At 51.0% G+C, this 273,899-nt stretch overlaps 6 protein-coding genes and 2 long non-coding RNA genes across 25 annotated transcripts; 3 read left to right on the top strand and 5 right to left on the bottom strand.

Moving 5' to 3' along the window:
* Positions 1-33,748: 33,748 nt before the first annotated feature.
* RIBC2 (RIB43A domain with coiled-coils 2) lies at positions 33,749-51,506 on the bottom strand. 2 transcript variants are annotated; one of them, XM_042948110.1, is made up of 7 exons: positions 51,221-51,506; positions 49,867-49,948; positions 47,501-47,845; positions 43,370-43,488; positions 40,201-40,428; positions 35,266-35,432; positions 33,749-33,935 (listed from the first exon to the last, which is right to left on the bottom strand). In XM_042948110.1, exons 1-7 carry the CDS (start codon positions 51,332-51,334, stop codon positions 33,857-33,859), a joined length of 1,134 nt encoding a protein of 377 aa, XP_042804044.1. In that variant the 5' UTR covers positions 51,335-51,506; the 3' UTR covers positions 33,749-33,856. The 2 variants fall into 2 exon arrangements, with proteins under 2 accessions (XP_042804044.1, XP_042804045.1); XM_042948111.1 differs by lacking the exon at positions 35,266-35,432.
* An 81-nt stretch (positions 51,507-51,587) lies between these two features.
* SMC1B (structural maintenance of chromosomes 1B) lies at positions 51,588-127,849 on the top strand. Of its 3 annotated transcripts, none has more exons than XM_042948098.1 (25): positions 51,588-51,771; positions 66,619-66,807; positions 69,277-69,389; positions 69,477-69,680; positions 72,631-72,869; positions 74,142-74,400; positions 75,352-75,492; positions 80,268-80,350; positions 81,144-81,351; positions 84,054-84,239; positions 85,419-85,598; positions 93,319-93,465; positions 100,987-101,124; positions 101,399-101,515; positions 102,903-103,009; positions 113,395-113,536; positions 114,376-114,521; positions 115,822-115,975; positions 117,910-118,008; positions 119,805-119,961; positions 120,671-120,825; positions 121,857-122,008; positions 123,818-123,887; positions 126,000-126,110; positions 127,329-127,849. In XM_042948098.1, the coding sequence occupies exons 1-25, from the start codon at positions 51,663-51,665 to the stop codon at positions 127,428-127,430; spliced, it is 3,708 nt and encodes a 1,235-aa protein (XP_042804032.1). In that variant the 5' UTR covers positions 51,588-51,662; the 3' UTR covers positions 127,431-127,849. The 3 variants fall into 3 exon arrangements, with proteins under 3 accessions (XP_042804032.1, XP_042804034.1, XP_042804033.1); XM_042948099.1 differs by lacking the exon at positions 51,588-51,771 and adding an exon at positions 52,968-53,046; XM_042948100.1 differs by lacking the exon at positions 84,054-84,239.
* Positions 114,260-155,481, bottom strand: FAM118A (family with sequence similarity 118 member A). Of its 11 annotated transcripts, none has more exons than XR_006205180.1 (9): positions 143,840-143,895; positions 142,822-143,077; positions 139,644-139,865; positions 137,884-138,012; positions 136,316-136,601; positions 134,618-134,650; positions 133,738-133,821; positions 130,340-130,557; positions 114,260-114,511 (listed from the first exon to the last, which is right to left on the bottom strand). XR_006205180.1 is itself a non-coding variant. In XM_042948109.1 (9 exons), the coding sequence occupies exons 2-9, from the start codon at positions 143,884-143,886 to the stop codon at positions 130,538-130,540; spliced, it is 1,074 nt and encodes a 357-aa protein (XP_042804043.1). In that variant the 5' UTR covers positions 143,887-143,895; positions 155,463-155,481; the 3' UTR covers positions 130,153-130,537. The 11 variants fall into 11 exon arrangements, 8 of the variants coding, with proteins under 8 accessions (XP_042804043.1, XP_042804038.1, XP_042804042.1 ...); XR_006205179.1 differs by lacking the exon at positions 114,260-114,511 and adding an exon at positions 124,544-124,758; XR_006205178.1 differs by lacking the exon at positions 114,260-114,511 and adding an exon at positions 129,477-129,559.
* A 6,702-nt stretch (positions 155,482-162,183) lies between these two features.
* Positions 162,184-170,366, bottom strand: UPK3A (uroplakin 3A). Its single transcript, XM_042944683.1, has 6 exons — positions 170,271-170,366; positions 169,085-169,240; positions 167,699-167,975; positions 166,317-166,399; positions 164,085-164,217; positions 162,184-162,508 (listed from the first exon to the last, which is right to left on the bottom strand). The coding sequence occupies exons 1-6, from the start codon at positions 170,320-170,322 to the stop codon at positions 162,361-162,363; spliced, it is 849 nt and encodes a 282-aa protein (XP_042800617.1). The 5' UTR covers positions 170,323-170,366; the 3' UTR covers positions 162,184-162,360.
* Positions 170,367-201,193: 30,827 nt separating this feature from the next.
* Positions 201,194-240,663, top strand: KIAA0930 (KIAA0930 ortholog). Of its 5 annotated transcripts, XR_006205176.1 has the most exons (12): positions 201,196-201,334; positions 223,272-223,423; positions 227,070-227,195; positions 227,300-227,377; positions 227,734-227,835; positions 229,093-229,233; positions 229,597-229,791; positions 232,545-232,707; positions 233,988-234,146; positions 234,674-235,522; positions 235,722-235,881; positions 238,883-239,109. XR_006205176.1 is itself a non-coding variant. In XM_042948095.1 (10 exons), exons 1-10 carry the CDS (start codon positions 201,271-201,273, stop codon positions 240,510-240,512), a joined length of 1,221 nt encoding a protein of 406 aa, XP_042804029.1. In that variant the 5' UTR covers positions 201,194-201,270; the 3' UTR covers positions 240,513-240,663. The 5 variants fall into 5 exon arrangements, 3 of the variants coding, with proteins under 3 accessions (XP_042804029.1, XP_042804030.1, XP_042804028.1); XR_006205175.1 differs by lacking the exon at positions 238,883-239,109 and having other exon boundaries at positions 235,722-236,115; XM_042948095.1 differs by lacking the exons at positions 234,674-235,522; positions 235,722-235,881; positions 238,883-239,109 and adding an exon at positions 240,472-240,663 and having other exon boundaries at positions 201,194-201,334.
* On the bottom strand, positions 217,798-226,709 carry LOC122225254. Its single transcript, XR_006205177.1, has 3 exons — positions 226,476-226,709; positions 221,325-222,285; positions 217,798-218,036 (listed from the first exon to the last, which is right to left on the bottom strand). It is a non-coding gene; the product is annotated as an uncharacterized LOC122225254 (long non-coding RNA).
* A 4,652-nt stretch (positions 240,664-245,315) lies between the features above and the next one.
* NUP50 (nucleoporin 50) lies at positions 245,316-263,333 on the bottom strand. Its single transcript, XM_042948093.1, has 8 exons — positions 262,970-263,333; positions 259,289-259,367; positions 256,864-256,947; positions 253,385-253,571; positions 251,696-252,364; positions 248,668-248,749; positions 246,726-246,844; positions 245,316-245,718 (listed from the first exon to the last, which is right to left on the bottom strand). Exons 2-8 carry the CDS (start codon positions 259,355-259,357, stop codon positions 245,516-245,518), a joined length of 1,413 nt encoding a protein of 470 aa, XP_042804027.1. The 5' UTR covers positions 259,358-259,367; positions 262,970-263,333; the 3' UTR covers positions 245,316-245,515.
* Positions 263,334-263,599: 266 nt separating this feature from the next.
* LOC122225251 lies at positions 263,600-267,622 on the top strand. Its single transcript, XR_006205174.1, has 3 exons — positions 263,600-263,754; positions 265,171-265,373; positions 267,583-267,622. It is a non-coding gene; the product is annotated as an uncharacterized LOC122225251 (long non-coding RNA).
* The last annotated feature ends 6,277 nt before the right edge of the window (positions 267,623-273,899 follow it).

Here is a 273,899-nt window from a genome sequence, read left to right as displayed (position 1 = left end):
TTTTAAAAATCTAAAATAAGCCACACCGGTGGTTCTGCAGAACTTGTTTTCACAAAGTCAAGAGTTCAGTCTCCACCCCAGGAAGACCAGCCATTGTTTCTTTGCTTTGACTTTTCAGGTTTAAAATATACTTTTCACAACAACCACATTGCAGAAAATCAGGAAGATGGAGGGCGGAAAAATCTATAATGCCACGCCCTGACACAAGCAGACGTGCCCCGAGCCCGTTGCCAGGATTTTACATGCATAGTTTACATAGCTCATCTCAGGGCACAGGGTCTTGGAACCCGGTGTCTTTAATTTACATTCTATCATAAACGTGCCCCGTGTGGCCACGAAGCCTCCTTAGCCATTCCTTCTCGATGGGCAACAAGACGCCATCAAGTGGGGGAGACATCAACTCATTCCCCTATTGGATGTTTGAGTTAATTCCAGTTTCTTTGCTGATATAAGAAATACTGCAAAGACCGTTTATTTGTTCATGAGGCTTTTCATTTTTGGGGTTATTTCTTTAGGACGGATTCCCAGAAGTCAGATGAATGAGTCAAAGGGCACATGCTGCTCCAATGAGCGTCTCTCCCTAAGCTGGCCGAGTCACCTGCCATTTGCTGGAAGGACAAATGGTTCCAATTAAAGGCCCAAAGTTTCCCCACAGGCTCCAGCTGTGTGTAGGAGGGGGGTGGGGGGAGCCACTGGGGTCTCTGCCACCCGGGCAAACTTGCCAAACTAAAGGCTCAGTGCCAAAAGTCTCCGTAGGTAGTGTTTTTCTAAAAGGAACTCAACAATCTTTTGTATTGACTCATGATTAAATCTGTGCAGCTGTGAGCCTTGCAAAGCGTCCGCTTTGCTTAGCAAGGAAGAAGCGCACACCGGAGCTGGCTTGGGACCCACCATCATCCCTCCCGACCCCCATCAGGCCACCCCGCAGCTCAGCGTGGCAAGGGTCTTCATCTCTCTTTACCGCAGCTTGTCCCCATTCTGCAGAGGAGAAAACCGAGGTTCAGATGGGCGAAGGGACTTGCCTGGGATCCCGCAGTGACTCAACAGCAAAACCAACACTCGGTCTAGTCCCCAGGGACGCTTCACTCTCAAGCCACGTTGGACCAGATTCATTCACGCCGCAGACGCCGAGCACAGCCCTGTGCCAGGACCTCCCTCGAGGAGCTCGTGGTCTGGGGGAGACCTCCCCCCGGCCATTTCAGTACCAGGGAGAGCCGTGGCAGCCCCAGCACGGGGCCGGACGTTGCTCACAGAAGCGTGCCAGGTGGGCGAGGAAAGGAGGAAACACAGGAGGAGAGTGCGGTGAATTTGGGCAAGAGCGGCATGGGCCTGGCTCTCAAGAACCTCAGCTCCTGGTCTCCTGGGTGGAGGCGAACGTGGAAAGCTAACCCCGGTGGAGAATAATCAGGGCTCCCCCTGTCCACAGAGAGCACCCAGGGACAACGTTAGAGACCACAGTCACAGGTCTCACACCTGGCCAAGGTCTCCTGATGGCCAAGAGCAAGCTCTGTCTTCACAGGCGTCTGTTTGGACGCTGCCCCTCCCCGTCACTGGGGATGGGCGACCTGAGGCAGCTCACTTCCCGGCTCTGAGCTGCAGCAGCTTCTTTATAATAAAGGGAATGACATCACACTCCTACCGATGTTGGGAACCAATGTGTGGGGGGCTTCTAGACGTGAGCTTAGCACAGGGACCTGTCTGCTAAGCGTTGGCCGGGATGGAGAAGTAGGGGAGGAGAAGGATGTGTGGGGAGAGCTGATCTTGAAGGGCCTCGTGGAGGTCCCGAAACCAGAGCTGGGAGGAGGACGCAGACGGGGAGGGCAGGGCACCTGCGGCGGGAAACAAGGCAAAGGTTTGCAGAGATGCCTCGGCCACCCCAGGAGGGTCATTTTCAGTTGTATCCTGGAGTGTCTTCTTTTTTCTCTTTCTTTCTTTTTTTTTTAGAGAGAGAGAGAGAGGAGTGGGGCAGAGGGAGACAGAGAATCTTTTTGGGGGGCGAGGGAGGGGATATAAAGTAAGAATTTCTTTTTAGTCTCGACTTAGCTAACATACAGCGTAGTCTTGGCCTCAGGAGCAGAACCCAGCGAATCATCTCTTACACACGACACCCGGTGCTCATCCCAACAAGTGCCCTCCTTCGTGCCCATCACCCATTGTCCCCCCCCCCCAACCCCCCGCCCCCATCGACCCTCAGTTTGCTCTCTGTATCTGAGAGTCTCTTACGGTTTGGCCCCCTCTCTGTTTTTATCTTTTTTTCCTTCCCTCCGCCTACGATCATCTGTTATGTTTCTCAAATTCCACAGGTGAGTGAAATCACGCGACAACTGTCTTTCTCTGACTTGTTTCGCTTAGCATAATACACTCCAGTTCCATCCACGTGGTTGCAAATGGTAAGGTTTCATTCTTTTTCATCACCGAGTAGTATTCCATTGTATATAGAAACCACATCTCCTTTGCCCATTCGTCAGTCGATGGACATTTGGGCTCTTCCCATCCTTTGGCTATTGTGGATAGCGCCGATATAAACATTGGGGTCATATGTGGCCCTATGAATCAGCACTCCTGTATCCCTTGGATGCATTCCCAGTAGTGCAATTGCTGGGTCGTAGGGCAGCTCTATTTTTAATTTTTTGAGGAATCTCCATGCTGTTTTCCAGAGTGGCTGCACCAGCTTGCATTCCCACCAACAGTGCAAGAGGGTTCCCCTTTCTCCGCATCCTCGCCGACATCTGTTGTTGCCTGAGTTGTGCATTTTAGCCATTCCATAGGAGTGAGGCGGTATCTCATTGTGGTTTTGATTTGTATTTCCCTGCTGATGAGTGACGTTGAGCATCTTTTCATGTGTCTGTTGGCCATCTGGATGTCTTCTTTGGAAAAGTGTCTATTCATGTCTTCTGCCCGTGTCTTCACCGGATTATTTGTTTTTTAGGTGTTCGGTTTGGTGAGTTCTTTATGGATTTTTGATATTAACCCTTTGTCCGATATGTCATTTGCAAATATCTGGGAGACAGAGAATTTAAGCAGGCTCCACGCTCTGACACGGGGCTCAGTCCCACAACTATGAGATCATGACCTGAGCTGAAATCAGGAGTCAGATGCCTGGGGCCCCTGGGTGGCTCAGTTGGTTGAGCATCCAACTCTTGATTTCAGCTGAGGTCAGGATCCCAGGGTCATGGGATTGAGCCCTGAGTCGGGCTTGTGCTGAGCACAGAGCCCACTTGAGATTCTCTCTCTCTCTCTCTCTCTCTCTCTCCCTCTGCCCCTCCCCACTCATGTGTGCACGTTCTCTCTCTCTTAAAAAAAAAAAAAAAAGAGAGAGGGTCACATGCTTAACCGACTGAGCCGCTCAGGCCCCCCATATCCTGGTGTGAGCCCTGACCAAGGGCCAGCGCTGTGCCACACTTTGGCTCATCACCTAGAACCCCGCGGGCTGGGAAGCTGCCATTTTGCAGAGGTAGGCACGGGGGCGCCGTTGTCCCTCTGCACCCCGGTGCGCTCTCTGCCCAGGGCAGCCTCCTCTCCTGGGTCTGCGTTTGTCTGCGGAGCCTGGCTTGCCCTTCACCTTCTTTCCGGCCGCTTGGCTTTGCCGCCGTTTGTTTCCCGCTCCTTCTTGCCGCGTGGCCATGTGGTGGTGTGGCCAGGAGGAGTCCCGCACGCACACGAGGCGTCGGCCGAGCCCCTGGGCTGTGTTTGTGGCCGTGGCCGTGGCGCTGCCCAGGATGCAGCAGCCCCACGGCCGCCCCCGGCCCCGCCCCAGGGCGCCTGGGGCAGTTGGGCAATTCCAAGAGCATCCCTGCTGGCTCCCTGCTGTCTGCGGGACTATGTCCAGGCCTCAGACTGTCACATGAGGCCCCTGGGACGCTCTGCCCTGCCCGTTCTCTTTAACCTCTTCTGTCTGCGTCCTCAGCGAATCGATTATTCACCCATTCATGCAACAAGCATTTTCTTGAACAACCACTATGTCCAGGCACTGTTTTAGGCGCAGAAGAGAACCAAACAGACAAAACCCTGCCTCCCTGGAGCTGACACGGCGAGGGGGCGGATGGGACTTCCATTCGGACCCGAAATATCCTTCCTTCACCTGTGGCTGTGTTTCCCTCACCTGGGAAACCCTTTCCCTCCTGGCAACTCCATTCCCCGCAACCCCCCCCCCCCCCACCAAGTGTTCCCAGACTCGTCAGGAGCCATCTGATGACTGGGGTGGGGCACCCCAGCACCGCCCCTGCCCACCCGCCCTGACCACGAACAGAAGCTTCTCGATCTGGGAGGCACATCGGACACAGGGGCTTGTATCTCGCCACAGAACGGGCTCCGACCTTTTGTGTGGTTTTAGCTTCGGTCTTCCTAGAAAATGTGCAGTGTTTACTCTGACGTGGAGAGAGTCGGCCTGCTCTTGGGATTTCACAGTTTACGAGGCTGACTTCGTTTATGGCCACATTTTACGTGCCCTCGTGTTTCAGACCACCAAACACCTTTCACTCCCTCTGGGATCTCGGGGTTGACGCCGGGCACAGTCGGGTGGTCTGTGGGGGCAGGTTGGGATGCACGTGTCCTCTCCCACCGGCCCTCTTCTGGGTCCCCGTGGTCCTGCTCCCCCGAGTCTCCCAGCCGTGCTGGCATCGACCGTTCCCCCATCTCTCTGACCACGGGGCAGAACTGCCTCTCGTCCATCTCAGACTCCAGCTCAGGCTTGTGTTCACCCACATTTAGTGTCCCGTGGAAACGTGGAGAATGAACGGATGGCCCTAACTGGCGAATGCGTCTAATCAGATCGGCCCCCCCTTGCCCTGGTCGAGCACGTGTCCCTCTCCCGGTGACCTGAGCCTCCGTAGCTGCCATCCGCTCACGCCTGCCAACCCCGTGGCTCAAAGGCAGAGTTGGCCGAGCTCTGGCAAGCGGCACACAGCACGGCCCTGAGTCCTCAAACGCTCCCGTGAGATAGGAACACTGTGACCAATGTCTAGGTAGAGACACAGAGGCTCAGGAGGACCAGGGGCTTACGAGGTGTCATGCCACCAGCAAGGGGCCACGCCAGGTGCTCCCCCTCCATGGCTTTCCTGGCTCCAAGTCCAGAGCTCCAGCCACGAAAACACCAGAGAACGGACAGGAGACTCCGATGGGTCAGTGCGGTCAATTCTCCCCAGCTTTTTTTTTTTTTCAATGTTGATTTATTTTTGAGACAGAGAGAGACAGAGCATGAACGGGGGAGGGTCAGAGAGAGAGGGAGACACAGAATCCGAAACAGGCTCCAGGCTCCGAGCTGTCAGCACAGAGCCCGACGCGGGGCTCGAACTCACGGACGGTGAGATCATGACCTGAGCCGAAGTCGGACGCTCAACCGACTGAGCCACCCAGGCACCCCACAGGCACCCCCCTTTTTAAGTTTTATTTATTTATTTTGAGAGAAAGAAATCATCTTTTTAAAGGGCATGGTAGAGCTGCAGAAGAAATGAGATGTTGAGGAGAGCTGACAGTCTCCAGCCACTGTTTTTTTTCTTGAGGACCAAGGATCAAGCTGTTTCTGGCCAGGAGCTTCTGCCAGGGGAGAAGAGAAACCAGCAAATATTCCCGTGGTCACGTGGAAAGCCGGGTGAGGAAGCTTGAGAGAGTTCAGGTGCACCGATCATTCCTCCCGGTGGTGTGTTTGCTGAGTTCTCATGCTGTGCAGGGATCTAGGGAGCCAAGGGGAAAGCTGGAAGGCAGAGCAGGGCTTAGGGCACAACAGACCAGCCGGGGAGAAGCCTGCCTCGAACACACTCTCTGACCCCCTGCTCCACACATTTGCCAGACGTCAAAGCCACCTGGCAGGAAGTGGGAGAGCTGGGCTGGAGCTCCTGCAAGGCAGAGCTGACTCTCCCAAAGGCTTTCAGGGCCACGGAGACAAGGTCTCACCAGGTTCTCGATCAAAAGCTCAGGAGGATATGCTCTGGGAATAGGGACACCCAGAGACACACTGGCCATGACTAAAACTACAACCCAGCCCCTTCCCTGCTCAATTTCTGGTTGGATTTGGGTGCAAAGTCCCTCATACTATTTGTCTAACAGGAGCAGTTTTGCTTTCAGTTAAGCAGGAATATTTTTGGGAAGGGAGCCCCCTCGCTTTCCATTCACGATGTCCAGCATTCAGTTGAAATTACAAGACATGAGATAAGTGAAGAAAACATGACAAATAATGGAGAGAAAACACAGGCAAAGGATGTATAGCCACACTTGATGCAGACCTTGAACTTAGCCAACAGGGCTTTGAAATAATAACGTCAAAGGAAATAAAGAAACATGTATAAGGGGTTCCTGGGTAGCTCAGTCAGTTAAGCAGCCGAATTCGGCTCAGGTCACAACATCATGGTTTGAGAGTTCAAGCCCTGCGTCGGGCTCTGTGCTGACAGCTTGGAGCCCGGAGCCTGCTTCAGACTCTGTGTCTCCCTCTCTCTCTGCCCCTCCCTGCTTGCACTCTCTCTCTCTCCCTCTCTTTCTCAAAAATAAATAATAAATATTTTTTAAAAATTAATAAAAAAAGAAACATGCATGCAAAATAATGAAAGGTAGATTTTCAACAGCAAGATAATAATAATAATAATAATAATAAATTGGAATCTGGGGCAGCTGGGTATCTCAGTTGGTTAAGTGTCCCACTTAAGCTCAAGTCATGATCTTTCAGTTTGGGGGTTTGGGCCCCGCATCAGGCTCTGTGCTGACAGCTCAGAGCCTAGAGCCTGCTTCAGATTCTGTGTCTCTGTCTCTCTCTGCCCCTCCTCTGCTCATACTCTGTCTTTCTCTGTCTCTCAGAGATAAATAAACATTTAAAAAATTGGAATCTTTAAAGAGAAAGAACCAAATAACCAAACTGACCTTCTCAAAGTGAGAAATTAAGTACTCAATGGAAAGTTTTAACAACAGATTAGGCACAGCATGACACAAGAAAAGTGAGTGGAAATCAACTCAGTAAAAAAATATGCAAACTAAAATGTAGAAAGAAAAAGAATAGATTTTTAAAAATACAAAGAATAAAAGACCTATGCGATGTAGTCAAAAGGTCTAACATACAGAGGTGCCTGGGTGGCTCAGTGGGTTGAGCATTCGACTCTTGATCTCGGCTCAGGTCATGATCGCGGGGTCTTGGGATCAAGCCCCACGTTGGACTCTGCACTGAGCATGGAGCCTGCTTGAGATTCTCTCTCTCCCTCTCTCTCTGCCTTTCCCCTCCTTGCCCTCTCTCTCTCTCTCTCTCTAAAATAAAATAAATAAAATAAAATAATTTTTTTAGAAAAGGTCTAACATACATGTAATTGTAGCTCCAGAAAAAAAGGGAGAAAAAAAAACCGTACTCAGATTTTGGCCAAGAATTTGCCTCAAACAAGAAAAGATGTCAACCCATGTTTTTGAGAAGTTCAATTTACCCCAAACAGGATAACACTAAGAAAACCGTATTCTAAGCACAGAATAGTCAAACTGTTGAAAAACAAACACAAAGAAAAATCTTTTTTTTTAATTAATTTATTTAAATTCAAGTGAGTTAATACACAGTGTAGTATTGGTTTCAGGAGTAGAACCCAGTGATTCATCTCTTGCATAAAACACCCAGTGCTCATCCCAACAAGTGCCCTCCTTAGAGGAGAAAACAGGCAGCAACCTCTTTGACCTTGGCTGCAACAACTTCTTACTTGACACGTCTCCAGAGGCAAGGAAAATAAAAGCAAAAATGAACTACTGGAACCTCATCAAGATAAAATGCTTTTGCACTGTGAAGGAAATAATCCACCAAAACTAAAAGGGAACCGAAGGAATGGGAGAAGATATTTACAAATGACATATTGGATAAAGGGTTAGTTTCCAAATCTATAAAGAACTTATCAAACCCAACACCCAAAAACCAAATAATCCAGTGAAGAAATGGGCAAAAGGCATGAAGAGACACTTTTCCAACAAAGACAACCAGATGGCCAACAGACACGTGAAAAGATGCTCAACATCGTTCATCATCAGGGAAATGCAAATCAAAACCACAATGAGATACCACCTCACACCTGTCAGAATGGCCAACAGTAACAAAGAAAAATCTCAAAAGCAGCTGGAAGTAGGCATCGGGGGAGAGAAAATACAATATCTTTGCAAGAACCTTGAAAGAGCAGTGGGGAACCTAAGAACACTGCGTTGATCACAGAGGTGCAAAGACATGGTCCCTCTCAAAGGAGCTCACGGGCTGGGAAAGAAACAGGATTCCAATACCACGTGATTTGTTCATGGCAGATAGAGGCACGGAAGAGAGGAGACAGGTAACCCAGACGGGGGCAGCATAGTCTTCCCAGAGAGGGAGCACCGAGGAAAGACGGAGGACTGTCCAGACAGAGACCACCAGCAAAACCTCTCTGCACCGACCTCCAAGATGGCCTCCACCCCACAGCCCAGGCCCCCCAAAGGGCAAGTTCCCTGTTCCTCAGCATTCCCCAAAATTTCTCCTGGGAGTCAATCACCCCCAACAAGTTCTGCGGGAGGGACAGGCCCTACCCAGGAACTTGGCAGCATTAAACTCTCTTCCTCCCCTCTCTGGACTCCCTCCCTCCAAGATGTCAGGGCACCATCCGCTCAGAGTTCTAATAGTTTGTGTTGAAGACGAAAGGAGGAATAGCATCCTTTACCTTGAGGCGTGGATCGTACTCCTGGGGACCCATCCTCTTCACGCACCTGTTGGTGTCAAACGTTTTCAAAGAATCCATTTAGCCTGTATCTACTGAGTACCTAACACCGTCGGACCCTGAGCTAGGGACTGATTTTTAAGGAATAAACAAGTCCCAGGCCTGTCCTTGGGGAAGATCCTTAATGAGAAACATTTGGGGGCCAACCATTGGGTAAACTGCTTTCGAGCCAACGTGCCGTAATGCTATTTCTTTTTTTTTTCCCCTAATGGGGTTAGCTTTAGAAGTACGCTTGGCAAGCACCCTCAACAACCTGCATTAGTCCCAGCACATGCTCATTATTGGCACAAAGAAACATTGGAGCTGAAGACTCAGTTTCATCCAAAGTGCATGAAAAACATTTGGAGGTATACAGTCTTATAATTTTATGCCTAATCTCAAGCGCCAGTTTTCCAGGTTCAAGTTTCGGCAACATTAGAGTCACAGCGGGGACATAGGCCAAACAAACAAAACATAAGCCCAAGCGGAAAAAGAGGGCAAATACGTGTGTACGTTAAAGACCGTCATTATCTACGCGAGACCGAACCCTGAAATCGAATCTGAGACATTCCCCCTGAGATTTTTCATGGCAGGTTTTAGACGTGCCTCATCTTCTTCTGCACACGAAAATCACTTGAATAAAACTTCCCCACACACTCACGTTCTAGCAAGAGAGCGTCTGTTGGCAATTCTGAGGTCTTATGACTTCATTCTGAGCCAGGGAAAATTCAAAATACATTTCTGAAACTTTAATAGAAAAATAAAACAGCCCGTAAAGAGATGACCTCTACTTTAGAGGCACAAGTGAGAATTTATTCGTCGTTCGGAGTTGTTCAGAATGCGTAAGACTTCAGAGCTGATCAAAACAACTGCTTTAAACCCTGAAGTCACCACCGAGACCCAAGTGAGGGTCCACACCGCCAGCGCGACCCCCGCTGTGCTGTAACAGAACATTTCAACTCCCTAAAAACACCACCCGGTAACCCCTCAGGGATGAAGCCTGTTTGGAAAAGAATTAGTCCCACATGAGCAATTTTCTCCCGTGTGGATGCTTAACCCTTCAGAAGACAAGGCTTTGCTTTTTATTTTGACACTTTTGAACGGAAAGATTTTTTAAATGTTCAATACCTGTCCTTGCCTTGGGAAGCACAGTGTGAGCCTGTTGTGTCTTTCTTTGAAGGTTTCCAACCATTACGGCGACGGGACACAGTCCTGGGACTTCAGGGGCCGGGCTGTGTCCAGCTTATTCCCTGAACACCCAGCACGGACGCGCACTGTCCGAAGTTTTGCCGAGTGACCCTGCCCGTGAACGCAACTCAGAAGAAGGAGAGTCAGGGAGAGTGGCTTGAGAAGTCTGAGACACGTGATTGCACGTTCCGGGAGCTTTGCTCAGTGAATCCGCTCCCCGGATACCTGGGGGTATGAACAAAAGTTCCAGGACAACCCAGAGAGAGAATTTCAACTCCTGCGCGCTTCTGGCCCACTGGCCACAAAACGCTGCCCGAATACCGAATACCGTGTGTTGCCGGCAAGGCTCCCACCTGGGCCTGGGCTGGAAAGAGCAAACGGTGGCATTTCCCACCTGCCCGACCTTTGCAGAGGCAGCTGCCACTTTGCCTGGCTGCATAATGCCACCATGCCCCCTGCCTTCCGTTTGAAAGCCAAGGCTTTACCAGGAGCTCGCAACCTCAGGGTCGTAAGCGTGAGAGACACGGGAGCAGGGAGGCAGAGAAACAGGCGGCCCAGCGCAAAGAAAGCAACAAACAGCCACGTGTACACAGTTTCCATCTCCGAGTAAGAGAGGGCTCGCAGAACGCTCGCTCTCATCTTCTCCGGGTCTTCGCAAAACGGGGATTAGAACTGCCGATAGGGGTTGCAAACCACAGGTCTGCAGGCGAGATCCACAAGTAAGTTTTTTCAACAGCTTGAATCTGAAGGCTTTACCCTTTAGCCACAGGCCCCACCGCTCCCTATTACGGACTCAGCCGATTCACCTACTTACTTTACTGGTTCAGCCTCGAAGCCATTCGAATGTGTGACCTTTGATCCAGAAGCAACGCATCCGTTCACCCCACGCGTGCTAAGGACCTACTGTATTGGGAGCGGGATTGACGCTTAGTTAGAGGGAAGATCGGAAGATTAATAAGCGAATCACATCAAACACCTAAGATAAAAGGGATACTGATTTTACACAAACTCTTTCAGAAAGCCGAGGAGAAGGGAATGCTTCTCAAGCCGTTTTCAAAGGCCAGCATTGCTCTCGTGCCAAAACCAGACAGAGACGCTAGGAGAAAAGGAAATTGCGGCTTAATATCCCTCATGAATATAGACACAAAAATCGTTAACAAGATACTGTCTGATCAAATCCAGCCACGTATCAAAAGGATAATACATCATGGCCACGTTGGAGTTATCATGGAAATGAAATGCAAGTTTAACATTTAAAAATTAATCAATGCAATTCACCACAGGACACAAATTATATATAGTCATCTCAATAGATACAGAGGAAGCATTTGACAAATTCAATATCTATTCGTGATTAAAAAAAAGTCTAGCAAACTAGAAAGGAGCCCCCCCAGTTTGATAAAGGTCCACCACACAGACTGACCATGAACACGCTCAGTGAATACTCCAGAACATCTGGGTTATTCCGATTTGGGCCGTTAAGAATAAAGGTGCTATAAACATTAGGGTATGGGTTGTTATGTGAACATGAATCTTCATTTCTCTGGGATACGTACCCAGGAAGACAATTGCTGGGGGGCGCATACGGTAGCTGAACACGTAATTTTTTAAAAAACTGCCGAGTTATTTTCCAGACTGGTGGAACCATTTTACATTCCCTAGTTTCTGCACATCTTCACCAGCATTTGGTGTTGTCACTGTTTTTTATTTTAGCCATTTTGATAGGCGTGTACCGAGCCATCCCACTGTGGTTTTATTTATTTGTTTATTTATTTATTTATTTAAATGTTTACTTGTTTTTGAGAGAGAAAGAGCATGAGCAGAGGAGGGGCAGAGAGAGAGAGAGAGAGAGAGAGAGAGAGAGAGGACATCCAAAGCAGGCTTCGTGCTGACAGCACAGAGCCCGATGGGCAGGGCTCGAACTCACAAACCGTGAGATCATGACCTGAGCCAAAGTTGGATGCTTAATCGACTGAGCCACCTAGGAGCCCCTCCCACTATGGCTTTCATTTGCATTTCCCTAATGGCTAAGGGTGTTGGCCATCTTTCTCATGTGCCTGTTTGTTTTCTGTATATTTTCTTTGATGAAATGTCTCTTCGTGTCTTTTGTCCATTTTCTATTTAAACGGGAGGCTTTTTTTGCTGTTGAGTTTTGTTCTTTGAGAGCTCTTGCTGTATTCCAGATACTGGTCCTTTGTTGGATATGGGGTTTGCAAATATTTCCTCCCGGTTTGTAGCTTGTATTTCCATGTTTTTAACAGGATTTTTCTCAGAGCAAAATTTTTAAATTTTACTGATTCAAATTCACGAATGTCTCCTTTCCTGAATAATGCCGGGGACATCACCTCTGAAAACACCTCACTGGTCCCAGATTTTACCTCGTTCCCACAGATTTTCTCCCATGCTTTCTTTTTCCGAAAGTTTTACATTTTACGCTTAAGTTTGTGATCCATTTTGACTGAATTTCTTGATGGGTGTGGAACTGAGGTTGAGATTTACTTATGTATTTACTTTTTAGGCAATGGATGTTCGATTGCTTCAGCACCGTTTGTAGATATGGCTATCTCTCCTCTATTGAATTACTTTTGCACCTTTATCAAAAGTCAGTTGGGCGTATTCATGTGGTTCTACTTCTAGGCTGTTTATTCCATTCCATCGGTCTACGGCGTCTCTTCCTTTGTCAATAGAACAGTTTTGATTACTGTAGCTGTAGAAGTCATCAAACTGGGTACGTCGATTCTCCCCACTTTATTCTTCCTTTTCAAAACTGTTTTAGCTAGTCTAGTTTCTTTGCCTTTCCATATAGATTTTGGAATAATCTTTATATCTCTATATTGTCTATATCTTGCTGGGACTTTAATAGAAATTGCATTAAACACGTATACCTGTTTGGACACATCGACACATCATTACCTCGTTGTATCTTCCGATCCAGGAACAATGTATGTCTCTCCATTCACTTAGTTCTTCTTTAGTTTCTCTCATCAGCATTGTCTAAATTTCATCTTGTACATGCTCCATTAGGTGTATACCTAAGTACTGCATGTTTGAGTGATGATATATGGCATTGTATTTTTACTTTTGGTGTCCACATGTTCATTGCTGGTATACAGAAAAATTTGATTTCTGTAAATTCATCCTATATCCTGAGGTACTGCTCAACTCACTTATTAGTGCCAGGAGTTTTTTGCAGATTCCTTGGAATTTTCTACGTAGAAAATTATGTCATCTGTGATTAGGGACAGTATTATTTCTTCCTTTCCGATCTGTAATGCCCTTTATTTCCTTTTCTTGCTTTTTATTACTGACTAGACCCTCCAGCACAGTGTTGAATAAAATTGGTCAGAACAGATTTTGCCCTGAACCTGACCTTTCAGTTGATATGATCATATCATTTTTTTTCTTCTTTAGCTCATTAATAAGTACATCAATTGATTTTGAAATATTGAACCAGATTTCATTCCCGGAATAAACCCCATGTGGTCATGGTATATAATTATTTCTGTGCATTGCTAAATTCTACCTACTACTATTTTGTCAAGGATGTTTGTATCTAAATTCATGAGGGATATTGGTCTGTAAAATTTTTTTTTATTGTCCTGTCATTATCTTGTTTTGATATCAGGATAATACTAACTTCATAAAATGAATTTGGAAAGTGTTCCTCCTTCTATTTTCTGGAAGAGACAGTGTAGAATTAGTGTTAATTCTTCTTTAAGCATTTGGTAGAATTTGTCAGTAAAACCATCTCGACCTGGAGACTTCTTTTTCTAGGAGTTATAAAATAATGAATTCAGTTTTCTTAATAGTTGTAGGGCTGTTCCAATGATCTGTTTCATATTGAGTGATTTGTGATTAGTGTGAATTTCCGGAGAAGGTGACCCATTTCATCTAATGTGCCAGATGTTATGTGTACATGGTTGCTCATAGATTTCCCTCATTAACCCTTAGAGGAAGGATCTGGAGTGACATGGCAATTTGTATATTTCTCTCTGTCATTTGTCAGTCTTGCTGCATTTGTTGGTTTTATCTTTCAAAGAACCAACTCTTTGTGTTGTGGATTTTTCTCTGCTTCTATTTTTTTTTCTTCTATCTTCTGATTTCTACTCTTCATTATTTCCTTATCTCTATTTCCTTTGGGTTTATTTTTCTCTTCCTCTTACAGCATCTTGAGGTGGAACCCTGGATTGTTGATTTGAGGTGTTACCTCTTTGCTAATGTATGCATTCCATGCTATAAATTTCCTTCTCGGTACTGCTTTATCTGTGTCTCACACATTTTGATACGTCATATGTTTACTTTAATTCAGCTCCGTGTATTTTTTTTTTTTTTTTTTTACTTCCCTTGAGACTTCTTCTTTGACCCATGGATTATTTGGAAGCATGTTGTCTCATTTCCCAGTGTCTGGAGATTTTCCTGTTAGCTTTTTGTCATTAATTTCTAGTTGGCTTCTGTTGTGATTAGGGAACATGCTGTATGGTTTCAATTCTTTTAATTATTTTGAGGTCTGTGTTATGGCCCAGGATATGGTCTATCTTGGTGTAGATTTCCTGGAAGTGAAAAGAATATGTGTCCTGCTATTGTGGGGTAGGGTGTTCTACAAGTGTTGTGTAGGTCCTGTTGGTCAACAGTGTTGTTGAGATCTGTGTCTTTGGTGATATTCTGTCTAGCTATTCTTTCAAACATTGGGAGAGGCATGTTGAAGTCTCCAAGTACAAATGTAGAGTGATCTATTTCTCCTCTCAAGCCTACACGCTTTTCTTCCACAAAATTTGCAGCTGTGTTCTTTGATGCACATTCAGAATTGGTGCGTCTTGTTGGTAGATCTGTCCATTCATCATCATACAATCTGTATCTCCAGTAATTTGCTTCACTATGAAATCTACGTCATCTGACATTAATGTAGCCACTGCTTTCCTTTGATTGATATTTATGTGATATATCTTTCTCTACTCTTTTGATTCTAACCTGCCTACACCATTGTAAGTGAGTTTCTTGTGGACAGAATACAGTTGGGTCAGTGTAAAAATCCACTATGCTAACTCCCGTCTCTTAATTGCCAACTTCTGTCATTTAGTTGTCTTCACGTGGTAAATGACCATTAACATTTCATTACTGACAGACATGTTAGGGCTTCAATCTGCCTTTGGCTTTTGTATTATATTTATTCCCTTTTTGTTTGTTTCCATTTTCTCCCGTGTCATCCTGTGAGTTACTTGAGTAGTCTTTAGACTTCCATTTTCATTTGTCTGTCATGTTTTTTAAGATATTGCTTTGTAGAACTATTTTAGAAGTTGCTTTAGATATTATTGTGTTATAGATACAAAGCTTATCACAGTCTATCGAGATCATTTTACCAGTCAGAGTGAAATGTAGACATCATACCTCCCTTCAGGTTCCTTTACTCTCCCATTTATAGTTGTCTTAAATATTCCTTCTACGTATATTTGGAAACACATCAGCCAATGTCAAACATAATTTAGAAAACTAAAGAGGAGAAGAAAAACCCATTGTATTTTCCCATACTTTTGCTTGCTTTCCCAATATTCCAAGGCTTCTCATTTCATTGCTTCCTTTCTGTCTAGAAAATTTCCTCTAGCAATTATTTTAGGACAGGTCGACTGACAAAACTTCCTCTTAGCTTTCCGTTGTCTGATAATGTGTTGGTTTCCTTTCATTGCGGGAATATTTTCTCTGCATATAGAATTCTGAATTTTTCCTTTCAGCCCTTGTTAAATATCCTGCCACTTCCTTCTGGCCTTTGTGATTTCTTTCTTTTTTTTTCTTTTTTTTCTTCTTTTTTCTTTTCTTTCTTTCTTTCTTTCTTTCTTTCTTTCTTTCTTTCTTTCTTTCCTTTTTAGAGAGAGAGAATGGGAGAGAGGCAGAGAGAGTGAGAGAGAATCCCAAGCAGACTCCACGCTCAGTGCAGAACCCAACACAGGGCTCAAACTCATGAGCCATGAGATCATAATCGGAGCCAAAATCAAGAGTTGAATGCTTAGCTGACTGAGTCCCCCAGGAGCCCCAGGCCTGTGTGATTTCTAGTGAGGAGTCTGCTATAATATAATAGCCTCTGTGCTATTCTTCCTATTTTTTCCCCTGTAGGTAGGATGTCCCTTTCCTCCTGCTGCTTTTGAGAAGTTTTTCTTTGTCTTTAGTTTCCAGAATTTTGACTATGACGTGTCCTGGTGTGCATTTATTCAGACCGATCGTATTTGGAATGTGCTCGCCTTCTCAAAGCTATAGTTTATGTTTCTTGACAGATTTGGGAAGCTTTCAGTTATTATTTTAGCTCTCCCCTCTTTCTCTTCCCCTTCTAAGACTCCGATGTAACAAAGATCTGATCCTTTGTCACAATCCCGAGGGTCACTGGGGCTCTGTTCGTTCCCCACCCCCAGCCTGTTGTCCCTCAGGGGTCCATATCAGGTGATTGCTATCGTTCTGTCTTTCATTTTACAGATTCTTCCCTTTTTCTATCTCCTAGTTCTTTGCTGAGACTTTCTATTTTTTCATTTGCTCTGAGCACATTCATAACTGCTTGCCAAAGCCTTTCTCTCATGGGTGCTTGGTGATCTTTGCCAGATAAGCTAACATCTCTTGTCATCTTGGGGTTGGTATCTATTTATTGCCTTTTTCCATTCTGTTTGAGGTCTTTCTGGTTCTTGGTCTGATGAGTGATTTTCAGCCGAAACCTGGACGTTCTCGTATTACGTATGCGATTTTGGATCTTATTTAAACCTTCTGTTTCAGCTGGCTTTCTCTCACACCACTCTGGCAGGGGGAGTGGGGGGCTGCCTTACTGTTGCCAGGTAGAGTTGGAAATGCTGGTTTTCCACTCAGCCTTTCTTGACACCCAAGGTGGGTGCTTCCCATTCCCACTGGGGGGTGGGTAGGAGTTCTGGCTCCCCACTGAGCCTGTGCCAAAATCTCCCCGGCTGGGAGGGATACAGGTGCTTTGTTAACTCTCCCCACCTGGAGTCCCGGGTCGGGGGACTGGGGGGGAGGGTGACCTTGTTACCACTGGGCCACAGTAAAGGTCCCGACCCTACTTGGCCTCCTCTGACAAAACCCCCATGGGGAGGGGGAGAAATGCCTTGTTACTGCTGAGCTGGGGTAGAGGTCGAGACTCCCCACGTGTCTTTACTGACACCGCCACGGGAGAGGGGCCTCATTCCCAGCTGGCAGGGACGAAAGTCTTGGCTCCCCACTCAGCCATCCCTGACACCACCCCAGTAGGGAAGTCGGGCCCTCGTTACAGCCTGGGGTGGGCCTGGGCAAAGCCCTGTTTTCTTCTGTGTGTTTAGCTAAAGTAGGGCAGGTTTTGGCTCAAAGTTTTCTGTCTTGCTGGGCTGCCCCTTCCCGGTCCCGTGGCTAGAGAGAACGAGCTTTTGTCGGGCTTCTGGTTGTCTGTGCCTGCTGGCATTCCCAGATGGCAGCCGCCTCAGCCCCAGGTCTAGGGTGCATACGGCCAAAGAGAACCCCGGGAGCTCACCGTCGTGTCGTTGCTTGGGTCCTGAGGCCCCTCGTCGGCCTTCCTGCCTCTCTCCACCTTGCAGAATCTTCCCCTTACTCGTTTTATACATAATGTCCAGAGTTTTTAGCTGTGCCTCGTGGGAGGGATCGCCTCCATCACCCGGGACGGAAAAGCCTCTGTGCTATTCTTGCAACCTTCTGTGACTATCATTATTTCAAAATAAAAGGTGAGAAAAGAAATGTCAACCTAGGTGTCTCGCCAGTTTTTTGCAAGTATCAGAATCTAAGAAAGTCTGTTACCCCGAGAGAAGAAAACTATCCATCGTAGTCCAGGCGGGGTGTGATAAATTCCAAAGGACAGCAGCTCGGAGGCAGGAGTCGGCGTGGGGCTGACGTTGGCAGGGGCGGGTTTCCCGATAGGACGTGGTGCCGGGCAGGCAGCTCAGGACAGACCTGTAGGGCCGTGTCTACGAAGAGAACGAAGCACTTTTCAAATAAAAGACATCGCTACTGCTAACCCCCTGGGGGTCCTTAAATGCCCGGTAGTTGCCAGCCCAGGAGGCGCCCAACTACAGAGTGTGAGAACAGGAAGGGCCCACGGGTGCCACCCGTCCAGCCCTCCTCTGCGGCAGGAAGCGAGGTCACAGCTACAGCCACAGCGAGGCGGGTGGAAGCTGGGCCTGAGGGAGACCGTCTGGCTGCCCCGGAGAGGGGACTGAAGGAGAGGCCCACGGCGGGGGCCCAGCTGGCCAGCCGGACTCCAGACTGGAGGAGATGGGAGCATCTGGAAAACATCATTCACTTTGACCAATCAGTGTTTAAAAGCCAAACAAAGCCACAGCGAGCACAGCCGGGGTTTTTTTTCCCCCTTCCACGTAGAACAGCACATCTGGGTGTTTCATTTTACCCCACAGTTGTCTGCTGCCACGGATTCCTTGGGGAGAGCACGGGCCTCTTGCAATCAAGGACACATTTACCCGTCTTTAACTCCCAGAAAGTAGCCCGGTTTCCCAAAAACAAATCCACACCTGCTTCAGGGAAACCGGAAGTGGATATTTGCATGTCTCCATTCCTGAGGCAGCCCGGGGCGGGGGTGGTGGTGAGATGCTGGGGATGTGGATACAAGCAAAAACTAAGCCCCTGCCCCACGCTCTCCGCCATCTTGTGGAAGACGTGGAAGGGCCTGAGTGCAGGTGGAAACAGAGCGTCTGCTCCTACGAGGAGGCCATTCAACATGGCTGCCATCCCTCTTCCTGAAAGCAGTCCCTTGCTTGGAGTCCCTTCTGTGACTCCACCCGCCCCTGGGTCTTCTCCTGTCCCACCGGCCACAGCGTCCCCCTGCCCTTCCCATCGCGTTGGGTCCTGGATCTCCTCTTTTCTCCCCCCGCTTTCTCCTGAGCCCTTTCTTCCTCGCCTGTGGCTCTGGTTACCATCTCTTTGTCACTGGCTCCCAAATGCACAGCTCCCGCCAAGCCCTTCCCTCTGACCCTGTCGCACACATCCGCCCCCGCCTCCGGGATATCTCTGGGATCTCAGGACTCACCATCGACCGCAGGAAGTGGACGGTGAACACGGGGAACCTGCAAGGTGTCCCTTGACAGCTGTGTGTGGCCAGAGCAGTGGGGGGCCAGAGGAAGCAAGCAGGGAGCTGTTCTTGGAAAGAGATCAAACCAGTGCTGCTCACATAGTTACTGAAAGATGAAAAGAGGTGTTTGCCAGGCAGACCAAGCGGGGAGGGGCAGCCTGGGGGACAAATGGCCTGTGCAGAGATCCAGAGGCATGATAGGGTTTTCCGGGGGCTGCCGGAGCAGAGTCGGTGTCAGGGGAAAGCCAGGAGACTTGGTTGACAAGATCCTGGCCCCACGGATTTGCGTTTTCAAAAGAAGCCTGGCCCCACGGTCCCTGTATTCTCAAATGACAGCCTCAGTTCCCCCATCTGTTAAGTGGGGATAATAACAGAACCTACCTCATAGGGTGGTGGTGCGGATTAACCAGTTAATACAACTTGGGGCGCCTGGGGGGCTCAGTCGTTTAAGCGTCCGACTTCGGCTCAGGTCACGATCTCGCGGTCCGCGAGTTCGAGCCCCGCGTCGGGCTCTGTGCTGACAGCTCAGAGCCTGGAGCCCGTTTCAGAGTCTGTGTCTCCCTCTCTCTCTCTGACCCTCCCCCGTTCATGCTCTGTCTCTCTCTGTCTCAAAAATAAATAAACGTTAAAAAAAATTAAAAAAAACATACAACTAGACATGCTCTGAACAGTGCCTGGCACATTGTAGGCGCGGAACAATATGACCTATTTCCTTGTGTCTCTGTTGCAGTCTGTCGGGCCCTGACGCTAGAGGGAAGGTTCTGGAAAATGTGGCTGTGCACTTGTCACTGACAGCCTCCTTGCCGAGGGAAGTCAGGGCTGCACAGTGCAAACCTTTCGCTGCCGACAGTGGCAAGGCCAAGAGGTGAATGGCAGCCCAGATGCCACCCGCTGCAAGCTGGCAAGGGACTACGGCCATCCAGAAAGCAGGCGCTTTTTTCCAATGTGCCAAGCTCTGCATTCGGAGAGAAGCCTGGGGGACTGCTTTAAATTCACACCTGACGTCCTGGGGCCCCTGGGAACAGTGACGGGGACTTCACTGTTGCTTCCATTGGGGGGTGAGGGCTGGAAGCCAGGCAGACTTCTCAATGTAGTGTTGATGGGGTGGGGGGGGTGGTGACCAGGAGAGAGGTCTGTCCCCTTGAGCCCCAGGTCAGGGCCCCTTCCGTGGAGGACACTTCCGGGAGCTATTAGATGCCCTGTGGAATTTCCACATTAAAATGAAGTCCACAAAGGGGCGCCTGGGTGGCTCAGTCGGTTGAGCATCCGACTTCGGCTCAGGCCGTGATCTTGCAGCTCATGGGCTCAAGCCCCGCGTTGGGCTCTGTGCTGACGGCTCGGAGCCTGGAGCCTGTTTCAGATTCTGTGTCTCCTTCTCTCTCGGCCCCTGCCCTGCTTGCACTCCGTCTCTGTCTCTCGAAAAGTGAATACATGTTAAAAATATATATATATTTAAAATGAAGCCCACAGAACTTCGGAAGTGACTGTCCCCAATGTCTGTCTCTTCCACCTGTACCTGAACGCCGTGTTCAACACAGAATTTAAGAGTCAAGTAACCTGGATCCAAATCTCAGTGTCCCCACACCCCCCGCGACTGTGGCTTGACCCCCTAGGGCTTGGTGTCCTCGCCCAGGACCTGATGAGATGACGGCACAGCTCTCACAACACACGGTAGACAAGAGCCCGAGATGAACAGAAATGCGGACGGTGCCTGGCCCAGAGCCGGCGCCCCAGAAACTCTAGCAACACCTCTCCACCCGAGGCGGGGAAAACATCCACCAACACTTTCCACTGGCACGAAGGTTGTAATTTGGCCAGAGGTTTATTTTAATTAGCCAACAGCAGGAAAAGTTGATTCAGGAATGTGAGCGCTTGATGACTTCCCCAGGTGGCGGGAGAAAATATTAAATGACAAAAACAAACTGACAGACGTTCTTGAGAGAAAAGAGAGAGAGAGAGGGAGAGAGAGAGAGTCCTGTTAATGGCACTGCCTAAATATAGCCAAGAGTATTTTTGTAGATGGCAGGAACGATGCCCAAGCCTTGGAAGAAAATACCGCGTCTTCCCAATTTTCCGTCCGGCTCTTTTCTCGAATCGAGGTGGCAGCCACTTCTGGAAGCATCCAGACTCTGAGCATCAGCCCCGTTAACCTGGATGCTAGGCCCAGGCCGGCGGAGGGAGGGACGGGGCTCAACGACTTTGCAGCCCTTCGCATGAAATCCAATAGGGCGGCCTGGCCCCGTGAGATCTGGTGCTTTCTCGCCTCCACGGGGCTTTTCCCAGGCTGCATTTCAAATGAGGAGAAGATGCGCACGGCCCCACAAAGGGCCCTGAGAGGCAGAATTTGGTCAAGGAGCCGTGCAAACAACAGCCAGGCCCTGGGCCCACACCCCGCACCCTCCCGCCAAACCCCTAATTGGGAGCAGGTTAGAGGAGGCGTCCGCGGGGAGTCAGCCATGCGGTCTCGGACAACGACCTTCCCACCGAATTCTTTTCCTCCCGATTTCCACACAGGCCGTAACAACAGCATGCACAACCAATTACGCGCTCCGGGAAGGAGGCCTCGGCTGGAGGCCGCTGGCAGCGGGCGCCTTCGGAGGCCACCCCCCTGTCCGTTCTGCCATCCGCCGGTGCCCGGAGCCCACGCCCGCCTCCCCGCAGGAAAACCACACGTCGTTTGTCATGAGTTCGCTGAAACGGGTGACCGTTTCGCGGATGTTCAACAAATTGGTGACCGCGGAGCTGTTGACTCCTGGGAGCGGCCGGCGTCTGAGCTGTTTATATTAAATGAATGGAGAGTGAGGACTTCCTCTCCCAGATATCAGTTTACAGCTGTCGGGGGTGGGGGTGGGGGGCCTTTAGTACTGAATCCAAAAGGGGTGCGGGGAGGGGAGGGCAGGGTTTGCAGGGGGTGGGCGCTGTGGGAGGAGGAGGCTGTTTGGCATCGGATTAACCGATGCATCCATACACTCTTCTCAGCCAACGTCTGTTGGGTGAAAGGGTTGACCCGACTTTGTTCCGGGCTCTGCACCCACGACTCCATGGGTGCAGCCGGGGCGGCCAGCCGGGGAATTTGCCCAGGCAGGGAGGAGAGAGAGAGAAAGAGACAGAGAGAGAGAGAGAGAGAGAGCGCTCCACGCAAATCTTGGGCCCGTGACTTAGCCGACCAGGGCCTCAATTTCGCATCCGGAGACGGGTGTGATCGACGTGTGTAGCTCACAGGTTGTGGTCAGGATCACATGAAATAATTCGGGCAGCCATTGGCCATTGTTAGGATTCTCCTGGAGACACCACCGGCTTGACAAAACCCATGCTGAGCTCTCGCTGGGCGGCTTTTGGGTTGCCTTTTGGGCATCTCAGGGCAGACTGGCTGGGGAGCTATCCCAGGGAGGCAGGGTTTATGCATTCACCTAGCAAATATTTGCTCCCTGGCTGCCTTCTAGGAACAAAGCAAAACAAAGCAAACGATACAAATCTGTTATTCATCAGAGCCCCTGAGGCTGCCCCAAGCGGGCCACACAGCGCTGTGGAGACGCTGGCCCAGGCCCGAGCGGCCGGTCCCACGTGAGGGGTGACGGGGCCCGGGGTGGTCTCTGTCCCCCCTCGTGACTCTCAAGTGCAAAGCCCAAGTGGAAGGCTACTAATATTTGGAAAAGGAGTTGTGCTCTGCATTATCTGTCTAACACAGTGGACAGGAGGAAGGGGCGCGGACCCACCCGGAGCATCCTGGTCTCAGCTCCCCACATATGGGTTTGTGTTGTTGTTATTTACATTTTACTCCGAAGGTGGAATCCAAGGGGAGACACCAAGGGGTTCCGATTCTAGTTCAGGTCTCCAAAAGAGCCATGACCAAGTGGAATCTGGATTTTTCCAGAGGTCACTTTGGCTGGAAGGGTGAGGAGTGGGCTTGTCGGAGGTGGGCAAGAGGAGGCTGCGGTCTGCAGTGGTCCAGACTTCGGAGGAGGCCCCCATGCCAGGACGGCGGCCAGGGCGAGAGGAAGGGGGGGGACCAGCCCTTGACCGACGTGGGGCAGCACGGGTGACGGAGGGCAAGTCCCAGATTTCCCGCCCAGGACCAAGCGGTGCCTCTCCCCAGTGGGGGATTCGCAGACAGAAGAGCAGGTCTGGGGGGAATGATGAATGCAGTTTGGACACGTTGAGTCTGAGGTGCCTGTGGGACATCTGGGTGGAGACTTCTAATAGAGGTTTCGGTTGTACCCTGGGACTCTTCCTGCCAGCTGGGGGACGCCCGCACCCAAGACACTTCACCCCCACCCTCCCCCACCCCCATCTTCCCGATGCCTGGGAGGAGGCGGGAGACCTGAGTGTCGCAACGACCCGAGGTGATTTAGAGGCAAAACGTCTTGTGTGTTTGTTTCTCAGCACTGCCTTCCAAGAGGGAATCTAAAACCCCACATTCTGATCCTCAGTGTAATTTCCAGTCATTTCCACCGACAACATTTGGTTCTTATTACCAAAAGATACTCACACAGATGTAGCATTAAAATCTTGGCTCCGATGGAAAAAGAAAACAAGATAATAGAAAGGATTGCAGCAACGCTCAGACATTTATGATTCCAAGAAACGGTTGTTGGATCGCTCCTCCAGAATCGCCGTCTTCCGTGAGTTTCTGGGTGGAAGAAAGCCAGCCTCTTGGTAAATTTCAGGCTGTTCATCTGAACTTGCACCGGGGAGGCCCCTAGAGCCCTGGATGGTGAACCCTTTAGGGACAAAGGCCTGGCCATTGTCCCCTGGTGTCGCCAGCCAGGCACACGGACGCTGCTCACGCGGGGTTTGTTGACCGAGAAAAGGAATGGCTTAAGTCCCACAAGTTGGGACAAGCTAGGTTTTCTCGCTCGACATTTCCTTCCAAAGGTTTCAAGGGCTTATACAGGGAGAGGTGACTCTTCTCCGAGACACAGATGGGAAAACACTTACAGAGAACCAACGCTTTGAATTTGGATGGAGAACTTTATCCTTGCCTTTGTCGAATTCCGTGCTCACGGTTTGGGTCCCGTCAGTGTCATTCCTGGTACAGCACTCACGAGCGAGCCCGGGACACCCCCAAGTGTATTTTTACAGCATAATCACTAACATTTATGACATTTCTCCTATGTGCCGAGCACTTCAGTGAGCCATGCCCTTTAATCCCCACTAGTCTGGTATGATGATACGCTCATCATCCCCATTTTGTAGATGTGGGAACCTGCCCGGGAAGGTCATTTTTCCAAAGGTGCGTGGCTGGCAAGAGGCAGGGATGCTGTTTGAACCTAGGGGGCGGGACTCCATCGCCCATTTACCCACTGTTTCCACTTGCTTCCTTTTCTTGTTTTTTGTTCTTTGTTTTTTAATGTTTGTTTATTTTTGAGAGAGAGAGACAGAGGCAGGGCATGAGCGGGGGAGGGGCAGAGAGAGAGGGAGACCCAGAATCCGAAGCAGGCTCCAGGCTCTGAGCTGTCAGCACACAGCCCGACGTGGGGCTCAAACTCTTGAACTACAAGATCATGACCTGAGCTGAAGTCAGATGCTTAACCGACTGAGCCACCCAGGTGCCCCCCCCTTTTTTTTGAGTGACAGAGAGAGAGATGGTGCGGGGTGGGGGGAGTTCAGAGAGAGGGAGAGAGAGAGAATCCCAAGAAGGCTCCGGCACTGTTAGCCCAGAGTCCAGTGTGGGGCTTGAACTCACAAAGTGTGAGAAATCAAGAGTCAGAGGCTTAACCTACTGAGCCCCAGGACTCTACTCTTCCCTTTCAGCTCCTGGGCCCCATCGCTGCACAGGGACTACACAGGTCCCATCAGACAACAGGTCTCCATCCAGCTTCCCCAGGGCACTCAGGCTGCCAGGGGAGAGCCTCAGCCCCGGGAACCCCCAGAACCCTCTGGGGCCTTGGTGCAGTTGTGGACGAGCCGGGCATGACTCAGGGGGCCCCGGAGAGGAAGCAAAAGAGAATAGACTACGTGCAGCTAATTCGGCATGAAGGGACCCCAGATCCAAACAGCAATACCTTCCAGAGGACGTCTCCCCCCACCCCTCCGCCTGTGCATACCGTGTGGAAGGAATTGGGAGACAGATTCAATTCTGTCCCTCTTCTGGGGCTTGCTTGCCTAGCAGGTTGGAGTCAAGGTCAGGAAAACCTCTCCCACTCCTCGTGGTGCTTCCGTGACCGGACGGCTCCCTGCCCATCCCCCCGCCACGAGGATCTACCGCTCATCTTGCCAAGTTGGAGCCCAGGAGAGTGAACCGGGCTCTCCCCGAAACAACCCGAGTCATCCAGGATGTTGCCAGCTGTGGGGCAGGCTCTCGGGGCCCATTCTTGCCTGGTGGTCTGTGGATCCGGGAGGGGCACGTCATGGAGCCCCCGCGTGGACCGTGCTGCCTCATGTACATGCAGTGCTCGTCTTCCCATCGGCCCAGCTGAGCAAGCGGGCTTACCTCCGAATTAAGACAGAAAGCAGATCCAAAGTGCTTTGGGGCCACACGGCACGGGGTCCCCATCCCGGCTCAGTGCTGTGTGGCTTCGAGCAAATCGCTTCACCTCTCTGAGCCTCAGCTTACGCACCCCAACAGCAAAGCTGGTGCAATACAGGGCTTTTTCACCTGGGTCCGTGGGATCCTGAGAGACCCGAGGGGAAGTTCCGTGAAATAGGATGGGGAGAAATTACGTCCTTATTTCAACCAACTTACAACTGAAATGTAGCATTTCCTTCCATCACGAAGGTACGGAACGTTCTTCGAGAGGAGCATCAGTGGCACCCATGACCTGTCACCGATCAATGGCCACCCCTACTTCAAAATTACCAAATTCTGTTGGGCTGGGCTCCAGATGACATGGTCCTGATTCTGGCTCTACTCACCTGACCACCTGAGGACTGTGTATTTTTTAGAGCTTCATCCACATCACCGTTGAAAATGTTGGCTAGAACCAAGTGCCCCTCATAGCCATTTTCTTGGTGGTGTTTATGTCTCCTGGAGCTGATCTTGTCCAGATACCCATTCGCATGTGTATTTCTGCCCCCCCCCCCCCCATTAGCGGGCGTGTCTTGTTAATTGCCACGGCCCAGGACCTACGACTGCGCCTGGCACGATGTGCATCTCTCTTAGCTGCCTCATCGTCCCTGGCGGCTGGGTGGCATGTTCCCCCCGCCAAGGCTGGCTGGTCGTGCTCTCTGACATCTCGAGACACCTCTCTGGTACGACTCAGGGTCACGCTGCCTGGTGTTTCACACGCCCCAACGAACACCGGCCCGTGGACTCCTGGTGCCGTCCCCTGTATCTCCGACAAGAGTCCCGCAGAGCAGAGCCACGTCTGTCTCCATTGTCGGCAAAGCCATTACAATTAGGGCACACTGTGTGCCAAGACTGTCCTTTCCCCCCCGGGGGATTGCTCCCTGGCAGCTCCTCAATCATCATACAAATGGGTCCCCAGTGGATTCATACCACTCGCTCTCTGGACCTGCCCCGAGTGAGCCTGAATGCCGAGCAGACCGGCTCAGGCTTAAGCTCTAAAACTTCATTAATCGGTGCAACAAATATATGTCAGGCAGTGTTCCGGGTTCTGGGAATGGCAGGAATTAAAGCAAAGTCTCTTCCCTCGCGGGGCTCAGCGTCTAGCGGCAGGCGAGGGCCGACGAAACACACATCCCAGGTGATGGATGCCGTGGAGAAAAAAATAAAGCAGGGCGGAAAGGGTGTTCTGGGGGAGGAGTGTTTTCCTCGGATGCAGGACCCAGGAAAGAGCCTCACTGAGAAAATGAACTTTGAGCTGAGGCCTCAAGGAGGGGATAGAGTCGGCCACCTGGATATCCAGAGAAAGAGCATTTTGAGCTGGGAGAACACACCCGGCACGAAGCCGCGGTGGCCAGAGCTAGGCTGGCACGCTGAGTGCATAGTAATGAGGCAAGTACGGTCAGAGCGGAGTGAGGAAGGAGGAGGGCGGTAGGAGAGGAGGTCAGAGAGACGCATGGCAGGGAGTGAGGTCACATGGGCTTTGAAGGCCACTGGCTTCACTCTGGGTGAACTGGGAGTCCCTGGAGGGCTTGAGCAAAATGACAGCCTGGCGTGCATTTTAACTTGGTTTCTGTGGCTTCTTTGTGGGAAAGGGCTGTGTGTGGCCAAAGGGAGAGAAGCAGGGACAGCAGAGAGGAGGTTAATGCAATCATCCAGGCCGGAGAGAACGGGCTGCACAAAGAGTTAGCCATGAAGGCAATTAAGAAGTGGTCAGATTTATACAATAGTTTGAAATCTAGGCAATAGAATTTGCTGACAGAGTGAATGTGGGATGTGAGAGGGAGAAAACCCAGGGGTGCATCCAAACTTTTTGGCCTCAGCGATTGGGAGAATGGGACCGCCCTTGACGGAGATGGTGGAGATTTGCAGGAATGGGTTTGGGGGCAGAATTCCATTTGGACACATTCACTCTGACTGTTTAGATAGCAAGGGGGCATTCGATGCTGAGCCTGGCATCCCAGGGCGAAGGTCTGGCTAGTGACGTGCATCGGAGAAGCTCTCGCCCGTCCCGGTGACCTGGGGCTCTGCCCACCATTCCTCCTGGGACTTCTGGAAGCCTAGCTCCACTTTGGGGAAGTTAATTCTAGTCTTTACGTCTCGGTTCGTCGTCTGGGAAATAAAACTGGCCAAAACGTGTTCCAGATTCATGAAGGTTTTCACCCCATGACGCGTGTATGCTGTCGGTGTGGCTCTAGGCTCCGCGAGCTTCCGCTATGGACACGATTATGTTTTGCTGGAAGTGCTAAGGTTGCTGCAAGCCCCCCAACCCCCCTTTTGCCTCTGCTTACACTCTGAGCCACATCCCCCTGGCCACAGAGACAGGAACAGGGATGAAACCTTAACCTGTGGGCTGCCCATTTAATTTATTTATTTATTTAACCATTTTTTTTAATGTTTATTTATTTTTGAAGAAGAGAGAAAGAACACGAGCAGGGGTGGGGCAGAGAGAGAGAGAGGGAGACACAGAATCCGAAGCAGGCTCCCTGCTCCTAGCTGTCAGCACAGAGCCCGACGCGGGGCTCGAACTCACAGACTGTGAGATCATGACCTGAGCTGATGTCGGATGCTTAACCGACTGAGCCACCCAGGAGCCTCAAGGCTGTCCATTTTAAAGGACCACCGGGTCTAATCAGACTCCCCAGTCACGAATCAGAGTTGGGAATGAGGAGACCAGGCTCACCAGTGGTGGCCCTGGAGCCAAAAGGCCATTCTGGGCCACTTACCGCATGAGCCAGCCAAGGACAGAGTCACCTTGATGATGGTTGGCTTGCACCAGTTCTCACCCTGGGGAAGTGTCAGCCCCGTCCTAAGGCTCCGCGAGTTCCCACTGGACGTCCAGTCAACAGAGGCACGTTTGTTGAGCCCAAGATGGGAACCCTAGGAGGTGACTTGTTCACAGCTCAGCCTGGTGTGATGTCCCGAGCTGCCTCTTTCTCCAATGGGTGTTGGAATGTTCCATCTCCAACAATTATGGACAATAGGGTTGAAGTCCCTTCTGGCACTGTCAGAACAAGAGTGCTTGGAGAGCTTTCTAGAACATCTGGTAAGAAGAAAAGACCCACTAAATCCCAGACATTCCATCTCTCCACACTGGGGCCATAAGCAGTGCTAGCTGGGGATTGGCCCTTGGGGCCTTGGATTCATCACTCGTTTGGCAAAGGAAAAGAAGGAAAGCAGACCCACCAGGCACAGGATAGGCAAAACTGACTTTGCCAGGGCTTGGCAGACGGGTGGCTAGGTTCCAAGACAGGGCAGCATGAGCCCGGGGGTGATCAGACAAGGCTGTCGGGTACCACCTGGGCCTTTGCCGAGTGGGGGGTAAGCACAGAGGAAGGCCGTGTGGGTCCACAGGGCCCAGGGTCTTGCCCTCTCTCAGCTTCTCCCAGCCCCTTCTTGTCATTGTTTTAACACCATGTGGACACATCACAGGTCAAGAAGATGCCTCTTATGGAAAATGTACTCAAAAGTCCTCTCGCCATATTTCAGCCACCGTGCTCTGGCCCGTGACCAGGCAAGAAGCATGGGGACCGGTCGTCTCCTCTCTGCAGCGTCACTCCAAGGTGACTGTCACAGGGGATTATACTCACAGCCTCCACACCAGCCTCGTCTATCTGCCTAGAGAGATCAGAGGCATACACGAGACAAGATGGCCCTGCAAAGGGCAGATGCGTGCAAGACAGAGTGCCACCTGCTGGTGGTCATGGGCACTGCAGACAGCCACCAAGTTCATTCCACAGGAATCTGGTAGCAGGTGCGTTAGGGCTCCTTCCTTCCTTCCCTTATTTGATGGGGGTGGGGAATAGAGCCTTGTTTCTTTTTTCTGTACATTCCTCCACTCCAAAAAAGTTGTCTCGTGGACTTTTGTGATCATCCCCATCACCCTGTCATTGGCGAACACTGACTGCCCTGGACATTCGTGCACAAATTTTTGTGTGGACATACGTTTTTAATTCTCTTGGGCATACCACGAGGAGGGGACTTGCTGGGTCACATGGTCACTCTGATTTATAAATTCCTGATGCCTCCGCTTTCGGGCTCTGGGCTCTGCCTCGGCTCAGTGACATTAGTGTATTCTGCCTGGGGTCCTCCTTTCTGCCAAGCATAGTGATGCCTTCCGGAAGAAGCACTGGGTGAGCATACAGCTCACCTTGTCCCCCTTCTCTCAGAGACCACAGTCCTGCACTGTCTGTTGTCCAGCGCCTGAAAATAGTTGTCCTGTTTATTTTGTCCAGCTTTCTGTTGTTTAAAAGCAGGAGAGATAGTCCAATACTCGTTACTCCATCAAGGCTGGAAGCAAAAGACCAAAAACACTTTTAAAAATACCGGTACTCGGGGGGGCGCCTGGGGGGCTCAGTTGGTTAAGTGTCCGACTTTGGCTTGGGTCATGATCTCGCGGTTCACGGGTTTGAGCCCCAAGTCGGGCTCTGTGCTGACAGCTCGGAGCCTGGAGCCTGCTTCGGATTCTGGGTTTCTGTCTCTCTCTATCCTCCCTCCCTCCCCCCGCAAATCGCATTCTGTCTCTCTCTCAAAAATGAATAAATGTTAAAATAAATAAATAAATAAATAAAAATACTTATATTCGATAATTTCATTGTCTAAAGTCCTAGGGAGATCCAAATCTGAATGGTGGTTTCTACAGATAGTTACTCATGGTGACTTCCTTGCTTGCATGTTTTCTGCTTGTGAGAGCTTGTCTTTGGTTGAGTTCAATCTGGGAGAACCCTGAGGAGTCTAAATTGGGACTGCTTTTGTCCTGAGATTATTTATGTTAGCCCCTACTAGGTTCCATGGAGGTAAAATTAATCTGAGAACACTTAGGTTTAATTTTTCTGCTGGGGATTTCTCTCACCTCTTTGAAAAACGGAAACTCTGGAGCTATACGAGAGTGGGCATATCGGTGTGAATTCTCAAGGACTGCAGTCCTCAACCTCATCACCGCCATCATCATCATCATCATCCCCATCGTCATCACCATTATCACTACCATCACCACCGTCATATCACCATCACCATCATCCCCATCACCATCATCCCCATCACCATCAACATCACCACCATCAGCATCACCACCATCATCATCCCCATCACCACCATCACCACCATCACCATCATCCCCATCCCCATCACCATCACCACCATGAGCATCACCACCATCATCATCCCCATCACCACCATCACCACCATCACCATCACCATCATCACCACCATCATATCATCATCACTATCAACCCCATCACCATCAACGTCACCATCATTCCCATCACCATCAGCATCACCACCACCATCATTATCCCATAACCAGGGTGAAGACTCATTGCTTTCCACAGTCTCTTTCTATCCCCCCCCCCTTTTATCAAGGGCATAGCCACCTTCCAAGGTCACAGATTAGTGCAGAGGTCTCAGTTTTGGATACTCCCCCTTCATGAGGGCCTCTTATTTTTCTCCTAATTATTAACCCCCCAAACTCTGGATTCCTGTTATCATCCTTTGCCACCAGGGCAGCCCCAGTTTCTATTCCTTATTAACGTTCACTGTTTTGGTCTCAATCCACCGTTCATTCTTATGCGTATGAATGACTTTCACGGTTTCATTTACTCCCTTGTGAGTTCAGCAATGCAGACAAAAATCCCTGCTGTAATTAATCCAAGATCTAGTGGAGTTGTGGCGGACAAATATTTTCGGGACGCTCGACCCGCCATATGGATCATTCCGTTGGAAGCGGAAATTCTCCACCTCGGTGACTTCATCTGCGGCAAATGGGAGCAATAATCCTGACTGGTGAGAACTGTTGCGAAGAACTGAGGTGTGCGGAAGGAGTGCACTTGGTAGAGTGCTTGGCAACAGGTGGCGTGGGCTCGCGGCATCGCTAATGGTACAGGAAGTGAGGGGAAGCCACGAACTGGAGCGCGACGCACTCTTTGCTCCTTCCACAAGCGTATGTTGCTCATTTAGGCCACAGCTGTACATTATATGGGTCTGAACAAATATATGACGACCTGTATCCAGCATTACAGTATGATGCAGAGTAGTCTCACTGCCCTCAAAATCCTCTGTGCTCCTCCCGCCCATTCCTCCCTCCCCGCGACTCCCTGGCAACCACTGATCATCTTACCGGTTTTGTCTTCTCCAGAATGTCATATAGTTACAATCACTCATTACGTAGCCTTTTCGGATTGGCTTCTTTCACCCGGTAATGTGCACCAAAGTTTCCTCCACGTCTTTTGGTGGCTTGATAGCTCGTTTCTTTTGATCACTGATGACACTCTACGGCAGAGAGAGAGAGAGGGAGACACAGAACCCGAAGCGGGCTCCATCCAGGCTCCGAGCTGTCAGCACAGAGCCCGACGCAGGGCTCGAACTCACGAGCCGTGAGCTTACGACCTGAGCAGAAGTCAGACGCTTAACCGACTGAGCCCCCCAGGCGCCTCTAACTGGAATTTTTAAAGCCAGTCTGCGAGGAGATAATAAAGGAAGCAAGTAGAGCAAAATCTTAACTGTAGGGTCTAGGTAGTGGTGCCTGGGTGTATACTGTACAATTCTGGTTTTCTTCCGTAGGTTTGAAAATTTTTATAATAAGATGTTGAGGAAAAGTGAGACAAAGCAAAGCCAAACCCTCCGGAGGGTGTGTGTCTGTGTGTGTAAAACCGTACGGGGCCGTTCAGAGCAGAGTGATGGAGACGCCCGGCGCCTGGACCCTGGCTCCGCCTTCCAGCCAGAGCCAAGTCTTGAGCTCCCTTCTCCTGTTTTCTCCTGGCGGGAGGTCGATCGCCACACCCAGAGGTGTCAGGGCTATGGCAGGAACCTGTCCGGCGCCTGGCCTGGCTGGTCCTTCAGTCACTGGGGTCACTTGCCCACTTGAGAACCAAGGGGAACGTGTCATACTTCCGGTCACCAGCAGAGGGTGCACGTAAAGCAAACAAGCGCCCAAGGTTTCCAAACCGGGTCTTCCCCTTGGAATATTTTCCATAAAATGATGCAAAATTCAGCGTTTAAAGCAAGCTTCTCCACACTAGGGCCATGATCCCAGTCATACCGACGTGTTATTGATGGCTGCAGTGGGCTCCAAGAGCTCTCTCTCTCCCTTACTCGCCTGTGCCCGCCGGCCCCCGTACGACTCACCCTGCACTCCTTTGCAAGGATCTCCTTCATCAGCACCCCTGCCGGGCTGTGGGGGACCCTGGCACAGGGCCTCGAAGAGCACTCAGTGTGCAGCGGATGGACAGACATTACCTCCCATTTCTCACTTTATCTCCCTGCCCAAACGCGGCAGGACTGACCGTCTGGATGGGGCGTCTCTCCTCCATCACCCGTACCCTCCCTCAAAGTGTGGCTTGTTCAGCCTGGCCAGCAACGTTCCGAATTGGATCATCCTGGGAGGCAATGGGACCAGGTGTCCCCTGCGTTCCCCCTGTTATGGGTTGAATTGTGTGCCCCGCCCCCCACCCTCAGAAAGATATGTTAGAGTCCTCACCTCCAGTATTTCAGCCGTGACCTTATTTGGAAATAAGGTTATTGTAGATGTAATTAGTGAAGATAAGGTCACTGGGGTGGGACCTAATCCAATACGACCGGTACCCTTACAAAAAGGGGAAATTGGGGCACCTGGCTGGCTCAGTCGGTTAAGCGTCAGACTCTTGATTTCAGCTCGGGTCATGATCTCACGGTTCGTGAGCCGGTTTCTGGCCGATATGATGTGAACGGAGGTGAAGTGTACGTTGTCCGTGGCTCGTCCTCGAGGGCCGGGACTGCCCCCTTGGCTCCCTTGTGGCCCAATGACACAGAGCAGCATCCCTGGACCACAGGACGGGAGCTGGCAGAGAAGTGACGGAGGGCTGCTCCGGGAGCGAGACGTAAACTGCTTTGCTGAAGCCACTCTTGTTTTGGGGTCTCTGTTACCAGAACCAGGAGAGCCGGACGCCCTGGCTTCAACCCCAGGCCCATCGCTGCCTGTCCACGTGACCTTGAGCAAGACACTTAACGTGTCTGTATCTCAGGCTCCTCTCCCAGAGCAGATGAGTAATAAAGATACCCACCCTCCACTAGCCGCCCCGAGGGTCAAATTGTTCTAAATGCCTTGCATATAGTGAGTGCTCCCGTTAGCTTTCAAGGCAGCTGGACCCGGGGTGCCGGTGACACACAGGCCCCCTCGGATGCCACTCTCTCTGGGATGGTCCTGGCAGGGCCACGTCTATGCCATCCCTGTACGGCCCCCACGGCTGCTCTGGGAACACACTTTCGGGGCAGAGCTGAACCGAAACCTCGTACACACACAGGGGAGGGGATTAACACGGTTTGCCCGCCGTGAAAAAGCAGAGTCGAAAGTCACTCCTGAAACACGGGGTGTATTTCTTTGTAATAAATGCGACTCTTCAAAAGGCTGCTGCGTTTTACGCATGAACAATTCAGAAGACAAGGACCGTGTCTTTTTCACTATCGACTTCCTGTATTAAATTGCGTGAAATAATCTTCAGTGGGTTGATTTGTACAGACTTCTTCCATATATTTTTTCCTGAAAATAAAACAAGGGGAAAAAAAAATCAGCAAATGCCTGGTTTCCTAAGGAATCTATTTTTTTTAATATGTAGGAAGAAGGCCACAGACTTTTTACCCGTGTGTTAGCCCCGGGATACGGAATACATTCCAGCCCGAGGAGCTCAAGGGTGAGGGAGGGATGTGTTTTATCATTGCCCTGCGGTTACATTGGGTACTGGCACCGGCATAGTCTGCAGAGGTCTTAGAATTAGATCTCTGTGGACGTGGCTGTAAAGACATCTGTTCATTCCATTCTGTGGGATCATCTCTACTGCTCCTCTGGGGCCCCCAGCGGAAGTGACCAGCCAGCAATGGACCCGCCAGGAAACAGACACCTGATTAGAGAAAATACTGGTGGGTCTCTTCTGAGTTCAAGCCAAGAGTTTGATGGATACACAAATAACTAAGTCAATAAGTAATGTGGGGTTTGGTGTGGGGTTGGGGGGATTTCAGAGAGGGTGGTGAGGGGCAGAGGGACAGGAAGAGAGTCTTAAGCAGGCTTCATGCCCAGCACAGAGCCCAACCCAGGGCTCGATCTCATGACTATGGGATCATGACCCAAGCTGAAGTTAAGAGTCGGATGCTTAACCGACTGAGCCACCCAGGTGCCCCAATACTGTGTTTTTTGTTTTGTTTTGTTTTTTACCAAGTTCACCTACGGATCTGCGTTAGACGTTTTCTGTCGCTGGCACTCTGAACTATGTGTGGGGTCTGTCGATGTGAGGAAGAGACTCCAGCTTGCCCTTGGCAACTGCAGCAGCTGGCACGGTCCCTCCCCCCTCCCGCCCCCCTCCCCCCCCCCCCGCCCCCTCCCGATGTCTATGCCAAGCAACCTCCTCAGAAAAGCCTTCTGACTCCCCCAGGCCCCCTCAGAGCCCTCCCCTGGGGCTCCCAGGGCCCTGGGTGTACCCCACGACCCGCACCCATGTCTGAGCCGCTGGGGGGCGCTATGCCCACATGCGCGCCTCCCACGGAGGGTCTCCTGGCCTCCTGGCCTGTGCTGGCACCAGTGGTTTCCAAGCACTTAATTTCCGGCTTGTGGCTTTCAGCCCCTCTCTCCCTTCTGCTTGAATTCTCTACCCAGAGGCTGTGCCCGAGCCCAAGTCACTGCTGCGAGGGGGCTTTGGTGAGATACACAGCCGGGGCCTGGGGCCCTTGCGTGGGAAAGACTCCGGGAGGTGGGCCCGCGCTGCCTGCCCGACCGTCCCCACGACTCGGCGGGATCTCGGCTCCGGTGCCCCCCGTCGGCCCCACCTGCTCGGCCGTCACCCCTCCCCCTGCCCCTGCCCCTTGGCCCAGGCCCTCACTGCGAGCGCTGCTCCTTGGCCAGGCTGAGGTTGGCGCAGTCCAGTGCCCGGCGTAGGTCCCGCTGCTGGCGTTTCTGCTGCCGCTCTAGGAGCAGAGTGGAGCGAGCCCTCTGCACCCTCTGCCGGTCCCAGTCCCTGTCTCGCTGCCACTCTTCTTCCCGAAGCCGCTGGAGGGGGGAGAGGCGACTCACCACCACCGCCCCCCCTCCCCCAGGAAGAGATCCAGGGGATCGCCCAGGAGAATCGGCCTCTCATTTCACAGATGGGGAAACTGAGGCTCAGAGAGGGGGCAGGCAAGTGAGCAACATCATGCAGGGCATCAGAGGAGACCAGCACCAGCTGCCAGCCCAGGGCTCCGTGGGGAGGGCCTGTGTGCCTCCGGCCCTCCTACCCGGACGCTGCCAGTGGGGCGCACTGCTGAACACGGGGATCACCTGCTGGCTTCTAGAACCTACTGAAGCGGCAGCCTCACCCAAGGCCAGCGGGCTCAAGGCCTTGGGGGTGAATTTCTGCATCTCAGCTAACTCCTCATCGGCTTCCAGCCCCCTCTGTAAAAACCACTGAGCCCTAGAAGAGGAAACCCCATCAATGCGGAGGGAAGGGGTCGCTCCCAGAAACGTGAGCCGTTCTACCGGCCGTCCTGAGTCTGAATTATTGGTCAGCTCAGCCTTCTCCTGCAAAAGGAAGCAAAAGCAGGTGGCACCGGGTCTGAAGATGAACACACCTCCTTCCCTTCCCTTCCGTGGGGTTTTAGGGCGGGGCTTCCGCTCACCCGATGAGCAGAAGTAGAGTGTCCAGCGGTGGCCCCCCCCCCTCGCCCACCGCCGCGGACCTGGGCCTGCCAGCCACTGGGTGCAGACGGGCTGGCAGAGGGCCCGGCCCCCCACCCAGGACGGAGAGGAAGCTGGTGCCCGGTTCTGCCGCCTACAGGGCAAGTCATTTTGCCTGTCTGAGCCTCAGTTTCCTCACCTGTAAAGCGAGGCTACTCACAGCTGCCCTGAGTCATAACACAAGGTGTTTTCGTCAAGAAATACAGGATGCTGGGGCGCCTGGGGGGCTCAGTCGGTTGAGCGTCCGACTTCAGCTCAGGTCATGATCTCACAGTTCATGGGTTCGAGCCCCACGTCGGGCTCTGTGCTGACAGCTCGGAGCCTGGAACCTGTTTGGGATTCTGTGTCTCCCTCTCTCTCTGCCCCTCCCCTGCTCACACTCTCTCAAAAATGAATAAATGTTTAAAAATTTTTTTAAAAGAATACAGGATGCTGGAGCGCCCTGGGGGGCTCAGTCAGTTAAATGTTTGACTCTTGATTTCAGCTCAGGTCACGATCTCAGGGTTTGTGGGTCCGAGCCCAGAGTTGGGCTCCGAGCTGACAGTACGGAGCCTGCTTGGGATTCTCTCTCTCCCCCTCTCTGCCCCTGCTCGCTCACTTTCTCTTTCTCTCTCTCTCAAGATAAATAAACTTGGGGAAAAAAAAAGAATACGGAGTGCCATGGGAACCTGCTTGCCCTGGACTAAGAGACAGACAGCCTACCTATTCTTTGTCTGACCTCAATTTTCCAAACTGTCTCCATGCAGAGGGGGGAAGTGCTCTGGAGGGCATACAGGGGTGCGGAAGGGGGCAGGCGGATTTCTGAGCGGTGAGGCCTGGTCTAGGCTTTTTTTCCCCTTTGCGCTTTTCGGTCTTAATTTTCTACGAAGATTGAAAATCAGATAAAAATGCTGCTCTGAGGACAGGTGGCCGTCCCTCCTTGCCAGACAGTTGGGCTGAATTGTAGGAGTGAAGGACAGAGCAGGGCCTGGCAAGGGCGACCCACATTCCCTGCCAACCTCGGGGCTCTTCCCACCTTGGGCTACTTCCCTGCCTGCCCCCGGCTGTCCCCTCTCACGCAGGGGCTGTTTTCCCTCCCACACTGTTGACCCTGTGCGCCTGGACGAGAGCCAGCAGGGGAGCTCTTCTACCCGCTCCCCCTTTCCTGAGCCAGGCCGCTGCCCCTCCCCCAGTACCTGCCTGCTCAGAAGCTCACACTGACCGTGGCACCTGCCGGCACCCCACCTGGGGTGGTCATCTGCTGACCCTGGGGCAGCCCGTCCACCCTTGCAGGCCTGAGAACTTCCTTCTTCCTGGCTTCTCCGTGATCCCCCCTCCTCTCCAAAGACCTAGTGCCAGCCTATCAGCTGTCACCCCCTGGGCCCAGCCTACCAGTGATCCTCGAACTCCAGTGGGCATCAGAAGAACCCCTGGGGGGCTTTCCTGGCCCCAGACTGTGGGTCTGCCCCAGGATTTCTGGTTCAGAAGGTCTGGGGTGGGGCCTGAGAATCTGCATTTCTCCCAAGTTCCTAGGCAATGCCGATGTTGCCGGTCCAAAGACCCCCACTTTGAGAACATCTGCCCCCACCTTGTCATTACCAAGGATGTCAGCCTCCCTAGTGTCACCCTCAAGTGTCCGGTCCACCACTATTCTGATCTGCCTCTTCTACCCTCTCTCCAGCAGCCCGGTTTTTCGAGTCCTCGCCCCACCCGGGGACCTGCCATCCACTGACCGCATGCTTTCTACTGTCCTGGCTCTCCTGTGACTTCATTTCCCTCCTCGTTCAGCCCGGCGTCCATGGCTGACACCCCCTGGTGCAGATGCCCTCGGTGCCCTCGAAATTCTCACTTGGGTCAGACATGCCGGGCAGGTCTGTACAGCTAAGCGTGGCCGGGGAACGTCATCTGATTGCACTCACTGAGGACACTTCAAGTTCATGACCTCCAGCCCTGGCTCTGCCTGGCCATCCCTCCCCTTTCTCCTAGGCCATTCTTTTCCAGCTCTCCTAATGACCATTCTCAGTCCTCGAACCCCCAACCTGACCCCCTCACCCTCGGCTGCTGACCTCCCTTCTTGTTTCCCCAGAAAATAGGAGTTCCAGAAGTGAAGCCCACCCCCACGGCCAAGGACGATCAGCCTGAGTTCCCACCCACCCCAAGCTTCAACTAGTGCTCCCAGGGCCTTGTTCTCCTGCCGGGGACACGGGCTCCAGCAAGTCCCCTCTGACGTCAATTTCCCCCTCTCTACTGCGTCGCCCTCGTGGCATAACAAGTATGCTGTTATTTCCATAATCAGAAAAAACAAACGCCTGTCCCCACCAGCTACCACCCCATTTCTCTGCACCTTTTTCAGCAAAACACTTTGAAAGCGGTGTCCGCATCGGTGGGTCTCCACTTCCTGCCTGCCTGTTACCTTTCTGTCCCCCCCACGCCTCCTCCAAAGATGCTCCTGATAGAGTCCCCAGTGACTGCCCCCTGGATCCTGGGTTCAGCCAGCAGCCCAGCCACAGGGTTTGGCCTGGGGGCTCCCCTTGCTGGGTCCCTCCTCCCTCTTTGGCTGCTCCTTCTCAGCCCCCCTCGCTCTCTATAAATGAAGGTGGGGGTGGGGGTTGCCCCATGATTCAGTCCTTAGTCCCCTTCTCCCTGTCTTCACTCATTCCCTGCGTGACCTTAGCCAGGTTCGCTGCTTTAAATACTCTCTGTGTGGCCATGCCTCTATGCTTATGTCTCCAGACCTTGTTCTGAACTCCCGACTATGTATCCAACTGCCTACTGGCTTTAGGTTGTGGCAGAAAATGTTACTTGCCTCCCGGTAGCCATTTTTCTGTCTTCCTCAATAAAACCATTGCCGGCTACCTTGCCGCCTGAAATAAACACTACATTTCCCAGTTAGGGGCAACCTTGTGACTAACTGTTATCCAGTGGAATTTAAGTGGAAGTGTCCTGTGAAACTTCCGAGAAATGTCCTTAGAGTGTTCTTCCTCATTCCTTTTCCTGCTAGATGGACTATGCATGCGAGGGCTGGGGCTCAAGCAGCCACAATGTACTAGGAGGTAGGAGCCAGTTGCCAAGGATGGCAGAATGTTAGTCAGTGACCCTGGAGTTGCCATGTGATGTCTATATGCCAGAGATAAAGTTCTGTTTTATTTAAGATGCTGTTAGTTAGGGTTTTCTGCCATGCTCAGGCATGGAATCCTAACAGATACAGATGTGTAATGCACACTGCACACATATCATTTCCAAAATTGCGCTTGTGACTTCCATTCCCCTATCAACCTGCTCCTCTCGCCCTCTTCCTATCTCTGTAAATGCCAACTCCATCCTTCTCATTGCCCAGGCCACAAGGCCTGGAGTAATCCTTAACTCCTCTGGGTCTCATATGCCCCACCCAACCCTTCAACCAATGCTGCTCACTCTACTTTCAAAATAGATCCAGAATCTGACCATTTCTCAGCACCCTGGCTGCCAGGGCCCTGGACCAGCCAACATCATCTCTCACCTTGACCGCTGCAACAGCCTCCATAACAGGCCCTCTCCTCCCATCCCCACCCCACCCCAATAGAGCCTTTTCTCAAAACAGCAGCAAGAGGGATCCTGCCACACGTGTCACTCCTCTCAAAACCCTCCGGTGCTCCTCATCTCCATCACAGAAAAGCTCTTTCCCATGGGCTGCCAGGACCTTGACCTTCCCCCTCCCAGACCTCTTCCTCTCCCTCCCCCCTCATTCCTCCACAGCCCACCAGGCTCCCTGCTCTTCTCTACTCCTGCCTCAATGCCTTGTCCTTGCAGTTCATCCCCTGGTGGTCCTTCCTCCGATATTTGCAATATTTGCAATACTCGCGTGGTGCACTCCCTCCCCTCCTTCAGGTCTTTGTTCCAATGTCACTTCCCAGTCCCCTGGGGACCCTTCTCAAACTCAGCACCTTTCATCCCCTTGGCCCAGCCTTACTTCCACCCCAGTACATATCTCCCTACCTCCCCAAGTGTAAACCCCTTGAGAGCTGCTTCTAGGGACAAGTACAGCAGCGGTGAGAACTAGACGGCTGCAGGAAGGCAGCGGGTGGTACAGGTCTGCGGCTGGGGGCTGGGGGCTGGGGGCTGGGGTGGGGGATGGGCGGGCAGGTACCAGCTTCTCCTGGATTTGCTGCTTCTGAACCAGACGGATCTGCTCCAGCTGCTCCCGGGTCATGCCCTTCCAGCGGTCGGGGACCACGCGGTGGGGCCCGAAGGAGCTGGCTGCCTGCTGCGGGTTCTCGGAGAGCAGGTCCCCACGCAGCAGGTTGGAGATCTCGGCCAAGTCGTCTTCTTGTTCTTGTTTTTTCTCCCGAGTCTTCCTTTCCACTGACTCGGTGGCCTGCACAGGGGAGGACGGACAGTGAGGAAGATGCCCTGGGTGACCCCGTGGGGACTGAGGCAAGGCTGGCGCATCTCACTGGGGTCTCTTGAAGGAAGACAATGGTAAAGTGCGCCTGGGACAGGTGGGGCGGGGGCGGAGAGTGGGCAGGCGCGCAGGCGCGGGGAGGCCCTTGGACCCTGGCTGCCTGGGTGACGGGGGGCGCGAGGGCTGGGCTGAGGGAGCCCCCCTCTGCACTGATTTGTCGAAGCGGGGAGCGGCCTTCCCAGGTTAGGCCGCCATCTCCCCCAGGGCAGGGCTGCGTGCCCCTCCCAGTGGCCCTGGTCCCCTTGGGCGGCCGCAGGCCACAGAGAACACCCGCCAGAGTGATTCACAACAGCGGTGACCCCTCAAAGGTGAAAATGCTCTCGATGCACGTCTGCCACGGGCCCCGGGGACAGACAGATTCCGGGTCAGATCCCTGCTCCGGGGAGGGTGAGGAGTGGAGGGACAGGGCCCTGGCCATGTGACCGGAGCAAGTCACGCCCCCTCTCTGGGCTGCAGCCAGTTCTCGGCTCGGTGTTACCCGTTCTCTCTAGCAGTAAACAGGACACTGGGCAAGGTGCCCGCACGCCGCGCGCGCTCACGAAAGGCCAGCTCGACGGCGTCACGGCAGCACAGGCTTTGCGGTGGGACGAGCCCGGACTCATGCACTGAGTTAATTAAACAATTAATTCGTTGTTTGTTTATCGACTAATCATACCCCTCTGGCCGGGGAAGGTAGTTGGACGACAGTGCGCTAAACGGGCCAACACGCTGCGTGTATTAACTCGTTTAATCCCACGACGACCTCACGAGCACGTGTGACAGTCATTGCCGCTGGTCACAAACTATCTCCCCAGCTCCTCCTGCAAGGTGGCGCAGCCGTACTTCCCCACCTGCTTAGAGCGCTCGTGGCCACGTGGCTTCCTCGGGCCCGTGAAGTGTGAGCAGAGGTGACTGTCGTGGCAGGATGAGGTGGGGGTTCGGGGGGTGGGGGGAGGGACAGGACACGTTCTCCTGGGGGAGCAGCCCTCTTCTCCCAGGGGGACACCCTCCAGTGCCGGCCTCCTCTGCGGAGCCGGACCGGCCCGCCCGCAAGTGGCTCCGGAGGACGGTTACCTGGGCCTCTGCCTGGATGCTCCGGCCTGTTTCCACCCAGGAGCAGAGCCGCAAAAGCCGACGGCGGCTTCCCCGGGCGCGGGGGGCGTGGCCTGGGGGCGTGGCCTGGCAGCTCGCGCACGCGCGGAGCTGGGGGACCCGAGAGGGCTGGCGCGGTGCAGGCGCTCGCCGCGGAGGTTACCGAGTGAGAGCCTCGGCGAGTGCGGCGACACGGTTTCCGAGAAGGCCAAGGGCGGTCCCCCAGCGGGAGGGCTCGCTAAATGATCCGCTGAGCCAATGAGCGAGCGACTAAATGAATGGCCAGAAGAGCGGCCACAATGCACAGCACCCGGCGCCCGGCACCCAGCACCCGGCACCCAGTACGCAGCACACAGTACATGGCATATAGCACCTGGCACACAGTACACAGCATCCAGCACCAAGCACCCAGCACCCGGCACCCAGTACATAGCACTCAGCTCACAGCACCCAGTACACAGCACCCAGCACCCAGCACCCAGTACACAGCACACAGCTCACAGCACATAGTATACAGCACACAGCACCAAGCACCCAGCACACGGCACACAGCACCCAATACACAATACCCAGCTCACAGCACACAGTACACAGAACCCAGCACCCAGCACACAGTACCCAGCACACAGCATCCAGCACCCAGCACCCAGCTCACAGCACCCAGCTCACGGCACAGAGTACCCAGCACACAGTACACAAAAGCCCTATCTACCATGAATTCTCTGCGGGCCCTGGAGCAGGTGACCTCTCCTCTCGGGCATCGTCTGCACACAAGGCAAGGACCAGAGGATGTCTAAGATGGCCTTCGGTCTGCCGGCTGGTGCCTCGGTCTGCCCTTGGTCTCCCCCCATCCCTGGCAGTTTGTCCTCCTCGGTCCCCGCCCCACCGCCCCACCCCCCACCCCCTGCCCCGCTGAAAACCAACATTCTCTTTGGTCTCTGGTCCCGCCTCTCCGGGAGGTTTTGATTACATAAATGTCCCACCAGCAGGACATTTTTGAGCTTGTGTCTCCAATATATTTATCTCACAGCGTGATACCATTAGACCACACATGAACAGTGCTTCATAATACACATGCACACATGGGAGTTAAACACGGCCAGGCTGCAAAAACACTGGAGCAGAGTTCTCCTATCCCTTCCTGCTCTCCAGCTCATCGTCCCGCCTGCCCTACTCCACAGACCACAGTTCTGGGCAACCAGTTCACCGGATAAATGAATCCAGGGCGGCCCCCATCCCACCCAGGAAGTAGAACTGCATTTGTAAAGAAGTCTGGAGCCGGGGTCCCATTAACTGGAGGAATAGAGAGCTTGAAGCAAGGCCAGTGAGGGACCGGGCGGAGCAAAAGGCCGGAGGTGGAGAGTTTGGGAGGAGGTCCCGCAGAGTTTAGAGAGGAGGGAGGTGTCAGGAGCCCCGATCATCAACATGATGATTGCTGCCCTTAGTGAGTGCCAGGACCTGGTCTTGATGAGGATGAGCTCTGAGAGGTGACAAAGAAGTGAGACCAAGACAGGATGCCAGAGCAGTGCTGGATGGCCGTTTAGGTAGATGTCACTGTCCTCGGTGTTAGAGAAGAATCTGAGGTTTGCAGAGTTTAGTCAAGCCCACCGCACGCCCCCCCCCCTCCATCCCCAGGCTCCCAAGCTCAGGAGCAGGGGAGGGGGCGCACTCAATCTGTACCAGGGCAGCCCCCGGGGGGGGCCATGTGGATTGTGTGGTGTGAGCCGGTGAAGGGCTGAGCTTGGGACTTGGGACGGGGAGACTGGGGCGTCCCGAGAGCTACCTGGTTCCTGTTGAATTCTTTCACAGCTGCACAAACCGCCTTTCTGGTGGCACTTTCCAGACTCTGTAAATGCTTGGCCGTTTCATCAAACTGCAGCCTTGTCTTGAAGTAGAGGTCCTCTGAAAGGAAGCGAAATGCAGTCACACCTCGCTTGCCCACCCAGAGCTCCTTCCCAGGTGCGCAGAGCACCCTGTGGAGTGTCCAGCCACGCGTCTCTTCTTATCCTGCCCTCACCCAGAGAGAGGGGATGCTGAAGGCTGCTGGGACACTTAGATGAGGTGATTCAGGTAGAGCTCTTGGGTGCAGGCCCCAAGGGTCAGCATCACTACCGGGGATCAGTAAGGTCTGCTGGCGATTGGTGATGTCTGCTGGGGATGGGTAAATTCTGCTGGGGATTGGTGATGTCTGCTGTGGTCCTGGGCTGGGGCCCTCATCCATCTTCTTACAATGGACAAGGGAGCTCTGCTGTGGGGACCAGACGGGGCTCCGCAGAGGAGGGGTGTCAGAGTGGGGAGATATTCATGCAGTGACACTAGGACTTTTCCAGGACAATGAGCAGCAGCAGCATCAGAAGAGGTTAACGTGGAACATCCAAACAACAAAAGGTAAAGATCTGGACTCAGATAAGAGCAGGCTCCTATCCCAGCCCAGACACTCCCTAGCTCTGCAAACCTGAACTATTACCCAACCTTTCTGAGCCTCCAGCCCTCATCTGGGAAGCAGGACAACTCCTACACTGCAGGGTTGTCACTTAAAAAAAAAAAAAAAAAAGCCACCGATCCAAAGGTCCTTCACGTGGTGTTTGTGTCCCATGGCATCCTCCTGATGTGCAAACACAAGAGCAAACTCCAGCCGTGAGGCAGGGGCCTCCGTTCCACTTGAGCTTCATCTGTCTTCCCCTCCTTCATTCATCCTTTCAGTTGACACAGCGCCACGAGGAGGTACACACAGGACTGTGCCCTTTGCAGGGCACAAAGTGTGTAGTGACGGGCAAGACAGAAAGGGTTCTTCCTGCCTTTGGCGAACTTACTGTCTGGGCGATGAGCCAGGTCATAAACAGATGAACCCAGAAAGAGATCTAGGAATGCACACTGCGGAAGTGCTGTAGGGGGAAAGGGTCTTGGGAGGGGACACGCTGGGAATACCTGGCTCAGGCAGACGGGGATGGGGAGGAAGAGAGGAAGAGTGCTTCTCTGGGAGGAAGTGACCTTGGAGCTGAGGTCTGGAAGGACAAGAAGCTGGGTGGAGAGCAGGTGCAACGGGTCTGACGTGAGCAAGGATCTGTCAGCACCCAGCAGTGAAAGGAAGCCAAGTGGCTGGAACACAGTGAGTGGGGTAGGGGGCACAAGGTGACACAGGGGCTGAGCAGTGGCCCAGCACGCAGGGCCCTGTAGGCTACAGAGGATTTTGCATTTTGTTCCAGAGGTAAGAGGGAAGCCATTGGAGGGTTTTAAGCTGGGATGGAGGGAGTGGGGGTGACATTGTTTAAAAATCAGCACTCTGACTGCTATGTTGAGAAGAGACCAGAAAGGACAAGAAAGAACATGAAGGACTATTAGAAAGCCCTTGGTGTGGTCCCTCCAGGTGATTAAAAAAAAAAAAAAAAAAAAAAAAGGTGGTGACTCATATCACTGTGGTGACAGCAGGGATGGGAGAAGTGGGCCATTCAAGATACATGCAGGAGGTGGAAGGACAGGAATTGAGGATGGCCTGAGAACAAAGGTGGCTCAAGGAGGACTCCTGGGTTTGTGACTTGACTAGGGAAAGAGGTGTCATTGATGGAGGGGAGGATGGTGGGGGGAGGAGCAGAGCCAGAGGGAAGTTCAGGGTTACTCTCCAGGCTGTTCTGAAGTGCCTGGGGAGATGTCCAGGGGGCAGTTCAAAGACCAAGTTCAGGGACATGTCCAGGGGTCAGTTCAAAGACCAATTCCAGGGAGATGTCCAGAGGGCAGTTCAAGGACCAAGTTCAGGGAGATGTCCAGGGGGCAGTTCAAAGACCAAGTTCAGGGACATGTCCAGGGGGCAGTTCAAAGACCAAGTTCAGGGAGATGTCCAGGGGGCAGTTCAAAGACCAAGTCCAGGGAGATGTCCAGGGGGCAGTTCAAGGACTAAGTCCAAGGCTGAGACAAAGTCTTTTAGCCAGAGATGGACATGTGGAGAGCCTGGGAGGTGGCTGAGATCTTGAAAGCCCTACGGATGCACTGTTCAACAGATATCTATGTGCCGAGAACGAAAGACAGAGCAGTGAATAAGACAGAGCAAATCTCCTGCCTTCAACGAGCCTGGGATAGGATGCTGGGGAGAGGGATGACAAATACATAACCATACAGTATGTCAGTGATGGGGCTTTGCAGAAAAATACAGCAAGGAAAGGGATACAGAGTATGGGCATGGGGGAGGGTACGGGGTTGCAATTTAAAATAGTGGTCAGGGGAGAGACTTCTCTGGTAAGATGGCATTTCATCAAAGACCCAAAGAAGGATAAGGGGCAAGCCATGCAGATATATGGGGAAATGTTTCCAGGCAGAGGAAACAGTAGGTGCAAAGGCCCTGAGGCAGAAGTGAGCCTGACACACTTAACATTCTGAGTGAGGAAGCCAGTGTGGCGAGAATGAAATGAATGAAAGGCAGCGTGGTAGGGGATCGTTCCAGACTACGAAAACCTTCCCGGTCCTTGAGATGAATCTGGTGCTTATTCTGAGTAAAATGAGAAGCTATTGGAAGGGTGTGCGCAAAAGATCTAGCTTAATTTTTAGCAGGATCATCCTGGTCACTGGGTTGAGAAGCAACTATAGAGGGCCAAGGGCAGAAGCACGGAGACCACCTGCAGGCGATTGCAAAAATCGCGCTGAGAGATGCTGACAGCTTAGCCCAGAGGGGTAAGAGTGGAGGTGGAGAGAGGCGGTTGTGATTTGGGGTGATTTGCTGCTGGACTGGACATGGCATTTGAGACCAAGGAAGGAGTCAAGACGCCTTGGGGTTGGGGCTTGAGCAACTGGAACAACGGAGTTCCCATTGACAGGGGTGGCGGTTCACGGGGGGCAGGCCAGGGTGTCTTGTGTTGACTCTGATAAGTTCGTTAGACACCCAAGAGCAGATAAACGTCCAGAGGTGACAGGACGTGTGGGCTGAGAAGCAGGGAAGAATCCAGGCTGGAAAGGTACGTTTGGGGGAATGATGGCCTATCGGTGGTATCTAAACCCACGAGACGAGTTGAGAGCGCCAAGAGACCGAGTGTGGTTGAGGCAGGCGGGGCGCAGAGGGCACTGGTAAGCAACAACACCCGGAGGTTGGTTCCGAAGGGGAGGAGAAACCAACCAGGGGGCCGGGGGAGGGGAGCCGGGATGAGAGCGGGTCCTGGAAGCTGGCGGAGGAAGTATTTCCAGGAGGAAGAGATGACCAGCTATGGCACAGGCCGCGGATGAAGGAGCCGCCTGAAAACGGAGCTCGGATGCAGCAGCTTGGCGGCCACCTTGGGGCGCCCGGGTGGCTCCGGCGGTTAGGCGTCCGACCTTGGCTCAGGTCATGATCTCGCCGTTCGTGAGCTCAAGCCCCGCGTCAGGCTTTGTTGCTGCCAGTTGGGAGCCTGGAGCCCGTTTCAGGTTCTGTGTCTCCCTCTCTCTCCGTTCCTCCCCTACTCGCACTCTTTCTCTCAAAACTAAATAAAAATTACCAAAAAAAAAAATTTTTTTTTTAAAACAAAAAAAAGAAAACCCCGGTCACCTTAGTGCAGGCAGAGTTTACTGGACTTGTTGCAACTGCCTCAGGGATGGAGGTTGTTCCAGGACTTGGAGGCTTTGCCAGAGGGGTTCCCTGGGCCTGGAGGGTCCTGGTGAGGACATGTGACCCCTGAGCCCTAGGCGCACCCTACCCCCCAACCCCCCTCCCCCCCCCCCCCCCCATCCAGGTGCAGGTGGGTTTTTCACCTGCACCTGGCTGGAGCCCGGCGGGAGCACAGAGTTGCAAGCTCAGAAATGAAGACGTTTACATACTGGAACACAGGCTCTTTCCCCGGCGGCCAACACAGCACAGTGGTAGGACGTGAAACACCAAACAAAGCAGGGGGAAACCCACGGGTTTGATTGGTCGGAGAAAGTATTGAGACCGGTTTGTCCCTTTTGGCTTCATTACCTGCACATCTTTGGTGGGCACGGGCACTCTCCCGTTCCCTCTGCTGTTGTAAGGACCATTCTCGGTTTTGTTCCTCCTGGAATTTCTTCCTCTCGTGGAAGTTTAAATCCTCTCCCATGAATTTCTGCATTCCCGATACTGTATTCCGAATATCGTTATCTGACTGCCTGGCTGGGAGATCTTTCCTAAGGGCTAGGGGGTCAGATAGGTCAAATTCACGGCGAGTTTCTGGCTTCTGGAAGGTCTGCTGGAAATCATTGATGGCTTTACAGAGGCTTTTCCTATCTCTCCTTTCTCGGCCTTCTAATATGCATGTGATTTTGTCATTTTGCCTCATTTCAGCAGCTAGAAGAGACATAGCATACCCACCCATAAGATTAAGGTTCAGAGAAAAAATAAATTTGAATCTGCCTTAAAAAATAATTTCTAGTGATTCTAAAAGCAATATAAGCCTTCAAAATAGTACCACAACCATTAAAGAATTAGTATTTTAAAAAAAAATTTTTAATGTTTATTTTTGAAAGAGAGAGAGAGCAAGCGAGCGAGTAAGCGGGGGAGGGGCAGACAGAGAGGGAGACACAGAATCTGAAGCAGGCTCCAGGCTCCATCCAAGCTGTCAGCACAGAGCTCAACGCGGGGCTCGAACTCACAAACCACAAGATCATCATCTGAGCTGAAGTTGGACACTTAACTGACTGAGCCACCCAGGCGCCCCAAAATTAGTATTCTGAATATACAAAGAGTACCTACAAATCAGTTTAAAAAACCAAACAACCAAAGAAAATAATGGGCCAAGAATAGGTACATATGTGTCTGTCCCATCATTGTTGTAAGTTTTATTTATCTTGTAAGAATTATTTTGTTCAAGTTTGTTTATTTATTTATTTATTTATTTATTTAGAGTGTGCGAGTGGGAAAAGGGCAGGGGGGGGGGGAAAGAGAGAGAGAGAGAGAGAGAGAGAGAGGGAGAATCTCAAGCAGGCCCCACGCCCAGTGAGGAGCCCAATGTGGGGCTCGATCCCACAAACTGTGAGATCATGACCTGAGCCAAAATCAAGAGTCCCATGCTTAACCGACTGAGCCACCTAGGTGCCCCAGGTTTGAATTATTTTTAAACATGACAAAGGTAAACTGCTTAGGAACTAGAGAATGGTACAAAGAAAAAAATAAATTTCCCTTGTATTCCATCATTCCAACATCACCACTGCTGACATTTTGGTCTATTTCCTTTCTGTCTTTTTCTAAGCTTATTTCTCTTTATATATTTTAACATTTAATGGGTAGCCCATGGTATATACAATTTTGCATCCTGCTTCTTTCTATTTAAAAAATCCTTATAGTGCTTTAAGAAGAAATAAGCTGGACCTGTTGCACCTGATGTGGGAAAGTGAATTCTATTTGGAATTTTTAAAAAAATGTTTATTATTTTGTAAGAGAGAGCTCGCGCGCAGGTGGGGCAGGGGCAGAGAGGGAGAGATAATCTTAAGCAGGCCCCACACTCAGCAAGGAGCCCCACTCAGGGCTCTATCCCATGAACCATGAGATCATGACCTGAGTCAAAATCAAGAATCAGACACTTAACCTACTGAGCCACCACTCAGGGCTCTATCCCATGAACCATGAGATCGTGACCTGAGTCAAAATCAAGAATCAGACACTTAACCTACTGAGCCACCCAGGCGCCCCTGTTTGGAATTATCTCAGAGCTCCGACAGTATCTTATCTTGTTCTGAGTCACCACAGCCAGTGTGAACCAAGAGTGTCCCTATGTCCTCTGGTGCAAGCAGCTGTCCCCAGGAGAAGGTCTGAAACTTTTTGGCAGAGGATGGTGTGTGTGTTTAAGGGTTTTCAGGTCCGGTTTTTAAAGAAAACTGAGAACAGGGACGCCTGGGCGCATCAGTCGGTTAAGCGTCCGAACTTCGGCTCAGGTCATGATCTCACAGTTTGTGAGTTCCAGCCCCGCATCGGGCTCTGTGCTGACAGCTCAGAGAGTGGAGCCTGCTTGGGATTCTGCGTGTGTGTGTCTCTCTCTGTGTCCCCCCGGCTCGCACACACTCTCTCTTTCTCTCAAAAATAAACATAAAATTTTATGTCCTCGGGGTTATGTTCTCGGGTTTATGTTCCCGAGAACAATGTACATTTACCCTCACAATACATTTCCTACACCCCCCATAGAATTCAATAGCTGTTTTCCTTTCAAGAGAGAAAGAATCAGCACATTAAGTTAACTGAGCACAAACAATGGTGAAATTTTAAAAGGACGAAGAGTGTGAACATGACAAGCTTTTACACTTTTGAAGCAATGAGGACCGGAGTCTAGAGTTATACAGCCCCAGACTGCTAGCTAGGCTTCGAGAGATGCTCACCAAAAGTTTCATGTCTAGCTTTTTCGGTTGCTTCTTTAATCTTCTGGTCATGAACCTGAGCATCCCAGGCGTCTGTGTCTCCCTGGAAATGGAAAACAAAGGGGGTAGGAGTTACAGCCAGATCATTTTAGTCGGTTGATAACAATCCTACTGATCTTTTTTTTAAGCCTTGTTCCACTGTTAACTAGTTGTCTTAGGTACACATCAGTTCTTTTCATACCTTTTCAGCCTGTCCCCAGAGCTTCCTTCTCCCTTTCTCTTAGTTGATAGGTATCTGCAGAACAGAACAACTCCTCCTCTAGGAAGCACTGATGTCCTCTCCCAGTCTCAGTCTGTGCACCCCTGACACCCCATGCTCCCCTCCCTCACAGCCCTGATTCCACTGCTGTGAGCAGTGGACCATTTTTGGTTTTTGTAATATAGTTAATTTTTTTTAGAGTATGTTATTTATTTATTTATTTATGCGAATTCAAGTTAGTTAACATACAGCGCAGTATCGGTTTCAGGAATAGAACCCAGTAATTTATAACTTACCTACAACACCCAGTGCTGATCCCAAGTGCACTCGCTCCTTAATGCTCATCACCCATGTAGCCCAGCTCCGCCCGTCCCCCCCCCCCCCCCCCCCCCCCGGCAACCTCCGGTTTGTTTTCTGTATTTATAATTTTTTAGTGTTTATTTTTGAGAGAGAGACAGACAGAGCGTGAGTGGGGGAGGGGCAGAGAGCGAGGGAGACACAGAATCTGAAGCAGGCTCCACGCTCTGAGCTGTCAGCACAGAGCCCAATGCGGGGCTCGAACCCACAAACTGTGAGATCATGACCTGAGCCGAAGTGCGAGGCTCAACCGACGAGCCACCTAGGCGGCCCTGTCTTCTGTATTTAAGAGTCTCTTACGGTTTGCTAATGTGACCGTTTTAATGCCAGAGTCCATCAGGCCATGAACTCTGCAAGGTCAGGCAGGGATTGCCATATTCCTCATTTCCTGGGCCCAGGTGGGGCGTGCCACAAAATAGTAACTCGCTGGCATGTGTCAAATGAATAGACTGGAAGGAACCCCCGGTGGTGCAGAAAATCCGGCTCAGAGAAACGAGACCCGCCTTCCGGTCTCTGACTAGCCACTCACTGCAGGCAAGCTCCGTCCCTGCTGCAGGACTCAGTTTGCCTGTCCTGCAAGTGAGAGGGTAGGTGTCTGCGAAGGGCTTCCCCCTCTTCGGCAGTTAACACGACGAGCTGGTGCCCTTTGGGGCCGTGCTTGGATCAGCAGTTTCGCTGCAAGGGCTCATCCCTGGTCTCCGCCGCCCGCCCCTCGCTGCCCGCCCCCCCCCCCCCCATTCCCACCGGGAAGGTCCTCACCCCGATGATCCTGTTCCTGGCGTTGAAGATCCGTTTCTGCCGGCACAGCTCCCCATGCGTCCTCTTGGCCAGGCTTAAGTACCGCTCCAGGTCTCTGGGCTGCGCTATCTCCATGGCTGGAAATCGCGAAGAAACTCTGAGGGGGGTTTAAGACAAACGAGATGAAAAAGGAAAGACAACCACAATAAAACAAGCTGCAGCCTAAGCCAGGCTGGCTCCCTAGGAGGCCGGGCGGGTGCGAATCGAGCCGGCTCCGCAAGCTTTCAGTCCTCCTGCGACCTCTCCAAGCCCCGCTCTCCTCGCAAACGTAAACAACCCGGTTGCTTGGGAACCGCGCGGCGCTCGCCGGAGTCTCGCTCTCCTCTCGCGAGATGCCGCAAGCGCTTCCCGCGCTTTCCCGCCGGCGTGTGCGGACGCCGCTTGAGGCGCGGAGGGCGCAGCCATGGGCCGTTTGGAGGTGTTGCTCGTGGAGAACTTTAAGTCGTGGCGGGGCCGCCAGGTCATCGGCCCCTTCAGGAGGTTCACCTGCATCATCGGCCCCAACGGCTCCGGTAACTGGGACCCTGAACGCCTCTGCCCTCCCGGGTCACCCAGAACCCATTCTGCCCGAGGGGACGTAACGTGGGGGCGGCCTAGCGTGCTGGACGCGGGGCGGTTACGGCCCGTGGGCCTCCGCCAGCCCCCCGGGTGCCCACCTTCACCCTCGTCCTCCACCCCCAGCCCCCCGCCCCACCCCCACACGGTGCCCCGGCCCCCGCCGCCAGGTGCCCGCCCGCAGCCCCCGGCCCTCCGCCAAACCCCGCCCTGCGTCCCCCGCCGCCAGGTGCCCACCTTCGCTCTCGTCCTCCACCCCGACCCGACCCCCACCCCCGCCGGGTGCCCCCGGCCCTCCGCCAACCCCCCCCCCCCCGGCGCCGACCCCCGCCCAGCGCTCCCGGCCCCCCCGCCGGCTGGGACCCCCAGCCTCCACGCCCAGTCCTCCACAAACCTCCCGAGCGCCCACCCCCGCCACTGGGTGCCCACCGTCGCCCCCAGCCCTCCGCCAACCCCCCCCCCCCGGGGGGCCACCCCCTCTCTGTGCCCCCAGCCACCAGGTGCCTTCCGCCCCAGGGCCTCGTCCACCACCACCAGCCCTCCGCCACCAGCCCCGCCCGCCCCAACTGCCACCCAGCGCTCTTGGCCCTTCCCCCTCCTGAACCGTGACCCCTCCGCCCCAGTCCCAGCCCCTCCAACAACCACGCGGGGCGCAGACTCCCACCCTGCGCTCCCGGCCCAACGCCGCTAAGACCCCCCCCCCCACTTTCCACCCCCAGCACCCGGCCCTCCGCCCACGCCTGCCCTGTGCCCCCAGACCCCGCCGCCGGGTGCCCACCCTTGCCCTCCGCCCCCACCCCTCCGTCGCCTGACCCTCCACTCCCAGCCCCTGCCGCTTGCTCTCTGCCGCCGGCCCCCCGCCCTCTGGCGTCCGGACCCAGACCCTCCACCCCTTGGTCCCCGCGCCCTCTGCAGCGGGGCCACGACCCCTCCTGCACACCAACCCCGGGTTTGTCCAGGCCCCTCCTCTCCTTTGCGCTGGCTCCCGGAGCTTCGCTTCGCCGCGGCTTCTCCCGCCCTCCCAGTTAGTCCCCTCTTGTCACCAGCGCGCTGTGACGGCGCACACGCGGGTTGTGTCTTTCCCCACAGCGTCCGCTCATTTCAGTTATAAAGCGAGGTTACCGTACAGCAGGTTCGGGATTCCAGACTCGGCCACCTTTCGCCACCCGTGTAACTTAGCTTCTTACACGTCCCGCAAAGCACAAGGCACAAAAAAGCCAGATGAACCGGAGGCAGGAAGCCAAGCAGCCCACCCTGGAGTCCGTCTGAGCGCCCTGTTGAGAGGAGGCCTCGGTCAGGGTCCCGCTTTCTAAGTCCAAGCCGGGAAGGACCTCTGTTCTTTCCTGAGATCAACCCTGCAGAGCCTTCCACCAGCTGCCGTTTTGAGGTGGTCAGACATAGAGGGCTCAGTGTCTGGGGAGTCTGACACCTGGCTGCAGAAATCCTCCTTTTTATTTTTTTATTTATTTATTTTTTTTTTAAATTTTTTTTAATGTTTATTTATTTTTGAGACAGAGAGAGACAGAGCATGAACGGGGGAGGGTCAGAGAGAGAGGGAGACACAGAATCCGAAACAGGCTCCAGGCTCTGAGCAGTCAGCACAGAGCCGGACGCGGGGCTTGAACTCACGGACTGCGAGATCATGACCTGAGCCGAAGTCGGCGGCTTAACCGACTGAGCCACCCAGGCGCCCCGAAATCCTCCTTTTTAAAAAAACGTTTGTTTTGAGACAGAGCGTAAGCAGGGGAGGGGCAGAGAGAGAGGGAGACACAGAATCCGAAGCAGGCTCCAGGCCCTGAGCCGTCAGGACAGAGCCCAACGTGGGGCTCGAACCCACGAACCGTGAGGTCATGACCTGAGCTGAAGTCGGAGGCTCAACCGACTGAGCCACCCAGGCGACCCCCCCACCCTCTTTTTTTTTTTTTTTTTTTTTTTTTTTTCTTAATTTAGCGAGAGGGATGGAGACAGGGTGCAGGCTCACGTGCCCAAATGGGGGAGGGCAGGGGGAGAGGGAGGGAGAGACTCTTAAGCGGGCTCCACGCTCAGCTTGGAGCCCCCACAAGGCTTATTACCCTCCTGATGGTGAGATCACAGCCTGAGCAGAAATCAAGAGTCAGAGGCTTACCCGACCGAGCCTCCCAGGTGTCCCCCACATCCTCTCTTTTTAAAGGGGTTTGATCAGGCCTGGCCTTTGCCGTCCTCTCTCTTTCCTTCTGCTGGTTATCAGTTCTGACTGTGTCACCGGCTGATGCTGGTCTGGGCGATATCCGGTCTCAGCTGCAGTGCCCTGAGCTGCTCTGTCGTTGACACAGGCCCCTGCTTGACGTGAGTGGCTCTGTCTTACTCTCTACACTTCTCCTCTCCATCCCCTTCCCTTCCTCATCCAAAGACGGAGAGTGAGATCTGAAGGAAATAATTGGTTCTAAGGAGCCTGAACAACATTTTGGATTCAAGGAACTTTCTACACAGGAATATTGTAATAATAATGGCATGCATGGAGTCTCACCAAGTTCCTGGCACCCCTATTTCTGTTTAACCCTCGTAAATGGGTATTATCCCATTTTATGGTTTAGGAAACAGGTTCAGAGGGGCCAGATGACTTTCCAAGGTTGCCCAGTAAGGAGCAGAGCCTGGACTTGAGTTCCGAGTTCGGGCCTGGCCAGGCTCCCCACTGCTCTGTGATAAGAAACAAGAGATGTAATGACCCCGGCTGCTGGAGGGCCTGAAATGATAATTACTTTGAGATTTTTCCTAACTCTCGAGTCTTCTTTTGGCTCTCTCAGTCCAGATTTCCTTTCTGAGCCCGGAAACCATTCTTGGGTTGAAAGATAATGTTTGCCTGAATAAATTAACTTATTTGACAGACCTTGAGTAGGAAACTGAAATTTGTGTTTTCCTGGCACTCCAACCTGACGTATAATTATTGTGAAACTTCTGTTGCTTTATAAAGATAACTACTGTTTAATGTTTTCTTTGCAGTTAGTGTATGTGAAAGAATACGTGAGCTTGGAAATATGCACATAATTGAGGATTTTCATGCATCTTCTGTGTAATATACTTCCTCATTCATGCTTGATTCTGTTGTCAAAAAGACACTGAAAAGATAATTATTATAAACATTCCTTACGTTCTTACCCTAAGCTTCACTCATGTATCAGGTTACCAGACCCACCATCGGTTGATTTTCTTCACCTTTTAACTGGTGATTATGTGAAGGGTTGCTCAATTGTGTTTTGTACTTACAACAGTGTAATATTTTGAGTGTGTGTTTACATGAAATCTTATACTACAGTCAGCCTAAAATACTTGCCCATTACCACTCAAGATCCTGTTGAAGTGATGTTTTGAACCTTTTAAAACTAGTGCCAAACTGTAAGTTTCAAAATATTCTTATCTCTTATCTTAATTCAACAATACATATTGTGATTAACAACAAATCTTAAGGTTATTGTGAAAATGCCTTCACAAATTCCTCTTGTCCCGGTGCCCTGGAAGCTGCACTTCCCTCTTGAGAATTTGTGGTAACCCAGAGACTTTACTTAGAACCATAGAAAGCCAGTCATGGATTCTTTTAGCATTGCCTTTAATATAATCTCTCTACAACAAAAATTTCTGGTTTACTTATTGCTGAATTTTGCATGAGCTATTCACATTCTCCTTCTATACGAAGGCTAAAATTCAGTATAATACTCATCCAAGACTAATTTAATGGGTGGTATTTCATTTATATTCATTTGAACACTTGTTAATAAGTCATCTTTTAATAAATAATCTTACGGAATTACTGGCACATTTAGGTAGATTTTATTAAACCAATTGATAATTACCTGTTACATTCATTTTCTCTTAAACTTCAATTTAGCTAGTTAGTCATACTTTTTGTAATAATTTCCTATTGTCACCACCTGTCAAAATTTGACATGTTCTCATTTGTTTTTAGTAAATCTAATGTTGATTTTTTGTGGTAGTGGGAAAAATTTCATTTTGATTTTAACCTTAGTGTTCTCCACTTGAATTTAGCAAATAGTTTTTGCATATACATAGTGTTAGAAGCAGAAGAAGGTATGTATTATAAGACAGCTTCTGCTCTCAAGGTTTAGGGAGTATAAGAAAGTACACTAATTGAAATAGGAGACCCAGTAACATTGTTTATGGAACTTTAAGCAAGGAAAATACTAGATCTGATTTGGGGAGGTATGGACAAGAAGAGGTCAAGATTAGGGAAGGTTTTCTAGAGGAATTATCATTTGAACTGGCTCAGAGTAAAGAGTATTTTTCCAGGGGTTTGGGAAGGTCTGTCGGTGGGACAGCTCATAGTCCAAATTGGCGAGAATGTGTAGAGGAGCGGCAGGATATAACGTTGAAATCATTTTGGGTCAGTCCTTGCCGGGGTGATATATTTAACTTTATGGAAGAAAATGGTAGACTTTGAAGCATATTTAGCAGAGAAGTTCTACAAGTGTACCTGAGTCCTCTCCACCTCTGTTTTAAATCCTTCCCCCTTTTATTTTGTAACTCTTTCTCTGGATTTTATCTTTCTCCCTTATTGGGTAGTTTTCATTGGCATTAGTACATGTCTTATTATCACTCTTATAACATAGAGGGTATATAGCTGTATGAAAAGAAAGTATAGTATAATGTTAATTGTAGAATTTAGTGGTAAATGTATGGGTGTTTACTATGAAATTTTTTCAACTTTCTTGTAAGTTTGAAAATTTTATAGGGGCGCCTGGGTGACTCAGTTGGTTAAGCATCTGACTGTTTTTTGTTTTTTTTTTTTTTTTTTTTTTTTTTTAATTTTTTTTTTTTTCAACGTTTTTTATTTATTTTTGGGACAGAGAGAGACAGAGCATGAACGGGGGAGGGGCAGAGAGAGAGGGAGACACAGAATCGGAAACAGGCTCCAGGCTCCGAGCCATCAGCCCAGAGCCTGACGCGGGGCTCGAACTCACGGACCGCGAGATCGTGACCTGGCTGAAGTCGGACGCTCAACCGACTGCGCCACCCAGGCGCCCCAGCATCTGACTGTTGATGTTGGCTCAGGTCATGATCTTACTATATCATAGGATTGCACTTTGGGCACAGCGTGGAGTGTGGAGCCTGCTTGGTACTCTCTCTCTGCCCCACTTGCGCTCGCTCTCTCTGCCTCTCTCAAAATAAATAAGTTGAAAAAAAATTTTTTATGAAATGCTTGGGGGAAAATCCCTTGAACTTCACTGTCTCTTTAGGCTATTGCCCCAATTTATCAATACAGTGAAACTCTTTGAGCCATTCTCAATGCTCTTGATTCAGTTTTCAAGTGTGATTTCAAGTTTTCAAGCTCCACTGAAATTTCTCTATGTCACTGTTGACCTACATCTTGTAAGAGTCAGTGGCCAATTTCCTATCCTCATTCCCTTTGATATATCAGTGGTATTTCATTCACTTAAAAATGATTGAATGCCTACTGTATGCCATGTACCATTCTCATCAGTGAACAAACATAAAAATCCCTTTCCATATAGAACTTACATTCAAAGGTGGAGAGACAGACAAACTAAATATGAAAAGTATATAGAATATTAAAGTGTTAAGTAATAAGGAGAAAAATAGAAACAGAGATAGGAAGTCCTGGGGGTGTTTTTAAAGAAGTTGGTCAAGGGAAGGTCTTGCTGTCTAGGTGGCATGATAGATCTCATTTCATCCCTCCCTTGGGTCACTTGGCTCTTTTTGACTTTGTGTACCAACTAGGTTTTCTCCTGTTTCACTGGCAAGCCCTCAGTTATTGGCTGCTTCTCCCCTGGGTCTCTTAAGCACTAGAATCCTCCCACCCCCTGGAAATAGGTCCTTTGTCTTTCTCTTCCCTGTGTTCTTTTCCCACATGATCTTATTCAGTTTCATGGCTTCAAATGCCATCTTTACGCTACTGACTTCCAAAATTATATATCTAGCCTATAATATTCAGCATATTTTCATTTTTTGCTACTTCTAGTAGACCTAGAAGTCGCCTAGCTGGCTCAGTCAAGTTCAGACCCCACGTTGGGCATAGAAATTAATGCCCACGTTGGGCATAGAAAATAAAATCTAAAAAAAATAAAGTACTATAATCAGAAAGAGTAGCAAATTTCCTCTCCCCCACTTCCACGAGACCAACTTATTCCTTCCTAGGTCTTACCTGCTTGGTAAGGGATGCAGTTTACTCATTTATTCAGACCAGAAACCCAGAGTCATTCTTTATTCCTCCTTCTACGCTCCACTTCCCTCATTTAATCTTCTATAAATCCTAACAACTCTACCTCTGAAATACATCCTGAATCCAGTTGTTTCTTGCCGTTTTTCGCCACTTCACAATCGAAGATGCTAGAGCTCTCATTTGGACTATTGCTATAACCTCCTAACACATCCGTCTGCTTGCTTTCTTGTCTCCCTACAATTCATTTTCACAGCACCCAGAGTGAGTGGTTAACAAACAAAGGAAATCTATAAATCAGAGCGCTGCCTCGCTTAAAACTCTCGAATGGCTTTCCCCCACACTTGGAATGAAATCCGGTATTTCTACCATGATCCACAAAGGCCTTTATGATCTGGCCTCTGTGTATTTCTCTTCTTTAATATTCTTTTTCGCTGTATTTACTATGCTTTGGTCAGAATTGCTTTTCTTTTTTGCCTTCCTTACACAGACCAAGCTTCTTTCCATTTCAGGGTCTTAGCATATGCTGTTCCTTGGACTTCGAATGCTTTACTCCCGGAGTTTCATATGGCTGCCACCTAAATGAATTCTCCGTCACCTTTAAATAAATTCTCCCTGTCACACCCAGAACACTACCAGCCTGGGCCAGTTCTGCCTCCTTAATAACCTGTGCTCTTCCCTCTTTTGCCACTACTCTCAGGGTTTCAGGCTCTCTCATTTCTTCCCTGGATTAATGCAGTAATCTTTTAGCTGAGTTCCCAATCTTTGGTCTTACCCTACTTTAATCTATGTGCCACTCTGTTCCCTCAGTAATCTTCATTCGTTTCCACAAGAAAGAAGATCCATTTTATTTCTTGATAGATGAGGAAAAGACATTTGAAAAAATTCAATACCTAAAAGGCTGATGGGTTCAAATTAAACAGTTTTGGTTAGATTCCATCATAGGTGATGTTGTGTATTTCTCATGGTATTACATCACATAACACCTATTTGTTTTACCACTAGTGATGCTAAGATTGACCCCTGGACTAGGGTGGTGACAGTGATCACTACATTGTACAATTAGTTTTTCCCTTCTAACTAGTCTGGTCTACTAGTGTTGCTTTGACATTATACAAATGTTCTTTATCAAGCATTTACCCAAGTTTTTAAAATTTTATTAAGTTTTAAATTTTAATATGATACAGTGTTTGAAAAATTCTATACATTGCTCAGCATTCATCATGATAAGTATACTCTTTAATCCCCTTTACTCCCCATAACCTATTTCACCCATCCCTCTACCATCTATCCTCTGGTAACTATGTTTGTTCTCTATACTTAGTGTTTCTTGGTTTGTCTCTCTCTCTCTCTTCCTTTGTTCCTTAAATGCCACATGAGTGAAATCATACGGTATTTGTCATCCTCCGATTTATTCCACTTAACATTGTACTCTCTAGCTCCATCCGTGCTGTTGCAAATGGCAAGATTTCATTCCTTTTTATGACTGGGTGCTACTCCATTGTATATACACACCACGTCTCCTTCATCCATTCATCAGTTGACGGACACCTGGGCTGCTTACATACCTTGACCGATGTAAATAACGCATCTATAAACATAGGGGTACATATATCATTTTGAGTTAGTGTTTTTGTATTCTTTGGGTAAATATCCAGTAGTGTGATTACTGGATTATAGGGTAGATCTATTTTTAATTTTTTGAGGAACCTCTATACTGGTTTTCAGAGTGCTGCACCAGTCTGCATTCCCACCGACAGTGCACAAGGGTTTCTTTTTCTCCACGTCCTGGCCAACACCTGTTGTTTCTTGTGCTTTTGATTTTAGCCACTGTGGCAGGTGTGAGGTGATACCTCATTGTAGTTTTGATTTGCATCTCCCCGATGATGAGTGATGTGGAACATCTTTCCATGTGTCTGTTGACCATCTGGATGTGTTCTTTGGGGAAATGTCTGTTCATGTTGTCTGCGCATTTTCAATTGGATTATTTGTATTTTGGGTGTTGAGTTGTATAACTTCTATATATATTTTAAATAGTAATCATTTACTATGTCATTTGCAAAGATCTTCTCCCATTCCACAGGTTGTCTTTTAGTTTCATTAATTGTTTGCTGTGCGGAAGCTTTTTTTTTTTTTTTTTTTTTTGATATAGTTCCAATAGTTTATTTTTGCTTTTATTTCCCTTGCTTCAGGGGACCTATCTAGAAACTATTGCTACAGCTGATGTCAGAGACATTACCCTGTGTGCTACCCAGATGGTTTTAATGCCAAATAATATTTATGACTGAATCAGCATTTCATTAAGGTTTATAAAACTGAGGCTTTTTTTTTTAAAGCTTATTTATTTTGAGAGAGAACATGCATGTGCATACTTGTGTGTGAGCAGGGTAGGGATGGGGGTGGGGGGACAGAGAACCCTAAGCAGAAAATCTCTGTGCTCACAGCGCAGAGCCCAATGTGGGGTTTAATCCCACAAACGATGAGATTACGACCTGAGCTGAAATCAAGAGTCAGACGTTTAACTCACTGAGCTACCCAGGTGCCCCCATTCAGTTTTAACATAACTATGTTTTCACTGTGCCCTGATTCTTGTCATTGCAAACATTTTTTCTTACTTTGAAAATAATTCCTAACATCACTAATATACTTATTTGCTTAAATCTATAATACAGAGAAAATGATCTTAAAACTACCAATGCCAGTATCATTACAAACAATAAAGACACCAAAGGAGATTTAAAGTTCTTTTATACTTCTTTTTGGTGCTTGAAATACAGCCCACTAAGAATGTACAGTCAGAATTTTGTGATCTGAAGTCCCTTGAAATAAACCATTTCTCAATATGGCTATCACCAATTTAATATTCACTTAAGTTTACTTGTTTCTGTTTTTGAATTTTTATTTTTAATTTTTTTAGAGAGAATCTTAAGCAGACTTAAGATACTGATGTGGGGCTCAAATCATGATCCTGACATCATGGCTTGAGTCGGATGCTTAACCGACTGAGCCACCCAGGCGCCCTTCATTTATAGAATTTTTAAATTTTAGTTTTAAAAAAAAAAAATGACAATACATACACATATTTCAAAGCTCAAAACTCTATATAAAGGTATACACCAAGAGATCTTGCTTCTGTACTGTTCCCCTATCAGGTAGGGTCCCAACAGGAAGCAGGTGGCACACTCAGATGAGGACAATTTGTGGAAGATTTGTTTACAAAGGGAGTAATTACAAATGTGTGTAAGGCTATAAAGGAATTGGAAGGACTAGAGGAATTGCAGGGTTAGCATGATGGATCTGTCACCACCCAAGGCCCAGAGAGGAAGGAACCCAGAAGGAAATTTGAAAGGGTGGTGACCTGTCGAAAGACACAGCTAACTAGAAGCCACCTCACAGAGAGGGAAGTAAGGGAATAAATACCCTGACCCTATTCTTTTCCTTCCCTCCTGCCAGAGCTCCCTATTGGCCCAATCCAAGTAGAAGCCAAAAGGCGTGAGAACCTATTGATACAGGGCAGAAAGCAGGGTAGAAAATGGACCAGGAGGAGCTCCTGGGTGGCTTAGTTGGTTAAGTGTCCAACTCTTGATTTTGGCTCAGGTCGTGATCTCATAGTTTAGTGGGTTCCAGCCCCATGTCAGACTCCGTGCTGATGGTGTGGAGCCTGCTTGGGATTCTCTGTCTCTCTCTCTGCCCCTCCCCTACTTGTGCTGACTCTGTCTTTCTCAAAATAAATAAATAATAAATAAATAAACAAAATTAAAAAAAAAAAGAGAGAGAAAAGAAAAGAAAATGGACCAGGAGAGGCAGACAGGTATCCAACTCAGTTTCCGTGTCCTGCTCTTCACCTTGTATAGATGACCATTCATTTCTTGATTGTCTTTCAGTGTTTTCTTTTTGCAGATGCAAGCAAATATGTATGTATTGCTATCTCTAACTCCTCACTTCTCATTACATCAAAGTTCATAGTTAGTTTTTTACTATATATGCTGTTATGCACTTTTTTTACTTACTATATCCTCTTCTGTTCTCTTTCTGCTGTGTAATTCTCCACTGTGTAGCTGTTATACAGCTGTTTCAAGCATTCCCTTAATTTTTGGACACTTGAGTTGTTTCCAGTCTTTTTCTGTTAGAAACAACCTGTAATGAATTGCACAATTGTGTATTTGCCATTGTACAGTTGTGCACATAAATCAGGGAGATAGATTTTTAGAAGTGGAATTGCTGGCTCAAAAGATGAATGGATTTAGATGAAGTGTTAGTTTCCAAAATATATACAGAAAGCTAAACAACTCAACACCCAAAAATCAAATAGTCCAATTAAAAATGGGCAGACAGCAGGAACAGACATTTCTCCAAACCCATCCAGATGGTCAACACACACGTGAAAAGATGCTCCACATCACTCATCATCGGGGAGATGCAAATCAAAACTACAATGAGGTATCACCTCACACCTGCCACAGTGGCTAAACTCAAAAGCACAAGAAACAACAGGTGTTGGCCAGGATGTGGAGAAAAACCCTTTCGCGCTCGCTGTTGGTGGGAATGCAAACTGGTGCAGCCACTGTGGAAAACAGTATAGAGATTCCTCAGAAAGTTAAAAACAGAACTAGCCTATGATCCAGCAATCGCACTAGTGGGTATTTACCCAAAGAATACAAAAACACTAATTTGGGGGCACCCGAGTGGCTCAGTCAGTTAAGCGTCCAACTTCAGCTCAGGTCACGATCTCACGGTTGTGAATTTGAGCCCCGCATCAGGCTCTGTGCCGACAGCTCAGAGCTTGGAGCCTGCTTCAGATTCTGTGTCCCCCCTCTCTCTCTGCCCCTCCCCTGCCCACTGTGTCTCTCTCTCTTTCTCTCAAAAATAAATAAAAATTTAAAAAAACCCCACAAATTCGAAGGGATATTGCACCCCTATGTTTATAGATGCATTAGTTACATTGGCCAAGATATGTAAGCAACCCAGGTGTCCATCAAGTGATGAATAAAGAAGTGATATATATATATATCACTTATATTTATATATATTTATATATATTATAATATATTATATATAATATAATATATATAAATATATATTTATATATAATAAATAAATATATATTTATATATAATATATATTATAAATATTATATACATATAATATATTATATATATAATATTTACATTTATATATCCACACACACATACATATATATACCACATACTACATACATACATATATGCATACATACATGTATACATACACACAGTGGGATATTATTCAGCCATAAAAAATGAATGAAATCTTGCCATTTGCAAAGACATACATGGAACAAGAGAGTATAATGCTAAGTGAAATAAGTCAGAAAGACAAATACCATATGATTTCATATGTGGAATTTAAGAAACAACAAATGAACAAAGCAAAAAAGAGACAAACCAAGAAACAGATTCTTAACTATAGAGAAGAAACAGATGGTTACCAAAAGGGAGGTATGTAGGAGGATTGAAAAAATAGCTAAAGGGGATTAAGAGTATGCTTATCATGATGAGCATGGTGTAATATATGAAACTATTGAATCACAGTATTGTATACCTGAAGTTAATATATGTTAACTATACTGGAATTCAAATAAAAAATAAAGATGAATGGACTTATAATTTCATTAGCTATTGCCGAATTTCCCCTCTATAGGAGTTGTATCATTTTGTAACTCCGACAACAATATATGAAAGGGTATGTTTCCCTTCTGCCTCACCAAAGGCACGTGTTTTCAAAGTTTTGGATTTTTGCCAGTACGATAGAACTGGTAGTCGATACAGTTTTAATTTATATTTCTCTTATTATGACTGAGCTTAAGTATCTTTTCATATGTTTAGGCGCCTTTTATATTTTTCTCTGAATTGCCTTTTTATATCCTTTGCTCATTTTTCTGGTGGGTTATTGTCTGAGAAATCTTGATAAAACATGTCTGAAAAATTCACTGCTATTCCTAAAATCCTCCAATGGTTTCACATCATCCTCAGCATAAAGTTTAACTTCTCTCTTACCATTTTCAACCTGGTAAGCTCTGCTCCACCTATATAAAATCATTTGCCATTTTTTACTGAAATGGTACCATGCTCTCTTACTTCTCGGTACCTATGACCAAGCTGTTGTCTTTTCCTGGAATGGCATGTTTACCCCCTCCCCAAACTTCTTAATTACCCTTTAAAACTTAGCCCCGAATCATCTCCTGCTAAAGTCTACTCAGAGCCTCCGGTAGTTAGTGCTTCTCTTAAGTGTGTCTAGGTGTGTTAATTTTATTTTAGAACTTACTATAGTGGATTATAATTCTCTGCTTTTTGTTAGAAGAGTATATAGATTTTGGATTCAGACACCTCCAAAACATACAATTTGTTTGACTTTGAGTCTCTACTTTTTAACTTATGAAAAAAATTAAAACCTACTTCATAGGATTGTTGCAAAGACTGGATAACAGATGTAGGAGTACAGCTAGGAGACACCTGAAGTAACAAGGACTTGAATGGGCAGAAGGATGGGAAAGAAGGAGGAAATGGGAGGAGGATGTGCAGAATTGGAATGAAAAGGGACTTAGCATGTTAGTTAAGAAAGCAAATGAATGGAAATATTGAGGTTTGGAGACTGGAGAGTGATAGTGTAATTTTTATATCTTTGAGTGATGATGACCTAAAAGATAATTCTTCCAGAATTATTATTTTCCTTATGTTGATTTTGAGTTTTTACAGCAGAGGTCCCCTATCTGACCATTACCAAACTCGGTTTGTTTGTTCGTTTGTTCATTCATTCATTCTTTTCAGCAGATGAGTCTTAAGCTAACACTGGCTGGTCAGTAGGCTCTTAAAATGTTTCCTGACCATCCTATCTGAAGTTATGTCTCCCAGTTACCCTCTATTCCATCACCCAGTTTATTTCCTTACTTATGATACTTAACTCTAGTATGGAATTGTTTTTTTTGTCTTTTGTCTCTCTTAATAGAACATAACCTTCACTAGGCTGGGAGGTTTTTTGTCTTCTTCTTTTGCTATATCCTTAATAGCTATTAACATAATAGCTATTCAAAAGATATTAATGGAATAAATTAATTTGGGTAAGCAAGTGTTTATTTTAGGCAGATTTTAAATAAGGATTGATCAAAACTGGTTTCTCTTTAATTCTGTTACAGTGAGATTTAATTCAACTCCATTAGTATTCACTTTGTCCTATCTGGCTTATAATAGCTTTCAGTCAACCCAAAAAGCCACGTTTCATACCCAATCATTAATTGAAACTTAGCTAAATAAATTTATAGCATTTTAACCACTTCTGATTCTTTTTAGAAAGATTACAAACTGGGGCGCCTGGCTGGTTCAGTTGGTGGAGCATGTGAGTCTTGATCTCAGGGTTGTGGGTTCAAGCCAAGATCATAAACTTCTAAAACTAAGCGTAGTTCCACTGGCTGGCAGTATTTTCTTTGTATTATCTTCCTCCTGTTCTGGCATTGGAAATTTAAGTTCCTTGCGGATATGGGGGAAGGAATGTGATTGATTGATTGATTGATTGATTGATGGGTAGATAGATACAGATGGTGGTAGCAATGACACAGCACCTTGGAAATTGTCTTAGAGCAAACTGTGGGCTCATGATTGTAAAACAATTTGGCCTTTGGATCAGGAATGCCCAAGACTACACACCCCCCGCCCCCCGTTTCGGTGATTTGCTGGGAGGATTCACAGAACTCAGCGTGTAGTTGTACTCGGGATTGTTATGTGTTACAGCGAAAGGGAACAGAGCAAACTCAGCAAGAGGGAAGGCACGTGGGACAAACTGAAGAAACCAGGCACGAGGTTCTAAGCATCCTCCCCCAGTGGGGTCACACAGGACAGGCAACTCCTCCAGCAATACGTAGTGGCAATGTACGTGAAATGTTGTCTACCAAAGAACCTCAAGCAAAGACTCGGTGCCCAGGATTTTTATTGGGGAATGGTCAGCTAGGCACCCTCTGTCTGGCACAAACCAAAATCTACCAAAGTTCCAGACTCCTAAAAAGAAAACAGGCGAGGTGTCCAGCGTCAATCATGTCGTATAAACACTTTCGGCACAGTGAGACATTCTTATCAGAAAGCGGTGGAAACTCTCCCAAAATACAAATCCCCGGGTGACAGCCAATCTTGGGGGCAGGCCTTTCAAGGGATTGCAGGCTCAGACCTGCTCTATAACTTTTCTGTACCGCCACCTCCTACAATCATAAGTATTCCGGCAACCTTATTCTAGTCCTTGGGATATCTTGGACATACTTAGCCATTTTTTAAAACAGGTGATAGTTAATCATAAAATGGAATGACTGAAATTCAGACAAGTTAAATGAATTGCCATAGTACAATATTTAATAATGGAAGAGAGTTGGGTTTAGATCCACTTGCTTAGATCCTTAAATTTAGGCCACTTAATACTCTGCCATAGCTGCATGGAAGAACGCAGTGATCTATATAAAATTGGTCACGTGCATTTTAAACATAGACAAGACAGTACTACTCTTGAGACATGTGTATTGGCTATATTTCACTTCCATTGTTGGCTTCTTTGTCTCTGGGCAAGGTTTTTTATTGTTAACGAGGGATAACTTTTCTCTCTGTCTTTTCTTTCCCAGGAAAATCTAATGTAATGGATGCACTTAGTTTTGTAATGGGAGAGAAAACAGCTAATTTAAGAGTGAAAAATATTCAAGAACTCATTTATGGAGCACATATTGGAAAACCTGTCTCTTCTTGTGCGAGTGTAAAAATTGTGTACGTGGAGGAAAGTGGAGAGGAAAAAACATTTACAAGGATTATCCGAGGTATTTTTTTTGTAGATACTTGCTTATGAGTCCTTTGATTTTTCAAAAGTTAAGTCAGATGACCTGTTTTTTAATTATTTGAAGGGCGTGATTTATTATTTCACTGGCATAGTAAACTAGAGATTTGGAGTTTTTTTGTTTTCCTCTCTCTCTTGGATTGCAAATCTCAGAAGTAAATGATAGAACCTGTATGAGTCTCCACTAAGACTCTTTTTAAAGCAGACATATTTGTTCAAATTTCTCAAATGTCAAATAGCATTTTTCTACTGGTTATTAGGTTAAAATGATGGAAGTTCTTTACGTATGTTTAACTTTCTTAGTGGTGAACTGAGTATATGTATATATACAGATATATGTATATATATATACACATATATATATATACACACACACAAATACACATACATACTTACTAAAGTTTAGAGAAAGAGAGACCATGCATGTGTGTGTGAGCAGGGGAGGGGCAGAGAGAGAATCCCAAGCAGGCTCCACACTGTCAGCAGGAGCCTGGCACAGGGCTCAGTCTTACAAGTCATGAGATCATGACCTGAGCCGAAACAAGAGTCATATGCTTAACCAACTGAGCTACCCAGATGCCCCTGTATTTTTGGTTTGTATAGAAAGTTTTTCTACCACTGAGTAGCAATTTGCGTGAAATATATGAATTTGTATTTTGTGATTTAAATCCTATAATTCCTGTTTCCTGAAGAAGCAAGATTGAGAGTTGTTTATGAATATCTTTTCTATATGTTCAGAGTTTACAGAGCCTCCATAATATAGGCATGTCTTGGTTTTGGTTTTTTGTTTTTGATATTTCATTCTGGTCCATTAGAACATGGGCTTAATTTTCTAATGTATAAATACTATTTTATTAATAAATACTTGTATACCTATACCTTAATGTGTAATTTAAGTATTTTTACCACTTTATCACCTAGGTATCTTTATTGGTGAATTTTCTTTCTCACTTTTGGGTTTTTACTCAAAAGTCTCTGTTTCAGTAAGGATTCTCTAGCCTACTCTTTATTTACTAAATCGTCATAAATTTATTTTTCCCATCTTTATTGGGGTATAATTGACAGGTAAAAAACTGCATGTATTTAGGGGCACCTGGCTGGCATGGTTGGCAGAACATGTGACTCCTGAGCTTGAGGTTGTGGGTTTGAGCCCCAGGTTGGGCCTGGAGCTTACTTTAAAGGAAAAAGAAAAAGAAAAAATGTTAATTTCACAAAATTGCATGTATTTAAAACATGTATGTTTTAATATACATTGTGAAGTCAGTACCACAGTTGAGCTAATTAGTACGTATCACCTTACGTAGTTACCGTTCTCTTTGCATGCAGGCACTACTGTTGCGTGTGTTTGTGGTGAGAATACTTGAGATCTACCCTCTTAGCAGATTTGAAGTTTATAATACAAATTGTTAACTGTAGTCACATTGCTATATACTAGATCCCCGGAACTTAGCATCTTGCATAACGGAAACTTTATAATACGTGACCAACATCTCCCCCCATTTTTTCTCCCCTTGGCCACTGGCATCCACCATTCTGTTCTGTTTCTATGAGTTTGACTATTTTAGATTCCACATATAGGTGCGTTCGTGCAGTATTTCTGGGCTCTCTATTCTGTGCCATTGGTTTCTGTGTCTGTTTTTATGCCAGTGCCATACTGTTTGCATTACTGTGGCTTTGTGATATATGTTCAGACCAGAAGTGCAATGCCTCAGCTTTGTTTTTGCTCTTAGCCCATCTGTCTTAGTTTGTTTGGGCTGCTGTAACAAAACACCACAGACTAGATAGCTTATAAATAATAAAAACTTATTCCACAGTTCCGAAGGCTGGGAGTCCAAGCTCAGGCTGCCAGTATGGTCAGATGAGGGGCTCTCTTCTGGGGTGCATACAGCTCATTGTGTTCTCACATGGTGGAAGGAACTAGGGAGCTCTGTGGGGTCTCTTTTATAAGCCCACTAATCCCATTCATGAGGGCTCCACGGTCACAACTTAATCACCTCCCAAAGGCCCCACCTTCTAATACCGTTAGGATTTCTACATATGAATTGGGGGGGGGGGGCATAAGCATTCATCCTGCCACACTATCATGTTTAAAATTGTAATGTCTGTTCTCTGTCACAGAAACTTCCATATCCCCTTCCCAGCTCTCTTTTACTTCTTAGCACTTAACACTTTCTCACATCTTTATTGTACTTACATATCTCATTTTTGTCTGCACTGTGGGATATATAAGCTCCTCGAGATCCAGACTGTCCTCCGTTTTGTTCACTGCTATAGAATTCTCCTTGGCATAGAGTAGACATTCAATAATTGTTGACTGATTAAATGCGTTTATTAATAACACCTATGTTGTCACATAACTGGCCACTTCAATAAGAAAAATAATTTTACTAACCTTTGAATAGTTGTTACGCGTCTGGTATTTATAGTTCCAATAACAGTTTTATTCTCTTAGGGGGATGCTCGGAATTTCATTTTGATGATAATCCCGTGAGTCGTTCTGCTTACATAGCCGAGTTGGAAAAGATAGGCGTAATGGTCAAAGCACGGAACTGTCTCGTTTTTCAGGTAAGGAGCTGTACTAGTTTAGTTGGCTCACGATTTTGAAAATGCATCCATATATTTTATGTTGATGTGCTTTACTGTTTTTGAAAGGGAACTGTAGAGTCGATTTCAATGAAAAAACCCAAAGAAAGAACCCAGTTTTTTGAGGAAATCAGCACTTCAGGAGAGCTCATAGGAGAATATGAGGAAAAGAAAAGAAAGTTACTGAAAGCCGAAGAGGATGCACAGTTTAATTTTAATAAGAAAAAAAATGTGGCTGCAGAGCGCAAACATGCAAAGTTAGAGAAAGAAGAGGTAAGGCGGCGTCGTGAAGATGAAACCAGGAACTGTTGGATACAAAGTCTTTTGTCCGTCAGCATTGCTAGGTATTGGCTTTGGGTTACCAAAAAGATTTTTTTTTTTTATAATGTAAGACAAATAAGGCCCACTATTCATTAAAAATAAGCTTTTTGACGTAGTCTCTACTGTTTTGTTTCCTAAATAGGCATTGCTACCTGAAGTACAAAAATGTCTGATTTTCCCAACTAAAAATAAGCTTGAGGGGTGTATATCTTACATGGCATAGGCTTTCAACTTTTGGATCTTGTCCCTTTACACTCTTATAAATTCTTGAGGTCCCCAAAGAGTTTCTGACTGATATTTACTGTGTTTGAAATTAAAACTGAGAAATTTAAGAAATATATTATAATGATCAATGTAAAAACAGCAATAAGAAACATTACACGTTAATATAAATAACATACTTTTATGAAAAATAATTGCATTTTGTAAAACTAACCAGAAGGGTGACGTTGTTTTACATATTTATAATCTCCTTAATATATGGCTTAAAGGAAGACAGGTGAATGCTCCTATCTCCTTCTGTATTAAATCTTATTTATGTTAAGGCCTAGCAGCTTTACCCACCATTGGCTTTTGCACCATCAGTGTAAATGTCAACACAATGAAAAAGGCAAATGAAGTCTTACTATTATTATGGAAAGAGTTTTGACTTCAGGGGCTCCCTAAAAGGGTATTGGGGACCTCTAGGAGGCCAGAGGCATGCTTTGCATATGCTGTTCTGTGGTATTTCTTGGTGCCCTTTACAATGCCTAGTAGAGTACCTCATTTATGGTTGATAGTTCTTTGCGTTTAGAGTGATCTTTGTCAGCGTACCTGGGTGGCTCAGTCAGTTAAGCATCCGATTTTGGCTCAGGTCATGATCTCGTGGTTCGTGGGTTTGAGCCCCACGTTGGGCTCTGTGCTGAGAGCTTGGAGACTCCTTCGGATTCTGTGTCTCCCTCTCTTTCTGCCCCTCCCCTGCTCACACTCTGTGTGTGTGTGTCTGTCTCCCTCAAAAATAAACATTAAAAAAAATTTAGATCTTTGTCAAATGCAAATCAGACTCTGTTCTCTTTTTTTTAATTTTTAAATGTTTATTTTTGAGAGAGAGCTAGCAAGCGTGAGTGGGGGAGGGGCAGAGAGGGAGGGAGAGAGAGTATCCCAAGCAGGCTCCTTGCTGTCAGTGCAGAGCCCAAAGTGGGGCTCGGACCCACGAACCATGAGATCATGACCTGAGCCAAAACCAAGAGTTGGACGCTCAATGGACTGAGCCACCAAGGCGCCCCAAATTTTGTCTTTCTCTTGCACAAAACCTCCATCAGTGGAGTGCTTCCCACTAGTGTCCCTGTCCAGCCTACTGACCTAGACCATCACCCACCTCTCAAGCGTTGGTTTCCTCTACTCTCCCACCACACTGGCCTTTACTACTTATTGAACATACCGTCCTCACTTCTAGCTTGAAGCTTTTGCTATTTCCTCTGCTTGGATAGCTGTATGCCTGATTTTTTTCATGGCCAATACTCTCTCATTCAAGGTGTTTCATTGCCATTTTCTCAGGTAGGCATTTGCTATCCACACCCCCAATCTAAATTGGCCTTCCCCTCCCTGGTACGGTTGTATTACCCTATTGTTTGTTTTGTAACATCTATTGCTGCATGAAATTATCTTGTTTATTATTTGTTTGCTTGTTTAATCTCTAATCCCCGCCCCTCCCGTTAGAACAACTAGATTATAAGCTTGTAAGAGCAGGGAATTTTTCTGTCTTCTTCCTTCCTATATTCCCAGCAACAGAGGCCTGGCACATAGTAGGCAGTCAGTAATATTTGAAGAAATAAAAGTGTTGTGTTTCTCACTGTGATGTTTGTTTCTTCATATTTTTACATGTGCGTATGTGTCCTTGGGTTTGTTAGTGGTAAGGGGTGGTATTGGTGAGAGTCAGACTATGTTTCTCATAATATACTGAAACAGCTTTCAGAAAGTAGAGTCACAGAACATTAAACATTATGAGGACAGTTAGAATCGTTGAATTTCCTATTTGTTACAGTGTCATGGCAGATGGCTTTTTACCTGTTACTTGGAATATGTCATTGATTAGGAGATTTTCTCTCAAGGCAGCCCATTCCTTTATTCCTTTATTCCTTTATTAAGAGTACAAATGGTAAAGAAATTCTTCCATTGTCCATATACTTTAGAATTTTAATATTCCTGTTCTATTAATAGAAAAATTATATCTTATAGCAGGAATTTTACCCGGGATTCTTGGATTTAATGTTGCTAGGGACCTATAAGTCATTCAACTTTCTTCAGTTTACAAATGAGGAAACTGATAGCAGAAATGTTAATGGTGAGGCACCTGGGTGGCTCAGTTGGTTAAGTGTCCAGCTCTTGATTTTGGCTCAGGTCATGATCTCACAGTTTGTGAGATTGAGCCCTACATTGGGCTAAGCGCTGACAGTGCGGTGCCTTCTTGGGATTCTCTCTCTCTCTCTCTCTCTCTCTCACCCTCTCCTTCTCTCTCTGCCCCTCCCACATGCGTGTGCAGGCTCTCAAAATAAATAACTAGAAACTTTAAAAAAAAGAAACGTTAATGGACTTGCCATACTCTGAGGTCCAAGGTCCAAACAGAAATGCGATGAGGACCCAGGTTAGCAGGTGCCACTTCATTGTTCTTACCACCATATCACTGAGTATATGAGAATAAAATCTGGTTTACTGGTTTGTTGTGTATGTGTACACAGAAACCTCCAAATAATGCTACTTTTGACAAGCATTAACTTCATAAATTTGATAACTTGTGAATGATACTTAAATAATAAATAATTTGATTCCTTAGAGATCATCTGTTGGTACTCTCACTGAGTTTATGAAAGGTCAACTTCAGGATATTCCCTTTTAACTGTTACTGAATTGTACTGTTTTATAGGCAGAACGTTACCAGAGTCTCCTTGAAGAACTGAAAATAAACAAAATACAATTACAGCTTTTCCAACTATATCATAATGAAAGGAAAATTCATTTTCTGAACACCGAGTTAGAGCGTGTGAACAGGAATTTGAGTGTCACAAAAGAGTCTCTTTCTGATCATGAAAACATAGTTAAAGCCAAGAAAAAGGAACATGGAGTGCTAACTAGAAAACTACAACAAACAGAAAAAGAGTTAAAGTGAGTTTTAAAACATAGTTATTAACAGTTAGGTTTTATGTACATTGATAAAAAAATAAAAATAAGTGACATTTTGAAAGTTGATTTTTTAGATAAACTTTTTACTTTGGAATACTTTTAGATATACAGAAAAATTCCAAAGATAGTAAGAGTTCCCATATTCCCCACATTCAGTTTCTCCTACTTGATAACATTATTAATATGATACATGTGTCAGAATTAGTGAACCAGTGTTCATGCACTATTGTTAAGTGAAGTCCATGGTTGACTAATATTTTCTCTCTTTTCCCCAGTGTCTTGTCTCTGGTCCAGGACACTATGTTACATTTGTTATCCTGTTTCTGTGGGCTCCTCTTGGCTGTGACAGTTTCTCAGCCTTTCCTTGTTTTTGATGACCTGGATAATTTTGAGCCATATTGGTCAGGTGTTTTTGTAGAACGTCTCTTAATTTGGATTTGCCCGATAGTTTCTCATCATTAGTCAAGGTTTATGGATTTTGAAGGGGAAGGCCGTAGGGGGTAAAATGTCCTTCTCATCACATCGGGAATATCTACATATAATATGTTATATGACCTAGCATTTGTCTAATACATCATAATATGAGTTGCCATCATTGTTGATGTTGACCTTCTCTTGCCTGTCCGTAACCTCCATGGCAGTAGCGAGCAACCTGGCTTCCATGGTCAGCCGGTCATTTTCAGTTCTAGTAATCATCTATAGCGGTACTGCTGATGTTAACCCATACCCTCATGGGGAGCAACTTTGGCAATGAGAGTACAGTGCCTGTGCACAGGTCCTCTTGCTTTTAGTTTTATAGACTTGACTCATTTTCAGAGTTACTTAGGTTAGCACCTTTCCTCCCAATCCCCTTCAGGAAGGTGATTTCATACATTGGTAATACAGTAGATTCTTTGGTCACATTTTGTATTCCATCTGGATCCCTTAGCCTCCTAAGTGATTTTTTTAATTTGTATACATTACATTAAGGTTCACTTTTGGTGCCATGAAGTTCTATGGGTTTTCACACATGTACGATGTCCTATATCCACCATTATGGTATCATACAGAGTGGTTTACCACTCAAAAAATTTCCCTGTGCTCCACCTGTTCAGTACCTCCCCCTCAACCTCCGGAAATCACTGATCTGCTTATAGTCTCTGAAAGTCAATTTTTAAAGTTTATTTTTAAATGTATGATTTGATCAAAAGAACTTCCTTCCCTTATATAGTATAGATTTAATTTACTTTAAAGCAAACTTTATTTTCTTTTTAGATCTCTTGAAGCACTTTTAAATCAGAAAAGGCCTCAATACATTAAAGCCAAAGAAAATACTTCTCACCACCTCAAGAAATTAGATGTGGCTAAGAAATCAATAAAGGACAGTGAAAAACAATGTTCTAAACAGGAAGAGGACATAAAGGCCCTGGAGACAGAGCTGGTTGATTTAGATGGTGCATGGAGAAGTTTTGAGAAGCAGGTTGAGGAAGAACTCTTATACAAAGGGCGAGACATTGAACTAGAAGCCAGTCAGGTGAACAAGTCAACATATGAGAAAACTTTCTATTATTTCAGCTTCTTAGCAATAACTTAAAGGATGTCCTCTCTGATATTTTAAGAGATTGATCTCAGACAATCCTCATCTCAGTGATGGGGATTGAAATTTTTCAGCCTATATGCAGAATGTATCTTTAGGGTATTTTTATTTTATAAGATCCGATGGCATTATAACCTTTATGAGTTCATTGAAGTCATAGAAAATACTTCAACAAGACCACATGGTATCATTTTGTAATAAAATTAGGTAATTGATATTCTTACGTTTTTGAGGTAATCATTTTTTCCTTACGGATATTATAAAAACTTAAAAATCAAGTATACGTGGCTTTGAAGAAACATGACCACTTAATTGGCAGGAGGGAAGTTGATTGAGGTGGTTTAAATGTGGTGGTGAATTAATATGCAATTTGGTATGTAAGATTTAATTATAACAAATGGGAAAAAAATAATTGACAAATTGGTAGTAGAGCTCCCATAATTTTTAATTCAGAGTTTTCAAACATTCTCTCAACTGACTTTTTATCATATATCTTTCATTAATGTTATGATAATTTTACATCATAAAATATATACCAAAATAACTATATAAATAAAATATTTGATTTTATATGAACTCCTTGCATGTGGACTGTTCATGAGTTTAATCTCCTTCTTGTTTTATTTTTTAATCCCCCTTCTCTTTAAGTTTTTCTTGCAGAGACTTTATAGAGTTGGTTTTGAATCCTTATCTGTCTCTCTATCTAGGCAGTTTTAAATAAGAAGAGGTTCATTTTACGTTCACATTATCTTACCTGGAAAAGATAACCAATTATGATCTGATTTATTTAAAACTGATAAGATTATCTTCTAGTCAAAGGATATCACATAAAAATTTCCTCTCGTGTTTCTTCTGTGAGTTAGTAATATTTTAATACTCCTTATACAGCTGGATCGTTATAAAGAACTTAAGGAACAAGTAAGAAAGAAAGTGGCTATAATGACCCAACAACTGGAAAAGCTGCAGTGGGAACAGAGGGCTGATAAAGAAAGACTGGCGTTCGAGAAGAGGAGGCATGGAGAAGTTCAGGTACCTCTGTTTGTGCAGTCGTGACGGGGAGTTACCATCAATGCAATGGTATTCTCTTTTCATGTCAGCTTTTCGGTGTAGTAATGGATTGACGTTAGGCATAAGCAATTAATTTTAAAAATTCTGGATTCCTTGTTTTGCCACTGAGTGTCCTTTAGGTGCTCCTTCATCATGGTCTAAGATAGAAGCAGAAAGCACCTTCTTTCATGTAATCAGTAAGTGTTTTCTACACACCTGTGTGGTGATGGGCATGAGCAGATCCCACAATTTTGTTTCCTTCATGTGTTTTAGTTCAGTGAGGTGAGGAGGAGGATAAATAAAGAGAAAAAACAGACAAGTATCTTAACGGAGGTGAATGCAAGGCCCTGTGGAAACATCAAGGACACAGCCCAGGAGGAGCCTGGGAGCTTACTGCACTGCGTGGGAAGTGACCGTCAAGGCCGCATGATAGTGCTCTGCCCTCCAGTTAGGCAGACCTGGCTTCCAGCCAGTCTCCTCCTGTCACGGGTCTGTGTAGTCTTGAGAAGTAACCAAATTCTTTAACTTGTCTGGGCTGGGCTTTGATTTCTTCATTTGTGCAAGAGGGACCAATGAGTCTACCTCATAGAGATGGGAAAGTTGAATACGATGAAAGCGTGTGAGAAGACACGAAGTGTCTGGTCTCTTCCTCTATGCCTCATGACCTCGTTTTCCGAAGAGTGAGAATTGGACTCCAAAATTATTATGGCGATTCAGCAGGTCACAAATCGTGGTATTTTATACAGTCGGTGGGCCATCCTAAAAATATGACCATTTCTGATAAGAATTGTAAAGGGTAAATGGTTCTGAATTACATACACATTTGACTTATAAGTAAATATTTGGAATTTAGAGGAAAACGTTGATTGATTACTTTGCCAGGCACGTTGCATTCGTTGGCTCCTGTACATCTCACAATAATAACAAAGAGTAGGTATTTACTCTAGGGTACAGATGAGGAAACAGGATTGGGATTTCAAAATGAAATGTGTCTGTGGAAATGGGTCTGACGTTTTCCAGAGATAACAGCAGTAATATTACAGTGTAGCGTTTTTCTGTACATACCACGTATATGGCATTTTACGGCACTGCTCTGAACCCGATTTATTTATTCAATATTCCGACAAATGTATGAAGTAGATACTAGTATTGTTATGTTCTCATCCTGGATTTTCCTCTTTTCTGAGTTTTCTGCCTTGGTGACTTACGTGCCCATAGATTGGAATGTCATCCGCTGATGACTCCGCAAATCGTATCTCTTCCTCACAACCTCACATATCCAGCTGCTTTGTCACCATCTCCTTTGTGGATGTTGAATAGATCCCTCAAACTTCATCCAAGCCGAGCTTCTGATCTTCACCCCCACATGCTTCCCACACGTAATCTTTCCCATTTTAGGTGATGAAATTCACTCTTACTGGTTGCTCCGACCAGAAAACTTGGGTTCCGTCTTTGACTCCTTCAGGGAATTGTGCCGGCTCCACTTTGTACCAAGTCTCCTATCGCTTCTCCACTGCCCTGCTGGTCCCGATCACCGTCTTCTTGTTTGTTTGTTTGTACCACTCTGATAGCCTGCCAGGTTTTCCTGTTTCTGCTGTCGTCTCCTCTACAACGGCCTCAGCACAGCAGCCGAAGAAATGGTTTTAGTATCTAAGTCAGATCACGACACTTGCTCTTTTTTACTTCCTCCAGTAGCTCGCCATCACACACAAAGTCAGGGTCCTTGAGTGCCCTCCATAGAGCTACCTGATCGCTCGCCCCCCCCCCCCCCCAGTTTACCTTTCAAATCTCCGCTTTATCTGTTCTCCCTCTTACTCCCTGTGATCTGGCTGTACTGGCCTCCTGGAACATGTTGGACATATTTCTGCCTTCAGGCCTTTGCACCGGTTATTCCTCTGCTAGGAACAAGCTTGCCCTACATTTCTTCATTTGCCACTCCCTCACTTCCTGCAAGTCCCTGCTCAGATGTTGCTTTCTCGTTGAAGCCTACCCCGACCTCCCTATCTAAAATTATACTACCCACCACACTCCTGCTGGCCTTGCCCCGGCTCTGTTCTCCCAAAGTGTTTCTCTCCTAACACATGATTTAATTTCCAAACTATATTTGTCTGCCTTCCCCCTCTAGAAAGTTAACTCCACAAAAGCGGGGAGATGTTTGTCTGTTTTGTTCACCGATACAACCCAAGTGTCTAGAATAGTTCCTTATCCAGAAGGGATAATCAGTAAATATTCGATGGACGAATTTCACGGATGAAGGAATCAAGGCACAACATGGTTAACTTGACTAAACGAGTAAGTGGAGGAACTGGGATTTGGTTCCAGGCGCTTTGTCTCCACAGTCAGTCTTCTTCACCATACACTGCACGCCTCTCACGTTAGGCATGTTGTGAATTGGCAGGTGAAAAGACGACCAAGAATGAAAGGCGAACTATGTGAGAATCATGAGTGGAAGAGAGAACGTTTTGTGGAAGGAGAAAAACAGATGTAGTACCAAAGCAGTAACTACTTTAAGACACTTGTAGCATTTGCATCACATTGTAAAATTGTACACTGATTTCAGTAAATACTCTTTGTACATTTTTGCCTTTGTACATGCTAGTTTTGGGAAAACCTCCTCATCTTTACATATTAAATTCTGTAGTTACTCACACTGCAAAGCCTTCTCGGGCCCACTTTTTCTTCCCACCAAAAACCTGAAACTAATTTATTCCTCATCTAATTACTCGTTGGGCTTAATCTGCATCTAAGGGCTTTTATCAGATTGAATAAGAAGTACAGTTCATTTGGTACCAGTTCCACTAGACTGGAAGCTTTTAAAGGCAGGGTTTGTAACAGTGTTCGTTGTAAACCATGTACTTAGATGTCCGTAAGCGGTGGTTGAGTTGCAGCTGTCTCTTTTTTTTTAATGTTTATGTGACAGAGAGCACACATGCATACACGTGAGTGGGAGAGGGGAAGGCAGGGAGAGAATCCCAAGCAGGCTCCATGCTGTCAGCACAGAGCCTGACACGGTGCGTGATCTCACGAGCCGTGAGATCATGACCCGAAGTGAAATCCAGTGTCAGGCGCCCTGTGGCTGTCTTTTGAATACAAACACATCGGTAGTAGAAGAGGAACATGTCAGGTTGGAGACAGATGGAGACGTCTGTACCCAGACTCAGTTTCCCACAGGACGGGAGGAGCTTTAACTTCCCACAGATCCTGAGATCACAAGGTTCTGGGCGGTGTTTGCTTCTCCCAGACAACTGCGTGATCAGCCGGCATCTGAAATCCAGAAGACCCGGTACCAAAACAGTCTGATTATCCTCTATTGTGTGTCGAGCAGAACACCCAGGCCTTAACCACTTCTCCATGGGAAGACCCTGGCCTTTTCCATTTTCTTCATTAAAGCCCATTCTTTAAACTAAGCCATATCTGAAGTTTGTTCTGAGCTCTTGGGTAACAGATGGTGACCTTGATAAGTATTGACCACAGAGGAGCCCAGCTGGCGTGATACAAGGCCTGGGAGTGGCCAGAGCAAAGGCAGAGGCAGGTGTTTCCGATTGACTTAATTTGGTATGCCTCGTTCATCTTGTTTTTGCTTCTTTGGAATTCTTTTTTGTTGTTGAAAGTTTTATTTTTTTAATGTTTATTTTTGAGACAGAGAGACACAAACTATGAGCAGGAGAGGGGCAGAGAGAGAGAGGGGGACACAGAATCGGAAGCAAGCTCCAGGCTCTGAGCTGTCAGCACAGAGCCTGACGCGGGGCTCGAACCCGTGAACTGTGGGATCATGACCTGAGCCGAAGTCGGACGCTTAACTGACTGAGCCACCCAGGCGCCCCTCTTTGAATGGGATTCTTAAGTTTGTGATAATAGAATTTCAGTATAACGACTCTAATTGTGAAATGTGTGAGTTCTAGAGAGAAGGAACTATGTCTTGCTTATTTTTATAACTCCGGCACCTAGCACAGTAGATGTTTCTTCAGTGAATTTGTATTACAAATGAGTAAAATGACATAATTATCTTCATAGAATATATTTTTCCTTTTCCAGATGAAAATTTTGTCATTTCATCTGCTATTATATACTGAAAAGGAATTGTTTTTACTTTGGTACGCTCCTGGTTTTAGATCACTTAGTAATGGAGTCAGAAAGGTTAATCTGGCTATAGTGCACGGGGTGAATACGGGAAAGGTTAGATACGAAACCTTGAAGGCTAGTACAGCACTTGTATTTAGTGATACAGTGAATGGAGCAAGACTTTTGCAAAGTCCTAGTCTCACAAGCCCATGGTTGCCTTCCAGGTGCCTATGCTGTTTGTAACACCAAGTAGCTGCCCTAGAATTACTGTCTACTTGTGTGTCTCCCACCAGCCCTCGGTCCTTGAGAGCAGAGACTCTATCCTGTTCATTATTATATCTCTAGTTCCCAGTACATGGCAGCCAGGGAATAAATATTTATTGAATGAATTAGTTTGAGGGACAGATAAGAAATGTGTAGATATTTGAAGATCAACCCTTAGAGTTTGGAGTTGCCAAATATCTAGTGAATGGTGGAGCCAGGATTTGAACCTTGACCCTTACAAACTCAAAGCTCTATGCTTTACTGTCTTTTCAGAGTTAAACCTTGCTCTTATAGGTGTTTTCATATGGTTATATTTGATATATTTCAAGTTTAGAACATTTTACAATTCTCTAGTAACTTCTAGGAGGATAGTGAAAAATAACTTCATTTGGAGTTGCTGTAATTGATTTTAAGTTTTCTTCCTGTTTTAGGAAAATCTAAAACAAATAAAAGAGCAGATAGAAGATCATAAAAAACGAATAGAGAAGTTGGAAGAATATACGAAAACATGCATGTGGGTACAGGGGAAATTCTCGTGGCTTTCTTATGTCTCAAGGGGCTGGTATATTCGGGGTATTTCTGTGACATAGAAGCTTCCACTGTATCATAATGTTCTCACTCCTGCGGTTTTTTTCTTTTTTAAAAAAATGGTTATTTGTTTTGAGCGGGGAAGGGGCAGAGAGAGAAGGAGAGAGAGAGAATCCCAAGCGGGCTCCATACTCAGCATGGAGCCCAACGTGGGGCTCGATCCCATGACCGCAAGATCACGACCTGAACTGAAATCAAGAGTTGGACATTTAACCAACTGAGCCATCCAGGGGCCCCTCACTCCTCCATTTTTTTCATTTCATTGTAGATGATTAAAAATTATACTTAACCACATAAGTAAATACACTATTTAAGTTTTAAAATATAAACTTTCAAGTGATGAAACTTGAAATGTTGGTATTGATGTTTTATAATAAGTTATGTCACGATAGCTGGCATGACCCGATTGTCCTCCCACTAAGATTTTTGTTTTTCATTGGCATTTACTTATTGTTAAGCCCACAACGACTCCTCTGATTATAGTGATCTATCCTTACTTTCACTTTCTCAGTCTTCAGAAATGTGTATCTTCTGAATCAACAAAGAATAATCAAAATCTCTTTGCCCATGTCCGGTGCTGAGCTTATTTTATTGTCGTTTTCATCATTTAAAATTGATAAGCACTATTCCATTCCCCTACAGTGCCAGACCACAGTATGTTGTATCTTGCAATTAATTTTTTTTCTTTTTGGTAGTAACTTATTGTTATTATCATGTAGGGATTGCTTGAAAGAGAAAAAACAGCAAGAGGAAACCCTAGTGGTTGAAATTGAAAACACAAAATCAAGAATGTCTGAAGTTAATGAAGAATTGAACCTTATTAGAAGTGAATTGCAGAATGCTGGAATTGATAACCATGAGGGAAAACGTCAGCAGAAGAGAGCAGAAGTTCTAGAACACCTTAAAAGACTTTACCCAGATTCTGTGGTAATTAGAAGTGAATGGTTAATTGAAACAAAAGGGCTAAGCTTTCTTATTTGGGATTTTAAAAGTTACCATTACTAGGAAGCAGAATTATTTCAGAAGTCTTTTAGTTTTGTGTTTGATTATTTGTATTTAAAATATAATAGTAGATAATTGTGACAAAATTTAACTTCCAACAGTGTCTAAAGATAAGTAATTATCTGAGAGAAACCTGGACATTAACAGTATGACCCAGAAAGTCTGAGTTACGACCACTATCCCCATAGGTCACAACACATCGCCTCAAGCCTCATGTTCTTCTTGGTTTTGTTTTGTTTTGTTTTTAATATTTTCAGTTAACCTCAATGGCATACTTTTGAAATAATGATGTTTTATTCTCTAAATCTGTGTATCCACTTCTGCTGATGCATTTCATTAGCTGCAGGACAGCTCCGGTTGTTGGGGCATCAGCTTCACAGAATGACTTCCTCTGCTGTCGGGGTTGTGGTGTCTCACTCTCTTGTCATTAACACCAGGGGACACCGTGCAGTCCTTCTCTTAGGAGGGCCTGTTCTTAGCTTTTGGCCCTGGCAACCTCTTGAACTGTTTTGAAACTGGTCTTGACTTCTAGGTAGTGATGGGGGAAGAATAAGGCTGGGTCACACAATCCTTCCCCCCAGTACCAAACAGAATGACGAAACTAGTTTTAAAAAGTAGTTTCACAACCGAAAAAGGAACAGGGCTATTACATCTAATGCCGTAAACTTCAGAAAATGGTGATAGTCCATGATTTAAAAAAAAAAAAAGAAAAAAAAATTGAACATTTCTTGTTCTTAACTCTGCAGAAGGAAAACTGACAAATTCCTGAGAATTCTCACCTAGTATCCCTTAATCTAGCAACAAGTAAACACAAGTATATACGTGTGTGTGTGTGTGTGTGTGTGTGTGTGTGTGTATGTGTGTGTATGTATGTGTGTATATATATTATATATATTTGTTTCCTTCTGATTCAAAACTAGCGGGTCAGGAAACATAAACCTCTGATGTTCTTAGATGGAAGTAAAGGCCAATTCAAAACCCTGTACCCAAAATGGAATTTTCCCTCCTCCCCCGAGGCAGAGGAACCTTGGTATTGGATATTAATTAAAAACTCAGAAGAAAGAGCAAAGCTCGAGTATTCGGACAAAAGATCTACACAGCCTCAACTCCGCTCTCACTTGCCCCTATCCTCCACGCCATTAGGTGATAGAAAACAGACCAGAAAATACTGAGGAGATAAAACAGAAAATACCTAATTTAGTCCACCACTTGGTGCTCTCAGTTGTAGGTGAGGCGATCAGGAAAGTTATCCACCACAGCAACTTAAAGGTCTGAACAGAGCTGCCCACGTACGCAAGTTGAAAAGAATCAATACAACAGCTGTAGGTACATGCAATAATAAAAAGAAAGAGTAATTCAAAAAGCATTTAGAATGGGGCGCCTGAGTGGCTCAGTTGGTTAAGCGTCCAACTTTGGCTCAGGCCGTGATCTCACAGTTCGTGGGTTCAAGCCCCATGTCGGCCTCTGTGCTGATATCTTGGAGCTGGACCCTGCTTCAGATTCTGTGTCTCCCTCTCTCTCTGCCCCTCCCCTGTTCACGCTCTGTCTCTGAAAAAAATTTTTTAAATAAAATGTTTAAAAAAGCATTTAGGAGTCAAAGAGGCTAGTCTGGAAGAAGGTTACTGAACAAAATTCCCCTTAAGTATGGTGTGCTATGGATAATTTAATAAGCTTGAATTCATAAAACCAGATTCACATCTGAGCTAAAACAAAATAAAAAGTAAACCATAGAGCCAAGAAAACAAATCAAGAACAAATATTATTGCTGAACTAATAAGTAAATTGCAAGTAGCGAGGAATGGGTTATGTAGCTGAAAGTCAAATGACTGACCTGGAAGTGAGGTTTGAGTTAATCACAGGTTGAGCGGAGAAGAAAAATACAAACAGCAAGGTAATGAATATTAAAGACAACGATGCCCTATCATAAAGAAATTGGTATTCCTGAAATAGAACCTATTAAATGAAGAAAGAGTAGAAAGATGTAAAATTGAATCTTCAGATATTCTAGGGAGCAGTGATGATACGGGACGGTTGATATGCTGACACTTTCTAGTAAAGTTTTTGATTTTCAGTCTAATTACTTCTTGGCCATTCATCAGATCTCATATAACACTTCTTCATAGGAAGACTTCCCTGGCTTCTCCAGTCAACCTGGTCCCCGTTACATGCGCTCAGGATACTTTGTGTTATCACAGTGTATATTATTCCTGTATTTTGTGCATGCTTATAATTATCATTTATATCTTCTCTACTGGACTGAAAGCCTTGTAAGGTCACTTGTTCAGTGATGGTCACACAATTTCTAGCTCAGTAAACTGCGTGTAGCAGGCACCTCATAGATTCTTATTTAATACTCAGAGAGTGGATGAGTTACGTGGCTTTGTGAAGCATTTCGATACCTTGGTAAGGCTAGTCTCTCCTCGTTACTCTTAAATGAAGTCTGGCACACCTAAATGGATACTTCCTAATTAAACCTATGTCCATTTGAATGAGACAGTGTTCAAATATGATATTTATAGTTCTATAAAATTAGTTTATGGTCCATTATGCTCTGTTACATTGAAAAACAGTGAATTATTTGTCCCTCAATAATGTGTTTGTTTTCTCCTGTTTTGAAACCTGCTAAGTTTGGAAGACTGCTTGACCTCTGCCACCCTATTCATAAGAAATACCAACTGGCTGTTACTAAACTTTTTGGTCACTACATGGTTGCCATTGTTGTAGCCTCTGAGAAGGTAGCAAAAGATTGTATTCGATTTCTGAAGGAGGAAAGAGCTGAACCGGAGACATTCCTTGCTCTAGATTACCTTGATGTAAGAGATTTGTAATGTTTCTTACTTAGTGGTGACAAAATCTTGTCTTTAAAGCATGTCTTTATTGCCTAAAACTAGGCAGTGATAGAAAAAAAGTCATAGCTTGAATGCCTGTTAGTCACTCAAATGGCTGCTGTTAGAGTATTGGTAGGCAAAGCATAGTAGTTCTTGATTTAATATCATTTCTTTCTAATTTAGTTTTGCTGTAAGTGTACCTTGATGATTTTGAGGACATTACTCTAGTGGTACACCACTCTGCCTGCTAGCCAGCAATTTATTTTGTTCTGTAGCAAACGGTAGGAACAGTTAAGACATACCAGTCTGTCCTTGAAATGCCGACCCTGGGTCTCAGTTGTTAAATATGCAATCACATATTTACATACATCGCAGGAAACACGTATCAGTCTTTGGTAGAGCAGACAAAATTTGGGGCCTAATGTATTGAGAGGCCTTAGAGTATCCAGAGTAAATTCCCATAGCAGGAGGCTTGTCATTATCATAATTGACGTCCTTTACTGGTTTTTCGCCTCCTAGAGAAAATGCTCTGCTTGGTCCAGCTTTCCAGACCCTGAGCTGCAGGCAGTGTGTGTAGCGGTTAGAGCTTGTGCCCTGGACTTGGACTGCCCTGCACTTGACTCCCCGCCTTGTTTGTCATTAGTTCTCACTGGCTTGTTCTCATAACAGTGAGGTCATACCTACCTGCTGTTTTCCAGCAATCATCGCGGACGCTTTTTAAAAATCTGTTTACACACCCAGCCTAAAAGTCATGTCGAAAAAGGTCTGAAGGCTTTCCTGGTCATTTAAGCCTAAAATGATTTTCAGAGTCCCATGATGTGCCACTCTCTTGACACATACGTAAATGGGTGTTATCTCCCATTAGATTTTCTCATTTTGAGAGCCTGGAACCCTGGTCAGCCATTGCTTTGGCCCAGCTGGCTGGTGGCAGAGTTGAATCTGGAAATTGTATCTTCTGGCTTTTGCTCAAGTGTGTTTTCTTTCAGTGTTATGTGGGCCAGTCAGTGGGATATAGTTCATCAGGTTCTTGTCAAATTTTATTGCATATAAGTTCATTCTGTTAATTTGTTGCTGTCATGCTTATGTATGCTTTTTGAGCATGTACTAAATATCGCATTTTTATTTTAGTGTATCTAATATAACAAGTATTTTTTAACCTTTCAGATCAAGCCAATCAATGAAAGACTGAGGGAGATTAAAGGCTGTAAAATGATGATTGATGTCATAAAGACTCAGTTTCCTCAGCTGAAGAAAGTAATTCAGTTCGTATGTGGAAATGGCCTTGTCTGTGAGACTGTGGAGGAAGCAAGGCATATTGCATTCGGTGGACCTGAAAGACGGAAAGTAAGAGGCTTAGATCACGCCTTGGGATAATTTGAAGCAGTATTTATAAGACTAACATACTACACACACAAATATTTATATATGCTCATATGCTCTCTTTTAGAAGGAAAACTAACAGAACCTAGGACAGTTACGGCTTCGGTGATTGTTAAAATGTCTCGTTGAATTTTCAAAGAATTAATTTCTGTAGTATTCCCTGCTATCATAAATTATATTTTAGAAATTAGATCTATTGTAATCATAGCCTAACACAGTTAATTTTTTTTTTTTTTTTTTTTTTGCATGACATGCAGTAAATGTCCTTGGTGCATCTCTGACTTTCCTGGCGTTACATATATCATACATGTGTTTCTGGATACCGGGAAAAAGGTTTTAGGGGCTTATATTTTATTTATTTATTTATTTTTTTCAACGTTTTTTATTTATTTTTGGGACAGAGAGAGACAGAGCATGAACGGGGGAGGGGCAGAGAGAGAGGGAGACACAGAATCGGAAACAGGCTCCAGGCTCCGAGCCATCAGCCCAGAGCCCGACGCGGGGCTCGAACTCACGGACCGCGAGATTGGGACCTGGCTGAAGTCGGACACTTAACCGACTGCGCCACCCAGGCGCCCCCCGGGGCTTATATTTTATATTAATTCTTCCGTAGCTCAACGCAGACATTGTCCTTTTACACATTCATGGTTTTGGCACACTTGAAGTTCTAAGGATAGCACAATTGAAATGAGCTTACTGAATGCTAATCTCAAGAGGATAATTTTTATTTAAAAAATACCGTTTTACTCAGTTGAATAATTTATATTTAGTTAAGCAGTGTTAAATTCCTCAAATTATCTGACATAGGGTTTTTTTGAACTACATTTGTTATGAATTATAGAGTCTGAGAGCATAAGTTATGAGGTAAGACCAGTGATGCTACTTAGTATTTAATGATACACCTTCCAGAGAGTTTCTACACATCTAATTTTATCATTTAAAATTGGAGAAATAATAGTGCCCATTTCATAGGGTTAGAGGGTCAAATTAAGTAAGAACATGCAAATGCCATTTCAGTGCCTAGCAAATAGCTCTCAAAAAGTGCCAGTTATTTGTTTATTTAGTACTAAGCTAATTTACACATCAGATCTGGAATGTCCAGAATTGCAAATTAATCCAAAATAGGCTATTGTTATGAGAAGTAGGAATTTCCAGTGTTGAGTTTATTAACTTGCCTAACATGATTAATTTCTCATACATTTTAGTACTTCTTTCAGTAATCGTAATTTGATCACTGTCATTGACTTCTACACATTAAATTTAAGGAGGTATCATAAGTGAGCTACTAAGATATTTTGCTACCTATTTATACTATAATTGATTTTTGTATGTTTGTAAAATATGTTTGTAAAATTGATTTTGAAGATTTGTATGGTCAGTTTCAAGAGGTCACATGAAGATAAGACTGTTTATTCTTTCATTCAACGAACTTTCACGGCCCTATATCTTGTTCACAGTAACACGCCTTACTCCTCTAGGCTGTATCTCGTTCTTTTCATTATTTCAAAATTTTAATTAGCTTCATTTGTCTTACTTGTATCTTAAGTATATTTCAGGGACTATATCTTCTTCCTGTTCCACTTAAAGAATTTTCTGTGTAGACGTCACATTTCACAGAAAATGTGTCTTCAGTTTGTGCTTTTGGTTTTCCATGGACTTGATATCTTCCTACAGACTCGATATTGGGTTTAAAATGTTTTTAAATTCAAATACTGCAAGTGACATCACAAAATGATATTTGGGCTAGTTTATAATCTACACAGTATATATGAACTACATAATATAAGTTATAGCAGTTCTGCTAGCTATAGTTTGGTCATCAAGATTTTTATGATAACTCAATTTCTAAATATTTTTAAATTTATATAACATTTTAAAATCTGGACTCTCTTTAAATGCATGCGATTATTCCATCCATTCCCCTTAACCAGAGAAACAATAATAATTTGTTTCCTTTCCCATAAGTTGGGTGACTTACTTTAAAAAGTATATGGAAAGATATATTTATGTTTTTAACATGGTTAGCAAAAAACAGACCCAGAAAAATGTCATTAGCTAGCTAGTAATTTATGAAAAGATCATTTTTCCAAAAATTATGCACATTAAACAAAATAAAATGCAGGGTACAGTAAATTGAAAAAACTGGGTACCAGGGCACCTGGGTGGCTCAGTCGGTTAAGCGTCCAACTTCAGCTCAGGTCATGATCTCACGGTTCGTGAGTTCGAGCCCTGCGTCGGGCTCTGTGGCTGACCCCTCGGATCCTGGAGCTCCTTCGGATCCTGTGTCTCCCTCTCTCTCTGTGCCACTCCCCACTCTCACTCTGTCTGTCTCTCTCTCAAAAATAAATAATAAACATTAAAAAAAAATTTAAAAACTGGGCACCATCTAGAACAGAACATAGTTGAATCTAAATTTCATACCTTATATCAGAATATATTTCAGATGGATTCAAAATATAAATGCGAGAAATGAAACTCTAAGTCTACTAAGAGAAAGCATGGGGGCTTTATTTATTTTATTTTATTTTTTTTTAATGTTTATTTCTGAGACAGAGAGAGAGCATAAGTGCAGGAGGGGCAGAGAAAGAGGGAGACACAGAATCAGAAGCAGGCTCTAGGCTCTGAGCTGTCAGCACAGAGCCTGACATGGGGCTCAAACCCACGAACCACGAGATCATGACCTGAGCCAAAGTCAGTCGATCAACCCACTGAGCCACCCAGGCGCCCCAGGGCTTTATTCTTAATGTCAGAGACAGTAAGACCTTTTCAGTATGACAAAAAAAAAAAAAAACCCAAAGCCATAAAAGATGGGTAAATTCACCTAAAAAATTCTGCATGGCACAAACCACAAGCAAAGTCAAAAGACATGGCAAACCAGGGATAATATTTGCAGCTCAGAGTAAAGAGCAAATTTTCCTATAAATCAGTGGAAAAAAAGAACACAAAGCAGAAAAATGGATGAAGGATTTGAACAAACGTATTGTCGTGGAAGGAAATATAATTGCTCTTCTATGTGAAAACTCATTCTCCCTTTATGTGGGAAATGCCAACTAAAACTGCACTCAATGCTTTTTCCACCTGTCGGGTTGATAAACATTGGAAAGTTTGCTAACACCGTGTGAGGAGAGAAACCCTTCCATCCCCTGCTCTGAGTATAAAATTCGTATCAGCTCTGCGAAGGGCTGTTCTACCAGTTGTACTGTTTAGGAACTTCACATACAGATGAACTCACATGTACATGAAATGATTTATTTATTGAACCATTCTGTGTAACAGGCAAAATTGGAAACATTCCAGACAAGACTAATTCAATGAAAGTAGTGTGTTCATAGAATGGAATACTAATAATGTGCAACCTGAAATAAGAGTGAAGTCCTTTATGTACAAGTATGAGACCACCTCCAAGATCTATTCAGTTTTTTAAAAAAGTCATATGTAGACTAGTGTGTAGTGTGTTACCATGTGTGTAAAACATTGGGGGAAATAAGAGACGTTTGCATGCATCTGTTTATGCAAGAACATTCTGGGAGAATGCATAAGAAAATCACATCATTGATAACCTCTGGGGAGGGCATGTGGGTGGTAGGGGCCAGGGAAATTTTTCACTCTACAGTCTTGTATCTTTTGGATTTTGAATTCAGTGAATATCTTTTCCATTCAGAAATAAAATGTTAAAGTATATTATTTTTCATACCACTGAAAGGGAACGTTAAAAATATGTAGAATCTGCATAACACAAAAATTTATGGGAGAATCTACCTTAGCAGTTTATAAGGCTGAAGCGCTATTCTTGAAACAGTTGAAGCTGATTCAGTGGATTGGTTGGTAATCCTGCAGAATAAGTGTTTAATGCCTAAGAATTTTTTTCTAGCACATACTCTCTAGAAGTTTCATTTAGTGTTATTTAAAAATTCCTCCCACTCTTCTGTCATGAAATCCCAACTGTGCCAGCCAAGGTATTTTTCAGGAATGTGGCCTCCGACTAGGATTACTACCCTGACCAACTAATGTAAGATTTAAGTTAAGGAAATTGTAGGCTGGAAGTTATAGTCCTCTGGAATAGGAATTTGACTGTAAATCAAATGAAAATAGGTTGTTGGAGATTACATTTACCTTGAGAAGAAATGTTATTTTAATAAACCTAGAAACTATTAAAACAAGTAAGATTCATAATTCTGTGATTGGTGCTCACAATGTTTTTGGAATTGAAGGAAATGTATAACATGGTCGGTGAGAACACGGGGATAGATGTTCAGCCAACTTGGGCTTTGGTCCGTGTGTATGGCCTTAGGCAAGTTACCTAATATCTTTTGGTCCCTATCTGTACAATGGAAATAGTATCTACTTAATGGGGTTGTGAACATAGAACTAAACAGCATCTCTGTACTGTGCCGAGCACGTTATATGCAGTAGTCAACCGTTGTAGTAACAACAGCAGCAGCCAACCAAGCAATGAGGTAAAAAGAGCCTCAGAAAACTGTACCCCTGCTCAAAGAGGGGAAGTTGACTTGTAGCTGGGAAGAGGGCGCTGGCGTTGTACTCCCATGCACGATATGGCAGATTCTCATTAGCGCAGAGCTTTTTGTGCCCCTGTCCACGCCAGCCCCCGGTGAGGTTTTTCCTCACTGTTATGTTTGGTTTTTGTATATCAGATACACAAGTTAATAAATGTGCAATTCAGAGATTTGGGAAAATAGAGCTCAAAAAGGAAAATGAAAGCCATCCCTAACTTGTCTCCTAGAGTTACCAGAGAAAACATTTGGACATACCACCTGTATTAAAATTTTTTTCATTGTTGATCTGAAATTCACATGTAACTGGGTGTGCTGCTTCTCTCTTTGCTAAATCTGGCATCCATACCCTAGCAAGATCTAGTGCGTACTATGGTATGTAAGCTATGTGTTTAGGAAGCAGTTCTATCATTCTTAACTTTTGTAAGTATTGTTTTTACATGTTTAATGGGGTCTTTACTATAAAATCAAATATATATTTACTTAATTTTTCCCATGTTTTTTGGTGGTACCGGTTCTGTATTTTAATTTTAATCTGAAATTTATTTTGATGTGTATTATTAGGTATAGGTATTAGCTCTTCTCCCCTAAATGGTTAATTACCTATCCCAATATCATATATTGAATAATTTTTGTTTTTCTGCTTGCTTAATTGAATTCAGTGATTTCTCACTTTCTCTTTTTCAGTGATTTCTCATTATGGATTATTATATTTGGTTCTTCTTCCTCCTATTATGATTTCTTATCTCTATTTGAGGCTATCTTATTGCATATTTATATTTATTATAATCTTTATTATGATTTATAAAATCTAATTTCTTTTAGAAAGTAATCAAAATATGCGTTATAAATAAGTAAATAAAATACTAGCCTACAAGCACTGTAAAATCAGTATGTCTGAAACTAAATTAATATTCTTTCTAAATCTTGATCTCCTGTATTTAATTCTTGGTACCACTATTCTAGCTAAATGAAGTTCTGGTTTTTCCCCAAGGATTTCCTCATAACCTCTATAATCCCAGTCTATTGGACCAGTCTATTTTTCAAATAATTGCCAGAATGGTCTGTTTAAAGCTCATGTCTGATCACCTCTGTCTCCTATGTGCTACCATCCCATTCCATGTTAATCCCCTCCGCGCCCTCCATAAACTCCCTGGTCCTTAGTGGTGTTCAGTCCCCATTTTCCTGTGAGGGCACACAAAGAGCTCCACGATCTGCCCTGCCTGCTAGCCGTACCTCTGTGCTATTCCTTCACTGTCGCGTTCCTTTCTAGGAATTCCAAACTCACGTTGCCTCTGTCTCCATCCCACCCCTGTGACACATGCACATACGCACAGTCTGTGTGTCCGTGCCCCGCTGCCTGCATTCCACCACCGCCCTTTTCTGGGCTGCCTCCTACCTGTGTGTGTCGGAGACTGCAGTTGCCTGCTTAGTATCCCTTTCCCTGCTTTCCTTACTAACAGAAGCCTGATCTTCCTGCGTGACAATCTAGGAGGGACAATTGGAAGTAAATGGCAGTCATCAGTAGTCCTGCCAGGAAAGTTTCTTAAGAGAACTTTTACCTCCTTTTGTGAAACATAGACACAGTAGCTGGAGCTGTAGGGTTCTCCTGGACTGCCAAATGACTTTGAAACGGTCACGTAAGAGATACAGACATACACATCCTAGTGACACATAGTGTGAACGTAAAGTAAGCTTTGTGGAGAACTTAAAAGCAGAAAAGGAGAGGAGCCTCCGTGGTTCTTCAGCTTTCCTTCAGTGTGAATGAAATACGGTTTGGCCAGGCAGACATAGCCCGAGCTGAAAGTGTGCCCAGAGAGGGATGCTGCCTCCATATCACTGCACGTTGTTGTGAAGAAGTCAGGGGAGTCAGCAAGGTGTGTACCAGTGGGCTTCCCAAACTGCCCTCCCGCTCAGAGAGAGCTTCCCGTTAGGAGCTCAGTCTCCATGCCACTGCTGTTGCTATCCAGTGAAGATGTAATGCTTTTCCGCAGAGCCATTTCAGACCATGAGCAAACTGATTGCCAGGCCGACAGTTGGGAAGGAAAGGAGCCCCTAAAGCCTTCCGGAAAATAACAAGGCTGTCTCCCTTGAAGAGTGATCCAGATACTAAGGATTCTATCAGGAGTCTGGGTTTTTGTTAACTCTGGAATCACCATAAAAACCCTGGAACGCGTACCTCTGTAATTGTGAGACAAGTAAACTGAGTTTTCTGGTAAATATAGCTAGTTACGTCTAACTAGTTCCTCTGACAAGATACAGTGGAAGCCTTCGCCTCTTCAGGAAGCCTTCTGCAGAGCAGCTGGGTTGGAATCCTCCAGTTCTATGCTTCCAGATTATTCTGAGTATGATTCTAGCTTCTCATCGCTTTATGTTGTAATGATATGTTTCTTTTCCCCACGAGAGTGATTTGCTGAGGGTCAGTACCATATGTCACTTCTTTGGTCACTCCGGTCCCCGGTATGGAACGTCTCAAACACAGTAGCACGCAGGGAATGTTTGTCTGAATGAAGGAATGAAAGAGATTCCTTTTTGTTGACTTCTTCTTTTTTTTTTTTTTTTTAAGCTCACATTGCATGGTTTTAGTCTTACACAGTTGGTCTGCACCTGCTTTCACCAAATAATTAGAAACATTTGCAAAACACTGAGAATCATTTACTGCATAAAGCATATGATTACTCACTGGACTGTAAACTTGAAGCTATTTTGTACCTCTGACTCTGTTTAAATTTTTTTCTTCCTCCCGGTTTCATTTGCATCGGGGAGAATGTGATATGCTTGGTATCTAAGGCTGTTTTCATAATATGCCACTGGCATGTGGTAAGAAATTCTTCAAAACACAGGAATATATAATGCAAACTATTTGATACCAAATTTGCCTCTCATTATTGCATATGTTTGGAACTAATGTACAATTTACTTTGAAACTTTTTAATGGCTGCTAATCTGTTGCCTAGAATTGCTTTGGGCCTTAGCAAAACAGGACTTGTATTTGATATGGTTCATTTATTGGCTAGTGTCTGTCCCTTCATAAGTTGGGTATTTTATTCATAAATTTCATTAAGTGGTTTTTCTCATCTATAAATTCTCAGCTGGAAAAATTTCCATATTATGTCCAATCTTTATCTTCCTTATGTACATCTCTCCAGGATAAAATGTTTTTAATTTTACAGACAGTAGCTCTTGATGGAACATTATTTTTAAAATCTGGGGTGATCTCTGGAGGATCAAGTGACTTAAAATACAAGGCTAGATGCTGGGATGAGAAGGAGATAAAGAACTTAAAAGACAGAAGAACCCAGCTGATCCAGGAATTAAAGGTAAGCCCATGCTGTAGACATTGTGGCATACTAAGGAGAGTAATTGTGTTTTTAAACAAATTTTTGGGCTAATACAAGGACTATGTCTGTTTAAAAAAATTCAAGTAAAGCAAAATAGAATAAATTAAAATATAAAAATCTTTCTCTTACCTATCCTTACATCTCCGTGATATTTGCTAAACACAGTCTGATATATAGCCTCTGGAAATTTTCTCTGTATATGCAAGTATATATATTACTTTTCCTGCTTGTTTTATGATAGACTTTTGCTACAAACAATGTTTGCAACAAGCTTTTTCATTTAATGTTATGACACGGACATGTTTTCATCTTAGCACACAGAGAATGACTTTTTTATTTTAAATGTTTATTATTTATTTTGGCGGGGAGAAAGAATGCGAGCGGGGGAGGGGCAGAGAGAGAGAGGGAGACACAGGATCCAAAGCAGGCTCCAGGCTCTGAGCCGTCAGCACAGAGCCTGACGTGGGGCTCGAACTCATGAGATCATGACCCGAGCCGGAAGTCGGACGCTTAACCGACTGAGCCACCCAGGCTCCCGGAGAACCACTTATTTTTAATGAATCCTGCCTGGTATTTCATTACATAGGTTATGTTTATTGCACCAGTCTCCAATAATGGATGTGTTGGTTTTTGCTATTACAAATGATGCATCACTATACGTTAAAAAAAATTTTTTTAAGTTTATTTTTATTTACTTTGAGAGAGAGAGAGAGAGAGAGAGCAAGTGGAGGAGGGGCTGAGAGGGAGGGAGACAGAATCCCAAGCAGGTTCCGCACTGTCAGCACAGAGCCTGACGCAAGGCTTGAGCTCACAAACTGGGAGATCGTGACCTGAGACAAAGTCAAGAGTTGGACGCTTAACCAACTGAGCTCCCCAGGTGCCCCTCATTACATGTTCTTTAGAGGATGAAAACCAAAGTACCTAGGAGGATAAATTCTGTAGCCACACTGCCTGAGTTTGAATCCTGGCTCTGCCACTTGCTGGCAGTATGACCTTGGGCAAGATACCTAACCCCATTGTATCTTCGTTTTCCTGCCTGTAAAATGGGGAGAATAAAAGTACCTTCCTTTTAGGGTTATTTTAAGGATTAAATCAGATAACCCAGTTAAAATACTTAAAATGGTATCTGGCATGTGTGAGTACTGTAGACGTGTTTGTTGTTATTCTTTAAAATACCTTTATTTGGGGGCGCCTGGATGGCTCATACAGTTAAGCGTCTGACTTCAGCTCAGGGCATGATCTCACGGTCTGTGAGTTCGAGCCCCGCGTTGGGCTCTGTGCTGACGGCTCAGAGCCTGGAGTCTGCTTTGGATTCTGGGTCTCCCTCGCTCTCTGCCCCTCCCCCGCTCACGCTCTGTCTCTCTCAAAAATAAACAGTAGATAAATAAAATATCTTTGTATAAATACATCTCTAAGATGAATTCCTATAAGTGGAATTTCCATGTCTAAGGGTATGTATGTTACTAAATTCCCATCAAAAGAAAACCTGTAGTAGAATGTGTATATCCCTAGAAGGCAACATTGGATATTAACAGATATTTTAATCTTTGCCAACCTGATTGGTTAAAAAAAAAATATCTGATTGTTTGAATATGCATTTCTTAAATTATAACTGAGGTTGAGCATCTCCTCATATATTCATTGGTTCTTTGTAATTTTTGCTATAAAGTTCTTACTTCTTGTGCACATTTTTCTATTAGGCTGCTTGTTATTTTATTACCTACTTTAAGAATTATTTTCGGGGCACCTGGGTGGCTCAGTCGGTTAAGCATCCGGCTTCAGCTTAGGTCATGATCTCATGGTTCGTGGGTTTGAGCCCCGCATCGGGCTCCGCGCTGACAGCTTGGAGCCTGGAGCCTGCCTCGGATTCTGTGTGTGTCTGTCTTGCTCTCTGCCCCTCCCCCACTTGTGTGTGCCCTGGCTCACTCACTCGCTCGCTCTCCAAAATAATAGAAAACATTAAAAAAAAAAGAATTATTTGTATAAGTAAATTAATTCTTAGTCATATATGTTGTAAATATATTGTGTGACTTTTTGTTGGCTTTAATGAGGTGTAATTTATATACAGTAATAGGCACCAATTTTAAGTGTGTGATTCAGTATGTTTTGACAGTTGTATGTAGTCGTGTAATTGCCCCCACAATCATATTTAGAACATTTCTATCACCTTCCAGATTTCTTTATGGTTGGCCTCCTCCCCTGGACCCTGAACTGAGAGTGGGGGTAACAAAGCACCTTCACAGCACTGTTAAGAGGATTAAGTGGGTGAATAAATGTAAACTTTATAGAACACTGATCAAAGTACTCAATAAATGTGAGATATTTAAAATATCCATGAAACAATTATAAAAACTGATCATATACTTGTCCATAATAGAAATCTCAATAGTTTTTTAAAAGGTCACCTTGATTATAATTAAGTTAGAAGTAACAACTAAAAAAATCTTTGTTTGCATAGAAATTAAGAAATGTACTTATAGGTAGTTTTGGGATCAAAGAAGTAATGAAAAGGCAAATCACAACATGTCTCTAAAGTGGTAAATGGGAAGTCTGTGAGACATATAAAAGCTACATCAAGAGGAAATACCTTCAGAAGAAAGATTCAATATAAGGGAATTTATTACTTCAAGAAATTAGAACAACAGCCACAAAATAAACAGAAAAAAACTTATAATGTAATTTTTTAAGCTAAAATTAATTAGAGCACAAGTCAAAATAGAAAAAAGACTAGTGAATCTAAAAGCTGTTCTTTTGAAAGGCTAAGAAATTGCAATTTTAATAAAGGGAGGAAAAATTGGAGGCAAAAATATACAGCCTGCAAATGAGAAAATTAAAATCATTTAAAGAGAATCTTAAAAGCAAATAACTATGTAATAACAAAATCAAAAATCTGAAAGAAATGGAAGATTTTCAGAAAAATATAATTAAAAATATAAAAATAAATATAGGGACGCCTGGGTGGCTCAATTAAGTGTCCAACTCTTGATCTCAGTTCAAATCTTGATCTCACAGTCGTGAGTTCAAACTCCACACTGAGCTCTGTTCTGGGTATGAAGCCTACTTAAAAGAAGATAGGTACATACATACATACATACATAGACAGACTGACCAACTAGAAAAGAAGTGGGACATTTGAAAAGTTAGGCAGTGGTGCAGTCTGCTGGCCAGGCCCCAACCATAACATCTTCCTTTCTTGCTTGGCTTTATTACAGAATCATAAAAAAACTAAGACAACTTGATTTCCTAAGTTTCATTGTAGCTACCAGTGGCCACGTGACCGTTTTAGAGATACAGATGGAATTATTGGTATTGTCACTTGCGTTTTCTTCTTCCTTACCGGAATTCAGTCAAGAGGCCTGGGGAGGCAGCAGCCATCTTGCACCAAGAGGCAGCAAGCATGAGGATAAAGCCACTGTACTAAGAAACTAAAAGTTAGATGCCGTTGTTGAGGAACTGCATCAGCCTGCATCACACCGCTTTTGTGTGAGAAAAATAAGCCCACATTTTTTTTAAGCCACTGCTAGCTGGGTGACCCACCATTGAATAAACACACCCAGAATGTAAAATAGACAGCAGCTGTGGAAGACAGTGTGGTGGCTACTTTAAACATTCAAACTAGAATTATTGTATGATCCAGCAATTCTGCTTCTGGGTGTATACTCTGAGGAATTTAAAGCAGGGTCTAGAAGAGATAGTTGTACACCGTGTTCCTAACGGTATTATTCACAATAGACAAAAAGTACAAGCAACCCACGTGTTCGTCGCTGGATGGATGGACAAACACATGTGTTGTGTACATACAGTGAAACACTCATCCTTAAAAAGGGAGGAAACTCCAACACCTGCCACACAGTGGATGAACCTGAGGATGTGATGCGACATGAAATGAGCCAGTCACAAAAAGACCAATACTGTAGGATTCCACGTACGTGAGGCCCCTGGAGTAGTCAGATTCAGAGAGACAGAAAGTAGACTGCCAGGTGCCGGGGCTCGGGAGTGCGGAGAACGGACTGTTGTTCACTGAGCGTGAAGTTCTTCAGTGGGCAAAAGTTTTAGTTTTACAAGATGAAAAGACTTCTGGAGAAGGGCCACACGGCAACAGACATGCAGCTTAGACACCACTGAACCGCACACTTGAAAATGGTAAAGGTGGTGAATGTTGTATGTGTTTCACCGCAATTGAAACGAGGATTCTGGGCCTCGTGGGTTTCCAGGTGACTTCTAATATAATTCTAGTCTTCACTAAGGCATTCTAGACTATAGAAAAGGACGGAAACTTGCCAGCTTATTTTATGAAGTTAGTGTAACTTAAATTTCAAACATTATGAAGATAATACAAAAAAATAAAACTGGGAAATGACTTCTGCTGTGAGTATAAATGCATAATTCTCAAATTAAATATCAATATAGAGAATTCGGTAATGTAGTAACAGAAAAGTACATCTGCCTGAATAGCATTTGTTCCAGGAAAACATGGGCATTTCAATATTAAGTGATCGATCAACATAATCCATTATAATAACAAATCGAAGGCAGGAGAAAAATCATATCATTATATGTAAAAATGTATTTGGTAAAGTTCAGCAGGTAGCTCTAATTAAAGTGCTGACTAAAAGAGTATATGGTGGAAAAGATTTAAATAACTAGCTTTTACCCAAACCTAACAGGTGTAATTGCTTAAATGGTGAAACATTAAAACCGTGTTAAAATTAGGAAGTAGACTGAGATATCTATTATCAACATTATTATATAATGTGGTCTTGGAAATTATGGTAAATATAGTTAGGCACAAATGAAATTTGTATAAATCTTTGAAAAGAAAAAAACTAACTTTTTGCTGATAATAGGATTATAGTTTTGAAACTACTGGATTTAATAAGCTAATGGGAGGGCTATGTAGATAAACAAAACTCTAGTTTTTCTCTGGATTATCAAAAAACATCTAAAAGTGGGAAAAGATTCTCACAATAGGAATAACTGTAAACCTAAAGACACAGTAACTGGGGCACCTGGGTGGCTCAGTCGGTTAAGCGTCCTACTCTCCATCTTAGCTCAGGCTGTGATCTCAGGGTTCATGGGTTCAAGTTCCACGTTGGTCTCTGCGTGAACAGCACAGAGCCTGCTTGGAGTTCTCTCTCCCTCTCTGTCTCTGCCCCTTCCCAACTTGTGCGCTCTCTCTCTCTCTCTCTCTCTCTCAAATAAATAAAGCTTAAAAAATTTTTCTAGAAAATAAATCTTCATGAAAAACACAAAGAGGAAAGGCATACTATATTCTTGGGTTAGAAATCTTCTAATTAATATAAAACTAAATACAATTTTAATTAAAATATTGAGGAGGGGTGCCTGGGTGGCTCAGTTGGTTAAGCATCCGACTTCAGCTCAGGTCACGATCTCACAGGTTTGTGAGTTTGAGCCCCGCATCGGGCTCTGTGCTGACAGCTAGGAGCCTGGAGCCTGCTTCAGATTCTGTGTCTCCCTTTCTCTCTGCCCCTCCCCCATTCATGCTTGCTTGCTCGCTCTCAAAAATAAACATTGAAAAAGAAATTTTAATGTTTTTGAGGATTTTTTTAAACATAGAATCTCTTTTTAAACTTTTTGAAATGTTACTTATCTTAGAGAGAGGGGGGCAGAGGTGAGCAGGAGAGGGGCAGAGAGAGAGAGGGAGACACACAATTCGAAGCAGGCTCCAGGCTCTGAGCTGTCAGCACAGAGCCCAATGCGGAGCTCAAATCCACAAACCACAAGATCATGACGTGAGCTGAAGTCAGACGCTTAACTATCTGAACCACCCAGGTGTTCCTTATTGAGGACTTTTTAACTTGATAAAATGACATTCTAATTTTTACAAATGAAGAATTCCCTAAGATTAGTAAAAAAAAAAAATATGTGACAAAAGTGGGGAAGGTAGAACTTCTCTTGCTGGTGTACAGAAGACCGTGAGAAGCCATTGCAGTCAAGCTGATGTAGTATTGACATAGGGATGGACAGATTAATGACACAGAAGAGGAATTCCAGAAATACTCCCAGTATACTGACAACTTAGTGTACAACAAAGATGATGTTTCAGCTTGGTGGGAAAAGGATAGATGATTTAGGAAATGGTATCGGCATATCTAGAGAAAGTAATGCTATGCCCCCTGTTATAACACAAAAATAAATTCCAGATTAAAAGCCTGAATGTAAAAAAGTTAAATGAGGATAAAACCCATCATATACAGTTTTTTTAAGTTTAAAATGAAGACTAGGTTCTCTACTTACCAAAGAGTTCTTTCCAAGTTGACATGAAAAAGACATGATAGAACATCTGGGGAAAGGATAAGATTAGACGGTTCGTGGAAAGAAGTTGTCCATTGGCCAATAAACATGAAAAAATGCTCAGTATAGAATATAGCACTCAAGGGAATACAAAGCAAATTCAGATTACTTCATACCTATCCATAAGGCTTGGAAATATATATAAATGCTGGAGGAGAAGTAAAGAAGCATGTACTCCTCCGTTATTTATAGAAAGGAGAGTTCGAGCCTTTGGCAAAGCAGCGGTAGCTGCTGTTAAACACGTGAATACATTTGACCCCTTGATCGCACCCTGAGGATCTATTGCGTGGAAATGAAAACATGAACACTTAATGGTGTACATACAAGTATGTTGTTGCAGCTGCTGGCGGTGGCAGAAACCCAGCCCGTCATTAAGAGAACAGTTGAATAATTTGGGTGCAGGTACACTCTGGAATAATACACAGCCATTGAAAGAATTGATCTAGAGCTTTATCAGTTGACTTCTGTGAGTAACGGAGAGAAACAGGAGGCGGAAACACATATGCAATATGATTCTAAACTTGTAAAACAAGTGACTCTGTGTACGCATATATTCATGTAAAGACTAGGAGGGAAATACAGAAGGACATATACTAGGAAGTTAATCTGGTTGAGTAATAGGGTGGGCGAAGGAGGAAGGGGATGCGCTAACAGCAAGGCTGATCCCATTTCAGCCGCTTACGTGCCTTGCATGGAACACACGCTTCCCATTCCTCATTTTTCATTTCTGTTTCCTGTTCGGAAGTGTGTTAGTTTTTGAGGGTGCTTGTTGTAGGGCATCGTGGGCACTCCAGATGGCTTGTGTACTTAGTTGCCAGTCTCTTATCAGAAGAAGGGAAGATGGGGAGTGCCTGGGGGGCTCCATCGGTTAAGCGTCTGACTCTTGATTTTGGCTCAGGTCACAGTCTCACTGTTCGTGAGTTTGAGCCCTGCATCGGGCTCAGCCCTGCTGGTGTGGGGCCTGCTTGGGATTCTCTCTCCCTCCCTCTCTGTCTCTCTGCTCCCCTCTGCTGGCTCTCTCTCTCTCTTTCTCCCTCTCTCTCAAATAAATAAATTTTAAAAAGGGAAGAAGGGAAGGTGGGGCGTGGGTGTGGTTATATATAAAAATCAGTGAATTATGAGATCACTGGAAAATGAAAGTGCTGTTCTCTTATAAAATGTTCTCATGTTTCTCTCCCTTGTTAGGATCTAATGAAGATACTTCGCAAGGAAGCTGACTTGAAACAAATACAGACTCTAGTACAAGGAACTCATACACGACTCAAATATTCCCAGAGTGAACTAGAGATGATTAAAAAGAAGCAACTTGCTGCTTTTTACCGGGTAATATGGGCTTACATAAAACTTGGTGGAGATTAGAACCAGGACAGAGAATTTCAGGAATTATATATCTATAACACCATGTAATTTCTACACTTTATCCCATGATTGAGATTATATTTTTATGGTTGTTAATCTGGATATACAGGTGTGCCTGCAGTTACCTTATCTCATGGATTCCCTTTTTATTCCAAAAGATTCCTGTCACCTTTTTTTGCTTCACCATCTAAAGCTAAAACAGCTATTTTAAAAAGAAAATTTTCTCTTTCGTCATTAGGAACAATCTCAGCTACAGAGTGAGCTGCTGAACATTGAGTCTCAATGTACTATGTTGAGTGAAGGTGTGAAAGAACGGCAACAACGAATCGAAGAATTTCAAAAGGAGATAGACAAGGTCACGCGTCGTGTATTTATGACCGATTGGCATGTCCGGTAGAGTTCTCAACCAGATACCGGATTTAGGGCTTCTTGCACATACACTAAAGCAGTTTGATCAGTGCCTGCTTTTATTGGTCTGCCAAATGAGTTTGTGGCTTTGGAGAACCACTGCAGCCCCTCTCGAGAGGTCATGACCAGCGCACACTTACTCCTTCTGCCCTCTTCTTCTCCTTGCCCATTGTAAAAATGAGAGCCTTTTTCTTCTCCCACTGCCCTTAACGGCAAGAAAGAAAGAACTTTTCATTCAGATTAGTTTTTAAAGTTACTCCTTCCCTCGGTAATTATTTCTTGAACGTTTCTTGTATATACCAGGCACAGTGCTTGCCTCTGGGGCAACAAAGATCTGGTCATCTAGCCTCTGCTTGTAACATGACAGGAACTTTCTGGCTTAAGTCATGCCGCTGTTGATCCTGTCTAATCCTGAGGAAGTTGTCTGTCACACCATCACTGAGTAACTTCCACTCATTGCTTTAGTTCTGCCTCGTGTCCCGGGTTTTGAAACCACGCTTATGTTCCTTTAATTATCTTTTTTCCAGGTTAAGTACCCCTAATGCTTTAGTCATGTATGTTGACCGTGGATTTAAGACCAGCTCTGGCAGCCATCCCCTGGGCTCTCTGTTGTTCATCAATGCCCAGAACAGAGTTGAAGGTCAAAATAGCGTCTGCCCTCTACAGAGTACCATGGGACTCAACACATAGAACTATAACTCTCCATAGTTTTGATTGTGTAGCTATGCAAATTATAACTGACCACTGCAGGAAGGATATCACGTTCATGCTTAATTTATATTCAAGTAAAACCTGGAAGTTTTAACACGTCCTGCTGTTTAAAACAACAAGTTTCTCTTATCCTGCAATTGTATGTAAATAAATGCAGGGCTTTAAAGATATTGAGGTTAAATGTTATTTTGTTGGGATTTGGCTCATTCTGGTTTTTCCAGATCTTTCCGAGTCTTAATTCAATGTTCCAGTCTTCATGGCTTCTATTGCCCAAGACTCTATAGCATTACTTACATATAAAGAATATTTTCTTTACTTATGTAGAATGTTATATTATGGTGTAGCTAACACAAAGGAAATATTTCCGATTTGGTTAAACACTTCATAAAGCCAAAACCGTTTCTTATTTAGTTTTCAGAGTAAGAAATTTGAAAATCGATGGGTGTAGTTTGTGGAGTTAAAGAGAAAGAGATCACTGGCTCCTCAGAGCACAATAATGCTTTTCAGATTCGTATTTAGCCTAATACAGGAAGTTCTTGGTGGGAAGAATTTAGATTTAAGCACTGTCTGTATACTTTCTAAAAATGAATTATTAAACCAGTTGTTTTGAAATAATTTAAAAGGTTGAAGATGATATTTTCCAACACTTCTGTGAAGAAATTGGTGTGGAAAATATTCGTGAATTTGAGAAGAAACATGTTAAACAGCAACAAGAAATTGATCAAAAAAGGTATTTTTATCAGAAGATGTGAGTAAGCAACTTACACATATATAAACGTAACTATTATTTCTTAACTTAAGGGAATTGTGCCTGAACGAATCTTTATTTCAGCTCATCAAAAAATATCTAGTAAACATTCATATTCTTATAGAGATAGAATTCTTTTATTCAGTAATTTTTTTTTTAATGTTTATTTCTGACAGAGAGAGACAGAGCACGAGTGGGGGAGGGGCAGAGAGAGAGGGAGACACAGAATCCACAGCAGGCTCCAGGCCCTGAGCTGTGAGCACAGAGCTCGACGCGGGGCTCGAACTCACGGACCGTGAGATCATGACCTGAGCCTAAGTCGGTAGCTCAACTGACTGAGCCACCCAGGCGCCCCTATTCAGTAACTTTTTAAAGAGAGAAAGCATAAATATACGAAATAAGAGAATGAGGATATACTTACACAAACATAGTAGTTATTAAAAGAATAATAAGGCAGTAATTTACTTATTTCTTTATACATATCCATGTATATGGATATAATTTGTGTAATTTTCAAGAAATAACGTATTACCAGAATAGAAAAATCTGAGGAAGTCAGTTACCATAAGAAAGGAAAGTAAAAAAGCTTTCTGCCCACCACACCCTTCCCCAAATTCACCAGGCATGTATGGTTTCACAAATGAATCATCCCAGCAAACTTTAAAGGCATAAGGAACTTCAACATTTAACATTTAAACGAATGTTCAATATTTAAACTTCTTCATGGTATAGAAGAGGAAGTTTTATTAAATGAACATCTTTTTATTAAATGAACATAATATTGAATAATATTGATGCAAAAAATCCAAAAAAGGTATGTACATACACATCTAAATCATTCCTACCTGTAAATAACCAAATAAGTTTTAAAAGGAAACAAGCAGTGCAACAACAACAGCAAAATATTCCACCATTATCAGTGTAGATTTCATTCTAGAAATAAAAGGATGGTTCTGTGTCAGGGATTATTGCCATAATTTGCCATATTAATGATCAAAGGGGGAAAAAAATCAATCAACTCTAGAAATGATTAAGAGAACTAGACAGAATTCAGCATCCATTCTTGATTTGAAATTCTTAAAATGTGAGTAGGTATCTGTAATATGAGAAAATATACCTTATCCTAAATCAGCATTATGTTTTCATGAGTAACGTTGGAAAACACTAGAAGTATTCCTAGTAAAATTAGAAATGAGAATATTCAGTATCACCGTTACCTAATGTGCTCCTGGAAATAATAGTCAATAGAGTTAGACAAGAAATATAAATAAGGCATAAACATTTGCAAAGGAGGAAACAAAACTTCCACTATTAGCAGGTTATATGATACATATCTAGAAATTCCTAGAAAACAAATTAGACATTGAAATTCCTAGAAAACTGTTAGAAACAAAAAAGCATTCAGTAATGTGGCTGAATACAAATATTAATATGAAAATTTTAAATTAAAAATTAATATAAAAATTAATTTTGAAATTAGTAGCCTTTCTATATAGAAACTACCAGGGAGACAATGTGTAGGGAGAAAATATCTCAATTATGTTAGGAAAAAGGTGTAAAATACTTGGTACTTGGGAATAAACCTACTAAATGTGAAAGTATATAAGGAAACTTTTAGGGGCACCTGGGTGGCTCAGTCAGTGTCCGAATCTTGATTTCGGCTCAGGTCATGATCTCCCAATTCGTGGGTTTGAGCACCGCACTGGGCTCTGTGCTGGCAGTGTGGAGCCTGCTTAGGATTTTCTCTCTCCCTCTCCCTCTCTCTCCACTCTCTCTCTCTCTCTGCCCCTCACCCCTCTGAAAACTAAATAAGCTTTTTTAAAAAAAGAAATTTAAACAAGACAGAGAAATAATAAAGTTGAATAAAAAGAAAAGGCAGGGGCGCCTGGGTGGCTCAGTCAGTTAAGCGTCCGACTTCGGCTCAGGTCATGATATCACAGTTTGTGAGTTCGAGCCCCGCATTGGGCTCTGTGCTGACAGCTAGGAGCCTGGAACCTGCTTCGGATTCTGACTCCTTCTATCTCTGCCCCTCCCCCACTTGTGCTCTGTCTCTGTCTCTCAAAAATAAATAAATGGAAACAAAGGAAAGAAAGAAAAGAAAGATAGAAAAGGCATACTAGTTCTTTCATAGGAAGACTCAGTATTCTAAAGAAGTTGGTTCTCCCTAATTTAAGCCATAATTTCATCTCAACACATGTATGGACAAGGTTTTAAAAAAAAAAAAAAAACAACAACTGGGTAAGCTGATTCTAGAGTTGACATTCAGAACTAGCTAAAAAAATCTGAAAAGGGTAATGAGAAAGGACTAGGACTCCCAGATTTGAAAACATGTATAAAGTTGGATTAATTAAAATCTTGAGGTACTTGCTCACAAATAGAGTCCAGATCTATAAGGGAAATTCAAGTTAATATAAAGCTGGCATTTCATATAAGTAGAGAAAAAATATACTTTTCCAGTAAATCATGTTGGGATACATGTGTTTCCAACCTGGAAAAACGTACTCGGGTCCCTGTCTCATTCTTCAGACCCAGATCAATGCCAAACATTCTAGTAAATAAAATGAAGGCATAAAAATACTAGGATAAGCCATAAGAGAATTTTCTTTTTTTTTTTTTTATTTTTGGGACAAAGAGAGACAGAGCATGAACGGGGGAGGGACAGAGAAAGAGGGAGACACAGAATCGGAAACAGGCTCCAGGCTCTGAGCCATCAGCCCAGAGCCCGACGCGGGGCTCGAACTCACGGACCGTGAGATCGTGACCTGGCTGAAGTCGGCCGCTCAACCGACTGCGCCACCCAGGCGCCCCTAGAATTTTCAAAAATAATCTCAGACTAGAGAAGGTCTTTCAGTATGACTTAAACACCGGGAACCATAAAGGAAAGGATAAAATGCAAAGGTATAGAAATAAAGATGTTTTGCATGGCAACAGTACCGTGAAGAAAATCAAGACAAATGACGATCCGGGGGAGAACATATGTACACATACATGTTTAGAAATCGTAACGAGTGGTTGCCTCTGAGAAGACTGACAAGTGGGAAAGAGATATTTTACTTTTTGTGTATTCTTGCACCTTTTTAATTTTGTACCACATCCATGTATTATCTATTCAGATGTGATTGTTTTGACAACAGGACTATAAATTCTAAATTGAAGGATACAATAGTGACAATGACAAGGTTGTACCGTAAGTCAAAGGACAGTCCCTTTGCCCAAGGGGTGTAATCCTTTTATGTTTAAAAGTAGTCAAAGTCATGTAGAAACAGGAAGCACAAAGCATTTATGATTGCAGATTATTTAAGGCTAGACTTATACTCATCTAGATGATTGGTTTATTTTGTATTAGGTACTTCTCTTTTTTTCAGTTTTATTGAGATAAAATTGACACGCATCACTGTGTCAAGTTTAAGGTGTATAGCATAATGGTCGGAGTTACATGCATTGTAAAATTGTTATCGCAATAAGTTTAGGTAACATCCATCATCTCACATAGACAAAAAATCAAATATAATTTTTATTTTTACTTATTTGTGAAAGTCTTTTATTTCCTGTGTAGTTAACGTGCAGTGTTATAGTAGTTTCAGGTATACAATATAGTGATTCAGCAGCTCTCTGTGTTACACCGTATGTTTATCAAGATGAGGGTACTTACCCTTAGTCCTCTTTACCTATTCCACATATCTCCCACCCACCTCCCCTATGGTAACCATGTACTTGTTCTCTAGTTAAGAGTCTGTTTTTTGCTTTGCCTCTTTTCTTTTCCTTTGTTCATTTGTTTTGTATTTGTCTTTCTCTGACTGACTTATTTTGCTTAGCATAATACTCTGTAAGGAGCTCCATTCAGGTCATTGCAAATGGCAAGATTTCATTCTTTTTTATGACTAATATTCCATTGTATATACAACTGCATCTTCTCTATCCATTCCTCTGTTGATGGACCCTTGGGCTGCTTTCAAAGTTTAGCTATTGTAAATCTGCTATAAACATACGGATGTATATATTCTTTTGAATTAGTGTTTTCATATTCTTAGGGTAAATACCCAGTAGTGTGATTACTGGACTGTAGGGTAGTTCTATTTTTAACTTTTTGATGAACCTCTGTTGTGTTTTCCACAGTGGCTGTACCAGTTTGCATTCCCACGAACAGTGCATGAAGGTTCCTTTTTCTACACACCCTCACCAGCACCTGTTTTTTCTTGCATTTTTTTTTTTTAATTTTAGCCATTGTGATAGGTGTGAGGTGATAACTCGCTGTGATTTGTATTTCCCTGATGATGAGTGATGTGGAGCATCTTTTCAAGTGTCTGTTGGCCATCTGTATGTCTCCTTTGGGGAAATGTCTGTTCATGTGTTCTGTTCATTTTTAAATGGATTATTTGTTTTTTGGGTGTTTTGTTTCTTGGGTGAGTGGTAGAAGTTCTTTATATATTTTAGATACTCCCCTTTGTCAAATATGTCATTTGCAAGTATCTTATTCTGCAGGTTGCCTTTTAGTTTTGTTGGTTGTTTCCTTTGCTGTGCAGAAGCTTTTTATTTTGATGTGGTCCCAATAGTTTATTTTTGCTTTTATTTTTCTTGCCTCGGGAGACATATCTAGAAAAAAGTTGTTCTGGCCAATGTCAGAGACATTATTGCCTGTCCTCTATTCTAGGATTTTTATGGTTTCTGGTCTCATATCTAGGTCTTTAATCCATTTTGAGGTTATTTTTGTGTATGGTGAAAGAAAGTGGCCCAGTTTCATTCTTTTGCATGGAGCCGTCCCGTTCTCCCAGCACCATTTGTTGAAGAGACTGTCCTTTTCCCATTGTATAGCCTTGCCTCCTTTGTCAAAGATTAGTTGACCATATCGTGGGTTTTTTCTGGGTTTTCTGTTCCATTCCTTTGATCTGTGTGTCTATTTTTGTGCTTGTACCATACTGTTTCGATGACTACTTTGTAGTATAATTTGAAATATGGAGTTGTGATATCTGCAGTTTTATGTTTTTAAGATTGCTTTGGCTATTCAGGGTCTTTTGTGGTTCCAGACAAATTTTAGGATTGTTTGTTCTAGTTCTGTGAAAAATGTTATTGGTATTTTGGTAGCAATTACATTAAATATGTAGATTGCTTAGGGTAGTACAGACGTTTTAACAATATTTGTTCTTCTAGTCCATGAACATGGGATGTCTTTCCATTTCTTTGTATTGTCTTCAGTGTTTTATAGTTTTCAGAGTATAGGTCTTTCACCCCTTTGGTTAATTCCTAGTTTATTCCTAGGCATTTTGTTATTTTTGATGCAATTGTAAATGGGATTGTTTTTAATTTCTCTTTCTGATGCTTCATTAAATAATGTGTATAGAAATGCAATGGATTTCTGTATATTGGTTTTGTGTCCTGCAACCTTACTGAATTTATTTATCAGTTCTAGTAGTTGTTTGGTGGAGTCTTCAGGGTTTTCTATATATGCTAGCATGTCATCTGCAAATAATGAAAGTATTATTTCTTCAGTACCAATTTGGGTGCGTTTTATTTCTTTAAAAATGTTTTTAAATGTTTATTTATTTTTGAGAGAGAAAGAGTGCACAAGCAGGGGAGGGACAGAGAGGGAGACACAGAATCCAGAGCAGGCTCCAGGCTCTGAGCTGTCAGCAATGGAGCCTGATGAGGGACTCCAGCCCACGAACTGTAAGATCATGACCTGAGCCCAAGTCAGATGCTCAACTGATTGATCCACCCAGGTGCCCCACTTTTTTTTTTTTTTTATTTTTTAAATGTTTATTTATTTTGAGAGAGAGCATGCACATGCATGTGAGAAGTGGGGGAGGGGCACAGAGAAGGGGGGAGAGAGAGAGAGAGAGAGAGAGAGAGAGAGAGAGAGAGAGAGAGAGAGAGAGAGAGAATGAATCCCAGGCAGGCCCTGTGCTGTCAGCGCAGAGCCTGATGCAGGGCTTGATCCCACGAACCATGAGCTGATCATGACTTGAACGAATATCAAGAGTTGGACACTTAACCAGGTGCCTGGATGTCTTTTATGCCTTTTTCTTGTCTGGTTGCTGTAGCTAGGACTTCCAATATTATGTTGAATAAAAGTGGTGAGAATGGACATCTTGTCTTGTTCCTGACCTTAGGGGAAAAGCTCTCAGTTTATTCCCATTGAGTATAATGTTAGTTGTGGGTTTTTCATATAATCAAATATAATTTTTAAATACAAAAGTAATATGTACCTCTTAGAGAACATAGAAAAGACTTTTAAAAAATATCAGGCATTATCCCATTGTCTAGAAATAAAAAACTATCAATATTTTGGCCCATTCCTTTAATTTTATTCTCTATAATTCATAGTCCATTCATTTATTCAACACCTATTTAATGTAAGCCTCCCATGAGTTAGGCACTCTTCTAGGCACTGACACTACAACAGTGGACAAAGCAGGTCAAGCCCCTGCCTATTCTGTGTCCTTTGCGTTTCCATGTACATTTTAGGATCAGCTTTTCAGTTGCTCGTAAAAGTCTGCTGGGATTTTGATTGGGACTGTATAAATCTATAAATCACTTTGGGAAGAATTGACATGTTTTAATGCTAATGCATGAATAGTAACCTTCTTCACTTATGTACATTTTCCTTAACTTCTCTCATTAATGTTCTTTAGTGTTCAGTGTACAAATTTTATTCATATTTTGTTCAATTTTAAGTACCTTATATTTTTATGCTATTATAAATAGATCTGTTTTTGATTATCAATTTCAAATAGATTGTTGGTAGTATATTGAAATAAGATTGGTTTTTATAAATTGACCTTGTATACTACAACTTTGCTAAACTTATTAGTTCTAGGAGCTCTTTTTATAGATTCCTTGGGATTATTTATATAAACGATCATATTTCAGTAAAAATAATTTTATTTCTTCTTTTCCAATTAGTGTGCCTTTTGTTTCTTTCTCTTGTCTTACTGCACTAGCTAGAACCTCCAGTACGATGTCGAGTAAGTAAAAGTGGTGAGAGCAGACATCCTGCCTTATTCCCAGTCTTAGCGGCAGAGCATTCAGTCTTTCACAGTTAGGTATGGTTTTAATTTTAAGGTGCCCTTTAGCAGATTGAGATAGTTCCTTTCTATTTATAGTTTGCTTAAATGTTTCATCATGAATGGATACTTTTTCTGTCGTCTTTTGAGATGATTACATGGTTGGGGTTTTTTGTTGTTTATTAACGTAGTAAATTATACTGATTGATTTTAGAATGTTAAACCAACTTGATATACCTAGGATAAACCCGACTCAGTCGTACTGTATTGTATCCTTTTCAAATATTTTTGGATCTGATTTGCTAAAATTTTGTTAAGGATTTTTGCATCTACATTCATGAGTGTATTGGTATACATATTTTTTTCTTGGAATATCTTTGTCATGTTTTTGTATCAGGGCAATGCCTAATGCCAAACCCATAAAATGAATCAAGAATTGTTCTCTCCTCTTGTTTTTTCTGGAAGGGTTTTTGTAGAATTAGATTACTTCTCTCCTAAAAGTTTGGTGAAATTTGCCAGTGAAGCCACTGAGGCCACCTACCTTTCTTCGTGGGAAGGTTTTTAGTTACAAATTCAGTTTTCCTAATAGATGTAGGGCTAGTCAGGGTATTTTTTTCCTTGAATGGGTCCTAGTAGTTTATTTCTTTCAAGGAATTTATGTGTTTCACCCAGGTTGTCAAATTTATTAACGTAAAGTTAATAATAATCGCTTTTTATCCTTTTTAATGCCTGTAGGATCTGAACTGATACCATCTCTTTTATTTCTGATATTGGTGATTTATCGTCTTTCTTTTCTTCTTGATTCCTAGCTAGAGGTGTTTTAGTTTTATTGATCCTTTCTAAGAGCAGCTCTTGGCTTCGTTGGTTTTCTCTGTGGTTTGTCTATGTTGTTGATTTCTGTTCTCACCTTTATTGTTTTCTTCCTTCTACTTATTTTGGTACATAAGCATTATTTTCTAGTATGAGTATTTTGAACTGTATCTTTCCTTGCAACTATTGCTTATACTGCATCCCACTACTTCTGGTATGTTGTGTTTTCAGTCTCATCCCATTCAAAATATTTTCTAACGTCCCATGTGATTTCTTTCAAAGACCCTTCTGGGGTTCAGAAGTGTGTTGTTTAATGGACACCTGCTGGGGGGTGGGTGGAGTATTCTTTCGGTGGCAGTTAAATCTAGTCACTCAAATCCTCTCTGTAACTTAGTGGTCCTCTGCCTGGTTGTTCAGCAAACACTGAGAGGGGTGTTGAAATTTCCAAGCGTACTTTTGGATCTGTCCATATCTTCTTCTTCTGGTGGTGTGAGTTTACTTTATTTTAATTTAAATTTTTTTAATGTTTTATTTATTTTTGAGACAGAGACAGAGCGTGAGCAGGGGAGGGGCAGAGAGTGAGCGAGACACAGAATCCAAAGCAGGCTCCAGGTTCTGAGCTGTCAGCACAAAGCCCAATGCAGGGCTCGAACTCACAAACCATGAGATCATGACCTGAGCCAAAGTCAGACGCTTAACCGACTGGGCCACCCAGGCGCCCCAACTTTATGTATTTTAAAGGCTTGTGATTAGGTCTATACATATTTGGGATCATTAGGTCTTTTTGCTGAATTAATCCCTTTATCCTTGTAAAATGCCCCCCTCTTTATCCCTGTCATATTCTTTTTTTCTGAAGTCTGCTTGAACTTCAGTAGATTATCTTTCTAAAGAATTATGTCTACTACTGCTTATTGGATTTCTCATAAAAATCCAACTGGAATTCTGATTGAGATTCTGGGTCTGATTATATATTTATTTGGGGAGAACATCTTCAAAATATCAAGTCCTCTCATCTAAGAACATAGTATGACTCTTCATTTATTCTAATCATCTATATTCTTTATTAGAATTTTAAAGTTTTCTTTTCCATTGAGATCTTGTGTTATCATAAGTTACTTCTTAGATATTTTAGAGGGTTTTTTTTTCTCTTATGAATAGTATTTCTTTTTATGCTGTATTTCTAGTTGGTTTCTACCAGTGTAGAAACACGGTATCGACGTTTAGATCGATGTAACATATGATAAGTTTGCCAAACTCTCTCGTTACCTCCAGTAGCTTATCTATTACGTAGCTGGGATGCCTCTGACATCCGACTGAAAACGTGGAGTAGGCAGTTGAATGTACAGGCTAGGAGTTCATGGGAGAGGTGCAGGCAGAGGTATAAAGTCTGGGTCTGTATGCAGATGGCACTTAAAGCCATGTGCCTGGGTGAGGTCACCAGAAACTATTAAAGGAGCAGCCAGTGAGGGGAGAGGAAAGCTGGAGTAGTGTGGTGTCCAGAGCCAGTGAAGAAGTGTCTCCCTCATATGTGGTCTGCATACGAGTCTGCAGCAGAAATAGGTCCTTCGGGGGTTTGTTGTCCACCACCACCACAGGCGCTGTTGTCAGCGGCTACGAGCAGAGCCTCCGAGGGTGTCACGCCTGGCTCCACCATGTCCTGACTGGGTGGCCTTGGGCAGGAAACTTGGCTCTGCCTTGGTCTGCTCGTCCTCATCATAAACGGGGATAGGACTACCACCCACCTCAGAGAGTCCTAGGACTTAAGTGAGTTAAATCACGGAAAGGTGTTTGTAACAGCGGCTGGCATGCAGTCCCCTCTCCTGGAATAGCACTCGGTTTTTATCATTCCTGTTCTTGTGGTCTGTGTATCAGCAGGATCTAGCACAATCTCCGATAACGGTGCTGTAAAACGTTTCTGGACTGAATGTTGCCGTTGGGGTACGTGAGGGAGACAGGATGGGAAGAATGAGCTGCAGTGGGTCTTGGAATTCTTTACGAGGAGTCTGTGAAGCTGGCAAAGTAGGAAGCGCTTCAGGAAGGAACATGTTCTTTAGTCCCCAAGTTTGGAGTTTGTGGACGACTAGCCACTTGCAAAGACTGACTAAATAGACAAGAATAAGCACATAAATTGTAACTTAAAGACGAAGGGAGGGAGGGAGCTGATAAAAGATTGAAGAAACATGTATCGTATGCAAAGTATGAATTCTGATTCAAACAAACCAGTTGTTGTTGTTTTTAATGAGACTCAGGAAATCTGGCAGTGATCACAATTCAATATTAAGGAATTGTCCTCAGTTCTATCTATAGTAGTTTGTGGTCACTTCACTTTCAGAGACACATACTAAAATGTTGACAAATGAAATTATATGATGTCTGAAATGTGCTTCAAATAACCCAGTGCTGGAGAGCAGTGCCCAGTAGAGTTCTAGAAGAAACAGGATTCATTACAGTATTCCTTCTACTTTTGTAGCTTTTAAAAAATTTTCCACGATAACAATTAAAAATAAAGAACTAAAGGCTCTTTACCACTTGTAACACTTGACTCTGTTATACTAGATTAGAATTTGAGAAACAGAAAACTCTGCTTAATATTCAACTCGAATATAGTCGCAATCAGCTGAAGAAGAAGCTGAATAAGATCCGTACATTAGAAGAAACCATCGAAAAAGGCAGAGAAGACATCGATAACCTAAAGAAGGTAACTAATTATAGGCGGCTGAAGTGCGCTGCCATTGAAATGATTTCTTTCATTGCGTAAACACTGTTGGACTCCCGAAGTGTTCTCATAGCGATGGGAAGGGTGGGGGCAGGTTTGAGAAATACTGGAAGTAAAATCAGCAGGTTCACAAATTACTAGGTGTTGAAGTGGGAGAGGCGTGTGGGGGGTAGGTGCCGCTGAGGACTCCTGAGTTCTAATTTGGGCGATTCGTGGATAGAGGGGCAAGTTAAAGAGAGGAAAGTCTGGACCCACGGAGCTTGAGTCGCCTGTGTGAGATCTACATAGCAAACTCTAGCAGGTGGAGGGCACGTGGAGAACAGGAGAAGCCCAGGCTGGTTAATGGGAGTAGATTGAAGCCATATGTGCATGGTTGAGACCTCACCCCCCCCCCCCCCCCCCGCCACCCCCCCAACCCCGCCCCGCCGCCCAGACAGAGCAGTAGATGCTGAGGAACAGTGAAGCGAGGGGGGAGCTCGGGAAGGAGGAAGTGAGGACAGTTGCCAAAAAGGTAAAGTCTGGGAGATGTCTGCTTAATTGCCAATTAAGAGGTCATTTTTGCAAAAACATTTTCGTTGGACAACGTCCAATGGAACAGAGTCAGAGGGTAGCAAGCTGAGGAATGAATCCAAAGTGAGGGACAAAGGCAGGTGGTAATTACCAGTCTCCAAGAAGTGTAGAACAAGAGGGGGTCACATTCGGGAATAGAAGTTCAAGCAGCACACACAATCACTGCTTTGCTTTATTGACGATGAGCTGATCTGTTGACCTTATTAACGTAAAAGATAATTAAGTCTACAATGCAAATCATCTTCGTTCAGGCTGAAGAAACTTGTCTGCAAATTGTGGATGAACTCATGGCGAAGCGGCAGCAACTTAAGGACGTATTTGTCGCTCAGAATGCCAACACGGAGAAGGTCCAAGCTCAGCTTGAAGAAGAACGGAAGAAAGTTCTGGCTATTGATAGGTAATGGAGAAGTTTGTCAGCTTAAAGGACCATAACCAGAGTTTTAAAGACATTTACTACCAATTTAAAATCTGTTAGAGGCAGTTTGTTATTTGAATATGTGTCCCACATCACACCTTTCAGACATTCTCATTTAGGGGAAAACCAAAAGAGGCGGTCAGTTGTTGAGAATGCATAGTTCTTTTTGGCAGATGCAGACGTGGCCCTGAACAGAGTCCCTTACCCGGAGTCCCTCTGACACTGGTGTACAGGGTCTTCCTACAGTCCGCCTGGGTGAGGACGCAGGGCGGGCCGGGGGGGGATCTGGAGCCAGCCCGTGTGGTTGGTACCCCGGTTCTGCTGCTTACACGAATGTGCCTGCCTTTCCTCAGAAGGAAATACTAACGTGGGGATCTCATAGTGCCTGCCTCCCAGGACGGTTGTCGGGATTCAGTGAGGGGTTGTTCCTAGGACACTTAGAACCTGGCACGTGATGGGCATGTGTGTTTGTCGTGATGGTGACAAGGACACTTGGAGTCAGGTGGCCTGTTGCACCCCAGCGACCTCTGCTTTTCAACCGTAAGTGGTCAGATGAAACGTGTGCTCTCTTTTTGCTCCACTCTTGGCACTTCGTAGTCTTCCTCACTGTTCAAAGCCCTTCAGCATTTCGAGATAGAGCAGAAAGTTCTTTGTCTAAGGTTTCTGAGTGGAGTTAAAGTTCATCTACTCTTGAATTGTTTTCATGGTTGTGTTTAGTTTAAACAGAACCGCATCTCTGTTTATCATCATATTCTTGAAAACCACATAATTCTTCATTTATTTTATTTTTTGGTCCTGTTTCTGGGACCTCTTAAAAATACCACGTTGTTTTACTTGGTAAAACCCCCAAACCCTCATTTAAGATAGAAGGCATTACGTTAATAGGGGCTGTAGGAAATAGGTATGTCATGACTTACCTGGTAAGACATCTCTCTTGTTAAAAGATTGTTTCTCTTGGTTTGAGGCTCTAAAGTGTAGAGCTTATATTGAGGGAGAAATGCAGCTTGAAAAATTAAATAGATTTTAAAGCCAAACTAGCCTGATGAAAGTAATTATGTTTATTATTTGAAAATGCTCCATTGGATAAATTAATTACATTCATGGCCTTTCTCAAGAGCGTTAAAGTTTACATAACAGCATCAGTGCGATAACTCTAGAACTTACAGCACTCCTAGGAAAAAATCTTTTCCATGCAGTTTTATTTGTAACACATTCGTTTCTCTTCTCTGGTACAGCTCGAATGGGTAAAATATAATCACTTTTCATATCTGTGTATTTACAGGGAAGTGGCAAAATGGCAAAAAGAAGTTGTCATCATTCAGACTTCTTTGGAACAGAAACGGCTAGAGAAGCACAATATGCTGCTTGACTGCAAAGTTCAAGACCTTGAAATAATTCTTTTGTTGGGATCGCTGGACGACATCGTTGAAGTGGAGGTATTCTACCACGTGACTTCAAAATGCACGCAGCTGTGGGGAACTTGTGTAACGCCCGGTGGCTGCTTAGCCAAGTCCCAGCGCTGCAGACGGTTCCCCTGGTCCCACCCAGAGCCCCGTTAGGAGTGGAGGAGACATCTCCTGGGAGGCGAAAGGGGCAAAAGGGTCATCGTTACAGAGGACTGGGCGTCTTGTGCCATCTCTTCCGTCTCTTGCCCATCCACGTCCTTTGAGCCCCCGCGGGATGGGCCAGTTTCTTTCCCACACATTAGATACCCGAGAGCCGCTGGAGTTAGCCACCTCTGGGGGTGGTGTTAGCAAGGCTGTGCTGTGGCTTCAGACAGAGTATCTTCCGGTTAGCTCGCCACCGGATGCAACAGAAACGGCTGGTCCTGCCTTTCAGGTCATTCCTCTCTGAGCCCTTTCTTCCCTGGGGTCTCCCCCCTACCTCCCTCCTCCCCGCCCTGCTCTGCCCGGCAGTCAGACATCTACTCTGTTCCGTCCGCCCTCCACTCCAGAAGTCCTTCGTCCTTGCTAACGTGACTACTTCTCACGACCTTATACTCCAAGTCTTTGTCTTTTTTCTCTATTTTAGCAGAGATCGCATTCCAGACAGGAGGTAAGGAAAGGAGAGAGCCCTTTCCAGGCCACAAATGACATAAACCCAGTTCAGAGGCTTTAAAGGGGGTAAAGGGACAGGACTGGAATGGAGGCGATCTCATGCCAGACTCAGTCCAGGAATTTGAACACCATCAAGAACTCTTTCTGGCTCAGTATATATTGGCTTTATTCTCCCAAATGGGCCTTCCCCACAAGGCTACAGCTGTAACCACTAGTTCTGACCAGAGGGGAAAGAGAACTCTCCCCTACTCTCTGCTGGGAAAATCCTGGGGAAGAACTCTGGCTCGTTCTGGGTCACAGGTCCACTTGTGTAGATGCAGAGAGAGAAGGGAGGGGGTCTGTTAACAGCAGAAGTACATGGGAGCAGAAAAACAATAGTCATTATACTCTAGAAAGAAAAATAGTATTTTTTTTAATTTATTTTTTAGAGCAAGCGCTCCAGCAGGGGAGAGGGGCAGAGAGAGAGAGAGAGAGAGAGAGAGACAATCTTAAGCAGCAGCCTGACATGAGGCTCAATCTCACGACCCTGGAATCATAACCTGAGCCAAAATCAAAAGTCCGATGCTCAACTGACTGAGCCACCCAGGAGCCCCTGCATTCACTTTTTAAAGCATGATGCTTCTTAAGAATAAAGTGTTGAGGAGAGTGAAAAGGTCCCGACCATATTGTCCCGGGAAGAGAAGTCTTGGGGAATACGATCATTCTCCTCCAATAGAAGATGGCCTGTCCCAGAGGAAAGATCACATTGGTTCTTTCTGGTCCCAAGGTGGATACAGGGTTGGGGAGGAGAGGCCACAGAAACAGCTTTCCTCTCCTAGGGAACACTTGTACCACTACTTGAGTGGTGAGTTCCCTGACTAGAATTTGGTAAGCACATCTGGTAGGGGCCACGTAATGGGGATACGATATAAGATCTTCTATAAAGGCTGAAATAGACAAAGCACTAGGTAGAAATTGTCTCTCTCCAGAGGGCTGAACAAGGAACACCAGGCAGAAATCATTTCAACAGTTGTCATAGGAGTAACTGTCCTATCACTGTTTTGAGGCTGAACCTGAGATTTCCCTTCCACTGGCGGTGCGGAGACAGGGTGTGTTCCCTAGGTCTCCGGGATTCTCCTGGAAGACTCTTCTATGGTGGGAGAGACTGTGCCGGATGGGGGTCTTGCTGCCGGGTCGTCACAGCCTTGCAGGCCACGTGAGGATTTTAGCGTTTCACCCGAGTGAGGTGGCGATCAGCTGAAGGGCTCGGGACAGGTGGAGGAGTAGAGCTCCCCATTTCTCATAACAAAGGAGGGGCTTCATCTGTTTTTCAGTTGGGCACTGAAGCAGAAAGTACCCAGGCAACGAGTGACATCTATGAAAAAGAAGCAGCCATTGAGGTAGACTACAGCTCCCTGGGAGAGGATTTGAAGGTAAACGGAGGCTTTCCGTTAGGGCTAGTTCATGGTGACAGTGAATATTTACAGGTAATACAGAAGAGTGTTTTGACCGTAGGTTCAGGGGAAAAAGTAGATTGGCTAATGGTGTTTGAAGAAATGGTCTAAATAGACAACTTCTTAAAAATGTTTCTGTCAGCCTTTCTCACTGTGTGTTCACAGAACATGAGTATCTTGGAAATGCTTCCCAAATGAAGTCTTCTGGGGGCAGCCAGTTTTTTGAAAGGCTGTCTCCTTGGAGATTTACAGTGAGCGTTAGTCTCTGAGAAGTCCCGCAGCAGACACAAGTGGCCACCGTACTCCAGCAGCCTGGGGTGGCCTGTCATCGTCCCGCTGTGGCCCCCACAGTAGGGGACAGACACATCCGTCACGGCTGCAGAGCACAGACCTGGGGTCCGGCTTCAGGGTCTCTAATCCGGCATCTGTGGCCCTGCTGCTCCGTCGTCCCTGTGAGCCGCGCTCCGATACCGCATTTGCGTTTTGCCTCCATCCCGAGGCCGCGTCTCTCGTGGAGGGCACAGCGACTAGCCGGTCCTAGCGTTCCAGCCACGCAGCCCCGCAGCCTTCAGGCAAGAGACAGGCCGCCTTCGTAGTGGTGTGTCAAGGGTGAAGAAGGGCTTTTCTGACAGAGCCCCAGGAGCTGTGCTGGCATCACAGTGGCCAGAACTGGTGACCAGTCACCGTCGGGGGGACGGGGTTGGCGAGCCTCAGATCAAGCAGGGACCCCCGCCCCCTGCTACAAGGGACCCGTGAGGGAGGAAAGCTCAAGCATGGGCTCTGTGAGACAGGGGTGGAGACTAGATGCCAGGTAGCAAGGTCCACCTTTCAATTTCACATGTTCTTACAGGTGCTGTGAGATTTGCTGGGCTCGTGGATCGCAGTTCTATTTTTAGGCAGCCACAAAACAGCTTTTGTCTTCTCTGTAGTCTATTTAGTGCTTTCATGTTTAGAAAATCCTCACCCACCTTATTACTGAGTAAATATTTATAAATATTGTTCGTGTTTTGTCTTCATTACCTATTTAATTCATCTGAAGTTTATTTTGGTAGGTGGCATATAAGGTAAGTGTCTGTTTTTAAGAAGTTACCTAAATTAGCCAGTGTACCCAACATTTTTCAAATAATTCTCTTCTCAATGCCTTAAAACCGTCACATTCCTCATGTTAATGAACCACCCTGGGAGGGCAAGAACGCTTTCCTGGAAGGTCACGCCTACACCCCTTCCTCCTTTCCCTCCTCGCTTAAGGTCCCTTCATCCTGGTGGTTTCAGCTGAAGTGTCTCCCCCTCCAGACTGGTTGGGTGCCTCCTCCCTGCCCCGCAGCACCTCCGCTTGCCGTTAGAGGGTCTCCACACTGTTGTCAATGCCAGCCTGGGTGTCCGACTTCCCAGTGAGCTCTTTAAGAGCAAGGACAGAACAGTTTTCATCACTGAATCCTCGGGGTCTAATCCATAAGTAAACGATCAGTATTTTTTAACGAATGAGAAAATGCGATCTATGAGTTGCTGCTTTTTGCCCACATGAGGAAGTGTGGAGGTGAAGCATGTTCCGGGAGAGCAGTATCTAGAACACTGGAGCCACGGCACGGCACAGCTGGCTAAGGGAGCTGCGGACAGCGCGGCCCGACTGTGTTTCAGACTCCGAGGCGCCAAGGGAGGGAAGGGGTGGCTGCGGAGAAAGGGAGGCAGGGACCTGGTCCTGAAGGGCCCTGTGCCTAATTCCTCGGCAGCTAGGGTCTGAAAGGCAAGCGGTCACCGCTGTTCTCTGTCAATAGGCGCTACAAACGGATAAAGAAGTGGAGGCCCGCCTCAGACTCCTGCTGCAGCAGGTGGCGTCCCAGGAGGAGGTCCTGTTGAAGACGGCGGCCCCAAACCTGAGAGCCCTGGAGAACCTGAAGACCGTCAGGGACAAGTTCCAGGAGTCCACAGACGGTGAGGCTGGGCGGTACTTGCCAGCAAGGCCGCACTCCTGGGGGTCGTGGGTTCTGTCTCTTTATTTTTAACTTAGATCTTTCTCTGTCATCCCATATTAATGTGTACTTTTAGTACTGAGTCACTAGTTGCTGCCTTGGTAAGAAGTGCTCTGCTTTAATTAAAAAAAAAAAAAGTATACTGGTTATTTTAGAACATAATTTTTTATACCAGTGTGATGGCCGTCTTAGATTCTCTTTCACAGAATTTGTCGCTCTTATTTAAAAATTAGAAAAAGGGCCCATCAATTTTAAGAGCCATTTTCTTAGAATCAATAACAATTGGGGTATTTTAAAGGTAGATTTTACTCCAGACAACCAAATTCAAAATCCAGTTTTTAAGATACTCTATGCTTTAAAGTTGCAATAAGAGGGGCGCCTGGGTGGCTCAGTCGGTTGAGCGTCCGACTTCAGCTCAGGTCATGATCTCACCGTCCGTGAGTTCGAGCCCCGCGTCGGGCTCTGGGCTGACAGCTCGGAGCCCGGAGCCTGTTTCAGATTCTGTGTCTCTCCCTCTCTCTGACCCTCCCCTGCTCATGCTCTGTCTCTCTCTCTCTGTCTCAAAAATAAATAAACATTAAAAAAAAAAATTAAAAAAAAAAAAAAAGTTGCACCAAGAGAAGCCCTCCCCCCACTGGTCTTCAAAGTAAAGAACGTTGCTTCTCTGTCAGCTTTTGAGGCCAGCAGAAAGGAAGCCAGAGTGTGTAGGCAAGAGTTTGAACAGGTGAAAAAAAGGAGATACGACCTCTTCAGCCAGTGTTTTGAGCACGTCTCCGTCTCCATTGATCAAATCTACAAGAAGCTCTGCAGAAACGTCAGTGCCCAAGTAGGTATTTCCACCCCAAATGCCGCTGGAAACTGTGTTGGTGGTCGTTTTTTTCTGGTGGGAAATAAATATCCACCGCATTATCTGAGTGACCCACTTCTAGTCGCTTCCAGAACATTGGTTGCCACAGTAACTGTGTTCTAGATCCCACTCACTGTCCCACTGGTCAGCCTGGACAAGGCAGAACCTCTCTGGTTCCATTTTTTCATCTGAAAAATGAGGGGGTTCAGTCATTTGTTTCCAGATTCTCTTCAGTTCTGAGTTCTGTTGCCTGGTGCTAATTTGGTTTCATGGCAGTCAGTGGTCTCTGTAGTACAGGTCATGTTCTGTAGAGGGTCTTGGGAATGTCTGACCTGGGGTCTGTGACAAGTTGGGCGGAGTACAAAGGAGAGGAAGGAACCAAAGGCAGGACTGTGTCGATAGTCCCTTTGCTATAACCTTTGCCCGTGACGCAGTCAGTACCCACAGCAGACCCCGTGGCACTGAACGGGGAATCAAGGGGTGCATGGGGGACTTCTACACCTGCTTTTACCTTTCTGCTGGTGTTCTTTTATGGCTGAAAGTTGATCCTGGATCAGACACTTAGGATTTTAGCTGAAAATAATTTACTTATCTTCAGTAAAGTAAGACTAAAATATACCCATTAACTTCTTGAAGGCAGGATTCCTGCCTGTATCTACAGTACCTGGCCCGCAACGGCTATTCAATAAATGGTTGATGACGGGCCAACGGGTGAGCCGAACAAAGACTGTTTTTGTCAGACATGTGCTGCTGACGTTTGAATGGCAGTCCTACGGGAAGGCCTACTCCTCTGTGTGTGTTAGAATGTTTTCCCTCTCCTACCACCCACGCAACCCTATTTCCTGTGACTGCATGAACAGCTATACACATTGTTTACAGGCATTGGTATTTTCCCATCAAAACGGAGGAAAACCTCACCAATAGAATATTTCACAACCTCTCTCAGTTTCCAAAGTCGAAATTTTACTAATTGCTTCTGTGATACTGCTAATAAATAACCTGTGTTTCAGGCATTTCTTAGCCCAGAAAACCCAGAAGAGCCTTACCTAGAGGGAATCAGCTATAACTGCGTGGCTCCAGGCAAACGGTTCATGCCAATGGACAATCTGTCGGGGGGAGAAAAGTGTGTGGCAGCTTTGGCCCTCCTGTTCGCGGTGCACAGGTAAGGCCACAGTGAAGTGTCTTTCAGCGTATGTGCTACAAAACTGTTTTCTTCAGCCAGACGATTCAGGTTGTTTTAGGCCTATAATAATTTAGACTGAAAATCTAACACATAATTCAGTCCTTGACAGATTTTCACTAAATTTCTGCAACTACCAGAGGCTACTAATATTCCAAGTTTATAGAAAGGAAAGGAAAGGAAATCCTGGGATGGACGGATGCGACATCAGGATTGCCAACAAACAGAACAAAACATCCAACCCGTGTGTTGTTTTCCTAGTATATATTCAGAGAGCTGTGTTTAGGTAAAGAATGTTACACAGAGTATTTCTTCTGAAAAAACGTTTAACCTCCTCCTCTCCACTAATGGTGGTGGCAATCTGAGGAAAATGGAGAAGATGTCGGCTAAGATCAGGACGGCTAGTGTTCAACATTCCAGTCATTAGATGAAGGCCCAGGTGTGCATGGTGCTCCCTCTCTACTTGCACGACCAGAAGGATTGGCATCAGCTGATGTTTATAAGAGGAGGCCAGTACAGGAAAGGAAAAGAAAATACCACCATTCATGCAGGAGACTTTGGGGAAAGCAGGCAGCAGGAATCGAAACGTGAGCCTGTGTTGAGCAAATCGCAGCAGAATAAGACTATTACTAGGGGTCCCTTACTAGTAATTACTGTCACCATCCATTTATTCGACAGATACTGATTAGAGATCTGCTGTGTGTCGGGTGGTGGTGCAGGCATCGGAGAGTCGGCAGGGAACAAAACAAAATCTTTGCCTCAAAGATACGTTATTTTTGTTGGGGAAGACAGAGGAGAAGGTATTTTAGTAAACTAACTCTCTGACAGAGAGACTATCAGGAGATGGCAGATGCTATAGAGAAGAAAATAAAGTAGGGAATTGGAGACAGTAAATAGCAGGGAGGGATTTGCAATATTAGAGTCACCCTGGAAGGCCTATTTGAGAAGGCAACATTTGAACAAAGTTTGAAGGAATGAAGGGAGCAAGTCATGTGGCTGTAGCTAAGGGAAGATTGTTCTAGACATGAGGAACAGCATGTGCAAAGGCCCTGAGGCCAGAGACAGCCGGCATCCGTAGTGAATGGGCCGTATGCAACAGTGGTGGACACAGGGATAGGAACTGTGGTAGCCGTCAGGGAGAAAGGGGAAGAGGGGCTGGACCAGGGTGAGTGTCGGCTGAGCAGACAAGGTGTGGGGTGAGAGGGAGGCGGCAGGGGTGACACATACCAGCTCGAGTGAAAAGACCGTGGGAGGGAACAGGTCTGGAGGGGCAGCTGAGGAGCGGGATCAGGGATGAGCTTTAGCTGTTTATCAGACACCCGCCAGGAACCGTCGGGCAAGCTGTTGGGCACATGAGGCAGGTAGGGTGTGGGAGCCATCAGTATACGGATTGTGTTTAAATCCCAGAGATGAGATGAAACCACACGCGAGCCAATTAGCGTGGAAGGACCACGGACCGTACCCCAGGGCACCGCGGTGTGAAAACGTTCGAGCACCGCTCGGAGAGGAGCTGGCGGAAGAGACCTGGAAGGAGCGGTGGGGGAGGTGGGGGAGCAGACGGTCATCTGTGACATCAGGCCGCCAGGTGGGGGCAGCCCCCCATGCCACCCGCAGAGGTCACGGGGGACACCGACTGAGCACCGCCCGTTGGATTCGGCACCGTCGGGGTCACTGGTGACCTGGTGACTGAGGCAGAAGCATCCAAGGGGATGGATCTTGTTCAGTCTGAATACTGTTCATCTTCTCCAGGTCTCTCGAAAACCAAAGCTGTTCCTTGTAATTTCTTCCTAGTTTTCGGCCCGCTCCGTTCTTTGTCTTAGATGAAGTGGACGCAGCCCTGGACAACACTAACATTGGCAAAGTGAGTGTCTCCCTGCTTTTAATTTCCAAAAGAACACCTGTAGTCCAAGGATCACGTGCTGGTCAGAAGGCCGCCTGCCTTGGAACGCCCAGTGGGTTGGAGAACGGCTGATTAAAAATCAAATCTAAGTTAAAGATCTAAACAGGAGAGGCTGTGGGGGAGCAGTTTTCATTCGAGGGGCAGGGGATCCTCAGTCAATTGCTGGGGAATCAAAACAGGGAGTCAAGTCAGGATCGCTGTGCTGAATCCACAGCACTGCTGGTGGGTGGCTTCTCCCCGGTTCTGGACGTCAGCGTAAAGCCACCTGAAAGAGACGGGCTGTGAGGCCACAGCTCCCCACTGTGAGTCTGACGGGAGCACGGGGTCAGCCGTGGAAGCGCCCAAAGAGGAGGGGCGGTTCCGCCTGCAGACTCCTGGCGTCACGGTCCCGCTGCCAGAGCCGTCCATTCTGGAGATGGGCGAAGTGGACTCCTGGTTCCGCTTCCAGGCACGTTCATCTTCCAGAGAGGACCAGGCTCTTTGTAAACTGGCATCGTGGCGCATATACCGTAGTCTCGTGAGCTTGGCTGAGGAGTCCACCTCTGAGAGGGAGTCCTGGGTCCCTGACGCTGGGCTCCCTGGAGCCCGGCAGGAGATGCCAGAGTCGGGGGGGGGTGGGTTTCGGGAGCTGCGGCTGAGGCCCTTCTGGCGGCCCACGTGGCCTCACTCGGCGCTGCCCGAGCTGTGTTCATCCAGCCCAGGTTTCTCATCCCTGCGTTCTGAACACATCCGCTCCGTAGTCAGAGGTTTAAAAACCAGATCCCCGATCCCTTTGAACTTTGTAGAGGACAGGAAAGAGCCACCTTCTGTGACCTGCCAGGCATCAGGTTAACTGGGGAAGGGAAAGAAAATAGGAACAAAAGACAATCTGTTTGTCTCCTGAACGCCGGCCAGCGTGCATCGGCTGATTGGACTCGACGGCCTCATTTAGGAGACCTCTTCCCCCGAAGAGGTGAATTTTGGTGCTTTGTAGCCCATCTTCTGTATGTTGGGGTGGGGGGTGGGGTCTATTTTTGTGGGCTCTTTTCTCATTAGCTTTTAAGGTATCCGTGGCTTCCAGCAAGATGGAGCTGTGTTACTGGCCTCTCCAGGGACAAGGTCTTACTTAAGACTGTTCTGTGGCATCCAGCCTGTGTATTAAAGACCTGTCACCCTTCAGTCTCCCCCAGGATCCACCCTGCCGACCGCTCCGCTGCCATGCTGAGCGCGGGCGGACGCGTGAGCGGCTCCCAAGTGACGGCCACCCCCTCTGGTGCCCGGGGTGCCCGCCGTGCACCTCGGGCAGCTCAGCAAACACAGTGTGTCCCACCCCCGTCCCGCTCACAGCCGCTCCACAGTGGCTACCACTGCCTCTCATGCTGAACCGAGTTCCTTCTGCCTGTGAATTCAACCCCTTCACCAGAAGCAGTTTCCCCTCCTGGTCCCTCACCTCCGCCGGTGACTCCTCACCCAGCACTGGGCCATAGTCCCACACAGTCGGGAGCCGTACGCGCGGCCCAGAGCCATCCAGCCCCTCAGAGACGTGCGGGGGGGGGGGGGGGGGCAAATATCCTGGGGGGCTGTGCCCAGTCCTTCTCCATCTCCCTCTGGGTTCTCAGCAGATTTCGTTCAACAAGACCCCTTTCTATCTTACTCCCATTCCTTGGATTTGAGGATGGTTCCTGAATATATATAATTGCCACTTTTCCTATCTTCTGGCTCTGAGTTATTAGCAAAATAGGAAGATGGAAATTTAAAGACCGGTCCTTCCTCAATGTCTGAGTGGTCGTTTTTACCTTGTTATGAAAACTGATTGCATGTTCACTTGATGATATCTTAAGTTAGAGCTTTGTTCTTTAAAATATTCTTCAAGTTTCGATGGCAGATTTAGTAAGATTTACAATTTTTTTCACCTTTTAATCTGAGCGGTTTCCATTTCTGCACTTATACTGGGTTTACTGAGTTACCAGCAAGGCAAGTAAGTGCTTTGTCCCCTACGATGGGCAGAGATGGGCACAGTCACCCTCCCGGGGCCCAGAAAGGAAGCCTTTCCTTGCTGGTGAAATGTGTGCTTTTTGTCCCCCTCCCCCCCAGGTCTCAAGTTACATCAAAGAGCAGACTCAGGAGCAGTTTCAGATGATAATCATTTCCCTAAAAGAGGAGTTCTATTCCCAGGCCGATGCGCTGATAGGCATCTACCCGGAGGTAAAAGGCAGCCCCAGGAGTCTCCCTGTTGTGTCCTGAAGTGAAATTACAAGTACCAGGGGGGTCTGCACATGCTGTTTGATTTCTGCAGTTGATAAATATTAGGCTTAAGTGATTTTTTTTGAATCAAGTAAGATTTTTTAAAACGACTTATTTTTCTACGACAGTAGACAGAATTTTTAAGATGGACTTGAAGTGAAAAAGCAAACAAAATTACAGAGCTGTGAGGTACACGCTAAACTGTTAATACTGTGTTTCATATTTCCGTAACGTCTGCATGTTTTAGACCAAACAAATGCACTGTGGGTAGCACTAAAGGGCCCATTTATCTTTCAGAAAGGACCAGAGGGGAAACAAGACAAATTCGCCAGACGTTCCAAGTTGTATAGTAACTTAGAATTCAAACACACCTACAGCTGTTCGAAACACTTACCTGAACTAATGGAGTAGAGCAGCTAATTCGGATCATTCAGTCTGGGGACAGTAAGGCTTTACTTCCTGAGTTTTCATTTAAACGAAGATAAAAATTTCCCTTCCTGTGCCTACAAGATGCAAGGGAGCACCGGAAATTCTCACACCAGTGTAGGGGAACAAAAAATACCTTTTTCCTCTACGCACTTAGGTTCTCTGGCTGGGGCCCTGTAATCAGACTGGCAAAAGGCAGATTAACAGGAGGAAAACGGCTTAACACGCGCATCACGCACGTACACGTAGATGCCCTGGTGAAGAGTAACCCCGAGGGCCGCCGGCCAGACCCCGCGCTTACACACCGTTCCAGGCTAACACGAGGGACGGGGGCCGGGGGGCAGGCGAGGGGAGCCGTGGTAAGCGCGGATCGCTTGGCGGGTCCTGTGGTGCGTGTGGAAGCGGGCGCCTTCTCCGCCCGTGAGAGCTGGTGAGAGCGGAGCGGGGCCTCCTGCGTCGAGCGCATTTCCTTTGTGAATACGGAACCCTGGAGCCCGGTCCTTAGAGCCGCTCCTGTGTCGGCTGGTCCGCGGTAGCCTTTAGCTCAGGGCAGTCCGCGCGCCGGGACGGCACGCGCTGGGACCTTTTACCAGATAATATAAAACATAAAGCGGATGTAAATGGAGACCCGTGGTTATAAGGAGACTCCTTTTTAAGTGCAAATCCAGATTCGCTAGTGCCCTCCTTTTATGTTTAGTGACACGTTTCTCCCCCAAGTCGACAGGTGACTTGAGCGGTCTTTTCTCATTTCAGTTCGACGACTGCATGTTCAGTAGAGTTCTGACCCTGGATCTTTCTCAGTATCCAGACACTGAAGGCCAAGAAAGCAGCAAGAGAAACCAAGAGTCGCGTTAGGACCGCGAGTGCCCCCTGAGCACCTGGGGGTGTCCGTGACCTGGGTCACGGTCACGGCGGCCTAGCTGTTGCTCTTGAATGACAGACTGCTGGAGCAGTCGGGACAGCCTGGGCCGCTGTAGCTCGCGTCCATCATTCGGGCCCCCTTCCCGTGGGTAAGGTTTCCTGAGTTAGTGTTGAGCGAATTATTAAAAAAAAAAGTGTGATTTTGTGTCATTCTGAAAGCCAGTCAGAATAATTTTGGATTCTGCATTATTTTCACTTAGGTCTTGCCTAGTACGTTTAAGTAATCTTTCAGGGAAACTCTTGGTTCTCAAATATTGTTAGTTATAGAACGTTGAACCTGGGTTTTATGGGAAGTTATTTCAGGGGAACTGATGTCAATACAGGAAATCTCAGTAAAGAATATTCTAACCGCAGATGTCTCTGATCTATCATTTTAGAAACAAAAATTCTTTTAAGGTGAAACAATTATGTCTGCTTCAATGCAATCTGAATTTCTCTAAGTATAAATCTGTTGGGAAAACGTCGAACACAGGCTTTCCTAAGTAACAACTGACTCCTCCGCTTAAATACGTGGTTCTGGGGAGGAAAGTTGCAGCATTTTCAATAATACTTCATTTCCCTTTCAGAATGGATTAGAGTTTCGTACACAGCAGAGCAGCTCCCTCACTGCAATCTACTGACAGTTACCCGTCCACACGGGGTCTGTGGACACGTAAAGACCAGCGGCGCCTGGGCGGCTCGGTCGGTTAAACGTCCAACGTCTGCTCAGGTTGTGACCTCTCAGTTCACAAGATAGAATATCCCGAGCAGGCTCCTGGTGGTCAGTGCAAAGCCTGAACACCAGGCACTCTCTCTCTCTCTCCCCCCCTGCCCCTCCCGTGCTCATGCACGCACGCATGCACACGCACGCACGCACGCTCGCGCGTGCGCTCTCAAACTTTACAGAAAGAATTGCGAGATGCTGGTGGTCTTCCACTTAAGACGGGCTGGACCCAAGTGCTAACGAGGGAGCAGCCTCCCGAAGCAGTGACGCGGCCACTTTTGAACACCCACTGCTTCACGTAAACGAAGTGCCCCGTGTGCCCACCCAGACCAAAGTCACAGAAGACCTGCTTCCTGCCCTCACCCAGCCAATCAATCTCTTACGAGTGTAGAGAGCGGAGGCCACTCTATTTGTCTCCTGTTCCTAAGAAAACACCGGCAACACCTCTGCCTCGCGGACCTCCTCCGCTTTACACAACATCAACTTCGCGCCGAGACGTCCCCGTTGCCACGTGAGCTCAGAGTCGACCCCGGTCGCACCTTGGGCCGCTCTCGCTCTCTCACCGGGACCCACGCCGTCGGTGATCCTTCACGGCACGGTTTGTCACGGCACCGGCTACCCCGTTCCTGAAAACCACAGGCCGGCGGGAAACTCGTGCTTGGGGCGCCACCACGGGCCCAGGGAGCCAGCCGGCGAGCCACCAACAAGCGAGACATGCTCCAGGTACCTCTAGCAGACCAATGACGTTGGAACCAGCGTGCGTTTGAATTCGCTCGGTGGACAGCCGACCCGACTGCAGAGGCCGCCCGTCACGGCGACGAGGCCTCACGGCCTGGAGCATGGCGCACAGCTGGCCCAACCCCTCCTCTTCCGCGTCCCTTTCCACGCTGGTCGTTCTGGCCTGCCCTGCGTCCAACCAACTTTCAGACGCAGACATTCGCCTCTGGTTGCACTTGGGAAACGTCTAAAAACCAACAAATTACAATCTCTGCTTTTTAGAAGATTTAAACACAAGCAGTCACTTCTCAGCTGAGTGATAAGTCAAGGCCAAAGTTCTCATTAAATCCACTACCCCCAGCTTTGTCGTAACTAAAGCCGAGCACACGTAGTCGAGGTTAAAATTTTATTTATGACCAGAGTAACATAAAAGATTTTTCATGCTTCAAAAAGAGAAAAAAAGTGTCTCAAGCAGGTCTCTGGCTTATCTCTCACTCGCAACATGTTCCAACCTTATGTTTCTTGTTCTTAACTTTCTCTGTACCAGGGCGGGGGGGGGGGGGGGGGGGCGGGGGGGGGCAGCGCCATCAATGGGGAGCGTCATGGAATTTGGCAAGGACCGCACATCCGAAATAGGCAGCCTCTGGGAGGAAACCAAGCAGGGTCCCAGGGTCACCGCCATGGCCACCGTCAGGTGTGAGCCCTGCCCCCAGCGTGGCGCTCTCCCGCCTGCATGAACCCCAAGGCCCCTGACAAGGTCTGCCCGCCTCATTCCGGGCAAACCCCAAACGGGCCCTGGGGAGACACTTCTAAGAGATAAGAACAGAAAGGCTGGACCTTCCCCCATAGTATAAAGACTCTGAAAACGTGGGATTTCTATTCTAACTAAAAGCTGCAAACTTGGTCTCGCGCTCCACTGGTCATTTCTCAGGCGCCCGTCGCGACACCAACTTGTGCAGCGCCGAGCTGCGCTCGTGCAAAGGCCCTGGGGCTCCGGGGCTCCGCGGCCAGTTGGGCCCTGCCGCTCCTTGGAGCCGAAGTCACCAAAATTAGGGAATTCCAAAGAGACCCCACTCAGCTGGCCTTTCCTCTTCAACACCGACCACTCTCACAGCAGCAGGCTCGGTGCCTCAAACAAGCACCCACTCGTTCTTTCCTAGCGAACAACGCAACCACCGTACTTTGAATTTTTTTCTACAGTAACATGTTTCCACGTAAAAATCGTAAGTTTAAGTGTCTTTTTTTTTTTTTTTTTTTTTTTCCTCTTTGGCAACTACTGTTGCTTGGACAGTCCTCACCCTCCCCTTTTTACTAGAAAAACCACCTTGACGAAGGGGGCCCGTCGGGCAGAAGCCAGGAGTCCGGTCTCCCTCCCACCACGTCCCTGAGGTAGCCGTCCGTCGGGGCCCGTGTGAGGCTCTACCTCCCGAACGCGCGAACCACACGGTGGAACTTGCAGCCGGCCTCCGAGGCGCCCGCGCGGCTCTCCCGGGGTGTAGGACGGTTTTGAAGCGAGAGATGCCACGCGGAGTTCTCTGAACGTTCCTCGTTGCTTGGGTTACGGCACTGCGGTTACACAAGGCTGGTCTTCAAGTGGCAGGTTTGGGCGGTTTTAAAGATTTCAAGACCCTCCGGCGTCGTCTGTTGCGACAAAACAAAGGAGGACCCAGAGTTAAGATTCAGCTCGGAGGAGCCTCCGCGACGGGACGTTGGCGTCCCACACCGTTCGGTTTTCCGCACACGCTGAAGACTTTGACACAGTGGCTGCTGTCTAGAAACGGCGTCGTGACCCGTACGCGCCATCGGGAACAAAGTGAAACCGCGCTAGGTTTGCAAAGACCGACGGGAATCTCCGCCCATGGAAACGGGCGCCTTTCCCTTCCCGGAGGGCTTCCTCCGAGCACCACTCACGGCCGCCTGGGGAGCAGCGGGTGCCGGCACGCGGGGCCCGTCTGCTGGTCCTGTGAAGTCCGCCGGGCGGTGAGCCCGGCCACCAGCCACACGGCCTGCCACCCAGGGGAGGCCCTGGACGGGAGAAGTGCACGCGCGCGGCAGTGGCAGCAGAAACACCACCGGCAGAGAATGACCAGAAGATCTGCCTTCTTAAGTATCACAGGCGACGGAGGAGCCCCAGACAGACAGGAGGAAAACGGAGGAGACAGACGAGCGGAAACCACCACCTGTCCTGGAGGAAACAGGTCAACGCTAATTTCGCCGTTTCCCTCGCTCTCTGGTTACAAATGTCCCCACTAGCGGAATTCACAACCCAAATATTTGCCAAAAGACTTCAGAGGAACTGCTCCTGGAATGGCATCCTCTCTCTACAGGAAAGTGTGTTGAAGCTACAGAAAATCGGCCGAAGGACCTGGACGCCCGCCCCTTCGGCGTCCATCCAACCGGTATGAACGAGACCACAGCCTCCCGTCTCCCCTTGTCACCAGCCCTACTCCGGTGATGACACTCTGCACGGAGCCCCATTTTTAAAACTACTTCATTTTGGGGCGCCTGGTGGCTCAGTCGGTTAAGCATCCAACTTCAGCTCAGGTCATGATCTCACAGCTTGTGAGTTCCAGCCCCGCGTCAGGCTCTGTGCTGACAGCTCGGAGCCTGGAGCCTGCTTGGGTTCTGTGTCCCTCTTTCTTTCCACCCCACCCCTGCTCATGCTCTGTCTCTGTCTCCAAAATAAATAAAAACATTAAATAAATAAATCAAATAAAACTGCTTCCTTTTACTAAGCGTTCTCCGCATTCACCGTGAATCTTTGCACCTGTGCCAGGCCGCTTCGACAGCACAAGCTCCCCACGATGTAGAAGAGGAAGATACTCTAACGGCAGCCCCACCGAGGGGTAACTTCTAGGTGCTGAGTAAATAGGTAAACTGACGAGTTACTTGCTTCATAGGCCTAGAAATTCTTAGTGGATTATTACATGTTTAGGAGCACTTTGCTTCGGTTTTCTTATGTAAAGCAAAAAAAATAAACTGTTATTTGAAAATCTTTAATCCCAATGTTGTCAGGAATGGAGTCAGACAACCAGGGAAGCCTCTGGTATCCCTCAAGATTTGTAAAGATCACGGTCTTGGGGGAGGGGAGGAAAGATGCCACGAAAGAGAGTAAATCAGAACACAGAAGAGCTCGCAGAAATCAACAGTAATACTCTCAAAATAAAAACGGAACCCAGAGACTAGGACACGATTTTGAGAATCTCCCAGAAAGTTTCTGAACAGCTGAACACAAAATGAACAGGAAGACATCGGAGAAAACGCAGGACCTCGGAACGCAATCCAGTAGGCCCGGCCAGCATGAATTTGAGGACAAGGGAACACAGCAGAAAGACATAATCAGGGAAACCAGAGATTATCCCTGGGCTGGAGACACAGGAAAAAAAACTGAGCAACATATATAAAAAAGAGCTCCACCTAAATTCGTGAAATTTCTGAACAGGAGGAAAAAGAAGATCCTGAAAGCTTCCAGAAAGGCAGGCAACAGATCACCTACAAACCACTGAGAACTGGGTTGGCAACAGACGGTCTCCAACAGGAAACATGGACCCTTGAGACGGTGGGTTTCCCAGCAGAATCCCACACCCCGGCCGTGAGTGGAGTATGAGGACCCCCGAGGGCCGGGGTGCCCCCCCCACCCCACGGGGCTGTGAGCGCCCCCTGAGGAGGTCCTGGCCAGACGGCCGGGGCAGGAATACAGGTCTTTGCAACAGTGGCCTAGGAAGCGAGAGAGCTCCCACGCGGCAAGTGTGCACAGCCCAGAGCCGGGCAGAAGGCCGAATGTCACGGGAAGGGAGGGGCCCTATGACAGACGATGATCCATTGGAAAATAACGTGGGCCGCCCGGGGGGCTCCGTCGCTTAAGCGTCTGACTCTCGATTTCAGCTCAGGTCATGATCTCACGGTTTGTGAGTTCGAGGCCCACGTCGGGTTCTGTGCTGACTGTGGAGCCTGCTTGGGATTCTCTCTCTCCCCCTGTCTTTCTGTCCTTCCCCAGCTCTGGCTCTCTCTCTCTCAAAATAAATAAATAAACTTAAAAAAAAAAAAAAAATACTGCAAAACATTATTTTTTGGACAAGGGCAAAGAGAAATCTAAAAATTCCTCAAAACTAAAAAGCACCGACACGCAACAAGCAAAAAAGCACATTTGCCCTCGATACTGACAACATCCCGCCGCTGACACTGGTCCCGTTAACACAGCACCGGGGATGGCTGCTCAGCCAGGAAAAAAACGTCTGCGTCGTTTTAATAAAGTAATCGCTTTTGTTTTCCACCTTTTAAACTCTACCTCCTATAGACAGACCGAAGGGCAAAATCCGTGCCATGACCTTGGCAACCAGCAGGGGCCGGTTCGGGAGTCAGAGCCGGCACGTGGGCAACTAGAGGTGATGCGCCGACGCCTGGAGGCAGGCCTGAGGGCGCCACGTCTCCTCTCCCGGAGCCACGGACGTTGTCCGCTTAAATCAACAGTTTATGTAACTCCCTGCCGGTGACACGGGGAACAAAAGACAGATGACCTGAAGTGGTTTTCCCTGCGGACCGAGGGACAGAAGGCAGGACGGTGGTCAGCCGGGGTGCGGCGGGTGGGGGACAGGCTCCCAGCGATGCTGCTTCTCGAAGCGGGTGTGACGGCACAGAGCGCTCACTGCGAGAAGCCTGGGCTGACCTCCCGTGCGCTTCCTCGAGCGCGTGCCGCTTTCAATGGACACACGTGTCCTCACCCCTCCCGCCCACGGCAAGGGGCCTCATGACCGGACAAAACACAGGGGCCGCCAACAGCTGTGTGTGGCCAAGCGGCCGCTGCACGGAAAGCACACGTACCTGCATCGGACCGTCGGGGCCTCTTTGAATCTTCAATCCCGTTCTCTTCCAGCTTTCTCTTCGCGCAGTCCTGACACGCATTACCTACGAGGTGAAAGTTTTTAATCTGTTTTAGAATCCACCCTTCAAGGGCTAATAAATCGGATTTTACTGAAACAATAGCCAAATAACCCCTGCCATGCCCCACGGGTTGCGCTTTCTTCCAAAGAAAGGGACGGATCTGAAAGTCACGTTTAAGTGGGAAGGGGTCTAACGAAGGCGTCCTTTCACAGGGAAATGAGGCAGGAATGGAAAGCGGAGGGGCCGAGCCAGGCGGGCAGGGGCACCAGGGCCGCACAGACCGGCCCCTTCTCCCCCACCAGCCCACCTCTGTGCACAGCCCGGTGCCCAGTCCGCCCACAGGAGGACGCTGGCCGCCACCCGGCCCGGCTCTGTCTTGCAAATTCGTAACCGGCCACAGCGGGCCTGGCAGCGAGAAGCTGCACCTTTCCAACAAGCAGCAAGCAGAAAAACTGATCTGAAAGCTCAGAACCTTGGCGATGGACACTTCTGAGGGGGCCGGGCCAGACCTGCTACACCTTAGACGGAGTCTTGTCTGGTCGCCCTGCAACTCTCACTTGTAAGACGGGAAATTGTTCTCGGGTGCCAGCACATGACCCGTGTTTGAGCTGCGCCTCCCTGCTGGGGGGACGCGTTTTTAACCCCCACGCTGTGGCAGAGACCCTCGTGAGGGCAGGGCTGGCCATCACCTCTGGGGGGGCCGTTTCAATACAGGCTAAGTATTTACTACGAGAAACACTTGGTGATTCTGCAACAGCGGCAGCGAGCTAGCAGCACATGTAGGCAAAGAATGGGCTGGCAGAAATCAAGATCTGTTTACCCAACAGCGTGGTGCTGTCCACTCGGTCAGCATCTGGAGAAGAAAGAAAAGAGTCAGCAGAACTGAGACGTCACGTGCCCTTCGTCCTCATCCTCAGGGCAGCGGCAGGGACGGCGGCAAGGGCTGCTCGGAGAGGCAGCGCGACAAGGGGACCTGAACGCCAGCTCCGGTGTGCCGTGGGGCCCCGGGCCGGGAGCGCCCCTCCTTGCCTCCTCCCAGCCTCCTCCCAGGGTTACCGTGAGGACCGAGGGGCTCCACGTGTGGCATGTCTGGGCCAGCCTGGCACACGGGGAGGCAGGTACGGTACCCGCGGTCACTGTCACGACTGTCCTTGCCAGGACACCACCCTCTCCAGTCAAGAGAGATAATTCGCGAAGGTAAGCACAAACGTCCTGAAGGACACGGTCACAGATTCCGGGTCCAAAAGAGCTTTTGGCCCTGACAGCTCGTCGGATGCACCCGGGGCCATGGAAGGTGGTCTAGCGGGGACAGGCAGGCACGGGGGCTCGCCCCAGGAGCCCGAGCTCACTCGGGTTTCGTGAGCCCCGGTCCTCGGGGCAGCCGTGTGTGCGGAGGCGGGGGAGGCCGTGGGGAGGGGCAGGATGAGGCCGCGCGGGCCTGCCTGGGACACACCGGATCCAGCTCCGGCTCCGAAATCTCTGGGCGTTCACCGGGCAAGTGATTCGCCTCTAAGCTGGCCTCGCCATCTATCAAATCATCTGTTTCGTGGCCCCGGGTCCTGTGACCGAACACGAAGGTGGAGAAGGTAAAACTGACGGTGGTGTGGGGCCCCGTGAGGGTCCGTCCCCGCTGCTCCTCGGGCTACGACACGGACCACTGCCCTCGACGTAAAGCCAACTGTCCGCTAGGACGAGCGGGGAAAGACGGAGCTGTCGGGACCATGTACGCATCTGGTCGGCCGCAATCTTGGCCTTCCAGGTCACAGCGGCCACGTGCAGCCGTCCACGTGGTCGACCCAAGTCCCCTGCCCGGGGGGAGTGGGGGAGGTTCTGGCTGCAATTAAATGGCAGCCAGTAAAGACCGCTCCACGCCCACCATCATCCGTGTTTGACGTCCCCGACCTCAAAGCCATCAACTGCCCTTCTGACAGGCTGACCCACTTAAAAGCTGCTCAGTTACCCTGGTCCTTCCTGGGCAGGTCAACAACTCCCCCCCCCCCAGCCGGGCCAGGAATCACCTACGAGGGTGTGCTGCACGCAGCAGAACGGGGAAAAGATGTTATTTGCGAAAAGAAAAGTCTTCGTGAAACCGTCTCGTGTCTCTGCGGTTCTAAGTCATGAGCTGCAGCGACACGGTGAGAATAAATGAGGTCTCTGCACTTTTTGGGGTTTCGGCATCTCAACGGCTGCGGCCGGCTGGGCAGTTTGCTCTCCTGGTTAAGGGCCTCGGCGGGGACATGGCCGGCCATCGGAAACGGGAGTACACGGGGGCTCCTGCACGCACAGCGCTAAACGCTAAGGCTCCGCTTGCAGACGTTACCATCAGACCACTCGCCCCAGCCTCCGATTTGTAACGGACACACGGACCCTTTTAAAACGTGGCTGGAGGGCCGGTCAACGTAAGGGTGTGTAAAACTACATCTCCACTTCGTCTCGCGGTACGTACGTTCTATCCCCAAGAAAGGAAAATCAGAAAGAACCCCATCGCTTTACGCCCGGAAGGGGGAACGGCCCGTACCTGGGCTGCGCTGCCTGCAGATCTGAGAGGCGAGGTCCTGCACGTATCCGGGAAAATAGTCAAAACAGTCCCCGTACGACACGACCTTGATCCCGTGCAGGAGCATGTCCGCTTGATGCTTGAAGAAGTGGTCCTCGTCCTCCTTGAGCACCAGCATGTAGTGCTCCAGCTCCACCTTGTTGGGCACCGAGTAGAGGAAGAGAGCCTGGAAGATCTGGTCCCGCAGGGTCTCTCCGCAGCCCACGAACAGGAAGGACTTGGTGCGGTACAGGTTCTGGAGCACCTCCTGCGGAGAAACCAGCCGAGAGACAGGGACGCTCGTCCGAAAGACGGCGAGGTCCCGGCCCGGCCGCGCGCCTGTGCCTTTAGAGTGTCGCTCGGCAACAGGCCGTCCCCACCAGCCACACCGTCCCCAGTGTGAGAGGCGAGCCGTTCGCGTCAACGCGGCGTGGCGCGTGAGCGAACTGAGGCCTGAGCCGCGCGCACACTCCCTGCTCGGCACCCGCGGGAGCCCCTTCCTCTCCAAGCCGGGGTCACGGATCCAGGTCCCAGTCGACGTCCAGCGTAGACGTGCCTTAAAGTAAGGAGAGTCTGACGCCCACCCACCACCCACCTTGTGGTGCAGTCCCTCCAGTCAAATCTCCTGGAATTAAGTACAATTTTAAATTCTCGAAACGGGAACTGAGGACGTTCCATTCGTTTCTGTCCAGAACTGTGTTATGTATGACGGTCTGGAATTAACGTGTCTCCGTGGCTCACAGACGGTAACGGGGGTGCCGCGGTCAGAACTGGGTTTCTGGGAGTGAGAGCAGAGAGCTGAGGAGGGGGGAGACCAAGGACAGGGACCCCAGGGAGCGGGCCAGAGGGGGCCGCCAGGACTCTGCGCGGTCACTCGGGCGTGCGGCAGGAAGTTGCCCCTTCAGACGCCCGACACCCCAGGGGGAGGTCCGGTGTCCACCCAGGCGTCCTCACAGCATTACCGACGCAGCTGAGGGGCATCAGCCCGGCCACCCGTCTGGCCACACCTGGGCCGCGGGCCGGGATCGGCACGAGGACCACGGCGCCCGACCCCGAGCTTGCCGGTGACTCCGTGAGAATACTGTGGTTTGTAAGTGCTCTAACTAAAAGAGTTTATAGAAAGCTGAAAAGCAGCTTTTCCACACTTCGTTCTGTCCAGGATATCAAAAAAGCCTCACAGGGAAGGAATGAAGTGTAAAACAAGGTTTTGAAAGCTAGAGAGAATGCCAAGCAGAGAAAGGAGAGGGGAGGCCTGAAAGAATGCAGAAAAGCACCACGTGAGGTCGGGACGAGAGGCCGGAGACAACCGGCGCGGATCACGCCGAAGAGATTCACCTGCGTCCCCGAGCGGCCAGGCCGCACCGCACGAGGACCGGGCACCCGTTCAACGCGCCAGCCCCGGGAGACAGAGCCGAGAACAGCGCCAGCTGTGTGGACAGAGGGGCAGGAGTATGCCTGGAGGCCAGGAACCCGCTCGGACTGCCAGCAAGCAGCCAGCGGCCACCAAGTCCCAAGGGGCGCAAGCAGTGCCTGAGGAAGGGGGGCCGTACCATGACTTCCGGGTCTTGAGTAACATCTTTGTACCCCGACGGATCCAGGACCATCCCGCAGGGATCGGTGTACAAGCCGTGAATGTGGAGAACTCCGTACTTGATGTGCCCTCTCGCCCACTGAAGGACCTGTGGGACAGCAAGCCAGGACAGAGGGGAGAAAGCTATTATTTAAAGGAGGCAGAAGAGGAAGACATCTACGCCGGACTCGCGGGTTTTCAACCGTTCCTTGGAAAGAGCGAGAGAAATACTTCACTTTGTAATCGCACCTTTAAAGCCTAAGAGGAACCGGGCTATTGTGCCACTTGAGTCCTGTCGGACCAAGAACTGCTTTACAGCCGGCTTTCAGCACGTGAGATGCCAGCTACCTGCCGAGACCGGTTCCTTGAGGGGGATGAAGGGGACTTTCGCTTCTGAGTGACACGTTCTATTTTAGTCACTGCCGTGGACGTGTCGTCTGAACGCCCAGAAAAACACACGTGTGGACCCATAACTTATCAAACAGCCCTGGACTGACTTCACCTCAAGATCTAGAACAAGGCCCTTGAAAAGCTGCACATCACACACACTCCATTTTGTCTTCACACCAGGGCCACCGTCACATCGGCGGGCAGGCCTGGCACCACCAGACACGCAGCAGGAGCCCAACTCTGTGGGCACCGGGCGGGAGGTGGGCCGGCCGGCACTTCTGCCACAGGCCCTTTGCACTTGATTTCCAGGGATGCGATTTACAACAGCAGCAGCCAGAGAGCCTCGCAGATGGGACCGCGTGGCTGGGGTGCGGCGAGCAGGCGCTCTGTCACGTGTCACAAAGAGCTCAGGGGAGGGCGTGGCCCCACCGTGCGGACCGTGCCGGCACACGCTTTCGCCACATTCCGCGGGGGAGGGCGCAAGGAGCAGCCCTCAACGTCAAGGCGCGATCTCTACGCGCTTCGGCTTCCTGGGCGCATGAGCTGGATAACCCAGCAGCGGCGTTAGTAATGACACAACATCTTTAAGCAAACACACAAAGACACAAACATTTCACAAAAGAAATACAGTCAACAAAATGAAACCAGGATCGACCTTAGCGACAAGAGAAACAGAAACGTACACTGTTCACCGATTTCCACCTCAACGGGAGAAATGCGTTTTGTTTTGTTTTCTGGTGACACGTGTGACAAGATGTGGGACACGCGTGCTCTCTGACGCGGCTGGTGGGGGCAGGAACTGGCTATCTTCCGGGAAGCAACCTGGTGATTCACATCATCTGTCTAAAATACTCTGCCCTCTGACCCTGCCGCTCTTCTGAGATTTTACCCTAAAGAAGTCACCAGAAAGACACACAAGTGTAAACATCTTGACGGTAGTGTTATTTGTACTTGTGCAAAGACGCTAATAATAACAGAGAAAGGATGGCAATTGTCGTTCAGTTCTCCCATCGCCCTGCCGTTTGTAAGCTTTTAGAAATAGCTTCGTGATCAGGAAACATTCCAAGTACGGTATTAAGGGAAAAGTATCAAGACAACAACGTCACCCACAGCATCACCCGATCCAGAACGAGGGGGAGGGGCTACCCAAACCACCGGCCCTCCTTCCCACAGGGCCTGCCACGCGCACACACGCACGTGAGCGGGACAAAGGCACAGAGGAAACGAGCAGGTGAGACAAGTCGTCGCCCTCCCGGTGTCGCGATCGCTAATGTGCTGCCGTGAAAAGGAGGGCTCGGTCGGCCTGCGGAGGGGGGAAGACACCCCCGCCCCCAACCCTGCAGCCCGCACCTTAGTCTTGTCCTTCAAGTCCAGGGACTCCATGGGCTTGCTCTGCTGCTGCCCGAAAATCTCCAGCAGGTTGTCGTAGTTGGTGGTGAGAACCATCGTGCCCCTGTCCATCAGGCTGAGGACGGACTGCAACACCAGCGGGTTCTGGATGTGGTGCTCCAGGTTGTCGAAGACCTCCATCAGGCAGTCCTGGAAGAAGTTGGGCTTGGTGTCACCTGTACGCTACAGAAAGGTGGGACAGAGTTACCAAAACATCCTCTCTCAGCAACTGAGCAGCTATGCAGCAACATTCTTTCTGGCTGCTGCTTTCAGAAAGAAAGGAAACCCCGACCTGATAAGAGTTTCCTAAAACCCTGGAGGAGGCAGACGACGTACAAAACCTAAGTGGTACGTCAGTGGCGGCCAACGTTACGGGAAAGTGAAGCAGAAAAGGGGGGACGGCGCTGCTGGGGGCCAAGGGCACTAGGAATGGGGACACTGGAGCACACGCCCTCTGGGAGTGGCCCAAGCAGAGGGAAGAGCGGACGCAAAGGCACTGAGGCAGCAACGGCAAAGGTGGGTCCGAGGGTGATCCGGGGCCCTGGCGGGTAAGGGCGGGCAGGTGAGGTGACCGGGCACCAGATCACGTGGGGCTTTGCGGACTGCAGATTTCCCTGTGAGGAGCTGCGGAGGTGCTGGTTTTCTGTTTCTCGGTGCCACGGCATCTTCAGGTTAGGCGGAGGACAGTAAGGCACATGCTGCTGGGTGGTTCACTGGGACGGGAAGGAGATCCGGCCTCTGGATGGGGCACCAAAGGTCCCCTTCGGCCTTGACCGGAGCCACTTCCGTGTGCAGCGACGGGGGCAAAGCCCGGCTCAAGAGGAGGGCGGGGGAGCCGCAAACACACACAAGCTGAGAGGGGCCGCGGGGGAGTGGGGCTGGGGGGCAGCCAGGGGGGCGCGGGGGTCAGGCGGCAGCGTGCACTCGGGAAGGCTGAGCCTCCCGGCCACCCCCACCGCACACGACACGACACGCACCGGCCCGCCCTCAGTTCTGTCCATCAGAAGCCACCTCTGTCCCGGCGCAGGTCCCAGGTCCCAAGACCCCAGGACGGCGCTCGACCCCCTTTTCTGACATTCTCGACTCCTTCCCCGACCCCAAAAACCCTTCCCCTGTTCCCGTCATCGGTAAATTCCCACACGTTCACCTACTTCTGTGAGCGTCCGCCTCCTGGTGCCACTGAAAACCGGCCCGGCCCTGGGGGCGCAGGGGTGGACCCAGCTCCCCATCAAGTCTCTCTGGCTGTACTTCTGGGCCAGTTCCTGCCGGTTCCTTCAGCCACTCAGCTGACCCTCGAAGCACCTCCCTCCCTCCCCTCCACCGACCGCGTCCCATCTCCGCCACCAGCCTGCTGTCACATCCCGCGCCTCACCACCACCAAGAGCCCGGCCCTTTCAGAACCTCTGGCCGGGCCTCCCCTGGCACCTGCTCACCCTGCCAGCACCCCGGCGCCCAGGGCCACCCCGAAGCCAGCAGGACCCGCCCACCACCGAATCGGGTCCCGCGGACCCGCCCCCCTGGCCACCCACCTTCTCCCAGGAGGCAGCTTACATTCCGTGATCTATCACCGCAACTACGCCCCTGACCAAGCTTTCAACCTCACTGCCCCTCCCGTCCTTTGCCAGGATTTCCTGGCAATTTGGAAAAACTCGCCACTTACCCCATAGCTGTTCTCAACCTGCTGACCATGGCTGAGGAAACGCAACCGTTCCGGCTGGCCTCACCTTAACTCCTGTCTTACGAAGTTTAAAAAAGCACAGAAGTAAAGAGAAGAGTAGAGTAAGGCTCCATCTGTGCGGGAGCTCCAAGTGTCTGCCTCGTGGCCTCTCAACAAATGAACCACCTCTCACGGCACGCGGCCCCGCACCACCTGCCCCGCGACACTACTCTGTCCACTGACTCGTCCCCGTCCATCTCAGCAACCCCGTCTGCAAAGGCCCAGACAGCAACTGCTTCAGGCTCTGTGGGCCTCAGTCTCTGTGACAACTACCCGACCCTGCGCCTGAGCGTGAGAGCAGCCGTGGACAATACGCAAACGATCGGCGTGGCTGGGCACCGGCAACTTCATTTACAAAACAGGCAGCGGGCCAGGCCTGGCCCCACGTCCCAGCTGCCCCGAGCCAACAGAACACGTCCCCCGGGACAGCTGCCCAGCCGAAACACGTCCCAGACGCTGGAGACCCAGGCCGGCGCGACGAGAACACAGGCGGTAGATGCGGCTCCCACGTCAGGCAGGGGTGAGGCGGGAGCCCTCCCCGCTCCCCTCCTGCCCTGCCGGACAGGCACATGTTGGCAGAGGAACAAAACAAGGCCCGGGGGCCCCGGCCCTGGCAAACCAGCATGCTGTCCCGGGGCTGCCTGCCCGACTTCCACGTGAGGGGCACAAATGTGACCACATCAAGTCAGTAGTTGGGGGCACAGCGGCCTAAACTCTCCCGGTCTCCCCAATGACCCTGCAGACATCCTCTCATGCTTTCTGTGCAGCGTCTCCAACACCCTACCCGCCCCCACCCCCCGCAACGCTCAGATGACGGCTGTGCTCTAATAAACCCAGAAGTAACCAGAAGAAACCCGCCCCTGGCCCCTTCCGCCCCGTGTAGCTTCCCAGCGTCCCTGCCTGTCCACGGCGGCTGCCTCACGGCGGACCCCCACCCCCATGCCGGCACCCCCGACTCGAGGGGACCGCTCTTCCTCTCCACCAGATCACGTCCCCCTGCGGACAAAGACGCTCTAGCTTCCCCCATCTGAAAATGTTTTCGGGAACCACCTGTCCTCCGAAGCTACGCGGCTGGCCTGCTTAAACCAAAACCACACCTCCAGGATACCCGTCTGCTAAATGGGCGTGAAACCAAGGTTCGTCCCCAGTGTGGCATGACACCCCAGTCACCACGTCTCGTATCCCGGCTCCACTCAGCACGGGCTCTTTCAGGAGCCCCGCAGTGCGCCCGCATCACCGCTGTCGGAAGGGACGGTTCAGGTTCTAAAGGACACGAACACGGTGGCTCGTCAGCCCGGCCCGGCCGAGAACAGAACGCGACGCGGGCTCGTGCAAGCGTTCGCATCGGCTCCGCCCTCTGCAGCCCCGTCCGGAAGCAAGCGACCCAGGGAGACCCGAAGCGGCCCTCTGAAACAGACTTACAGGCGACATCTTCCGGATCAGGTCGTGGGCGACGACCAGCAGGTCCCGGTCCTTCATCACCTTCCTGCGGAACTCCGCGACGTCCCCGGGGTGAAGCACCTCGAGCTGCTCGGCGGCCTCGATGACGGCCTCGATGCAGCTCTGCCACGAGCAGAGGGCACGGATTCCCGGGGCCACCGCGGCGCTGACGCCCGTCCCGATGACCAGGAGCAGCTCCTGGGGCTGCTTCCGGATGAGGCTTTTTAAAAACTTTCTGCTTAAAAACAAGGGAAAGAGAGCGCGAAAGTCACCCTGGAAGTACCACAGTCAGAGGGAACATGACATCCAGGAACACCTGCGGGGCTCAGGTCAAACACGGTCACCCCCCTACTTTCCACTGCCGGACGAGAGGCCCTGCCCATCGTGCTGTGCTGTGGGTTTATCTCACGCGCTCTGCCCTCCGTCCACAAAGGAGCTGGGGCCGGCTGTGCCTTGGTCGTCACGAGTCCCCCTGGAGGGCAGCGCGTATTTAAGTCATCTACACACGGGAACAACACGCTGGCAATTTTAACTCTTGACGCTGCTGGGAGCTCGGAAAGACCAACCGCGATGACAGAATGATCCTGCTGGCGGTGACAGGTAAGATAATCCCCGGCCCAAACCAGGTTTCTGCCGCTTATCCATCGCGACCCACCCCAGGCTGACCCCTCCTTAACCCGACACCACTTAACGCCCGTAACCCGCGGTCCACTGAGCCAGAGAAGCATGGCACTCCCAGTCTCCTCCCAGTCTCCGACGTGACCCCGGGTTCCCTTGTTGCTTGGTCTGGAGACCAGGTTACAGTCACTTCCTCGGGCAAAGAGAGAACTGCCTTCTGGAACAGTTCTTATGTTGAAGCAAAGGATGGCTACACAGCCCGAGCATCCCTCCTGACACCACGTTCTCCTTGCACTTTCCCTGTGCGGGGGCTAAACACCAGCTCAGGAGACCCGTGATAGGTGCTCTACACCTGCATGAAGGTGTAGCTGACTTTATTTACCTGGATTTCTGTTCACTTCTGTTTGTGGTCTTTTCCACTGGATCCATCTGTAAATCCTAGAGAGAAAAATAAGTCAGCTGTGCCTTCTATTTCCCAGATCAAAGTTCTCTCATTAAGACTCTGGAAGAGTGAAAGCTAGAATTCAAATCAAAGGTCCTGGATCTTTGTTAAATCACAATACCTAAAAAATGCCATATACAAAAAACATACATCCAGAATGCTTCCCTAGCCACCGTTCCCACGTCTGTGTGACCAACCAGGCCAGGCGGAGGCTCAGATTCAGACTCTCCAAAGCTCTACTCTGGACAGAAAGGGAAGGGAAAGTAACGTGTGCCCAGCGCAGACGGCACGGCGGGTCCGTGAGAGGACTCGACTCCAGAGGGCTTCCCGTGGGCACGCGCACAAACGACTGGTCATGGGAGGAAGGATGGCAAGTTGCCCACCAGAGCAAAGCCAGGGGGACGACATCTCCAGGGCGCGGAGCCCTCCTGCAGCCAGGCTGAAATCTAGTCCAAAGATACAAACTAAGTAAAAGGTCGATTCTTTGCTTCTGTAAAACAAGCATCTTAAGCCAGCTAGGTCTCTACAGCCAAACTATCTCCACAGTCTACGAATTTTACAGAATCACTTTCCCCCAATTCCAGAACTAATACTTCTGTAAATAAGGAAATATACAGAAAAATCAAGTTTATAAAGCCCATTACTCTGCTACCTATGGGCAAGAACTATTAGGAACATCTGTACATTTCCCTCAAGACAGTTTACATTTTTCCCATCACTTGAGTCCAAAGGTCATACCCTACTTTTTTTTCCATGCGTTATAATAAAGGCATTTTCCTTTCCTTATTAAAAACATTCAGAACTAGGGGCGCCTGGGTGGCTCAGTCGGTTAAGCGTCTGACTTCGGCTCAGGTCACGATCTCACAGTTTGTGAGTTCAAGCCCCGCGTCGGGCTCTGTGCTGATGGCTCGGAGCCTGGAGCCTGCTTCGATTCTGTGTTTCCCTCTCCCTCTGCCTCTCCCCTGCTCACACTCTGTCTCTATCTCTCAAAAATAAATAAACGTTAAAAAAAATTTTTTTTTAAATTCAGAACTAGAAGTGTAATAGCTACATACACAAAATTCTACCTTATTAATATGCCATCATTTATTTTATCTAAAATCCCAAGGCAGGACATTACTACAGCACCTGGACAACCATCTTTGTGCACAAAGATTTTTATCTATTTTGGAATTATTTATTTAGGAGAGATTCCTGAGAAGTACAATTGCTGAGTTAAAGTATAAACACCGTAAAACATCTCAGCATGCACTGACAAACAACCTTTCAGAAAAGTGGTCAGCAAATATGGAAAAGCCTGGTTTCTCATATCCTAACCTGCACTGACTGGAAACCACCTTTTTACATGTGTAGTCTTTTTTTCTTTTAATCTCAATTAGAATCAGGTCACCAAAAATAATTTCCCAGGGTAAGTAAACAAGGCTTAATAGGTCTATAAGCATTAGATTGTAGAGCTAAATGGCATCCTCAGAATATGCCCTGACAACGCAGATACACCCGTGTGCAGGCGTGGATGCGTCTCTCAGCCCCGCCCCGCCCCGCCCCAGGGAAGGGGCTCAATGCTTCCATCGACCTCCGGATGGTGTCTGTGACCTTCGCTCGAATGTTAAGAAAGCACAGCCCGCAGGCAAGAGGAATCCTGCACAGAGGCCTGAGATCTACCCAAAGGGGAAGGCTGGCAAAGTTCGGGCTGGCTCTCGTCCCCTCCCTCCATCCTCCCCACTAGAAAGTTCCGATCAAAGCCATCAAGTCCAATCTTTTTTTTTTTTTTTTTTTTAACCTACTAGATATTTTCTATGGAAGGTAACAAATGTTGGGGCTTTCCACCATATTAAGTAACCCTGGACCCCAGCCCTGAGATATCAATAACTATTCACCAATCGTCAGTTTTAACAACTATAAAACGTGAATTCTTGCCGACCAAGTTTTGAAAGTTCGAGGCTGTCTCCCGTGAAACGTGCTTGGATGTTCAAACTGTGGAGTCAAACAGCACGGGCTCCGACCTGCCAGTGAGGTAGCTCTTTAACCTCCTGCTTCAGGAAGGAACTTGAGGCTCGGTCCTACTCAATCATATTTGAAAAGTTAACGTGAGGGGCGCCTAGGTGGCTCAGTCAGTTAAGTGTCCGACTTCGGCTCAGGTCATGATCTCACAGTCGGTGAGTTCGAGCCCCACATCGGGCTCTGTGCTGACAGCTCAGAGCCTGGAGTCTGCTTCAGATTCTGTGTCTCCCTCTCTCTCTGCCCCTCCCCCATTCATGCTCTGCTTCTGTCTCAAATAAACATTAAAAAAAACTAAAAAAAAAAGAAAAGTTAACATGAGATGCTTATCGGTTGACCAATCCAGCTGCCTCCCACCCTCCCCCCCAAAATAACACACATCGCTTTGAAATAGTTACTCCTGGGGAGGAGCCTTGCACCTCGGCCTTCTCTACGCAACATTTTAGAATATTTCTTAAACAGTCACTGGTCAACCAAAGACTTCAGAAATGCCTCAAACCGTTTCCATGGTAAAAACCTTCCTTCCACCTGTCTGCCGTTCTCCCAACTTCTGTTCAACTGCTTGTGATTCGCCACACAGGCAGGACCTTAGTTACAAACTGGAAATCTAAAAATTGCATTGACGCACCCGTCAAAAAGTATGAACGATTTAAACTTTGGCAGGCTCGACGGAACTCCGAAATTATGTGATTTCAAAGTTTGCCAAAGGAATTCATCCGGCAAGTACTGAACGCTTACATAACAGATGAGAGCCTGCCCTGCCGTGCGGTTTGTTGCTGGATTAAGCGCTCAAACCTCTCTCTGCCTGAGCTCGATGAAGGTCAGAAGCCAGCTCCTTAGACAGCACTTCAGACCGAGTCACGGGCTCCAACTGCAATGGCCAGATGTGCCTCGAGACAGAGACACTGCTGTGCACCTTTAAGAATCCAAGGAGCCAGCAGGGGAAGCACTCAATTATATTAAAGCTCAACCCAAGAACCGTGAAGATGAACCGCACAGCTGCCCATATTTAGACATCTACGGTTCGTTCGAACACTGCACGCTACAGACACTACCTCATTTCCTGTCCCTTCAGCAGAATCATCAGCAGAGCCAAATCTCACCATAACCCAGAAAGTACCCCCAAAGCGCTCCTTCTTAAACCAAGGGCCGAGTAGGAGATTTCCAAGGCAATTAGCGCCAGATCCTAGAAGTTTCAGCAGGACGCAGGGCAGGCCGCTGGCAGTCTGTTCCCATCCCGACACTATTCTGCTAAGCCAATCAGATTCTAGACAACAGTAACAAAAGCCTTCAGAGACCTTTTAGAAGCTGCATCTTTTGGTTTCCTTGGTGACCATGTCGTCACCAGTGTGCAGGCCCAGAGCAACCCGGTTTTTTTTTTTTCTTCAAGGACCTATCAGCATTTTCTGAAAGTGGAATCAGGCCCCAACACACATCTGTATAAGCAGTTCTCGTCCTTTTTCTCTAAAACCATGAATAAAAGTCTTAACAGGATGTCTTCTGCTTAAAATTTGAGATCATGAGGGGTGCCTGGGTGGCTCAGTCAGTTGAGTGTCCGACTTCGGCTCAGGTCATGATCTCACGGTCCGTGGGTTCGAGCCCCGCGTCGGGCTCTGTGCTGACAGCTCAGAGCCTGGAGCCTGCTTCGGGTTCTGTGTCTCCCTCTCTCTCTGCCCCTCCCCTGCTCATGGCTCTGTCTCTCTCTGTCTCAAAAATGAATAAAAACTTTAAAAAAAAATTTTTTTTTTAATTTGAGATCATGCATAGTTTATGAACTAGCTTTAGAGTAACCAGAGACTGTCCTACTCTTTGAACCCCCAGCATCCAGCACGAAATAAATGCTCATCAAACGGAGTCCAACGCAAAAAAGAATAAACTACGACCACGGTCTTGGTGATCACGGCTAGCGAAACAAGGCCCCCTCCCAGCTCCCTAACCCCACGGTGCCAGACTGTGAAGGCCCTTCCCCTACCATCCTGCTTCCTGATAACCACGCCCGTGGACGGTCCCCTCACTTACTAACTCTGGACCTCATCATCATGTGACTTCTTTGACCAATGGGATATGGGCAGCCAGCAAAAGTTTGAGGGGCACTTTGACACTGGAACCAGCCCCCTTGGAACTTGGAACTCGGGCCTTGTCAAGTGCAGTCCAGCCTTCTGGGAGGGTGAACAGCCACCAGGGGAGAGCCGAGGTACACCATGTGACAACCCAGCACCACCCCCGACCCAACACAGAAGAGGCTACCCGGGGCCACTCAGTGCCAGTCAAGCAGCCCGATCAGCACAAGGGCAGGGGTGACGCCCGGGAGGCCAGCCAACGACCTGCCGGAGCGGGCCCAGACGCCGAGCTGCAGAACCGACCCTAGTTTGGAGCGCCCATCACCACCACTGTTTTCCACCGCCACGAAGAGCACAGAGACGGGAAAGGAAGGAGACCAAAGCGTCAAGAGAACGGATCAACGAGTGCTTGGATCTGGAGTACTGAGGCGGAGGGAGAGAACGTTGGTCGGGAATGGTCTTTATTGCGTGAGCACAACAAAAACCTTAAACTGAAACTAATTACTTTCTATTACAAATTACAGCACGAACCACGAATTAGTCTGTGGGATCAACAAACGTCCTTAGACAAACCCCTTCGTTTCTTTCTGTAAGTGAATTATATGGGTTTTGAGCGACCCAGGGGAGTGGGGAGAGCTCTCAAGTCGTACAGCCCTTGATCACAGGCAAGAGACGTGTACTCAACACATATTCCCTTCACACAGCAGGGGAGGAGGTACTGCAAACATCCGCCAGAGTTTGCACGTGCTGGCTTTCACCTCACCTCTAGTCCATCCGGAGGGCGACGGAATGAGATGCTCCCAGAAGGTGTGCCCAAGTGTTGACACCGGCCATCGTGACTACAGATGACTGGATTCCCACAAAGGCCCGGCCACAGGGCGGCCCTCCGTACAACATCCTATCAACGGTACAGCCACCACTGTTACAGAAGTAACCCACACGGAGAGATGTGTAAATGTGCTGCTCACAGGAGACAGACTCGGACGGAGCTCACCCTTGAACAGGTGGGGCACCAGCACCCCACGTGGTTGAAAATCCGCGTAGAACTTTTGAGTCCCCCAAAACTTAACTACCAACAGCAAGCGCCACAAGAGAGCACTTTTTACCGAGACACAAAATGTACAGAGAGATGGAATGCTCACGGGGAGATCGGTGCCCGTGGCATTTTAAGCAGATGCTGGCAGGACTTGAACTCACCACAACAGCGACCCGAGGTGGCTACAAAATAATGACAGTACAGTAGGACTACAGGTAACTTTATGCAGTTTTAATAGTGCATTTCTACGTCTGTCGACATTTCTCTCCACGGAGAATGAAGTCACACACAGTCTGCCAGTTTTGATGAATTTTAACTCTTTAATGGACCTGTGTGTGCTTTATGGTAGTTAACTGATCAGATAAACTGGCATCTACAAATATTTTATGCATTCAGACATACCGAACTTGTTCTGAGTTCTTGTGACAGTTCTAGGCTATGTGGCTTGTCTGTGTTCTTTCAACTCACAGATGTTCCAATATATTGACTGCAAACAAGCTGCAGGTAAATGGACTCAGAGTTCAAACGCGTGTGGTTCAAGGGTCAACTGTACAAGGATAAGTGCAATCCGTGGAACCAGCGTGGGTTCCTAAAGACTGGGATGTCCCACAAGGAGGCCAAAACCCACCTGTTGTACTCTGGCTGCACCAAGGCGGGTCTGAAAGCCCGGGAGCCCCAAAGCGAGCACTTCCCACTTAGCAGCGTCCCACAGCAGTTCCCATAGCTCCCGGCACAGACACCCGTGGTTACCGCTGTCCTCTCCTACTCCGATGTGACTCCCACAGACCGCCTTCTTCAGGGCAGCCTGGCTTCCCATGCAGACTTGGGGGCGGGGGGCACAGAAGCAGAAATCACCGGGTAAGAAGAGCCCAAGCTTTCAAGTACTGCGGACAGCCATGCTTCTAACCACAAATGAGTCACCTGGGGGTGAGAAATAAGCTGCCAGAGAATCGGATGAGCCGACGAGGTCACCTGATCCGGAAACAAGGTGCAAACGGGTAACAACCGAGCTTCCGGAACCGCAAAGAGAGGCCCGGACCCGAAACTACAACTCCCAACAGAAGGCAGCGCTGGAGGCACCACGGAGAAAACACCAGACCTGGAGTCGAGAAAACACCACCGCGTCCCAGCCGGGAGAGCTCTCTGCACCTCGGTTTCCAAATCTGTCACCTGGGAATCCACCACCCACACCAGCGGTTGGATTGTTGTGAAAACTCCAGGTGAGTCACACATCCGAAAAGGTTCTCACTCAACCGGAAAGGGGGCGCCGCTATCGGCCGGCTCACCTCCCCCAGCCTCGGGCAGCTTATTTCCGCGACACCACTGTGCCAGGGCGGGAGCACAACCATGCCCTAATTTGCCCACAGTGCAGCTTAAACTTCGTCCCAGCCATCCCTAATAGGGGATCTCCAGGACGAACTGTTTTTCTTCAATTTACAGAATACATGACACTTAATTTGAACCTCAATTTGAACACATGACACTTAACCCATCACTTTCTAAAGTTCAGTCAAAATGGGGCGCCTGGGGGGCTCAGTCGGTTAAGCGTCCGACTTCGGCTCAGGTCACGATCTCGCAGTCCGTGAGTTTGAGCCCCGTGTCGGGCTCTGGGCTGATGGCTCAGAGCCTGGAGCCTGCTTCCGATTCTGTGTCTCCCTCTCTCTCTGCCCCTCCCCCGTTCATGCTCTGTCTCTGTCTCAAAAATAATAAAATAAACATTTAAAAAAAAAAATTAAAGTTCAGTCAAAATCAATTACGACAGGGAAAAAAAAATGCTTATTTTTACCAGTCATAAATGAACCACGCCTCCGGAGTTGGTTGGGCATAAACTGGGCAAAAATTCCCAAACGAAGAAAACAACAAAACCCCCACCAATAAAAAACATAAAAGTCACAGTTTAGTCCAAAAACCACATTTGTTACTGACATTTTTTGTTCCCGTATGAGATTCAGGGGAAAGTACCAAGCACTTTGCATGCATTTTCTCACTTAATCCTCCCAATAACCCCTCGAAGTAGCTATTTTTCTTACATCTCATCCGGCCAAGGCTGACATTAAACCCTTCTAAGAGGCCAGTCACCATGATGTTTTCTCCTAACACGAGTGTGGTCCAGAACAGCAAATATACGTGACATTTTGCCAGGCACCCTGCCAACTAATCACGTGTTGGCTGTTTGAGTTTGTCCATCATCAGATGAGACACGTCCAATTAACTCAAACAGATGTGCCACTTCATGATAAGCCAATAATGGTGAAGACACACCAGTACCAAGGCCAAGGGCAGGCCGAACCCCCAGCATGTCTCCAACCCAACAAAAAGAAGAGATGTTCTAGAAAGTCCACCTCTAATGAAATGCAACATTACGGAGGGATCCGAAAGGGACGGGATGCCAGATGCCCTCGTCTTAGAGAAGCGGAAATGGAGACTCAGAGGGAGTGACCTGGTGAAGGCCCCCCAAGGAGTCAGGGGCCCGCTCTGCACTCACCGCTGGCTCATGGCCCATAACTCTGCACTACCCTGGGCACCGCCTGCTCCACCGTGACCCCAAACCCCCATCTGAGGCACTCACTGCATCCGACGTACCTCTTCTTACCGCCAAATCTCCACAAATAACAAGCCACGGTGTTTCACTGACCGCCAGTTTCACCTGCTTACGTGACTCATTTTCCAGAAATGCTAAGAGGCGAGGCCACTATGAGGAAGATCTAAGAGGCAGCAGAGGCAGCGGCAGGCAAAACGAGCAGTTCACAACAGTTTGGTTTGGTCTACGCCGCCGACCTCCACAGGGACGGGCAAGGAGGGCGGACTGGGGATCCAACACCGCCTCCCAGGACTTCCCTCTCCGGGCCAGGGGATGCTCCGGGCTCCTGGCAGGGAGGAAGCAGGGTGTAGCAGGGAGAGCCCGGCCTTCCAAGTTATGCAACCAGGTGCTGGTGGTCCTTCTTAACACTAAGTTACTCGCTCTGAGTCTCTATCTCCGCCATCTGTAAGAAGAGGAATAATATCTCCCGTCTGCTAGCGTTGCTGGAAACATCAAAAGCGGTAACACTTAAAAGAACACAGCTGAGGGCCGCCTGGGTCGCTCAGCCGGTTAAGCGGCTGACTGCAGCTCAGGTCCTGATCTCACAGTTTTGTGGGATGGAGCCCCTCTCGGGCTCTGTGCTGACAGCACGGGGCCTGCTTGGGACTCTCTCTCTCTCCCTCCGCCCCTCCTCCACTCACACGCTGTCTCTTTCAAAATAAATAAAGTTAAAGTTAAAAAAGGACAAAACCTCTCCTCCAGGAACTAGTAAGTTCCAAAGTCAGTTCCCGGGCAGAAAACTGTAGGCTCAGACAGGAAAGAGCTGAACGGCGGTCCTGGGGCTCTAGACTTGAGGAAGCAAGCCACGGTCCCCATTGTCACCATCCCGGCCCAGGACCCCTCTCTCACGTGCTCCCATGACCCGGCTTCCTCCAGACAACACCCACTCCCACCCCCCCCTGCAGCCAGTGGCTGTTCATAAACAGAAACCATCTCACTTCCCCCCTTAAACCCGTCAGCGGGCCTCGACTCCGACTCCGAACTTTCACCCTGACCCCCCTCACCCGCCCCTTTCTTTGCCTCAAACCCCGCCCTCGGCCAAACTTGCCGGGTTCCCCCCTTCCGGTCTCCCCAGAATTCCCCTCCCTCCTCTCCACCCACCAAGTAAGTCCTCCCTTCCTTCAGCCCTGCGCTGCATCGCCACTTGCTTGGGGTGACGGCAGAGGCAGTCAATCAGCAAAGGGCCAAGGGCATGAGCCTCAGGGAACGAAGCTGCATTCTCCCCATGTCAGAGTCCCACAGCACCCCGAGAACATCTTCATTACGGGAGGCAACACGTCTCCAGCCACCCCAGGATGGATCTCGGCTCCAGCCACACTTCTCATTTCCAAGATCGGCTGTGCCTCGTGGCAACACCCCTGTGCCTTTTCACACACTGTCCCCTTCCCCGGAACTGCTCTGGCAAGCTGCTGCGCAACCCCAACCTTCAAGAATCCGCTCACCTGTTACCCATCAGCCTTCCTCCCCTTCAACAAGCCCCCCAGAACGCCACTTCCTGAGAATCCGGCTCCCACCCCAGCTGGGCTCAGTGCCACTACGCTGGAAAAACTACCCACTTGCTCAGCCTCCCAACCCCCACCCCCACCCCTCCAGCGTGGGGCCCCGAGAGCAAGGACTCTGTCGTCTCCAGCTCCAGTGTCAATTCCTCCTAAAGATCAGGCCTTCAAGAGAAAAAGGACTCGTTCCACCAGTGAAAAGATTAAGCCAAGGAGACAACCTCAAAGGCTGACTTGCCCTAACTCCCTCACCGACGCAGCTCTACCTCCTTCCACCACATCAGCGCTGTTCTCTAGACTCTTCTGTGAGGCCATATGAGTCTCATCAAAGAGCATTAAAAGTTAAACACTGTCCCTGGCCTCAATGCAACAGCAAACACAAATGATCCCGCGGGGGCTGAGGTCGCACCCCCTGCTCTGTTACAGAGGCTCATCGGCTGACCTGTTACAGGCCCCCACTTCTTGGGTACTCGTGAATTCACAAACCCCAGCGAAGACTCACGGGTGCCCCTCGGGGTCCACGGACCTCAGGTTTGAGAAACCCAGCCTGGAGACCAGCCAAAGGGGGAGTGGACACTCGGGGCAGGTGGTAAAGAGAGAAGGGCAGGGGAGCAGCCCCGGGGTGGGGAGAGAGGGCACCGAGGGCCTGCGCGGCCCAGGGGGCTTCTCAGGAGCCCCGCGCACCGGGACGGTAACCTGGGGCGGGCTCAGGGGGTCCTCAGGCGATGTGGGGGGCGGTTTCCGGAACCGAGAGTCCTCGGGGTGTCTGGAAGTCTAGGGGAAACCCTGAAGGGTCTCGGGTTGCGGGGTCCTCCAAGCGGCGGGGGCCAGAGGTGGCCCAGGGACTGCGACAGGGTCTCGGGGACCAGGGGTCCGGAGGGGCGCGGGCTGGCCCCCAGGGTGTCTCGGGAGGCTGGGGTCCCCAGGGGAAGGCTGGGAGGGGTCTCGGGGACCGAGGTGGGTCGGAGTTCCCGAAGGGGTTCTCGGCCCGGACCCCCCGGGGCCTGCCCGCCCGGTCCCCTCACCTGCCGGGCCGCCGCGCCGCTGGCCGGAGCTCGCGCTCCCGCCGCCGCCTCCCGCTCAGCGGTCGCCCTCGTCTCCGGCTCTCGCGGCGGCCGCGCGCTCCCCGCGCTGGGCGGGGCCGGAGGAGGGCGGCCCGCAGCCGGAGGGCTGCGCGCGCAGCCGGGGCGGGAGCCGGCGCCCGAGCCGGAGCCCGAGCGGACGCCGCGCGGCTCCCGGGGGCCGGCCGCGGCTCGGCCGCCAAGCCTTCCCCCGCACGCCCGCCCTAGCCGCGCGGAGGTTCCGCCCCGAAACCGCCGGCCCCGCCCCCGGAGCCACGCCCCCCTCCCCCTCCTCGAGCTCTCCCGCGCAGGCGCAGAGGAGGGCGCGCACGGAGCTCGCGCCCGCGACCCGGCGTCCGCGCCGCCGCCCTGCCGGGGCTGGCTGCGCGTCCTCGCTTCTCGCATCTGCAAAATGGGCGCAGGCGCACTTTGCCGGGACGCGGCGAGCGTCTCTGTGAGCCCGGAAGCGCCGCTCGGCAGCCGCGCCCCGAAGCGCGTTCGCGCGCGGCTTGGGCGCTCCACACCCCGGACGCGTGCGCTGCGGATCCCAAATGCGCCACCTGGCCGGAGCCCCCTGCCCACCCGAAGCAGTCGGCCCCCCGCCCCAGCCCCAGCCCCAGCCCCGCGCTCTGCTCTTGCGGAGCCCTCCTCCGTCTCTGAAACCGCGCACGCCTGGTGTTTGCTGCCTCCCTGCCCGAGAGAACCGGGACCCTGCCTGCAGGACCCCCCTGGGTCCCCAGCAGCTAGCACGGAGCCGGGCGGTCGGTGCCAGGCGTTTGTGAAGGCGCGAGTGCACCCCCACCCCCGCGCTCTCCCCTCATCAAGAAATGCCCTTCCCCAGGGTCTGACAGTTGGGTTCGGGTCCCCTTCGTGCCCCAGGGTCTGCGTCCGTAAAACGGGGTGCTTGAGCGAACTCATGATCACGCGTGGTTGCACTTGGCGCGGGAACAGGCAGCTGGACTCGTCGCCTGGTCATCCTGTTATTCAAGTGGCTCCCTCCCCCCTTTCTCTGCCCCTGGAAATCTCCTTCCGCGAACAAGACCCAACTGGACCAAAAACCACTTCCTCTGCGCAGCCTGTCCGGCTCCGCTTTCCCTGCCCTGCCCAAGCCAGCCAGAGCTGATTCTTCCTTCCCTCCTTGGCATCTTTGTCCCTGCCTGGCGTTAATTGCTTGTTAACATCCCCCCAGCCCAGCCCACCCGGGAAGCTCATGCGTTTCAGCAGCCTGTGAACTTTGGCGGGGGGGGGGGGGGCCAGAGCACTGGTGGGGAACCGTGGCTTCGTAATAAACAAGGCAGAGGTGGGCTTCCTGGGTGGTGCCAGGCACTCACCTGAGCCTGCTGTATGCGTGCCTTCGTTCAGTCCTCAGAGCAACCCCTAAGAGGAAAGTGTGCGAGAGGCTCGGCTTCTCTCAAGTTGTGGAAAATTACTGAGAGGTAGTGCCACCTGGCTGCCTGGAGCATTGTCAGGGCAGATAAGGGACTGGCATGGCGCTGGGGGGCTGGTGTGTGTGTGTGTGTGTGTGTGTGTGTGTGTCACAGCACTCTGGGCACTGCGGGGTGTAATTGTCTGCGCCCTAGCCTCCACCCAGCCAGCTTGAGCGTGTCCTAGTGTGTGTTGAGCAAAGGAGTAAATATGGTTGTGGGTGAAACAGCAAGACTCAGCTCCCGGAGCCCAGGGACCAGGCGTGCTTGTGTGCGCGCGTGTTCGCTCCTGTTTATTGAGCACCTGCTAAGGGCCACATTCTAAACTCTCACGCACATCCTGCTTCGTCCACACAGTCACCAAATGCAGGCGGTATTCATCGTTCCCCTTTAACAGACTGAAAACCAGACCCAGGGGACTCAGAGTATCTAAGCCAAGCTGGCGAGCAAGCATCTGCTTGGGACTGCTGCCAGGGGCTGTCTGGCCACACAGGGAGCTTTGCACTGTCAGAAAGGAGAGAAGGCCCAGAGTCACAGACAGGGTCCCAGGAGGGGTGACCGGAAAAGACGTCAGAGACCAGCCAACAATCCTTCCATCCTGGAGAGGAACCTGTCACTTTATTGCATGGAAGGACCCACAGAACACACGGATGCCCCGCGCTGGTGTGAGAGGCAGGATGTCCACACATCATATACCCTGGACCACACCCTCCATAGATAGCAGGCAGAGCACATACACACCCTCACCCTCTGTGTATATACCCCCTCAATTACACATGCACACTGTAGACACTGATGGAAAGGGAGCTAATTATACCTTTTGGACACCACCCCCCATCAATTTCCTGTAGAAACTTGTGTTGCCCCTGCCATTGGGCAGGCCAACAGGCAGGGCTGTGATCCAGCACCGGGCAGAGATGGGGCGTGTGCGTAGTGGGATGGCTTCGCCGGCAGGAGAAGGGAGGAAGGGAGCTTGGCACGTGCACCTTGGGAAAGTCTCTCCAGCCCTTTTCTGCCCCAGCCCCGCCCGTGCCCATGCCCCAGCTGAGGACTCCTCACTGCTGACCTGGAAGTTTGCAACAGCCCACTCTAAGGTCTCCACACACCAACTCATGTGCCCCTCCAGCCCCCTAGCAGCTGTGATGTGGCCAGGGAGCCCGGCACGGCCACTGAACAAATATGTCCTGAGTACGCACTGTGCTAGGAGCCAAGGACAGAGCAGGAAAAACATCCCCTGAACCCATGGAGCTGTCTGTGTAGAAGGGAACACAAGCAATAAACATACCTGTCAGGGCGTGACGAGGCTGTACAGAAAAAGGAAGTTGGGTGAGGGACGGACAGGAGAACGAAAATGAAAGGGCAATACACAGACCGGGGAGACATTTGCAAAACATTTCTCTAAGGACCCAATCTAGAATATAGAAAGCACTCTTATAACTCATAGTAAGAAGACAAACAACCCAATTAAAAAACAAACAAAAAAAAACTTGAACACATGCTTCATCGGTACAGATACAGGGACGGCAAATAAGGACCTGAAAAGATGCTCAACCTTTTTAGCCGCTGGCGAAATGCAACTCGAAACCATAAAGAGATAGCGTTACATATGGATGTAAAATTAAATGGCCAAAATTAAGAAGACTAACCATACTGAGTGTTGTTAGGGTGCGAAGGAACCAGAACTCACACTCTGCTGCTGGGCAGGTGAGGTGTGCCCACCTATCAGAAAGGCTAAAATAAAAAATAGTGATAACACCAAATGCTGGGAAGGATGCAGAAAAACCGGATGATCCATCCAGTGCTGGGGGAACCGTAAATGGTTTCCAACCACTGTGGAAAACAGTGTGGCAGCTTCTTTCAAAAGTGAACGTGCAGACCAATAATTACACCTAGGTATTCATCCTGGGGGGGGGGGGGGGAATGAAAACTGTGTTCGTGGAAAACCTCACATAAAGGTTCACAGCAGCTGTGTTCAGAATAGCCCCAAACTGGAAACTCCCAAGAGCCCCTCCTTGGGTGAATGCCGTGGCCGGAGAGAAGTGAGAGCAGCCGATAGCATTCAGGGTAGGACGTCTGTCCCAGTCGTGGGCAGATTCTGGCTTCTACACCTGGAGACACGGGGACACCGGCAGGTGGGGAGAGGAGCAGGCAACATGAGGACAGGACATTTTCACAGCATCTCTGACTGCTGCATGGAGAGCCGAATGAAGAAGGAGGAAGGAAGCAGGAGCTGCGTTGGAGGACAGGGACAGATACATCTGTGTCCAGATAGCTTCCTCCCCTGGGCCATTCTTGATGCGATGAGAGCTCATGTGACTTGGGACAGACCTCTCCCCCTGCCCCTTGCCACGGAAGGTTAACCGTCCTTCGCATTCTGAGGCCTGGGGTTGTCGTACAGGGCACAGCCATTCGGTGCAGGTGGGAAGAGAGGGTGAGCTCTGGGGGCGAGGTCGAGGAGTAGCAGGGCCCTGTGTGCCAAGGGGCCCCCAGGGAGTGTTCCTGAGCTCCCAGGGGCAGAGACGTCCCGCAGTAATTCCATGGCCATCCTCAGATCGTCACACGACCCACAAAGGAGGGGGGATAGTGACTGTAGGCACCTCTCCAGCCAGGTAGAGGGCTCTGAGGAGGGGCCTGGAAGGAGGCTCAAGGGATCAGTAACTGGGGCATGGGTCTGAGGCCCCGCCAGAGAGCACCCTAGCCTCCTCGGTCCTCTTCAAGCAGCCAGTGTGCTGTGTCGCTTGTAAAATTCAGAATCCTGAATTTAAAATGGAAGAACAAGAAACACAACATCCCGAGACCTTGTTCCTATTGTTTCAGCATTTAGCTACCTGTGACAGGGCCGTGGAATACAGCCTCTGGGCTCAGGAGCTGGGTTAGAGATGGTAGGGATCTGAGAAAAGTCCCTTCTCCTCCAGGAAGCCCTCCTGACTATTCCGGCCCTGATTGGTGGGGAGGGGATCATACCTCCGAATCCGACAGGACTTCTAGCCCGACCTGTGTGTTTAAGGCCAGACCGTGCTCTGCCCAAGGCTCTGCTCTGACAATCCCTCTGTGCATTTCTGTTCTTCTGGCCAGCTTTCCCAAGCCTGGGGCTCGGGGCTCTATTGGGTTGAACTGAATGACATCACTTTGTGATTGATCAGATCTGAGGGGAAAAAAATCACTTATCTTTGAGCGGGCTTCCCAAGCATTCCGACCCTCTCTGCACCGATGAGCTCAAGGGCACCCAGAGAGGTTACTTCCTTGCCCTAAGTCACACAGCACGTCTATGTGATTAGTTCATTGACGAGCCACGCCTGGGGTAGGAGGGAGGGTGAGGCCGTGTCTATGCGGAGGTGGAAAGCGCATTTTGAAGGTCCTGCCACCTCAGCCGTGGGGCAGGCGGGGGAGGGGCCAGGAAAATTGCTCCTGTGGGTGTTTATAATGACGAGTTTCTGAGAGCCTTCTTAGTGCAGCCCAGAACCACTCGCGATATCCTCCCCCCACCTCCCCGCCCAGCCGCTTGGGTTATTCTGCTCAGACGGGATAGAGCTGGCTGGGAGTTAGCAGGGCCTTGGCCCCCCCCTTCAACCCACCCTCTGAAAGACGCTGGTTTCCCTTCTCTCCCCCGGTGCTGCACGGGAGGGACCAACCGAAGGACCCCAGAGAGGCTGTTTTGTGGACAGAAGTGTGTGTTGGGGAGGAGGTTTTGGAGACGTGGGAGCAACACTGTCACCATCTCAGCGATGGGGAGGTTCGGGGGCTGAGCGGGAGAACAGAGGCCAGAGACCGCGTCGGGGTCACAGAAGGTAGGGTGCAGCTTTCCGGTGAGTTCTCTTCCTGTTCTCTTGGGCATCCCTCCATGCCGGCCCCACTGCAGACGCGCTCGGTCCCTTGCAGTCTCCGTATCCCCCTTAAGTGATCTCAGCCAGTCCCCGGGCCTCTCACATTGTGTGTGCTCAGCGCATCAGCCTCTGTGGGCGCCTGGGCGGCCTCAGTTGGTTAAGCGTCCGGCTTTGGCTCAGGTCACGATCTCGCGGTTCGTGGGTTCGAGCCCTGCGTCAGGTGAGCCCTGCTTCTCTCTCTCTCTCTCTCTCTCTCTCTGCCCCTCGCTCACTTGCGCGTCCCTCCCCCCCCCCCCAAAAGAAAACAAGTCAAAAGAAAACAAAAAAGAAAGTCTGTGGGTTATGCCGTAACAGGCCTGCCGAGGCCAGGCTGGCAGATTCGGTGGGGAACAAACAAAAGAAATTCCTTGTTAGACTCAGACAGCAAACGTGTCTCCTTTTTTTGTTGTTTTTTAATGCTTATTTTTGAGAGAGAGCACGACAGAAGGCAGAACGTGAGCGGGGGAGGGGCAGAGAGAGAGGGAGGGACACACAGATTTTGACTCCGAGCTGTCAGCACAGAGCCCGACGCGGGGCTCGAACTCACGAACCGGGAGATCATGACCTGAGCCAAAGACGGCTCAGCCACCCAGCCACCCACGGAGCCACCCAGGCGCCCTGTCTTCTTCTTCTTCTTCTTTTTTAATGTTTCTTTATTTTTGAGAGAGAGAACGAGCAGGGGAGGGGCAGAGAGAGGGAAACCGAGGGCCCAAAGCTTTTTTACAAACGGGGAAACCGAGGCTGCACGAGCCGAAGCGGCTCACCTAAGGTCTCCCGGCTGACAGGGAAGTCAGATCTGATGCCAGAAAGGCTGTGCTTCACTCGCGGGACCAGCAGCCTCTCCCGACGTGGGAAACAATTTGGTGGGTCCTCAACGCGTGAAACAGAACGGCCATATGACCCGGCCATCCACTCCGAGGTACGCACCCAACACCCCCGACAACGGGTGTCCAAACAAATACGTGAAGATGGCTGTTCAGAGCAGCACTGCCCCCCGCAAACTGCGACACGACAGCGAACGGTGGAGACGACCCCTGTGTCCGTCCACCGAAGAATGACAGGGCCATAGGGAGGACTGCTACGCGGCCGTGAAAAGGGAACAAGGCACCGACACCTGCTACGGTGTGGCTGGACCTCAGAAACACGACCAAAGACTCAAACATGACAAGCCAGACTCAAAAACCCACACGTTGTATGAGTCCGTTGGTACAAAATGTCCAGAGACACTGGTGATTGTCAGGGACTCGGGTTGGGGCGGGGGGAGAAACAGGAAGTCCCTGCTTGAGAGGTACAGGGTTTCCTTTTGGGGTGATGGAAACATTCTGGAAGCAGGCGGAGGGGATGGTTGCATAACATCAAGAATGTTCTAAATGCTTTAAAATGGTTAATTGTGTGTTATGTGAAGCCCACCTCAATTAAAATAAATACAGGCATGTTACAAAACAGAAGGCAGGGTCTGGCTCAGCTGATAGAACGTGCGACTCTTGATCTCAGGGTTGTGAGTTCGAGCCCCACACTGGGCGTAGAGATTACTTGTTAAAAAATGGAAAAAAAAAAACAAAATGCACATTTGCAGGAATTTTTAACAAGGGCAGACTTCCGGAAGCCTTGCCTCCCCTCTGCGGCCGCTGGGGTTTCTCCTGGAGGAGCTCTGGAAGGACAGCCCTACTGGAGGCAGGGCTCGGGGAGGACGAATTAGCACAGAAGCACAGTGGCCGCCCAGGCTAGTGCTCCTGGGCTTGGAATACAGTGTCGAGGGATCCAGAGCTGGCCGAAGCATACCCAGTCTGTGTCATCTCTCCCTCCTCCCCACGGCCCAGGGACTGGATTCCTCTCAGCTCCCGTGGCCGCGGCCACCCTGATGGACCCTCAGCCGCTTTGGCTTCTCCTGACCCTTGCCTGCCTTTAGGCTTCTTCTCACAGCTTCTGCCTCCTGCCTTCCCGGCTTCGGAACCCGCTGGTGGACCCGTGCTGGTCTCAGCATCCGTACCCCCAGAGGAAGATCTGGTGGTCTCAGTGGACCCCATCAGCCACTGCTGATGAAGGCCAGCAGGGAGACCGCCGCCTGTCAGGAGTGTTGTCTCCCTCACAGCTGACAGGTAGCGTGCCTGCTTCAACCCAGCCCTGCTCGGAGAAATTTCTTCTTTCCGTGATGGGAAAACCATGACTGGTTTTGCACATCCCCCAGAGGGAAGTGGTCCTGCTACCTGGCTCAGAAGAGAGAACTGAGTCATCTGAGCCGGGAAGCAGGAGTAGGAGGGTCCCTGCGGCACCCCCACAAGTGGACTCGGTGCCCCTCTTCTGTTTCTGGAAGCCTCTTCGGCCCGCCTACCGCGGTGCCCTCAGGGAAAGCAGGGAAGGAGCCTTGAAAGTAGCCATTTACACATCAGCCCATTTTACAGATGAGGAAGCTGAGCCCCGGAGAGAAGGAGATGGCTGCTGGGGGACACAGGAGTTGATGGCCGCTGCCCCTGTGGGGCCCAGTTCAGCTTCAAGCACCTCGGAGTCAGCGAACCCCAAACCCCATCTAGTGACTGCACGCCTGGCCCGTCTCTCGGGACCCCTCCGGCTCACGGGAGGCGATCAGGGGGGTGCTGCTTCCCCCATCTTCCGGATGTTCCAGGGGTTCTGACACCCGTTTTTCCTAACCCTCACCCCCTCCACTCTGATGGAAAATTAGTCCCCTGCCCCCACCCTCTAGAGAAACAATCCGGCCCCTCTGCCCAACACGGACTCAAGCATTCGTTCATCTGTCTTGTCCCTCATTCATTTGGAACTCAAAACCTTGGGAAGATTTTATTAACAGTTTTCCCGCAGGTTGGGCCAACACACCCTGTTCCGCCGCGGGTGGGGTCAGGGCACCGGCTGCCCGCACACCCCCTGGGCAAGGCCAGTGGGGAGAAGGCCTCCCGCCCGGGAGCGGCCCGGGCTCAGTCCTGCAGCTAGCTGGAATACGCCTCAGCCCTGTCCAGCGGCGGCCCCCGGTTCCCAGACGTGTACGCGGGCTCCGAGGTCCCCAGGGACTTGGGGACGGCCTCCTGCGTGATCTGGGAGTCGTGTGTCGTTTCCCTGTCAGAACCGCCCGTGTCCCTGGCCAAGCAGACGAAGAGAGTAAGGGTTAGGGGCACAGAGCAAGCCTAAACCCCTGCAGCTGCTCAGGGACCTTTCTACTTAGACACTGCCCTCGGCCAGAGACCAGTCTTTCCAGAGCCCTCACTGCGTGCCAGGGCCCCGGGATAAGGGAAGGGGCACCCCCTTTGGAACTGCGGGAACAGGCGATTTACAGATCTTGCCATGAGCTGGACACTTGGAGGCGGCCGTCCCAAATCCCCAAAGAGCTAAGATTGTGGAAGACAGGCCACAGGAAAGAATGACCGGACAGAAGGGACAGGAAGGCTTCCTGGAGGAGGGGACAGGTCATATATCCGGAAGGAGGGGGCTGACAAAGGCATTCCAGGCACGCGACAGGAAGGGCTGGGGTAACAGTGGGAAGTCTGGTGTCGCTGGGGCTGGGATGGGGGTAGAGGAGGGATAAATGGGAGAGCCAGGCTAACGTCAGATAACAGGACCTTTGGTGCCAGATTAACGTGCTGCCCACAAGGAGGGAGGGACATACCCGTGTCCCCAGGGCTCCCAAGTCTGACCAGACAGACCAGTCTCCTAGTGACTAATCTCATCTGTTATTTGTGTTTTTAAGGACTTGAATGGCAGAGGGCAACCTGATTTGCAGGTTCATTGTCCCCTTCCCCATCCCCCACCCAGCCCACAGGGCTTTTCCCACCTGGCTGGTTTCTGTGTCCCCTTAATTTCACCTGCTTCAAGGGGACTTCCCATCTGTCCTCCCACTAGCACTGGGGCAGGCACCCTCTCCCCCTTCAAAGCCTCCCTCTCTCTGAGCAGCACTCTGCATAGGACCTGACGACTCATCCCCGTACAGACTCGGCTCCTCCTGCTCCTTCCTCCAGGAAGCCCTCCCTGGCAGGGATCCAGCCAGGACCTTCCTCCCCTTCCTCTAGATTCCCACAGCACCTGCCTGTGCCTTGATTCCCCCCCCTGCGCCATCGTCCCAGGATGAGTGGATTGTGTACGGCCACCAGGCAGCCCTGTGAGCTGCTCCGGACCCCCCACGGGAGACCTCAAGTCCTCGTCCAACATCAGAGCTGTTGGTAGCTTCAGAAGCCCAGGGCTCTGAGCTCAACTCTGTTTTAACTGGCTGTTGTGACCTTGGGCCTCAGTTTCCCCATCTTACAGCAAGTAGGTGAACTGAACTATGACAACAAAGCTAATATTTACTGAGTGTCCAGGTGCTGCCCTGAAAACTCTAGGGATCATGTCACTTAACCTTCAAGACTCCGCAAAGAGGATAGTATTTGTTCGTATCCCCGTCGCCCGGATGAGGAAACTGAGGCACAGAAGGAGAGGTGTCAGAGCCGGGACCTGCCCGCAAAGCCCGGGTACCGAGCCCCTCCCTACCCAGCTGAATGATTTGACCTCGGACACCCCAGGACACTGCTCCCCTCTCACCAGCCCCCGGCCCCGCCCCCACCCCGGGGTGGAAGGCAGCTCCATGGCCTTCTGGGCTCTCCCCTGCCTGGGGGGGGACGCTCGAGGAGGAGCGTGCCTGGTGTGCACCCCGAGTCGCACCCTCCAGCCGGCGGCTACTCACAGGAGGCTGAGGACGATGGCACCAGCAAAGGCGACGAGCAGGAAGAAGGGCAGGGAGCCCAGGATGGACGTGATGACGATCATGCCCCCGCTCCGCCGGCCCGGCCACGTGTCGATCGCGGAGTAGGGGGTGGCTAACGGGACATGGGCCCACTTACCCCCCAGACACTGCACCCCTCAGCCTTCTCCCAGGGACACACAGGGGACCCCCCCCCCACCCCCAGGCCTGGCAGCCGCAGATCTCAGGATGAAGCAGGGACCCGGGTCGGTGTCTGTCCCCCCCCAGGTCTGAGGCGCAATTATCTTGCTTGTTCCACACCCACGTCCCAACTACCTCGTGTGTCTCATCTCTTCCTCTCTTAACTGTCTTTCCGCATAACTTTATTTTTAAAAAATGTTTACTCGGGGCGCCTGGGTGGCTCAGTCGGTTAAGCGTCCGACTTCAGCTCAGGTCACGATCTCGCGGTCCGTGAGTTCGAGCCCCGCGTCGGACTCTGTGCTGACGGCTCAGAGCCTGGAGCCTGCTTCCGATTCTGTGTCTCCCTCTCCCTCTCTGACCCTCCCCCGTTCATGCTCTGTCTCTCTCTGTCTCAAAAATAAATAAACGTTTAAAAAAAAAAAAAGAAAAAAAAATGTTTACTTAATTTTGAGAGAGAGAGAGCCAGAGGGAGAGGGGCAGAGGATCCCAAGCAGGCCCCAGGCTGTCGGCACAGAGCCCGATGCAGGGTTTGAACTCATGAACTGTGAGATCATGGCCTGAGCCAAAGTCCGAGGCTTAACTGACTGAGCCACCCAGGTGTCCCTGGCCTTTTGCATAATTTTAAATTACAAACTAACTCAACTCTTCTGGTGAAATGGGTGGGATACGGATTATCCGCAATTAAAGATGAGGCCAGGGGCACCCGGGTGGCTCAGTGGGTTAGGCATCTGACTTCGGCCCAGGTCATGATCTCGTGGTCCGTGAGTTCGAGCCCCGCGTCAGGCTCTGTGCTGACGGCTCAGAGCCTGGAGCCCGCTTTGGATTCTGTGCCTGCCTCTCCTCTGCTCACTCTTTCTCTCAAAACCCTCTCAAAAATAAAAATTAAAAAAAAATTTTTTTAAAGATGAGGCAAAGGGCCCTGGTCTAACAGAACCCCTCCACCCCTCTACCAAAGTCACCCTTTAGAACTCAGTGAACAACTTACAGGTCCTACGGTGAACTAGCTGCTTTCTGGTCATTGCCCCATATAGACCCACGGGATGCCCATTCTACAGATCACTTTCTGCAGCCCAGGGAGATTGAGTTCCTGTCCCAGGGCACTCGGACTCTAGACTCGAGTTTACGTGCCGGTCTGTCTAGTGCCAAAGGGCACAGTCTTCCCACAAACTGACCTCGGGCCCTGCCCAAAAAGAACTGGGCCTAGTGCTTTTGCCTGGATAATTCAAAGGAATCCGGCTGGGGAGGCAGACCAAGGGTTTTTCCTCCCACTTCTGAGATGTGGAAACTGAGGTTCTGAAGGGTTCACACAGCAGTGAGGGGCAGAGGCTGGGCTTGAACTCGGGACTCTTGGTCCCAAGGCAGCACTGTTACGGGGTGGGGGGTGGGTAGGGGCACAACACACAGGCAGGCGGGGAGCCACCCCAGCCACATGCACACACGCCCTGCCTGTCCACACCCGTCACTAGCCATGTGACTTCAAGCTACCCTTCAGAGCTACTGCATGGCCCGTCAGCTTACCGTGGGGGTGGACTCAACACGGGGTGGGGGGGTCAGGATGGAATGCAGGACAAACTCCACACCCACCTCACTTACGCCAGCAAAACCCGCTACAACACCTCAGACAAGGGAGGGGGCAAGTGTCAGGTAAACCATTTTAAGATGCACCTTCTGGGGCCCCCGGGTGGCTCAGTCCGTTAAGCGTCCGACTTTAGCTCAGGTCATGATCTCATGCTTCGTGAGTTCGAGCCCCGGCTCTGTGCCGACAGCTCGGAGCCTGGAGCCTGCTTCGGATTCTGTCTCCCTCTCTCTCTGCCCCTCCCCCCCACCCCGCACACATGCACGCACTCTCTCTCTCTCTCTCTCTCTCTCTCAAAAAAATAAATAAATATTAAAAAACATTTTTTTAAAGATGCACTTTCCTCATCAACCCAACAGCCTGCCCTGCATCTGGGGAGACTTTTCCCCATGACAGGCTGAGTCTGGTTTCCCGGGTTCCCCTGAGGGTTGCCCCGCAGCCCTCCCCCCGCCACTTACGCCGGTTGGTGCGGATGGGGTCGGACCATAGGGTCTGGTCCTGTACTAAGCCCGCGGACATGTTGACGAGGATGTACTTGAACCTGCAAGGAGACGGAGCAAAGGGCGACTTCTATCCATCCTGTGCGCCCCGGCCACCGGCAGGTGGGAGGGGTTGGGAGGACAGGTTTGGGCGACAGACGGGGTACTTCCAGGAGATGGAAATCTAGGCGGCCACAGGGTGGGCTCTGGGCGACAGGACAGTGCTGGATTTGGCATCGGCACCGTTGCCCCATATTCCTGCCCCTGGACTCTTTCCAGGAAGCCTCCAGGAAGGGACCAATGGCCCTCCTGTCAGCTCTCCCTCTCGGAGCCCCGCCCCCACCATTTCTCTATTATCTATACGAGGCCTGTAGCATACTGGCTGAGTATTAACCCATTTGTCCTGGTGGTATTTTTGCCTTCCACTATTCCCAGCTTGGTCCTTGGCACACAAAAGGGACTTTAAAAAAGAAAAAAAAAAAAAAAAAAGGAATAATATTCATTCCCAACCCAACTTTCCTGGGACAGGGCTATATTTTTATGTAGAAAACCCCAATCAAGTGTTTCTAATCATAAAGGAAGATCAGCACAAAATACCAAGAGCCCACTGACGGTCTCATACACGGTCAGTTTAAAACAGCGGATATTCTGAGAACCAAAAAATCAACAGCCTCTAGTTTAACACTTAAAAAAAAGGGGGGGGGCGCCTGGGGGGCTCAGTTGGTTAAGCATCCAACTTCGGCTCAGGTCATGATCCCGCGGTCCGTGAGTTTGAGCCCCGCGTTGGACTCTGTACTGACAGCTCAGAGCCTGGAGCCTGTTTCGGATCCTGGTCTCCCCCTCTCTCTGACCCTCCCCCTCTCACACTGTCTTTGTGTCTCTCTCTCTCTCAAAAATAAACAAATGATGGGGCGCCTGGGTGGCGCAGTTGGTTAAGCGTCCGACTTCAGCCAGGTCACGATCTCGCGGTCTGTGAGTTCGAGCCCCGCGTCAGGCTCTGGGCTGATGGCTCGGAGCCTGGAGCCTGTTTCCGATTCTGTGTCTCCCTCTCTCTCTGCCCCTCCCCCGTTCATGCTCTCTCTCTGTCCCAAAAATAAATAAAAAAAAAAAAACATTGAAAAAAAAAAAAAATTTAGAAAAAAAAAAAATAAACAAATGTTAAAAAAAAAAAAGATTTAAAAAATAATAAAAGATTTTCAAAATGACACAGGCAGAGGATTAAGCCAAGCAGGGGTCCTTCTGAGTGCATGGGGCCCTGGCATGGTCACACGCCCTGAAGCAGGCCCCTTCGTGAGCCCTGGGCCAGTAGTGAGTCAGGGCTGGGGCATGACGGTCACTCACCCACAGCTGCCCACACCCACCTGTACTCCGTGGCCGCTGACAGGGGCGGGTTGCAGAGGCCGTGGAAGTTGGGGTCTGAAAGGCAGGTGCCGTTGGCGCCCACCTTGATGAGGTAGGCGTCCAGGATTTCCGAGGCCCGGGCCACATCCCCGATGGCATCCAAGCTGGGCAGGTCACCACAGGGGATCAGGTCAAAGGCCGCTGCCTTATAGGGGCCTGTCCTTCCCCCCTCTGTTTGCTGGAAGGTGGAGCTCAGCGGGGTCTTGGCATCCTGCACGGAGGCGTTCCTGGAGCTGGCTGCGGAGACAGGGCCGGGAATGAGATTCCTGGCCACCTCATCTCAAAGTCACTCACTCAGCCATTCACCCAATACCCGCGGACAACCTCCCTGAGCCAGCGCTATGCTGGGCCCTGCGTCCCAGGCTGAGGCAGGTTCAGCCCTGCTTCGAGGGCTCCCTGTGCAATGGAGGGGGCAGACAGGATCACCTCTCGGTGATCCGGCTCCCGGCTCTCACCCACCTCCTCTTCCTACAGACCCTCCCACCCCAACAGACTTCTACCATTTTCCCCTGAGAGCCCTGGATCTTCCGTAAAATGAAAAAGGAGGGTGCTACGGTACAGGGGAAACAGCATGCAGGCAGACAGACCTGCGTTGGGTCCTAGGTCCCTTCCTTACTTGCTGGGTGATTTTGGACAACCCCTTTTACCTCTCCGGGCCCTGGTCTGTAAAATGGGAGAGAACCCCCCTGCAGTGGGCACAGATCGGGCGCAGGTAGGCGGGCGGGAAATGTCGGCTGAAAGAATAAAACGATGGCCCTGAACGGGCTGCCAGAAATGTAAGAGGTCGTCACTGGGTTCTTTCTCTCAGAAGCCCAGGATCGCCCCAGTGACCAGGCGAGGCCGGGCCAGAGCACGTGGGTCCAAGTGCACGGTTTCCCTCGCAAACCCCAATCAGGCACCACCTCGGGGAGCCTGGGGAAGGGCCGGGGCTTGAGACGCCACAGTGATCTGGGTTCACTTTCCAGCCTGGGAGCTCCCACGAGTGACTCCACCTCTGCGAGCCTTGGTTCCTTGCTCTGTGATGGGCATCCTAGCAGCTGTCTTGCCGGCCGGTTGTCAATATTAGCTCTAAGGTGTGGGAAGCACTGAGCACGATGCAGGTGCTCAGTGACTGGTGCTGCCTTTATTTCTCCGCTAGACTGGACGCTTCTCGGGGACCAGTCCATACGTGTGGCCGCAGCTCCCCGCCCAGGGCTGGCACGGAGCCCACAGGGCTTCATGTCAGTGAGGTACACAGGGGTAGTCGCGTTCCGGTGCTAAAGCACCCCGCTACCCGTGTCCTTTCCTCCTCCCTGCAGACTGGTCAAAGCCCCTTTCAGTGCGGCCCGCGGGAAGAAGCCCTTTACCTGAGTCGACCAGGACATAGAGGTAGACCTCAAAAGTGCCATCGAGGGCCGCTGAGCTGTCAAACACGCAGAGAGGCTTTTCCAAGGCCACCGTGGTGAGGGTCGGGTTGTTGGTGGCAAAGGTCACACTGGCCAGCTGGGGCTGGAGGTTCACACCTAGAGGAGGCAATGAGGACAGGAGCTGACCCCCAGCAGAAGAGCCCACAGCCCTGGGCACACTCTGCCCCCCACCCCACGTCTGCACAGGGTTCCCGACACCCAGAGTGTGCCGGGCACTGGGGTTCGTCCTCCCCAAGGGCCATCTCAGGAACTTGTCTCAGACACAGGCGGCACCCCTGCCCCCACAACCCCCCCTCCCACCCCCTGAAGCCAAGCGGTCCAGCCCCCGGCTGCCCTCTCTCTCTTCGGTTGCCAAGAACCCCACTGCCTCTCCTAAGCATCTCTTCACGCAGTCAGCCCAGGCCAGCGGCTCCACTCTCTTCACGTGGACCCTTCCCCCATTCTCTGCTCTCTAACATGCAAACCTGACCCTGTCACTCTCCTCCTGGGCCCCTTCTGTGGCTCCCCACTGCGTTGGAAGGGACTCCAACACAGTCCAGCCCCTCTGAAGGGGCATCAAAGTCCTGAGGTCCTGGGCTTTGCTTCCTTGGGCCTGCGGCCTCACCCCAAAGCTCACCCCCCCTCTCCTGCCCCCCTCCTCACCCCCACCCCATGCTCCAGCCACGCTGATGGACAGTGGTCGGGAGGTTCCCAGGACAGACCATACTGCCTCCCTCCTTGAACTTGCCGGGGCTGCCCCTTCCCCTGCAATGCCCCTCCATCCCCTCCAGTCCAGGCCTCTCCAGGGTCTAGTCCCGCCCCTTCTCTGCTCTCCCGCAGCCCCCTGTGCGTCTGTCTCTCACAGCACCCATCACAGGGATCTGTGATCCCTGAGCCCTGGAATCCCACCTGAGGAAGCTTATTAGTTAGTGTGGTCTATTGTTAGCAACACCCGAGTCCCCAGAGGATCCACAGGGCTTGGCACAGAGCAGGCAGGCGTGCCCATTCCTGGAGTGAACACGCGAAGCTCCCCGTTCCCAATGCTCCTTTGCATCCAGGTTCCTCTGAGGACTGTGGGAGGGTCAGGGCCCAGGTCACAGCTGCCCGCCCTCCCGAGGCACGGCCCCTTCTCCCCTTCCCCGCTCACCCGAGCCGAGGCGCAGGCAGCCGAGGGCCAGCAGGGCCCAGAGCGGAAGCATGGCCTTGAACCAGCCGCGGGGAGCGCGGGGCGGGGGGTCCAGCGGGCACCGCGCGTCTCAGGGTCCGCGCACCTGGCGGCCTGGGCCCTCCCTCGGCGCGCCCCGCCCCCGCCCGCACCGGCCAATCCCCGGCCTCCTCGCTGGCTATTTGCATACGCCCCGCCCCGTCTACCCAGAACTCTGGTTCCCCGGGGCACACGCCCGCCCCGCGCCTCCACCGAAGCGCCTACTGTGTGCAAGGAGCTGGGGCGGCGTTCTCACAGCGTCTCTTCCCTAATGAGACCTCTGGGGGCAAGACGTCCCCTCTTTGAGCCACGGCTTCCACCCTGTGAAATGGGCCTCTAATTCCTACAGCTGTTTACCGAGACCCTACTAGGTGCCGGATACTCTCTCGGCTCTTGGGAAGATTAAACAGGCTAATGAGAAAAAGCGCTGTCATAGAGACCACGAGGTCCCGGGCCTGAGAGCTATCCAGAGACCCCGCTGTGACCCTTGGGGTTCACAGGTGGGCGGCCAGGGACTCTCCAGGCCGCACACATACTCTTCCAGCATCAGGAATCTCCAAGAGTGTCTTAAATACTATATTTTACATATGAGAAATAAATCAACTAGGGTGGGGAGGGAACTGAAATTGGAAACTTAACAGAAAGTAAGGAATCCGGGTATAGCATGAACGACATAACCCTGTGCAGAAAACTACCGACAAACTTGACGAGGCCTGTCTGACTATGCTCCCTTGCAGAAAGCACTGTGAAGGCAGGGAGAGCTGTAGCCAAGGCCTGGACCGCAGGAGTGAAGCAGGGGTGGGGAGGGCAGAGCAGTTCTGCAGCGACTTGGGTGTACCCCAGAACTGGTGTCAGGACCCAGGTCCTCAATACAGCACGAGGGAGATTTGGGGGGCGGGGGGGAGGAGACCTAATGGAGTTTTGAATCGGTAGTATTGCTAAGATAAAAATAGCAACTCCCTAGCTCTGTCTGCTCAAAGGGCCTAGCCACAGTCACTTAGCACTCTGGGTCCTGCAAAAGCATTCCCCAGTAAAAGGCACTGGGCCCCCTGGGAGAGATGGTAACTTCCGGGCTGGGACAGAGGATGTCAGGAGGAGCCTAGAAACTGAAGAAGTTCTGGAAGACGATGGGACTATGTCCAAGGTGCAGGCCCAGAAGGGGCTTGAAGGGGCGCCCCGCGGCCAGATGGAAAGTTTGCACACAAAATAAATAATAAAAGTAACAAATCTAGCCCCTTGGGTGAAACATGAATCCGCGGGCCAATACTGGCACTTGAAAAAATGTTATAAAACAGGGGAGCCTAGGTGGCTCAGTCATTTGAGCATCTGACTCTTGGCTTCGGCTCAGGTCATGATCTGTGGTTTGGGGGTTCGAGCCCTGCATTGGGCTCTGTGCTGACAGTGTGGAGCCTGCTTGGGTTTCTCTGTCTCCCTCTCTCTCAGCCCCTCTCTTCTGCTCTCTCTCTCTTTCTCTCTCGAACTCGAAATAAATAAATCTTTAAAAAACTTAAAAAGTAAAAAAAAAAAAAAAATGTATGGGGTGCCTGGGTGGCTCAGTCGGTTGAACGTCCGACTTTGGCTCAGGTCATGATCTCACAGTCCGTGAGTTCGAGCCCCGTGTTGGGCTCTGTGCTGACAGCTCAGAGCCTGGAGCCCGCTTCAGTTTCTGTGTCTCCCCCTCTCTCTGCCCCTCCCCTGCTCGTGCTCTGTCTCTCTCGGTCTCAAAAATCAATAAAAACATTAAAAAAACATTTTTTTTAAATGTTGTAAAAGAGAACATTTTTCTTCGGAGAACACCAACTAGTAAATGTACAAGGAATGACAAACCAAAAATCGCCATTTTGCAAACATCCTGGTAATAACTGATTTCAAGAAATAATCATCTCAATGAATGTTAAAACCGTAGATGAAAGATTTTGTTAAAAATGTTTTAAGGTTTGGGGATGGGCTAAATGGATAAGAGGCATTAAGGAATCTACTCCTGAAATCATGGTTTCACTATATGCTAACTAATTGGGATGTAAATTTTAAAAAATAAAAAATAAAATTAAAAAAAATTTTAATGTGTATTCATTTTTGAGAGATAGAGAGAGACACAGAGTGCAAGCAGGGGGTGGGGCAGGGAGGGAGGGAGACATAGAATCCGAAGCAGGCTCCAGACTCTGAGCTGTCGGCACAGAGCCCGACGCGGGCCTCGAACCCACAAACAGCGAGATCATGACCTGAGCCAAAGTCAGGCACTTAACCGACTGAACCACCCAGGCGCCCCACAGGTGAAAGATTTTTTAAGGAACAAGATGTACAGGAATCTGGGGACATCAGCTTAGGGAAGTAATCAGACGTAAGGTAACCAATAATGGATAGACTGACTTCATGTGCTTCCTTGGTGTCATGCCTCTGAGAAGGGCCCAGGATCTTCTTTGCAGCGTTCCCATCCCAAAAGTTTAACCTAAATCAGACCAAGAGGAAACAACCGGACAAACACCAATTGAGGGACTTTCTGCAAACCAGCTGGCCTGGGTGTTTTGAAAATGTTAATGTCAGCAACACAACACAAAACAAAAGGCTGAGAACTGTTGAAGACTGAAGGAGGCACAACCACTAACCGCCCCTGGTGACCCTTGATTAATTCCTGGATGAAAACTACCTACAAAGAGCCCTATTACGGCTAGTAGGACAATGAGGGGAATCCAGATTATGGAATGTGTATCAGATAGTAATATTGAGTAGATCTGCCATTTCCAGAATGCAGTCACAGTATCGTGGTCACGTAGAAGGAGCTGCATGCCGGACGATGTCACCGCCTCCGAAGCGAGAGCAGATACGTGGATAAGGAGGGACAGAGAGAGAAAGAGAGAGAAAGCACATGTCGCAGAATGTTAACATTTGGTAAAAAACATGGATATTCATTATACTGTTGTTGAAACGTGTCTATAGATTTGAAATGTGCCCAAGCGAAGATGTGTTTAAAAACCGGACACGCTGCTCCCCTCTCTGGGCCTCACTTTCCCCTCTGTGAAATGGGCATGAGTCCGGTCGCCCCGAGCCCTGACATGCCCAGTGGATGATCAGATCCTTATCTCTGGGACACAGAAAGTGACAGAAAGTCTCTGCCCCAGAGATAGGGATCTCTTGGGCAAGGTGCTGGGGGTTCCTCCAAAACTGTTTACCGGCTGACATTTCCCGTCTGATGATCATTTGTGTACCTGGACTGGAACAGGATCTGGTTGAGTTGTTCGTGAAGGTTCAGCCCAGAATCGCCCGTGAGAGAGAGAAGACCCGGGCATCCGTGGCCTTCTCCCAGACAGTGCAGTTTCTCATGAAAAAAAAACAACAAAAAAAAAGCCCTCCTGTCTCTTGTCTTGCCCAAATATGGCAAGAACATCTGGGGAAAAGAGTTAAAATAATCTGCTAAGGCCTCCAAACATTCTGGGAAAAAAAAAAAAAAAAGTCTTGGATTTATAAACATCCACTTCAAAGATGCTGACTTTTGTTTGGTGAATTCTGAAGAGGGACAAGTGCCAGGGGAAATGGGGTCACTGTGGCACATTGGCTGGGAGACACCATGCTGGTGTGCGTGGAGGGACATGGGGAACCAGGAGGCCCTGACAGGGGGGTTCCTGTGCCCAGCGCCCCGGGGTGCACATTCCAAAACCGTTTTTGCCTATATATAGATATATATATATATATTTTTTTTTTTAATTTCCCTTTTTGATCAAGCAAATTCCAGGGCACCGAGCTTCAGTCTGACTTTACATCTGTTTGCGCGTCTCAGTGCATCAGACCATCTTCGTGAACCCTGGCCCAGATGACAAGCTTGTCAGGAGGCCGCAAAGCAGGAAGAGCTGGGATGTGAGAGGTTATGCAAACCCCAGCCCTGCGCAGACCTCCTCTGAACTTGAAACGTGGGGAATTTACGGGTGGGAAATTCTTGACCCCGACATGTTTCTCCAAGCACCAGAGCGGCCTGGGCCTCTGGTTTCCATGACTCTTTTCTTTAGAAGCCAGAGAAGTTGCCAGAAATCCTCACCGCAGTGAGCTCTTGCCTTTAGTGTGGGCTACGTCTGAAAAGTCCTGGAAGCTTTCCAAGGTGCTAAGACCCAGTCACTTTGTTTTATTATTATTTTTTTTAATGTTTATTCATTTTTTCAATTATTTAAAAAAATTTTTTTTAACATTTATTCATTTTTTGAGAGACAGAGCATGAGTGTAGGAGGGGCAGAGAGAGAGGGAGACACAGAATCCGAAGCAGGCTCCAGGCTCCGAGCTGTCAGCCCAGAGCCCGACACGGGGCTTGAACTCACGAACCGTGAGATCGTGACCTGAGCCGAGGTCGGACGCCTAACCGACTGAGCCACTCAGGTGCCCCTGGATCCAGTCACGTGAAAACAAAATGAAATGAATGTAAGTAAGGTGACCTGAGCCCTGAGCCTTGGGAGCCTGGCCATCCATCCCCCCCCCGCCCAGCTCCAGGCTGTTCCCAGAAGCTCCCACCTCTCTCCCAGCCTCCAGCCACCTGTCCTGCAGAGCGTCCCCGCCCTGGTGGTCCCGGAGGCCCCTGCCCCTGCTTCCCTCGGGACCAGTCCCTGCCCCTTTCCAAAGCCTTGGTGTCTTTCTCAGTAAATGTGGGCTCTCAAGGTGCCCCCTGGCAGAGCAGAGGCATGAAGTGTTTGCTGTGTGGCTGGGGGTTGGGGGCTGGGCAGTGCTGGCGGTTAGAGCTCTCATCTGCCTCTGCCCAGTGCCATCGGGTTTGTCCCGCCTTCTCTCGACGGTCCTCGGCCCTCCCTTTCCGGTCCCTGTCCTGCCAGATCCAACCATATTCAACAGATAATGAGCACCTACTGTGTGCTGGGCACACGAGCTCCCCCCCGCCCTCCCCCCCCCCCCAAGCGACTCATATCCGTGTCTTCCTTTCCGGTCCTGCTATGCTGCCTGGTGTGTGTATCAGTTGGCTAGGGCTGCACAAACAGATTCCACAGGCTGGGGACTTAAGCCGTAGAAACCTTGTTTCTCACGGTTCCAGAGGCTGGAAGTCTGAGATCACAGTGTGGGCAGGTTTGCTTCCTTCTGAGCCTCTCTCCTGGGCGTCCTCCCCCTGTGTCCTCACGTAGACATCCCTCTGTGTGCCTGTGTCCCGACCTCCTCTTTTTCTAAGGACACCAGTCACATTGGATTAGGGCTCATCCTCCAGACCTCAATCACCCCTTTAAAGGCCCCGTCTCCAAATACAGTCACTTTCAGAGATACCGGGGGTCAGGACCTCAGCATGTGCATTTGGGGGAACACAGCTGACGATTGGTTCTGTCCGTGCCTTCTTGCCTGGACCAGTAACCAGTAACAGCAGGAGCCCCCGGGTGCAGGGACTATGCTGAGCGTTTGACATATATTAACTCGTTTATCACATCTGGTCTGGGAGGCGGGTATGATTATTGCCTCCAGTTTACAGATGGGGAAACTGAGGCTGAGGACCTAGAATGTAAACATCTCTCTGGAACAGAGTCTCTAACCCCAGCACCCAGCGTCGGCTGCTATGCTGGACAAATAGGTGTGTCCAGCGGCCCCCAGGTAAGAAGTGGGAAGCAGATTTTAAACGTAGGTCATGGGACCCCAGTGTCCAGTCCCTAACCACTACGCCGCCCTGCCTCCTCCTGGGTCTCTTTAACCTGTCACCCCTCCAGTGCATCTCCACCCAGAAGCCAGCGGGGACTTCCTTTTTTTTTTTTTTTTTTTTAAATATAATTTATTGTCAAGTTAGGTAACATACAGTGTATGTATACATTGTGCTCTTGGCTTTGGGAGTGGATTCCCATGATTCATCACTTACATGCGACACCCAGGGCTCATCCCAACAGGTGCCCTCCTCCATGTCCATCACCCATTTTCCCCTCCCCTTCCCCCCCATCAACCCTCAGTTTGTTCTCTGTACTTAAGGGTCTCTTATGGTTTGCCCCCCGTCTCTGTTTGAAATTATTTTTTCCAGAGGGGCCTTTCTAAAATATGAATCTGGTTGTCACCTCCCTTGTGCAAAAAACCCCCTTGGGGGCCTTGACGGTCTTCAGGATACAGCCACACTTCTTACCCCAGCGCCCAAGGCCCTGCATGGTGGGTCAGCTCCCGCCAACCTGTCTGCCTCCCCACTCTCCCCTCACCCCTGCCACCAGCCCCACTGGACACTGGCATGTCCCCAAGCTCCCCATGCTCTCTCTTTTGCCCTTTGTGGCTCCAAAAATGAGAGCTTTCTCTGTGCTCCCCAACTTTGATATCAATAACTGATGCTTTCTCAAGGCCCCTCCCCTGTGCCCACTGCTTGGGGTGACTGAGCCACGATCCTGCCTGGGGATCCCCTGTCCTCCAAGACCCAGACCAATCCGTCCTTCTCCAGGAAGTCTTCCTTCCGGGGCTCTCCCGCACACGACCTCTCTAGCGCTGATGACATTGTTCCACTGGAGTGTCTTGCTCCCCAAGCCCCGGAATAAGAGCCCCTCCTGGGCCACAATGGAGTCTTCTTTATTATAGTGACTCTGGTGCCCTGCCCAGGGCACGTGCCCATCAGTGTTGAATGAATGAGTGAAAGAAGGAGCTATGGCAAGGCACGGAGCAGGTTGGCATCAGCGGGGGCAGGAGGACTGTTCCCCCTGAGGATATATTTTGAAGGTTGGGCCACCTTCCACCATCCACCGGCTGGAGTGGCCGTAAACCGAGACGGGGGCGCAGGAAGAGTGGGTCTGGAGGGGACAGGGAATCAAGATGTCGGTTTTAGACCTTTGGATTCCCTTTTTCCCAGTTGAGGCTCTGGGAAAGAAGCAAATTGGCTAGAACAGGTCACCCAGAGCCCAGCGCAGTGATCCATCTACAATGTTCGTCCTGCTCCCGACGGCGTCCACTTTGGGGTCTACGAGACTGGTTCTCTGTCCTAGAGTCTTGGGGATCTCTTGGGGCCAGCAACAGCTTCTCCCACCCAGAGACACCTGAGGGTGGCAGGAGGTGAGGGGACTGATTTACAACCTGAATTTACCGAATGTCCCCAAGTTCCTTAGGGCGCAGGGGACTGAGGGCAGCCCCTCAGACCCGCTGGGTCCTGGAGACTCTCTTGGAGCCCCATCCCCCACTGCTCCTGCCACAGAGAGTCAAGGTCAAGGGCTGTGCCTCGAGGCACAGGAAGGTCAGATGGATGCTCAGCCCCCACCCCCTTGCCTGGGGCGGGGGGGGGGGGGGGTGGTGGGCAAGGTGAGGCTTCTCTGGTTGAGCCTTGGCAAACTGGTTTGTCCATCTCTGGAATGAAGCCTGGATTAGACATTAATCTCTCTTTATCTGTGGGATCTGGAGGCTGGCAGGCATGGGGCCCTTTCTTGCCCGGCCCCAAATGGTCCTTGTTGGCTCAGCATTGCTCTCCCTCTGCCTCATGGCTCAGTCCCCACTGGCTCCTCACCCCCAACCAACCTGGGTGGGTCAGAAGCCTGACTTTCTAGCTCCAAGCGCTTCCCCCTCTCTTACTTTCCTTCTTTCATCGCCCCAGACCCACCCCTGCCCTTACAGGGGAGAAAACAGGATTCACAAGCTGCAGTGACTTCCTCTGTCTCCTGCTGGAAGCTGAGCCTGCTTCCCAGGCCGCTGGTTCTGTTTACGCTCTGTTACGCTGACTGTGTGTTTCAGAACTTCTGCGGGCGGGGGTGGGGGGGCGGGGGCTGTGGATGGAGGGATGGGTTGGGGCACCCCCAGACCTCGGGTGATGGCTGGGCACTGGGAGCCTATACTCCGGGCTTTGGCCTGATTTAACTGCTGTTCACCCCCTCCCAAAGCCCACCCAACCCAGGCACTGCCCAGCCAGCTGGAAGCCCCCCCGCCCGCCCCCACCGTGTGCGTTCACAGCCACCAAGGCCCGGAGGGAAGAGCCGGGGACAGCCACGCAGCACAGCCCAGCAGGGTAGGCTCAGAACCCCCTGTCCTTGCCCTATTTGTGCCCACATCTCGATCAATCTGGTGTTTTCCGACACTGCCCTTTGGGTCTTACTCCTACATCTGAACACCCTGCCAATAACCACACATCTAAAATGAGTTTTCTGTGTCGCGTCCCCACCCTAACTCCACCCCCTCTCCGGAAAGGCAGGACAAACTAGTTCTTGTGAATCCGTGAATGCCTCAGGGCTCCCTAGACTGTTCCCTCCGGAGGCCAGGAGGCACCCAGGTTAAGCCCAAGGGACTTGTCAGCCCCTGCAGGCTGTGCTTTGGGCAAATAAAATACTCGCTACACGTTGTCCTCATTTGGAAATGATCATAATCTCTCCCTCACGGGTCTGCTCTAAGGATGAACTAGACTCGTGGAATGGGGCGCCTGGGTGGCCCAGTCGGGGAAGCGTCAGACTCCTGATTTCAGCTCAGATTATGATCTCGCGGTTCTTGGGTTCCAACCCCCGGACTGGACTCCGTGCTGTGAGCACTGGAGACTGCTTGGGATTCTGTCTCTCTGTCTCCGCCCCTCCCCTGCTCACTCTCTCTGAAAAACAAATAAACTTTAAAAAAATAATAAAATCAGTAACTAATGTATATAACAAAGGACCCAATTGTGAGGATTAAGTGAGCCGGTAAAGGTTGAATAAGCAGATCCTGGGCAGTCGCTTGTTAAGCAGTTTTCCTCCAGACAAATAACCCGATCGCACGATCTAGACCGTGGGAGGGGAGCGGAGGGGAGGGTGTGTTTCGGGAGGGGCGGGTCTGCGGCTGCTCCTCACATCCATCCAGAAGGTTGAGCCCCGCCCCTTTCTCTAGACCCGCGTGTCCGATTCTGTAGCCGCCGGACACGTGCTGTTCACAGCGCATCCAAATTAAAGTAAAAAATTCAGCTCCTTAAGCGCACTTGCTTGTAGGATAAAGCGCCTCACTAATTCCTTCCTTCAAAGGAATATGCATTCAACAAGCGCTTATTAACTGCTGGGGTGCCTGGGTGGCTCAGTGGCTTAAGCGCCAGACTCTTGGTTTCTGCTCAGGTCATGATCTCACGGTTTCAGGGGTTCGAGACCCGGGTGGGGATGAAATGGAGCCTGCTTGGGATTCTCTCTCTCCTTCTCTCTTTGCCTCTCCCACTCACGCTGTCTCTGGGTCTCTCAAAAATAAATAAACTTCTTACAAAGTGCCTACAACTGTGTGCTGGGAATACCATTATTCCAACAGTTGCAGAGGGAAAGAGCCCCTGTGCTCAGGATGCTCTGTATTAGGAAAAGCGGACATTCATCAAATAATCACACAGAAACACATTAAAAAAAAAAAAAAAAACCTACAACAGGCTAGGGAGAGGCTCGGGGAGCCTAGAATCGGGCTTGGACTCCTTCCAGGCTGCAGGAAAGGCTCCCCAAGGAAGCAGCACCTAGGCTGGGCTCTGGCGGGGATGAGGTTTGGCTGGGCAGAGGGGTCCTGAGTCGGTGCAGGAAAGGTTTGCACACCAGAATGGGAAAGTTGGGACTGCGCACAAACGAGGCATGGGGTGGCCCTTCCTAGGCCTCAAGGGGCAAGGAGAGAATCTGCTAGAAGACAGGAGAGCTGGCTCCTGCCGGGGGCCTCCAGGAGAGCCAGACACACCCAGCTCACTCTCCTCTAGCCTTCCATCTCCAGCCAGGACCCCCGCTGCTGGACCCTAAGGGAAGGCTGGGAGTGGGGAGCCCAATGGTGCAGCCCATGGGGGGCAGGGGGCCCAGAGGAGGGTGGAAAGATGAAAAAGGGATCAGCCTGGTCTTTTCCCTTCGGGCTGGATGGCTGAACGTACCACGGGAAGTGATATCTAAGGGTCTCCTCGGTGTTTGAGTTCAGCCTGCAGACCTAAGATTCTGACGTATGACGCTAACAAACGCGAACACTTAGAAAATCCGATTTTTGTTATGGAGAACGTAAAGCACACACAGAAGTAGAGATAAGAGAATATGTGCCTGGGGCTCAGCCTCACCAATAGTCAACACTTGGCCCACTTTGTTTCATCTGTCCTTCTGACTTAAACATTTTTTCTCATGAGTGGCGCCTGGGTGGCTCATTCGGTTAGGCGTCCGACCTCGGCTCAGGTCATGATCTCACGGTCCGTGGGTTCGAGCCCCACATCGGGTTCTGTGCTGACAGCTCGGAGCCTGGAGTCTCCTTCCGATTCTGTGTCTCCCTCTCTCTCTGACCCTCCCCCATTCATGCCCTGTCTCAAAAATAAATAAATGTTAAAAAATATTTTTAATTTTTTTAAATCAAATAAAAAGTTTAAAAAAAAATTTTTATGGAAATTATAAATATATACAAAAGTCGACCGACGGCACAACAGTTCTCTGTGCCCACCCCCCAGCTGTGACAATGATCAACTCTTGCATTAATCTTACTTTGTCTGCCCTCACACCCACTTGTCCCTCCCCTTGAATTATTGTTCAACAAACCCTAATTTACCATTATGAAAGTTACAGAATACTGGACTATTCTACTGAGTCCTTGCCTTCGAGTAGGAAAATGTCTTCAAACAAAGATATTCTTTTTATTACTTTTTTTTAAGTTTATTTTATTTTTGAGAGAGAGAGAGCACGAGCAGGGGAGACAGAAACAGAATCTGAAGCAGGCTCCAGGCTCTGAGCCATCAGCACAGAGCCCCATGCGGGGCTCGAACCCACGAACCGTGAGATCATGACCTGAGCCGAAGTTAGACTCTTAACTGACTGAGCCCCCCAGGTGCCCCAAACAAAGGTATTCTTTATTGATTCAATAACCAAATGAATGATGAGACAGCACAAGCACATTCTATTATGGTCACCTTCTGTAAGACATTATGGTAACTTTTTAAAAATGTTTATTTATTTATTTTGAGAGAGAGTGAGCCAGTCAGCATGGGGAGAGACAGAGAGAGGAGAGAGAGGAGAGAGAGAGACCGTGAACCGTGAGATCACGACCCGAACCAAGATTGAGAGTCGGGCGCTTAACCAACTGAACCACCCAGCCCCCCCCCCCCCATTATTGTAACTTTTTAATGTTCTATATCATTATGGGCTTGGTTTTTCAAAGCGTTAGTGTGCTTTAATCAAGTATAGTCACTTTTTTTCTTTTGAGCTCCAAATCGTCAGGACTTTGGCCAATGGGAGTCCCTTAAGTAAGCTCTTGTGTCCTCTTGACGTGACCCCAGGAATCCTTAAAAGCCTTTTGGCCCTTTTTGCTCACCAAGGTGTTACAGGTCCACCGCGTAGCTCCTGGCCCACACGCAGGGACACAGGGGCATATATATATATATATATATATATATATATATATATATATATATATAAAATCATTAATAACTGTTAATGTAGTTATTTAAAATCATGAGTTTGTGTCAATATTTCTAATGTAGTTCTCACATTCTTACTTACATTATTTGATTCTGTGATTGGTACTTATGTTCTTACCTGAAATCTTGACTCCTAACCCATGAACATATATACTTAGTTGTATTTTTGCTTAAAATACAATAAAATAGTTCGAAAATAACTTTGCCAGTATAAAAACCAAGAGGAAGAAAGGAAGGAAAGAAGGGAGGGAAAGAGAGAGGGAGGAAGGAAGGAAGGGAGGGAAAGAGGGAGGAAGGAAGGAAGGAAGGAAGGAAGGAAGGAAGGAAGGAGGAAGGAAGGAAGAAAGGAAGGAAGGATGGAAAGGGAGGGAGAAGGAAGGAGAGAAGGAAGAAGGAAGGAAGAAGGAAGGAAGGAAGGAAGGAGGAAGGAAGGAAGAAAGGAAGGAAGGATGGAAAGGGAGGGAGAAGGAAGGAGAGAAGGAAGAAGGAAGGAAGAAGGAAGGAAAGAAGGAGGAAGGAAGGAAGGAAGGAGGAAAGAGGAAGGAAGGAAGAAAGGAAGAAGGAAGGAGGAAGGAAGGAAGGAGGAAGGAAGGAAGGAAGGAGGAAGGAAGGAAGGAAGGAAGAAGGAAGGAGGAAGGAAGGAAGGAGGAAGGAAGGAAGGAAGGAGGAAGGAAGGAAGGAAGAAAGAAGGAGGAAGGAAGGAAGGAGGAAGGAAGGAGAAGGGAAGGAAGGAGAAAGGAAGGAAGGAAGGAGGAAGGAAGGAAGGAAGAAGGAAGGAAGGAAGGAAGGAAGGAAGGAAGAAGGAAGGATGGAAAGGGAGGAAGGAAGAAGGAAGGAGAGAAGGAAGAAGGAAGGAAGGAGGAAGGAAGAAGGAAGGAAAGAAGGAGGAAGGAAGGGAGGAAGGAAGGAAGAAGGAAGGAAGGAAGGAGGAAGGAAGGAAGGAGGAAGGAAGGTGGAAGGAGGGAAAGAGGAAGGAAGGAAGGAAAAAAGGAGGGAGGAAGGAAGGAGGAAGGAGGGAGGAAGGAAGGAGGAAGGAGGGAGGGAGGAAGGAAGAAAGGAAGGAGGACTACTGAATCAAGTTCAAGGTTTTCTAAGTGATTTCTTTTAGGGGAGGCTGCATCCCATTGCAACGGTGAATTTTATGCCTCACATTGGCTAGACCACGGTGGCCAGATATTTAGTCAAACATTATTCTAGATGTTTCTGTGAGTCAGTGGACTCTGAGTAAAAGCAGATTACCCTCCATGATGTGGGTGGGGCTCATCCCATCAGTTGAAGGCTTCAGGAGAACAAAAAAGACTGACGTCACCTGAGCAAGGGGGGATTCTGTCTCCTGATGGTGTTTGGACCTCAACCACAGCTCTTCCAGGCCTCCAGCCTGACGGCCTGCCCTACAAACCTTGGACTTACTAAGCCTCCACAATCCCATGAGCCAGTTTATTAAAATCGCATTCTCTACACACACACACACACACACACACACACACACACACACTGTTGTGGCCGGGTCTCTCCGGAGGACCCCAACGCACCTTCCAAGGATGCTCTATCCAATGCTTGCTCCAGAGCAGAGGGTTTTCAGCAGGGGTCCATTCTGCCCCCCGCAGACATGTGGCAATGTCCGGGCACAGCGCTGGTTGTCCCATCCGGGGTGATGAGGAGGGGCATCCAGCGCGTGGGGCTCAGAAATGTCTCTAAACATCCTGTAACGCACAGGGCAACCGCACACAGCAAAGAATGATCCAGCCCCCAGTGCCCGCAGCGTGGGACCCCAAGAGCTCTGCTCTCAAACACGTGTTAACCCCCCTGCCCCGTGTGATTTGTAAGCAATCCCTTCATGAATAGTGAGTTCGATTGTTCCCTTTTGCTTTCGGTTTGAGCGGATAATGTGATGGTTCAATCCTGGGGGGCTTTCAGCTTTGGGCCTTTTCTTGGGGGCAACATACAGCACCCGGAGGAGAGGGGGGTCCGCTCTACGGGGCCACTCTGGGATGATGCCGAATCAGGAGGGGACAGTGTGGCCAGAGGCTGCGTGCTGCTCGGGGCTGACCAGCATCCACCAGAGTCGTTGATGTGGAGGCCCCAGGGATGCGGGACTGGGGGGGCTTCCGCTCAGGAGGAGAAGAAGGGGAGACAAGAAGTAAAGGAGAGCTTTCATGAAGTAGGGGGCCACGGAAGGAGTGAGAGAGAGTAGGAGTGAGAAGCCGGAGGGCAGGAGGAGCCAGTGATCCTGGCATCCACGGGGTCCGTGCTGGGGCAATGGCGGAAGGGCTGGGGGTGAGTGGGGGGGGGGGGGAGCAGGAACTGTGGGATGGACTGGAATTGGGCCGCGAGGGAGGGTGGAAGCGAGAGCGATGTCTCCCAGCCCAGCCAGCACGAGCGCTCGTGGATGTGGGTTCGAGGTCTGAGCTTGGGAGGGCAGGACAAGCACCAGCTGAGAACGGGAGCGGAAAGAAAGCAGAATTGTGACCCTCACTCCAGGAAAAACGAGCCCCAGCAGCGAATCGTCCGAGCAAAGACAGCGTCCCAAGGACCTCTCCGTCCCACGTGAAGTGCCCAGTTCGGTGGCCTTCAGTCTATCCACGGGGCCGCGCAGTCCTCACCCCTACTGGACATTTTCATCACCCCAAAAAGAAGCCCCGTGCCCATTAGCAGTCACCCCTGCGCCCCCTCTCCCTGGTCTGGCCTCTCTTTGTGGGGATTCGCCTGTTCCGGGCATTTCGCACAATGGGTGTCAGACAACATGTGGCTTTTTGTGACCGTCTCCTTTCTCTGAGCGCAACGTGTTCAGGGTTCATCCAGGTCACGGCATCTGTCAGGACTCCCTTCCTTTCTTACGGCCGTCTATTATCGCACGGACAACCCGCATTGCCTGTATCCGCTCATCGAAGAAGGACCTTTGGGTGGTTCTCGCCTTGGGGCCGTCAGGAAGTGACGCTGCCGTGGGCATTCGGGCACAGGGTCTGCGTGGCAGGTGCACCTTTCTCCCGGGGAGACACCTGGGATGACGTTGCTGGGACGGGCGCCAACTCCAGGCCACCCTCTGAGAAACTGCGGCTGCGCTATTTTACATTCCCTCCGGCAATGCCCCAGGTCCCGCTGTCCCCACAGCCTCACCCACACTGTCGCTTTTGTCGCAGCCGCCCCAGTAGGCGTGAAACGGTATCTCCTTGCGCAGAGAGGTTTCTGAAAATTAAAACTCTGGCGGGATCACGTCGTTTGGGTTGGAGTATTGCAATGGCTTCCTGTTCATCTCAGGAAAATTCCAGAATCCTCCCCTGACCCTCCAAGCCTGACAGGCACGGGTGCTGCCACCCTGGTCACCCCTCCAGGGCGCCCCTCCTGCACCGCTGTGGCCTCCGTGCTGAGTTTCAGCCGCACGGGCCAGCTGTCCTCTGCATCAGGCTGCTGTCCTCACCTGCGCCCGCCTGACCCCCACTGATCTTTGACAATCCGAGTTGAAACGTCCCTCCCCACCCCCCCGGAAGGGAAACCTTTTCCTGACCCCCCATTCGCCGGCTTCTGAAAACCGTATTTAAGTCATCACTTGTTCAGCTGTCTGTTCCCCCCACCACCCCACCCCTGCCTACAGCTGAAACCATTTGTACCGGGCTCCCTATGTCCCCAGAGCCTAGGACAGTGCCCTAAATGCAGAAGGTGCAGGGCACAGAGGTCTCAGTGCGGGGCCTGGGCTGAATCAGCCTGCGGGACCGGGAGCGGAGGTCACTGTGAGTTCCCTGCTCCCCTGCTCAGTCCCTGGAGCCAGGCCTCGGTTGGCCTGTGCCCCCCGCTGGCCCCCGCTGGCCGAGAAGGGGGCCAGGAGAGAGTAAGGGTCTCACACATCCAGCACCGACTATGTGCTAGCTAGGTGCTGTTCGAAGAGTTTTGTACCTTGGATCTGGTCCTCACCATATCCTTTGTGGTCGGAGCTCTTACGCCCATTTTAAAGGGAGGTGTGTCTGTTTCCTGGGGCTGGAAAAAAAAAAAAAAAACACCACAAGCTGCTGGCTTCCAACCCCCAAGATGTATTTTCTCACAGTTCCAGAGCCAACATCTGAAACCCAGGTGTCGGCCGGACCGTGCTCCCCCTGGAGGCTGCAGGGGAGAATCTCCTCCGCTTTCTGGCCACCAAGGGCATTGCTCGGCTGGTGGCCACATGGCTCCAATCTCTGCTCCGTGGGTCGCGTGGCCTCCTACGCTACCTCTGAACTCTGCTTCTCTCTTGATAAGGAGACATGTGGTTGCATTTAGGGCTCACGCAGATAACCCGGTGTAAACTCCTTCTCGAAATACCCTGCGTTCGCCATCCTGGAAGGTATTATTCCCGGGCCATGGTGTTGGGGTGACAGAGTAGGGTCGGGGGCGCTGCAGTGTGGCTCCTGAGCTCATGTCTCCCCAGGGCCTGCTCGCCCCCCCTCCCCCAGGGGCAAGGGGCCAACCCCACCCATAGGAAGAGGTGCTGCGACCGGTCTGGTGACACTGGAGGGGCGGGGGGGGGGGGGAGGGGAGCACCCCATCTCAGAGCACCTGTGTCGCAGAGGCCCGGAAACACCAAATCTCGGAGCTGCAGGCACCCGGGCGGGTGACCCCAGAGGGCATCGCTGAGGGCTCCCTGTGTTCCAGGCTCTGCTAGAGCTTGCCAGGAGTGACCCGTTGCGGGTTATCTGAGGCGCATGTGTCTGTTGTCTCAAACGTCACCTCCCCAAGGGCGGTCTAGGGGTCCCAGGAGCGGTGCCTGGCCCACAGGTGTTTGGAGAGCCATAGCGTGAGTGGCTGACCCTCAGATCATCTGGCGAGGTGGGTCCCACCGTCCTGCAGGGGGTGACTCTTCCCTGGGGAACGCTGAGGAGGCGGGAGCGGGCTTCTCATCCGGGGTGGAAAGGGGTGGGAAGGGTAGCGTGGGCCCCTTCTGCAAGCCCCAGGCAGGCAGGCAGGCAGGGGGGAGGGGAGAGGGAGGACACAGGTGCTCAGACCAGCAGAGAGAAGGGAGCCAGGAAGTCCCGGGCCTGGTGCTCAGGCAGGGCCCGGCCCCAGCTCTGCCTCTAGACGCCGTGCCCTCCGGATGTCTTAGCCAGCTCGGGCTGCCACAGCAAAGTACCGTAGACACGGGCGGCTGAAACCGCAGACATTCGGTTTCTCATGGTTCTGGAAGCCAGATGTCTCCACGATCGCGGGTCAGGCTGATTCCCCTCCTGGTGAGGGCTCTCTTCCGGGCACAGAGATCGTGGCCTTCTCTCTGTGTGTGTCCGCACACGTCCTTTCCTCCGTTTGCACTCGGAGACTGCGAGCTCTCTGGTGTCTCTTCTTACGAGGACACTAATCCTATGGGATCCGGGTCCCACCCTTATGCCCTCCTCTCACTCAGTGACCTCCGTATAGGCTCCACCCCCAAATCCGGCCACCCTGGGGGGTTAGACCTTCAACCTCAGCGGATGGATTCAGCAGACGAGCATGTCCTCCCTCCGAGAGGCTGGGCACAGGGTCTGGTGGCTCAGCGGGGGACGCTGCAGCTCAGAGCTGCCGAGCCTGAGGCCACACAGCTGGGAGGTGGGCGAGCCAGCACCCCCGTCCTTAGCCACTGCTGGCACCGCCCCAGACCTGCTCACTCATTCATTCATTTGTCCAGTCATTCATTCCCGCACTAAGCCCCCACATGAAGCTCCTGCTTCCTCAACTTAGGCCCCCCAGGGTGAAGAGTCCTCACCCAGGAAAAGGCAGTGACACCCTCCCTCTTCCCCCCAGGATCATTACTCCGCCAACGCCCGCGCTCCTCCGGGAGCTGTGAGTTAAGGGGATGGGGGTGTTCCCACGTGTGGTCGCGGATTCCAGAGAGCGGCACGAGGAGGGAGGTTCTTGAGGGCCCAGGCCGGACCTCACAAGCCTGCCAAGGGCCCGGGGAGGGGGGGGGGGGGCCCAGCCACGGGGCCCCAAGCAAGTGATGGCAGACTCTGTGCTTAGCAGCACTGCTCATGACAAACCCTTCTAAGCCCTTCCTCTGTGCTGGGCCTTCTCCTGGGTCCTCTGCAGGCCTGGTCTCATTAACCCTCCTGAGAATGGAGGCCGGGGCTGGGGGTGGGGGGGGGTAGCTTCGATATCACCATCCCGTTTTGCAAAGGAAGAAATCAAAGCACAGAGAAGTTCAGTAGCTTACCTAAGGTCACACAGCGAGCCAGAGTCGGATGGAGCTGGGACCCGAACCCAGGAGGTGTCTCTCCAGCGTGCGTCACGCATCCCCTACGTGGTGCATGTATGAGCCAGAGGCCAGCAGGGACCCTGGGGAGGGGGGTCTGGATGTTTGAGAACATTCAGATGCAGCCTTTCCAAAGCCATCCTGCCTGCCAGACACGCGACGTCTACAAGAGCAGCCACCGCTGTGAGGTCAAATCACGTGAGGGAAACAGATCGTTACAGAGATAACCGGAACCCTCTCTAATTTATTAATTGTAAGAAAATCATTTCCAAACATCTCTGAGTCCTTTGCCCGAGTGTCAGGAGCTGACCACTCCTCTTAAGCAGGAAACAGCAGGCAGAGATGTATGGTACCAGGGAGGGCGTCCCAGTGGAGGGACCAGCTGGTGCAAAGGCCAGAGGTTGGGAGCCGGAAGGGGTGGGGAAACTGAGGCAGGGCTCAGCCTGCAGGCTTGGAGGGCACTCCTCAGAGGTTACAGACATGAGATGGGACGGGGGTGGGAGCCAGGGAACCCATTACTGACAGTCTGTAGCCACTTAGGCCCCAAGCAAGGGAGGGGTGGGGGGCCAGGACCTCCGCCATTGATGACCCAGGAAAGGTGCGTGGGGCTCCCAGCTCCCAGATGTATTCACCTGAATACCATTGCCAGAGTGGCCATTCTGGGGTCATGGGTGACCCAGGCCCATCCCTACCCAGGGTGTCATTGTCCACTCCCTTGGAAGAAGGGAGCAGGGCCTGGCAGTGTGGACAGAGCCCAGGGGGCTCTGGGAGGCTGGGGGCGAAGCCTGGCCCAGCCTGAGACCCAGGATGACTTCCTGGAGGCGATGGTACCTCAACTGGGTGTAGAAGGGGGAAGAGAGGCGGTGAGGTGCCCAGAGTGTGCTTTTGGTGCGGAGGGCCCAAACCCCCAGAGCGCAGAGCAGGATCCCGCTGCGGGCGAGCCCGGCTCCTTCTCGCGACCCAGTGGGAGCCACGCTCTGGTGTCGGGCGCCCCCTGGCGGCGTCCCCCGGTACGGTTCGGATGGGGACCTGGGCGCTTCCTCTGCTGGAAGCTGGGGCCCGAGGCCCGTGGGGTCTGGCCGTTAGAAGGCCCTCCCTGGCTGTGGGGTGGAGGGCAGCCTGGCCTGCGAGTGCAAGCAGGGCGCCCAGCTAGGAAGCCATGTGGTGCCCCCACCCCTGGATGTGTCCCCTCCCCTCTGTCCCCCTGCCTTGGGCCCCTTCTCTCTCCCCCGTGGCCCCATCAACAACCACAGGCCATCTTCCTGAAGGACCACACGTTGGACATGTGTCCCAGCATCCCACCTCATTCCTCAGGGCTCATAGGTAGAAACCCACGGGTAGATAGAGGAGACCCTCCACCATTTCTAAGTCAAGGAGAAGTGCCTTCGAGCTTCCTGGAAACCAGAGCACAAAGGGAAATTATCTGCTTTTTTTTTATTAGTTCAGTGCATAAGAATAGTGAGGCGTCACTATTAAGGAGTGAAGAGTCACTAGTCAAGATTCCTCGAGATTTCTGGGGTCTTAAATGTCCCCCAGATTTGGGTGAACTACAAGAGCCCAGAACTCTGGGCAAACTCTGGGTCACAGGATGGAACCGGTTTCTAGAGCCTTCAGATCTCGTGTTTCCCAACTGAGCCTGGTAATTAGCAGCTCTGAAGAGGGACAGGCTGAGAGGGGAAGGTGTATCCTCAGAGAATCAGGCCTACCTCCCCTTCAGCGGTGGGGAAACGGAGGCAGGGAAGAGGGGAAGGCATGTGGCTAATGCCACAGGGGTCAATTCTGCAAATATTTAGATCAGCTGGACCGATGGAGGCACCGAGCAACAGAGGTGAGTAAAGCCAGGTCCCCTGCGTCCCCCAGCAAGAGGGGGAGAAGGGGCGTGTGGGCAGAGAGCTCTAGGCCAGCCATGGACTCAACAACCCCGCACAGAAATAGTCTTCATGCAAGTCCTGCCGCCCTCCTCACCCCCTCGCCCATTCAGACAGTCCCTGTGATCCTAGTAGAACGGGACAGTGGTCTTATCCAACGGTACGATGTCCATCATGAATTGATGAGCTATCGCTCTTCTCAGATTAAGTCCAAAGCCTGGTGTTTAAAGGTCTTCTTAAATTTATTTATTTATTTATTTATTCTAGAGAAACAGAGCAAGAGCAAGAAAGCGCATGTGTGAATGGGCAAGAGGGGCAGAGGGAGACAGAGAATCTTAAGCCCGCTCGGGGCTCCATCTCAAGACCACAAGATCGTGGCCAAAATCAAGAGTTGGACACTCAACCGACTGAGCCACCCAGGCGCCCCTAAAGTTCTCCTTTTCATTTAAAAAAAAATGTTTAAACATGTATTTATTTTAGAGAGACAGAGCATGAGTGGGGGGTGGGGGGCAGAGAGAGAGGGAGACACAGAAGCGGAAGTAGGCTCCAGGCTCCGGGCCATCAGCCCAGAGCCCGACGCGGGGCTTGAACTCACGGACCGCGAGATCGTGACCTGAGCCGAAGTCAGACGCTTCACCGACTGAGCCGCCCAGGCGCCCCAAAAAATCATTCTTTTGCACAATGCACATGCAGGATGGAAACAGACATATGTGGGATTAAACATTCACAGGGGCAATTGGGAGAGCAATGTGGAAAAGGGGTCCTTGGGGGAGGGTGGGGAGAAAAGAAGGCTGGGAAACACCATTTCGGATGCAGGGCCTTTGTTGGATATACGCTTCACGGAGAGCAAAATGTTAAATGTGGATAAAGTCCAATTTATCAATCATTCCTTTTATAGCTTGTGCATTCTGTGTACAGCTTTCTGGGCCACCGAGATTTTCTCTTATTTTTTCTTGTAGCCGTTTCCTATTTTTATGAATTCTTTTTAGGTCTATGACCCATTTCATAGACGCAAAATTTAGTTTTTGTGTGTAGTGCGAGGCCAGGGTGAAAACTCATGTTTTGTTTTGTTTTATGCGTCTGGACATCCAATTGATCTAATGCTATTTGCTGAAACTCTCTTCTTTCCCCACCGATCTGTGTATGTGTGGGTCTATTTCTGGACTGTTCTGTTCCAGCTAACTCGAATATTTTTAACATGCCATGCGGACCAAAGCGAAGCCCATCTTTGAGCCACCTGTTCTGGGCCCTGCCTCTCCCCCGCTTGGTCTCCCGCAGAGACCTCCCGTCTCCAGGCCTCAGCTCCAGCTCGACCTGGCCGGGAACCCTCTGCCCTGATGTTGCCCCACATCAGCGCCTCCTCCTCTGAGAGGGAGGCCCCCTGCTCTCCGTGGCATCTCTCTGTTGATTTGGTTCTGGGAGACCTGGGGAAGGTCGGCAGACACCTTTGCGAGTGTGGCTCGGGCTGCTGAAAGGGAGCAGCACGGAGGCCCCGGCCAGCACGCGGACCCTGCCAGCCGCTCGCCCTGCCTGCGCCCCCATCATCAAGGCATCCCCCCCACTTTAAGAGCAGCACAAGAGAGAAGGAAGGTTAGCTCCAGCTGGCCTCTCTCCAGGGCCTTGAGGTGAGGTGTGCTGGGCCGGGGGGCAAGGGGCATGCTGGGCTGTTAGCGCCTCATAATGACCACTGAAGCAACAGCACCCCCGTGGCTGGCCCTGTCCTTTAGGGGCCACGCCCCTCTGTCGTCGACTCCCCTCTGGTCAGCAGGGACTCGCAGGCTCCCGTGATGACGGCACAGACCTCGCTCACACCCGGTTCAGGGGCTCCGCGTGTATTTATCGAGCCCCTGGCTGTGAGTCAGGTGGGGATATGATGGTGAGCAAACAGACGCGTTCACTCTCAGGGGTCCCAGGCTGGGCGGGGAGTGAGAGAGCAGTCAAGAAGTCACGCCCACGAGCGGGTCGTCGTGGACCGCGGTGGGTGCTCTGAAGGACAGGAGTGCGTTCGGGGCGAAAACAGGGTTCCTTCCGAGAGATCAGAGGAGACGGGGATGGGACCTGGTTCAGAGAGTCCTGGGGCCCCCGAGGGAACGGCGGCTGAACTGGAAGAGAAGGCGCAGGGAAAGTTCCAGGTGGAGGAAACAACAGATGTGAGGGTGAGCAGCTGGAGAGAGACGGCTTGCTGAGAAGCAGAAAGAAGGCCAGTGGGCAGGAGGGCAGGGGTGAGCGAGGGGACACAAGGGGCGGGTGGCTGTCACCAGCTTCAGGCCGAGCCGGGGAAACCAGGAGGTGGGGGAGGTGAGACATTCGGAAATTTGAATGTGGCCAGTGATAAGAAAGGGCGAGAGGATTAACGTTAATTTTGTTAAGGAGGCGATGATATCGTGGCTGGAGGGGTGGGGGGGGGAGGGCTCAATGGGTGATGGGCATTTAAGGAGGCGTTTGTTGGGATGCGCTGGGCGTTACGTGTAAGTGATGAATCAGTAAATTCTACTCCTGAAACCAACACGGCAGTGTGTGTTAACTAACTTGAATCTGGATAAATAAATTGAAAATAAAAAAAATAAAAAAACCGATGCACATATCGAAGCATTTAGAATTGGACAATCACCGCGTCCGAAACCGACTTCAAAATATTAAGGAAAAAAGATAAAGAAAATGAGGCAAGATGTGAACAATTATTTAAAGTTAGGTGATAGGAGTAAGAGGTGTCCGTTTTTCTATTCTCTCAATTTGGGGGTTTATTTGAAATATTTCACGTGAAACTGAAAAAAAAGAACGGAACAGTAGGGAGCATAGATCATTAATAGGTGGATGAATAGATAGGCAGACAGACAGACGGACAGGCAAGGTTACGCTGGTTGTCCGGCAGAGGCTGGGGGTGGAGGGGCCCAGGCGTCCCCGGCTGGGAGACCCCAGGGAGAGGCTCTCTGTTGTAGGTGAGCTCTAAAATGACCACCAGTGCTCTTGTATAATCTTCTCCCCTTGAGTGAGTGAGACCTATCGATACGAGATGATATCACTCCCATAATTGGCTATGTTAGATGGCAAAAGGGAATTTTGCAGGTGTAAACCAGATCCCTAATCAGTTGAGTTAATCCAAAGGGGGATTATCCAGGGTGGGCCTGACCTAATCAGGTGAGCTCTCAAAGAGCATCTTAAAGACCAGGGAAAGTCAGAGAGAGGCACTCTTGTGGCCTTGGAGACACAGCTTCCGTGAGTCCTACAGCTGCCAGGAAAGGAATTCTACTCAGGTGAGACCTCGGCTCTTGCTGGCACCAGGATTTCAGCCTGCCAGACCGGGCAGGAAGGAACCCCGTCGTGCTGGGCCTCAACCTCTGACCTACGACACCTGGGAGACCGGGAGCCGCTAAGTGTGTGAAGCTTTGTTACAGGGCGACAGGAAACAAATACATGTTAACAGAGTTCAGACGTAAGAGAGCCAACAGTGTGGATCGGGGCGGTGACAGTGGGGACGGAGCGAAGAGAGGGGCTCAGGAGCCCTCAGAAGATAAATCGCTTGACGGGTTAGAGACGAGAAGGAGGGAGGAGGCGAAGGCAGAGCCTGCTGGATTTTTGGCTTGAGCGGCCGCCGTGGGGAACCTGCAGGAGGAGGTTGGGGTGTTTCGGGCAGTGAACCCGTCACGCAGTTGGCTGGGCCCGGGGCGAGGTGAGGCACACGCGGGCAGTTGCTAGCATGCGAGGGGGGCTGGCGCATGGGAGTGAGGAGGAGGGCCCAGGACGGAGCCTGGGCCCGCTGTGCCCTCCTCATTGCCTTTGGACTCTGTCTTCTTCCCCATTCCCGGCACTGACACCCCCAGCCCAGGACTCCTGGCCCTTTCCCTGACCCCGTGTCGCAACTCATTCCCCTAAGGGGCCTCCCTGACTCCCATTCTCTACGGTCATCCTTGCACGCTCAAATCTGAGATCATGTCCCTGCTTGGCGTCTTTGGACGGTGGCGGGGGGGGGGGTTCCCTGGGCTCTTGGGACAGCTCTGAGAGGGCAGGAACGATGTCTGACGCCCCCTGCCCGCCCCCCCCCCCCTGCCTGCCGGGCCCTGTGTGGGTGCTGCCGGCAAAGCTGTGGTCTGCGACATTTCCGTGGCCTGTAGCCTGCAACCATGGTGGACGGATGCTAGCTTTGAGTCAGAAGTTAGTGAACGTAAAGATGTGATGTCGTTCCCACCCAAGTGCCCAGACCTCCTGAGAATTCTATCCGCAGACCCCAAGATCGCCAGGTGGAGCTCCCTCCCACCATGAGGCGTGAATCGGTGCGCTTTGTGAGCCGAACAGCATCGCCAAGGAGGAAGAAAGCGTCAGCAAGCTGGGGCAGCAGAATCCTCAGGGCCCTTATGTGGAGCAGGACCGATGGGGCCCCTGGCGGCCCCCTGCAGGGCGAGCAGGGTCAGGGTCTGAGGGTCAGGGGGCATTCTAGGCGGCAGGCACCGCGGGGGCGGCCTCGGGCAGGTAGGTCCCACCTCTCTGTGCCACGAGCACACGGGACAGAGGCCTCCGGGGGCCCTCGCACGGTGCTTACAGTTGACTGCCTGCGCCTCGTTTTCATCGCTGGTGAGTGGGGCCCCGATCCCGCTGTCCACCAGAATTCTCCCTTGGCTAAGCGAGGGCTCGCTTAGGGTGCACTTCTGTTTCGGTCACGGCCCACAGCTGAGCAAGGGACAAGCCTCTCTCAGTTGGCTTCTGCAGGAAGGGGCGTGTGTCGGTCCCCGTCACCGATACCCTGATGGGTGTCACTTGCCATCTCTCAGCCCTGCTCTCCTCTGTGTGGTCTCCGGCCTCCGGAGGAAGCCAGCACCTGGCCTCATAACAGCCCCACTGCAGCGACAGCCAGAGCCCCAGATTGGCCCCGACTGGACCAGCCCTGGACCCATCACTGTGCCAGAGAGATGCTTTGCTCGGATGGGCTAGCTCTGGCTCAAGTGCTCACCCCAGGTGGACCGAAATGGGGGCCAAGTGGGTCCCAGTGGGAAAAGCCAGACCCCTGGCCAGAAGATGGAATGTGTGCTTCACCCACAAAGTTAGCAGAAGCCCGCTGTGCGCCCCCAGAGATACGCCCACCTGGAATCCGGGAAGGTGAGCGACCTTCTTTGGAAAATGTCGTGGCAGATGCAATGAAGTTAAGACCTTTGAGATGAGAGCATCGTGGGTTCAGGATGGGCCCAAGGACACTGTCAAGTGTCCTTCTGAGAGGCAGAGGCACAGACGGGAGAGGCCATGTGACAACGGAGGCGGAGACTGGGTGACGTGGTGACAAGCCGAAGAGTACTTGAAGCCAGCAGGAGCTGGAGAGGCAGGAAGGGTCCCCCTCTGGAGCCTCGGGAGGATCGCAGCCCTGTCAACACCTTGAATTCTTATTTCCGGCCTCTAGAGCCGCGAGGGAAATACATTCCTGTCATCAGCCACCACACACCCACCCTGGTCTCACTTATGAAACACCTTCCAGCATCTAGAGGTGACTCCCAAAGGTTGAGGGTCCTGCAGGGGCTGGGCCTCCAACCAGCCCCTCACCTGCCACTCCCAGGGTGCACCACTGCTCCCAACACGTCCGCCAGGAGAGGACAGCAGTGGGTGCGGACAGCTGCTGGGTTCTAAACGCTCAGCAAGAAGCCTTCGCAAAGCAGGTGTTAGTAAGCATACCACCAGGACCGAAGTGAGACCAAAATGTACAAATACAGTCACAGCATTCTCCTCCAGGCTCGTGGGCTCAAATCTCAGCTCTGCTGCTCCCTGGCTAAATAAGATGAAATACACATCAGTACACTTTATTTTCTGATTTCCCATTGGCTGTCTGGCATTCTCAGAATCCTTGCTGCATGAGAAAATCGAACCCACAAAGAGTTCTCAAATGTCGTGAAACTTCTATGAATGTCAAACCAGGGCTCAGGACCTTACTTGTCCACATTCAAGGAGCTTCCGGCATAAAGCAGTTCCTTGGGCAACGTGAGCACGTCCCCCGTCCCCAGTCCTACCAGGCATGTCTTCCTGCAAACCTTCTTGGGTCCTTTCTTCTCGCTACCGTGTCGGTGCCTAAAATAACTTTGAGGTTATCCCCTCCAGGAGAATTTTAGCAGGGATCTATTTTAAAAAAGGAGAGCAGCTGAGGATGTGAAAGTATTTCGTGTGCGGCGGGGCGGATGGTGGAAAGAGGGCCGGAGGAGGGGAGGAGGGAGGCGGTGAGCCTTCTCAGGCGGTTCCCCTACCCTGGCGGCAGGTGAGCAAACCCCAGTGTTTCGGGCGCTGTTGCAATCGAGATCTGGGAGTGGTCGGGTTTCGATTTCCGGAAAAACAGAAGGATGAGGGACAGGGATTTCAGCAAAGGAGAACCGTAAGTGAGTCACAAGGAGGGAGAAGTCAGGCCAGGAAACTCACATGACTGTGAAAAGTATTTTAATAGATTCTCTGGAATGAATGAAAAGCCTCTGAACCTGACCCTTGCCGTTCTTGTGCTTAATGATCGAAGGTGGGGCTGTGCAGACCTAACTTAGCCCCGGGGAACTGTCTTTTCTTCTTGAGGACCAAGGAGAAAAGATCAGAGCCCAACTCTAGACCCACGGAACTGTACGGGCAGGAGGGAATCTCAGCCGTCATCCGGTCCTGTCCACCTTTGTACAGACAGTAGACAGAAGCCTGGAGAAGAGAAGGTCGGTGGCACCATTTCACACGAGTCCCTGAGGCTTACAGCTATGTAAGAACCACCGGGAGAAGGGTTCTCTGGGAGCATCTGTTGGTGACACTGGCTCTTTGAATCCGTTCAGCCCCCAAACATTAGGGCTGGAAAAGAGAGCTGTATACACAAGAATGGTGCTTGGGCATTGCCCCGGCAAGAACGTTGGAAAACGAGAAAACTGACCCAGTAAAGCAGATGGGTTGTGGCTGACTTTTCCTTTTGCTCATCGTTGCTTAATGGTTGCCCTAGTGTGTTTTGCAATCACCACTCGGGGAAAAGAGGCTTCAGCTGTAGGGCTTTCGTGATTCCCTTTGTTGGCTCACTGTATTGTTTTTCTCTCGCTGCCCTAACTAACAAAAGAAGTGCCTGGAAACAACATAAATTTAGTATCTCACAGTTCTCTGAGTTTGACTGGGGTCACACTTTGGGCTGAAACGAAGGTGCAGGCAGGGCTGTGTTCCTTTCTAAAGGCTCTAGGGGAGAACCTGTGTCCTGGCCTTTTCCAGCTTCTAGAAGCTGCCTGTGTTCCTTGACTTGTGGCCCCTTCCTCCACCTAGATTGGGCCCCCACGGATAATCACGGAGGATCTCTCTGTCTCAAGGTCCATTCCCTTAATTCCAGCTGCAAAGTCCATTTTGCCCTGTAACAAATATTCACAGGTTCCAAGGATTAGGGTTGGACATCTTTGGGGGACATTATTGGGCCTACACTTTTTTTTCCCCCACGTGGCTTTTCTTTTTTTTCTTTTTAATTTTTTTTTTAACGTTTATTTATTTTTGAGACAGAGAGAGACAGAGCATGAACGGGGGAGGGTCAGAGAGAGAGGAAGACACAGAATCTGAAACAGGCTCCAGGCTCTGAGCGGTCAGCACAGAGCCTGACGCGGGGCTTGAACTCACGGACCGCGAGATCATGACCCGAGCCGAAGTCGGACGCTTAACCGACTGAGCCACCCAGGCGCCGCCCCCCCCACGTGGCTTTTCTAAAAGCACAGCTCATTTATTTGCAGAAAAGAACATTTTCATCATCATAGGAAATATGGCTAAACCAGAATTTTTCCAAGGATCTTTTATTGTGTTTTAAATTTATTTTATTTTTATATTTTTATTATTTTATTTTTAAATTTTATGTATTTGATTTTTTAAGTGTATTTATTTATTTTGAGAGCGAGAGGGAAAGAGAGAGAGAGAGAGAGAGAGCAGGGGAGGGGCAGAGAGAGAGAAGGAGAGAGAGAATCCCAAGCAGGCCCCGCCCCGTCATTGTGGAGCCCTGATGCCAGGCTCAAGGTCACCAACTGTGAGATCGTGACCCGATCTGAAATCAAGGGCTGGACACTTAACTGAGCTCCCCAATAACCCCTTAAATCGTTTATTTTTAGTTCTATTTTATATTCTGAATATTTATATACACAAAAATACCTAACTCACAAAAGTACAGCTTCTTTTGTACATTTTCCACGTAATCAGCCCCCACGTCAAGAAACAGAACATGTTCTATGGTCCCTGCTCACACCCACTTTAAGTGAAAGACGCGATTCAACATTCGCTGATATTTAAAAGTTCCCTTATGTGGACCATACCTGGAGTATCGTTGAAACAAAAAGCAGAGGGCACGAGCGATGTTCATTTATCCATTCAACAAATTAAAAAAAAAATTTTTTTTTAAGTTTATTTATTTTGAGAGACACAGAGACAGGGGCAGTGGGGGAGGGGCAGAGAGAGAGAGGGAGAGAGAGAATCCCAAGCAGGCTCCTTGCTGCCAGTGCAGAGCCCGACGCGGGGCTGGAACCCACGAAACCTTGAGATCATGACCTGAGCTGAAACCAAGAGTCGATGTCAAACTGATGGAGCCACCCAGGTGCCCCCGTTCAACAGATATTTTCTGACACCCGTCCTGGGCTGGATACCGGGGTAAAGACCGTGAGCTGATCCAGTGCTGGTCCTACGGCACAGTCTACGGAGGTGACCGTGAGGGGAGAGGTGGGGCTGATGAGGAAGCAGATAAGAACACAAACGCATTGGCCAAAACTAACCAGAAGGCTTACCCGTTGACGGTGGGCCTTGAAGCCATGCTCAGTGGAGACGAGGGGATTTCAGGCCCCGGGGTGGTGGTGGTGGGGGCGGGGCGGGGAGGACAGCATCAGCAAAGGGGAGGCAGGGGGAGCAGGCAGGGGTATGACCATTGGACTTCCCAGCCTGGCAGCCCTCGGCAAGTCTCATTTCCCGTTTCTACCAGCCCGAAGCCCAGCTGTCCAGACTCAGAACTGGTGGCCGTAGCCCTCAGGCCGGTGTCCTCATTTTACAGGAAGGGACACAGACCCAGAGGAGAAGAGAGGCCTGCCGACGGCCAAACACGTGCTTCATGACCACTCTTGCCCCACACTTCCATACAGAGTGCCCCCCACCCCACCCCCAGGCCTGGCTCTGAGGGCACAGTGGGGCCAGACACGGGCCCAGAGGCCCCAAACCAGCAGTGAGGCCTGAGGCAGGGTCCAGACCACCCATTTCCTCCCCCAGGCTATTATGCCCCATGGTCCCAGGCCTCCTTACTGCCTTGTCCAAGAGGCTTTCCTGCTTCCTATCAGGCCTCCGGTCCATTCTTTTTTTTTTTTTTTTTTTTAACGTTTATTTATTTTTGAGACAGAGAGAGACAGAGCATGAACGGGGGAGGGTCAGAGAGAGAGGGAGACACAGTCTGAAACAGGCTCCAGGCTCTGAGCGGTCAGCACAGAGCCTGACGCGGGGCTTGAACTCACTAACCGCGAGATCATGACCTGAGCCGAAGTCGGACGCTTAACCGACTGAGCCACCCAGGGGCCCCTCCGGTCCTTTCTTAATACATTCCTCCCACATTCATTTACAGGGCGTCTGCTATGTCTCCACAGCGTTCTAGGTACCAGCTGTGAGCTGTGCAGGAATCAGACACTGAACAGAATTCATAGCTATGCAGTGTGATGTCCCCGGAGGTGCGTGCTGTGCTGTGAAGACAAATAAAGCAGGGTAAGGGACTAGAGGCGGAGGGAAAGCGGGGTTTCGGGTGAGATGGTCAGGAAAGGTGCCACGGGGACCTGAGGGAAATGAGGGAACAGGTTTCACAACGATGGGGGAAAAGAGCACAGCTGATCCTCGAGGGATGTGGGGCTTTAGGGGTGCCATCCCCCACGCAGGTGACAATCCCCGTATAACTTCTGACTCCCCCCAAACTGGACCGCCCGGTGCCGACCGATGGCACCGTCGCAATGTGTGTTAGGTTTGTGTTATGTATTCCACGTGTCTGTGTATGTATTTGCATACTGAATTCTTACAATACGGCAAGCTAGAGGAAAGAAAATGTTAAGAAAATCACAAGGAAAATACATTTATAGTACTGTACTGTATTTCTCGAAAAATATCTTCCTGTAAGTGGACCCTAGTCGTTCACACAGTTCACATACGCGGGGGTGTTCAAGGGTCAACAGCACTTGGGCGGGTGGGGCGGGGCCCGGAGGCAGGACTTCCCTAGAGGGGTCAGAGCTGAGACCCCACCCCCACCCCAGCACGGTCTCTCCATTTCTACCTCCCCCTAGAAGTGAGCTGGCAGGCGTGGGTGCCCGCGGAGGCCTCTGGCTGCTTCTCCCCTGGGTCTCCCTCTATCAGCGGGGGCCAGCTCACCAGGGGCGCCTGGCTGGACCTTGGCCTTCATCAGGATCATATGCACAGCCGACCTCGTACCTCCCTACTTCTCAATCCCCTCATACCTAGTCAACACTCAGGGAGATACCCCCATTGTACAGTTGAGGAAACCGAGGCTCAGAGCCTTTCTCAACACCCTGCACTGCACTCGGGCCAAGGACTCAGCGCGGGGAGGGAAGCGCTTTGCCTCGTGGCCCCTTTGACACTTCTTTATGGGGAGGGGTGAGTTCTTCCTGGGTTCCGCGGAGGATGTTCCCGGAACTGGACGGAGAGAAGAGAGTGGCAACGGCGGACGGAGGTGACAAAGTGTTGTCTCGAGGGACGGGGGGGTGGGGAGGGGGATGGGAGGGCAGAGGGGGCGCAGAATAGGCCCCGAAGGGGTGATGGGAGGGGCTCAAGGACGCCAAAGTGCTGGATGATGTTTGCGGGCGGGGGACGGCCGCGGGGGTTGGGCCTGGAGGAGGCGGGCGCAGGGGCTGAGGGGCCGGGGAGGAACAGCAGACGAAGCGCCGGAGGTCGAAGCGGGCTCAGGGCGGCCGCTGTGGGTAGAGCGCGGCTAGAGAGTGTCGGAGGTGGGCGGGGCCGGAGCGGCCGCGGTCGGTGGGGGTGGGGAAGGAACCCCGCCCGCCAGGCTCGGGGCCCTGGAAGCCCGGCCTGGGGCGGGGCCTCATCGGTCGGGGGCGGGGCCTACCGGCCCAGGGAGGGTGGGAGGTGGGGCGAGCAGCGCCGGGGGGCGGGACAGGACGTGCCGGGAGGGGGCGGGGTCTGGAGGGCCGGAGGCGGGGCGGGAAACGGCAGGGGGGCGGGGTCTAGCAGAAGGTGGCGTGGGGGCGGGGCCCGGCGGGCCGGGGGCGGGGCGGGGCGGGGCCGGGCGGGGCGGGCGGTGGCCCGGAGGCGCGCGGGCGGCCGCGGCGGCGCGGATCTGCGCTCGTTTCCCCGGACTCGGCAGGCGGGCGGCGGCGACGGCGACGGCGGCGGCGACGCGCACAAAGGCGGATTGTGGCTTCACTGGTGCTCGCGGCAGGCGGCGCCGGGGCGGGGGCGGCGGGGCGCGCCGGGGGCCCCGGCGGGCGCGGCGCGGGCGATGAGCCGGGGCCCGGCATGGCCTCTGCGCGGCCGCCGGGCCGGGCCTGCGCGTCGGCGCCCGCGGCCGCGGGGCTCCGGGCCGGGCCGCCCGCCCTCGCCGCCGCCGCCGCCGCCGCCTCCCCCGAGCCTGCGGGCGGCGCCGAGGCCGAGGAGCGCTCGCTGCAGCGCATGCTGCGCGCCATAGCGGAGGAGCGCGGCCGTCTCAGCCTGCGCCGGGAGGTCTGCGGCCTCGGTGAGTGGGGTGGGCCGGGGCCGCCAGCGCCGCGGGTGTGCGCGCCTCGGTCTGTGCGTGCGACCCTGTCGCTGAGCCTGTCTCGGTCTCTCTGTGTCTCCGTCTCTGCGCCTCCGTCCGTCTCTGCGTGCGTCTCGGACTCTGGGTCTTTCGGTCTCCGCGTCTCTCTCCGCCTCTGCGTGCGTCTCTGTCTCTGGGTGTCTCCGTCTCTGCGCCTGTCTCCGTCTCTCTGTTAACGTCTCTGCGTGTGTCTCTATGCGTGTGTCTGTCTCTGTGTCTCTGGCTCTGCCTGTCGTGGCCTCCTCCATGCGCCCCCCAGGTCTCCACGTATGGGTTTTTCCTGTGTCCCTGTGTGTTGGTCTCTGATTTTGGTCCCAACGGCGGCTCTGCACACTCACGTCTCTGTGTCTCTTCCTCTTTCCCGGGTCACTCGGTGTCTCCCTCTGTCTGTCCCTTCGAGTGTGTCTGTCCATCCTTCTCCTTCCTCTCCGGGGTTGTGACAGGTCCCTTCCTTCTCTAGGAAGCCCTCCCCCGGGCTTCGGTGCCGCTGCAGGGAGTGTGGGCGTGGGATCTGGGGAGATCCTTAGCCCATCACCAGACGGGGGCGGAACAGGCCCCCAGTGGGCTCTGGGCCGACCTCCCTGCCAGCGTGTCCGGGCCACCGTCCCCCGCTTCCTGAAGCCTTTGTCTTCCCGCACCTCTCCACACTGCCATTTCTTCCTCTCCCATTAGCTCCAACTGGGGACCTGTTGGGCCTTGCCCCCCCCCCCCCCCCCCACCTACTCAGCGGAGGGAGCAGGGACTGCCGCCTCTCTGGGTGTGATCCTGCTTAGCTGAGGCCCTGAGTCCTACCTCTGCTGGTGGGGTGGGGTGGGGGCACCTGGTATTGTTTGGAAACGCCTGGGGCTGAAGGTGTGGGTGGGGTCTCCCGGCGTGGCTGGGTGTGAGGTAATCACTACTGTTGGATCCTGCCCGACCCGAGCCGAGGAGCCCCCTTCCTTGTAGTGTGTGGTTGTCATTTTTTTTCCATGAAAAGACCCCTCCCTTCTTCGTGCCGGCATGATTTCATACCATATTGTCAGCCAACACCCCCCCTCCCCACCCCAATCTGAGCTGGGAGTTTCAGAGGGGGTGACAGCCTTGGAGATTCTACCCTTGCCCCCTTCCTTCACCACTGGGGAGTCCCAAAGTGCCAACATATCCCCTCTAAGGTCACACAGCAGCAGGGACATGGCACCCCTAGGGGTCCGGGCCCCTCAGCAGGCCACACCCTGAGTCCAGAGAGGAGAGGAAATGAATCCGAATCCTCATTTTTTTTTTGTAGTTACCTTAGCAGAAGACTACGTGTCCCCTCAGGAAGCAGGTCCCAGCCCAGCCTGCCCCAGGAATGACCTTTCCTGGAGCGAGGGTGGGGTGCCTTGGAAGTAGGGGCCAGGAAATGGGTTTCTCAGGTTTCTTTTCTGATAAGGCGTCAAGACTCAGTGTTGAGCAGACATCGAGGGATCCTCATGAGTTCATTCTAGCGTTCACTGAGCACCTACTGTGTGCCAGGCTGCGTGCCAGGCCCGCCTGCCACCTGGCCCAGGATGTCTGGGATGGGAGGGGTCTGACGGACCATCTGCTCCAAGCCCCTCCGCCCAGTTTGCTCCCAAGCTCCAGGCAGCCCCTCCCCACCTCTCTGAGCACCTTCTCTCCTCTGCCAGGCCCCGCCCCCAGGAGCCCAGGGGGCCATTCCCTGAGGCCGATCCTAATGAATTCTAGCACCTGACATTTCCGGAGCTGCTTACCCTGTGCCAGGGCCTTTATGCGCTCTGTCAGTTCCATTCTGACTTGGCCTGATAGGAGTGTCATCTCCGTTTCACAGATGAGCAGGAGGTTCTGGGAGGGGGGAGGCTCGCCCCTGGAAAGCCAGTGAGGAGGTGGCAGGGCTGGGGTTGACCTGTGGCCAGTCTGACAGCAGAGCCTGCCGTGTCCCTCCACTGCTCCCCAGATGTCCCTGGCCAGACCTCGCTGTGCCTGTCGCCCTGCATCTGGGGAGGAGAAATGCCCTGTAGTTCCCGTGTCTCCTCTCTGGGCACGCGGTCCCCACTCCCACACCCTTCCCCCCTCCCCTCCTCCCTCCTGCCTTACCCACCCCCCAGCCCCCGTCCTGAACTCCTGAACTGAACTCCGTCCCTGTGGCGCTCTGATGCTCTGTGCTTTTATGCCCGCTCTCTTCTCCTCCCCGAAGGCCACCCCTACTCCCCTGCTCCACACACACCTACAGGGGCCTCTCCAGGCCTCAGCTCCAATGCCACCACCCTAGTGACCCCACCTCCCCTTCCTGCGCCACTGCCTAGGCTCTTTGTGCCCGATGCATGTCTTCTGGATCATCAGGCTGATTGTGGCGCTGTAACAGTCTGTGTGACCGGCTCCCCGGTTAGCAAGCGAGCCCCTTGAGGCCACTGCCCAGTCTGTGACTCCTCAGTGCCCAGCACAGGGCACGTGCAGAGCGGATACCCAGTAAACATTTAGCAGCACCAGGGAGCGGCTTTCTGGACGAGCAAATAAGGGTATGGGTGTATAGAGAGTAGAATCTTGGCCTCTTAGAAGGGTGCACTCTGTCCCTCTTCCATTTTTCACAAGAGAAATGCTGTGCTCAGAGAGGGCCAAGCTGAATAGTGACCTAATGCCAGAGTGGAGTCAGGACCCAGTGGGTGGCCTGCCCACCCGGAACGCCGCCCCCAGAGAACCTTCGCGTGTCCAGCAGGTCGCCTGGCCCTTTCTTCTCCACTTCACAGCTGTGACAACCTGTTACGTTCCTGCATTTGAACCTCCCAGATTGTTGCCGTGGTTGTTCAGTTAAAGCTGAGGCTCTTGAGAACCATGCCATGTTCTCTGAGGTTGTTGTGAAGGTGTGAGGGAGCCTCTGGTGGGGACGCTTGACCCTAGACACACTGTTGTCATTTCTGAGTCACAGCGTCTGTCTGAGATGGGAGAAAGCGACTGCTTCTCCCCCCCCCGCCCCCCGCCCCAGGGATTGTCACTTGGCACCTCGTGGATCCAAGCCTGTCTTTTGAATCTTCTCTTCGGCCGCGTCTGCAGCGGAGACGTGTTTTGCGTGTCAGGCAGGGGGATCGGGCCTGGTCCTGCCTGCTCGTGCCTGGTGGGAGGGCACCGCTGAGTAGGGGAGAGAAGCCGGGAGCGCAGGTGGCTCAGCCGGAGGAGAGGCCCTGCTGGAAGCAGCCAGGGCTGTGGCTCCGGCGAGCAGGATTGTAGTGTTTTATCCACAGGAAGCTGCTTGGGATTCCAGGCAGCTGGCTGAGACAGCTTCTGTGGGGCTCCAGATTCCCGGAGCCGGCAAGAGTCAGGTGGTCCAGAAGCGGATCTAGCCCGACGCCTCCTCCCGGGGCTTGGGCTCTCTCCCGGGCCCTGGACGTCAGCTGAAGCGTCCCGTACCGGGAAGGCTCCCTCTCAACAGAGGCAGCACGCCGCTGACGTTCAACGGGGCCGCGTGGACTTGACCTGGCCCCGGGGTCTGGTGTGAACCGTGGACAGGCGCTGGGAGGGGAGGGGCCTACATCGTGCTGAATGTCTTTGGGCTCTGCCTGGGCCGAACACCTTTCAGAGCGGCTCTGCCTGGACCGATGTCCCCTTTTAGGTGGCCTAGGGCATTCTCTCTCTGGCCGGGAGTGCTGGGGGGGGGGGGGGGGGGGGGCGGCGGCGAGAGGAGTGTTCCGTGTTCACTGTTTTATTCTTGAAATCGTCCTACAAGGTGGGTATCGGTACGCTCTTCTCTTTGTCCTGAGGACCAGATGCAGGTTTCGAGGTGAAGTAACGTGTCCCCGGGTCCGTGGCTCGTGAGTGGCAGGATGTGTCTGAGCCTAAGCTCTCCGCGGCGGTGGGACCCACCCGTACCTGTCCTCAGGGTGCTGGTGGTCCAGTCATCACAGGTGTGCGCAGGTGGATTGAGGAAGGGCCCAGGTGGCGGCACGAGAGGTTCCCTCAGGGGCCACAGAGGAGGGAGCCACCACGGCTGCTCAGGGGGATTGTGCAGTGCGGGGCCTTTGAGAGGGGCCACGTCAGGGCAGGACTTGCCTGGGCGGAGCGGGGGAGGCTGGCCCGGCTGGAAGGAGAGTGGGGGCTGCAGCAGTGGTCTGGGCCCTCGGCCCGGCCTCGGGGGCGTTTTGTGGCCATTGACTTGGGCTGCCTGCCCTGTGCCCGTCACACGGCAGCTACAGTCATGCCCATGGGGGTAGAGTCTGTTGGCACCCCGTTTTGCAGGTGAGAAAAGCAAGCTTCAGGAAGCCAGGCGACTCACCCAAAGTCATGTCGCTGGGAGGTGGCAGAAGTGGGATTTGTGGCGTTCCAGCTGCGGCCCGTCAGATGCCGGTAGCCATCCTGCAGGGGGTTGGTGGAATGAGCCAGAAGGAATGAAGTGGGGAAACTGCCTTCCAGGGAGCCCGCCAGCCTGGCCCTTTCCCATTTTGCTAGGTGCGGCGTAGCTGGGCATGGTGGGGGGGGGCGGTTTAGCGGGAGGTGTGGCTGGAAGGGAAGACCCGGGCGGGGCTGAGCCTCTGTGAAGTGGCGACCCAGAGTCTGTGGCGTCACGGGAATTGCAGAAGTGACAGCTTCACGGGCGGCGTGAGGAGCAAGCGAGACAGGGCAGGTCCAGACCCTACACGGAGTCGGACCCCAGCCTTGCTTGCTGTTACAGAGGATTGAGAGCACCCGGGCTGGTGCCCGTGCATGCAATTGGGGTTGTGCTTGTGCGGTCCCTGAGGACAGTTCCCCGGGGTTCCCTGGGGCCCCACGCCCTCCAGCCCAACCGAGGCAGGCCGGGCCGGGTCTGGGCCCGTGCTGTGGGGAGGAAGTGTAACCGTTTGCGTGGTGAGCGGTGCCTCTTTCGGTTCCTGGGCCTATTTTTAAGGCCTGTGGGTTCCGGCTTCTGTCCGTTTCTGGGGCTGGAGGAGGCTGCCCTGTGGTCTCTCCTGAGGCAGGGACTCTGTGTCCTTTCAGGGAAACCTGAGGACTTTGGACCTCACACTTCAAAGAGACCAGGCAAGGGGCGCCTGAGGGCTCAGTCGGTGGAGGGTCCGACTTTGGCTCAGGTCATGATCTCGCGGTTCATGAGTTCAAGCCCCACATCGGGCTCGCTGCTGTCAGCACAGAGCCCACTTTGGATCCTCTGTTTCCCCCCCCCCACCCCTCCCCCACCTGTGCACGCGCACTCTCTCTCTCTTTCAAAAATAAATACACATTAAAAATAAATAAATAAATGAGGAGACCAAGGGTCACAGCTGCAGGGCTGTCTCTGCAAGGCAAGAGTGTGAGAGGTTGTGTGGCCTGCCCAAGGTGGGTGCCGTGGCCCCTCATGGCCATATTTGCCTCCTTCCCTGAGCCTGGAAGCCTCGGGAATGCCCCCTGAGCCGTGAGGCCACTCAGGAGAATCCGCACGCAGGATACTGTTAAAAAAACAGCCTCAGACGCCCAAAACCAAATTTTTTTTTTTTTCCCATTGAAAAAGTGTTCCACGCACATTACAGAAACTGGAAAATTTAAGAGGATGGGAAAAAATCACAGTTCCAATCATGCAGAGACGACCGTTAACTTTGCAAAGGCTTGCTTTCCCATCCTTCTAAAGCCTTCTTAAGGAGTACTCGACATTCTAGACACAGAGTTTCCTAGTCACGCTTTCTTACTCAAAACTCCTGAAGCATCTTCCGTGTTGTTCAAACGAGACACCGTCTCGACGACCGCAAGGTCATTGGGTGGCTGTGCCCTCGTTTCCTGGATTGGTCTTACCTCGTGGGAAACTTAGCTTCGATCCAGGTTTTCAGCCGGCCTCCTGCTTTGGGCTCAGGCAGCAGAACGTCCTGTGGGTCACAGCCCGGCCTGGGGAAGCCGGATGGACAGGAAGGATCTGGAAGTCCACCAGCCCGACCCTGTGTCTGCACAGACAGCGGGGTGAGGCTCAGAGAGGACCCTGCCACAGGTGGACCACAAGGGGCAGAGTGCCTGATCTGACCCACCTGTAGCCCCCCGCACAGGTGAGAGAGAGAGATGATTAGCGACAGGGCAGAGGCAGAGGCTCCCTTATTTTCCCTTTGCAGTGACAGGGCCAGGACGTGTGAGGGGGAGAAGCTCAAGTGCACCCCTTTCAGGGCCGCTGTCGGCTACAGACGGGGGCTGGGATGTTGCTTTTGGACCTACAGGTAAGGGGTTGGAGCGGCTGGAGTTGAGCCCGCAGCGGTGGGGGCCAAGGTCGGGGGCCGCCCAGCTTGGAAGGAGCCTTTGCCCAGCCCAGGCTCGGTGGCAGGAGCATCAGCTCAGTTAGAGAGGGACCCCCTCCTTTTAAAAAGGGAGTCCTGGGGCGCCCGAGTGGCTCAGTCGGTTAAGCGTCTGACTCTTGCTTTCGGCTCAGGTCATGATCTCACGGTTCTTGAGTTCGAGCCCCAAGTAGGGCTCTGCGTTGCTGGTGTGGAGCCTGCTTGGGATTCTCTCTCTCAGAATAAGTAAAGAAACTTTGGAAAAAAAAAAATAAGTAAAAGGGAGTCCTGTGTCTGACATGACATGAGACAAACATCCGGCCAGCTTGAGTTTTTAAAAGAATATAGGGGCGCCTGGGTGGCTCAGTCGGTTGAGCGTCCGACTTCGGCTCGGGTCACGGTCTCACGGTTCGTGGGTCCGAGCCCCGCGTCGGGCTCTGTGCTGACGGCTCGGAGCCTGGAGCCTGCTTCGGATTCTGTGTCTCCCTCCCTCTCTGCCCCTCTCCTGCTCATACTCTCTCTCTCTCTCTCTCAAGAATGAATAAACATTTAAACAAATTAAAAATATATATATATATATACATATATATTTCCCTCCCTTGAACAACCAGCAAATACTTGAAAAATGTCTGTTGGCAAAGCAGAGAAGAGGGGGCTTAGTTTTCAGGTTTTTGTCTTGTTGGTGGAGTTGTTGTTCCTGTTTATCTTCAGGTAAAACCCCTTTGCTTTTGGATGTGCTTTGAAAAATCTTGAGAAGCGCCTTTTAGACTTGGGTTTCTTAAGACAGTGCGGAGGCAGGATACTCTCCCTCCCTCGAGGAGGAGGGACACGCTCCCTCTGCCTGGGTCTGGCCTCACCCTGTCTGCTGGAGATCTGTGCCTCTCTGTGGCCCTTTGGGGGGGGGGGGTGGCTCTCCGGCCGCTTCCTGACCCCTTGACAGAATCAGCGCCCCTGCCACTCCGCCAGTCCCACAGTCCCGTGCCGCTGCTCTCCCTGCTCTGTGTGTGGCCTCCCCTCCCTCGCCCCCGCCCTGCCAGGCTCCCCCTTCCCTCCTGGGCTGTCAGTGCTGTGGCAGCTCAAGGTGGGCTGACCAGCCCAGGGAGGGGGTGGCGGGGGTGGTGTGGGTGATGGGTGGATGGATAGGTATCCAAGGGGTGCTGGGGAGAGGTGTCTCTTGAGTGGGCCTTCCTCACAGAACTGTCTGCCTGGCAGAGACCAATAGTGGGGAAGAGGGCAGAGAAGATTCAGAATTTAATTTTTCCCAAGTGCTGTGCTGCTTTGGGGAAACCACTGCAGCTCTCTGTTCTCCTGGCAGGGTAGGACCGATTGTTGTTGTGCCTCCATCTAGGGCGGAGGTCAGCCTCCAGGCCCAGGGTGTCGGAGAGTGTCACGGAGGCTGCCTGTGGCAGGCGACAGAGCCCGGGGTCGAATCCAGACTGTGGGCGAGGCCCTTCTCCCCTCTGGCTCTCAGTTTCCTCTTGCGTCAAATGAGGGAAGGAAGGTTGACCTAGAGCAGCTTTCTCAGCCCGCAGTGCCCGGACGTGTGTTCACCAGGCCACAGTGCCACTGCCTGAAACCGAGCAGGGCCACTGACACCGCCTCAGGGAGCTCGGTGCACTGGGGTGCCGTGGCTCAGGACGGCAGGAATGAGATGGGAAGAGGCAGAAATGGGAAGCATCACGGCTCCCACCCCCCAACAAGGCGGAAACGAGGACCCTGTCCTTCTGCCACCCGGGGCCCCGGCCTCCCCCTCAGGCTGCAGCCTTCATGACCGGCTGCGTTTGCGGGGGCCCCCCTGGGTGATGCCAACACGGTGCCACCTGCCCGATTCCAGATTCCTCCCGACCCCAGGGGGAGGGGAGCGGCCCCCACGCGGCGGGGCTCCGTGCAGCTGCAGGGCGCAGGGGTGCGGGCCTGTGTGCGCAGAGGCGCTGCGCCCGGGAGCCCGCCGGGGAGGCCGCGAAGCCCGCTTGCTCCCGCAGAGGGTGGGAGCCAGAGCAGCCACGGCCCCGTAGCAACCCTGTGGCGAGGGGGTGTTCGCCCCGCCCCGTTGGCAGGTGAAAACGGCGCGGCCCAGAGAGGCCGGGGCGCTTTGTTCAGGGTCGCGGAGCAGCGAGGGTGGGACTGGAGGCTGTGGCCTGTGCGCTCTCGCGCTCAGACGCGCCGTCTCCCCAAGGGGAGGCGTTTGGCACCCACTCACCCCGTGGCCCCGCCCGGTCTGGTGTGTGAGCAGGAGCCGGGCCGCCTGGTTTCCACAGTGAGGGGAAGGGGATCGGGACACGGAGACGGATGTGGGACTGGCCCCTCCTGAGCACGCGGCTGTGCGGCCCTCGGCCGTGACCCAGCCCCGGGGGGGGGGGGGGGGGGGGGGGGGGAGCCGTGACCCAGCCCCGGGGCGGGGGGGGGGGGGGGGAAGGGAGGGAGGGAGCAGGCCCGCGGGGGGTGCTGGGGAGGGTGCGTTGGGCACGTCCGTGCGCTAGGGGACGTTGGCATTGGTGCGCAGAATGGATGCTGTCGTGTGGCCTTGAGTCCCTCTCGCCAGGCTGTATGTCCGCAGGGACACAGTGCTTGGAGCGGGCGGGCTGTGGACGCCTTGCAGGGCTGACCTAGGCCTCTGGGGCTCTGTGACCTGCCCCCACCCAGGTAGCCTGTGGAGGTGGGGCCCTGGGCCGTGGCCAGGGCCACGAGCAAGTGGTCTCCTGCCCAGGCAGCGGGGTGGGGCGCAGGTGGGCGCGAGGGTGGCCGGTCACGGCTCCGGTCTGGGATGGGGCACCTTGCGCGTGTGTCTGGGAGCCTCGGCGACCCTGCAGAACCGCAGCTTGTCTCGTAGGCTCTGTTTTAATGTGTCAGAGCGAAGCAGTGAGTCAGGAGTTCGAACAAGGCCACAGCAATGACGAGCTCACAGGAGATGGAGCTTTGAATGTGCGGCTACTCTTGGGCCATAAGTGCTCCGGCAGGATTGAGGTATCTGGGAGCAGTTTGTGGGGAGTGAGGTGTGGCGTTGAGTGCCAGTGGCCGCGGGCCATTTGCAGGCGCTGCCGTTCTGGAGAGTCCAGAGGATCGCTTTTGGGAACCTCGGGCCAAGGACCACTCGGGCGGACGCCCTGCCCCGTGAGAGCGACCTGGCGGTCAGGGTCAGGGTTTATTTTTCACTATGCCCGGGGCCTCATGCAGAGCCCGCTCTCAGAGCCGGTGCTGATCCGCCCTGGCATGGATTCCAGTCCCAAGTCCCAAGGCCCGTTATGGCCCTTCTGGGTAACCTGGGTCAGGTGCCTCTGTTTCCCGCACCGCGAAGTGGGTCATTAGGGAGATCCCGGATGCGACCGAGGGTTGTAAACGGGCTTCGAGGATTTCACGGCGCCGTGCATGTGTGAGAAGGGGTCGGGAGTAAAGTGCTTGCTGGTGGAGGCTCTGGGCGAGCGTCGACGCCTCCGTGGTGTCTGTCCTCTGAGCCAGCTGGAAGCCGGAGGTCAGTCATCACGACCATATTTATTTGTTCAGCCTTCGCTGGTGCCTGCTGGGGGCCCCGCCCTGTGCTGGGTACTGGGTCATCCTGCCAGCAAGGTGTCTCGTCCTGGAGGGGAGGGACACCCAGGCAGGTGTGTGGAGCCGGCTGCCGAGGCCGTGGCCCAGAGCTAGGAGCGCGGCTCGGAAGGCAGCCCCGGGCAGGAGTCTGGTCCTGCCGCCTGCTTGGAACTTGACGTCAGACGAGTGACTCGAGCTGCGAGCTTCACGTTCCTCATCAGCTGAATGGAAGCAGTGACTTCACCTCACAGGGTGTCTGAGCTGGAGTGTGCATGGAGGCGGAGGTGGAAGGGATCAGGTGCTCCGGTGCAGGTGGCCTGGGGCGTTGGGGGAGGTGACAGCTGCGGTGTCAGCACAGACAGGCTTGAGACCGACCAGCACGGCCGGGGGCAGAGACCCTACGGTGGGGGGACTGGCAGGCCGAGGCTACGTTGGAGTTTGGCCAGGGAGGAAGGGCGGGGGACCACACTGCAGACTTTGGGGGGGCTGTCTGGAGGGCCTGGCTCATATGGTGAGGAGGACGGGGAACCGGGCAGGGGTGTGGGGCCTCACCCGATCTGGCCACCTTGCATCACCGAAACCCCATGCTTCCCGGAGGACTGGCCAGGCCCGTGGGATCCCTCACGTGGGGACCCGTCTGACCAGTGCTTCCCCTTCCAAGGGCCTCATCACCACAGCCGGGCACCCCGGGCAGCTCCTTTGTTTGTCTTCTGTGCCCTGAGGCAGGGTCTTCAGCCAGCTAGGAGCACTGAGAGGCACTGAGAGGCACGAGTTGGTGAAAGGCCTATTGAGGGGCCACAGAGGCCTATTCATCCCGCCCGCCCCGGCTGCAGGGGTGTGGGGGTGGCCAGGGGCCAAGGTCTCCCTGGGACTCTCCCCAAAGAGGCTAGTTGACCTCCCACCTTTGGGAGGGGGCCAGGCGGAGCAGAGGCGCGCTCTCAGGAGGCCCCTCCCCACAGCAGAGAGACTCCGCCCCACTCCCTCCCCGCGGAACCCTTCAGGGCTCCCCTGGCCCCTGCCAGCTTGGAGGCCCGGAGGCCCCATTCAGTGGGGTCCTCTCCAGCTCTGGCTCCCACTGGGCATCTTTACCCCTGGATCCCTTCACCAGCCGGCCTCACCGGGCATCGCCCCACAGGGGGGCCTTGAATGTTCTTCCCCTGCCCTCACCCACTTAACCTGTAGGTTTGAGCCCTCACATGAAACCCCTCCTCAGGGGAGCCTCCCTAGTGTTCCTGACCCTTACCGAGGCAGTATTAACACGCGTGTGTGTGTGTGTGTGTGTGTGTGTATGTGTGTGTGCGCGCGCGCGTGTGGGTGAGTTGTGGATAAATCCTCCCTCCCCTGATGCTCCGGGGGGCAGGGGCCGCCCCACACCCCGCACTGAGCATCCAGCCCCTACGAGTGCCACCCCATGCCTTTTGGCTCCAGATTAAACAAGGTGTGGATGGGAGTGACCTTGGACAACCGTGTCTTCACTGGTAAATGAAACCTGCTTCACACAGTGTTAACGTCGGCAATACAAGTGTTCGGCACAGTGCCCGGCACTCGGTAAACCCTCGGTGTTATTTCAGTTCAGAAGTGTTTCTAAATGTACGACAGAGTATGTGACAACCAGGAAGAGTCGTTCCAGAACTCTGAACACTAACCACCGCGGGCCTTTGGTTTACTTCCTTCAGTCTGTCTTAGGCTTATTCATTTGCTTATCTGTGAGGGGGGGAGGGGAAGAGAGAGAGGGAGAGGGAGAGAGAGAATCCCAAGCAGGCTCTGCGCTCTCAGCTCAGAGCCCGAAGTGGGACTCGATCTCACAAACCATGAGATCCTGGCCTGAGCCGAAACCCAGAGTCAGACATCTAACCGAATGAGCCACCCAGGCGCCCCTTCTGTGACTTTGAGAACAGAACACGCTCAGGGCACTGAACTCGAAGGGTATGAGGAGAGTCATGGTGAAGAAGGCCCCTTTCTCTGTAGCCCGTCTTGGGACGCCGTGGTGGCACCAGCGAGGGCATGAATAACGCCTGCTCACCTGCCAGCGTCCTGGGGAGGGCTTCCCGTGTATCCGCTCATTAAAACCCCCAGTAACCCCGAGAGGTGGGTTCCATTCTTGCTGTGGTCTTACAAGTGGAAAACAGGCAGCCAGGGGCCTGGGGTCTGCCAGGCACCGGCCAGACCCGCTGGAGCCCGGCGCCCGCCCTCCTGTGCCTCCGAGCGCCAGCGTTCGGTCGCGGCCGGCTGTCCCGTTAGCAGGGGGGACCCCTCGGGCTGCTTTGCTGCTCACTTTATCCTAGAGACCTTTCCTCACTGGCGCAGGTAGAGCTCTTTCCCTTCTCGTGGAACAGCCGCATCGCAGCCCACTCTGTAAACGATCTCTGACCTCTGTCGTGACTTCCCTGTTGAGGGGACCATTCCAGTATTTCGCAAAGGGCTACAATTAGTTACATTATTTGGGGCAAACCCTCCGGAGGAGAATTGCTGGGTGGAAGGTATGAGCATTTGTGGTTTTTGTTCCCCGCCGTGTCTGCGGAGATCGTTACCCGTTCACCTTCTGCTGCCAGACGCGAAGTCCCGTGCCTCGGCATCGCCTTCACCCGGGGGTGTTGTCAGGTGTTTAGATTTTTGTAGATCGAAGAGGCGAAAAGTAGACGTTTGTGGTTTTCATGTGACATTCCTGTAATTGTGTAAGTGGAGCCTGTTTTCACGTTTGAATCTCCCCTCGCCGTTTGGATCTGCCTTTGCTTTGCATTCTGTTTCATTTTGTGTGCGTTAGATGAAACTTGTTATTTATTAGGGAAAATAAACCTCAGTTAAGCGTTCCAGTAATTTTGGGGCGCCTGGTGGCTCAGTCGGTCAAGCGTCTCATTTCAGCTCAGGTCATGATCTCCCAGGTCGTGAGTTCGAGCCCCACATTGGACTCTGTGCTGACAGAGCGGAGCCTGCTTTGGATTCTGTGTCTCCCTCTCTTTCTGCCCCCCGCCCCCACCCCCAACACTCACTCTCTCAAAAATAAATAAACATTAAAAAATTAAAAAAAAACAGTTCCAGTAATTTTTCTGGTGTGTTTTCTTTTGTTTACGATGCATGTGGTGCTTTTTTTTCCCCCCATAGAAATATTTTATTTTTATGTAGTTTGATTAATCTTTTGTTTGAAATCTTATGCAGTCTATTTAGAGAGGCTTTTTCATCTCTGAGAATAAAAAAATTCTCTCACAGCTTATTTATTAATTTTTTTACGATTTTACTTTTAACATTAAAAGCTTTGATCTGGAGTTTATTTTGGTTGCGCACAGACCCAGCCTCGTTCTTTTTCCTTAGCCTGCCAGTTGCCCCAAGACCAGTTGCTGAAGAGTCGGTCTCCAGCCTGCTGGTTCGAAGCGGCATGTTTATATAAACTAAATTACGGTGTGTTTTTTCTGTGTTTGCTTTCTGTGTTCTTGCCTTGATCTGTCTGCCGATGTGTATCACCATGTTGCTTTCATTAACCAGTTCGTTCATTTCACTTGCTGATTCAGTTAGCCAATATTTATTGCTTCCTGTAGGCTGAGCACTCTTCTAGGGACTAAGTATGCAGCCGCGAACAGTATGATCACAGGGGAAAAATCTTCATACCTTCACGGAGCTTACGTTCTCATGGGGCATCTCTGTTCTCCTAGGGGCAGGTGTTGGCAAAGCGTGGGCCAGTTCTGGCCTGACGCCCGTTTCTGTGTAAATAAACTTGTGTTCGAACATAGCCATGCCCATTTCTTCACATGTTGCTCTGGGTGATTTTGTAGGTGAGACAGGACCATATGGCCTGCAGAAGCTAAAGTATTTTCTGTCTGGACCTTTTCAGGGAAAGTGTGTTGACTCCTGTCCTAAGGAAAGGCCGAGAGCAAAGTAACTAAATAGGTAAAATACGGATGATGTGCTACAGGGCCAGGTTCAGGAAGCTGGAGAGGAGATGTTGAGGTGGGGTTTGCAGGTTTCAGTCGGGTCAAGGGCTTGGAAAGGCTTCCCCGAGAAGGCAGGCGTTTGAGTGAGGTGCTGGAGGGAGGCCAGGAAGCACTTGATGGAGATTCGGAGGAAGTATCCCCCGCAGGGAGGATTTTAAGCAGGGAAGGGACAAGAACTGATTTCACAGGACCAGTTAGAAAGCCGTACCAGTAACGCGGGCAGGCAGGCGATGGTGGCTTGGGCCCGGGGGGAGCAGTGGTTCCCGAGAGATGGTTGGATCCCAGGTTTGTGAGAAGATGGAATCCATGAAATGATACAAAGTCACAGTGGCAGGGAAAACAGAGGAAGCAATGGTACAAATGAACAAACGTGTGTATCAACAAACCTGCCCAGGAACATGATGGAAAAGTTTTTGTTGGAGTCCGCTTCCGGTCGAGATGGTAGCCAGAAGGTGATGCAGGGTCGGGACGTTTCTCGGGTTGTTTTCTAGCATCCGGTGAACCTCGACGTTGTATTTGCCACAAGTCTGTGGGTTAATAGGTCCCCGCTCTCTCCTCTGTTCTTGACCTCGCTGGTCGGTTTCTGTCCTGCAGGTAGACCCACGGCCCCGGGCAACACCAAAGGGTGATGACGGGTGGTTGGGGCTGTTAGTAGTGCCTGAGGGTTTTGGGCTTTTTCCGGTGTGGTTTTTAACAACGATAGGAACTCTGCCCCCACATGGTTCTTCCCGAAGTGTCCTGGCCGTTCGCGCTAATTCGGACACATTCTCTTGGCATTTTCTGTTGGCTCATGTTACATGACCAAATTACTAGAGTCGCTCCCTCTGTGATTTGAATATTCCCAGCCAAGATCTCGGCAAACCTGTCAATTATTCAAGTCTTTGAAAAAAAAACTCTGAACGGAGTATTTCTTCCCGTTACACCTTCTGCCTGGATTTATACTTATGACTTCTAGTGTTTGAATAATTTTTCAGTTGAGTTTTTTGCATTTTCCAAGTCAGGTATAATGTCATCTGTAAGTCATGATAATTTTACTGGACTTTCACGATTTCTATTCTTAATATCTTGGTTGTCTAATTGCAGTGTCTACTATCTTATACTTAATTTGTCTCCAACGTTTTCTACTTGAGCTGTAGACCACGTTTAAGGAGCTACTCATTCATTCCTATTTTATGGAGAATTAAAAAAAAATTTTTTTTTAACATTTATTATGTATTGAGAGACAGAGAGAGACACAGAGCATGAGCAGGAGAGGGGGCGGCACAGAACCCGAAGCAGGCTGCAGGCTCCGAGCTGTCAGCACAGAGCCCGATGCGGGGCTCGAAGTCACAAACCGTGAGATCATGACCTGAGCCAAAGTTGGTCGCCCAACCAACGGAGCCACCCAGGCGTCCCGAGAAATTTTTTTTTTAAATCAAGAAGGGGTACTGTATTTTACTGAACGGTTTCTCAGTACCATGGAAATGATCACGTGTTATTATTATTATTTTTGATCTGTCAATATATAGTGCATATACGGATGGATTTCCTAATATGGGACCGTTTTTGTATTAGATTAAATCCTGCTTGGAAATGGCATATACTTTTTAATACTGCTTCGAAGATTTTTGTGTTGCTGTCCACAAGCCTGTGCTTTCCTGCATGCACATGTATACGCATGCACTATTTTTGGAATCAACATTATGCTGCCTTGTTAAAAAGAATTTGCAGATTTCTTAGGCTCTAAAAATGTATGAGTCGCACTGGAACTAGCTGTTTCTTGAGGCTCTGGTAGAATTGCCCTCTCAAAAACATCTCTTGGCCTGCTACTCAAAGTACCTTTTTTAGAAGTGGCTCTCGGACAGTTTTCTCTGTTGTAATACACGGTTCTCATTTTTAATGGCTGTGAATGTTTTACTCGGGGTGTTGTTACCACGGCTTGCTTATTAAGCCATGTGGTTTAATGGTCTTAAAGTGGACGGGGGTGATTTCAAGGAATGCCTCCCAAAATCTAATTCACGATTTCTCAAAGGTCTGGTCAACGGACAATAATTTGCCGGAGGCAGGGGAAACAGTTGGACCCCTTGGGAGCTGACGGCTATTAGTTCTTCCCATATGGCCCATCTTCATTATTCATGGATCAGTATTTGGAAATTCACCTGCTTGCTAAAATTTATCGGTGGCCACCAAATCAGTACTTACGGTGCTTTCGTGATTAATTGCAGACATGCGCACAGTGGTGAAAAGTTTGAGTTGCCTGACGGGTGCAGGTTACCCACCCCCTGAGGTCGAACAAGGTGACCTTCTGCTTCTGCCTTGTCTCAGCTCATACGGTACACGAGTGTCCTTTTGCGGTCGATTTAGTGCCTGTATTTTGCATTTTTGTGCTTTGTGTTGGTGATTTTGCTGTTTATTTTTTATTTATTATTATTTAAAAAAAATTTTTTTTTTTTTTAACATTTATTTATTTTTGAGACAGAGAGAGACAGAGCATGAACAGGGGAGGGTCAGAGAGAGCGGGAGACACAGAATCAGAAGCAGGCTCCAGGCTCCGAGCTGTCAGCCCAGAGCCCGACGCGGGGCTCGAACTCACGGACCGCGAGATCGTGACCTGAGCCGAAGTTGGCCGCTTCACCGACTGAGCCACCCAGGCGCCCCGATTTTGCTGTTTAAAACAACACCAAGGGGCGCCTGGGTGGCTCAGTCGGTTGAGCATCTGACTTCAGCTCAGGTCGTGATCTCATGGTTCGTGAGCTCGAGCCCTGCTCCCAGTGAGCCCCACTTCTCTCTCTCTCTCTCTCTCTGCCCCTCGTTCACATGCGCCCCCATCTCAAAAAATAAAAATAACAAATAAAGCAACCCCAAGCATAATGCTTCGGTCTGTTTGGTCCCAGGCATGAGAAGGCTGTGACGGGGCCCTTGTGGAGAAGGTCTGTGTTAGGTGAGCTTCGCTCAGGCGCAAGTTACTGTGCTGTCGGCCTGCGTTGGGTGTTGACGAATCGACAATGCATCAAATCAGGTGTCCTGAAACAGACACATAAAACAAGGTTGCGTGTTGATTGGTGGACGACAATGTGTCCAGAGGCTTGCGGAACCTAACTGGGTATCCCCTTAGGAGCGCTGGTGTGGCCCTGCCAACCCCGTGCTGGGGTGACAGTGTGACCCCGCTGACCCCACGATGGGGTGACCCCGCTGACCCCACGCTGGGGTGACCCGCTGACCGCGTGCTGGCGTGACACGGCCAACCCCGCGTTTCTGGCTAAAGAACATAACAGGGCGCTCGGGTGGCTCAGTCGGTTAAGTATCTGACTTCGGCTCAGGTCATGATCTTGTGGTTCACGAGTTCGAGCCCCGTGTCGGGCTCTGTGCTGACAGCTCAGAGCCTGGAGCCTGCTTCGGGTTCTGTGTCTCCCTCTCTCTCTGCCCCTCCCCCACTCATGCTCTGTCTCTGTCTGTCCCTCAAAAATGAATAAACGTTAAAAAAAAATTTTAAAAGATGGTGCTTTAGGACCCCGGGCCAGCAGGGGAGGTGGCCCTCGGGCGGGGGGGCTGTCTGCAGTGTTGCCCAGGTGAGTGGCCCAGCATCAGGGGCTGCCTGTCTCCCATAAGTCCCTCCACTGGGTTCAAGGGTCCTGAAAACCCGCTGGCTAAGGAGACAGGGACACAGGGACGGGGAGAGTGTTGCAGGTGAGGGAGCTCCCTGCTGGAGTGGCAGCTGCCTGGCTTGTGACCCAGGGGATCTCTTGCTGGGCAGGCCTCGGGAAAGGCCACGTTGCTGAGAGAGACGTGCAAAGCAGCAGCGCAGAGGGTCCCCACGAACCCATGTGTGGATGGAACTTTACAGCTTGCAAACGACGCTCTGTTGGCCTCTCACCCCGTCCTCACCGTCGGTTCCGGGAGGCTGGCAGGTGAGACCCATCTTACGGATGGGGTCACTGAGGTTCAGAGAGGTTGCGTGAATTGGCTGCCTGGCTAGTGCGGAGTAGAGCTGGGACCTGAACTTGGGTGTGCCTGCAAATTCTGACACCGCACGGTGCCTCCAGGAGCCAGAATTCCCGCCCAGTCTGGACTCTCGACCCTAGCTTTGGACTTGGAGCGCGAGGTCTCCGAAGACTGGCGGGGGGGGGGGGGTCCCTGGGGTCCCTGGGGTCCCTGGGGGGGGGTCCCTTCTCCACCCCCGTCCATTCTCTCTCTTTCGTCAGCCCTATGCCATTCACCAAAAGTTGTACCTTCACGGGAAAAGGGGGTGTCCTCTTACTGTTAACAATACTGGAAATAAAATAAAAGCAGAAAGGAAAAGATAGTCCCTGTCGGGCCCAGCAGCTCCCGTCACTCTCATTGTTTGCTTCTGGTACTTCCTTGTGGCCCCCCAGCTCTGGTCAGCGTGTCTGCGGCTGAAGCCCTGGGCTCTTCCCCGAACGTCGGATTACACGCCGTCCTGGACCTGTACAACTTTTTACTGACGTTACTGGCGCCCAATTCACGTAAAACAAACTGCATGCGTGTAAAGCGGAAGCCCTGATGGCTGCGCGCACCTGGGGAGCCACCACCACGAGAGGCAGAACGTGTGGGGACATTGGCCATTTGCTGCTTGTCCCTGCAGGCAGAAACCCGCGTAGCCCTTTACGCTTGCCTTCGGCAGGTCTGGAGATTTATCCCTAGCATTGTGTGGATCAGAGTTTGTTTTCACTTTCAGTAATAGGCCACTGACTGGCTGTGTCACGTCGGTCCGTTTTCCTGGCCTCCAGTTTGGGGCTGTCACGAATAAAGCTTCTAGGAGTATCTGTGGCCCGGTGTTTACGTAGACACGTCTCATCTCTTGGGTGAGTACCTAGGAAGGGCTCAGTCGGTGGCAAACATGTATGTTCGTAAGACCCCGCCAGTTTTTGTAAGTGGGATTTTTGTAAATACCAACCCTGCCCTCTTAAAAACGACAGCTCGTTCTTTGTCATGGATTTTTCATTACCAGTGGGATTAACGTTTTCCCACCTTTTTGTTAACTGGTTATGCTACCTCTTTGGGTGTTTCGCCCATGTAGCTGTTAGGGTCTTAGGCATTTCCTTCCGTAACTTCTGTGATGTCAGTTCCTTCTATATTACGGACGTCTGTTGCTCGACTGCAGATTTCTCTCTCCTGGTTTTCGAGTTCCCTTTGATTTTCATTTTGCTTCTCTGGGACACGAGGGCAGTTTCAAGCGTTCCGGAGGACAGCTCTTGACCTTTGTGATTTCTCTTCCTGCTCTTTGACTTTGAGCGTCCCGGGCGTGGAGATGGTCTGGGGGTCTGTGCCACCGCCGTGTCGCCCGTGGCCCCCTTCTGGCGGCTGTCCTGGTGGCTCTTTGACTTGAACACCTCTCCCGCCTCCCGGTGGGACGTTCTTCACCTTGTGTTAGAGTGAGGTGTGCAGGGCTTTCCCTGACAGTTTAAGTTTCTTCCTGCGGGGCTTGTTGGGTTGGTACTAAGATAACGTTAACGATTAACGTTAAGATAACGTTAACGGCGTCCATGGTGTAGACCGAATTTCGAAGCCCCTTGTTCCCTTCAGAGCTCAGCGCTGGGTCTCCTAACTTGCACGTGCCGGGCGCCTGGTGGCAGGCTGGGTGAGGGTCAGCCCTCTCCTCTTCTCTCCCATCGCACCTGCTCGGTGCACACAGTAGGCCTACCCGCCCCCACGCACTCGTCCTGCTTCCACCATGGAGTCATTGCTTTGGGCCCTGGGGAGCCCAGCAAGTGGGGCTTCTTTGGGGCTTGTTAAGTCCGGGACCTGTGGCTGACGGGGGGGGGGGGGTGGGGAGTGCAAGGGGCAGCTGGTGTGTCCCAGCAGAGGTGGCGCTCGCTGGGGTTGGGGGTTGGGGGGAGACGGGGGACGGCTGGGCGCGTGACACCCACAGACCGCTGCCGGCCACCTGGCTGCTGGGGGTTTGGTGGGGGGCATTTGCGTGCCGGGCCCAGCATCGTCCCCTCCGAGAGGTTTGGGTGTGGCCGGTGGAGAGTGGGGGACCCCGGAAGGGTGGGCTTTGGGCCGAGCCTTCGTACGAGGCGTGAACTACTAGCCGGCCGTCTGCTTCAGGCTCCGGGGTCTGCGGACTTTACTCCTGGGCCGGGGTGGACGGGGTGCAACCAGAGTGTTTTTAGCGCCGTGAAGCAGGGAAACGGGGGCCCCCTCGCCTGGCCCCCGCTGCGCCCCTCTATAGAGGGCAGACGGGTGCTTGTTTTGCGCCCACCCCCGGAACTTTGCTCCTGAAGCCAGACTCCATCCCCCACCCAGGAAGCCTTCCGTCCTCTGCGCTCCCCGGGCGCGACAGCTGCTCACCGGGCATCCGGGTCCTTCGTTCCGCCAGGTTGCCCAGCATAGCGCGGGGGCGTTTGTCAAGAGCCTGAGTGCGGGTCCGAGGGGTCTGCGGCTGCATCAGCTTCTAACTGTGAGCTTGAGAGGGTCCTTGAACCTCCCGACGGTGGGTTTCTTCTCCTGTGCGGTGGGCAGTGAAGACAGGGCGCCGTGACTGTTGAAGGGCTCCCCCACGTGGGGCTCCTCGCCCACGACCCACAGGTGGCAGGCGCGTCACGAATCACAGCCGGTGGCCTGCTCGTCATCCCTGACACCGACTGGGTGCCCAGCTGGCACCGGGTCACTGCCGGGTGACTTGTGTCAGCACAACGAAAGCGATCCCCCGCGGAAGGACGCTGACAGCCAGCTTCTGCCTCTCCGTGGCAGGTGGCGGGGCTTTGAGCCGCGACTGCAGCAACTCACGGCCAGAGTGGCTTCTGGGGAGTTTTCCAGGGCTGACGGGGCGCCTCCCCTCGCCTCTGCAGGGCACCCGCAGTGCCTGAGGTCGGCGTGGTGGGAATTTCAAAGCAGTGATGACACCCGGTGGGCTTGGTTCCACCTGGTGCCGGTGAGCCTGGGGCCGACGGGCAGGCTCCCTGACCTGGACCGCCGATCAGAAGGCCCCTTCTGTCTTCCTCCCTCTGGGAGCCAAGCAGGGCGTGGGAGTGGGTGGGCCACAGACTGCGGGCGGCGGCCTGGCAGAGGGCAGAGGCTGGTTTGGAGCCCCGGTTCTTTGGTCTCCGTGTGGCTGAAATGAACAAAAGCCCGGGGTTTTCTGCGATTCAGTCTTCCAGAGCCTCACGGCTGACCCCGCGGGAGACCACAGTCCTGTGTCGGGGGAGGGGGCCGGCACCGGCCGGCTCTCGGGTTCCCCATCCCTAGGGGTGGGGACTAGGTCTTTCTGGCATCCCAAACCCAGGACGAGGTCACAGTGGTGGAGTAGTTTCTGGAAAAGAGAGGAAGAAACCAGCAACAGTTTAATCTTTTGAGTTCGTGAGAAGCAGCCCTGTCGGGTACCTTGACATTTCGTCGGGTCTGCCCAGAAAGGAAGCCCACCGTCGTAGACCCCGCTCTGTGCCAGGCACGGGCTCTGTATGTGCCGCTTCCCGGGCAGCTCTCGGTCAGTCGACATTCGCTGGGAGGAACCTAGGGACCAGAGAGCCCCAAACAGCCTGCCTGCCGTCACCCAGCAAGTGGCCGAGCTGGAGCGGGCACCCAGGTCTTTCCCACCAGAGCGCTTGGGCGACTTCTCGTGCGGGAAGGACGATGACAGATTTATGTATCCCGAAGAAAAAGTATTTGTAACGAAAGAGTCCCCCCCCCCCCCCCCCCGCCGCCGCCGAAGATCAGGCAAGAACAGATCTGGCGTGAAAGGCTCCGCTGCGTGCAGGGGTGAGGGAGGGGGTGGACGCCTTCCCTGCTTTGTGCCTGCGGCCGGGCTGTTCCTTTAAGTCGGGTTCTCCGTGGGAACTGCCGCAGCCTGGGGTGGGGGTGGGGGATGCTGGCCGAGGGTGGTGCCAGCCTGCCTGAGCTCCCTCCGGAGCCTGAGCCGTCGTCAGCTCCCAGCCCAGACAGCGGTGACGCTGACTCTCCTCAGGGCCTCCCTTCCCTCCGAAGCTGCTGATTCATCCACGCCGAGTCGCCGGGGGCTGTGGGGCTGGGAGCCGGGGCTCTCGGGCTCTGCTGGGTGGAGGCATTGGGCCTGCTGGGAGGTGTCCCTGAGCCCCCGTCCCCTGGCCGGGGTGGGGGTGGCGGTGAGGGAGCAGGGGGCTTAGCGCATCGCAGAGAGAGCTCCAGCAGATTTCCAAGCAGACATGCAGGTTGGGGGTTGGGAGTGCGGAGAAGGGGGGGGAGACAGGGCTTGGCCAAGGTCACACGCCAGGGCCGGGTTGGCCCGTCCTTTCTCAGTCTTCTCTGGCCTCCCCGCTGCAGGGTGCTTCAAGGATGACCGCATCGTCTTCTGGACGTGGATGTTCTCTACCTACTTCATGGAGAAGTGGGCGCCACGGCAGGACGACATGCTTTTCTACGTGCGCCGGAAGCTGGCATACGCGGGCAGCGAGGGCGGCGTGGACGGAAGGAAGGTGAGCCAGCCCCCCCGGCCCCAGCCCCGCATCCCTGCGGGGTCCGCTCTTAGCCAGCCGCGTCGGCCTCCCTGCAGTCCTCACGCAGGTGATCAGGGGAAAGTGATGCCCACGGAGCACCTGCTGGGTGCCAGGGGCCGCGTGGAGACGGCCACACACGCCCGCTGGTCTTCGTGACCCTGGAAGGGCAGGGGTTCCATCACAATTGTACCTTCGAGGAAGCAGGTTCAGAGGCGAGGTGATTTGGCCAGCATCTCCCAACAGAGCAGAGATTTGACCCCGGGGGCCAGGGTCAGCCCTGGCCACGGGCAGGATGCCGCAGCTCAGAGATGATGCTGGCAGGTCTGAGCCCTTACGTGCAGCAGACACGTTACCTGTCGTGTCCTCCCCGCCCCCGGACAGGTCAGACGGGGAGACCAAGGGCTCCGAGGCGACGTGACTCACCTAGGGTGTTCCCTCCACTAAACCGAAGTGCGCGGACGAGTTTATAAGACAAACTTCGCACGTCTGTCTGTTTTTCAGAAGCGTTGCTAGCTCGTAAAATGTTTAAGCGACCTGTATGCCAAACGTGGAAATGTGTCGTTTTCCTTTCTGCCCCAAACTGGGAGGGCTGTGGAGGCAGGTCTGGAGCTCACAGACCCCTGGCTCCAGGCGCAGTGGCCTCTGACCCCTCGGCCGCGGCCTGTGAGCTGTGGCCCGTGTGTCAAGTGCGGGGAGCCCCCTCCCTGCCGCGTGCCTGTTGGGCGAGCGTGGCACTCACAGCATAGGTGTTCTGCGAACGGACAGGCCTGGTGGCTGCTGCAAAGGAGACGCCGTGATTGGGTGCCGGCGGCCCGAGAGCCGACGCAGGAGGACCCGGGGTTGGGCGGGGCCCTTGGGCATCCGTGTGGCGCTGCAGCCGGCTGCGTACCCGGAAGTGTGTCACACAGAGCCGGGCGACACGGTAAATCCGGTGACCGGAAGGGGTAGAAGTGGTCGGCAGAGGCCACTTGGGTGAGGTGAGTCTGCAAGGATGGAAGGAGGTTCCCTAGCAGGAGGGGCGATGGCCCAAAGCGGGGGCCTGCAGCTGCGCGAGAGCCCCGTGCATTCAGGTGGCCGCGGGTGGTAGCGTGCGGCCTGGGCACAGAAAGGTGGGGGGCGAAACGAGGTAGGCGCAGGCCAGACCGTGTGGAGGCTGAAGGTCATGGCCAGGAGTTGGGGCTTAGCAGGCTGTCGGGCTGGAGGGGTTGGAGCAGAAACGAGGGAGGGGGTCAGGTGCAGGGGCACGGACATCAGGTCGGGACGCAGGGGGGCAGTCAGCGGGCGGGGTGCAGGGAGGCCGAGGAAGTGAGCTCAACTAGCAGGGCTTCAGGTGACTGAATGTGGGCCAGGTCCCTGACTTGGGCCCAGGGTGAGTGCGATGCCCTCACAGGAGGGGACGCAGGGGGACGGAGTTGACTGTGGGGCAGGTTGAGTGCTAGGTGCCCGTGGGACATCAGACGACGATGTCTTCTGGTGGTGATCTCCTGTCTGAAAGTCAGCAGAGAGACCAGGGACAGGGTCTCGGGTCAGGACCACTGGCTCTGAGATGACACCTGGGGCCGTAGGCATGTGTGGGAAGCGGAGGGAGACTTTGAGGTGTGCCGGTCAGAGGGCCTGGGGCCGAGCTCTGAGCTAGCCTGAAGCCAGAGGGACCAGCAGGAGACGCTGAGCGGCTGGCTGGAGAGATGGGGGTCCCAGGATAAGGGGGCGTGGCCAGCGGGGACACGGGACCTGACGAGCCAAGTCCGGCAGGGTGAGAAGGGGGGCAGGGGGTGCCCTCTGGGAGGGACGAAGAAAAGGCCCCAGTTGGTGGAGTTGGCGGGGGCAGGTATTGGTGGAGAGGTCCATGAGCTGAGCACCTCGGGAGCCTGGCCCAGGGCTCCTCAGCCCCGGGTCACCACGCCCGCCCTGTCGGGGGGGGGGGGGGGGGGCGCATCTGGGAGATCGCCATTCTGGCTTTGTCTCCCCGTGACTTGCCATGTGACTGTGGCCCATCAGTTCCTCCCCGGGGCTCAGCCTGTCCGGGGAAGGGGGCCGGGCAGATGCGCACTAAGGTTAGGGTCCTCTGATTGCACACACCCGGGAGACCAGACGTGTGGGATGGCGTGACCGCACGAGTCCCCTGGCAGAGAGGGTGGTGAGCACCGAGGGAGCCTCACTGGCTGTGACCCTCACTGTGGGCATGCTTTCGTCGCTCAGCGCAGCCCAGGGGCACAGGCTCACCTGAGAGGAAACGGGAACCGCCGAGCATTCTGCCCAAGGGCACGCCGCCAGGGGACCGCAGGGCCGTGGCCTCTGTCCGCCAGCCGGCACCACTCTGGCCTGCCGGCCTCTGCTGGAGCTCACGTTGCAGACATTGGGAGTCTTTTCCCAAAGGCCACCTGCTCAGATCAGAGGCTCTGATAATAAGGATCTGAGACTCTCAGCTGGACCTTGAATTTTGGGGCCGGGGGAGGCCCCAGCTCTGGTTAGAGATGGTTTTCTCAGCCCTACCCAGCCTTGAACTCTCCGGGAGGCAGGCGGGAGAACAGAGAGGCCAGGTCCCAGACATGTTCCAGGCATGTTCCCAGGGGGGCCAGGTGAAGAGGTGGGAAGGAAAGTTTCTTGGATCCAGGACTGAGGAGTTTGGGGACCAAGTGCAAACTCTCGGGAAGGTTTGGGGAGCATGTGGCAAGTCCAGCTGCCCCCCATGCTAGAATGTTCCATTGAACACCGCAGGGAGCAAATGCAGAGGCCCCTCCCCCTCCGCACTGGGAGCATAGAAATGACTCAGACCTGGCGCTGCCCTCGGGGGGCCTGCAGTCTATTGGGGACACACAGAGGGCACAACTGGGGACACAGGGCGGTTGGTGCTGTTGTAGTGGGAAGATCGGGGGGGGGGGGCAGGGGCAGTTAGGGGGAGCCCACAAGAGAAGGCGGTGACACCTGGCCTCGGCGTTGTAGGACAGAGTGAGGGGACCACGGTGGCCCAAGGGCATTCCCACTGGAGGGACCAGCACACGTGGAGCTGGAGGGGGCGCCAAGCACCTACCAGAGCGGACTGGGTAGTGTTGGGAGGGCAGGGGGCGGGCGGCGACGTGGGGAGACCCTGCGGGCCTCAAGGGTGCAGGGTGGGCACGGAGGGACACACAGGGAAAGCCGACGGCCGTTCCCAGGCAGCCCCTCCGCCCCCACCGCCCAAAGGAACAGAAAGGGAGGAAAGCGCTGGGCAGGCGCAGTGTGGGCGCTTCCGCGCGGCGGCGCCTGCGCGCTGCGGCTTCTCTGCGGCAAGCCCACCCCCTCCCCCTTCCTGCGGCTGAGCTGGTACCCGGTTGCCATAGCGACCCGCGGGGGGGGGGAGGGGGGCTTCCGGCGCTCGGCCGGTGGTGGCGGGCGGCAGGGTGGACAGCCCCCTACAGGCAGGTTGCACGGAAGCCGTGTGGGTGGGACGGGAGGCTGGGCTCCCCACGTCCTGCTGCAGGGCCCGAGGGACCCCCCCCCCCCCAGGCGCACTTCTTGACCGCCCTGGGGTCGCATCGCTGGAGTCCGCGTCCGCGTGAACACCTGCCCACCCAGTAGTGGGGCGGGGGTGGGGAGGAAGAGCCCCGGAGGCCACGGCCAGGCTCATCCGTGCCCATCCTCGCAGCTGGCAGAGACTGAGCCCGAGGTGGACGTGGAGGTGTACCGGCGTGACTCCAAGAAGCTGCCGGGCCTCGGGGACCCTGACATTGACTGGGAGGAGAGCGTCTGCCTGAATCTCATCCTGCAGAAGGTACAGGGGTGTAGTGGGGGGCGGGGCTCCCGGAGGAGGGCCGTCCTAGGCCCCGAGGGACAGCAGACCCCTCCACGCATGCCGTCCTGCACGCTCTCTTCCAGCTGGACTACATGGTGACATGTGCCGTGTGCACGCGCGCCGATGGGGGGGACATCCACATCCATAAGAAGAAGTCCCAGGTAAGCCGTGGGGCTGAGGGCCCGCGGGCCTCCTGACGGCCAGCGCAGCCCAGAAGTGGCAGCCACCGGCTGCTCAGGGTTTCGGGGGGGGACACCACCCGCCCCCTCCTCCGTCCCTGCCTCGAGGTGAACTTCTGACCAGAAAAAGCCACGTGGCTCCTGGGGTCCTGTGTCGCCTGCGAGGAGCACACAGAACCAGGTCGTCCCCAGCAGCTCCTTGTGGAGCGACGTAGGACCTGACCTGGCTTTGGCCTGGCCCTGAGCAGCGTGACCACAGCGACCTGTCCCTCGAGTGGCTGTGGGCCTGGGTGCGGGGGTCGGGCCTCGCTCAACCCTCCACATCTCCTTCCTTTCAGCAAGTGTTCGCGTCCCCCAGTAAACACCCCATGGACAGCAAGGGCGAAGAATCCAAGATCAGCTACCCCAACATCTTCTTCATGATCGACAGCTTCGAGGAGGTGAGCCACACGCGCCCAGCCATGTCTCCCCTCGGGCTCCCGGTCAGGGGCGCGGAAAGCTGGCCTCCCTGGGGCCTCACGTGCTTGCAGACAGGCGAGGGCGGTCCTGACTCCGACCCCTGCGGCTCCCCCTCTTCCTGGTGCTGGACTTGGGGCCAGGGGGGCCCCCCTAGCCCTGAGCCTGTTTTCTCGTCTGTAAAATGAGCGTCACGATCATGCGTCCTACTTACCTTACCCGTCGGGGTCGAAGATCAAACGAGCGCATGGGTGGAAAGATGCGTCATGAACGCCTATAAAAAGGGCTGCCCGGGCAGGAGTCATTAGTGTCTCCATGAAGACTCCAAATAAGTGCCTCCCTGCCTTGGGATGCTAAGACGTCAGGGGGGCCGGGCTTCGGAAGTTTCTGGGCCAGTCTGGGAAAACTGGGACGCGCGGCAGAAAGTGACTCAGCCGGGGAGCACCGGGCGCACCCTGCCCCCACTCCGCTCCTGCCCAGCTGCTCTCCTCCGCCGAGGTCCCTCCACCGAGGTGCTTGTACTCGCCTGCAGGTGGCCAGGACCCCAGGGAAGCCTCGCAGAGAAGGGAGCACATGTTGCGGGGTCTCACCTGAATTTCATGGTGCCTTGAAGCACCACCTTAGTTAGGCTCAGGGGACGAAGTGCCCTCTCTAGGCTCACACAGCCCGTGCGTGGCACAGCCGAGATTTGAACCTGAGTCTGGGTGACCTGGAAGCTGGGTCTGCGCACCAGCTCCAGGAGCAGTGACAGGATGCAGAGCTCCCTGTCTCCCAGGTGGATGGCCACTCCGGGTGCTCCTGAGGGCAGGGGTGGGGCGGCTGGGGCTGGGTGCCCGAAGCCAGAGGGAAGGACATGCTGGACAGCGGGACGGACAGACCACGCGCGCCGTTCAACTCCACGTGAGGGCGTGCGATGAGCGTCATCGTCCTCCCAGTGGCCAGCGGGTGGTGCATCCCCTTCCTGTCCCAGAGTCACTGTCGTGAACCTCCCCCTGCCAGACACCGGCCCTGCTCCCCCTGCCATGGCTAGGCCGCCCCTGTGCTGGTCCCTGTGCCATAGGGGCCGGGCTGCGGCCCTGGGCGAACAGCGTGACATCTGTGTCCCCTGCCAGATGGGAGCTTCTGAGCAGTCCTCCCGGCGGCCCCGGGCGAGGGAGGGCTGGTGGCCTGGGAGGCAGCCAGCGGTTTGGGAGGTGGGCAGCTGACACTTGTCCCCTCTCCTCCTCTGTGCCCCATCCCAGGTGTTCAGCGACATGACAGTGGGGGAAGGAGAGATGGTCTGTGTGGAGCTGGTGGCCAGTGACAAAACCAACATGTTCCAGGGTGTCATCTTTCAGGGCTCCATCCGCTACGAGGCACTCAAGAAGGTGTATGACAACCGAGTACGTGCGTGGGTGGCCCCGCGGCCCCTCTGTCCCGGTCCGGCTCCGCCTGGTGCCGTCGCCGCCCCTCCTCCGCACCTGTGGCCCCGCGCGCCTCTAGGTGCTTCGGGGCCCGCGTTAATGTTCCTCCTCGCTGATCCGGGCACGCTTGATCCGAGGGACAGGAGGCCCCACCCCGAGTGCAGCCACTCCCGAAGCCGGCCCTGGCTGGAGGGAACGGGGAGGAACCGGGTGGACAGGCCGCTGTCCCGCAGCCGGGCACCGTCCTGAGGCCGGCCCCTCCCAGGACACTAGTGACTTGTGTCCCCAGGAAGAGCCCATCCCTCCGTGCGCTGACTCAGGCCGTCCCCCGCCTGCCCGCAGGTGAGTGTGGCTGCCCGCATGGCACAGAAGATGTCATTCGGCTTTTACAAGTACAACAACATGGAGTTTGTGCGCATGAAGGGGCCCCAGGGCAAGGGCCACGCTGAGATGGCAGTCAGCCGTGTGTCTACCGGTGACACATCCCCCTGCGGGACGGAAGAGGACTCCAGCCCGGCCTCGCCCATGCATGAGCGGGTAAGGGCTGCACAGCTCGGGGAGGGGCCTCCCGTCCCTCGGATCCGCCTCCCACCGCCTCCCTGGTCCTTACAGCCCCCCGGTGAGGTAGGTGGCGTCACCCCACCCCTCGGGTGAGGAGGCCGGGGTTCAAAGAGGGCAGTGACTTGCCCAAGGTCACACAGCAGGTCCGTGCGTGGGCCAGCTTCCCTGAACTGCCAGCTGCAGCTGGGCTAAGCCTAAGGGGGACCCGGGCTGGTCCCGGCACCTGCCTCCGGGCACATGCTGCCCGGGCGGGGGCACACGGCCAGCCTTCCCTGGGGACTGCCGTGGGGATGACGATGAGTTAGTTAGCCTCTCCTCCTGCCCTGTGAGGACGAGGTCCCGGAGCCGCCCAGCTCTCCCCTCGGCCCGGCCCGCCGGTTTACCAGGTGCCGTACACGTTGAACTCTAGCGGCAGCCCGTGGGTAGGCATGGGTGTTCCTGTCCGCTTGCCGGATTTACTGGCGCCGCCCCAGGTCACACGGCTCTCGGGTGGCAGCACGGAGCCTTTGAACCCCGCTCTTTCTAGGCCACCGTCCTTCCGCAGGGGTGGGAAGCCGAGGTCGGTGGCAGCTGTATTCCCAGGGCCTCCCGTGGGGCCCAGGGCTCGGGCGGGAGAAAGTCTGCAACCCGCTGGCTGCTTTTGCCCCGCTTGGGTCTGGCAGGGGGTTGCCGCTCGGAGCTGTGGGTCTTGGCAGGGGTGAGGTGAGTGAGGGCGCCGGGAGCCGGGAAGCAGCTTTGGCCAGCCCGCCTCCAGGAAAGGGCTTGGGGGTGAGACACCGTGGGCTGGAACCCGGGCACCGCTGCTCGCGTGACCTGGGACCAGTCTCTTCCCATCCCGAAGCGGGGAGCCCCGCGGTGGTGGGAGGCTCAGAGTTGCTGCTGAACAGCGGGCACCTGGCTCGGGCGTGACCTCAGGGGTGCTTCCCCAGCCACCAGTCACCACTGGCTGTTGACCTGCTTGGGAGAGTGACTCTGAAGGGCGTGGAACGCCCTTAGTGCTGACGTGCCCGAGATGAGGAAGCCTGTGTTTGCTACGCTTTTTAGTGTAAAACCGTTAGCCACGCATGTGCCCAGGCAACCAGATAGCAGGTGTCTCTCTCTCCTTCGTAGCCTTTTTGGTTTCGTTCTTTCTGCAACGGATGTGTTTAAGAAGCAAAATAAAAATAATAAGTGCTATTTTTTTTTTCTTATTTATTTTTTTATTTTTACGAAGACCAGGGTGGGGGTTCCAAGCGGAGGCTTCCCCTATCCGTGAAATAGAGGCTGCTGATAGATTTCTGAGCTGACGGCGGAGAAAAGGAGTCTGACTCCTCTCCCCGGCCCTGCGGAATGTGTATGTGAAAGGCCTCGCGAACAGAGAGATGTGTTACTGGACTTGCCCGAGTCTTGGCTGTTCCCATCCATCTAGTGGCAGTGACAGTCCCTCCCTCCCGGGGTGGTAGTTGGGGGGGACGGAGATGGCACCTGGCTCAGAGTCTCAGGGAGGCCCGGGGTCGAGGGAAGGGACCCGCCAGGGTCGTGCAGGTGCCGGTGGCGGGGCCTGACCTCCTGGGGACTGCTCCGGCCCCCCGCCACCTCTGTGCTTCCTGCCGCTCGCCCCCCTTTTCCAGAGGGGTCCTTTGTAACCAGCTCATGACAAATACAGACTGTGTGTGTATTGTGGTATCTGGTGTTTTGTTTTGTTTTTTCTATCTTTTAAAAACCTTCCCTGGCTTGTGGGAGGACCGTCTGCAGCCCAGCGGCCGCCGCGACTTTGCTGGATGTCGGAAGCCGTGACGAGGAGGCTGATGGGGCTCCTGAAGTCTCAGTCCCAGCTCACGTTGTTCCTCAGATTCTTGTTTGCGTGGGGAGGAGGGAGGAGATGGGCCAAGTTCCCTCTGCCTGGAACGCCCTTCCCCCCCTTCTTCACCTGGCGAACTCCTACTCGTCCTTCAAGACCCATCTCGAGCGGCGTCTCCTCCAGGAAGCCTTTCCTGATGTCCCAGGCTGTCGACCCCATTTGCTCTGTGCCCCCCTGTATCCTGTGCTTCCCTTTTTCTGTCTCAGCAGCCAGCATTCAGTCTGTGGTTGTCGCTTTCCGAGTGTGTCGCCCCCACAGCAGACTGTGAGCTCCTTGAGGGCAGGGCCCGGTGTTGTGTGCCTGTCTGTCCCTTGTGCTGCGCCTGCCTGGCCCCGCGTGGGTGTCCAGAACGTTTGGTGCCTGAGCGGTGTGGTTACGAGAGACGAGGGGACGGAAGTGTTGGCTGCTTCGCCATTGCACTTCCTCGAAAGGGTGCGGGGGCCGAGAGGGACGGGGGCTTATCAGCCGAGAAGAAATTGGGGTGAAGAGCTTAGGAGGCCGAAGACCTGGGTTGAACCCTGGTTTTGACCCCCTCCTGCTGGGTGACCTTGGGCGGGTCAAGGTCGCTGTCCCACCTTAGTTTACCGATCCGTCCGGTGGGGCTCCTGTCTTGCGGATTGGTTGGGAAGCTTGCGTGGATCCCTGTGCCGTGGCAGGGGGCTCGGGCAGCGTCCGCAGCCAGGCTTTGTGCTGGCCGGTGTCTGGGGCCCCTATGGGGCCCCTGGCCCCTCCTTGGGCAGAGCTGGCAGCGAGGTCCTCCTGCCCTCCCTCGAGCTGGACCGGCCCCCGGTGCCCGCCTAGCCCCAGGAAGGCCCGCCCTCCGGTGGGTGGGGTCGGGGCCCTCCCGGGGTCCCTGGGCTGCCCCGTGACTGCGGCTCTTTGTTCCCAGGTGACCTCCTTCAGCACGCCCCCCACCCCGGAGCGGAACAACCGGCCCGCCTTCTTCTCCCCGTCCCTCAAGAGGAAGGTGCCCCGGAACCGGATCGCTGAGATGAAGAAGTCTCACTCGGCCAACGACAGTGAGGAGTTCTTCCGGGAGGACAACGGAGGGGGTGAGTGCGGCCGTCTCTGCCCGGAGGGCCAGCCGCGGCCCTGTTTCCTCGCGGTTCGGTCCCTCGTTCGCAGCTGGAGAGCCGGTGGGTGCCCGTCAGGGCTGGGGAGGAGCCGTGGACGGGCAGACGGCCAGACGGAAGTCCCTGCCCTGAGGAGCTCCCGCCCTGTGGAGAATAGGAGGCACCGTCGGTTTGCAGACTTTTCCGGATGTCGATGGTCTGACTGTTGCACACGGAGGGTCCGAGAAATCCTCGCCTAGTGGGAGACGAGCTCTCTGGTTGATTCCTGCACTTGGTGACTTCAGGCTGCCGCTGTGCTCCTCCTCAGTGCCCTCCCTCTAGAGCCTGCACGGGGGTGACCGTCAGGGTCTCCTCAGGGCCCACCTCCCCGCCTGTGGTGACCGGGCGTCTCTGCCTGGGTCTGTGGGGGCCCCATCCAGCCCACTCGTGCCCGGCAGAGTCTCCCAGCTGCCCCGCACCTCCCACCGTCTCCCCGGCCGGGGCAGGCCCCGCGGCCAGCGAGCCCCACGCCGCGAGGCCGGGAGGCACCCCATCTAAGCGGCGGGAGGCCGTCGGAAGGTTTTAAGCAGGGAGTGACAGAATCAGATGTGAAGGCTCGAGTAGCACTGAGCGGTCCCTGCAGGGAAGGGGCTGTAGGAGGCAGGCTGGCTCCCGGAGACGAGATGTGGGTGCTGGGCACCGGGCGCTTGCGCCGCAGGGGTGAAAGGGTGGCCCCTGGCCGGAGCTGGGGCCGTCCTCGTTCTGAGCGCCAGGGCCCAAAGACAGAGGGCCCCAGCCTCGACCTGCTCGTGTGTGCTTGGGCAAAGCACCCTCCCCACCTTGGCTCCTTTCCAGATCAGTAGGGAAGGGCTGGTAGGCACCCCAGCCTGCCTCCCTGGGTGATCCATCAGAGCGGGTGGGGCCTCCCAGCCTCGCCCTGGGCCCTGCACGCTGGTGGCCCACTTCCGGTGACAGATGGGCCACGGGGAAGCAGAGAACACAGTGGGACGATGAGCCAGGTCCCGCGGAAGAGACTGTCCGGGATGGGGAAGGGGGGTCAGGGACGGCTGGAGGGGTGGGTGGGGCTGGGCGGGCAGGAGGGAGTGGGGCAGCCAGAGGCCAGGGGCGGGCAGCTCTGCGGTAGGTTGAGGCACGGAGGGGCTGGCGGTCAAGGGCCCAGGCTGCGGCAGAGGCCGCGCCAGCCCCTTAGGCAGCCGCCTGCGGTGGGGGGTGCTCCCCTGGTCCTCCCGGGGGCCCTGACTCGGCCTTCTCCCCCCCAGCGGATCTGCACAATGCCACCAACCTGCGGTCTCGGTCCCTGTCTGGCACGGGGCGGTCCCTGGTTGGGTCCTGGCTGAAGCTGAACAGAGCGGATGGAAATTTCCTTCTCTATGCACACTTGACCTACGTCACTTTGCCGCTGCATCGGATTTTAACAGGTAACTACGCTGCTGGAGGCCGAAAACCGGATGGCTTTTTCGTAGCCGACCTGAGACCTGCTCCTGGGGCTGTCCTTCCCCGTCCTGTTGTTTCCAGCCCAGAGCCCATCAGCAGGTGTCCGTGTTGGGTTCTCGGCCTCCCGTCGAGGCCTGTGGATGGGGCCCCTTCTCACAGCTCTCTGGAGGCTCCTCCTGTCCCCCTCGGGTGACTGCGGGCCCCTGGGTGTGAGTCACGGGTGGGCGGGGCGAGGCGCCTGGGGCCGGGCAGGGGCTCCAGACTCGGGCCGGCCGGTACGGGAGCCCTGCTTCCCCCCCAACTCCCCCCCCCCCCCCACCCCCCCGCCATGGCCGGGCCGTGCAGCTGCTCCGAGGCCGGTTCCCGTCTGGAGGATGGGGACGACCGGTCTCGCAGCCCCGGGAGGGCGCGCGAGGAAACGCGCGGAAGTACTTGGCGCGGACTGCCCGCGGAATCGGAGCGCTCGGGGTGTTCACCTCCTGGTCTCGCCCGCCCCCTCCCGCCGCCCTAGACATCCTGGAGGTGCGGCAGAAGCCCATCCTGATGACCTAGCCGTGTGCAGAGCCCGCGCGGAGCCCCCCCGGCCCTGCCCGGCCCCGGGCGTGCTGCCAAGTGCCTACCCGTCCACCGCCACCGGGGTCTTCTGTGACAGCCCAGCCAGGCGGGGCCGCTCGACTCCGGGGGCCGGGGCCGACTCCACGAACACCAGCCCAAACTGAAGTGCCTCTTTCTCCTCCCCTGCTGGCTCTGCTCCCGCCCCTGTGCCCAGCCGCCATCACGCGCCACCCCCCCCCCCGCCCCCGCCCCAGCCCGTCTCTGGAGGGCCCTCGGCACCCAGAGAGGCCCAGAGACGCCAAGGGGCTGTAAGAGCAGAGGAGCGGCCGGCGCCCGGCGTGTGTCCAGACCTACGGATCCGACGTTCACGCTCGGACAGACCGCAGGTGGAGAGACCCCCTCCCCCCCCACCAACCCCGGTCGGGGGCACTCAGTGTGTCGGACCATCAACGCTTCCCCGAGGAGAACTGGCTTCAGAGTCTGTAACGCTGTACCGGTGAACTCCGGCGTCCGAGTTAGTCCCGACCCGTCCGCCCTCCCTCGTTCACCGCTTGGTTATAAATGGGTTACCGCGGGGTTTTAAACGGGGCACGCGGCTGTTGAGGGTTTTGCCCTGGGCTGGGAATACCTCACCCCACGCCTGGTTCCAGAAAGGCCTCGAGCTGAGCAGACAGGCCCCGATCCTGCCAGAACGGCCTTTGCTTCCAGCCAAAGAGCACCACCAACACACACACCTCCGCCTTGGAGATAATCCCGCTCTGCGCCTCGGCTGGCGTGACCCGCAGAATTTGGACTCTGAGGGCAGGTGGGACGGCTCGGTCGTCAGACAGAGAAGAGTGTTTTGGGGGAGTGCGGTGGAGTCGGCCCCCTCCCGGGGAGGTTCTGGGTAGAACCTCCATCCCATCCCAGGGCCGGGGTTGGGGGGGGAAGGGGAGCTGGGAAGGGGATGGGGTGTTTCCCGGAGCTCGTTTCCTTTGACTGAGTGTGCCGGTCCCGTTTCTCAGACCAGCTCACTGAGGCAAAGCGGAACTGGCCTCCACGCGGCTGGTCTGGTGGGTTGGCGTGAGCGGCCTGGTTCCGGCTGGAGGGAGTCCTGCCGGTGATGACAAACCACGAGCCTTCTCCAGAGCGGAAGCGTGTGCCCTGCCCCCGTGGGAATAAACTGTAAGCTGGGTCTCTGTCACCACGTTGTTTTGTTTGAAGTCCCCAGGAACACGTGAGGGTTTCCAGTCGTGCGTAGAGATCCTCTGCGAGGACAGAAGGGGCCGGAGGGGCTCGCCCCCACCTGTTCTATTCTGCGCACGCTGCAAGGGTTTGCGCTGGGCTCTGGGAACGGGCTGCTTTGGGGCTTTCTCTAGATTTTGTATGCTGTTATTAAAAGCAAGCTATTGCGTTTCATTCTGCCTCAGTTTGCCCACCTGTACAATGGGGCTGATACCACCTACCTCACCGAAGTCTCCAGGGTTGCAGTGTACGACTGGGTCGGGCGGCCACCCTGCACGGCTCGGCTCGGGGGTAGACCTGGGATGCCTCCCCGCCCCCCAGCATCCGTGTGTGTGTGTGTGTGTGTGTGTGTGTGTGCGCGCGCGCGCATGTGTGTGACGGGGCTGGGCTGGAACAATCTCGCATTCTCGGCAGCGCCCAGCTCCTGCTTGGCTGTATCCCAGCTGCCTCAGGACTTTGCGTTCCGGAGCAGTGTTTCAGGACAGCACAGAGCCAGGCCTCGCCCCTCAGACCCCTGAGCGCGGCCCCGTGTTCCGGGAGTACTCTCCGGGGGACCCAAACGCCGTCCCCCAGTGTGTGTCTAGGGTGGCTAAAGTACAGCTTTTTCTTCGGGAAATTTTTTCCTCCCTGGTCATCTGGGGTCTTAAGACTCTGGAACTCAGGTCTCGGGAGAAATGCGCTCCTGACGTCTCTCCCGTGGAAGAATGAGGTAGCTCCCACGCAGAAGTCCAGAGGGGCACGAGAGGGTCCCCCCCCGCTGCCGGAACCGGGCCCTGAGGCTCAGCCCCCGCTCCCGGGGGGCCCTGGGCACACCAGACGCCTCCTCTGTAAGGTGACACACGTGAGTTCTGCCCGCGTCACAGGCGAGCTGAGGATTAGTGATGGTACCGTGCGCGTACAGGTGCTTGGCGGGTCCTAGAAACGTGTGCAGCGGTGAAGTTTGGAGACGACCCCTCGTCTGTGACACACGCGAGCGGATGCGCACGACGGTCTGGCTGTTTTCCATCCAGCACGAAGGCGGCGCCAGCCTGCGCGGGCACCGTGCTGTCGTCACGCCCAGCCTGCGGGCGAGGAAAACGCACAGCGACAGCCGGAGTCCCGTCCAGGCAGCCGGCCCCGGCCGTACCGCGCCGTGACAGACGGACACGCGTCGTGGAGGCCACCTTTCTCGATCTGTGCGGGACGTGCTGGTTTTAGAAGCACTTGGTAGCTGGGCAGTAAGCCGTCCCCCCGAGGCTTATTTTTTCAAAGCGACCAACAACATCAGTGGCAAAGTAACAGTAACAAGGGACAGGGCCGAGACCGGGGCCCCAGCGCCCTGGTCCTGCTGGGTTCCTGGCGTTGGTACGGTTTGCCTTCTCGCAAGGCCATCTTGCGTTTTGCCGGAAGCGGGCCCGTCTCGTGTGTGACGCAGGGATGGCCAGAGCACGCGTGCATTTCTCAGATGGGAACTGGAGTCAAAGTACAGTTTTCCTGGGAAGAGACGAGGCGTCGCTTTTTGGGCCATGACCGAGAACGTTCTCTCTTGACCAGAAATGTCCCGGTCCCGGAGTCGATGGACGGTGTGTCGCCTCCGCTCCACCTGTTAGCGCCTCCAAAGCTGCGGGAGTGTTTGGTCTCCCACGCGGAGGCCTTACAGGAACTGCCCGTTGCTGCTGTCAACAGCCGAGGCTCGGTATGTCAGAAAAAGAGTATTATTTGTGATATTATAGAGTCAACAAAGAGCAACAAATAAAGCGAGGAAAATATTCTGCAGCCCAATCAACTTGCAGAGGGAAGGGTTTTCCGAAGAGCCCCGTTCTTGCCAACGTTTGGGCTTTTCAAGGACCGCGAACAGACCCTCAGAAATGAGGTTTCTGTTCTACACGGAGCAGAGTCTAGCCAGTAGACCCTATGGTGAAACTTCTTTTTCTCCCCCGTTAAAAGACATTCCAGAAGGCGGGCCCTGTGCGGTCGGTAAATTGTAACGACTGACGTGACTGCATTTGACCCTGTCATAATTTGGAGGTCTTGAGGCGCTGGCCGAGATTCTTTAAAGGCGTCCCACGTTAAGAGGCTGCCAGCGTTTTCCACGAGCCTGGATAGCTTCTGCCCGGGCACGTGTTCTGGGCGGTTTTGCACATTAGCAAGAATGGGGGTTTCATGGCCAGTTTCAAGCCCAAGTATCTTTTGACATGACGTTGATTCTTCCTGTTCAGGCTGCTTCTCGTCTCTGTAGCAGAAAGCAGAATTCTCTTAAAACACATCGCCACCCTGACGGGGACACGGGCTCCCGGAGAGAGGGAGGCGAGGGCCGGCCGACACCTCCCCCAGAGCGTGAGCCTGAAGTGACCTCCTGGTCCCGTGGCCTGAGTCGGCCTGGGAGGGGGGGGCGGTCACCTCTGGCTGCTTTCCTCTGTTCTTTTCCACCTGGTGTGGCACTGACCTGGTCCTCGGGGGGAGAAGGGAGTCCTCTGGCCTTTTCTCTGAACCTCCGGAACGAACAGCCTGGAGAACCCCTTGGTTCCCACGCACAGAAGCCAGGCCGCCAGGCTGCCGAGGGGCCTGGGGCGGGGGTCAAAGCGCCACGGCGGGTAGCCCCCCGAAGTGGAGGAAGCCGCAGATGCACGGAGAGAGTTAGTTCGCGGTTTTCCTCGGTCCCCAAGGCAAGCGGGCACCTTTATTTCTGCGGCTCCGGGACGTAACGGTGATGCCCCAGCTCTGCCGAGGTGGCAGCGGCGGGAAGCTTTCAGTCCCTCTTACCTTCCTTGTGCTTTTACGCACGTCCTCAGCTCGCAGGGCGGGGGGGGGGCCGGGCGGGTTGGGTGTAAATAGGGACCTTTTCTGGTTTCCAGACGGACTGTGTGTGTGAGAGTACTCAACCCTGCAAAGAAAACCTGTTGAGATTCTTTTTCACGACCTTGAGGCTTGAGTAATGTGGTTTCTACAAAATCTGTTTTAGCAAAAACAGCACGACGGCATCATTGGACACGTTAGGATCTGACTGTCCCTGGCGTTTCCATAGCAGCAGCAGCGGCAGCTTCTGGGCCACCCGTCTTCGGTATACAGAAACCATTTCTGAGCAGCTCTTGGTTGGCTGTGAGCTGTGCTGTGCGGGTTTTGCATTTCTGTTGAAGGTTGATTTGCATGTTGGATATTAAATTTCTTTTTCCTCCGTGTTTTCCTCCAGTGGATCTGTACTTGGTTATTTTCTTTTCCTTAATGGGAATTTCAAATTAAATACAGATATTATAGCAATTCGAGAAACTCGGTGATTGAACCTTAATTTGCCTCCCCCCCACCCCCACCCCGCCAAAGATTTCTTCTTCAACTGTTTTTGGAGCTTTCACACGAATTCCTGTTTTGGAAGGGTGGGAGCCAGACAGCATCCACCCCAGGGCCCCAGCTCCTGGGAGCTGGGGACTCAGGCCCGGGACTGGCGTGCCCAGGGCTTTGGTTTGGGCAGAGGTGGTTATTTGCAAAAACAAATCCCAAGAGACCTGTCTCTGGTTTAGCTCCAGTCCCTGTGAAGCAGTACATGCCCTTCCGCCACACCATCAGATTTCCCACACTTAATTTCTAGAGAAACTCTTAAAAAGCCCTCATGGCAGCGGGAACGTGACTAGGGGCAGAGTGAGGGGTCCCAAGTTTCTGGGCCGTGGCTCTCTGTTGCCTTGAGACTCTGCAGTTAATCACGCTGAATGGAGCGTGTTGCCTGTTTTCAAGCGGGCTCTACCCGCCAGAGGTTGAGGCGGGCCGGTCGCAGACGTTGGCAGCCTCTGCGTCTCGGGGCTTTTTGTCCCCACGCGCCAACGGACTCTCAGTTGGGTCTAAGGTGCAGAGCACGCGTCAGCTCCCACGGTGGGAAGCGATGGGACAGGAAGTGAAAACGGGAGGGGCGTCTGCGAGGAGCACACACGCAGATCCAGAAATATGGCGAGAACGGTCACATCGGTGACCCCCTGACAGTCTTCGCGTTCGAAGTGTCTGCACCAGAATTTTCGGAGGCAGCATCACCAAGGGCAGCCCGTGTGAGAGCATGCTGACACCAGGCGGTCTAGGGGCTGAAAAAAAGGCAACGTCCTCGTTGCCATCCAGATCCAACCCCCTTCTCGCTAGATAAGGAGGCGTTTTTAAAACAGTCACCTGAAAGGTCTTCAGCAGGTGTCTGGAGGGGGCTGTCTGGGGGGCTCCCTGCAGGGAACTCATCCTGTGAACTGCCTACTCCTTGATAGGGCTAACGCTGCCATTTCGGCTCTTTTTTTCCGCCCTGGATGAACTTTTAGGGATCGTCATGTCCTAGCTTAGAAGAACACGTCGATTGGAAGAACAGACCTTTGGGAATTTTATATTGGGAGGAGGGGAAACCGAAGAGAAATTCACTCGTGCAAGAACATAGTCCATTGTATATACACGTGGTGAACGGGGGACATGGTGGACTTCGTGCTGGGCTGTTAAAGTGACAGAACAGCTGAGAAAATTAAAGAAGGGCAAGCGTTGGCTTTGGGGGGGGGACGAGAAACCAAAAGGCGTCCTTTCTTTTGCTCACAGATTCGTTGATTCCCTCTTGCCCTGGCCTCTACGAAAGCTGACGGGTGTGACAAGGGATTTCTTTCCTATGTGTGGATTGAGGGTCGTTCATCTTGGAACCGGACTTTAATAGAACAATTGGATTGCTCAGTTGGAAACAACCATGGTTTTTAGTGAACTTTATCGTTGTTTTGGATAAACAGCTTTGTTTCAGAAGGCTTTCGTCCATTCCAGAAGCCAGTGAGTGGAGTCCTTGGACAGGCGCGCACACGCCTTCGAGCGGCACGCTGGGCAGAGCCTGCGTGGCTCTGGGTCTCCCCAGGCGCGTGGCAGCGGGGGCTGGGTTTTCTCAGCCACAAAGTGGGCTCACCACCTCCCGCCCTGGGTGCACAGAGGGTGGAGACACGCGTGTCAAGAGGCTGCCAGAGTTCCTGTCGACAGAGTCCTGGCCGTCCCGCTGCTGAAACGTGCCCCAAGGGCATCTCCTAGGTTATCTTTTTTTTAATTTTTTTTTTTTTTAACATTTATTTATTTTTGAGACAGAGAGAGACAGAGCATGAACGGGGGAGGGGCAGAGAGAGAGAGGGAGACACAGAATCGGAAGCAGGCTCCAGGCTCTGGGCCATCAGCCCAGAGCCCGACGTGGGGCTCGAACTCACGGACCGCGAGATCGTGACCTGAGCCGAAGTCGGACGCTTAACCGACTGAGCCACCAAGGCGCCCCTCCTAGGTTATCTTTAAACAAAAGTCCTAAGGGAGCACGAGGGAGACGGCCCAGGAGTTCTCACGCTTGAGCCTATCCACCGGAGGAAACCCAGATGGTCAGCGATGAAGCGTTCCAGAACGAGTGGTGATGGTTGCACGTCTCTGCGCCTGTACCAACACCGACTGAATCCTGCATTTCCAGGCGTGAATTTCTCAATGGACACAGAGCAAAATCCATCCCCAGGCTCCGATTCCGGCAGGTCTCGGGGGAGGGGCCCCAGGGTCTGCAGTTCGAACAAGTTCCCAGGTGTTACCCTTTTGAGAACCCTGTGCTCACCCAGCCGTCCTGAGCGCCTACAGTAGGGCTGCTGCATTTCGGGGACAGGCTCCCTCCTCAGACAGCACCCTCTCGTGTCGCTCGGATGGCACCCATTGGACCTCTGCAGCTTGGGAGTGCTACTTTGACGGGAGGTCGGTCCTCCCAGTACTGACCCAGGTGCCGCCTCCGGTACAGCCTGGTGCGGAGTCAGCCCTGGACCGACGACACAGTAGTATCCTCCCGACTACTGCAGTTTGATCCGTGAACACCTCGAGAGCGGTTTGCCAAATCGCTGAAAATTTCAAATTCTATAACCTCAGTGTATTTTTCTCTTGATCATTTTGGTCCTTAGTCTTAAAATATCCTTAGGAGGGTTCAGATTTCTGACAGACGACCCGGACACAGATGCCAGCTCCGCTCACTTACGTGGAAGAAACACACTCATCTGCCCAAACCCCTGGCTTTGCAAAACCCACCGCAGGGCCGTCCGGGAGGTCGGCCCGGGCACTGGAGGCAGAGGGCAGCGCGCCCAGCGCAGTGCTTCCCATGGTGGCCGGTGACCATCCACCGTCCCCGCCGCAACGCTCATTTGTGAAAACACGAATCCGACACGGCGAACTCCAGCGGCCTGGAAGGGGCCTCACCTGCACGCACGGGGGTCGATGGGTAGGTCTGTCCTCACCTGCAGATCTTCCTGCGACCTGGGGGCTTCTGGGCGCTGCCTCCCCACACCTCTCCTCCCTCTGGTCCGCTTGACTTGTGTCGACACCGGGAACATCACAGGAGCATAAAAGTGTCAAACACCGTGACTTTGTTTACTTTCCATTTATTCACATTTCATGGATATTACACTTCCTCAAAAACTAATACAAATTGAGATTACATTGTCTGACAATTCAAGTATTTTAGTTTTAGAAAACAATTTCCTATGTGACATAGGAAGCAAACATCTTATCCAACTGATTGCTAACAAGTTTTACGGCTGTTACAACTGCACCTGCGTCGGCAGAGTCCACGGTCCTCAGCTCGATGGCCTCTGGCCAAGAACGTACCAGTGTGTAGAGCGCGGCCTGGATGGGCTGCTCCCGGCCACCTGCTGGTACCACAGGACACATCAGGTCCCACCACAGATTCTCACTTCCAGAGCGAGCACAAGTACCCGGGGGGGGGTGGGGAGCGAGCCACTTGGTCTGCAAAGCCTTCGAACGCCCGCGCTTGCGTCCCGACCGCTCCGAAGTAAAGAGTAACTGACGAATGCTCAAAAAGCAAACAACTTGTTTAAACTTTAAAACTAAACCAAAAAAAGGCTCAGCGACAACCTGTTCTGAACTCTGATGGTAAGGTGAATTGTTTTTTCTCTACCCCGGAACAGGTAGATCTTTTTTGGCATGCAGCTTATCAAAACTATAATGTAGAACTGAAATTGTACAACAATGATCCTTGTCAAGAAAATCAGTTTAACAAATGGCCAGACTTGTCCTTCCGTAGAAAACACAATCTACACACTGCTTTAAAAACGGGACACACGTTTCCAGCCCGTAATTCTAAAAAGAAGACAGCACAACGCCTAAGTTTTTGCTTACTGGGGAATGCTCCAGAGGAGATGGGACAGGCACCAGTTTGAAAAAAAAAAAAGAAAAAAAGAAAAAAAAAGGCCACTGGGACACTCCATATGACGCAGCACGGTTAGGATCAAAGGTGATCCTTCGGGCCACGCAGATGATACACATCACAGATCCTTCAACTAAATACAAAAATTTCCATCTACATCAGACACTTTAAAGCCAAATTTCTAGTTATTTTGTTAAAAATAATTCTAACTAAAGCCAAGGGGCGGAACTGAGCTATTAGTACGGTGGGGGGTGAGCTCTCTGGGGGGCCCCGCCCCCGAGTAACATATAAGCACTTAGACTTTACAGTAAAATCCACACACACTCACGCTCTTTTCTATTAGTACATAATTAAAGTGGAGGCCAAAGCTCCTCACGCACAAGGGACACGGAGGAAATAGCACGTTGTGAGTGATGGCGCACATGTCACATCTGCCCCTGTAATGATCACTTTCACAGTGACAGCTGTAGCAGCAAGTTTGCCAGGAATGTTAGGAAAAGAGAAAGCCACACATACCCACTACTTCAAAGAGATATGAACTATTTTTCCAGGGGGGTTGAGAGGTGGCCCAATTCTGATGTTTTCGGGCCATTTCTGGCAAACGTCCCACCGGACAGGCCGAGGCTACTGCCACCGAGGCGCTCCTGAAGGCGCCCGGGGACCACGGGAGCACGTGAGGCCAACGTAGGACACACGGGGCCCCACATGTCCTCGTCCTTCCAACGGCTGGATAAACCTCAGGTGAGGGAACAGGACCAATGACGCGGAAACGGTGTCAGCCACCCGCTTACCACAGATTGCCGGTAACAGAAACTCACCCACGTACTCTTTCTAAAAGGAAAATGCAACAGAAGTGACCACGCCCTCCCTGTTCTCCCAGGTGAGAGTCTGACCACGTCCCACAAAGTGTAAGCTCCTCTCTGCGTATTTGTCCAGAGTCACACACACGCGGGGGCCAAATTCTCTCAGCAGAACCAGAAAACAGGTACAAGAATCTCATGATAAATGTGGGGCCAACTACCACACTTCAAGTGTTTAACACAGTTGATCATAAAACGGTTTCCCTGCCCCCCTTATATCTAAAACTTATAGCTTCTTTTTTAAAAAAGCAACTGTACTATCTACAGTTATCGTGACTGTTCTTTCCTAAGTCAGAAGACATTCTATGCGCTGAAGATCAGACGTGAGCCCTCAGGCACGGACCCTGAGCCTTTAAAACAAGGTCATTAAATGACTAACGAGGAATGAAAGTGGACATTTAAACACTAAAAACTGCATCTAATTCATGTGCCCAGAGTTTTCCCAGAAGGCTAGGATTAGCTACCCAACAGCGGTGGCGAAGTGACGGGATCTTCTCATGCACAACCATGGCTCCCTTCCAAACGGACATGCCGAGGATCTTACTCTTAAAAAAGTCAATGGAAACTTATCAGATGCAGAATAATGTACTTCTGTCTAAAGTTAAAGGCAACGTTTGCACACACAATTTCAATTCCATGGCCTTATTGCATGTTTCCTGGTGAACTTACATGGCTCGTGTGTAGTAAAAGCTCTGAGACCCTCAGGGTTCATCACGGTACAAATGAACGAGGACAGATTCACTTTCTTTTTTGTACCGTGCTCGAACTTTAATTTTTTTTCCCCCAGGTTTTGCGGTCTATGGTCTATCAACTATAAGCTACCAAATTTGTGCTTTTAAACCCTCATTCCTGACCACCCCCCATTCTGTCTGTCTGTAGGGAACGCAGCACTGGCAACAGCACCTCAGGAATGCCACTACAAAACCCCATCTACAAAACCAAAGAACAAACTCCTCGTTTCCTTTTAAAATGAAAAAGCAGTTCCTGAATCAGGTAAAACAGGCCACGGGGCTAAAAGGCCGATGTCTGCAAATGATAAGCTAAAGCCTCTAATGCGGAGGGGGAACATTTGGTAGTTAAGAGTCAGCTTTAAAACAAGACGATGCGGCAGAGGAGAAACACCTCTGTCACGGCGTGGTAGCGAGATTCATTTGGAAAGGGTGCTGTCCTCCCAAATCAGTCAAGCCCACCAGAGAGAATGCCACAGGCAAGTTTCCTCCTGGACGCAGGGGTTGCCGGCATGCCTTGCAGGCCGCAGCAGCGCACCCCAAAACCCGTGGATCGGAACAGCCTTTGGGAAGTCTAACCGATACCCTGATTTTAGCCTATTAAGAAATCACTTGCGGTCAGTTTAATAAATGAACATTAAAAATCTTCCAAAAAATTTCATTCAAACGTTATTTTACACATCAGACAGTTGTTAAGAAGGGAGGATACGGTTTCTTGACGCTTAACATTTACAGGTTTTATTGGCCACATTCATCTTCCTCACAAAGTTGTAAGTTACCGTCCGCGGCGGGCGGGGAGGGGGGGGCGGCAGCTCGGCAGCGACTCCGCAGAGGGAGGGCGTTCAGGCGTCCTTTTTCTCCAGTAAAATTTTGTGCAGCTCATCTGCGTCCTCACCTGTTTTTACCCGGATTAACATGGTGACCGGGACGGTGGCGTTCTTCTCATCGATGGGTGGGTTTGGGACACACACAATAAGTACGTTGTTTTTCCCTGTTCGGGTGCACGGCATATTGGGCGGGATCAGGACATTCAGCAGTATGTTGCCTGCATTTAAGCAAAGGAAAAGGTCCATCAAAATCACACAGACCCCGTGTCGGGAGACTACAGCTTTAATACGCGAAACATTCAATCCAGAAGCCCTCTTCAACTTAACCGATCTCACGCGGGGGGCCATCAGGGAGGTCACGGGAAAGGGCACTGGATCCCTGGTGCACATGCCAGCACGGCGTCCCTCCAAGAGGACCACGAGGACTCTGGCAGGCCCTGGCCCTGCTGCGGGGAAACCGCCTTCCACCCCGCTCCTGCCCACATCCCTGGCCTCCGTTGCAGCAGCCAGGCCCTGCTGAGAGGCGTCCGTTCTTACACGAAAGGAAGAACACTTTGGCACGACCCGGAGCCTTCACGAGGTCATTGGAATAAAGGCAGAATGGTCAGCAAAGAAACCTCTGTCTGAGGCAAGCATGACTCCCGGGTGGGTAGTGGGGCGGCGGGGGGGGGGACCCACTAGTACCATGATGGCGTCACCCATGCATCAAGCCTTCGGGGAAAAAAAGCCACAGGGAAGTTTCTGTATCCAGCCTGGCAGGGCCCAGAGCTACCCACCACTTCCTCTCAGACCTGCCCCGTCCTCCTTCCGGCGGGCTGTTCTGAGGGCGAAGCTGGGTGTGGGGTGAAGGATGGACTGCAGCACGTTCAAGTTTTTTGCCTACATAAACCAGATTCCTTCAAACGGTTAACTCCCCTTCTGTGCTTATTAAACCATCCACTTTATCGATAGCTTCTTAGTTACATTTCTAACACAAATTAAAACGAAAACCATTTTGGTGACCTCTTGGCTGTAGTTTTTAACACACCTGTATCTCCTTACACATTGTCACTTAATTAAATCTGTAAATAGTCAGTAAATACAGGATGCATTTGGTTTGAACGACTGCTATTCCAACCCCAAACACAGCAATATACTCGACCTAGAGGACTGCAGTGAGCGAGGGGAAGTCTTTTACGCCATGTGGTTATGAGGACTTGGGCCACTTGAAAAAAGAGATACCCACCTAAATTGGTGTCTGCCCGCACTAAAAGTTGTGTCTTCTGATTTGTTGTAGGTTTTAAATGCAAAGTCCCCACACCTTTCTCTTTAAATTCATTGTCTTTCTTGTAAAATAGCTTACACCTATGGGGAAAAATAGGTATCGTCAGATATTCCAAAGACAAACCGAGTCACAAGTTTTCTGACCACCACCGTTCACACTTGTGTGGAAAGACCCGCATTAAATGAGCAGAGGAAGCTTCAGGATGAATCCTTGACTGATTCAAGCTGGGTCTGGGCACAAACCAGAACAAGCAAACTGGTTAGATACTGTAGAACCCCTCCCTGATTTCAAAATAATAATAATTCTTAAAATAGTGGCTCATGAGGCGCCTGGCTGGCTGTCAGCTGAGCGTCCGACTCTTGATTTCAGTTCAGGTCACGAGGCACGGAGCCTGCTTGGGATTCTCTCTCTCTCTCGCTCTCTCTCTCTCTCTCTCTCTCTGCTCCTCTCCCCCATGCGCACGTATACCTGCTCTCCCCGAAAGAAAAATAAAATTGCCGCTAGCTCCTAAAAAGATAACCCAGTGGGTCACATACAACTTTTAAAATGACACTTTCTAAAACGGACACTTTTCTCAGTTCAGTCAAAATCACAGCTAAGCAGCCCACGGGTCTCTGCCGTGCTCCTCTGGCCCCGAGCTCAAGAGGTTGACCCGGTCCTTTAAGGACAGGAATAAATGCAGGACACTCTGCCCCCATCTCTCTTCCCTCTTTTCCCATTTATTTTTTACGTTTCTTCTGGACTCCTTCAATTTTGGGTCTACCAAATGCTGAAATCTTGGAAAACATTCTTAAGCAAGGCTGAACTACCAGTAATGTCATCAAATGTCTCCCCAGCCTGCCGCGTCCCACATCTCCTTAGGTTGTTAATAAACCCAAACCACTGCCTGCTCCTTTGATTTGTTCCAGTTAGCAAAGAATCTCAGGTCAGGATCACTCCTTTGTATCATCTGTGTAATTAAATAAGAATAAGCAAAAGGAATTGTTGGATTCTTGAAAGTTCTCAGACAGAACACTTGGGGATTCCATAGAATACGGTGACTTGTTATGAAACTCAGTCTGAAATTTTTGTTACTTAGGAAAACACATGTAGGGAAGCTTCTAAAATGGCACAAGTAAGTATTCTGTAAATATCTTTGTTAAAAAGCACTAATTGCATCTCACTGGGATGAGAGAATTCAAAATTTCCTCTGATCTTTCTTCTGAAAGCAACAGCTCTCATATAAAAACAAACAAAAAACCCCGAAACAACTCTCATCACTGGGGGAAAGACCAAGGGATGGTCACTGTGCACAACTTGCTGGCTGAGAAAAGCCACAAAGGCCAACCATGTCCCCATGAAGACAGGAGGCCGCCTGAGGAAGAGCGGGAGTAAAACCAAGTCTGGAATCAGTGACGAGGTGACTTTGTGCAGGAAGGAGGAGGGGCAGAGAAGGAGACAAGCCCGAGTGGAGAAGGGGCAGGTGGGTCACGGAAAAACCTATCTCTAAAGCGCTTTAAAAAGCAGGAAAGAAGAGGAGCACTGGGGTGACTCAGTCAGTTAAGTGTCCAACTTTGGCTCAGGTCGTGATCTCACAGTTCGTGGGATCGAGCCCTGAGGCAGGTTCTGCGGCGGGGCCTGCTTGGGGTTCACTCTCTGCCCCTCCCCCACTCGCTGTCTTGCCCTCTTAAAAAAAAAAAAAAAAGGCAGAAAAGAAAAATAACAAAGACTAGGATATGCCCACAGGAAATTTACAGAATCAGCTTGTTGTAAACACGGGTCAAGAATTCTTCCTTGTCCAGTTCAAAGGGCAAGCACAGCCTGACCCCGGGACGGGATGCTCGGCGCGTTCCGTGCACCCCTTTCTTCCCCCCACGTCTCCGAAGACATGCTCACCGAACGCACTCCCAGGACTCCCACTTACTTTTTGGAGTAAAACGCATCTTCTTCTTTCACTTCAGTAACTACTACTTTGGGTGGCTCATCATTCTCTTCTTCATCTCCGCCTTTTATAAAAACAAGACCAACTCAGTAAAATTCAAATCGAACGCTTAACGATGTAACAGAAGAAGTTGTCTATCCCCGCACCAACCCCCATCCTCAACCTAAAAATCCTACGTAAGCCGATGTAGAAATCGGAAGCACACGTCTAACTGGGCGTGGGGGAGCGGGAGGACTCGCTGGATTTTAAGGGTTTTCTGAAAAATTAGAATAATTTTTAACAGGACCTACTTCTCTCTTCTAGATGTCAATCTCTAGAAGGCCTTGGAATGAAAAGTTATCGACATGATTCAGTGCCCAAATTTTAACAGGAAAATAACCAATCAACACCCACACATACTCAAGATTACCCCACTAGAGAAGCGGAATGTCAGATGGGGTTCCAGCCCCCTTCCCCCCAAATGCTCCTGCTAAGGAGCTAAGGAACAATCGATCTGAGCAACGGCCAAAGATAAGGAAGATAAACTTGTTTACAGGACTTGCCAGAGAAACCACCCCCGTGTGTAAGCAAGCTTTGCCTGAACTGCCACACCGCTCGGGGCTCGGGTCCCACGGGTCCCCTCCCTGACCGAGCCCAGGGCCCCAGGCACAGGGGAGATTGAAGTCACTATGGGATGCAAGTAACATCCTCTGGAGAAACACAGTCTCAGGAAGCTCACTAAGTTAAACAGCAATTCTGGTGCTCAGACAATTCAAAGCCACAAGATTGAAATTTTAAGAAGGCAGTCCTGGGGGGCCCCTGGGGGGCTCTGTCCGTTAAGTGCCCGACTCCTGGTGTCCACGCAGGTCACGAGCTCACCGTCACGAGTGGAGCCCCACGGCAGGCTCGCGCCGAGCGTGGAGCCTGCTTGGGACTCTCTCTCCCTCTGCCCCTCCCCTGGCTTGCACCCTCTCTCTCAGAAGGAAGGGAGTCCGGAGTCAGGTTCTCCAGGGCAGGCCCCAGGCGTCCCGGTATTTTGGCGAGCTTAGTCCTTCCGATGCGTCAAGCACCTCAAGCACCCGGAGAAGCAGGCACCCTCACTTCCGCATCCCTCCCACAGGCTCTGCCGCTGCCCCGGGCCCACTGGTCCCGTTCAGGGCAGGGGAAGGGAAGGGCGGTCTCCGTCCGATGCTGTGCACGGGGCAGCCGGTGCCTGAGGGCGCACCCGACGGCCAGGCAGAGGGGTACCGGCAGTCTCGCTCCAGGGAGGAGGGACACGGAACATTTGGTGGCAAACCGGCCACCGCGGGTTCCTTTCTCTCTCCCTCTCACGAAGTTAACATCCCTGAGACGTATACTTTTTAACTGCTTACGAAGAAGTATCTTCACACGTGTGGGCTGTTCAGTCACCACGTGAGGACAAGCGATCAGGACGCGAACCCCTCTCCTCAAAGAGCAAGAACAGAGGGAGGGAAGGCTGACTGGGGGCACTGATACTACACAAGGTGGAAACTTCTGGAAAGGCGGCTGCAACCCAGACACATCCAGGGAAAACCCCGTCAATTTGTTCCCCGTGGCTAACAAGAGTCTACCTGTTTTATTTATAGTAGAGCACTTTTCTGCCATGTGACCTCACCTACGATTATAAAAACCTAAACACGAGAAATCCCATAGATGTTTATGACCAGTTTTTAAAAATTTTTTTTAACATTTATTCATCTGTGAGAGACAGAGAGAGGCAGAGCATGAGCGGGGAAGGGGCAGAGAGAGGGAGACACAGAATTGGAAGCAGGCTCCAGGCTCCGAGCCGTCAGCACAGAGTCGGACGCAGGGCTTGAACTCACGAGCTGCGAGATCATGAGCTGAGCCGAAGTTGGATGCTCAACTGACTGAGTCACCCAGGTGCCCCTATGACCAGTTCTTTCAATAAGACACAATTGTCAAACGAAGTTAATTCACTTAATTTTTATTTTAGAGAGAGCATGAGCAGGGGAGAGGGAGAGAAAGAGAGAGGAGAGAGGAGAGAGGAGAGAGGAGAGAGGAGAGAGGAGAGAGGAGAGAGGAGAGAGGAGAAGGGAGGGGAGGGGAGAAGGGAAGGGAGGGGAGGGGAGAAGGGAAGGGAGGGGAGGGGAGAAGGGAAGGGAGGGGAGGGGAGAAGGGAGGGGAGGGGAGAAGGGAGGGGAGGGGAGAAGGGAAGGGAGGGGAGAAAGGAGGGGAGGGGAGAAGGGAGGGGAGAAGGGAGGGGAGGGGAGAAGGGAGGGGAGGGGAGAAGGGAGGGGAGGGGAGAAGGGAGGGGAGGGGAGAGGGGAGGGGAGGGGAGAGGGGAGAGGGGAGGGGAGAGGGGAGGGGAGAAGGGAGGGGAGGGGAGAAGGGAGGGGAGGGGAGAAGGGAGGGGAGGGGAGAAGGGAGGGGAGGGGAGTAAAGAGAGGAGGGGACAAGGGAGGGGAGGGGAGGGGAGGGGAGAGGGGAGGGGAGAAGGGAGGGGAGGGGAGAGGAGAGGGGGGAGGGGAGGGGAGGGGAGGGGGGAGGGGAGGGGAGGGGAGGGGAGAGGGGAGGGGAGGGAGGGGGAGGAGGAGGGGGAGGGAGAATCCTAAGCAGGCTCCACGCTCAGCACAGAGCCCAACGTGGGGTTTGATCCCACGACCCTGTGATCATGACCTGAGCTGAAATCAAGACTCAGGCACTTAACCAACTGAGCCACCCAGGCGCCACTCAATTTTTTACACGTAAAGCCACGCGTTTCATAATTTTCAAAGTCATCGTGCCAGATATCTATATGTTCCTCACTTTTACCTTTATATTCTTAATCCTTACAATAAACTCTACAAAAACGGTCTTACTCCGTTTTACAAGTAGGGAAAACAGACTCAGAAACAGCCGGCCAACTTTGTCCGGGATCGCACCTAGGAAACGACAGTCACAGTGTGAATCCAGATCCGTCCGGAACACACACCTACGCTCGTGCCACTACACACCAACTCGGACACACCCGGAGCCCACTCGCGAGGACGGCCTGGAACTCCGCCATTACCTTTGCGTTCGTTGCTGCCGCCGTCGGCTTGTACCTCCAGCGTCTTTGTGGCGAACGGTGAAGAGACCGGTTTATTCTGGCTAATATCTTTGCCAAATAAACTGGAGTTTCCAGAAGAGAATGAAAACCCAGTCAGGGGGCCAGAGTTTAAGGAGCCCAAGGCGGAACTCTCGATCTTCTTGCTAAAGTGAAACGAGGCACCTGCTGCTCCCGCCGACGGGTCCGCTTTCTTTTCAGGATCCGCCTCCGTCTTCTTTTCAGACGTGTCCTCGGTTTTGCCGCCATGAAACAAAAATGTTGACTCTTGCTGTGACTTCGTTGACCCAAAGAGGGAGGGAGACGCGGTGGCGCCAGGCGTCTTGTCGGAGTCGCTTTCGGAATCCCTGCAGCTGCCGCCGCTCCCGAGCTGCTGCTCGATCCCTGCCAGGTATTTCTCGTAGTCTTTGAAGATGGGCGTCAGGTCGCAGAGCGGGTTTGTGTTCACGTGCTTCACGATCCAGTCCCGCACCGAGCAGTTTAAGGCAGCCAGCTGCTTGTGATAGGCGTTCCTGGGGCAGGCCGTGCTAGAGGGGAGGCCGGAGGAGGAGGGCTGCTGGCTGTCACCGTTAGTTTTGGGATTTAAAATCTTTTTATCGACCAAGGAGGTAGGACCATTTGTGGCAACAGATCCTATAGGAAATTAAAGTTTGAAGAGTTTACTGAGAGGCTGATTGGATTCTATCCCCCAGATTTTTATGCTGCACTGCCTTCGTACCTTCTTTTACCGTACCCTAGTTTTGTGACAGTTCAAGAAGCGTGTGCACGTCTGACATTTAGGAAGCAGTGATCACAAGAATCAAACTTTGTACAAAAACGGGGCTCGCGTCAGTTAAACCTCTAAAAGTTTAAAATGGTCTTTTCTTTCAAAAGGATGCCTGATGCCTGCCTTCCCCGAGAACTGTCACAACGGTCAGGGGAAAGCTTAACCCCCAGCGCCGTGGGATGAGCACGTACTCGTGCAGTTAAAATCTTAACAGGGAGTGCTACCTTCATCACACCGAACACTCCGCCTAATTGACACCCAACGGGCCACACTTAAAATACCTAGCGAAGTACAATCCAACCAGCCAGGGTCACTTCTGAAAACCGAAGACCGCAGCGCAGGATTCCATTCTCTGTCACTGATCCCGAGAGCTCGTGACCAACTCTCTCAAAACAGATCAGGCAATCAACACACGCCGGGCGAAACCAATCTAGGCCGGAGGACCCCCTAGGTTCCCGGGGGGCGCGCACCACACAGAAAGTCCTCGGCCCCCACAGAACGAATGAGGAGACGGGAAGGCAGGTCTTTACAGAGGGTCCACTGAGAGCGTCCTCTTCTCCTTTGACCCTCAGGTCAATTCCGAGGGTCACTCTCATTTCACAGTTGAAGATCTGGACGCTCACAGGCTAAGGGACTTTACCAGGGTCACAGAGCCGGCGGCCAGCAGAACTGAGAACAGAACCTCGGTCTACCCTGGCTCAAAAGCTTCTGCTCTATTCACTTCCTCTGCAAATAGCCGATATCTAATTTGCATCCCTTTCGGTATCACCCCGTTTCTGCTCGTTTAGTCCCAGGACCCAGGATAAGTACAAGAAAAGTATCTTTGCAGAGTTACTTTTCAGATGGTCTTTACCCAGATGTGACCAGCGGGAGGGGAACCTACTCACCAAAGGCTGCCTTGGTCTCGCTCGCTGCCCTGGCACCGGAGAAGGGAGGGGCACTAGTTATGCTGCTTCCATTAGACAGTCCTTCCAAGGGCTTCCCTCCAGCACCGTTACCAAATCCAGAAAACCCTCCTCCTCCAGATGGTACGACCAAACCTTTAAAACCTTTAAAGGCCCCTCCACTATCAGACTGAAATACAAAGAAAGAGCACACATTAGATAACTCTCTTTCATAACTAAATAAGTGACAGTATTATCTTGGCTCGATAGCACCTAGAATCCTTACGCCAGCAGCATTAAAGGAAAACTGCCAGCACAAGCTGGAAATGAGGCGGATTTTCCTCCTGATGACACAGCTCTGCCATCCAAAGCTGCCTTCCTGAGACAGCCATGAAGGACAGTCCCAATTTACAGTGAGATTTGTTTTTAAAAATAGATTTAGGATATAGAAGACAAAAAAGACTAATGCGATAAAGTTGTGTACGCAGCCTCAGAATTGTAACTAAAAGCAAACATTTCAATACAACGGATCCCTAACGAACCATTTTTCACGTGCTATGCAATCAAAAAGACCATTAGCCCAAGGACGCTGTAGAAACATCAAGTCAGGTTAACTCCAAGTGCTTTACCCACTTACCTGTAATCTCCTAAGCCCTGCTGCAGCCTTTAGTCTCTGGGAACTGGTGAAGTCGACTCTCAGATCTAGACTTTCCCTTAGTTGAGAAATCCACAGGCAACATTTTTATTCTCCACTTTCTTGCGACTTCCAGTAGCAGGGTCTTTCCAGCACTTTCAACCCACTGTGGCTGGCTCTCTCACCTCTCTAACCTGAGATGCTCTGGAAACATCTGGCACCCCAAGAACTTCTAACACTGCTCTCTGCCCCTGGAAACTTTTGGAGACACGTTCCTCAGTTTACAGTGCTTGACTGAAGTTACTATTTCCCTCCCGTTCAAAACAGTGGTCCTACCGCAGCAGGGGATGGTCTGCTTTTTGGATCAAGGATCCAAGGGAGGCTCTAGGAAATACTCTCAAATACATATGCTCAGAACATCCACGGGAGTGTACCAACCTTAAGTTCACGCACAAACGAATTAGAATCATGAGCTCACAAAAAATTACTTACACTAGAAACTCTTCATTTTCTAAATGGGCCAGTTAGCCTAATATTATTGCAAAGTTTTAAAAAAATCGTTCAAAAAATTTCAATCATAAACATAGGATTTCAGATGGTTACTGACCACGGATACAATTGTGGCAATAAAATTAGGCCAGAAAAACCCAGAAATCAAAAACAAAAGCAAAGCCTTAACTTGCATAAATTTCAATGCACGTAATAAATACAGTTCTTCGGTTCTGACACTCTATAAATTTGATTTTTAATGAATCAATATCCCGAAGACACCACACAGAGCGCTATCATTTTATAAGATTCCATGGACGAAGCATAAAAAGCTGTGAGTAGCTCCTCAGAGCCTTTTACTTTGCATGAGATTTAAGAACCAGAGGATATTTATAGTTATTTTAGAGACTGCTGACAGTACATTGGCTCTAGAGCCATCACAAAAATTCAAGAACCACTGGCTTTTAAACGAAGGAATGGAGTCATTCAGAAAAGTGAGAGCACAAGTGAAGGAGGTAATACACCGGGGCTCACACCCGTGTCTGTCAATCTCCCTCGCATACTTTGATTTTTCTCCATGGCACTTAGAGGAAAACTAAAATTGTATGTTCAGCGTGTCTCTTCCATCGTTAGGACGTAAGGCCCACCAGGCGCGGATATTTTACTCACTCCTGTCTTCACCCACCAATGAATCCCTAGTGCTCAGCACAACAAATCCAGGACAGCTGACATGGGAACAACCGGCGGTTAGGGACGCCAACATCCCTCCCTTATCAAAAAAATAATAAATCTGCGTATAAATGCAATTCAAACCCGTACTGTCAACAGTCAACTGTATACAGGAAAAGTCACATTTCAGCACTTAAGCAGATGACGTAACTGTTAATTTCTCTAATATACAAGCTCTGATGGAAACCTGATGCTGCAAGTTATAGTCGAAATTATGTGCGTCTTTTACTTCCTTTAGCAGCCAGAGGGCCCCAACCCCCTTCCCTCTGGCCCAGTCTGGACTGTGGTGGACACGGCTTGTACTTCTTCACTGTCCCTCATCTGACAGCCGGGCCATCCCTCCCTGAGGCGGTCTTCCTCTGGTTTCTGCCTACACCGTGAGCTGCCACTCTCAGCCACCCTCCCTGGTTTCAACCTCCTGCGTGGTGAGGACTCTCACAGCTGCACCTCCTGTTCCAGGAAGCCGCCCACACACCTAGTGGTCTTCCAGAACTTCACCTCAACGTACCCCAGGCTCTTAGAACACATTTCCCCAACTGAACCGATCACTTCCTCCACAATTAAGTTGTCCTTCCCTCCTGCTGCCCCCTCTCCGAGGAAGAGCCATCAAACTTCACTAGGCTTGATACCTAGCTTTGACCGGTCACCAGTCTTTAAGAATGGAATCGGATCAGTGAAAACTTGGAATAACCAAACGGAACAGAGTCACCACGAAAGGTGCAGGGGAGCAGATTCATTCCAGAGCTGCCACCCCGGATGTTCAAAGCAGCTTCTCCAGCCTGACAACAGATGTCCGGGCCACCGAGTCAGCACTCAGACACCTGGAAGGTATCTGAGGGCTGGGAATTGTACCGGGGAAGACTAGTTAAACATGGGAGTGACTGGGGCGCCTGGGTGGCTCAGTCGGTTAAGCTGGCCGACTTCAGCTCAGGTCATGATCTCACGGTCCATGAGTTCGAGCCCCACGTCGGGCTCTGTGCTGACAGCTCAGAGCCTGGAGCCTGTTTCGGATTCTGTGTGTCCCTCTCTCTGACCCTCCCCCATTCATGCTCTGTCTCTCTCTGTCTCAAAAATAAATTAAAAAAGTTAAAAAAAAAAAAATGAAAAAAAACAAAACAAAACATGGGAGTGACTGCTGAACACGGACCACGTGACTTCCATTCACAAGTTACAGTTCATCTTTTATCCTTGTGAACACGGGAAGGAAAACACCGTGACCTAGCATCCTGGGAAGAAAACCCGCGCCTGCCAAGCTTCTTTCAGAGCTAAGGGACTCCCCCGACCCTGCCCCCGACGCCAGGAGCAGCAGGACTCCGAGGACACCCTGCGTTTCCCTCCCTTACGCCATCTGCCACGACTTCTGTGGTATCGTTCCACAGGTCTTTTCCTCTCCTTACTGCCGTTCGGCGGGAATCTCGTCTATAGGATCGACACTGGATGTCTGCAACTCGGTAAGGTACGGGTCCCACGCTTCTTGTCCATCTCCTGTGGTCTACATCAAGGATTTTCACAGGTGGAGTTAGCATTTTAAAAAGCATTTATCGATCTGACGGCTCCCAGAGGTAGAAATGCTCTGCGACTCAGAAGTCAAATTAGCGTTTAATGCCAAGGGCGGTAAGAAAACACTCACTTCAAATCCAACGTTTCTACGCTTTGCTTTCTTTATGGCTCTATTCTTCAAGACTTCCTCACTGGCCACGGAGAATGTTCCCACCTGCAGGCGTACAAATTAAACAGCAGTAAGATGAGGCCCCAAAAAAGAAATGAACAAAAAAGCCTAACCAAACTTATCTTCCTATCTGCTGGTTTTAACGTACTGTTAATACTGATAACAAAGTAAGGAGAGGGCAGATTAAAATAAAGTTTACGTCTGTTGTCTACATCGTGAATCCCAAAGCTACTTAGATGAATGAGAAATCTCCCAGAACGAGGCGCCTAGGTGGCTCAGTCAAACATCTGACTCTTGATTTCGGCTCAGGTCATGATTCACGGTACATGAGTTCCAGGCCCGTTCTGGGATCCAGATCAAGCCCCCAAACTGCAGTGCGCGCTGGGCTGGGCTCCGTGAGGGGCACGGAGCCTGCTTACGATTCTCTCTCTCCCTCTGCCTCTCCCCTGCTAGTGTGCTCTCTCTCAAAAAAAAAAGGAAAGAAAGAAGTCTCCCAGGATCTATGCAAATCCAGGCTTTGCATACAACCCGGAGAGGAGCACACACAGAAAAAGTTTTGCTAAGACCAAGACCATCAAAAGTTTGGTAGAAAACTATTCACAACTGGTTCTTCAAATTTTAAATATATTTAAAGACATGTATCTTAGAATAAAAATCCAGTTTTAAGAAGCAAAATCTATTCTTCAAAAGCCAACAGTTACCTTAAAGATCATCAACAGTTAACAGTGGTGGAGCCAGTTCTAAAACCCAAATGCCCAAATCTAGTACGTTACTACTTCAGTTTCCAAAAACACATTTATTTTTATCACGTGTGCATACCATTTTTAAGAGAAACCTTGCCCATTTGTCCATCACCCAAAAGCCCACTGATGTACCTGGGACTCTAAGGGACCCTGCTTAGAAGCTACCTCTCTTCCCAGGAGCTGAAGTACCTCGTCCATAATCAGAAGTTGGCTGAAGACCTTTGGGTTTATTTCAACCCTTCTTTTACCCTGTAGGGCTGGCATGAAATACTTTCTGTAAGAAGGTGTCATCCATAGTTATTTCACGTAAGGTTAAAGAGACCTCCATGCTTACAGATGGGACTATTTGGTTGCATTTGTCCCCAAACAAATGTAATGCCCTTTCAGACTCATTAGATTCAATCCAAATGGAGGTCCTTTCATACCTGAAATATCTTAGCATCAAAGTAAATCATTATACCGCAGTCTTAAATCTTACTAGGCCCAGAATGAAACTGGGCAGAAGATCTGGAAAAAACCTGAGTTACCAAAGACCTGGTTAAAAAGCACCAAGTCAGTTAGAAATGTTAAAAACCTTGTCAAAATATTAATAAACTTGTGATTTTGGTTTCCCTAAACATAGGAATACATGTATTTGTCAAGGAAAAAACGTTCATATGACAAGACAGATTCAGCAAGAAGACAGTTTTAGAATAAGCTTGGAAACAGTTTTGCAGATTTCTTCTTCTTCCTCTTTTTTTTAAACTTAGCACTATTCTATTGGCCTGGGAGCATCAAACTGCTGACAAGGCACTAAAAATGCAGCTGTGATTTCTATTCTTTGTAAGAGAGAAAAGGAAATATTTCTGAGGGAAGACCATTTTTATTTTGTGAGGAAAGAAACTAGGCCATCCAAATTCTATTTCATTGTTGTGGGGGTGGGGGCGGGGGCGGGGGTCTCAGATCTGTGCGAACATGAAGACAGGCCTCCAAGAAGCATTAGAGTAAGGGAGGTGACCCCAATCAGAAATCTCAAATTACGGGTGCGGCAGACGGAGAAGTCACGTGGTGTAGTACCACTTCTCACGTTCGGGCGCGATGCTAAGTTCACGACCAGATCACTTACTCACCCTTCAGGCTTGACTAAAACTATGAGTTTAGAATGCAGCAAGTATATGAAATTCAGGAAGGTGCTTCTACAAAGGTGCAGAATATTTCAGGAACGGGAACTAGTGGGAAAAAGACAGCCAAATGTAATAAATAAATTTCTATACTAAGTACAGATCATAAGAAACCATACTATTTCCTGTTCCGGCTGTTCTTTAAAAGGCCTTTTTTTTTTTTAATACAAATTTTTTTTTAATGTTTATTTATTTTTGAGACACAGAGAGATGGAGCATGAACGCGGGAGGGGCAGAGAGAGAGGGAGACACAGCATCCGAAGCAGGCTCCAGGCCCTGAGCTGTCAGCACAGAGCCCGATGCGGGGCTCGAACCCACGAACCGTGAGATCATGACCTGAGCTGAAGTCAGCTGCTTAACTGATGGAGCCACCCAGGCGCCCCTAAAAGGCCTTTTGATTTTCCTACCAAATCTGCCCGAGGAATCCCAAAATGAATTTAAATTTAGAAGCAGCAGGGAATCGTTCTTGGGGAAAGATCTTACCTCCTCTGCTTCGTCTTCTTGATCCCAGTTCCTGTCGGTCAATTCCTTCTCAGCAATTCTTTTGGCCATTGTTTCAACCCTACGTTAAAAGTGAAAGAAGTGAAAAGTTTACTTTTCTGGATCAAGATGTAATTCCTTACAACGAATTTTTAAAGAATTTTTACGAAGAATTTTAAACAATGCTAAACCAGCTCCGTTTGAAAAGACACTGTAACACTGATTTTTAAAAATCCGAAGTACTGTATACGTAATCAACAAGTGATTAATTTATTCTATGCAAATTATAATCACAGTCTTGCTACAGGCAAAACATTTTAAATGCTTCAAATTCTCTTAAAGATGATTCAGTAAAGAAGCTCATCCTTAGACAAGAATTTTAATAAGGCAGTGGAAATACCTTCACAGCATGAGTACTCTTCTTTAGGCTACAGACAATTGATAGAAATAAATTTCTCGAGACTGAACATTTAATTACCCCAATCTGTATACTGCTAAGCTAGGATATCATTTAAAAGTTCAAAATGTAATTAATATCGATGTGTTAACATTCTGAAAATTTACATGTCACCCTTCAAGAATAAGACATCAGCTCAACTCTAAAGCCACTGTTATGGGGCGGGGGGCAACGGTATTATCTCTGCAGTGGGACACAAGCAGCTAAGCAGAGAGGGTACTTGAAACCATCCCTTAAAACCTGCAATGTTTTCTGATCCTAATATATGTTGTTTACTATAAAAAACAAAAATACCAAAACACTCAACAGAGAGCTCCATTGTGAGTGCTGAACTGGCTCGTTCTCTAACTCACCAGCTAAATGGAACAAGCAAATTCCATTTCCCGTGCTACCCGCCTTGCCTGGAATTCACCAGTTCATTCAGGGTCCCTGAAACCTGTCTAGACTCCTTTCTGAAGGTCTTTCCCCACTCATTTGACTCAACACCACAACCTACCAGAGTCAGTTCCTAGAATTTCATGGTCATTAAGATACACATTTACACCCGGCCTAGTTCTCTTTAGTAGCTACACAATAAAATTCAAATGTTGACATTCCAAAGTCCTCCAAAATCTGGCCCCCTGTGGAGTCATTACATAGGGGATGTTCAGCTTTTAGTAATATCTTAATAATATCTAAACTTCTCTTTTACAAGTACGTACACGCTTTCTTTCCTGATTATAGAATAAATGGTTTTAAAGCCCAAGTTGCTAACACATGAAATATGAGACCCAGCCATTACCTGCAAATCCTTTTTTAAGGTCTCCCCCCACCAAATACCTCGTTAAGTTTTGCCATTAATCTTTGTTACTCAAACAATCAAGGTACTTTCAGACTCGATCTTACTGAACTCCAAAGGTTCAGAGGCCAGGTCTCTGCTGGGATTCTTTTCCTACTCAGTAAGTAACACCTCCACCAGAGGGCAGAAGAGGGGAGAAGTTGAAATAGTCGCTTTTGCCGTAACTGTAAGTGATTAAGGCAAAAAAGGGTGACGCTGAAAGTGCAAAAACCATAGTAAAATTTCAGCATCTAACTCACACCCACAAGCGAGGAGACAACCAGCAGAGTAAAAACCAAAATGAACACAGCTGCGTCCGTATCCTACCCTGTTTATTGAATCTGTGACCTGGCCACAGGGCAGGGATCTTCGCTGTGTTTGCTGACCCCCTCCAAAGGCCCCGAACCTGTTCATCTTATAGGAGGTATTCCAGAAGTGCTCAATCAGTGACCCGGGGCAGTACGGATTCCGGAAAATACTACAAGATGCCGGCATCTCAGTTCTGCCATTTCCTTGCTAGACCTTTGGCAAGTTATTTAATTGTTGTGACTTGGCCTCCTCATCTGTAGACAAGGCAGGTGTGGTGAAGTAAGATCAAGGAAAAAAGTTAGTTTAGGGGTGCCTGGGTGGCTCAGTCGCTTCGGCTGAGGTCATGATCTCACGGTCTGTGAGTTCGAGCCCCGCATCGGGCTGTGTGCTGACAGCTCAGAGCCTGGAGCCCGTTTCAGATTCTGTGTCTCCCTCTCTCTCTGCCTCTCCCCTGCTCATGCTCAGTCTCTGTCTCAAAAAAAATTAAAAAAAAAAAAGAAAAAAAGAAAAAAAGTTAGTTTAGCACAGTGCCCAGAACAGAGGAAGGGCTTAATGCATCTTATTAAAGAAACAAATTTTGTTAGAAGCAAAGGCTATAAAAAATACTATTTTTTTTCTTCAAAATGTACAAAGTACAGTGTGGAAAAAAAGACTTCAATTATGAGCCACGCTTTAAAATATATTTTAGCAAATCCATATTTTATTTCAAAGCACGATGCTTCAGTTAATAAATTTTCTTTTTATGCAAAAAGAAGGGGGGGTGGGACGGAAGTCTCTGTTAAGTACTCAGAACAAGGCCTAGCACCTAAGGAGTTTTATGTCCCGGCTGTTACTAAGAATTTAGGGGCACCTGGCTGACTGAGCCAGTAGAGCGAGGGCCTCTTGATCTCAGGGTTGTGGGTTTCAGCCCCACTTTGGGTGTAGTTTACTTAAAAATAAAATCTGTTTAAAAAAAAAAAAAAAAGGATTTAGAAAACGTTTGGGCTTGTGGTTAAAAAGGTACCAGCTTTTGAAAGGATTCCTAGGTAGGAAACACTGTCATAGCAAATTGAGAGTTTTCGTAACTGGGAAAAAGCTAGTATTTGCGCCGGATAGAGTTATGCGGTCTCTGCTACCAAGCGCTGCCTCATCCTTGGGGCTGAACTTCAGTCGACACCAGGGTACCCTAAGATGAAAACACATGTGCCCATATTTGACCGAGGAAAAAAAAACAACAACAAAAAACAAGGGGGCAGACCCCGGAGACTGAAATGCCAGGGGAAAAGGAAGCCTCAAAATTGCTCCTTAAGGGAACAGAGTAAAAGAGCCGATCGATAGCCCGGGATTGCACGAAGAAAGGGAAGCCGAGGCAGAGGTAGTGTAGGGAGCGAGGAGGGGGCGGCGAGCCGGCCAAGAAGGAAGAAGTACCGAGGGGAACGGCTAGGGAGGATGGCCGGATCAGGAAGGTCCCTGGCCGCTCCGGCCTCCGCCGGGGCCGCCTCGCCCGAGTTGGGCGCTGCAGCCCCGACAGGTCGGTCCGGCGCCCGGCTTCACAAACAGCACCCGACTACGCGCCGCTGGGATCATCCCGCCCCACCCTCCCCGGCTGACCCCACCACCCCACGGCCCGGACCCCTTACCCCGGCTTCTCCGTCCAGATCCGAGTCCCGCACCCGGACCCCAGCTTCCTCCACCCCCGACCCAGGTTCCCTCACCCCGGCTCCCGCCCAGAGTTTCCCTTCCAGGTCCGAGTCCCGCGCCCGGATCCCAGCTTCCTGCTCCCCAGGCCCGGGCCCCTCACCCCGTCCCCCGCCCAGAATCCCCTTCCAGGTCCGAGTCCCGCGCCCGGACCCCAGCTTCCTCCACCCCACGCCCGGGCCGCTCACCCCGGCTCCAGCCCAGGGTCCTCCTTCCGGGTCCGAGTCCCGGATCTGGACCCCGGCTTCCTGCCCAGGGTTCCCCTTCCAGCTCCGACTCCCGCACCCGGACCCCGGCTGCCTCCTCCCCAGGCCTGGGACCCGCAGCCCAGCTCCCCCTTCCAGGCCAAGTCCCGTACCGTGACCCCGGCGCCTCTCCCCAGGCTCGGCTCCTTCTCCTGCCACGCCGCCCGCCCTCCTCTTACCTCCCAGGCGGCCGCCGCGGCACTCGCTGGGTTGTGGGTGCGGCGAAAGCCGGGTGCGCGACAGCGAGCAGGTGCGAGGTTGCAGCCGCGCGGGCCTCGGGTCTGGAGCCGCCGCTGCTCGCCCGGTTGGGCGCGCCTGGTCGCTTCCGGTGCGCCGAGCTTCTCGAAAGACTTGGTGGTCAGCAAGCCCCGGGTCTCAAACACCATGTCCTCTGGGGGCCTCGCCTCGCCTCGCCTCTCTGTGTTCGGCAGTGAGGGAGAGCCGCCGCTCAGCCAGAGACCGCCGGGGGAACGGCGCCGAATACGCTCCAAGCCGCCATTTTACAACTCCAATCTGCCCCCTCCCCCCCACCAACTCTATAAAAAGGAAGGAAAGAAACGCCCGCGTCTAGTTACTGCGCAAGCGCGCCCGTGCTCAGGCGCGCAGTACCTCCCTCCGCGGGCACTGGAACCACACGCAGCGCAGGCGCCCAGCTGCTAGGAAACCGTCGCCGGGAGGAGCGCGCCCGTCTCACGCATGCGCGCGCATGCGTGCCTCCGTCTCACGCACGCGCGGGCCGCTGCCGGGGAGCCGGCGCCGGCGGCGGGAGTTGGCTCGCGGTGGTCACGTGGCGGCGGGGGGGACGCGGCTGAGGCGCGGGTGTCGCGCGGGTCTGTGCTGTCGGGGGAAGTGGCTCTGCCAGGCGCTCGGGACCGCACGGTCAGGCAGTGAGCGTGACCGGGGCGCGGGGTGTTCCGTGCGAGGCGCCGCGGGACTGCGAGGAGACGGGCGGCGGTCGGGAAACGTGAGTGGATTTGGGATGCCCGGCGCCGCCTCCTCCTGTCCCCAGAGGGCTGGCCCAGGCGGCCCTGCTCTGATGGCGGCGACGTCCCTGGCCGCTCAGGGCAGGGAGGCCTGGGACTGCGGAGCGCGGAGCACCGGCCTCGGTCGTGGATGAGAAAAAAAAAAAAAAACAAAACGGATCTACTTGGACACCCGGCTTGTATTTGCTTCCCGCAGCGGGTGCCCCGGAGGCGAAATAACTTGCTTAAAATCGGGCCACTGGTGAGGACCAACGAAGAGGCGGTGCGCAGACGCGATGTTAAACTGCGCAACTGATGCATCCGTCCCTGCGCTCTGGTCGGAATACCACCGCGTAGCCCTGCCAAGTGCTTCGGTGCAGGGCTTAGTGCAGTGGAGGATTAGGTTACGCCGCACGGAGCAGCGCGTCTGTCCCTGCCTCTTGGGGGGTCACGAGACTTGCCAGCCGCGGACACCCCGGGAGTCACTCGCGAGAATTAACTATTTAGGAGGCTTGCTTCAGAAAAGGAACATTCCTGGAGCGATGGTTCTTAACGTTTTCGGTGGGGGAGGGGTTTATGGCTGTTGAGCTTTTGAAAACCTAAAGGTTTGTGCATCCGTGCTCGTAGAGGACAAGTTCGCATACGATGTCCCGTGCGTGGGAGCTGGGACCACTGTGTTAGGGACTCCTTATCCAGCTCGATTGCACACACAAGGGTTAAAGAAAGGTGGTCCCTCGGGCGCCTAGGTGGCTCAGCTTTTGACTTCAGCTCGGGTCATGATCTCCAGCCCCGCCGTCGGGCTCTGTGCTGACAGCTCAGAGCCTGGAGCCTGCTTCAGATTCTGTTCCCCCACTCTCTCTGCCCCTCCCCCACTCGCATTCTGTCTCACTCAATAAACATTTTTTTTTTTTTAATTTTTTTTTTAAACGTTTATTTATTTTTGAGACAGAGAGAGAGAGAGGGAGACACAGAATCCGAAGCAGGCTCCAGGCTCTGAGCTGTCAGCACAGAGCCCGACGCGGGGCTCGAACTCACGGACCGTCAGATCATGACCTGAGCCGAAGTCGGATGCTTAACCGACCAAGCCACCCAGGCGCCCCAATAAACATTTTTTAAAAATTAAAACAAAAAACAGTGGTCCCCGCGTTGGCCATTTAAAAGAAAGCCTGATGTATTCCCTGCCCTTATGGCGACTTCCCCTAGGAATCCAAAAAGGTAGATGTTGCCAGATGTTTGGTTTTTCCCCTGAGGATAGATAATGAAAAAAATGTCCAGCCAGGAAACTGGATTAGTTGTTGCCTGACTTTGTCTCACTGTCCTTGTTAATTGTATGTGTAACTGGTCCAGGAACGTTGACTAATCACGTGTCATCGCGTGGGCTTTAATGCCATGCTCATTAGTGGTTTTGTTTTTATCAGTTTTTGCAGCACAGCTCCTTCTGGGTGATACATGACTTATCAGAGCCATCCGTTTGGTTAGTGCCAGAACCCAGGTCTCACTTCAGCCTGACGTCCCGTTCCACAAGCCCTTTCAACAACCATTGAACACCTGCCTACGTTGGGGACTCCACAGATGTTTGGTGCCAAGCCAGGTGGCCGCTCATGTCTGCCGTCTGTCCCAGGTCAGCCTTCCTATTCTTTACAGGGACTGTCCTAGACTGTCATCGCTTAGACCTTTCCAGCCACCTTCCTCCCTGTTCCACCTGCCAACCCCCAGTCTCACCTCATTTCATCTGTAGTTGGGTTGCAGGCACCCAACTAGTTACTAAAAGGACGAACCCATCTGTTTCCTCATTGAGAGAAATATTATCCCAGACTTTCCTGATCTGATCAGCAGCTTGTGAGTCTTCGTATTTGGTTCTGTGTGAAGCTCATTCATCCCAAAATGTCTCTAGTGCCTATTTATTTATTTATTCAATGTTTTTATTTATTTTTGAGACAGAGCAGGAGCAGGGGAGGGGCAGAGAGAGAGGGAGACACAGAATCCGAAGCAGGCTCCGGGCTCCGAGCTGTCAGCACAGAGCCCGACACGGGGCTCAAACCCACAGACCGTGAGATCATGACCTGAGCCGAAGCCGGACGCTTAACCGACTGAGCCACCCAGGCGCCCCTCTAGTGCCTATTTAAAAAAAAAAAAAAGAGAGAGAGAGAGACTGTGCGAGTGGGGGAGGGGCAGAGAGTGAGAATCCCAAGCAGGCTCCTTGCTGCCGGAGCTGACCCCGACTCCAGGCTCGAACCCACAAAGCCACGAGATCATGACCTGAGCCGAAACCAGGAGTTGGATGCTTAACTGAGTGAGCCCCCCAGGTCCCCCTCTAGTGCCTTCCTGTAAATTGAACGGTAATTGTTAACGTGAAAATAGAAATGCTAGGTTACTTGCTGTGTAATATCTGGGTTGTTACCACACAAGAGACAGACAGCTTAGGTAAGTAGGCGTAGCCTTTTGCGTAGGTACAGGTGACCCTTGAACAACACAGACTTGAACCGTACGGGTCCACTTAGGTGTGGATTTTTTTCAATAAATACGGTATAGTAGTACTGTATTTTTCTGATGACTTTCTTAACACTCTTCTGTCTGGCTTATTTGATGCTAAGAATACACTGTACGATGGGTATACAAGGTCTGTCAACGGTTAATTGACTATGATTTGAGTAAGACTTCCCGTCAACAGTGGTTCAGTTTTGGGGGAGTCAAAAGTTATACTTGGATTTTGGACAGGGGAGGCTGTCAGTGACCCTTACTCCCGTGTTCAGGGATCAACTGTATTTACCATTGAAATGTAGCCAGTTAAAGTCACAACTTTTATTCTGGAAATAACACAAAAGTTTTCTTGTGAGGCGAAGCAAAATAGCACATTTACTTCTTCATTGCGAATTATAGCGTGAGGTGATGGATGCCTTTCTAATGCAAATAAAAAGATTTATGCATTTAATGGCGCTTTGGCTGACTTGCACGCTATGTGTTAAAATCCCCCGCTTACTGAAATGACAGCGTCACGCTGGCTATAGCGCAGGAGAATAGAGGCAGTTTGCACACGGACCTCTACCTCCATTGAATTTGGCTGCGTCCATTTAGTGAAGGTCTTTGGGAAACTTACGAAATAGTTCTCCAAAGGCGTTAGACGGTATTTCTGAAACCCCTTTCACTTTGCTTAGCCACCGAGGATTTTTATGGTTGCCCAGGCTGGGTCATTTTCTTATGTTCAGTTAATAAATACCCACACCTGTTGGTTTACCTGTTTCACCTAATTCAAAACGAGTTCACGGAGTCCTGCCTTTGTGCTGCTCGAGTTCCACTGGCGGACCGGAACCGCCACTGGGTCGGCTTCACACTGTGATCAAGTCGTTAACGTCGTGGACAATAGAAGTCTAGTTTAACCCGGTGAAGGAAGTTGCAAGGTAAGATCTGTTGAATGGCCGCTGTGTCCTGGCCTCTGGTTCAGGTAGACTTGAACTTTGAGATTGGAATCATTCTCTATTAGGACGTAACAGAAAGCGCGGTTCAACAGGAAGCCTACAGGGCCACTCTGCTCCTGATGTTCCGGAGTTCACATGTGAGATGTTGTACCGTCAGCCCCGCGGTGGGGCTGCTGGTGTGGAGTAGGGCTGCAGAAGTTCCCGACTAATAGAAGCCGCCACCTCCTTTGTATCTGCAATGGCCTATTCATTTATTTTTAAGGAGGCTTCATGCCCCGTGCAGAGCCCAATGTGGGGGCTTAAGCTCACAACCCTGAGATCCAGACCTGAGCTGAGATCAAGAATCAGATACTTAAGTGACTGAGGCACCCAGGTGCCCCTGCAGTGACCTCTTTATTATTTTTTTAATTTTAGAGAGCATCCAAGTGGGAGAGAGGAGCAGAGAGAGAGAGAGAATCCCAAGCAGGCTCCACACTCATCACAGAGCCTTCCATGGGGCTTGATCTCACGACCCCAAGATCATGACCTGAGCTGAAATCAAGAGCCCGATGCTCAACCGACCAAGCCGCCCAGGTGCTCTTTAAATCTAGAGATGACCTCTTAAAATCTAGAAATGTACTTGCACTTTTGTCTTTTATTTTGGGCCATTTGTCGAAGAGAATTTGTGCCCCGTCCTGGAGTATCTTTTATCTAAAGAAAAAGGGAAAAAAAGGTTAGAACAAACTGGTAGAGAGCAGGCAGTGCCGAAAAGAATATCACGTGCTGCTTTCCTCATCCCATTCTTCAGTTCCCTAGGAGGGTGACTGAGTATTGATAAAATGATATCCACGGTCAGGAGGAGGTAGGTGCTAAAGGCAGCAGAGTGAAGAATTTGGGGTCGTTATCCCCAGACCATAGAGCATGGAATTCTTAAATGATTGTGCCCCCGAACTCCATAGTTCTTAGAAGATACGCATTTCCCTGGACTCGTCTGAGGTCCAGAAATCCACAGGGTGATGTGTCTCCAACAGACACTCCCCAAGAGCCTTGTTTCCTCCCATGCTGCTTGTTGCCTGAACTTGAAGCTACTGGAAGTCCTTCTCCTTTAGTTGTTGGGAAGGCAGAGGCTATCCAAAGTGAGAGAGGAAAGGGAGATGAATAAAATCCGGAGACGAAGAACGTGAGCTCTGGCATTAATTGCCCCTTGATTCCCGAGCAGGCTGCTTGCCAGCTGGATGGCCTTGGACAAGCTATTGAACTCTTGGACAAGAGCTCACTCAGTTTCCTCATCTGTAAATTGAAGGAAGTAATAATACCTTCATTAAGTTGTAAGGATTGAATGGGAAGGTTTTAAATTGTTTTTTTCTTTTTTTTTTTTTAAATGCTTATTTTACTCTTGAAAGAGAGAGGGTGTATGGGTGCAAGTGGGGGAGGGGCAGAGGGAGACAAAGGATCCGAAGCAGGTTCTGCTCTGACAGCAGAGAGCCCAGTGTAGGGATTGAGCTCATCGTGAGATCATGACTTTTGCGTCATGGACGCTTAACTGACTGACCCATCCAGACACCCCTAAATTATTTTTTCTAACGGGATTCTTGTTTTAAAAGATTTTAGTTACAAAACAATAGTTTCCTTTTACTAATCAAAAATGTACCATTCAGAGGTTTTGGCTTCCACACCATAACTAATGTAATTCACCGGGTTCTTACGATTCGAGCTGAAAGCAAAGAACTGTGATGTTTTAACTCGAGTAGTTTTATTCTTAGATTTATGATTTCCAGTAGGCTTTTGGAACGTTGCCCAAGGGCCGGAGACTCCCTATCCCCCTTTATAGATTCTAGACTAGATCTTTCAATGACGACACGTTTGGTTTCATAACAAAAAAATATCAATGATTAAACTGGGATTTAGCTGGATTCTCAAGACTTTGAGCAGTGCCTGACTTGCTTCGTCCGAGGGATTCCACTCCGTTGGGTGCTCCCAACATGTCATAGCTTTTGTGTTTTTCACATTTCAGACATCAGTGCAAAAGGATTAAGACAAACTGCTACGTCTTGTACAGCTGTTACTTATTTTCTCGTGAGGCTTTACGGTCTCTGGAAAAGCAGTAGCGGTATTTAGCATGTTAAAAAAAATGCTCAAAACACCGTGAATTGTATAGCGTAGCCTATCGTATCATGTTTCTGGGAACAAAATTTTGCCAACAAGAATTCAAAGAATGAAAGAAAACCGTCGGCAGATATCGTGGCCCAATGATGGCAGAGGCGAAAAGTGCTCTGGGCTCTGAGGCGGGAGAGATGCCCGCAGAGGGCAGCGATGAAGGACGCGTTCGCGGCACTGGGGCTGAGTGGCCTCCAAGGTGAGTGGGTTTGGCGCACGTGGAGAGGGGGCAGAGGTGGCGACGGAACGGTGAAGCGACTAAGGTGCCCGAGTCTTCGAGACAAAGCCAGAGAGAGGCCGCACGAGAGCGCGTCCGCCACGTCTTTGAGGAGATCGGCTTGCTTCCATTCCCCGCCATGTCTTACGAGTTTGGAATAAGACGCTTTTCTCCCTTCTGGCTGCCGGTGCCTCCGAGTGATCACCAGTGTCGAGGTTGGCTGAGCGCAGGGGCTTTTCTGGATGCAGCCAAGGGTGGTGCCTGGCCTGCCTCTGAGGACTCTCCGGAATGACGGAACGCAGACGCGGCGTCTGTGAGACTTGTCCTCAACCAGCCCACGGTCTCCCTGCGTCTGGTCTGTCGTTGCGCCTCCGTGTTGACGTGCTTGGATCCTTCGTCCTTCTTTCTGCCTGTCCACCTGCCACCCCTGCCACATACTTTCTCTCAGAGTCTGTGGCTTTCGGGGACTCTTCTGGTGAGGAGGAGGAGAGGGATAGATGCACACGCGTTTAGCAGTGAACAAATGAATGCCTGCACGTGATGTAACTGCCATGTGACCTGAGGTCGCATCACGTGGAGTATAGTACTTGAAACAAGGGAGGTGGTCTCTTCTGACTCTTGAGGAGGCACGAGGCGAGGCGGCATAGAGGGTAGAGGTTAAGAATACGGGGCTCTGGAGACAGGCTGCCTACGTTTCAGTACCAGCTTTCATTTCCTCACTTGGTGGCCTTGAGCAACATAACTTCACTGCCATGTCTGTTTCCTCATTTCCAATATGGGGAATAATAATAGTAATCTTATCTAAGGGAGTTGTTGACATTAAATTGCAGTTCTGTAATTGAAGTGCTTAGAGGGGAGCCTGGCACATAAGTACTCCATGAAAGTTGGTTTTTACGGTTGTCGGTTCCGGGAAGCATTCTTTAAAGAAGCGTGCAGACGCCGTGTGGCAGACTTGGAGGATGTGACTGTGGGGGTGAGGGGACGGGCCACGCGGTCTAAGTGGAGGCCGCAGGAATCAGGGAGGCCGAGACTAGAAAAGAAAACTCAAGAGGATGTACGGTTTTTTTCAGAGATGTGTGGAAGTCTCCTCTTGTGTTTGTCATCTGTCACAGTGCGTATGGCCCCAAAGTGATGGCCTCTGTGATGGTCTCGGAGGAGGCGAAGGAGGCGGGGGGGGGGGGGGGGTAGGGGTGAGAGGTGTCTTTCCACCATCACGTCAGAGTCCAGATTCCAATTCTGTCGTCACCATGTTGGACCTGCAGCTTTACTCCCATCTTTGGTAGCTCAGTTTATTGATCCGTAAAATGGAACTAATAATGACTTGTGCTGTTTTGATGGAAAGAGGTGACAGGGATGCTAGCGGCTTGTGGTGGGGCAGAAGGGTACCTGCAGGTGTCCGCGACCTGGCCCTCGGCCTGGCAGGTGTCAGCTTCCGTTATTAACGTGTCCACAGGCGACTTTGGCGACAGACTGATGCTAATCCCTCTCTTTCAGCGCTGGAGTAGTGGCCCCCAAAAGGTGTACCCATGGTCCTCGTTTCCAAATAAAGTCACATCTACAAATCCCGGGGATTAAGACTCACTGTCTTGGGGCGCCTGGGTGTGGCTCAGTCGGTTAAGCGTCCGACTTCGGCTCAGGTCATGATCTCACAGTTTGTGAGTTCGAGCCCCGCGTCAGGCTCTGTGCTGACAGCTGGGAGCCTGGAGCCTGCCTTGGATTCTGTGTCTCCCTCTCTGCCCCTCCCCACTCATGCTCTGTCTCTCTGTCTTAAAAATAAATAAAACATTAAAAAAAAAAAAAAAAAAAAGACTTGCTGTCTTTGCGTGGCCGTTGTTCAAGCTGCTGTGATGCACCGAGGAAACAGAACATATCCCCCCTCTTAGGTGTTTGTTTATGTTGATATTTCCTAATACATCCTGTGGATCAATATTCAACCGTACAAAGGGAGATACAGAGAATAATGTCTTATCTCTTGATCTCAAAGGGGGCTATGTGGATATATCTCCTTTCTGATCATTCATTTAGCTGTACCCTTATGATTTATAAACTTTTCTCTGTATGTCAAACTTTGATTTAAAAATTTTACCTACTGAAAACCCTAAAACATCTTTCCATCCCCGAATTTTCTCTTGTGATTTCCCCACCTGAATGTCTTTCCCTCTTCTCTGCTTATTCCAAATTCGTCTTCATCTGTCAAAGCCCACCTCACCACCTTTCCTGAGTGCTCTGCCTTTTTTTTTTTTTTTTTTTTACTTACAGTTCTGTGACTCATTTATTCATGTGTGCCTTCATTCGTTCATTCAATGGCATTTATCAAGGTGGTGTTAAATATGAGACTTGGCCAGGCCCAGGTGATACCTTTGTTGTCAGGGGGAGTGGGGGTCGGCCGGGAACAGACAAGGAAGCAGAGATGGTCTTTCCTCGCTGGCTCTGCTGAGTGCCCAGCTTTTGAGGAGTCCCCGCTCAGGATCCCACAGCTGTATCGATACCCTGCTCCATAGCATCTTTATCTGCGGCGTGATGGCATTTAAAATAAGAGTGTGTATGGTGGCAGTGTGAACATGTGACCGTAGAGCCTTCCCGTGTACGTTGAAGATCCTAGAGTGGTGGGTTTCAACTTCATGGTCCCTTGTTCTCCAGAGGCCTTAAAGATGTGGTGATGGGTCTAGTCAGCTTAAGACAACCAGGGACATTGCTGGGGTTGCAAAATGAGTGAGATGGGGTCCCTGTTGACAGGGGTTCAGAATGTAGAGGGGGGATGCACTCACAACCACAAAATTGCGATACGATATGCTAAGTGCTATGATGCAGACACTGTGTGGGGGGGGGGGGGGGAGCATACACTTCAGCACACGTGACACTCCAGAAAGTCTTGTCTCCAGCCACAACACACACACACATACACTCACACGCTCCCCACAACAAGTCCTCACAGGTCGATGTGAATGTCAGGTTCTCCTCTTGTTGGAGATTTTATCAACTCAGTATGGTGATTCTAGATTTACCTGCTGATCACATCTGACCGGCCTACTGTCTTTGATTTTTGGAAATGAAGAATTTATAAGTTAATAAGTGTACTTTGGCAGATGAACTCTTTCAAAAGCTAGGAGTCCACCGGGGGGAGAAGTGACCAAATGGCATAAAAGGAGTCCCTTCCCTAGCAGGCGGCGTCTCACGTGTATCATCCCTCTGGTAGCTTTTTGCCATGGGCTGAGCTGTGCCCTCTCCCTTCCCACACCCCTCCGGTGTTGCAGGAGTAGCCCCATGACTCAGAACGGGCCACATTTGGAGTTAGCGTCTCCAAAGAGGTAATTAAATTAAAATGAGTTCATTAAGGTGGGCCCTAATCCGAGGTGAATGCCATCTGTACAAGAAGGGGGGGTTTGGACACAGCTGCACGTACAGAGGGACAGGTGCGTGAGGGCCCAGGGAGAAGGCAGCCGTCTGCAAGCCGAGGAGGGAGGCCTCAGAGGAAACCAACCTTGCTGACAGGTACCTAATTTCAGATTTCTCGCCTCTGGAAGGAGAAAATTAATTTCTGTTGTGAAGATACCTAGTCTGTAGGGGGCGCCTGGGTGGCTCAGGCGGTTGAGCGTCTGACTCTTGATACTGGCTCAGGTCAGGGTTTTGCAGTTCATGAGTTTGAGCCCCACATAGGGCGCCGCGCTGACAGTGCGGAGCCTGCTTGGGATTCTCTCTCCCCTCTCCTTCTGTCCCTATCCCACTCGTGCTCTCTCTCTCTCAAAATAAATAAAGTTAAAAAAAAAAGAGATATCTAGTCTAACAGCTCTAGTAAATGAACATGTTGAGTGATATTTTCTTACGTGGGAAACGTAGGCTCTTTGGCACTCAGGGACCTTCACATCTTGTCCCCAGTCCCTTTTTCCAGCCCCTCCCCTCCCAAGCCTCCTTGTCATGCCTTCTGTACCCTCTAGACCCTGTAGCCTCTCAGTGTTCACCAGATACATCCCGCCTTTTGAGGTGTCAGTCCTTGCCGGGGATTCTCTCTTCCCGGGTTGCTGTTTCCTCGCCTAGTCGGGCCTCTTTGAAAACCTTGCTCAAATCTGTGCTCTGTGGAGCCTTTCAGAACTCGCAGGCTGAGTTGGAAGCACTGATCACGTATTTTCACGAGACGTCCCTTCTTCCTAGATTCCGTGCTCCTGAAGCAGAGGGCTTTGTCTCATTTACCTGCCTCTCTCTAGAGCCAGACATGGTGTATGAGTCTGCTCAGGTTGCTGTAACAAAATGAGCGGGGTGGCGTAAGCAACCGACATTTATTTTATCACAGTTTTGGAGGTGGAAGGTCCCAGATCAAACCCTAGCAGGGTCCATTCCTGGCCAGTCGATGGCTGGCTTCTCACTAAGTCCTCACACGGCC

Source organism: Panthera leo, chromosome B4 (genome assembly GCF_018350215.1).
Source record: "Panthera leo isolate Ple1 chromosome B4, P.leo_Ple1_pat1.1, whole genome shotgun sequence".
NCBI lineage: Eukaryota > Metazoa > Chordata > Mammalia > Carnivora > Felidae > Panthera > Panthera leo.
The sequence above is the reverse complement of the archived record's forward strand: the minus strand, read 5'-3'. Positions and strand labels throughout refer to the sequence as shown.

What these genes read in the sequence shown, in the direction of transcription:
- RIBC2 (XM_042948110.1), bottom strand. Translation starts at nt 51,334, where the DNA reads ATGGAGATAGCGCAGCCCAGAGACCTGGAGCGGTACTTAAGCCTGGCC. An exon ending in AGCTAGACATGAAACTTTTG is followed by an intron (nt 47,846 to 49,866) that starts GTGAGCATCTCT and finishes TGTCTCTTCTAG; the next exon opens with CTGCTGAAATGAGGCAAAAT. An exon ending in TGCCCACCAAAGATGTGCAG is followed by an intron (nt 43,489 to 47,500) that starts GTAATGAAGCCA and finishes GCTTCCTTTCAG; the next exon opens with AGGACCTCTACTTCAAGACA.
- SMC1B (XM_042948098.1), top strand. Translation starts at nt 51,663, where the DNA reads ATGGGCCGTTTGGAGGTGTTGCTCGTGGAGAACTTTAAGTCGTGGCGG. An exon ending in GTTCCAGGAGTCCACAGACG is followed by an intron (nt 119,962 to 120,670) that starts GTGAGGCTGGGC and finishes CTTCTCTGTCAG; the next exon opens with CTTTTGAGGCCAGCAGAAAG. An exon ending in TGATAGGCATCTACCCGGAG is followed by an intron (nt 126,111 to 127,328) that starts GTAAAAGGCAGC and finishes TTCTCATTTCAG; the next exon opens with TTCGACGACTGCATGTTCAG.
- FAM118A (XM_042948104.1), bottom strand. Translation starts at nt 143,886, where the DNA reads ATGGATCCAGTGGAAAAGACCACAAACAGAAGTGAACAGAAATCCAG. An exon ending in CTCAAGACCCGGAAGTCATG is followed by an intron (nt 136,602 to 137,883) that starts GTACGGCCCCCC and finishes GTTTCTCCGCAG; the next exon opens with GAGGTGCTCCAGAACCTGTA. An exon ending in GGACAGCACCACGCTGTTGG is followed by an intron (nt 133,822 to 134,617) that starts GTAAACAGATCT and finishes TTCACCTCGTAG; the next exon opens with GTAATGCGTGTCAGGACTGC.
- UPK3A (XM_042944683.1), bottom strand. Translation starts at nt 170,322, where the DNA reads ATGCTTCCGCTCTGGGCCCTGCTGGCCCTCGGCTGCCTGCGCCTCGGC. An exon ending in CTGCCTGCGCCTCGGCTCGG is followed by an intron (nt 169,241 to 170,270) that starts GTGAGCGGGGAA and finishes TGCCTCCTCTAG; the next exon opens with GTGTGAACCTCCAGCCCCAG. An exon ending in CTATGTCCTGGTCGACTCAG is followed by an intron (nt 167,976 to 169,084) that starts GTAAAGGGCTTC and finishes CTGTCTCCGCAG; the next exon opens with CCAGCTCCAGGAACGCCTCC.
- KIAA0930 (XM_042948095.1), top strand. Translation starts at nt 201,271, where the DNA reads ATGCTGCGCGCCATAGCGGAGGAGCGCGGCCGTCTCAGCCTGCGCCGG. An exon ending in TGATCGACAGCTTCGAGGAG is followed by an intron (nt 227,836 to 229,092) that starts GTGAGCCACACG and finishes GCCCCATCCCAG; the next exon opens with GTGTTCAGCGACATGACAGT. An exon ending in CCGGGAGGACAACGGAGGGG is followed by an intron (nt 232,708 to 233,987) that starts GTGAGTGCGGCC and finishes TCTCCCCCCCAG; the next exon opens with CGGATCTGCACAATGCCACC.
- NUP50 (XM_042948093.1), bottom strand. Translation starts at nt 259,357, where the DNA reads ATGGCCAAAAGAATTGCTGAGAAGGAATTGACCGACAGGAACTGGGAT. An exon ending in AAGAAGACGAAGCAGAGGAG is followed by an intron (nt 256,948 to 259,288) that starts GTAAGATCTTTC and finishes GTACGCCTGCAG; the next exon opens with GTGGGAACATTCTCCGTGGC. An exon ending in GATGCGTTTTACTCCAAAAA is followed by an intron (nt 246,845 to 248,667) that starts GTAAGTGGGAGT and finishes TTTTCCCCATAG; the next exon opens with GTGTAAGCTATTTTACAAGA.